General features: G+C 42.8%; 1 protein-coding gene across 4 annotated transcripts; it reads right to left on the bottom strand.

Annotated features, from left to right (window-relative positions):
- Window positions 1-55,533: 55,533 nt before the first annotated feature.
- Window positions 55,534-246,660, bottom strand: PPP3CA (protein phosphatase 3 catalytic subunit alpha). Of its 4 annotated transcripts, XM_035112121.3 has the most exons (15): window positions 246,369-246,660; window positions 154,805-155,005; window positions 124,758-124,882; window positions 108,101-108,212; window positions 106,097-106,242; window positions 100,029-100,168; window positions 91,385-91,462; window positions 87,563-87,657; window positions 81,639-81,764; window positions 79,877-79,951; window positions 73,239-73,265; window positions 67,484-67,568; window positions 65,162-65,259; window positions 61,352-61,381; window positions 55,534-57,263 (listed from the first exon to the last, which is right to left on the bottom strand). In XM_035112121.3, the coding sequence occupies exons 1-15, from the start codon at window positions 246,424-246,426 to the stop codon at window positions 57,067-57,069; spliced, it is 1,593 nt and encodes a 530-aa protein (XP_034968012.1). In that variant the 5' UTR covers window positions 246,427-246,660; the 3' UTR covers window positions 55,534-57,066. The 4 variants fall into 4 exon arrangements, with proteins under 4 accessions (XP_034968012.1, XP_034968016.1, XP_034968015.1 ...); XM_035112125.3 differs by lacking the exon at window positions 61,352-61,381; XM_035112124.3 differs by lacking the exon at window positions 73,239-73,265.
- Window positions 246,661-288,358: the final 41,698 nt, after the last annotated feature.

Genomic DNA, 288,358 nt, shown 5'->3' with positions numbered 1-288,358 from the left:
GTTGGAGAACTCCATCGCTAAATTCGGGTAAGCATGAATTTCAAAGGACAGCTGTGATTCAGTTCACATATTGTTCAGGGAAGTGTGAATTTGATAGATTAGGCTTTAAATGAATCCAATTTCTCCTCCATCCCTAACCCCAGCACCTTAGAGACTCCAGAACCAGAGTCAACTGTATAAAAATGTCTGTAGGAGGGTAAGGGAGGGGGAAAGAAGCAAAGAAAAAAACCCACAAATTGTGTTTGCCTGATAGGCTGGGTCTGTATCTGACTGTATCCCAAGCTTCTCTTGCAACTGTTGCCATGGCAATGGAAATAGCTGTAGATTTTAGTGATTCCCCCCACCTCTCTCTCGGACAATGAATGCAGAGTTGGGTGGCAACATGCCACCAAAGGTGGAGGTTGGAGACTAGAAAGTAGGAGCTGCTCTCTGCCCACACTCAGACCTCGTGTCACTCTCCCTCTTCATAGCTCTCTGCATTCATCATTGCCCTTCTGTTCTTAAAGACTCCCCTCTTGCAAATAGCAGAACTTGCCTGGGGGGGGGGAGAGATTCACTTCCCACCCTCTGTTAAAAGCCAAACGCTTCCTCCGGGCATGTCATAAGATTTGCTTCTTCTTTTGAGCAGCAAAAATAGTAATAAAAATTGACATGACATTTAATTCGGATGACACCCTTCTAGATTTCTAATCAATATTAATTTGCACTTCACTGTTCTTAATCCGACTAAATGAGATATTATTCAGTGGAAACAACGGCATGGTCAGTGGGTGATGTTGGAATCCTCTGCTGTCATGTCATTAGCGTAGGTGATTTTTTGCCTCAAATTATATAAATATGCTATGGGGTGGCTCCACAATACGATTATATCCTGTCCCCCGGTCCAGAGCTTGCCCTTATTTGCCCTTCAACATTAGTTCAGTTTTTGCAAACAAACAGACCCTGCCTATCTTTCCTCTTCCATTTGTCCACTCCTGTGGTCCTTCTGAGGCTAGAAGCTTCGGGAGAGAAATGCCTGGTCCTACCGACCACATTCAATGTATAAAAAAAGTGGCCTTTTTAACAGTATGCCTGTCTGGGTCCAACTCATCAAGCATTTCTTTCCAACTCCTTGAAAACCCCCCAAAAGGAGAACACGGAGGTGGGGTGGATGGAAACCTCTGGGTATAAAAGGTAAAGGTAAAAGGACCCCTGAGCATTAGGTCCAGTCGCGGACGACTCTGGGGTTATGGCACTCATCTCGCTTTACTGGCCAAGGGAGCCGTCATAGAGCTTCTGGGTCATGTGGCCAGCATGACTAAGCCGCTTCTGGCAAACCAGAGCAGCGCATGGAACACCATTTACCTTCCCATCGGAGGCCGAATCATGCCATCCACAACATTAGAGATTCCTTCACTTGCTCAGCTTCCAATACTGCATATGAGACTTCATGTATTTGACGGAAGCTGGTGCCGTAATAATTGTGTTTGTCTTTATTTCATTTTTCTGTTGTAAGCCTCCCAGGGTGGCTGGGGAAACCCAGCCAGATGGGCGGGGTATAAATTATTATTATTATTATTATTATTATTATTATTATTATTATTTTGAGGTGCCACAAGTCAATTTCTTACTTTAGCTGCTGCATCAGAAGTGCCTTCTGCAGAGCCAGCTTTTTGCCTGTTTCCCTTGTACAGTGGAAATGAATCAAAATCACAAGAAAACATAAAACAACACTGAACCTAACCCTAATTCTAATCCTTACCCTAACACTAACCCAATCCTAAAATTAACCCTAACCATAACCCAGAAATGGCCTTGTTAGATAGTAAAATTCATGTTAAATTGCTGTTTTAGGGGTTGTTTTTAAAAATCTGGAACAGATTAATCCATTTTGCATTACTTTTCTATGGGAAAGTGTGTCTTGGTTTTGGAACACTTTGGTTTTAGAACAGACTTCTGGAACAGATAAAGTTTGAGAACCAAGGTACTCAAATTACAGAATGGCCAGAGCGATCTGCCCCCTATTGTATTTTGTACTAGGTACAGATGAGAACAGCCTTTGTTAACCTGGGGTCCTCCAGATCCTTTGGACTACCCATCAGCTCCAGCCAACCTTGCCATGTTCAGGTAGAAGAAAAACTTTGGAACTCTGTAGTGAAAATCTTATTCCAAGTTCTTGTGAGCCATGGCATTGCTGGATGCTGTAGAGCAGGCTTCCTCAACCTTGGCCCTCCAGATGTTTTCGGCCTACAACTCCCATGATCCCTAGCTAGCAGGACCAGTGGTCAGGGATGATGGGAAGAATTGTAGCCTCAAAACATCTGGAGGGCCGAGGTTGAGGAAGCCTGCTGTAGAGCAAGGATGAAGAATCAATGGCCTTCTAAGATGTTTCTGCACTACAATTCCCATCAACCCTGCTCTGTTCAGACTGGGGCTGATGGGAGTTGAGTCCAATATCTGCAGGTTCCCCACCTCTGCTACAGAGTAAGTAGTATGTGGCACATCTTAGAAAGATTGCAACTTGCAATTAAATATTTTTTTAATAAGCCTATCGGTACAAAACTAGCAGCCTCCATTAGGTTTCTGATAACATCATGATGACTCTTTCCCAATCATTTTTTAATTAGCACAGACGCTGGGACCATGATGCAAAATGTCATTGGCGCTGAAAAGAAATTCACTTCTCAATGATTGTTTATCAGTGTGTAATTGCAATGTGGTAGCAGCTCCTCTCTTTGTTACAAACAGTCCCCCTTTCCTGCCTGGGATCTAGAGGCTCTTTGTTTTAATTTATTTTGTTCTTAAATACCTCCCGCTATTTAAGCAATAATTCCCTGCAAATCAATTGTTAGCAGCAGTTAATGACTGGTTGGGTAATTAGTAGCTGAAAGCAGAGCTGAGGGTGTTCGGTGCTCCAAGAATCCCACAGACACCAACTGTAGTATTACTGCTAATGTATCCTTTAATCAATGGATTCTTCATACGTGTGTGTGTGTGTGTGTGTGTGTGTGTGTGTGTGTGTGTGTACACACACACACACACACACTTCAGAAAAAGGACCAAATGCACTTCAGAAAAAGGACCAAAGATGGCATGGTGAGGATGTGCCATTTACCTGACCTCCCACTGGCTGAGTCATTGCTGCAAACTGGGATGGAGGGTGGGAGGGCCAAGGCAGTGGTGCAAGCACTGCTTCTGCTGGTGTTTTTGCAGTGCCCCACCTCGCTGCTGTCTCTCCTCTCCCCCTCTCCATACTGATAAGTAGCAACGACTCAGCTGGTGGGAGGTCAGGTGAGCAGTGCAGCCCCACCACAATGTCAGCTACCGAGAAAATGCAATGTAATAAGTAGCTGTGCTTTAAAAAAGCCAGACAGTGGTGATTTGAATCATGTCCCCCCCCCCCACCTTTTGTAGTCAGCATGAGGACCAAACAACTTACTATGGGGGCTTGCCTAGAGAACTCTGGGATCTTTGGACACTTATCCCAGGTTCCTCCATGCAATGGCAGGAGAACTCTCTCGCCAATTGCTACGGTCCTCTTGCAATGGAATGGGGCAAGGGCGCATCCCTGCCTGGTTTGAGAGTCTACTTTGTATGTCAGGTGTCACAAATGGTGTCACAGACCTGGCCAGCTGAAATATATCTGTGCTCTTCAACGTGCCTCAGGTTCCTCCGTGTTAGGTTCTCAGTCATGGAGGTTATCTATGCACGTAGTCTGGGCTCCTCTGTTCAAGATGTCCCTCTAAATGTGTGGCGTGATAAGCAGCCCCACTCACTCCCTTATGTGATTAGGGTATAGTTAGCAGTTGTCCAAGTGAAAAGGCTCTGCTCCAGTAGATGTCTGCTGAGATTCATCCAGAGAAAGGCCTCTGATGTTAAATGAAGTGTTTAGGCTGGTACACTTGGGAGAAGGTGATCTATCATCTATCTATCCCCCCCCCCTCTCTCTCTCTCTCTCATATCTATCTATCATCTGTCTATCATCTATCAATCAATCAATCAATCAATCAAGTCTATCATCTATAATATAATAATATAAAAATCATATCTGATAAAAACACATCAATAAAACTATGCCCTAATAAAACCAGTTTTTTTAAAAAAACAAAAACACAGAAGCAAATAAAATCCTTTTAGTGGCTTGAGTGTTAAAACTAGCACCTTGATTTGAGCCCAGAAATAAGCAGGTCACCGGTGTAGTTAGTTCAAACAAGATTGGAGTGATGTTCTCTGTCAGATGAGCACCAGCCAGCAACATGTTGCACCAGTTGAAGGTCCTGGAACCTTCTCAAGGACAGCCCCATGTAGCTAGTGTTACAGTAATCAATTTTCAGTGGCATCGATCCATATGTTCCTTTGCAAGTGTTGAGAAACCGAGTGATGGGAAAATGCACTGTATGTTCTGGTGTTTGTAGATCCCTCCCTCCCTCCCTCCCTCCCTTCTTCTCCCCAACACACACTTTAACTGTGCTCTTTTGTGCCTGTGTTTTTGCACTGAAGCTATTCGATCAGCATCTGAGGCAAATGCAAAATGAAAGCAGGAGGGCTTAATTATTTCTGTCTGCCAGCAAAGAGTGGGAGATGGGTGCAGCGCAGAGCTCAGGCAGATGACGATGGCATCCAATTACTTGTTTTCATTCCCCCATTAACAAACGGTAAAAAGAAAATTAAGTGTATTGATTTGCGTATTGATTGGCATAACCGGCTTTTGTTTCGTGTCGGATTGCCTCTAGGACTGAAGCATTGGAGGAAGCAATTACACTGCGGTGAGTAGGCAACGCGGCAGGTAACATGACTGCAAATCCGTGCCCTCGGTGCCTAGTCACTCCCACACATTGCTGCTATGGATTAGTGCAACTCTTGTGCGTCTGTGTGGTGGCAGAGGGCCTGCTTTAATTCATTCTGCCATAACGCGGCACACGGGACTGGCAAACATTTGCCACCAACGTCGCTCTCCGAAAACCTGTTTTGTGCATCCTGTCTTTGTGAAGGTCACACCATAGAGATGGAACAAAACAAACAAACAAAAATTCCTTCCAGTAGCACCTTAGAGACCAACTACGTTTTTCATAGGTATGAGCTTTCGTGTGCATGCACACTTCTTCAGATACACTGAAAGAGAAGTCACCAGACCCTTATGTATAGTCAGAGGGTGGGGAGGGGTATTACTCAGAAGGGTGATTGGCTGATAGGAGTGGTGAACCTGTTGACGTTTCTTTGTTTGTTTGTTTCGACTACGTCAGACCAACACGGCTACTTACCTGTACCATAGAGATGGCTTATAGCTCTTGTGCTGCTCTATAGTTAGCAATCTGTGTCACACTGCAATACCGTGCTCTTAAGAGCGTACGATGAGCCCCGATGGAGCAGGTCAAGGGGCCATGTGGCCCAGCTTTGTGTTCTCACAGTAGCTAAGAGATGCCTATGGGAAACTCACAAAGCAGGACTTGAGTGTGACAGCACTCTCCCACTTGAAATCCCAAGCAGCTGCTCTTCAAAGGCATACTGCTTTCAACAGTGGAGGGAGAACATGAAACATAGAATCATAGAGTTGGAAGGGACCATGCCCCCCCACCCCCGCAATGCAGGAATCTTTAGTCCAATGTGGGGCTCAAACCCACAGCCCTGAGATTAAGAGTCTCATGCTCTGCCAGCTGAGCTATCCCCAGTGATAGATTTCCCTTACACAATCTTTTTCTTCCTCCTCTGTTAATTAATTTTAAATCACAAATATGTCACTTTTCTACCCAATGGCAGTGGTATAGTAGAGAAGGAATGCGGAAGGCATTCCCCCTCCCTCCCTCCCTCACCCCGTAAAGATTTGGTTCACTGTATTGAATTGTTTGCATTATGTTTATTAAAACCACTTCAGAAAAAAAGAAAAAGTGCAAGCCCTTGGCTTTCAGATTTTACCAGCATGCCCCTGCCCACTCACTAGCTGCACTACATACATACCCTTTCTGCCATGTGCAAGATTTCTGCCTGATGGCCAGCTTTTCTTTTACTGACCAGCTCCTGCGATTTTAACAGCAGCCTGACATTCAAAACTTTAGCAGGTACAGCTTTGCCTATCGTTTTCTAAAATCATTATCAGGAAAAGGTTCGCCTGCTGGATTCTTGCACGACAGGCAGCTGTTAAACACAAATGACAAGGCCCATAAAAACATAGGAAAGGAAATGTACTTCCTCAAAACAAAGAGCCCAGGCAGATACTCTTGCCCTCCCTTCCAAACTCCCAGCTGCTTACAGAGAATTGTCCTTGATTTGTGATATATTGCTCTTGTTCACCCTCTCGGTGTCAGCACAGTTAGCAAAAATATCGCCAATCCTTATTTATATACATTTCCAGAAAAATGTGTTGACATTCAGTTTTGTGGACTTCATAATATACAGCTCTCAGATGTTTGGCAGTTCCGCGTTCTAGGATAGGAATGAGAGCAGGCTGGCTTTAAATATACATTGCCTTTGCTGTGTGTTGTAAAATATACTGGAATTATCTAAAAGGTGGTGACCCGAAAGCTATAGTTGCATTCTTTCCTGTTCTGTGCCCCTAAATCAGAACCATTGGTGCTGGTCCCTAATGGATTGGCAAACTTTAATGATAGAATATTCACAGTTAGCAAAAACCACTGGAAGAATAAAAAAAACACAGAAAGAATGGAGGATATTTGATGAGTATATAAAAAGTAATGGTACAGTATACCCAAAATCCTAATGGCAGACTAAAGCTGAACCTAATTTGAGTTTAAAGAAAAATAAATGTAAACAGAAATCCAGAATTGTGCGATAAAATCACGTTAATATATAGATTACAGAGAGAATAATTGGAAGTCACCACAAAGAAGATGTTAATGGTTTTGTTGTTGTTTTTCTTTTTTGTATACAGATTGTCGGAGTGTTTTGTTTTTTTCTGTAATAGTATTTTCTCTCTCTTTCTTTATCTTTTTTCTTCCTTTACTTTAACTTTTCCCTTTTCTATTTCCATTTTGTAAAATGTTATGAGATAGGAGAAGAAAATCAAATGCATGTATATATGTTGTGTGTCTATGTTTTTAAAGAAAGAAATTAATAAAATCTATTTTAAAAAAATCAGAACTATTGATACAAGATAAAGGTAAAGGTAAAGGTAAAGGGACCCCTGACCATTAGGTCCAGTCGTGACCGACTCTGGGGTTGCGCACTCATCTTGCATTATTGGCCGAGGGAGCCGGCGTATAGCTTCCAGGTCATGTGGCCAGCATGACAAAGCTGCTTCTGGCAAACCAGAACAGCACATGGAAACGCCGTTTACCTTCCCGCTGTAGCGGTCCCTATTTATCTACTTGCATTTTGACATGCTTTCGAACTGCTAGGTTGGCAGGAGCTGGGACCAAGCAACGGGAGCTCACCCCGTCACAGGGATTTGAACCGCTGACCTTCTGATCAGCAAGCCCTAGGCTCAGTGGTTTAACCACAGCGCCACCTGGGTCCCACACCTGGGTCCCACACAAGATAACTTGTGTATATCAGCATCAGGCCTAATCTAAACACTGGGGGGAGGAGAGCAGGCGGAGGCGGGGCTGGCGTGCATCCTGGGGACGGGGTGCTCCACCTGTGGGGGTGGGGTGCCCAGTGGGGGTGGCAGCCGTGATGGCACCCTGCCGGTTCGCGCTGCCGGGGGCGGTGCGCTCCCCCCACTCCTCTTCCTCCGCCAGTGCTGCTAGGAATAGGGAAGGAATTTGATTCCATTTACATTTTAATATGAACTGGCTCTTCCAAAACAATACCTGAAATGCAGCTCTCCTTTGAATTCTCCAAATTTTTCAATGCAGTTCCCCAACCAAATCATGTGAACAGAATAATATGAGGGAAACATGTGCACTAAGGTGCATACATAAGGGAAATATCACAATGCCATTATACAATCCCTGCATTATACAATCCCTGCAGATAAAAAGCCCTGTGGCAAGCTGACCAGAGGCAGGGCGGATCTGGACAGGGCTGACGGCAGGATGGCTCCACCTCCTCCTTGCTTAAGCGCCACAAAAGAATGTCCCTCACCCCACAGAACTCACTCCACTAAAGGTGGTCAGTGGAGCTTGGATTGAGTCAGAACCACAAGACAGAGACAGATGCAAGCAGAAGAAAAAGGTTGGAATGATTCTGCAGTTTCTGGATCGGCAAAGGATGGATGCCCCTATTCCCCATCCAGAGCTACAATTCTCAGACTTCCCTGTGAAGAGCAATTGAGGGTTAGGAAACCAGCATGGGTTAACAACTCTCAGCACCCTTAACGAAGTACAGCTCCCAGAATTATTTGAGGAAAGCAATGATTGTTTAAAGTGATAGCTGGTCTCCGACCGTAATACATTATTCATTCATTCATTCATTCATTCATTCATTCATTGTTTAAAGTGGTATCATAGTGCTTTAAATGTATGGTGTGATTGTTGCCTAAGCCAACCTGTCCTGGACTCAAAGGGTAGCTTTCCCAAAGCTTGCAACAACCGCATACAGATGAGGTCCTTGTGACTTCAGCCTGCAATGATGAGCCTTCTCAGGCTACTACCCAAATCCTCAGCTCCTGTTTTTCTCCAATATATCCCCACTATTAATTCAAAAGACAGATGAAGCTATTGCAAAGAAAAGGGCTTCTCCTGTTTTGACATTTAACATGGATGCGGCTCACCACCATGCAACCCCTGAAACCAGCTTGAAAAACAAAGTGCCGACAGCATGAAGTGTCTAATCTTCTTGGCCATTTACGATGAAGCCAGATGCAATTTTGGACAAATATCGAGTCATCATCAAGATGAATTAATAAGCAAAGGCACGGGTTGCCTTTCCAACGCAATAAAAAGCAACCAGTGGGATTTCTAAGGCTCCAGGGGAGCCCTGCACATCTCTGTCTGTTCATTATCACCGAGGCTTTCCCACTGTTCTCATTAGGCATCATCTCTGGGCGATGCTAATTCTTCCAGAACCGAAGGTCCGCTCTCCTTTAGTAACGCATCATCACTGATTTTCAGAAGTAGCTGTCAATCTGGCCTGTCTCCTAGGGAGATGTTTATGTACGACTGTGTTTGTGTACTCTGAATAGCCTAATAAGAGCGATAAAGGTGCTATTAGCTCCCAGTGAGCCTCTCTCACACCCTTAATTGAGCATAGCACTTGCAATTGGTCACTTACTCTTTTATCCCTGCAGGATCAAAGAAGTGTGACAAAATACTCAGCGATCTAGTATTTCTCGTGAAAGGCAAACCGCCACTCTGCCTTCCATATAGCTCACCAGCCTCGAGCGCCACATGCCTCATCCAGGCATGAAGCAAATTTCACGATATGTCACGAACGTCACACATTTGTGGCACAAATCATATACGCAAGAGCCACTGGGCTCAATGAGGCTTACTCCAAAGTAAGTGTGTACAGGATGGCAGCCTTTGTGTGCAAAATACTGAGTTCCACCCAACAAAGCCACTAAGACAAGGCCTGCTGAAATCAAGTGGACCTGATTAACTTCACATACTTAGAGGATAGTTACAGGTAGGTAGCTGTGTTGGTCTGGCTTAGTAGAAACAAAACAAAAATAAAATAGAAAAATTCCTTCCAGTAGCACCTTAGATACCAACTACGTTTGTCATTGGTATGAACTTTCGTGTGCATGCACACTTCCTCAGATACACACTCTTTTATTTTTATTTTGTTTTATACTTAGAGGATGACTTTGTTGGAGACAGCCGTCTATATTTATCATTCGCCATTCCCACATGAAACATAGAAAGCTTCCTCATACTGAGTAAGATCATTGGGTCCAGCTAGCATACCGTCTACAATGACCAGCATGTGTTTCGTTGCTGAGATCCAGCTTCCCTGCAAGGGACAATTAAGAATAGTTGATAGCAGGTGTGGAGAACCCTCAGCTCTCCAGATGTTGCTGGACTACAACTCCCATCAGCCCCAGCAAGGATGTGCAATAGCCAGGGACGGTGTGAGATGTGGTTCTGCAACGTCTGGAGCAGGCATCCCCAAACTTCGGCCCTCCAGATGTTTTGGACTACAATTCCCATCATCCCTGACCACTGGTCCTGTTAGCTAGGGATCATGGGAGTTGTAGGCCAAAACATCTGGAGGGCCGCAGTTTGGGGATGCCTGGTCTGGAGGGTCAAAGGCTCCCCATGCCTAGTCTGTCATACAGGTAAGGAGCACACACAAAACAGACTCAGTTGCTTGCTACTGTTGTGGAAAAGAATGCTACCTTGGGAATTCTACTTTGTTGGGAATGGATATGTCCCATTGTCTGAAAATGAAGGTGGCTTTGCATGCAAAAAGGGCAGAATACAATTGGTTTGGGGAGCGGTAGGGACCGTTGTGCATGTTGACTTAGGTAGCCATCAACAGTCAAAATGAGAGCAAAACGTTTAAAATACCTAATAACATGTCTTATTGTTTCACACTTCTCCAAGTTTTATATTTATAATAAATATTTTTATAGCAGCATGAAGGCTGGTATTATTATTATTATTATTATTATTATTTTAAAAAATACACTACAGCTAGTAAAACTGGTAGTATCTTGAATTTGTGGACATAACAAGTCAGAGATGAGCTTTTCTTAAAATTAAAATTTAAAATGCACTTAAAATTAATGCCAAACTCTCCCCAGAGGTTTCGTTTCTCTCCTGCAGGTATGTTTTGCTCAAAAAGTCAGACTGCAGAGTTGCCTGTTGACAACCCTCCTGGGAGTAAGGAACCCACCATTAACTGAGAAAGGCCCTCTGAGAAATTGCTTACCGTATATCTCCTTCAGTGTTAGCAGCATATGCCACAATCTTCTCCAAGGACCACACTGGTTGCATCTGAACCAATTCATATGCACTCAACACCATTCATCAGTAGCTCTCCTTGGTGCTAAGCAGACTCATGTGAAGCAAAAAAGGAGACAAAATACACATGCATATTTTTTTTTTTAAAAAAGAAATCCCTGTTGTTGTTTTACAAAATCTAAAATAAAGCACACGTAGGGTTGGAACCCAGGTGGCGCTGCGGTTAAACCACTGAGCCTAGGGCTTGCTGACCAGAAGGTTGGCGGTTCAAATCCCTGTGACGGGGTGAGCTCCCGTTGCTTGGTCCCAGCCATAGCTGCCAAGTTATCCCTTTTTTACAGGGATTTTCCCTTATGCTGAATAGGCTTCCTCGCGAGAAAAGGGAAAACTTGGCAGCTATGGTCCCAGCTCCTGCCAACCTAGCAGTTCGAAAGCACGTCAAAATGCAAGTAGATAAATAGGAACCGCTACAGCGGGAAGGTAAACGGCGTTTCCATGTGCTGCTATGGTTTGACAGAAGCGGCTTTGTCATGCTGGCCACACGACCTGGAAGCTATACGCCGGCTCCCTCGGCCAATAATGCGAGATGAGCGCGCAACCCCAGAGTCGGACACGACTGGACCTAATGGTCAGGGGTCCTTTAGGGTTGGAAAGACCCTGGTCTGAAACCCTCCAGAGCTGCTGCTAGTCAAGGTAGAGCAGCCTTCCCCAATCTACATGTCTTCTGCTATAACCTCCATCTTCCTTGGCCATGCTGGCTTTGACTGATAGGAGCTGTATTTCAAATTATCTGGAAGGCACCAAGATGAGGAAGGTGTCTCTAGTCTAGGCAATACGGAACTAGATGGACCAACCCCCCCTTTTTTGTATGCAGTTTTGCCTGTTGTACACAATTTTGCAATTATATAAACAGGCGTAACCGGCTGCTGTAACAAGTCATTCAAGAATTTATAAAGACAATGTAAAATAACATAAATGGCACAACCACGTGTTGCAAAGTATCAAAAAGGACTTAGTCCAACATAAATGCAATGTCCACAGTCATAAGTCGGAGTTCATATATCATAGTCCATATAGGGTATCCATATGGAGATAAATCAAAATAGATGTAAATACTTGAGTTCCACAGATTAAGGTGTTCACCAACGTCTAGGTAGGTGGCAACAATGCGTCCGAATGAAGGTTGGGCGTGGCATAGGAATATCCACAGGTGAAGACAAGGTTCCTGGGTTATATACCTTGTTTCGCCACAGTTGGCTTCTTCAGTAAGCTTGTAGCTATGTATCATAAAGGAATATCAAGTCAGTCTTTTACCACTCAAAAAACCAGTAATAATCTTCTCAATATAAGTACATACCTTTCAAGGACCGAGTATAAACTAAAAACTCCAGGTGTAACACCAAATAATGCTCCTATTGTCAGAAAAAGCTCAAGTACATATAAAGGTCTGACTACAGATGATAACAGGTGTAATCAATCGAAGATAATACTTATGGACTCTTAAAGAGAGACCCTGATAGACAAGAGAACAAAATCTTGCGGTTTTGTCGTTCATTCTAGACAACTTGCTACTTCTCTCGCACAACGTGGATATCCTTCCATTGTAATAGACTCAGCATTCCATAGAGCCCAATCTAAAGACAGAACCTCTCTTCTTAAAAAACAAGCGAGCAATATTACAAGCTCTGACTCCTCCCATGTGGTGGTTTCACTGGAATAAAACATCTTAACTTCTGATATAGTTAAAGATTATAAAACGACATTGGCATATCCTTAAGGATATCCCAGGATGCAATACTATCCCCCTGTTTGCAAAACTTCATACAAAATCTCTTAGAGATAAGCTGGTTCATTCTGTCTTAAGGGTCGTGTCCAATCAATCTTTTCTCCTAAATATCCCGTGAGGCTTTTACAGATGTGGACATTGTAACTTCGCTCTACAGGTGAAGGAGTTTTCTAATGCTACGGCATACAAGTTTATGATTTACTCCTTCGCCACTTGTGCCACCTCACGAGTGGTATATATCATTAGATGTCCGTGCGGGCTCCTCTATGTGGGTCACACACTCAGACCGATTAAAATTAGAATTTCTGAGCATAGATCTAGAATTAGAAATAGTGTTCTCGATGCACCACTTGTTAGTCATTTTATAGAGGCATCACATACAGATCAAGATTTAACTTTCTTTGTGATATGGGTCAATTCTGGACCCCTGGAGTTAGCCAAACAGAGACTATTGCAGCAAGAAATGAAGTTCATCTTCCTGTTTAATTCTTTACATCCCAATGGTTTAAATGCTGACATAGACTACTACTGTTTTTTTTGTAATCCCCCTGTGTGTGTTTATAATTGTTTAACTTGATTGAGCGTTGTCTTGTCTATCAGGCTGTCTCTTTAAGAGTCTATAAGTATTATCTTCGATTGATTACACCTGTTATCATCTGTAGTCAGACCTTTATATGTACTTGAGCTTTTTCTGACAATAGGAGCATTATTTGGTGTTACACCTGGAGTTTTTAGTTTATACTCCATCCTTGAAAGGTATGTACTTATATTGAGAATATTATTATTGGTTTTTTGAGTGGTAAAAGACTGACTTGATATTCCTTTATGATATATAGCTACAAGCTTACTTTGTAACACACAAAGCATGCGCATTGCCACCAGTTATGGCCCACTGAACTTATAGAAAATGACCAATAACTGAAATCTTCTAATACACAAAGTATGTTTCTCTACCACTTAAGAGTTTGTTCACTGGTTGGTGTAGTGGTTAAGAGCGATAGACTCGTAATCTGGGGAACCGGGTTCGCATCCCCGCTCCTCCACGTGCAGCTGTTGGGTGACCTTGGGCTAGTCACACTTCTCTGAAGTCTCTCAGCCCCACTCACCTCACAGAGTGTTTGTTGTGGGGGAGGAAGGGAAAGGAGATTGTTAGCCGCTTTGAGACTCCTTAGGGTAGTGATAAAGCGGGATATCAAATTCAACCCCCCCTCCTCTTCTTCTTCTTCTCGCTTGCTTTGCAGGTTAAGCGGATGTTTCAAAGCTCAAGGAGCCTCTTCAGAGCAAGCAAAACCAGCAGGTTAAGTATGACTTTTTGAAACAAACTTCTTCTTTGCTTAGAAAGTGGGGGGGGGAGGAGAGCAGTCTTTGAAGGGGAGGGGAAAGCGAAACACGCTGATGAAATATATATAACGTGCGCCATAATAATTTGTTGCCACCTCACAAAAATGATGCTGCAGCAGAACTTGCTGTTTCCACTGATTCTCATTCCAAAGAAGTGACAGAAAAGGCTATTTATCTCAGTGCTGTGAGAGCCTTGTTGTTCAAGCAAGTCAGAAGGCCTGACTGCTTTGGACGTCTCATACTTCATTTAAATCCAATTTTCCCTCAAGGGTTCCTGCTTCCCTTGCACTTTACCTTGCTCCACAGCAAGAACCACCTCCATGCTTGACACAACAGGAGTTGATTTATGCCAAGGTTTAGCTTCATTACCACGTCTCAAATTTAAGAATTCATTCATCAATAATCATTGAATTGGCTCCTGAGGATATGAAGAGTACTTTACCTTCACCATTAAATACATCAGCCAGTCTCCATTAGGGATGTGAGGAGGCAATGATTTCCATCCCATCCTGGGTATGTCGTAATCAGCGCTGTTTCTGTACTGCTACAGTTCAGCTTCCACTGAAACTTACATTTTTGTCTCACTATCTAGCAATGCTCTTTGAAGTGGCATAGCCCTAAGAAATGTCTGCCTCTCAGACACACCATAAATTCTTACAAAAGACCTCTTAGGAAACTGAATTCGTCTGTGACTTATTTACAAATGGGCATCCCTGAAAGCATTAACAATTCACATTCTGAGTGCTGAAGTTTATGGTATCAGGAAACAATACAGGAACCAACAGTCTTAACTAGGTATGGGAGATGTAATCAAGGCAGATGTGGAATTTTGCTGCCTATTTTGGACTAGTATCAAACCCCGGGTTCAGACAGGACAGAGCATGGGAGAAGCAGGGTCACAAACAAAGCTACACATCTGCCTGAGATTATCCAGGAAAATGATGCAGACACAATGTTCACACTTCCAGATTCCGACTAAACATCAGGAAAAAACATCTGACAGTAAGAGCTGTTCAACAGTGCAGCAGTCTCCCTTAGGAGGTTGTGGACTCTCCTCCCTCCTTAGAGATTTTTAACCAGAGGTTGGATGGCCATCTGTCATTGATGCTTTAGCTGAGATTCCTGCATTGCTGGGGGGTTGGAGTAGATGCCCCTTGGGGTCTCTTCCAACTCTACAATTCTATGATTCTACTTTCCCAGGTATGGGGACCTGCAAATAACAACACCAAACCAGCTCCTAACATTTAATATTGAAATGTGCCGAAATAAGACTGGCACAGCAGATTTGGGAGGAATCAAAAGCAGAGGTTCTTCTGAATACAGCGGTTCTCACACTCCATTCCCACCACTAGCATGGAAACTGGAAATGGTTATGTCAGAATCCGACCTCAGAGCTGTAAATATTTCAGGTTTCTTTATGTTTCACTCCTAGATCCGAAAACAAAAGCGCTTATCAGCCAGCAGGTCGTCTTTTCCATTGCTTGGACAGCTGTGGCCTCTTCCTCTTTTTGCAGGCCTCTTCATCATCCTTTCCTGCTGCTAGAGGGAACTGCCAAAGTGTGCATGACGCAGCCTGCTGGCTGTGGGGCACAGCCACTGAAGAATGAAAGAATGAAAGAACGAGAGAGAGAGAGAGAAGAGAAGAGAAGAGAAGAGAATATATCATCAACATGTTTGGCATAGCAACTGATTTCCCACAGGATGGAACAGAGCAAAAGGATTCTTATGAGCTACATTGTTAGAACTTCATTGAATTAAACACAGAATAATCTCTTAAAGGTACACCTAGATCAGAGGTGGGCAGCCTCAGGCCGGGGGCCAAATGTGCTCTCCAAGACTCTCTATCTGGTCCTCCAAACACTTACCAGGCCACACCCTCTTCCCCAGCCACAGCCCTGGTTAAAAATCTGGGACATTTCCTTGACACCTAATAGCACCTCTTTCTTTCCTGCATGAAAGGATGGAGAGGAGTGTTTGAGCATGTGCAGAAAACAGCCTGTAGCGCAAAGGTAGCGCAAAGACTCATTTGTGCCTCTGGCCTCACCTGCCATGTGGCCCCTAGGAGATTTGTTCTGAAGGGAATGCAGCCCTCAGGCAAAAAAAGGGTCCCTCACTTTTGATCTAGATGCCAGTTTCTGCCCACGTCTCCAAGTGGTTTCACATTTTACAAGAAGTGTTGAAAGTGGAAATATACAAATGGAAGTCAGTGAACTTCTGGGCCTTGACGAAAGCAGGTCTGTTTTTAAAAATATTTTGTGGAGAATTCAAAGTGTGAGAAGACCGGGAAGGGCTGATGTTCAGACACACCTTTCAATTTCCTTTTGCACATACAAAGTTTCTTAGGATTTAGGAGGACAGGAGGTAACTGTTGGTTTTAAAAAGCCCATATCAGCTTGGCTATGGAATAGTGATTGTGTCGTCAGCATAAAGTTAAGCTCTTTTTATTCACCCAGGCCTGGTGTTTTACAATCTGGGGTTCTTAATTGATCATTTGTGTTTTGTATTATATTCAGTTTTATTAATGGGGTTTCCTCCCACCCCCTTTCATCTACCGGAAATAACCAATTTTTATGTTGCTGTCTTCTGTTTTGTTTCTGCATTCCAATATTATACCTTACTCTTCTGCATTTCTGCGAGGTTCCCAGAGAACAAACATTACTAGGCAGCGATGGAAGCAAACAAACAAGCAGAGGAATGAACAAACTAAAAAAAAAGCCACTAGGATCTCTGTGAAAGAATTGGCCTGTGAGGGTGTGCATTTATTTTCTGTGGTATATCGGGGATGAATGGCTCAGTTAGCCACTTAAAATGACATTAATTGGCTAAATTGTTTTAATTGCTTGGCTGCCTTAGAATAAACCATTTGAAATCTATTGATATTGTTCTGTGCTCTCCTGGATTGTTCCATAGTAATGGCAAGTTTGCACATTAGGGTTTTGCAAAGCACTAAAATCATTATACACCTGCATACATTAGGTACATGTGATGCATAAACTGGCTGTGACTAACAGACAGCCCCTTGGCATCCAAAGCAATTTGCACATTCAGGGGAAAAAGGACAACTTCTACAATCTTCAGAAACGTAATCCATAGCTACTCCTAAAATATTAGCATTGATTATGACAAAGATCCCACAGGCATCTAGTTGACCTCTGCAAGAAGAGGGTGCTGGCCTAAATGGGCCATTGACCCAATCAAACAGGACTCATCTTCTGTTCTTAGGACCATTGTTCCATAGTCAAGGAAGCAAGCGTGCATGTTCTTCTCCACCAATACAGGGCAATCCTAATAGCAGTTGCCTGTCATGGCTTCAAGGTCCAACATCTCCTTTTGGGAGAATGAGGTCATGGACTTGGATGGAGAATCAGAAATTGAGAAGGACCTGTCCACAAACATCCTCATTCTCACAGAAACGCCAGCACAGGAGGAAGCCATTCGGTCAACACCATTCCAGCCTAAGGCGGTTTCCTTTCCACACTCTGACTCTGAGGACTCCAGTTCCAACAGCAGCACCATCTTCCCTGTTCTGCAGAGGTCCACACCTGTTGAAAAGACTAGACCCCTTTAAACAACATCACTTCTCCCACTGCAGTGATAGAACTCACCTCCTAGCCTGAGCCATGTACTGATTTAAAGCAATTCTGTCACAACCTCCCTCCCTCCATATGAACCTACTTGGACCCTGTGATCATCTACTGAGGCCCATCTTCATGTGCCTCCTCCGTGAGAGGTCCGGAGGGTGACAACATGAGAATGGGTCTTTTCTGCAGTGGCTCCCCATTTGTGGAATGCTCTCCCCAGGTAGTGCCTTCATTAATACATCATTAGGCCAGCATGAAAACGTTCCTATTCATAGAATCATAGAGTTGGAAGAGACCACAAGGGCCATCCAGTCCAACCCCCTGCCAAGCAGGAAACACCATTAAAGCATTCTTGACATATGCCTGTCAAGCCTCTGCTTAAAGACCTCCAAAGAAGGAGACTCCACCACACTCCTCGGTAGCAAATTCCACTGGCCTTTGGCTGATTGACATCCTTTTAAATCCATTGTGGAAGGGGGGATTATTGGTTTGTTTTTGTTCTTATTTTTATTATGTATTTTGTGGGTTGTTTTTTTTAATATTGTGAATTTATGTGAACCGTCCTGAGATCTACAGGTATAGGGTGGTATAATAATAATAATAATAATAATAATAATAATAATAATAATAATAATAATAATAGTTCTAATCTCTTTTTGCTGAGAGGGTTAGCAACAGCATACTGATCTTTTAATGACAACTCCTGACAGCTCACAACCAAAGGCTTCATATCAACGGTAAACAGCACTGGAGAAGAGGTGATCACCCCACATAGCAGCTGCTTTTGCACATAACTGCTTTGTCACAGACTGAGAGTGCTGAAAGTCAGGGCAAGCAGAGCAGGTTGTGTGAATCGTAGGCCAATGTTTCCCTAAGAAATCAGGCTTCCATTCCAGCGGGGCTAAGGTACAACCAGCCAGCTTTACTACTACAACACAGCAAACCATGCACATCGCAGTTCCGTTTCTGCCCAGCAGAGGCCAGTTGCCATCTATGCACCAGCCAGTGTTGTTTATATAGTACCAGGATTGCTAAATATCAGTGGAACACCCACATTCGCTCAGATGAACAAATACAGATCACAGGTTTTAAGCATGCAGCTTGCTGAGCCTGCTCTAAATGTATGCTGTTCTAATAGCACTGCCACAAGAATAGCTCCCAAGTGAGATAAACACGTTAAGAAAATTAAGACCTTTAGCTCTCCTGGAAACAAAAAATGTATCCCTTTGTCACTTCTAAATAATGAGAACATTAGCACAAACCACCAGGAAGCATTTAATAGAACCTTAAATGGAAGACTTGGTAGAAAACATGTGTGGGGGGAATATTTTCCAACCCCTAGGTGGGGAGAGAGGCACTTGAAAGGGTTGGTTGCAGCACCGAGAGACGCTCTCGGTCACTGCCTTGCCGCATCCCCAAACAGGAACCTTGTCTCAGGAAAGAAGCCACATCTATGTGTTCATTCGTTTGTTTGTTTGTTTGTTTTAAAAGCGGGTCAACTGCTGAACGGTGGGAATTGCTAGAGCTTGTAGTTTTGTTTTATTAATCAGTTTTCATGCACTTAGCTGTGGATTAGTACAGGCTGCCAGCTTTATCAGCTTACATTTGCAATTCCTGGATGAATCAAGGGCAGAGCTATCTAGTGCGCACACACTTATGAGGATTCTACCCTACTTCTCTCTCTCACTCTCTCTCCGTTTCCTCCTGCCTGCTCAGAATTAATCAGCCATTAGTGCATACACTACACTTTGCAAAGGTTGCAGCAGTTTTCCTTCTAGGCCAGGCATCCCCAAACTGTGGCCCTCCAGATGATTTGGCCTACAACTCCCATGATCCCTAGCTAACAGGACCAGTGGTCAGGGATGATGGGGATTGTAGTCCAAAACATCTGGAGGGCCGAAGTCTGGGGATGCCTGTTCTAGGACATACGGTCAAACCAAAAGGAGGGGGAGGGGGACTAAAAAGGTGTTTGGGAAGTCATATCCTCAGCACTAAATTGCATTACTGTAGCTGTTTGTCCTGTAACTATCTCCATATCTGTCTCAGTAGAAACAATCTCAGGCCCTGCTGCTGCCACCTCTGACTACTTCCCGTGTGGCAAGACCTTCTCCGTTGTGGTTCTCTTTCTGTAGAATGCCCTCCCTTGTGTGGTGTATCTGCCTCCCTCCTTATTGACTTACTTTAAAAGATTCCTGTTTACTGAGGCATTTGATGGCTGATAGGCGCTGATCATGGTCATCATGAAATTAATGACTATGATTGATTTTTCATGTTTTCGGATGTTCTAAATGTCCTTTAAATGCACGGTGTGAATGTGTCCCATGTCACTTCAGAAACATAGCCTATGGCAGGGGCGTCCGACTCCCAAGAGACTGTGAGCTACTCTCAGAATAAAAACCTGGCAGTGATCTACCCTGTTTTTTTTTTGGGGGGGGGGTAAATGTAAAGGGGCCCCTGACCATTAGGTCCAGTCATGACCGACTCTGGGGTTGTGGCGCTCATCTCGTGTTATTGGCCAAGGGAGCCTGCGTACAGCTTCCAGGTCATGTGGCCAGCATGACAAAGCCGCTTCTGGTGAACCAGAGCAGCACACGGAAACACCGTTTACCTTCCCGCTGTAGCGGTACCTATTTATCTACTTGCACTTTGCCGTGCTTTCGAACTGCTAGGTTGGCAGGAGCTGGGACCGAGCAACGGGAGCTCACCCCGTGGGGGGATTCGAACCGCCGACCTTCTGATCGGCAAGCCCTAGGCTCTGTGGTTTAACCCACCGCGCCACCTGCGCCCCACACTTTCTGGGGGTGGGTTCAGGTTAAAGTTCTTGCGTTCTTTTGAGAGAAGAATATCCCATTTTGTGATGGGATCGGGCCGAAGGAAGAAAGGAGGAAAGACATTCACCAACAGATCGGTAATGAAACAGTCAGTGTCACAGTGAAAACTCTGTCTTCCGTTCGGGGCCGGATAGAGGAGCCAGCGATCGGCCGTGATCTAAAAAAAACATCCTGGGGATCGACTGTTGGACATCGCTGCCCTATGGGATTCAAAGGAGCTCACTCTGAGGGAAGTGGTTTTGGAGTGCAGCCTTTTATCTCCACACCGATGCTAGTGCTCTGCTTTTGAGAGAGGAAGTGGTCATTCCTAGCACGCTGGAGAGGGGGCAGCAGCTGAGGCTGAAACAGGATTGGGTATGAGGAAAATGAACATGCTAAGACATATGACAGGGCAGCTGGGACATTCTACCCAGCAAGAAGTCAAAAGCAATTACTTTGTAGAGATTTTCTGACAAGTGCCAGAGATCTGCACAACAAATATTCGTCACATTTGCAAACCATCTGAAAAATAAAAGAAGGTGAAGACATTTGAGGGGGGGGGAGTTTAAAAGTAAAACAAAACACTAAAGGATTCTGTAGGTTTTGTTAGAGGTGTGATTATAAGGCTTGGGCAAAGCTGAGCTCAGATGTTGTAAATGTCTCACCTGGATCTCGGAACTGGCAAGCCGTGAGAGAAAAAGAACAGCCCTAAGCAAAGTTGCATAATCCGGATGTCAGTGCACATTAAGTTAAGGGTAGGTGCTCTCAAGTGCAGAGCCTCATGGTGAGTGTCGCCCTCCCTTCTCCACACCCCAAGGCAGGGCTGCTGGGCCTTTAACAACATGACAAGTGGGAAATTTACCCTGGGAAGCTTCCTGCATCCCAGATCTGCTGCTGCTGCTGCTGCTGCTGCTGCTGCTGTGGTGTGTGTGTGTGTGTGTGTGGTCTCAACAGAGGCAACCCTATCTGCAACTCCTTCCTAACCACTGTGAGCGTTTTCTTTCTTGAAGGAAACTTAGCTACAGACGGCAGGTAGGAGGGAGGGAAGGAAAATCCCAGGGAAGAACAACCCATCACGAAGCATTCCAAAGCACTGGGGGAGCTGGGATGAGTAAGCGGCAAATGATGCCTTTGGAAAGGAGCAAAGCGAATCTCTGGATTGCAGTCTGGCAACCCTAGTCATTTCAGTCGAGGGCACAATCGTCTGGAGTTGACTCAGCTCACGTGGGGAGCGCCTGCAAAACCCCTTTCAGCCTGGCCACTGCTTTTTATTTTCGACACCCGATGTCATATAGGGTAGGGGGGCGCTGCCAGGTGGGCCAAATGGCATGTGGCCTGCAGGCTGGAGGTTGCTCACAGATCTCCCCCACCCTAACCAAGTGACCCCTACATTCAGGGCCATCTTAAGCCTCTCTGGCGCCGTGGTGCAGGGATCCCTCGGGTGCCCCCCCCACCCTTCCGCCACCTTGATGGAGCGCAACAGGAGGTCCCCAGCCTGGGAATCCGGCCCTTGTCTCTTCCCTCCGGCCCCAAAGACTGGGGTCCTGCACCCTCTTTGGGGAGCCCCCCCGCTCCTTGGAGAGGTTACCTGGCCCGGAGCGCAAACGGGGCCACAGCGCCACTCCTCCTCCCGCGGCTCCGCCCCCCGGGTAGACAAAGATTCTCCACTTTACGAAGATCGCCAAGCCGGAGGTGGCAATGGTGGCGGCGGTGGCAGCGGCTGGGCGGCGCTGCCGTGCCAACGGGAGGCTCGCGGCTGGCTTCCCCGCAACAGCTCCCGCAGCCCGAGAAGAGGCGGACGAGGGTGGCTCCTCCCGCAGGGAGGAGGCTCTGGGCACGGCACGGCATGGCGGAGGCGCCCTCCAAAGCGCCCTCCAGAACATGGCACCATGGCGCCTTGCGCCAGTAGCCTCTATGGCTAAGATGCCCCTGCCTACATTAGCATTACCTCTGCCAGTGAGGGGTCTGCAGCTCTGCTTTGTAGATGCAATGTCTAATTCTCCTCACTCTAGTCTATTTACCGCAGCCTCCCCCAATGTGGTACCTTCACAAGGTTGTTGGGATCCAACTCCCTTCAGCCCCAAACCAGCAATGGTCAGGGGTGACATCAGTTGTTGTCCTAAACATCTGGAGAGCACCAGGAGCGGAGAGACTGCTTTACTGACATCTCAAATTGACCCTGACAGTCCAGCAAGTGAGATTCACAAATCTTACATAAGAACATAGAAAACTGCCATGGAACCATAGAATTGTAGAGTTGGAAGGGAGCGTGGAGCTCATCTAGTCCAACCGTCTGCAACGAAGGAATATTTTGCCCAATGTGGGCCTCGAACCCACAACTCTGAGATTAAGAGTCTCATGCTCTACGGACTGAGCTATCCCAGCTAACAGGCCATTTATATATAAATTTGAGGGGGCAAGAAGACACACCAAGCTGGCGTGTGTGTGTGTGTGTGTGTGTGTGTGTGTACCTGTAGCATGCACACTTCAAAAACTCATTTCCCATGCCAGCTGCCAGCCTCCTCAGAAACAGCCCTCCAAATCTTCTCCTATTATATTTTGCCATCTCCCTCAATTTACCGGGGACAACTCTGAGTCACAGACAGAATAATGTCAGGCTGCTGGCTGACCATCCTTTGTTGAGCTGATTGGTTGCTGTTGTTGTTGTTTAGTCGTTTAGTCGTGTCCGACTCTTCGTGACCCCATGGACCATAGCACGCCAGGCACTCCTGTCTTGCACTGCCTCCCGCAGTTTGGTCAAACTCATGTTCGTAGCTTCGAGAACACTGTCCAACCATCTTGTCCTCTGACGTCCCCTTCTCCTAGTGCCCTCAATCTTTCCCAACATCAGGGTCTTTTCCAAGGATTCTTCTCTTCTCATGAGGTGGCCAAAGTATTGGAGCCTCAGCTTCACGATCTGTCCTTCCAGGGAGCACTCAGGGCTGATTTCCTTAAGAATGGATAGGTTTGATCTTCTTGCAGTCCATGGGACTCTCAACAGTCTCCTCCAGCACCATAATTCAAAAGCATCAATTCTTCGGCGATCAGCCTTCTTTATGGTCCAGCTCTCACTTCCATACATCACTACTGGGAAAACCATAGCTTTAACTATACGGACCTTTGTCGGCAAGGTGATGTCTCTGCTTTTTAAGATGCTGTCTAGGTTTGTCATTGCTTTCCTCCCAAGAAGCAGGCGTCTTTTAATTTCGTGACTGCTGTCACCATCTGCAGTGATCAAGGAGCCCAAGAAGGTAAAATCTCTCACTGCCTCCATTTCTTCCCCTTCTATTTGCCAGGAGGTGATGGGACCAGTGGCCATGATCTTGGTTTTTTTGATGTTGAGCTTCAGACCATATTTTGCGCTCTCCTCTTTCACCCTCATTAAAAGGTTCTTTAATTCCTCCTCGCTTTCTGCCATCAAGGTTGTGTCATCTGCATATCTGAGGTTGTTGATATTTCTTCCGGCAATCTTAATTCCGGCTTGGGATTCATCTAGTCCAGCCTTTCGCATGATGAATTCTGCATATAAGTTAAATAAGCAGGGAGACAATATACAACCTTGTCGTACTCCTTTCCCAATTTTGAACCACTCAGTTGTTCCATATCCAGTTCTAACTGTAGCTTCTTGTCCCACATAGAGATTTCTCAGGAGACAGATGAGGTGATCAGGCACTCCCATTTCTTTAAGAACTTGCCATAGTTTGCTGTGGTCGACACAGTCAAAGGCTTTTGCATAGTCAATGAAGCAGAAGTAGACGTTTTTCTGGAACTCTCTAGCTTTCTCCATAATCCAGCGCATGTTTGCTATTTGGTCTCTGGTTCCTCTGCCCTTTCGAAATCCAGCTTGCACTTCTGGGAGTTCTCGGTCCACATACTGCCTAAGCCTGCCTTGTAGAATTTTAAGCATAACCTTGCTAGCGTGTGAAATGAGCGCAATTGTGCGGTAGTTGGAGCATTCTTTGGCACTGCCCTTCTTTGGAATTGGGATGTAGACTGATCTTCTCCAATCCTCTGGCCATTGCTGAGTTTTCCAAACTTGCTGGCATATTGGGTGTAGCACCTTAACAGCATCATCTTTTAAAATTTTAAATAGTTCAGCTGGAATATCATCACTTCCACTGGCCTTGTTATTAGCAGTGCTTTCTAAGGCCCATTTGACTTCACTCTCCAAGATGTCTGGCTCAGACTCTCCAAGATGTCTGGTTGCTAAGCTCCATGAATGGATGCTAATGACTGGATGTCTCTCTCCTGCTTTTGGGGAAGGGTCACCCTTCAGCTCCTGGGAGGGCAGAGCAATGGTGCCATTGAATTGGGAGACAGAGAGAGCTGAAGAAGATGAGAGACCGAGAGAAAGCAAAGAAGTCTTTTAGTAGCTTGTTTCTAAAATGGGAAGGCTGGCATGGGGCTATGGAGAAGGAGAAGATGGTTAACTCTTTCTCCCTTGGGACTTCCTCTCCACCCAACCAAAATTAGATGCTGACAATTCTTTCTCTCTCTCTCTTTCCACAAGAGGGAATGTTAGACGGACCCAGAACTTTCCCACTGTGGACAAGAAAGCAGAAAGGGAGAATACTAATTAGGGGGGGGAGGGACCCAGTCCTGGGACATGTTTGTTAAGCACCCTTCTCCCCACGAGTGCTCTGATCTGAAACACAGCGTGCTGTGACTGTGTTTTAAGCTGTGTACCCATTATACCTTTAAAGCACATTCTTTCCCTTAAAGAATTCTGAGTAATGTAGCTTATGCCCCACAGAGTTACAATTCCCAGCAACCCTTCACAAATTACAGTGCCCAGAATTCTTTGAGGGGGGAAATGTGCTTCAGATACGATTTAAAGGTATTGTTGCTTTCCACCCCACTGGTGGCCACTGAGAATGGGGGAAAAAAAACCACACACACATTAATTGGACTATTCCCTATGATGTTGCTCTTGGTTGGGTTGATTACCTTGGCATTAATCTTTCCTTGCCTGCAACTCAACTTGATGACCAAAATTCTGATCTTTGCCTTGGATAGCTAGGGCTGCCATGTTTCAAAAAGTAAAAACCAGGACACCCCGAAAGTTGTTGAGCATTTTTATAAAAAACATGATCCCCCCACCATGTGATTTTTCAATTGACTTGCCTAAGATCCAGGACAAAGCACCACATTTTGGAAATTCCTCCCAGATGTCAATTCTGCCTTTGAAATCCCAGGCGTATGGCAGCCCTAGGATAGCAGTCATGAACCTGATTTTCAGATCCTCCTCAGCCTCTCTCTAGCCTCCTCATCTCTATCTGGAAGCTCATTTACTGTTGTGCAAAGGTCTTGTGGACAAACCCAAGGAAAGGGATGCCAGTGAGCGTGTTGCACTTGCAGTTAACGACAAAGTGATTCTCGATGATTCTGCTAAGCTTATTGGGGATCATTCTGCTTAATGGGGCGCGTTTTCTAGTTTCTGAGCTGATAGCTTAAAAAAAAGAGAGGCCGAGCTAAAGTCCCATGATTACCACCTCAAATATTTCCCATATAGACCCAGACCCCTCATGCACTAGCTTCTACTTCCATGGGAACAAAGGTTGCAAAATCTGTTAATATGGCAACGCAGAATGTAAGCAGCAGCCTCAAGAAAGGCTCTGCTGTCATCTCTTTATTACACCCACAAACCACCCACCTCTTTTAAATTGCTGTTCTTTCAAGCACTCTGCAGTATTTCCTGGGAATGAATGCACAGCTACACTGCGGGCCCAGCTTGTCGATTCAAGGAACCCCTTGCAGGCATAGGTAATGGAGGGCTTGATCAGGCCGTGGGATTTCCACCACCACCCCTCGAACAACACAGCTTAGCATTGAAAGCAAACGTATTCTGTTATCCCACTAGCATGGAATAATAAACGCGTCGCTTTTGCCCTGTCTCAGCCTCTGCCTTTTGAGCCTCACACGGAAGAAGTGGCTTGTAGGCTGCAGCATCCCAGGGATGCTTTGAGAGAAGTGTCAGAAAAGCTACAGACCTGCGCAGCTAATTGGATGCTGGGTTATTAGTGGCACTTTGGACAGCCAAGCTGTCATGGAAAACAAACAAAGAGGAACTGTGTGGATACCAAAACTTGACATTTTTGCGGTGGAAGGTGGACAGTCCCATATAATCGAGAAAGCAGAGCGCTGCAATTTTCTGAGATGGAACACGACTCACAAAAGCAGATTCTCTCTCGCTGCCAATTACTCCTTTTTAAATATGCATAATCTTCCTTTGTCCTTCAGGTTCATTTTTTCTAATGCCAAAATGACTGGTTTTTCTGGGCCGGATATATTTTAAAGGGAGTGTTGGGAATAGCCAACTGGTGAAACACATGCTTTGTCCAGGGACAATCACTGCCATTTCTAATTATAAGGATCTCAAATAGTAAGTGTTATGTAATAAGCTTGGATCCTAGAACAATAGTCAAGTAGGATCCTAGAATGCAACAACTGATTGGCTTGCAGGAGAAGACCAATCAGGCTCCAGGAAGAAGTTAATCAGCCTATTCGACTGGTAGGATTATAGAATGCAACAACTGATTGGCCTGCAGGAAAAGACCAATCAGGCTCCAGGAGGGAAGCAGAATCAGCCAATCAGACGGGACTCATTGTGTAAATAATGTATATAAAATCCTGAGGTTTGGGGGGGGGGGGTATCTCATTCACTGTTTTACAAGCTGCAATAAAGAGCATGAAGTCACTACAGGACTCCGAGTATATTTCAGTAAGGTAGCTGGTTTTTGGCTGGCTGGAATGTGTCACTGAACTCTGACAATGCCTGTCACTTGCCTGGATGGAGGATAGTATGCGAAGGTGTATAGGAACTTGCCTACTGTATAAAGGTAACATCTATACTTGTTGATCTGCCCAAATTTGCCTCTGGCCCCATCCATCACTTGCATGTGGCCCCTGGAAAGTTGCCCAGAAGGTAATTCTGCCCTTGAACTGAAAAACACCTCCCCTGAAATACATTGTTTATATTGCACACTACCTTTTGTCCAGGGAGCTCAGGAATGCTTCAGTTTTTACAATGGGATTGGCTTTGACGTTTGAAATCTATGCCATTTTCTAACTCAGCCCTTTTACCACCTTTAAGAAAGTGTCGCTAGCCAATCTTCACTCGGTTCTTTCCTTGAACAGAGGGAAATGGCACAAAAAGCCACAATACCTGTGCATGGGCACAACTTGAAATGACTTCTGCTGCAATCCTGGGAATAAGTCCCATTCAATATACACAAATTCACTCTTGTGTAAATATGAGTAGAATTATGTGTTGGGGTTTCTGTGGTGTGCATCTGTGTGCTCCTTATTCTCAGTAAGAATGAAAGCATTCTCCCACTTTTATCAAACTGGTTGAGGGCATCAGATTTCAGATAAGCCAAATGGCAAATTCCTAATGATAATGTTATCCCAGCTGCATTAAACCACAAGCTGTTTCATCCATCACCCGATAGAGTCAACTCCCAGTGCTGGGCATCACAGCCTCCTTGATTTGAGCAGCCATATGGGAAATATTAGTTGCCCAAGGTTTGCATTTTCTTTTGACATGAGACAAAACTCAGGAGAATATCAGACTTTCAGAGGTGCTGCCAGACTCCCACACCATGTCTCCTGGTCTCCTAGTTGTCACAACACCTCCCGTCTACACAGGAGAGGAGAGAAGGTCTCTCAAAGGGCCAATTTAGCTCAGTGCCATTTCTGCAGGTTGGAGTCTGACAAACTTCTTTGTCGTAGTCTCCTGGGTCTGTCCGTTTCAAAACCAAAAGAAGAAGAAGAAGAAAAACAGGGCTGTCATTTGCAAGGAAGTGAGTGTGTGTGAGAGAGATTCTTCTTGGTACCATTCTGCAGTGACTCTCTGCTTCTTGCTCATTATTGAACCTCACACAGCACATCTTAGAGTACCTGAATCTGATTATCATGAAACAGCTGGATGGGCACAGGCAATTTGAGCAGCTATGAAATCCTACAAAAAGGTCTGAATGACTGGAAATGACCACAGTGAGTTTGACTTAAATCACCAGCTAGTGAGACACCCACAGTTGGATGTAAATGGAAACGTGGTCATTCTCTGCCCTTTGATCCTCAGCCCATTTGAGCTCTGGAAGCAGTAACTTGAAAGCAGTGGCATTATTCTCTATAGAAATGCACATCAAGGAATTCAAAATACAACATTTATGCTTTCGTGTGCATGCACACTCCATCAGATATCTGAAGAAGTGTGCATGCACACCAAAGCTTATACCCAAAACAAACTTAGTTGGTCTCTAAGGTGCTACTGGACAATTTTTACTTTTTAAATTCATTTCGACTGCGTCAGACCAACACGGCTATCTGCCTGAATCTAGAAACATTTATGCTGATTGCTTACTTTCATTTGCCACTTTGGGGAGGAATCTAAATAGAATGACATTAGCTAGCAAAGGAGCATGTGATCCATTGCTTGCTTCCCTCTGCATTATTTTTCTGTTTGTGCTGTGTTTATTAGATTGTGAGCCTGTAGGCAGGGACTGTAATGCTTCTGGGTCCAACAGCAGGCACCAAGAATGAGGAACAGTTTGATAAAAAGAGATTTATTCAGGGGAGCCTCTCAGACCCTCTGCAAGAACTGAACACTACAGGCCTAAGGAACTCCCCACAGAACTATAGTGTTGGAAGGCACCACGAGGGTCATCTAGTCCAACCCCCTGCAATGCAGGAATCTTTTACACAACGTGGGGCTCGAACCCACGACCCTGAGAGTCTCATGCTCTACCAACTGAGCTAGTCATGTGACTCAGGGCAAGTTCTCAAACTGCCAAGTCCTTAGCACTAAGGGAGTTTCAATAAATTTAAACTTTCTCATTATTGGGACACTTGTATATTTTAAAATTATAGATTCAGTGCCTAGAAAACTAGATTCAAGGCCATGAATTTTGCTACCCATCTTTGATTTTGAGACCTGGTTTGTTCTATAGTAACAAGACGTAACAGACAAAAACAAACATCTCTTACTAATACAGATCTAAACTCTCTTTCTCCCCCACCCCACCCCAGTACTTCTTTTGCTTTGTATGTAAACTATTCTACTGAAAGTCCCTTAAGTCTAGCTTCTGAACTTGACGTTAACACCTGTGTCCATGCACAAGTTGTTGCTGGGGGAAGGGGGACATCCCACTGAAAGATCTTGTGTTAATTGCATATTCCTTCGAGGGTATTTTAGAAGGCTTTATCAGGGTGAATTGTACCGGCAATAAAAGAGTGCCTCATTTATAAAGTTCACCAAAATGAAGCATTTGGAAAAACAAGCTTTGCTGGTTGATAAAAGTTTATGCAAAATGCGACAGAGCATCTCATCGTAAATTGCACTTTGGGAAACAGCAAACTCCTACCAGGTAAGAAGCATTGTTATCTGAAACATGATTTGACTAGGACTATCGTGCAGTTGAAGGTATCTTAGCCAATTAATTATCTCTGTTGTAGACAACTGATTAATGAACTGTTTATACTGGCAAAATGAGTAAAAGCCATCCGTTCCAACAGAAAACAATTCTTCCCTTGGTTTTTAAAAAATTATTATTATACACGAGTATATCAGAAGACGCATTCCCTCCAGTGTGAGAGACAAGGAGGCTTTCCCTTTAAAAAAAAAAAAAAGTTGGTGCATGTATGCATTTATATATAGCACATATGTGTGTGTGCACAAAAACACACACCTATTTCTGGTAGAAAGGCAGTTTACACGTATTCTTTTTAATAATGGTGTCCTTGATCATGATAATGATGTTACCATCAAGGTAGGGGGAATGAAAATTATAGGAGCCGGAAGAGACACATTGTGCGCACCACCAGACCTGGAAAGGGCAGACTGTGAAAAGTGAGAATGCAGCTCATTACCACACCCTGGGAAACAGATTGCGTCAATGGGCAGTAGAAAGCTCATATCATTAAGCTTTTTCTGGTTTTTTTTTTCCTTTTTTCATGTACCGGAATAGGAGTGAGTGTGGAACAAACTTATTAGAAACTGCTTTCCTGACTCATTGAAGGTTCTGTCAGTAGTGGATAGCATGAGGGGCAGATCCATGGTCATTTGCTTCACTGCTGCTTACCAGCAGTTGAAGGGGAGTGACAAGATGGCAAAGAGGTTGGCGTTGTGCAAACATCCAGGCAGGAGTGGTGGAGATGCTCCATCCATGCCATAATCACCTTGCTTTCTTAACATTTGACACAGGCCTCTGACTTGAAGAATTTCAGTAAGAAATCTGAGCTGGCAAGATCTTAGAATCATAGAATAGAATCATAGAATCATAGAGTTGGAAGAGACCACGAGGGCCATCCAGTCCAACCCCCTGCCAAGCAGGAAACACCATCAAAGCATTCTTGACATATGGCTGTCAAGCCTCTGCTTAAAGACCTCCAAAGAAGGAGACTCCACCACACTTCTTGGCAGCAAATTCCACTGTCGAACAGCTCTTACTGTCAGGAAGTTCTTCCTAATGTTTAGGTGAAATCTTCTTTCTTGTAGTTTGAATCCATTGCTCCATGTCCGCTTCTCTGGAGCAGCAGAAAACAACCTTTCTCCCTCCTCTATATGACATCCTTATATATATATCTTAGCTGGGCTGATCCTTGCTGGAAGTAAACAAGACTGTCAACTACAGTGGTACTTCTGTTTTTGAACGTAATCCATTCCAGAAGTCCGTCCGAGTTCCGAAATGTTCGGAAAACTGAAAACTGAAAGCGGAAGCCTCAAAACAGAAGCCTCGATACAGAAAACTCAAAACACAACTGATGAATTGGGGAGCCTTCTAATCACCTGTGCAAACTGGAAGGACCTTTGGTTTAATACAACAGGGCTGTTGATTTTATATGCTCAGCAGTACTGATGGGGGGGGGCACTAAGCTTTTAAACAAGGCCCATCCTTGTTCAGAACTAGCTGAGAATGGCTAAAAATGACAACCCAACATAGAGCAGTAATAGGGACCATGTGGCCAATCAGGTGTTAGAATCCAACTCCCATCAGCCCCAGCCAGCATGGCCAATGGTCAGGGTCAAGGATGAGGGGAATTGTTGCCATGAGTTCCTACCGCTCCTGATACAGAACAAGCAAAACAAGCTCTGTGACATTTGGGGTTTCCAGCTGTGCCGGGATTTAGTAAACGTTCAACACCATTTAAAATAATGTTTCCTTGCGTCAGAGCGTACTGTAGTTCAGAGATAAACGCTCTTTCAGTGGGAAACATGTTACCAAAAGTATCGAGGCAGCTTCAGCTTTAGAATTTTATACTGTAGCTCAAGAGTCAGAAGACCCACATGAAGACTCAGCCGCCCTGCAAACAAACTACAGAGGTACCTCGGTTTTCAAATGCCTCCGTAGTCGAATGTTTCGGAATTCGAACGCCGAAAACCCAGAAGTAAATGCCTCGGTTTTCGAACGCACCTAGGAATTCAAAACAGGAAACGTGGCTTCTGTTTTGAGTTTTCTTGTATCGAGGCTTCTGTTTTGAGGCTTCCGCTTTCAGTTTTCAGTTTTCCAAACATTTCGGAACTCGGACGGACTTCTGGAATGGATTACGTTCAAAAACTGAGGTACCAACGTAGCTAGTTGACAGTCTTGTTTACTTCCAGCAAGGTTTAGCCCAGCTAAGATCTTGCCAGCTCAGATTTCTTACTGAGTAGACTCTTCAAGTCAGAGGCCTGTGTCAAATGTTAAGAAAGCAAGGTAAATATGGCATGGATGGAGCATCTCCACCACTCCTGCCAGGATGTTTGCACAACGCCAACCTCTTTGCCATCTTGTCACTCCCCTTCAACTGCTGGTAAGCAGCAGCAAAGCAAATGACCATGGATCTGCCCCTCATGCTATCCACTACTGACAGAACCATCAATGAGTCAGGAAAGCAGTTTCTAATAAGTTTGCCCCACACTCACTCCTATTCCGGTACATGAAAAAGGAAAATGAAAGAAAAAGCTTAATGATATGAGCTTTCTACTGCCCATTGACGCAATCTGTTTCCCAGGGTGTGGTAATGAGCTGCATTCTCACTTTTCACAGTCTGCCCTTTCCAAGTCTGGTGGTGCGCACAATGTGTCTCTTCCGGCTCCTATAATTTTCATTCCCCCTACCTTGATGGTAACATCATTATCATGATCAAGGACACCATTATTAAAAAGAATACGTGTAAACTGCCTTTCTACCAGAAATAGCAGTAAAGGCAACTTAATAAGTTACTAAAATTTCATCATGAAACAATCACAATAAAAGCATAAAACAGCAATAAAAATATTGATGCACCATTGCATTGTTGATAAAAGAGCTCGAATAAACACTGCAAATGAAAAAAAAACATCCAAGCAGCCGAGATGCTAAGGCAAGGCTGCGACGTTCTAGGTAGGGATCATTGCTTCTGTTTTCTATTCCAAAAAAACAGCTTCTCTTTTATCCCTTCTTGGAGAATGTTCATTCATGTTTGGTTATATTGACTTTGAACATAAATGTGGAAATTTATCATGGGTTTCTATGCTCAGTGGTCAGGATATCCTGATCCAGAAACAGCTGTCTTACCAGCCCAAGCTGTTAAATTGCACTCCTAGCCACTGAAAGGTCATCTGGACCTTTAGTGATGAAGATGGATCCAAGAACGCCTCCCTTGCTACGAATCTGCTCTTTCAGTGGCAGTACAACCTCATGCAAAGCAAACAATTGACCGAGTATTTGGACTTGGGAACCACCCACACACAGGGCCTCCATTTTGCTAGGATTCAGAGTCAGCTTGTTGGCCCTCATCCAGCCCACCACTGAGTTCATTCACCTGCCCAGAGCTTGCATGGCCTCTCTCGGTTCAGATAAATAGAGCTGGGTTTCATCAATGTACTGTGGATGCTTTCCTCTAAATTTCCTAATGATTGTTCCTAATAGTTTCATATGGATGTTCTCTTGCCAAACGCAAGGTGGCTTTTTAAAATGAGATTCAGAAGTAATACAAAACACAAGTGAGTGAGAAGATTAAATATTTTATTCTAAACAGCAAGCAATATATACTTACCAAGTAAGCACTTCAATCTGCCACTAGGAAGCCCTCAAGAAGAGGTGAAGTGACTCTCCCAGGTAGTCTCAGTTTGCACGGCCCCACGGCCATCAGTCCACGCAGGAGCTTCTCAAAAACTCTGCCCAAAACCATCCGATTTATATAGAGCTAGCCTGTGTGGCTTGTCCGACAGGCTATGAGCAGATCATTCATTACTGGCTCTGTGCAGATTAGCCACCCGCTCCCAATGCCTCACATTCTCAAAACAATGTCCAACATCAAAGAAGGTACATATCACTATCATTACCTTCCAACTGATTAGGGCATTGAAGGCTGTTCTTCATGCCATCAAAGAACTTAAGGAACAGAGGCAGAAAAGAGGCAGAAAGGTTAACCATGTCAGATCACTAACTCTTTGAAATGCAATTTATCTTCTGGATAGATTGACCATCTTGTTGGGGACAAGATGGTGTTCTGAAGCACCCGAGTGCTCAATTGTCAGGGGGTCTAAAGACAATCACCCAACGCTATTCTCTGAAACTGATCCTGAAAAATCTGATCAGAGCCACTGTAAAACAGGGTTTCCAATGTCCAGCCCATTTAGTCACCTCAGAGGGATACTATAGACAATGGTCTCACAAGCCATTGAGAGATAAGTAAAAATAACAGGGTCACTGTCTCATGTCTTTCTCCCAATAAAGCCCACCCACCCAAAAATATGTGTTGACCATATACCTTGGAACCCTTAATTCATACTCCCCTTGGCAAGATTTAATGTTCCAGGAGGGGCAAGGGTTGAAGAGATATGTCACTGTCTGTATTATTGCAAAAGCTTTGTCCACAGCACCATAGCTGCCAAGTTTTCCCTTTTCTCGTGAGGAAGCCTATTCAGCATAATGGAAAATCCCTTTAAAAAAGGGATAACTTGGCAGCTATGCACAGCACCAGGCCAGATTAAGTGAAACTGATCCCAAGAAGTTGCAGGAAACATTGCATGGACACTGAAGTGACTGTGGTTGTGGCATTTTGCAAAGAAGGTAATAAAATTGGGAGGTACTTTGGAAGTCATATAGTCTCAGTGCAGGAAGTATGCATTATCCACCTAGTCTCTGCTTAAATACCTCCATCAGAGAACCCACCACCTCCCGAGGCAGTCTGTTCCTCTATGGAACAGGTCATAGTGTTGGGAAGTGTCTCTTAATGTTTAGCCGACATCTGCTTCCCAAGGTTCCTTACAACAATGTCACATTTATTTTTGAGGGTTATTTGTCATTTGGTAAATAGCTTAGCATCCCTGAAATTGCACCTTCCACGCTGGAAAAAGTAATCCTCACAAAAATGCTACAAGTGGGGGGCGGGGCGTGTCCATTGAATCTTAAATGACCCATGATCAAAAGTTGCCCATACAGTGGTACCTTGATTTATGAACACAATTGGTTCCGGAAGTCTGTTCATAAACTGAAGCGTTCATAAACTGAAGCGAACTTTCCCATTGAAAGTAATGGAAAGTGGATTAATCCGTTCCAGACGGGTCCGCGGAGTACTCAACCTGAAGCGTACTTAACCCGAAGCATGGGTGTAATTGGTTCCGGAAGTCTGTTCGTAAACTGAAGCGTTCATAAACTGAAGCGAACTTTCCCATTGAAAGTAATGGAAAGTGAATTAATCCGTTCCAGATGGGTCCGTGGCGTTCGTAAACCGAAAATTCATAAACCGAGGTGTTCGTAAACCGAGGTTCCACTGCATAAGAAAATACAGTATAAGAAGTATATAAGTATATACTGTACTTATAAGAAATATCTTATTATTTCTTATATAAGAAACATATCATCATCATCATCTCTTTTTGGATGTCTGTACCATTTCAACTTTTGTGAGTGTTTTAGTATTGCTGATTTACCCAGTATGAATGACAGGAGCATGGAATGACGGTATCCACAAAACAGATCAAGTACAATGCCTATCACATTCTAATAGACCAGCCAATACAAATGCATTAGTAGGATCAGATTGGGGAGGAAGCATGACGACATCAGTACCTGTCCCTCCATAGCACAGTGGTACACTTTGCATGCAGAAGATCCCAGGTTTAATCATGGGTATCTCCAAGTCGGGGTAGAAAATGCCTCTGTCTGAAACCCTGGGGATCCCTTGCCAGTTACTGTAGACAATGAGCAAGATGGACCAGCAGTTGAAGGCAGCTTCCTGCAAACCTAACCACTATCACTCCAAGCCCACTTCCAATACTGATGCTCCAGTTGTTTGCCTAGCTACCGGTAGGTGTACATTTTATCATTCCAAAGGGTGCCACATAAAAAATTTAACACATTCGCCAACAGTCTGAAAACAACAAAGATGGTCAAGGTTAATGCTTTTAGGCACTTCCATCAATAACAATTTTGAAGTGCAGGTTTTATACAGACTCCTTCATTACAGAAATAAAATATGTGCAGTAACATAACATGCAGCAGCCCTCCATGCTAAAAAAGATGTCGGTACATATACTACTAGAGCAAAGTTATCATCCTCACCATCATTATATCTTGTTTCTCCAGCTAATGTGAATATTAAAAAGAAACCCAGAAGAACCCCAGACTGACTCTTCAGAAGCAGGAATGGAAAGAAGCTCTAACAATTCATCGAGCCAATTCAACACCCTCAATGCTACCTCCTTCACGGGTGTACTTTTGTGGGGTTTCATTCACGCAAGGAGTAAAACCCACATCATATTGATTTTCCTGGCTCCTCTTTTTCTGCTTGGGCTTCTGTCCAACCTGATCCTCACCCTCAGCATCTGCTCACAAAAAGCTCTGCGGACCCCAAAAAACATTCTCATCTGCCAACTGTCAGTGGTGGATCTTGGTGGACTTGTGGCTACTAACTCTTACCTGTTTGCGATGTTTGCCCGAGGCATCTTCCGCCCCATTACTTTGCCGACATGCTTAATCCAGTATTATGCCTTGAATGCTCACAGCAACCTCCTCATTTGTACAGTCACCGCCATGGCGATTGACAGGTACTGTTTCATCTGCCAGCCATTTCATTATGAAAGAAAAATCACAAATTGGCTAATGATCAAAATCCTGAGCATTTCCTGGGTTTTTGCAGCTGTTTATCCCATGATTTATGTGCTTATATTTGTTGGGCAAAAGTCTTGCCAGCTTGCCCATTCCTGCAGCTTCTTTTGCACTCCTTCTTCCCTGGAGGACATTTTGTGTTCCAAGAGTTTGTCTGTGTACCCCAAACTCTACCGGCTCACCATAATGGCTCTTCACCTTGTAGGGTCCTTTTCTCTGGTTGGCTTTTCCTACAACAAGATTCTGAAAGTATCAAAGGCCATGAACCACTGTAACTGCTCCAGAGAATCGCTCACCACAGCCACCACTCATGGTCTAGTGTTAGCCATTTTCTACGCAACATTGGTGTTTTTTTTAGTGACAGGAAGTCTAGAAGTCAAAGATCCCCTTGAAGAGAACCTCTTGTCCACACTAAGGGCCATTTCTGACCTTGTTTATTTCAATGTGCCTTCCATTTTCAACCCCATAATCTACGGTTTGAGAAACAAAGATATAAGGGCAGGAGTGATTAAGTTGCTGAAGCTACAACACATACTGGGTGCCTAACGTCTTGTTAAAGCAGACAGAAGGGCTGTAGCACAGTAGAACATCAACTTTCCCAGATAGGGCTGGGGATGAACACTGCCAGAAACTGCACACAATGCTGAACTTTTTTGACCCATGATCTGACTCAATATAAGGTAGTTTCCTATGTTCCTGTCAGGGATTGGCAGGGCTCCGAAGAGTGGCAGTAGACCAGAGGAGCGATGCAGAAGAAGAGACCAGTGGTTTATGGGGTGTGACACCACCCACCAAACAGGAGCCAGGGGAGAAGGGGGAGTCAGGGCAGACTGAGATGGAGGAAGGTGTGCCAGATGTGGCAGAAGAAGAAGAGGCTGTTCAGCTGACAGATGGGTCAGTAAATCTTACTGACAGATGGGTCAGTAAATTCCCTAACCTTCCCCTGCTCCACTGTTTCCTAGAACCAGGAGGGGCTTGAAGTGGGAAGAGCAGTGGTGCCTTCCTTGCAGGAGAAGTCTCAGGTTGCAAGTGCATACATAGCCTGTCAGGGGAGGGTAGATAAGCTAGCAGAGGGGCGGGGTCTCACTGTTGCTGCACCTGCTCCATAGGGCCCAGACCTATGGAGGGACTCCCTAGAGGCTAGAAACATGTGCGCTTGTGTATCTGAAGAACCAGGGAAGCCGCTGCAAATGTTTCTCTTGCTAATAAAGAGTTAACTACCAAACATGGGCCTTCCTTATCAGCAACAGGCTGTGATGATTCCTAAAGCCCAAATGCCATCCTGTCTGAACACTGGTAGAGGAACAAAGGAAAGACTTTGGGATGAACACAAAGGGTTCCTGACCTTTTGAGGCTGGTGGGCACATTTGGAATTCTGAGAAAGTTCCATGGGTGACAGTCACAAAATGGCTGCCGTGAAGGCAGGCATGTCACAAAATGGCTGCCGTGGGAGCATAGCATAATGGCTCTGTGGCGGTTACCTCAATCTGCACAGAACCCCCAGACGTTTCACGGTCCGTTGGTACCTGCACCAACCACGTTTTAATTCCGCTGCCACCAACCAGTATATGTCTGGTAATCTCTCCACTCACTCCAATCAGGGATAATGTTGGAACAAACTATGTTTATTTAGATTTAGTACAATAGCATGTGGTTTCCAAAAGATTAGTTCTTATTTTCTTTCATAACAGTTCCTATACTGGCCTATACCTATAGCTTATAATCAATAACAGTTCCAAACTCTCTCTCCCCCTTCTGGTTACCTCGCTACCTCTGCCTCACCCTCCGACTCTCTCAACCACACCTCCTCAAACCTGCCACAACCAGCCCCAACAACAACAACCTTCTCCTCCCAGGGGTGGGTTTATATAGTCCTCCTAACCCCGCCCCCTAGGGTTCTAACTGGCTAATCCCTTTAACTCCTTCTATGCTGTACCTAAATTTGGGTGGTTGTCACAGGCTCCTACATCAGAAAGAGCAGAAACAGAAACAGGAGCACAGCCTGCTCACAGAGAGCTCTTTGCAATACTCTGCTTAGAACATATGGGAGGGTGGGCATCCTCTCCTGACAGCAAGAGGAATGTGGGCATGTTTAAGGATGTGTATTCAATGTAGCTGGAGCAGGAAGAGCAGGCAATCTCACATTATCTGTGGGTTTTAGAGGGGCTATTTGTTGAGACCTTTTGAAGGTGCCATAGGAGGTACCGGCAGGCCCATGGGTGCCTGTGGGTGTCATGTTGGTGACCCCTGTGAGAACCTTGCATGTGTACCCAAATAACCAGAGGCCTTAGAATGAAACTAATATTTATGGGGCTGAGACCGATGGGATAACTGTGAGTTATAGGATGTTGTAACATCAAAAGGATGGCACTCTTGGTGGCTGAAAAGTACTTTGAAACCTCAGAGCTGAGCTGCACACAAAAGCTCTCCGGCTATAGGGATTTCCACACTCATTTCAGTGGGAAAACAGCACATGCAAAAGTCTGTGTTCATGAGTAGAGTCCTTCCCATTAAATGAATATGGAAACTTGCATATGAGAGATGTGTGAATGCACATGGATGGAGTACAATGAAACCCTGAAAATAGCATTGCTTTTATCGCTTTTACAATACTGTACTGAGGTTGCTGAGTGTCTATCTGCACTCAGATCTAAAGGCCATATCTAACATTACACAGTAAAGTGTGGGAGAATTGCTATGTGTATACACACTCCTTTTGTTGGACATAGATACAATATTTATTTAGGCAAATGTATCTAGCCTGTCTTTCACTGCTACCAATACTACAGCTGGGCGTCCTGGTTTACAACACAAAATACATCATCTTAAAGAAATCATTTAGCATAAATTCCTTAAAAACCCTACAGAGAAAACCAACAACAGAAAAAACTAAACAGAGGAGAAGGTTAAAACTACCTGAGTAAAGAAGTTTATCTTCACTTTCTGTTACACTGACATTTCCAGCATCTGGTGTACCTGTGGAATCATAGAATTGGAGAGTTGGGAGAGACCCCCAAAGTCATCTAGTCCAACCCCCCCTGCAGTGCAGGAATCTCAACTAAATCATACATGGCTGATAGCCATCCAACCTCTACTTAAAAACCTCCAAGGAAGGAGAGTCCACCACCTCTAGTGTGAAAGTCTGCAGGGGAAGGGTATTCCTCAAATGGGTTGTGGGGCAAGGTACCACTGGGAATGGGTTGTTCTGTGTCACCACCAAACAGTCCACTAGGATGTGATGAACAGCAGAAAAATGGATGTGAGGATCATTACCAAGCTTAAGGTAAGATTTTGAACATAGCTGGCTATGTAAAAGCTTTTGAATCCTAGGCACAGGAAAGGGTCTGGAAAGAACTGATCAAACAGCAATAAATATTTCAGATCACAGTCCAGCATAAAAATTGCAACTCTGATGCAACTTATATGAATAATGCATTTTGGCTTCCTAGGTATGAATTTCCAAGAAAGCTGCTTGTGCAGCTTGAAAACTATTTCAGTTTATTATTGATGGTCTTCTGAGGCCAGCTCATTCACTTAAATTGTTGGCCCAATGTGCTAGGAGCAAGATGAGTAAGTGTTTTCCAGTACAGAATTATTACCTTGGCCATTAATGCTGTGTTTAGCTAAATTCCATCTTTTTGCTTTAAGTAAAGCAGGATAAATTCACATATATAAAACTCGGGTTTCATACATAGGATCGCATATTTCTCAAAACTGTAACAATTCTCTTGAATGCATTGCTTTTTGGATATATTGAACTTGAACTAGTCTCTCCTCTGTGCTGCCAAATCAGACAACTCTTACAAGCACAGCTTGGAAAGTTCATTTTAAAGAGGGACTAGTTCAAGTTCAATAGAACCCAAAGAGCAATGCATTCAAGAAAATGAAGAAGTTTATCATTTTAATTCAAGTCCATCCAGTTCAAGTGACCGTGGCGATTTTATTTTAGTATCAGAATGCAACAAGGAGGAGGGAAGAAAACAGACATTCAACATACACATTCAACGGCCTAATGGTGTCTGTTGCAGGAAATTGCAGCTGGAGAAATAAGAGCTGTTCCGTATTGAAGCAGCAACAGGTGTTGAAATATTGCACCCCTAACAATTTTGCACCCAGGGCAACTGCCTCTGTGCCCCCCATACTATGCCACTGCGGCCTCCCATATGTTGTTGAACTATAAATCAGGACACTTCTTGTAGTTGTAGTGGAGCAAATACCATGGCTGTGGTCAATCCACTATTTAGCTTAATTAGGAGGGGTGATCGCCAAAGTCATTTTAAAAGCACCAAAGCTGTTTTATCCATGAACAAATGTACAATGTTTAGAAATAACTATATCTCCAACTTGTATCTGAGGAAGTATGCATGCACACGAAAGCTCATACCAATGACAAACTTAATTGGTCTCTAAGGTGCTACTGGAAGGAATTTTTTTTATATTTATTTTATTATGAGTAATACTCTTGCAAGTTGTTTTTGTATTGCTATTTTTTTTCATCGGGCAGAATTCTTGTGTATGCATTGCAGAAATCTGGGTATTTGGGGCTTCTGTCTCTGTCTTTCCAGCCTTACTAAATGTCAGCAACAAAAAGAAATGAGTTCAGTACAAACAGAGCCAATGAGCTGGAAAATCCATCATAAAATCTCAGAGATATTAACTAATGCTAGAACTGTAGGCATCTTAATCGAGCTCTGATTTGCAATAACAAAACATTGACTTCCCCAACATTAAATCTAGTTGCTACGGAGCTATATTATATTTTTGCCCATGCAATTTAGAGTCCAGTAATATTGACATTTCTTGTGTAGTGGAGAGCAGCTCCTGCCCTCTGGCCTTGAGAACTGAAATGCTTAGATTCCGATTAGAATTGTGCAATTATAATAGAAACAATTCATTTTTTCCCAAGCTAAATAGTGTGATGCACGCTAGGAAAAAACCACACATATTCCAAACCAGACCCAGATTTCCCTGGAATCTGAGTTTGATTTACATTGTCCTGATCTGTTGCCATGCCACTGCCCTCACCTCCTTGTTCCAAGTTTAGTCAGTGGTATCAGGAAACATTAACGCTCACATTTTTCAGGGTTCCTGATGGCCACACAAGGGCATAGCAATATCTAGGGCAAATAAAAGCTCTACTATGTGATAGGATGGCCATTTAAACACTGCCAAAGAGAGGAAACAGAAATCAGACCAAAGAACACATGTTTGCACAATACATTTAAAATAGAATGTCTGTCTGTCTGTCTGTCTGTCTGTCTGTCTCTCTCCTGATGTGACAACAGCCCCTGACCTAATTCAGAATGGGCTGGGATTAGACATTCAAAAATTAAACCGTTTAAATTGGCACTGTGGTTTAAACCACAGAGCCTAGGGTTTGCCAATCAGAAGGTCGACGGTTCGAATCCTTGCGACGGGATGAGCTCCTGTTGCTCGGTCCCAGCTCCTGCCAACCTAGCAGTTCAAAAGCACGTCAAGGTGCAAGTAGATAAATAGGTACCGCTACAGCGGGAAGGTAAACAGCATTTTCGTGTGCTGCTCTGGTTCGCCAGAAGCGGCTTTGTCATGCTGGCCACATGACCTGGAAGCTGTACGCCGGCTCCCTCGGCCAATAATGTGAGATGAGCACCACAACCCCAGAGTCAGTCACGACTGGACCTAATGGTCAGGGGTCCCTTTACCTTTACCAAGTCTAGACCCTACCATTTCTCCATTTATCTTTTTCTTTCCCCAGCTCCATCCAGGAGTTTCTCTTTTTCTTTTCCAAAACATACATTGAGGGAGCAGGATGGGGTCTGCGTAGGATGTCTATGTGTCCTATTTTTCAGAAATGGTCCTCTGTCTGGTGGCATCTTCTGTCTGAAGGGACGCGGGTGGCGCTGTGGGTTAAACCACAGAGCCTAGGTCTTGCTGATCAGAAGGTCAGCGGTTCGAATCCCCGCGACGGGGTGAGCTCCCGTTCCTTGGTCCCTGCTCCTGCCAACCCAGCAGTTTGAAAGCACGTCAAAGTGCAAGTAGATAAATAGGGACCGCTCCAGCAGGAAGGTAAACGGCGTTTCTGTGTGCTGCTCTGGTTCGCCAGAAGTGGCTTAGTCATGCTGGCCACATGACCTGGAAGCTGTACGCTGGCTCCCTTGGTCAATATTGTGGGATGAGGGTCACAACCCCAGAGTCGGTCACAACTGGACCTAATGTTCAGGGGTCCCTTTACCTTTACAGCTGAAGAACCCTAAGAAGGGAGGGGGGGCTTGAAATTGCCCTTCAACAGGTAACAACACCAGGACAGCAGACTGAGCAGACACACAGCCTTCCTCACTGTGGAGAGATGCACTGAATTCATATGGAAAATTACAGTTATGAATTCTCAATTTCCTGCGACACCTGTGAATTAGCAGACAAGACTTCTCTGAAAAACTGTGTCCTCTTTGGTATTCTAGGGAAGGCATTTCATCGGTTTGGGTGAAGTGGAAGCACTCATCCTAGATAGCACCACATTTCCATAGGCAGATCATTCTGTCACTTGGCTTCTAAAGAGCTACAATAAATGCTAGATTTAAACACATTAAACCAAGGCAAGCCAGTGTGGAGTCCTCCATATGTTGGACTACAGCTCCCATCATACTGGACCACTGGCCATGCTTGCGGGGGCTGATGGGAGTTGTAGCCCAGCAGCATTTGGAAGGTACCACGTTGGCTACCCCTGAGTTAAACAATTCATTGTATCTTCAGTCCGTCAATAAGAATGATAAAGTTTAAGCCATAGCAGCTCACAGAGTCTGTTCTTTTGAGGCTGTTCTTACTTTCTGAGCAACGTACAAGGCACCCCCTTTTAAAATGTCACCAACTTTCCTCTGCTTGAAGCTGAGGCCACCTCATGAGAAGAGAAGACTCCCTGGAAAAGACCCTGATGTTGGGAAAGATAGAGGGCACAAGGAGAAGGGGACAACAGAGGATGAGATGGTTGGACAGTGTTCTCGAAGCTACCAACATGAGTCTGACCAAACTGCGGGAGGCAGTGGAAGACAGGAGTGCCTGGCGTGCTCTGGTCCATGGGGTCACGAAGAGTCGGACGCGACTAAATGACTAAACAACAACAACAACCTATCCTCTACTGCAGTGTTTCTCAACCAGTGTGCCTCCAGATGTTTTGGGACTACAACTCCCACCATCCCTAGCTAGCAAGACCAGTGGTCAGGAATGATGGGAGTTGTAGTCCCAAAACATCTGGAGGCACACTGGTTGAGAAACACTGCTCTACTGTATATCTTGCATTCTCTTTAAGAGCATGACCTCTGCAGCTCACAGGCTCTTGCCACACTTTGCCTGTGTTCCGACATAAAACCCAGTGCTGATTCTGGCATATGGCATGGAAGACACAGTCAGCAAGGCTTTCCCCCCTATCATTCTTTCACCAGCATCTCTTAGGCTTTCCTCCTCCTTTCCTTCTCTAAGATTATTCAGCATCATTTCTAATGCTGCTGCTGCTGCTGCTGCTCAATCCCCAAGGCGTCTTTGTTTCTCTTATTTTCCTGAATTTTTATAGCAGGATTTATGGACTGTAACATTTTATGAATATTTCAGGGAGCTGCATTCTCTCCCCAACACCCAACCCCTGCTCTTTTTCTTCCAGGCATCATTCCTCAAACACAAGGTATAGGGATAGAGAGAGCCAAGAGTTTCCAGGAAACCTGTAGGTTCTGACTCATCATAATCACACACACACACACACACACACACACACACGGCATTTCCCTTTCCCGTCATGTTGCTGTGCAGTACTTCCCACTAACCCTCATCAATTCCAGGAGATAAACAACAACAAAGAAGCACACCTGCATTACACAGTGTTTACACAGCCCTAAGTCACACCTACCATCTTGGAAACCCTCCTTAATCCTAGAACATAGCTGCCAAGTCTCCTGTTTTTCACAGGAAACCCCCGTATTTAAACCCGTTTCCGCCTGTTATCCCGAATAGAGAAATATCCCGTAAATCTCCCGGATTTCCTACCGGCCAGGGAGGCTCCTTCTCCGCATGTCTGGACATGCACAGAACCGATTTCGGATGCCGCTCTGCCCATGTCTGGGCACCGGAAATCGGGCAGAGCGGCACTGGAAGTTGCTTCCACAGCGACTTCCGGTGCTGCGCCGCTGCTGATCCCGGAGTTTTCTTACCAGGAGTTGGAGGGTATGTCCTAGAATCACTACGGCTCTAGCTGTCATTTCCCAGTAGCAATAGAAATGAAATTGTGCATACACAGACTCCAGAACACTCCACCTATTCTAGACCTGGATATTGGCCTGGGGGAATTTTGGCATGATATCGCTGCTAATTTGTGATCTTAATTTTGTCCATCTCCAGATTAAACATCTGTACTCATATTCCCAATTCCCACCATACTTCCTAAGGGGCAGCCAGCAGATCTGGGAAGGCATCAATTATGCTGTCAAGGATGAGTCAAGCGAATCCCCCAGGACTAGTTAATCTGAAGGCCTCTTGCCCCATAGGCCATATTAAAGAAAAAGGCTGGGAGATCCTATCATGGATGCGCTCTGTGGTTTGAGCCTAAGCCTTGACAGTAGGGGAAGTTAACCACCTGCCTCTAAGCAAATTTACTGGTCTTGCAGAACTGCATGGGATTTGGTAGCAGCCACGGCGTATATATTAGATACAGCACAACCAGTGCTGAAATTAGTGCAATTGTGTGGTATTCTCTTGGTATGGAAAAACAAAAATTCATAAAGGATTCCACAATCATATAATAAGGAGAGCGTTTTTCAAGGTGTGGGAAAAATATAAAGACCTATTAGAACCTAAGACACCTTGGTGGTTATCACTAGAGATGTGAAGGCCCTGGAAAACCCCGGGAAAATTCAGGAAAAAAACCCATCCCCCGTCGTAGTCCCCGGTTTTTTCCTGAAGCCTTTTTTGTTTTTTTCTGAAAAATTGGGGGAAAAATAGATTTTGGAATGTCTTATTTTAACATGATGAATAAAATATTTTAAGATAAGGGGATCAAATATTTTATAAATCATTTCTAAAAAACGTCTATGGTATCAGATTATTCTAATTTCTGTGAGGACAAGCAAGTCCTAGGTTACAAACTGAACTCTCCAATGCAAGAACAAGATACATTTCTTCCTTTAGGAGGTGCTGTTGTCACCAGAAAATAAAAAAGGTTTTAGTTTTGTTTTTGCATGCATGTCGTATGCATTGGTTCTGTTCCTCTTCTCTAAGCCTCAAAGCACTGGAAGAAAATATAGAGAAAATATAGAGCAACAAAAAGGGCCTGAAAGTATATGTGCTGTCATGGCAATCAGAAAAGTGTTATGAAAGAAAAAAAGAAATGAAAATATTTTAAACATTAAATGCTGTAAAACAGTCTTTAAAAAGTGAAATAAACTAATTTAAGCATATAGTAGTAGCTAAAGTGGTTAACAGACCACACACATCAGTGTGAGGAAATACATAAGGTCTCATGGGCAAAACATGGGAGGTGGAGTAAGCATGTTGCATAGCAAACAATGATGAATGACAAGTTAAATTTCAGTTCCTGTTTGGATACACTATATTTTTAATATGACAGTTGTGATTATTTTATGCCCATTAAAATTGTCCATAGTTATATTTTATGTTTCTAAAGTAACAGAATGACTTTCAATCTGGAAAAGAAAAAAGAAGTGCTAATGTAGCATTTTCTTTTTCAATTTTCCCGAAAATTTCCGTTTCCCCCCAGAATAAAACCAGGTTTTTTCCGAGCTTCAAAATTTCCGGAAATTTTACATCTCTTGTTATCACCTATTGAGGCATTATCACTAAAAACACTGGGGGGGGGGTGGTGGTGGTGGAAATGGCCGACATATAGAGAATTGTTAGTAGAACAGGAAGGGAAATTAAAATTGAAAGAATATGATGAAATAAAGAAACATCTTCAAAGTTGGTTGCACCATAGGCAGCTAAAAGATATTTTCAAAGAGGACAATAAGAAAGGCTTTCTATACATGGTTTCTAAATTCCAAAAGGAAGTAATAGAAGAGAACTCAAAATTATTAAAAAAAGAGGTACAATATACTCTTAGAATGGGAAACGAAAGACGAGGAAGTAAAATCAGTTATGATCAAATGGGTGCAAGATATAGGCCACAATAGGCTATACAATTTGAAGATTGGATAAAACTTTGGAAAGTAAATTTGAAATTTACGGACTGAATATTGTTAAAAGAAAATTATTTGATGTATAGATGGTATATCTCACCGGTGAAATTGGCCAAAATATATAAAAATGAACAGAGGGAGTGTTGGAGGTGCAAAGAGGTTGAAGGGACCTTTTACCATATGTGGTGGGATTGTAAAAGTGTTAAAGCATATTGGGAAATGATATATAACAAATTTTTAAAAAATGTTTAAATTAACATTTGTTAAGCAGCCCAAAGCCTTCCTGTTGGGTATTTTAGGACAAGATCTGCTTAAAGAGAAAAGGACACTATTTATGTATGCTACGACGGCGGCAAGAATATTGATAGCACAGAACTGGAAGACTGGAGAAATTCCAACAAAAGAACAATGGCAAGAAAAACTGATGAATTATGCGGAGTTGGCGAAGCTGACAGACAGACTTCGGGGAAAGGACAATAGGGATTTGCAGAAACAAAGAAAGAATATTGACCTCAGGGCCGTCCTTTCCATTTGGCTTAGTGGCGCGGTGCGCCAGGGCGCCTCCCCATCAGGGGCACTGGGCTGGGGCACCCAGCAGCCCCGCCTAGCAAGTGGGGGGGCCCGCCGGAGGGATTTTGCACCACGGCGCTGGATACCCTTAAGACGGCCCTGATTGACCTGATGGTAGGATTTAAATCAGGCACCCCCAAACTTGGCCCTCCAGATGTTTTGGGACTTCAACTCCCATCATCACTAGCTAAAAGGACCAGTGGTCAGGGATGATGGGGATTGTAGTCCCAAAACATCTGGAGGGCCAGGTTTGGGGATGCCTGATTTAAATAAACACAACTTTATGGACAGGGAACAAATAATGCAATAAAAGGAAATATATGTTTGTAGAAAATAGCAGAATATAATAGTGAGGATAATAAATCAGAAATGGAAGTTGAGTCCAAAGGGGAGGGAGGGAAATATGTTATGTAAATTGTATGTTATAAGTATATTCGTAATGAGAAAAAAGAAAATCAATAATTTTTTTTAATTTTTTTTTTTAAGTATGGTGTGTGCACAGCCTAAGTCTTATTTCAGAATTGGTATCTGGTATTTTTCTTCCTTTCTAAAATATTATATGTCATTCTTTTAAGACTGGAAATTGCTTTGAGTGCCTTGGCCGAAAGATAATCGATAATGCAGCGATTGCTGCTTTCTTCAATGTAACAGAACTTTCCTTAGAGATAGAATGTGCCAAATTCAATGAACAAGTATACGTAGATCGCATTCGCAGTGGCTGATCTACAACTGTTTACACACCACACTAAACGTAACCGGCTGATTATCACAATACTAATATATCATATTCTGTAATCACCTTAACATGAGACACACATAACGCCAAAATCAGTCACATAATATAAAAGTCTAATAAAGTTTTTAAAAGTCCAAACCATATATATTGAATATTAGGCCCAAAATAAATCAGTGCATAGACAATGGTACAGCCAATTGCAAAAGTCCATAGTACAGTACATGTAAGGTTCATATGAAGGTTCGTAGAGTCCAGTACCATCCAAACATAGAATATGACGATTGTGTTCCATCAAGCAACAGAACAGGAAAATAAGGAAACGTTTGATTCTGCCGTGTTCTGCTTATGATGTCCTAAATTCTATCTGGACTCTCCCAGATTCTGCGCTGCTTTCTCTCCTAATCCACCAGAATCTGCTCCTGGTTTTGCTGCAGATATGGCGAGCAACTTGATCAGCTACATTTCTCCATATTTTATCCTGATTGTTGCCCAGCAAAGGGGCCAGGATTTTCGAATTCACAAGCTGTAGTACTGATCTATAAACCAGGAGGTTTCTTTCCTACAAGAGTGGTAGCCTTAGGCAAATCACTCGCTCTGAGCCTCATCTCTCTGTTAACAATATAGAGTTAACAGAAAGGGTTATATAACATCATGTACATGATACGCTCGGAATAATCTAAAAGCCCTATATGCAAAGTACAGAAGCCCATCAAGCCCTGTATAAGGATTAAATACTATTATTATTACTACTACCACTAATAATTTAACGTTCGTAATAAACATTAAGTTTCATGCATGAACAGAAGAGTTCCCACCTTCTAATGCTTCAACTAAACAGTTAATTCAAAAATTCAGTTTTGGATATGAGCTGACACTTTTAGAATGCTCTAGTGTCACCATGGCAACCAGCTTTGCTTAAACATAGCTGCGCACGGGAAGTATGATCTCTATTAAGTGACAAAAAGAAAAACCTTTAAGCAGCATTACAATTGTTCAGATAATGGAGATTTCCTAGGTGTGCGCATACCTATAAGGCTTTGCGGGGTGCGGGGTTCCTTTGCTGCTTACCACAGCAGGTTGGCTATTTACAAGGATTGCTTTGTGTGTTCGAGAATTCCCCCCACTCCTTCATCGGTTATAGTTGAAATATAGCTTAAATCCAGGCCAGGAAACCTATGGACAACAGCTCCAGCCGTGATTGGCCATTGGCCATAGTGCCTGGGGGTGACAGGAACTGAGGTTCAGCTACATCTGTAGTGCCATAGGCTCCCACTCCTGGCCTAAATGCTGGATGTTGCTATAACAGAACGAGTTCGTAGAATCATAAAATTGTAGCGCTGGAAAGCACCCTGGGGCTCATTTAGTCCAACACCCTGTAATGCAGATCAACTAGATCATACATGACAGATGACCATCCAACCTCTGCTTAAAAACCTCCAAGGAATGAAAGTCCACACCCTCCCAAAGGAGACCATTCCACTGTTGAACAGCTCTCACTTTCGAAAGTTGTTCCTGATGTTTAATTGGAATCTCCTTTCTTGTAACTTGAAGCCATTAGTTTCGAGTCCTACCCTCCAGAGCAGGAGAAAACAAGTTTGTTCCCTCTTGGCATGTGATAGCCCTTGAGATATCTGATGGCTATCATATCTCCTCTCGGTCTCCTCTTTTCCAGGCTAAACATACCCAGCTCCTTCAAGCGTTCCTCATAAGGCTTGGTTTCTGAGTTGTTAAAGGCTTTGGATAATTGACCATTTCAGGAATGTTCAAAGTATGGATCTTTGAACGGTGATATTGTCTACGTGTGGCATAATGCTTTAACTTTTTTAATTTCCACTCTCAAACTCTTCTCTGCCCAGCTCAGGCCCAGACGAGTGGGAATCAATCCCTGAGAGTGCATCAGAACAAATGGAGAGAAAATGTTCTCTAACCCATTGATGAAGGCTTGAGGGTGCCATGGCTAAACTCTAGAGTCAACAGGCAGTACTTGGGCATGCTTAGCCCTCACACCTGTCAGAATCTAACCAACGTAGCCCCAACAGGCCCCCCTCTAACACAATAGCACAAAGAAGAGGCTAGCAAGCGGCAATGATTAGCCTGTAACCTCAGCAACCGGGCGAGTGATGATGAAGAGAGGATGCAGAAGTCTTGAGGGAGTGGTGTCTCTCTTCTGAGGGGAAAGAAGGAAGGGCTCTGAGGTCTGGACTCTGTTGTACATCTTCCTTAGGCTGATGTAGTCCTAATTCTCATAAAGAGTTAAAACATCTATGCCAACCTGAGAGACCTTGGGCTTTACTACAATAACAAAAAATGGGCCCACATGGGCATACTGTAATTTAATTTTTAACTTTCTGCAGAGTATATTTTTCATCACTCTGGATCTGCAGCGTGGAGATAAATTATGTATTTAGGCATTTGACAATTTTATTAAAGCTCCATTCCCATCTGATTTCTTTCAAACGATCCATATTTCAGGGATTTCATCCTTAATTAATCTTGGCAATACCAAGGAAAATTGGAAGACAGCTTTGGAAAAAAAATGATTTCAAACTTGTATTAAAACTGTGTTCTTCCCATTCCCTCTAGGACCAGTCTGACTCTCAGGGCTGCTGTACAGAGGCGGTTTCTCACACACACACACCCGCGAGATAATCTCCATGTTAAAAAAAATGAAAAGTGTGCTTCTACTTGCACTGCTAGGCTTGATGCTGGTGCAAATATTTACTTTGCTGTGAATACATATTTAAAACCACAAGTGACAGCTTGGAATATTTGGATTTGCTTCTCTGAAAGAAATAACCTGTGCAAAATATCCATCTGTGGTCATTTCCCCCATAGTCTCATTCCCCCCCCCCAAACCCAGGCACAGATGGTGAATTTGTGGCCTTCCAGATGTGGCTGGAATACAGTCCCCATCATCCCTGTCCATCCTGGCTGGGCCTCATGGGAGTTGGAGTCCAGCAACACTCTGAGGACATCTCACCCAAACAGGTTTTTGATGGTTGCCAGTAGCAAAGACCAGATGGTGCTGGCCAAGCCACACTATCCAACAGGGCAGGAGATGACACAAGAGGACAACTCGATTACATACTGATATGACATCAATCAGGATCTAATCAACTGTGGATTTGAACCACCATGAACCAACTGTTTTACTACCCTGAACCCCTGGCCCACCTGCAAGTCAGTATGGCAAGTTCCCAGTGCAGGGTCAATCTATATGTCAAAAGTCCGAACAAAGCACAGTCCTGCAGAGATCCTGCCCATCCACCAACATGGGCAGTTGAACAGACACAGTACCTTAGCTCTGCTTCCCTTTTGTACTTTGCATGCCGATTGCAGCATCTGGGCTAGATGAAGCAGGTGGCCCTCACCTGTTCTGAGCCTACTCCAGCTAAGGAATCACACCTCTTGTCCCAGAGCTAGCAAGCCCCACCTGGCCAGCTAGGGAGCTGAGCTGTGGGCCCTTGCCTGCCATAACCTTCTGAAGCCCCCCACCCGCTGCTCCCTACACCTCAGAGCCCGCCGTGTTTGGAGAGACAGGGACCCCTCTGGTTCTGGTGATGGGCCCTGCTGCTCTGGTGCCATAGCTGCCAAGTTATCCCTTTTTTAAAGGGATTTTCCATTATGCTGAATAGGCTTCCTCGTGAGAAAAGGGAAAACTTGGCAGCTATGTCTGGTGCACTGACCCCCCCCCCATCCCTTTGTCATCCTCAGTCACCCCGTACTTCCTACACCAACCTCTCCTTCCCCATTCCCAGCTTGCACTGGTGTGTCCCAGTCCTGGCTACACCCCTTGCCAGGATCCCCTCCTCCTCTTCCCCATTGTCCTGTCAGTTCATGGCATTTACTTGCACGAAAATACAAAGGGGTTTTGAAAGCTCTACATCAGGATCCAGTACCTCTGGTGCTTCCTCTAAGAAGTGTCTCAGCCAAGGGCAATTAATGACACCTTTCTTCCCAGGTACATAGGGATGGCAAAGAAGAAGTCCATGCTGGACACCCTTTCCAGCTTGTGGATAGGAATCTTCGCTGTTCTATAAAACTGTAGCAGAACTTCTTGTACATACCATGGGTCCTTTCCAGATGTACCAGTTACAGTGCTATAGTTGTTGTTTCAGTGGTTTTTTTGGAGTGGAACTGTAGTGGGCTATTTACCTTAATGGTTGCATGCTGCCTATTGGTGGAGAGCGATTGCCCTTTTCCCTGTCCACACCAATATTGGGGCGTATTCAAGATGGAGAAAAGTTCTGCAGTTGCAGTTATACCCCTCCTTTACTCCCAAGCAGTAAAAGTTGGAGTCATGAGCACGTCCCAGGCATAGCTGCCAAGTTATCCCTTTTTTAAAGGGATTTTCCCTTATGCTGAATAGGCTTCCTCGCGAGAAAAGGGAAAACTTGGCAGCTATGGTCCCAGGTATTTATAGGCTTTGTGGGGTTGGGAGGTTGAGGTGAGGGATACCTAATGCTCTTGAGAGAGATTAGACAGCAGAAACAACTTCAGTTCCCTGTTTTAATCTGTGATATTGCTGGCTTTTTGTAAAAAAAAAAAAAGAGTAGCCAATGGGTAGGGAAATGCACAAAATGAGGTCACTCAAAGCACACACTGAGCATCACAGGAAATGTGGGAAATGGCGCAAAACACTTCCCATACAAAATAATGTGGAAGCATGGATTTATTTATTTTTAGGTCCAGTCGTGACCGACTCTGGGGTTGTGGCGCCCATCTCGCTTTACTGGCCGAGGGAGCCGACGTACAGCTTCCAGGTCATGTGGCCAGCATGACAAAGCCGCTTCTGGCGAACCAGAGCAACACACGGAAACGCCGTTTACCTTCCCGCTGGAGTGGTACCTATTTATCTACTTGCACTTTGATGCGCTTTCGAACTGCTAGATTGGCAGGAGCTGGGACCGAGCAAATAGAGCTCACTCTGTCACGGGGATTCAAACCACCGACCTTCTGATCAGAAAGCCCTAGGCTCAGTGGTTTAACCCACAGCGCCACCCGCTTTCCTTGTCCCACCCACGTCCCTGGTTGTCCCTATTTTCATTGGAGAAATGAAGGAGGAAGTAGTAGGATGTCCCTATTTTCGTTGGAGAAATGTTGGAGGGGACACCTCTATTTTCAACAGAGAACTCTTGGATGGTATGGTAATGTTTGGGTCACAGCTTGCCGGCTTCTCTTCTTAAAACTTCAGCAGTTGCCACAGAAAAATACAGGAAAACTAGTTTACTGATTTCTGTGTTTCTAGAAGCAACTGTTGCCCACAGAATGATAGTTATTGATAGACTAAAGAAAAGAAACATACAAAAAATAAGTAAGTTATGGAATCTTAGAATTTGTTTAAAAAAACTACTATTATTATTTTTTAAAAAAATCACAATTGGCTTCTTAAACAGAAAGAGAAAATAGTCTAACCCATCCAATGTTGCCCAGAAGTTTTTGTATCAGAGATATTCCTCAGCCGTTTGTAGACTGAGTCAAAACCTGATCTCCTGCTATTGTTCATTCTTCATATTGTACAAATCTCCATTGTGCTCCTTTTGCCAGATTCAAAGTGTGAATTATGGAGGAACGGCACATTCCGTACTCATGGTGGACAGATGCTCCTGTGCAAGAATGTGCCTGCAAAATATATTTATTCCAAAAATACAGCAGGAGGAAATGTGGCCTGCTTGGGACGCAGTGACTGTAACATGTGTTGGTGATATCACAGTGCCTCACTTTCCATCATGAATTTTTCAGTGACAGTTCATTATCAGTAAGTGGAGAAAACAAAACAGAAATGAAATTCCTGGAACGGGTCCTAAAAATCCCTACTTTACACAAAAGACACTGCTGTACACCGGAAATTAAATACTTCAGATCCAGGGAAATTCAAGCCACATCTGTAGCATACATTTAAGGCAGTATTACACCACTTTAACACTCATGGCTTCTCACAAGGAATCGTGGGGAAATGTAGTTATGTATTTATATGCAAAATATCCCTTTTTGCTCATACATCCATACTTTGGGCTCCACACTCAATCATGAAGCTCACTGGGTGACCTTTGGCCAGTCACTGTTTCTCAGCCTAACCCATGGATAGGTTGGGAGGATAAACTAGAGGGGGAGGGGAGAATGACACACACTATGCTTGAAATCCTTGGAGTAAGGCTGGGATGGGGATGCGGGTGGCGCTGTGGGTTAAACCACAGAGCCTAGGGCTTGCCGATCAGAAGGTCGGTGGTTCGAATCCCTGGATGGGGTGAGGTCCCGTTGCTCGGTCCCAGCTTCTGCCAAGCTAGCAGTTCGAAAGCATGTCAAAGTGCAAGTAGAAGGTAAGGCGGGAAGGTAAACGGCGTCTCCGTGCGCTGCTCTGGTTCGCCAGAAGCGGCTTTGTCATGCTGGCCACATGACCTGGAAGCTGTACGCCGGCTCCCTCGGCCAATAAAGTGAGATGAGCACCGCAACCCCAGAGTCATCCGCAACTGGACCTAATGGTCAGGGGTCCCTTTACCTTTACGGCTGGGATAATAAATAAATAAATAAACAAGTAAATAAGTAAATAAAATGAGCATACTTCCCTTGCTCTCTCTCAAGTTGCCTTTTCTCCTTCACACACAGTGCTTCCACATTTTTGCCTTTGATTTTTTTTTCTTATGAGAGCTGAGAATTCAAGTCAGCTTATCGTTTAAAGCGGCACTGGGAGGCATGGCTAGAATCTGGGGAAAATTCAGCCGGCCGGGTAATATGGCAAACTCCTGCTCAGCCATGAAGTCCATTGGGTGACCTTAGGCTGGTCATTGTCTCTTAGCCTAACCCACCTCAGAGGGTTGCTGTGAGGATGAAGTGGAAGGGAGATAACCAGCACACTGTGCCTTTAGCCCCTTGGAGGAAAGGTGGGCTATAAATGTGATATATAAATAATAAAATAAATGTGTGGGGGGACTTGTGGAAGTAGCAGCACAAATAGTCTGTGTAGCAAAATTAAACTGCTACCATTCAATCAAAGGGAATCGACATATGAATTTTCCCCGCGTTGTTCGTAATTATGACTGGTGCAGGTAGGAATGGGCAAAAGAGATCTTGCATCTAGGACACAGTGTAGGTTGAATGATCTGCTGGGACGTGTTTGAAAGAAAAGGTCCAGACATTCCACCCTCCTTTGCCAAAAGCTGATCAGGCCTACAAAGGACAAGTAGCTGAACGATGCGGAAGAAACCACCTCTGGAGCGAAACCCTCAAAGTGAAAGGCATTTTTCTTTTGCTACAATGGAAGTGTGAAAGAACTTGAGAATCTCCTTTTTATCCCGAGAGCCGATCCCTATGATTTTGGAAGTAGGGCTACCAGAATGTGCATAAGCAGAGGGGAAGGGCTGCGGCGGTAGACCTTGTGCTTTGCATTCTGAAAGTCCCAGGTTCAATCCCTGTCATTTCCCGATAAGGATGAGGAAGACTCCTGGCTTGATTGACCCCTGGAGAGCTACCACCAGTCAGCAGAACTCAGCTAGATGCGTCAATGTTCTGACATGGTACAGGGCAGCTTCTTCTGTTCCTTAAGTCTCACTTAAGTCATGCCTACCCACCCGAGTGCAGGGATTGCTACCTAGGATATGCAACAGACAAGACAACGGGGTGAGAGCCTCCTGCCCGCATGGTGAGGATTAAACACATAATAGCATGCTCCAGAGATTTAGTGTGAGGAGCCATAGGTTCATGCACATTTTTATTGAGTAGTAATATAAAATGCTTTTTTTTTCATTGTTACAAGTGCATGCTTTGATTGCCAACATTTCATAAGTCAAATTACAAAGGCAAGGCTGTAGGCTGTAGTGAATTACTTGGGCACTTATACAATTGTTAAAAAATATCAGTGGACTGCTTTTGTTGGTTTTTCATCTTCCTTTAAGAATGAACCAGTTGTAACCCGTAACTGATATACAAAGGGAAAAAAGTGAAAAAATTACACGGTTTGTGGCACATGACAGAACGTAACAAAATGACTAAACCATCATGACATTAACAGTTATCATGCATTTAGTTTCACATGTAACTACAAACTTAGTTTAAATTTCACAAGGTTTGCTAAACATGCTAACCATCGATATGTGCACTGACAAGCTTATATTAAAAACTTTTAAGAATACTCTCCCCCTTAGATTTTTCAAAGCTTTTTTTTTTTGATTACAAAATTTCAAAGGCATTAGCATTTTCTTTTTAGAGAATATAAAGTACGCCAGTACATACATTTCCAGTATAAGTCAGACCACTAAGCGCATTACAGTCCCATACAGGCCTATACAGCCAATTTTTTTTCTTAAAAAACATGCATAGGCAGATTTTTACAGAATATAGATGCTTTCACTGCACTTAATATGGTGTCTTGTTCACTATACTTAAAAATGCACCACTCATAAATATTTAAATTCAGCAAGCCACAACCAAGACTTGATTTACCAAAAAGAAAAAGAATAAAGAAAAGATTCCTAAATATAAACAGCAAAAAGAAAAGAAAAAAGGAGTATCATTATTCCAGTTTTATTTTCCTTAAAAACTTAAAAGAAAAGATTTCTCACTGCCAAATTAGTTAAGGTAAATGTTATATTTAAAGAAGGGCATTCAAGCACACTAAAGAAACCTGAGGTAAGCATAATCTGTACAAAATTAAACTGTCCTTTTTGGCATTTTTAACAAATTTGCAACTTTTTTTTTAAAGATTGCCTAATTTTTTTTTTTTAAGATAGCCGTCGTCTGACAAGAGTAGCAAAACATTATCAATAAATAGTCTCCTTATTTAGTTTGTACATCACTTTGTTAAAAATGTTTTTGATGTTGTCCATGTTTAGTGCTGCAACTGTAAACGTACAATAGTTAGTAAGAAATCAGACAAAATTGTCATGTCCAGTAACATAATAAAAGGCCTTTCAGTTAACATATCTAGAAGTTTCCAATGCAGTAGGAAAACATGTTCATTCCCCTAACTTTGCAATATATACCAGCATTAGCTTTCATTTAGTTTTCTACAAGCATTTTAAAGGCATATCCAAGGAGGCGTTGAACCTCCACCCCCCACCCACCAAAATAAAGTCTACTATCTCTTCTTAGATGATATTGTAAACTGAATCCAACACCTGGCCCCCAGAGCAAGTAAGCTATCATCAGAGGCAAGAACACCCCACTGCTGATAAGCAGCAATCCCATCATGCCCTGCAGCTTAAAAACAAAAAAATCACAAGTTGGAAACGGTCACTGAATATTGCTGCTATTACTGCCATTACTGTCAGTGCCATTAGTCTCTGAGGAGATTGCCTTGTTGATGGAGTTAAGGTTGGCATCGGATGGCATGGCATCTCTGCGAGGGGGCATCCGTTCGTTAATCCGGTCCAAGCCTTTGGCTTCTTCAAAGCTTGTGATCTTATGCTGCGGCGAGAATCCTTTGATAGCTACACAGAGAATTGGGGTGTGGGGGAGGAAAAACAAAAACAAAAAAACAGAGAGGAAAGTGAAAGTCAATGGCAACAAAGTGTTGGCATTTTATCAGCTTACTTAACAGTCAACTGAGTTGAGAAATTCCTTCACGGTGAAGAAAATAAAATGACAATGCGATTAAAGCTTCTGGATGGATTTGGAAACAGCTAGAAAGTAGATAGCCAATGTATCTTGAAAGTTTAAGATGCTCCCAACAAAATTCAATTCTGACATTTTATTTGGTGGTTCGGTGTGGAATGAACATTTTTTTCAGGAACAAGTAGTGCTCACAGAAAAATAACAAACTAAAATCTCCTGTCTTAAAAGTGTAGGGTTCAGTTTCACAAATATTGGTGCAGTGAAGCCATCACAAAAGGAAGCTGGTTTGATGTTGTAAATGGCAGCTCCCACATGTGTTTGTGCGAATGAAAACACTGGCTTGAAACTGGGAATGCAAAACTGACTTTAGGGTATTAAAAGAAAATGTCTGGACTGGTCTTGAGTGATAAATGGTTGCGATGTCCTCACAGTCTCATTCAAGATAGAATTCTTGTTGATTTCCAAGGGAGATTTGTTGTTGTTGTTTTCTTTGGAATAGGCAATGTAGGATGAATTTAACAGCAGAGCAGCTGTCAAGAGGCTTCACAGAAATGATTGAACATTCAAAACCACAGCTTGCCCAAGAATTCTGGTTTGTAGCCTTTCAATAGCTATTATTTCCAGGCGTGCCAACCTCACTGCAGAGGTTGTATGATGCCAAATGAAGACTTAGGTTCTCCTTTTAACAAGCTTTGTGAACCAGCTTCAAACCTTGATTAAGATTCCTGCCTAAAAACTAGGACTCTGGTTAGCCTTCACCCCAGTCAACATCATGGTTGATGTTATTTGGAAGGGGGATGGAGAGCAGTAGCAAGCTATGCAATGGTCCACTCCCTTAATCATGGTAAACAGATTGTTCCCATTATATAGGAACCTGCATTGAGTGTTTATGAAATTTATCATATGAGGATACCCTTATAATGCATTAGACAGAAGGTCCTCAGTGTCTTCACTACAAAAGAAATGATCATGCACTACTCAGGAACGATAACCTTCTCTGTCAGCCCTAGAGCGCTACAGGATAATCTGGTTAAACTGCAGTAATTGAGTGTGACATGGATGCTGAATATCATTCTTTTTGGCATATTTGTCCTTAACTTTGAAAGTGTAGGAACATAGGAGCCAGTAAGTGAATTTAAAAGTCAATGAACTCGCCCTTCAGCAATGACATTAGGAGTTCCACATTGATCTCACTAGGTATTTCATACACTCAATGAAAGGGGGGGGGGAATTCAAGGGGCCTGGTGCAATTCCATCCTTTAGAGGCTTACTTTAGAGTGTTTAAAACAAAAAAGGGGAAGGGCTCTGGGCAGCAATCCAAGAAGCAGGCTTAACTTATTGGTTGCTGTTAACCCTTGGTGTGTTTCCCACCTCTTATTTTAGTAAAAAAATAATCAATTGAACAAATACATATTTCAAGAATGTTGGTTATGTTTCTTTCTGCTGGGTTTCTTAACATGCAAGATAGCCAAGATGGTCAGTTAGTACCAGCAACATGGGGAGAGAATACTGGGAGGGTGTGAGCAAAAAGGAGGGAGTTGGAAACTAAATTTGCTCTTTGGTTTATCTGTAAAGAGGTATAATCAATTTTGTTCTCCATTAGGGAGAAAGCATAATCCTTTCTGAATTTTGAGATGACTTTCCCCCCACCCCTCACATTTCTCCTTGAAGGCAAAGTCCCTGGTACTATTAAACCACTTGTGTTGAATTTTGTGGCAAGGACAAATCCTCTCATGCTGACATTTTGCCAACCACTGCTGTGGAAATATGGACTGCAGACAGATACAGAGGACCAATTCCCCTCCCCCCCCCCAATGTGGTGATTTCTTTTTTCCTGCTAGGTGGAAACCACTGCATACTGGGCCATCTGAAGGGGTGGAACATAAAGATGGCTTTGAGGCTATCATGGCTTCTGTAAAAAACCAACAATTTAAGTCAGGGGATTGGATCCAAAGAGCTGTGAGTGGTTCCATAAAATGTGTGCAAGATTGCCATACAATGCTAGAACAGATAGGGCCTTATTCTTCAGCCGGAACAAGAGCCTGTGCAAGAATAATAATAGTGGAACACTTGTAGAGAAGAAGGCTTGCACACGTTTCTCAAACAAGAGACCCTGGTGTAAAATGGCCCTTCCGTGAGTGGAAGATGCCTCCCGCATGTGGAAGGGTATCTTTGGATCCACTCCAAAATGCTTAATCTTTGCATGTTGGACCACTTCAGACAACATAGTTTGCTGTGGAATCTACCACCCTTGGTTGTCTGGAAACTTCCCTTCACCGCTTGTAGCCCACATGTTCCCACCTATTCCCCACAAATTCCATATAGGTTTCATACTAAAGATAACTTGAACAAAGACTCATAGCAGAACATTCAACCCCAGCCCTCTTAAAAAATTCACCACAGTGTTGTCAATTTTGATCCAGTCCTTTGACGTAGGTGTATCATGAATGGCAATGTGAAGTGTAAGGCAGTTTAATTTTGCAGGATGCTCAGCTGTGGTTGGATGTATGAACACCTAGACTCCGTCAAAGGCCTGCACAGGCCCCTAGTAAACACTTGTTTATGTAAACAGAATCCTTATTAGATTTCCCAAAGGCGAAAGCTTTTCAGATCAATCAATCAATCAAACAATCTTTGGTTACAGTGCAATGTAATGATCAATAAGAAGTTTAACTTGAACAACACATATTCCCAAAATGGGCTGCACATCTTGGTGTCAAGCAGACATATTTATACACCTTTGTGCTGAAGAATGTGCTCTGCTGCAGTTGCTGGTCAGACAATGATTATTAGCAGTTTACATTGAGAAGTAATACTAAAAACACGACACAGTCACAGAAATCACAGGAAAAAAAACAGCCAAACTGTCAACAAGAATGCACATTGCAGAGTAGAATTTGCCAACAGGAATAGAGAATTCCAACATAAATAGCAGCTCACTCACTGCTATTTAGAAAGCAGTTGTATTTTCTCTTACTTATTGCTAAGAATTTTGTTCACTCCTGTAACAAAAAGATCAAAAAACAGATAGGAGGGCCAAAATGGCAGTCTTACTCCATGCCAACAGAACTAATGACTAATGATTTTTCTTCTTTTTTTTGGAAAAAACCTTAAGTTTTAGGGGGGCAAGAACAAAATACAACTGAGTAATTTTTTGGTTTTGTTTTAAAGGGGAACTTTAGAGAGTCTTCTTGCAAAACAATTTGAATTACTAATTGAATCATCATGTATAGAAATATTCCAGTATGCATTTGGAGATCTATTAACTGTACAACTAACAAAATTGTTTTAAGAGCTGAAACAAAAGGATCCCTGAGAAAAGGCAGCTTGAAGTTTTGCATTCAATATCTTCGACAGTAATTCATTTGTGCTGGTAGTCATTTGAAATGGTGTTGGTTTTAACAGCTACATTAGAGAAAATTCCTGATACTTGCAGGGGGAAAAACCTCATAACATCTCCCACTGTTTTAATATTTTCCCACTAAAGGGACATTTTAAAATATGCTAAATTACAGTGAAGACTCGTTCAAAAATAACTTTCACTAGAGACCTCAGCAAAGGGAGAACCCCATTCAACTTTCTCAATTTTCAGATATGTCTTAAGGTGACATGGGGAACTGATGAATCCCCCTTAAGGGAAACTGTTTGTATGTCAAATGGCTTTTACTAAAGTGCTGCCATGCCCCCTTTGAGCCGAGTTGCAAGCTTTCTTATCCTTGTGCAACACTGATTCGGCACCTTAAGCTTAATGGACACAGATCAGAACATCGCTGCAACTTTAAGAAACAACACCAACAACAAAAGGAACACTTTCCCCTTTAAAGCAAGTAAACTTAGGTTAATACTGAGCCACAATTGTTAGCTCAACACCCACACACTCTATACAAGCTACAGCAAAAATGAATACACCCAGCAGAGCCCTTCTCTGTTGTAACAACAACAGAAAGGGGTCTGGCCAATTTACCTTCATCAGCCTCAATAGCCTCAACAGTAGCTGAAGAGAAGAAAGGGGTAGCAAAACGAATGAGAAAAATGAGCAGAGGATTTAACTCTAAGAACAAGTCAGTGAATAGCAAAGGAGCTAGTACACTTGAAGGTTACTGTAAGTGCTGGATTTTGACACAGAAGACAACATAGAATGCTACACACAAAACAGACACAGGTATCGTAATTTGCAGGCAATAGATTTCTTTCTTTCTTTCTTTTTTAATGGGGGAAAAAAGTGAAAGATACTGTACTAATTTGTTCTTAAATATCTAATAAAATAAAATAGCCACATGGATTAAATTGAAATGCTACACCGTCTTGTCCATACAATATACAAAATTGACGGTATAAAAGGGTGGCTGCAACACTGAATGGGGCAGGTTAGATTGCAGAGTGTCTAGTAAGACATATCGTGGCATTAAAGCCAGTGGACGAAAGTACCAGCAATGCAGATCAGCAAAATACTGAAGCACCCTTCGGTCAGCAGGGGGACTAAGGGAAAAGATGGTTTCTGATAATTTGGGGAAATACTTTTCTTTTCTCCTGTATGCTTTTTAAAAAGAAATACTGAAAAGACTTTTCAGTGTTCAATATTTTGTTTGTGGGTTTCCTTGTTTAAGATGGCACAGAACACAATCTTTTCAAGTGCCCCATACTGTTAATTTTTTTAAAAAAAAATGTTTTGATTTTATTTAGATCTGAACTACTGGCAGAACAACTGACCATTTCAAAGTTGCTGGTAGTATAGCATAGATTTCAAACCACCATGGCCTTTTAAATAGGGCTTAAGAAGCATTTGCAAACAGAAATGAACATAAAAGTTAATATTAGAAATGCATTGTTACATTATAGCTTGAATGTCTTTTTGACAGCCAGATGCACCTAAATCACCATTGGTATTAAGTATGGCAGCAAGGAAGCCTATCTGCCTATAAGAGAAACACACTGGCCTGGGTCTGGTTTAGAATGTTGCATTTTATTTTTTTATTTTGTAGTTGCAAAGATTAAAATGGACTGAGATCAGTGGAATCTCATCAAGTGTCATATTGTATCAAGGACAAGTTCCCCCATGGAATCTATAGCCCTCGGGTGCAGCAAATAAGATAACTCAATAACCAAAATAAATATGCATAATAAATAAAGAGGAAAGAGACAATAAAACTTAAGATGAGAAAAAGGATCAAAACCAGCACAACACACTAAAATAATGGTCACTAAGAATGTACACATTTCACAGAATATATTGATCATATTTTCTGTTAATACATAGCACAGTCGGCAAAATGTGCTTAACAGAAACTATGTAGATTTCAGTATATTTGGTGAATGGTGCAAGGTGTTAACTAATGGGTTGTGTATAGTAATGTTTCACTAAGCTATAATACTGCAGTATGAGGGAATTTCCCAATAGCCAGGCTTTTGGACAATCTGAGAGAAGCAATTGTATCAAGACAACAGCGGGTTTCTTGTTTTTTTCTCCAGGATGGGTGGGTGATAAAATTCTACGAATGTCAAGGGACTAATAATATGAAGCAAATCCCTTATGTGCCTCAATAATTCCATTAGTGTGACAAACACACTTTGGTCATCATATTGCAGCATTTACAAAGCAGAACGTTACCATATGTGTAACACACAAGCCACCAAAAAGAGAGTTTACCACAGAATACCTGAATCTTCTAGATAAAGAGAAAAAGAGACAGAAAGGGGAAAAATACAGGAAAGAAACTCCAAGAAAGAAATGGGAAAGTTAGAGGCTGAGACTGAGTTATTGAAAAGGCGAATCTCCATGTCTCACAGTTAAAAGCTACATCATAATTATGGCTGGACACTCATGGGTGCATGTTACACAATAGTAAAAACAGAAAACAGTTAATACATTAAAATATTTGACTGTGGCTCCTTACTTCAAGAGGAATATTCTACTAGCTATAGCGCGGCTGCTCATACAAAATATGACTTGAAACAGTAAGTGAGAGAAAGTGCCTCAATGCTTGCATATATAGCAAAACCACCATTAAAATGTTCTTCCCTTTATTCAAGTCTGCCATATGCGGCATTAGTTATTCACAAGCCATTAGTTATTCACTGGCCCTCAGAAACTGAATTCCAGTTACAGAATTCCAATACTGCAGTTCTCCATGAAGAAGAGAAAAAAGGAAGAATGCAATTTGGTAGTTATCAGCTGGCCTAAGGGAGGATTGGCATGTTGGCCAATAATTTGCAGTTTTTCACATACAGTGTCTGCCATTTTTCTAAAGGGAGAGAGGCCATGCTCAGTAAGTTGCTTATGAATACCATACAATGAAAAGCAGTCTTGCATGCTTGCAAGCACAATGGGTGGGAAAGAAAACCTTCTCAAGCTTTGAAAGATGAGATTCTCAAGCAGAGAACCTTCTTCCCATCCTCTTTATCCATGGCCTTTAGAAGCTGTCAACTAAGAAGTTAGACAGGGCAGATGAGTTTCACTTCACAGAGATCCACTGTATTTGGATTCAGGTTGCCCAGGACTCTGGAGGAGGTGGGGAGGCAGACATGTCTTGGGAGGGGAAGTTCAGGTCACTTATTTGGAGCTTTAGCTACTGCCTGCCAAAGCCCTTGGCATTGGGCTCCCTGGCTTGCTCCAGTATTCTGCTTGTGGTACAGTAAAATGAATGATGTACCAGCAGCAGGCCCCTCCCTGCAATGGTGCCTGGCTTACCAGACTGCAGGCTAAGGTGGGAGGACCAATGGCAGTAGAGGAAACCTGAACAAACCACTGGGCTCACTGCATTATGAGGAAATGAAAGCGGTTGCTGCACTGGTGGGTCAAGATGGATGAATTCAGAACAGGACCTGCCCTGCAGCTGACTTGCTCATATTTCTGCTATTTAAATCAGCTCCTGTGAAAGACTCTTTGGGAGCTGCATTGAGGATAAGTTAAAATGGTGGATGCACTGGCACATTCAGCCACAGGGCACTACATTTCTGTCCATGCCAGAACCTCCCTCCACTAATAATAATAATAATAATAATAATAATAATAATAATAATAATAATAGGGGTGGGGTGGCAAACTGAGGAATACAAATGCCACTGGTATCACCTACTTTCTTGGGATCCCAGCTTTTGCCTGAATATGTTGTGGATGGGGACTACTCCTAAGGGAAGGAGTTTCAGAACTATGCAAGAAGGAAAACCTATTCACATGCAGTGGATATGCCCCGGCTTTTGTAAAGTTAAGCTGCCAGAACCAAGATAGATATGTTTTTAAGCTATCATAGTAAGCTGGTACAAGCCTCAATTAAGTTCCTTATGCTGAAGCCAAAGTCTTATGCATGGATCTCCACTAAATGTGGTTTCTGGATAGCTCAACCCATCCTAAATGAGGGGGGCCAGGGAGCAGCTTGGCTGTGTATGTGTGTGCTCCCCCTTTTTTAAAAGAAACAAACAAAAAAACACCCGAAAACAAAAACCCCAGTCATTTAGATGACTCTTTACCTACATATGAGGCAGCAGTGTCCCAGAGAAATAGCAGAGATCATTTTGCCCTTCACACGTGTAACTCTCCCCTATATATGTAGAGTCACCCCCTCCCTTTAAATATTGCCAAGTATTGCAAACAGGGGTTGCGTGCATTTATTTAGTTTGGTTTTTTAGCCAAATTTTGTGAGCCAGCTTCTAGTCACTCTGTGGTCTCTCTCTCTCTCTCTTCTTGAAGAGACTGCATTTATATAGCGGAAAGGAATTCTGTGCTTTAGCAGCCGAATTTATGTACATCATAGCACACATACACAAACATGCTTACCGCTTTGCAGAGTTTGTTTTCCTCCAGAGAGCACCCCACTGGGCAGCATTCCTGTTGGGGTCAACCCTTTCAGTGTCAGCACACTCTCACTCTCTTCCCTGGTAGAAACAGGATGAAGCAATGTCAATTGCAGCCAGCAACTTATGCGGTCAGAAAGAAGAGAAGGGAAGAGCTAAGCACTTCCTCATTGTTTCTAGATCCAGCTCTTTCTAGATCCAACATCTTTATTCATTTTTATCTCACTTTTATTTTGCCATGGAACCTAAGGTGGAGTGCATGTGGTTCCCAGGCAGTCACCCATCCAGGCACTGACCAGACCCAGAACCGCTTTAGTTTAGCAAATCTAAAGCTCATGTGGCTGCAGAACACACCCTTGTTACATTTTTTTTATAATATATGAGTTGTATCCAAAGTAGCACTAAGTAACTCAGGACCAGGCATCCCCAACCTTCGGTCCTCCAGAAGGTTTGGACTACAATTCCCATCATCCCTGACCACTGGTCCCGTTAAGCTAGGGATCATGGGAGTTGTAGGCCAAAACATCTGGAGGGCCACAGATTGGGGATGCCTGCTCAGGACAGATAAAGGGAAGTACTTTTCACAACAGCACATAGTTAAAGTATGGAACTGACTCTCACAGGAGGCAGTCATGGCCACCAAGTTAGATGGCTTTAAAAGAGGATTAGACAACCTCATGGAGAAGAGGGCTTCTGGTGGCTACTAGCAACGATGTCTAGGCTCTGCTTCCACAGCTGCAAACAGCAATGCCTCTGAATACCAGTTGGTTGGAAACCACAGGAGGGGAGAGTGCTCTTGTGCTCCTGTTTTGATTGCTGGTTTCCTACAGGCATCCAGTTGGTCACTGTGAGAACACGATGCTGGACTAGGTGGGACACTGGCCTGTTCCACCTGGATCTTCTTATCTTCTAAAATCCTTGCATGAGCAGAACAACTTCCACTTGTGGAATAGGACTTATTCCATGTGCCCACTAAATCTGTTATGGCTGTTCCCTACCCCCCCCCCCCCGGAGCAGATGTGAGGATGGCGCTGCAAGCACAGAGGGCAAAAAATCACGTTGTGCAAGTGGAGGTTGTCCAGTGTGTGCAATTATTTAGTTGGATGCCACTTATGTTGTTATGTATTGGATTTTTTTGTATTGCTGTAAGCCACTTTGGATGGAAATTTAGGCCTAAAAAGCAGGAAACATGGATAATAAATAAAACAACTGGTCCCCTACCTCCTAGTTCTAATGCAGTCATAACTTGGATCCCGAATGCCTTGCGATTTGAACGTTTTGGCTCCTGAATGCCGCAAACCCAGAAGTGAGTGTTCCAGTTTGTGAACGTTCTTTGGAAGCCAAACGTCCGATGTGGCTTCCGATTGCATGCATGAAGTTCCTGCAGCCAATCGGAAACCGCGCCTTTGTTGTCGAACATTTTGGGAAGTCGAACTGACTTCCAGAATGGATTCCGTTCGACAACCAAGGTACGGCTGTACTGGGATATGGAGTAGCAAAGACATGAGAAACACATATTCCTGACTGCATCATTTTAATGCAAACTTCCTCGGCAGAGGCCTACTATTAAGATTAAAATTCCAATTTATTCTTATTTAACACCTTTTTGGCACATCTTTGATAGCCATGCAAGCTTATCTTGTCAAGATATCAACAACCTGATGCATTTGCATTTTAATGAATTTGCCAGGTATGCATACTTTGTGTGAGCTCACACGACTATATTCTGATGAGGATTATAACCATTTGGAATTTCCATTGTGTGCTGCTGCTTGGAACCCAATGATTTCATCTTATTTGTGATTTATGACAGCATTAGATGTTTGGTGGTTTGGCATGAGCTTGGAAATCCTGGTTGGCTCCTGAATGGCCGCAAAGCAGTAGGAAGGAAGGCCAAATTTAGAGACAGAGGAACATCGAAATTTGCCTTATACCAATTCAGATCACTGGTCCTTCTAGCAGTTTTCTCTGGGTGTTGAATGTTACCTTATTTGATGTAGGTTGCTTATTTTAAAGTTATGTTTTATTATCACATTTTTTGTATTGCATTAGATTGTTATAAGGTGTACATTATTTGTTTCTTCAGATTGTAAACCGCCTTGGGTATTGTAAGATAGAAAGACAGTATACAAATTAAAAGTGATGATGATGATGATGATGATGATCAAGGCTACATTCTGGATGAAACAGAACCAGTTTGAGGGAATTAAAAACAAAGCTTTCAAATGGCGAGTGCATCAACATAGAAGCAGCATTTTAAAGCACTGTGTCATCCTTGTAATAAACAGTAGCAACGAAGTCATACCTCAGCACAGAGAATACTCGAGCCATTTTGCCTATTGCCCGGATCTTGTTCCTTATGACTTCTTTCCGAGCTGCAGCTGTGGCACCTATAAGGGGAAAATAATAATAAACATGAAGAATTATAATGTTTAGTAGTTAGTAATGATAAATTTTGAGTACTCTTTCTAATGCTTTGGCAGTCTGGCTTCCCAGTTGAGAAAGATATCTCAACACCACAGAATTAGACCATTTAAGCCTCCCGTGCCAATGTGGTTTTTCAGGACCACAGAAGTTGTTTGTAATATCGGAAAAAACCCTTTCAGCAAACCAAAACTCCTTTATACTCCAAATATCCCAACAACTATAGGGTTAGTTGTCTCCTTCCTTACTTCCTAAAAATGACAATTTAACTTACTAAGCAATCCCAATTTATCCCTATTGAAATAAATGGGAAAGAGAAACTATCAAGTGCCTAATTGGCGCCCATTCTATTCCTACCAAAATGTCAAAGCTAGGTTAGAAAACATATTAGCATTTTGCCTCTATTGGAAGTTCAGTTTCTGCCCCCCCCCCCAATACCTTCCTGTGTATACAAAAATCAACAACAAAACCATTACAAACCACTGCAGGGAGCCTGTGGAAGTCTAGGAGTATTTTATTATTATTATTATTATCCTTGGGGCTTAATTCATCTCCAAATTGCCTTTATCTTGATCCAGGAGTTAAAATATTTTCAAAGCGCAAACTTGCAATAGTGATTTCTCATTTGTAATGTTCTGGGTGAGGAATACTGAGCACCAGCTCAGACTTGGGAACCAGCAATCCTAACTGCAGAAATAAATACACTCAAGCCTTCACACAATCCACTGCAATTTGACAGCATGCCACTGGGACTGACTCAGGATGTTTTGTTGACTCCCCATTCCAGCTACAGCAGCTGAATCTTACACAGATGGTACACAGTGTTCTCCATCACACCTGAGGAAAACAGGCTAGTTTAAGGGCCTCAGGGTAGACATAGAGGCCAGCAGTAAGCAAGCTCTGCTACTACTGGGACCCAGAGCTCGAGGCACAGCAGGAAAGAGTCCGCAGCCGCTCTCAACATCTGCCGCCTGAGGTTGTGCCTCACTTTGCCTAATGCTATGGCCAACCCAGCATACTAGGGGGGACTGAGATAGCTAGCAAATCTAACTCCTAACTGCCCTGTGCCTGCAGATTTTGATTTCAAGCACATAATGAAAGGTTTCAATGCATCTTACATGCTTTATGCCAGGCATGTCCAACAGGTAGATCGTGATCTACCGGTAGATCACTGGACGTCTGTGGTAGATCACTGGCAGATCAGTGGCTCCCCCCAAAGAAGCTAAAAAACTTTGGCTCCCCTAAAAAAGCTCAACATATTTGCCCTGCACCCCTAAAATGACCTGAACCACCAAAAACAGGGCTTTCCTTCCTAAAAAAAAAGTTCAATGTTGCTTTCCTCTTCCCTAAAGAAGCTCAACAACATTTACATGAACCCCCAACATGGGCCATCCTCCTTCCTAAAAAAAGCGCAACAACTTTGACCTGACCACCCCCCCCCAAAAGCGGGTTGCTCACTCCCAGTTTTTAACTCTGTGAGTAGATCGCAGTCTCTTGGAAGTTGGTCACCCCTGCTTTATGCCATAAAGTTTACAACAGAATGGGAGGGGAAATAAGTGCATCACAAAATAAGCCTACAATTGGTTTCTAGAAGTTTTCATGTCTCAATTTTGAAACAAATACAAAAAAAATTGTTTGGCATATCTGAGAAGCAGCATTTTTACATTTGAAGTATTTAAAATTCCTGTACATGTTATTTTAAGTGGTGGGGCTATTTTGGAGTGTTTCAGAACCTCGGTCAGAAAGGGAAATGAGGCTTTTCTCTCACTGTTGTACCAGAAAAGGCAAAGTGATGTGATATCTCAGGTGTATCAGTGAGGAGGGGAGATGATGTGTGTGTTTTAAATTAGAGTGTGCTGACTCTAAATAGGAATGGCAAAAATGCAATTTAAAGTGGCTAGTAATTGAAAATGGTTAAGAGAGGCCGCCTGACAGCGATATCGCATGTATCAGATATTAATCAAACAATGATCCATCCAATAGAATTCAATCTATTTTGTGTTTCTGTTCAATTTAACAATCAGATTATATATAATCTGGTTTTCTTTTAATGGTCTACAGGCTGAACTGGCAGCCTTTTTAGTTAAAAAGGACAGCTAAAATTCTATAAATGAATAATATCCTACAACTTTGAATTTCACAACCATCTAGGTTTGAAAAGGATAATTAGGGCCCTTAGGTATAACATAGAAACTAGCGTTTTAAGTGTCGAACAATAAACAAATAAATGATTCTATGAAATAACAACAATAAATTTAAAGTAGGTCAATAATCAGAAAATATCATTTGTCAGAGATACAAAGGGCAGGATTGGGGAACAGGATTTATTAGCACATGTTAATTTTTAATTGGCAGGTGAAACACAGATTCAAGGGAGCAAACGCTGTATGAAAATGATAAAGACAAGACCGTCTCTGAAAGGTATATAGTGGGGGAAAGGGAAAAACAAGAAAAGAACATAAATACTTGTAGGAAAAAGGAGAAGAAATGTTACAGAAAACCAAATCAGTATAAGTAAAGAACGTTATATAGCTCTTAGATATACATAATTTTGTCAGCTCAAGCAAGCTTCTTCCCTCCACAGGTATTATCATATCTTTTAAGTTTCCAAAACAAATGTCTGCTGCTTGTATTGAATTAAAAATGCACCTAAGTTAATGCTTATTAATTTCAATGGGTCAGCTCAGAGATTGACTAATGTTGGAATTACCATTTAGAAATAGTTAACAAATTTTATGAGCGAATTCCAATTCTATATAGTCTCCCCAACATTGATTCAGCATTAAAAGCCATTGCACTCATTTAGTTTCAACACCATCTTCCTATGCAACATGGAACTGTGCAAACCGACAAGGAAGATGCCTGAGGCATATGCAATGGGCTCAGTTCATAAGAAAGAGCTGGACCTGGTCCCTCAGGCATTCTGATGCTACCAGATACTTAGAAGAGAAATATGACACACCGGCAACACTTTAGAAAAAAAGGTTATTTGCTTATTTATTATTAAATTTGTATACCACCCTTCATCTGGAGTTCTCAGGGAGGTTCACAACATAAAAATACAAAATGAGAACACAAAATGCATACTAAACAAACAAATAACCCCCCTCCCACAAATACATTGAAAAGGCCATAGAATGTTTAATCAGTCAAAGGCCTGGTTATAGGGAAACTTCTTCGCCTGGGGTCTAAATATATGTAACAAAGGTGTCAGGGGAGCCTCCCTGGGGAGAGCATTGCACAAACAGGGAGCCACTGCAGAAAAGGCCCCTTCTCCTGTTGCCGCCATCCAGGCCTCTTGTGGAAGGGGCACACAAAGAAGGGTCTCAGATGATGATTGCAGGGTCTGGGTCGGCTTATATTTTGGGGAGAGGAGGTCTTTGAGGTATTGCGGTCCTAAGACATTTAAGGCTTTATGGGTCAAAACCAGCACTGCAAATTAATTGGCAGCCAGTGCAGTTGGGCCAGGATTGGCATATGATCAAACTATCTTGTCCTGATGAGCATTGCATGTAGTACTCTCACCTTGAGGTTAGATTCTATGGCACATATTTTATTTGAAATGTAGACACCAAATTCTGCTAGCAGACTGGCAGCTGAAATGATGGATAATAATATTTATGATCCTATATATCAGTGATGGCCAAACTTGACCCTCCAGCTGTTTTGGGACTACAACTCCCATCACCCCTGGCTAACAGGACCAGTGGTCAGGTCTGATGGGAATTGTAGTCCCAAAACAGCTGGAGGGCCGAGTTTGGCCATCACTGCTATATATGCTTCTATGTTGGGCAAAGCTGGGCTGAGTACTTTAGGTCCCAATGCCAAAACTCATGTCGCATTGGGATCCAACCCTGGTTCAAATACTAGTGCAGCAGCCTAATAGTCTCTAAGATGGCACAGCTGTGTCAGATACAGGCATGTGTAACGTACTACCCAGGGTAAAGGTAAAGGTAAAGGGGCCCCTGACCATCAGGTCCAGTCGTGTCCGACTCTGGGGTTGCGGCGCTCATCTCGCTCTATAGGCCGAGGGAGCCGGCGTTTGTCCGCAGACAGCTTCCGGGTCATGTGGCCAGCATGACAAAGCTGCTTCTGGCGAACCAGAGCAGCGCACGGAAACGCCGTTTACCTTCCCGCCGAAGCGGTCCCTATTTATCTACTTGCACTTTGATGTGCTTTCAAACTGCTAGGTTGGCAGGAGCTGGGACCGAGCAACGGGCGCTCACCCCGTTGCAGGGATTCGAACCGCCGACCTTCTGATCAGCAAGCCCTAGACTCTGTGCTTTAACCCACAGTGCCACCTGGGTCCCTACTACCCAGGGTAACATTATGCAAAAACATGTGTTGTCTTATTAAGTCATGCAACGCAGCATCTTAGAGGCCTGTTGGTCACACACAGGAAATTAATTTGGTTCGACTGCAAAGCTAACTCTTTAAGAGGCAAGTGACTGGGTAACTGTGCGTCTTCTGCAGCTTAATATTTCTGGCTGTAAAGTTACACCTGCTGGTAGGAAAAACATTAAGATCAGCATTATATTTGGAGCATATAATGCCACATGCTGACCTTATATAAATGGTGCAGGGTTGCTGTTTTTTAAAATGTATTAATTGGCTTTAAAACTAGAAACTCATTGAAGCATGAGAACAGTGCTGCATTTGGACTTAAAGGTCTTCCACATTTAACCAATGATTCCAGAAACTCATGCCAATCAAGGTACAATATTTTCATTTTTGCTGTTGATCCCTGGCAATTGATTTAAAAGCATCCTAGTTCATTCACATGCTAGATCTTTCCAATGCTGCATTTCAAGCCACCTGGTCTTAACTAAGCCCTTGTAGTGAATATTATCGAGGCGAGATAATGTTAATGCCCAGCGTAAAATGCCGGATCCTATTTTCCTAAAGGCCAAACTACATGGGATGACAGCAAGTCAAAGGCTCAAACTTCAGCTTCGTCCCATTCATGAATGAAATGTACAGTGCAATTTAAAGCTCTGCTCAGGCAGGAGGTGCTGATTCCACCCCCACCCCTCCACTCCTAATATGTCCCTCCATGCAGGGAGGAGGGTCTGCTCAAATTATAGCAGTTGGTGGGCAAGGGCTAGAGATCTCCATGCCATATGGCCCTTTCAATTGCCTATCCTGATTTAAATGTGAATGGCGCAAACATGTCTTCAAAGACATAGATCTGTCATGTAGCTTAATCCTTACCAAAGTACCGTATATTCCGGCGTATAAGACGACTGGGCGTATAAGACGACCCCCAACTTTTCCAGTCAAAATATAGAGTTTGGGATATACTCTCCGTATAAGAAATACGACCCGGCGTATAAGACGACCCCCGACTTTTGGGAAGATTGTCTTGGGTTAAAAAGTAGTCTTATACGCAGGAATATACTGTAAATGCAGTGATTTTCCTGACTCTAAGTAGGGCATGTGCTCACTTTCAAGCATTTAAGGTAAGTGGGCACTAGTGTTCAGTCCAGAGCCGAGACTGTGGCAGAATCAAGCATCGGTGCTAAATGGGAGGGATCACAGTGGGCGATATGAACAAGGAAATTCCTGAAAGTTAGCACTTGGGAAAAGTCACACAAAAGCAAATTAAATTTAAGCCTTTCTTGCCCATTTAATAATACCTTTCTTCTGCGCATAAATAGGATCTTCTTATGATATTCCAAAGGGGGGGAAAAGAAACAGATCAGTGAAGATTGCAGATTTTTTTTTAAAAAAAGGGGGGGGAGGCAGAGGAGGAAAGTATAAAACACGACAACATCAATGGGAAAGCAATGCTTAAGTAATTCTGAAAAATAGAAAAGAAACAAAATTAGGCAGGGAACATCAAGAAGGAATGGAAAAAACAATGTTGAGAAGAAAAGCACTCTGCAGCTCAAAGCCTTGTTAGTAACTTGTGCAGTAAAGTAAAATGCAGCAAGACAACCACAAGGCGATTATTGGCCATGGTGCTTGGGGCATGCAACTTCTTTTTAAAGGGGATCAACCTTTACTTGTTAACCAGGGGAGGAGGAGAGGGGCATGTATACGTATGGATTTGTACTCATCATAGCATTTCTGCCATGTAAATGACGACCAGCATGGAGCAGTGGTCAAAGTGGGGGACCAGCACTGGGGAGGTTCATTGAAAACTCCACTGAGCCACAGAGCTCACTGGATGTCCTTGGGCATGTCGCTATCTCTCAGCCTAACCTACCTCACAGGGTGGCTGTAAAAATAAAATGCAGGGGTAGAGCACGTGCATGGACTAGCAGAGGGGGATTGACTGCATGGGCCCAAGATATAATGAATGTCTTGTTATAATAATAATAATAATAATAATAATTATTATTTATACCCCGCCCATCTGGCCGGGTTCCCCCAGCCACTCTGGGCGGCTTCCAAAAAAACAGAAATTCTAAAATACAGAAATCCATCAAACATTAAAAGCTTCCCTAAACAGGGCTGCCTTGAGATGCCTTCTAAAGGTCTGGTAATTGTTCTCTTTGACCTCTAGTGGGAGGGCATTCCACAGGGTGGGTGCCACTACCGAGAAGGCCCTCTGCCTGGTTCCCTGTAACTTGGCTTCTCGTAATGAGGGAACCGCCAGAAGGCCCTCGGAGCTGGACCTCAGTGTCCGGGCAGAACAATGGGGGTGGAGATGCTCCTTCAGGTATACCGGACCGAGGCCGTTTAGGGCTTTAAAGGTCAACACCAACACTTTGAATTGTGCTCGGAAACGTACTGGGAGCCAATGTAGGTCTTTTAGGACCGGTGTTATGTGATCTCGGCGGCCGCTCCCAGTCACCAGTCTAGCTGCCGCATTCTGGATTAGTTGTAGTTTCCGGGTCACCTTCAAAGGTAGCCCCACGTAGAGCGCATTGCAGTAGTCCAAGCGAGAGATAACTAGAGCATGCACCACTCTGGAGAGACAGTCAGTGGGCAGGTAGGGACTCAGCCTGCGTACCAGATGGAGCTGATAAACAGCTGCCCTGGACACGGAGTTGACCTGTGCCTCCATGGACAGCTGTGAGTCTAAAATGACTCCCAGGCTGCGCACCTGGTCTTTCAGGGGCACAGTTACCCCATTCAGGACCAGGGAGTCCTCCACACCCGCCCGCCTCCTGTCCCCCACAAACAGTACTTCTGTCTTGTCAGGATTCAATCTCAATCTGTTAGCCGCCTTGTTGAGATGTGGGATGGCCTTCCCCAAGCAAAATAGCACTTTAGACTCTAATTATCACACATGCAACAACCCACAGGGGGATTTTTGATAACCATAACATATTTCGCTCACAATGCAATCAACAAACTCCTCAAGAGGGAAACTCACTGCTCTATTCCTAACCAATGTGCTATGCACCTGCTCTAAAGCCCTAGCAGGTCCTGTCCACTAGATACGTGCCAAGTGTAACAGTTATATTTCACTGAAATTATACTAAGCAAGAAAAAAATTAGACCAGGGTAAATTAAGAAGTGTTTGTCCTGTTGATGACAGTGCAAAGGACAAATCAAGTCGTCCGCTGTCAAGCCATCTTTCATAAGTGCATAGTTTTGATTAGTACCTCCTAAGGTTTTTAGTCATCTAAGTCAAATTCAGTAAGCCAGGAATGCCATTAATTAGGAAAATAGCACATAAAGTGTGAGCTAGTTGTATAAACTAGTTCAGGTTGCTAGGCAATAGGCAAAGTTGTTTTTTATTTTAAAAAACCCAATCAGCATATTGCTTTGTTTTCCCTCCTTAAGAATATTTGATGACAAATACAAGATTAAACCAAAATAAATTTAGATACATTGCATTTATATAAGAATTTAAGTTTTTTCCTTTCCCTTAAAGCAGGCAAATCAACAAGTCAGAACAAATAATCACAGGGCATACTGTCTCAGAAAGCCTATTTTTACTGCTGCTAGACACCAGTCCCTCATCTACACATATTAATTAGAATCAGAAGAGATTCTTCTAAAATAAATGGTAGCTACAGCAAGCTATTTGTTTATGAGAGTTCCATCAAGAAAATTCTATCTAATCTTATCTATCTATCTATCTATCTATCTATCTATCTATCTAATGCAGTCTCTGCTTCAGTACTTTGATGGGTTGTGATCTTAGATCCACTCCAAAACCTAGTTTCACATTATTATCATTTTTTAAAATGAAAAGTGCTTCTTTCTGCAGCTGCTTGTTGTCCTTTTCCACCATTTACTGCCATTGCTTCTCTATATCATTTTCATCTCTTCTCAGACCATTTGCCCTTGCTGCTATTTAACCTGGCTGTGGCAACACATGTGATTTTGTTGACAACAGTACAGCTTGCATCTGGTGTGATGTGATCAAAGATGGTTATCATGTGGGATGCCCTAGGCAATCAGGTTAAAAAGCAATGAGGGTTGGGGATAAGGAAGGCAACGAAGAAGAAAAAATGTCACTGAGCCGAATCAGCAGTCAGGGAGCAAAGAATGAGGAATATTATCAAAACAGTGTATAAGGTGGGCTCTGTTTTTAGTAATTAGCTTGGTTGTGGCAAATATGCTATTTAGCAGATATTGGAATGGGGACAATGCAGATTCTTATCAACAGGCATGACTAGGAGCCAAACAAGACTGTTGATGAAATAACCAATTTGGATTGTTTGAGAAATGTAAAAAAATTCCTTCAGTAGCACCTTAAAGACCAACTAAGTTTTTATTTTGGTATGAGCTTACAGTTTTGGTTATAAAATCTGGCATTTTGAGAATGAAACTAAACTTGAGAAGTCCTCCTAGCCTCACAGAAGGAAGGGGGAAAGCAGGAATGGTTTAGTGTTACATGTGTATGCAAGCAAACATTGTTAGAAGGAATGTTCCCTCATTCCCAATTACTGTATACTCAATCCTTGCCTCTGCACAGGCAGATGGTGTAACTAGCAAGCCTTGTACCCAGTCCTCTGGTTAAAGTTAGGCCAGCTTAATGTGACAAACATTAAGTTTTGCAGAAGTTTCCAGTGTCCCATTTTGGAGGCACCTGAGCTCTTGAATGTGCTGCTTGCCTCACCCTATTTGGGTGTCCAAAGGCTCATGCCATGAGGAAAGAGCAGGGAGCCTGTTGTGGTTGTGTGAGACCTGCACGATTTAGAACTGATCTGACAGACTCATGGACAATAGGAGTGGCTGCTAGCCACGATGGTTACGCTCTGCTTCCACTGACAGAGAAAGCATGTCTCTGAACACCAGTTGCTGAGAATTTTGATGGAACATTTGCCTATAAACATGACCATCCTTCCAACATTATTTCTTGTGCAAAATCTCACCACAGTATTGGGATCACACACTCCCTCCTCCTCCTTATACACAGCCAACTTCAGTTCCAACTTTTAAAGTATCTCAGTTTAGTATTACATATGAACCAGGGACTGCGGTTTAAAACAAACAAGGGGGTATTCAACCAATCAAATTGTTAAGCAAGTCATCCTCGTAAACTATGGTTTGAAGTTGGCATGTTTAGAAACTGACCAGTTTGTTTTAAAGGAGAATCTTAGTTCACAGGGACCAACAGAGCAATCCTAACCCTGTCTACTCATGAATAAATTCTGCTAAATTCAATGGGGCTTACCCCGAGGTAAGTGGAATTTAGGATTGAAGGCTAGGTTCCTAATATGTATACTTCAAATTGAATCCACTTAGATTCTGCGACAGTAGTTTTTCAGCATGGTCACTAAAGAGAAATAAGCTACTCTCTACAGCATATGTATTATGACTTCAGCTTAAGCCACTGCTAAAAATAAGAACTGGAGGCCCAACAAAAAAGTGTTAGAAAACTTTTAACAAGTCTTCAAGGCAGGAACAAAATCTGTCTCATGAATCTGAGATGAAAATATAGTCTAAGTACAGCAATTAGGGAAAGCAGAAGACATTATATGAAAATTATTCCATTAAAGTACGGGTATTAACTTATTCACAATAAGGTAGAATTTAACATGATATGGTTTATAAAGCATTTGGCACGCTATAAGGCCATGGAAATAATAGATAGCAATACTCTGCCTGCACAATGATGTAAAATTACTAGCTGATACCAAGGCACTTTTGAAATAAAATGCATTATCCCCCATCGTAATATATACACGTGGTATGCATAAGATAATGGGACCCAGGTGGCGCTGTGGTTAAACCACTGAGCCTAGGGCTTGCTGATCAGAAGGTCAGCGGTTCGAATCCCTGTGACGGGGTGAGCTCCCGTTGCTTGGTCCCAGCTCCTGCCAACCTAGCAGTTCGAAAGCACGTCAAAATGCAAGTAGATAAATAGGAACCGCTACAGCGGGAAGGTAAACGGTGTTTCCATGTGCTGCTCTGGTTTGCCATAAGCGGCTTTGTCATGCTGGCCACATGACCTGGAAGCTATACACCGGCTCCCTCGGCCAATCATGCGAGATGAGCGCGCAACCCCAGAGTCGGTCACGACTGGACCTAATGGTCAGGGGTCCCTTTACCTTTACCTTATGCATAAGATAAAGGCTACCTTGAAGGTTTTCATCTCACACTTTGAAATCCGTTTCAAAGACAGGTTTTATGTTTGTTGGACCTCTTTAGGATGAAGAATGACATCAGTGATTGGGTACCCATGACCCTTCAGATGTCATTGAACTACAATGCCCACCACCCCTGGCCATTGGCCATGCTGACTGGGGCTGATGGGAGTTCGAGTTCAAAAACATCTGGGAGGACCACCATTTCTCTATCCCTGCTTTAGTTATATGTTTTTGCCAACTACAGTAAACAGACAGTGGGAATAGGACTGAGATTCTATATCAATACTATAAATTAACAATTAGCATTCCAAAATGTACAAGAACCCAATGGCCACCCATTCTTATCTATACTCCCTCTCTGTATTTTATTTTATCTCAGTGTGTTGTAGGTTCCCTTTTGCCTCAGAAATAAAAATAATATGCAGGCAGAAACACTATGTACTGCCCTGAGTTTATTTACTTTGATCACATTTGAATATTTCATTAATAAGAGAAATAGTGATTGAAGACACAGAAGACCCCAAACTGGGCTCTTTATGTTGGCAAAGCCACCATTCTCTCAAACAGCTGAACTGATCTATCTGTCCAAACAATGGATTTTGGTGGGAGAGGGGAATCAGTCATTAGAACAATACAGTCTTCCATAACTACTGAGTCATCTTGAAAGACTTATAAAGTACTAGGCCATAAAACAATCCCGAAGCTCCAGTTAGTGCAATATGCTGAAGGTTGTTACTCTCAAGGTTGGGAATGCCATGCTGAAACGAAATCTAGCAGCTTATGCATGTTAAATACAAACATTCCATGGTGTCTATCTTGTCTTCCTTGGAAAAAACCATAATCAAACTCTCAGTTTACGGGGGGAAGAGTTAAATCTCTAAACACAAGTTTTTCCACAGCAGCTTGCCAGGAGATGTCCAGCACCATGTGGATCCCCTTCCCAGAGTTCTCAGCAACCTTAAGATAAGGCAAGAAACAGCTGGAGCTCTTCACACTGTTTGTTAGCTGCTCCTGCTAATTTCTTACCTTCTTCATATTGTAGCACAAATGTGAAAAACCACCCCGATTCCCCAGACTCTCTGTACATGACAGAGGACTCAGGGAGGAGCAAGTTCTGATAATCTTCTTTAGGAGACACTCACATTTATCACAGAGGGCATTCACAGTGATCACAGATAATGGTTGGCTAAGGAACCAAGCCAAGATTTTTGGATTGTCTAAAATTTTATTTTGCTGGGGTGTGTGGAGTAGATTCATAATGATATATTTGTTTTAGACATGGAAGAACAATGGTCTCATCAGGGACTTGTTGTTTCTGAAGCAGGGAGGACCTTAACTTCAAGTTCAACTGCCACCCTATAGCTGGCCTCTAACGTAAAAACTTTGTAATAACTAATAAGACAAATATCCTTCTATTATCAGGCAAAGGGAAAACCAACTTTCACATTCTGTTCATATAAATGACTGGGCCCATTCTGTACAGACTTCTGGGCATAGAGAAGATATTTTTTGGAATTGTGTGCCTTTTTGATTTGGAGAGGAGCAAAAAAAAGAGAAGGATGTATTTTTCATTCTTTTCCAACAAACCATGCATAAAAGCAAACATATCGTTGTCTAGCAGGAACACTGTCTTGGGCAGCTTGGAAGAACTTAACTGTAGTCCAGAGAGTTCCTCCCATAGCCCACCCTATGACTTGCCTTGAGATTAATAAAGACGGTTTTCAGGCACAAACGTTAATTGGAACAAACCACTTGAGCAGAAGACACAAGGCGCTTACCATCAAAGCCATCTTCCTCTGTTCCGAGTTCATCATCTGAGCAAATATTCAGCACGTTGACCAGCATCTCTGTGACTGCAAAGAAAACCACATGAAAGATGTGTGAGACATGGATATACCTGATGTATATCCGACAAGAAAGTTGCCAGTGTAGTGGAGTTAATGACAGTCACAGCACAAAATAACACTTTGCATATGCCAATAGCACCGGACTTCTGATGCTATTTGTGTGAATACACAGAGTGAGGTCCAAGATCTCATGTGGTTAATAAGTTATAACTGGTACTGCCCACTGCCAAAACTGAAGGATCACTGCACAAGTAAAACCCAGTGTCTTTTCCTCAGAAGTTTGGTTTGTTCCCTCAACGTCAACAGTTGGGGTCAGGCTTTCTACAGTCCCCACTGAACACTGAAGGTTTGTTACTCATTCCTCTCACTTTCTCTCATGCACTAAGCACAAGGGTGAGATTATTGGGTGCTGCTAGTGACAAAAAATAAGATATTTTAGCTAAGTACCCAGCAATGCTTAAACAGGGAAAGAAGGCATTTCTGTCTAAATGAGTGCTTCAAAGAGTAGAAAGTAACCACAAGCCACTGGTGTTCTGCTCAAAGTCATCCAAGTCAGTTTAAAATCAGTATAAATAAAAGCCGACTAACACACTGAGAGACCCACCCAACCCCTTGAAACAGCAGAAGGCAAGAAAACACAAACTAGGGTTTGTGGCATGCGTCCGGAATTTCTTAGACATAGCTGGCATTCGGCGCCTGCAAACAGGGTCCAGGCGAAAATTGCTGAAATGTCCGGGAAAATCTGGATGTATGGCAGCCCATGTCGGAAGTGTAGATTTTGGAGAATTTCATTAAAAATAGCTCAACACCTTTTGTGTCTGAATTTCCTCTTTTTGAAATATGGCAACCCAAGCCATGAATAGAGGTGGGGGAAAGTAGTAAACTGGTGCCAAAAGCTACCAAGTGAGATGGTCCAGCAGGTTTTGCTGGGAAATGAATTCCAAAGGTGTGGAACCACCACTGGAACATCCTTGAAGCATTCACTAATTGTTTTAATTTGTGCATATGTGAGATCTGGAGAGTGGGTCTCTTCAAGCTGTAGGGTTAGGAAGCAGGAGTTCCAAACCAAAAGCCGTCAGTCATTCTTTTAGTTTTTGAGAGAGTTTGAGATCTGATATCTTATTTTAAAAAGTAAAACCATGTCTAATTTATGTATGACACCTCCTATAATTACCTGCTCCACCTCTATTTACATTAAAAGCAAGAATGACTGCACTATAGCAGCTTCAAGGAAAAACAGATTCTCCCCAGCTTCCTTACATCTTGGACTCATGCATTGAGGGAAGTTGTATAGGAGAAGTGATGGAAGACAGCAAGAGCCTCACTTTGAGAAACACTGACATAAAGGCCTGCTGTAAAGAGGCCAGAAAAATAATGGTGCTAAACATTTTCACCAGTCTCTGATAACTCATCTGCTCAGAAAATTGAACAAATTTCAAAGGAAGTGTACACCACCACAATAAATAAAAATCACTTTTGCTGTTAAGAAAAGGTTGGGAACAAAAAGAACTTCTGCTGATCATACTGCAGTCCTCAGTGCACTATAAAGAAGATTGTCTCCCTGATGGCACATTTCTTTGGCCTCAGAATATCTTGTGCATTAAGGTGTGACAGGTCCCTTTTAGTGAACAGGTCATTCCCCTCATCCTAGTCCACAGAGAAACTGTTTTCGTGAAGAAAGCAAGTTACTTACCTTTCTCTCCAACAAATGGCAAAGACCATGTAAAAACATCCATGAAATTTGGAAGCCAGTAGGGATGTGGAGAACAATTAAACTGTCTGATATTCATAACGTTGTTCTCATATTTCAATACTGCAGCTATAAAAGAAAGGAGAAGTCATTTGTTACTATCATATGCCTGGGGCCTCCATCATGGATGGTAAAGTTGTGACGAAAGTGAGGAGTGAGACCCTGCCAGTGCATAAAACACAGAGCATATATCATGCTCAGAAATCTGTAACAAATGGCTGCCCATTGACTGGTCCACATTCAAAGTGTTGCTATTAGTATATAAAGCCCTGATCGAGTTGCGGGCTTTTCATGTTACGGACATGCCTCTGGAACGGATCCTGTCCGTAACACAAGGTACCACTGTATAAGTGTTTTAAAGCTGCTGGCTGTTTGTAAGTTATGTAATTTGCATTTAATAATTGTTTTTTATTGGTATTTTAAATGAATATTTTAGACTGTCTTGTAAACCACTTAGTTCTTTTGTTCTAGCAGCTACATCTTAGGGAGGAATGAATACATCTACTTCTGGTCACTGTCCACTTTGTATATGTTCATTGAAATGTCTGCCCTAACGTTTTCCACATCAATCTGAATGGTTTTTTTAAATTTTAAAAAATTAACTTAAACAAAAATGTGCATTGTTTTGAATGTACTTTTTCACTTGTTTTGTATGCACTTTATCCAAATATATAATAAAAGGAAGAGAAATGTGAAAATTGAATGATAACTACATTCTGTTCTGCATGTTAGTGTGGGAAGCAAATTAGGTTGGTTCATTTAAACATACAGCCTGGATGAAATCCTCGAGAATCTGTTTTGCTTCCTTGCTGTGGGCCATTGCACAGCTACTTATTTATAAAGGAGGAATGTCATTTTGTAATTCCGTAGGCTACTTCACCAGAAGCTCATTTGCTGAAAATTGGGGGGTTGTTCAGTGGACATGCATGAACTCAGTTCACCAACCAATTTCACTTAACCAATTTAACTTAATTAATTAATTAATGAACAGCTTCCAGATTGAATTTCTGACTTGTACAAGCTAATATCATTTCAACAGAAAAGAGATTTCACAACTGAGGTGGTGGGCGACTCATTATACATTCTCAAACATTTTTTTTTTAAAAAAAGTGGCCTCAGGGGAGACTTAACTGGGTTGTGCCAAGAGCTGCAGAAGGAGATGTACAATGTTTTCCCCGTACTGTTTCTCCAGTGTAAATCGTCCTTCAAAGCTGCTATTTACCCATGCAAGCAACACATGGGCACCTGTCAGGTGGAATTCTAACCTTTAACGAAGAAGGTAGGCCCTCACAGATGATAGGAGACACACAATTTGACATTATGTCAAATTGTGAGTTGTGGGCCATCATCTTGTGTTGAGTACCCAGGTCAAGAAGCAAGACAAATATATGGCAAACCCACCCCCATTAGTTATGGAACTACTATTAATGTGCATGTGTGTGCTTATATATAAAAAGTTACTTTTCTAAATATTTCTATTGTTTTCTCTTAACCTAACACAAGTACAGTGGTACCTTGGTTCTCAAACGCCATGGTTCCCAAATGCTGAAAACCTGGAAGTAAGTGTTCCGGTTTTCCAACGTTTTTCGGAAGCCAAACGTCTGATGCGGCTATCGGCTATTGTTTCTGGGGTGCTTGCACCAACCAGAAGCTGCGCCTTGGTTTTCGAACATTTCATAAGTCAAACGGACGTCCAGAATGGATTAAGTTTGGTGCTTTTGTTTTTGCTATTTACGGTATTTTGCATTTTTGTTTTTGAGGCCTTTTCAGTTAATTTGTTTTTGTGACTGTGTGGAACCCACTTCAGCTACTGATTGATTGTGTGACTGTGGAAATGGATAAAAGCCCCTCCATCCAAACAATGACTATCATCAGTGCATGTGAGAATTTATTTATTTTATCACCTAGAATACTGTCTTTTTTAATTTACTGTACAGTACATTGATTATTGCTTTCATTTTTGGATCAATGGTCTCGTTAGTAAAATTCATGTTAAACTGCTGTTTTAGGGGTTCTTTTTAAAAGTCTGGAACGGATTAATCCATTTTGCATTGCTTTCTATGGGAAAGCACGCCTTGGTTTTGGAATGCTTTGGTTTTGGAACAGACTTCCGGAACGGATTAAGTTTGAGAACCAATGTGCCACTGTGAAGGGTTAAATATTGGGACCCCAAGATCAGAACAGCTAGGTAGTCCCCCTGCCCCACCCCTCAAATTCCACTCCTGCTAGATATCACCAAGGGAGCCAAGGGAAATGATCTGATCATGTATCTCTCACCAGCTCTAAAGTTCTGTGCAGCTAAGGATTTTGTTGTAATCTTAGATTCCAACCTCATCTTTGCACTTACATCCCCCTACTCACAGCGCGAACCACCAAGATCTCTGCTGTGCTTGTGAAGGAGATATAAAAAGAATGGAGCATATGCTGGTTTTTTTGACCTTCCCTTTAACATTATGTTATTTTAGGACAGATACATAGCTCTGATTTCTAAAAAAGATTAAAATGCTTTGCCGTTCTCTTATATGCAAAGTATATGCGAGCCAGTAATTTCAATGTGTGCTCTCTTATTTACTTCTGGTCACCTTTCTTTTTTAGCATATATAATACTCAAAACGAAGATATTTCTCAGCACAAACCAGAGGCCTTGAGGTTGTGGATGCTTTGCGAGTCCCCTATCATTCCGCTGCTGTGCTGAACCAAAGCTGAGGTGTGTAGTTTAGATATCTACAGACAAGAGGCGCAAGCGAGGTTCATTCAGCTTGAGGCTTGGTTGGGCATGATCTCGGATTCCGACAACATGCTAAGCCAAACCATGACTTAGCTCAGTGTAGTATAGCAGCAAAACAACCGGGCAAAACACAGCTTGGCTGCTCATGTGAACAGGTGATTTGGCTTAGTATGGAAGGGTAAGTAAAATGAATTACAGTGGTGCCTCGCAAGATGAATTTAATTCGTACCGCGAGTCAATTCGTTTTGTGAAAAATTCATCTTGCGAATCGCGGTTTCCCATAGGAATGCATTGAAATTTCTTTTTTTGCCCATAGGAACACATTAATTAAATTTCAATGCGTTCCGATGGGAAACTGCGATTCACAAGATGAATTTTTCGCAAAACGAATTCGTCTTCCAAGTCACCCATAAGGGCGTCTTGCAAAAAATTCATCTTGCAGGGCATTCGTCTTGCGAGGTACCACTGTACTGCTATCACTGATGCCAAAATGAAAAACACAGCTATTTTATGAAATATTTATAGGGGGCCCTAAAATCCTTCTACTGGTCAAGCTCCCTCATATGGCTGAAACATTAAAACTAATACTTATAATTTATGAAACCTAATATGATTCATTTTAAAAAAGCAGTTCTAAAAAGGTTCTAAAAAATCCCCACCACCACCACCACCGAAAGAGCAGTTGGCTAAAACATAAATGTTTTTAGGGTTTTTTTTTAACGTGATAAAATGAATAATTCATCCAGAGAATCTAAAAGCTACTTTAACTTACATCACATCAATAATTTATGCTGCTGATATTGCTCTCAAATATAAGTAACTTTAAAACAACGATTCCAACTGCTTTTCAAAAAAAGCTTTCTTTATTTTAAAGGCTGGGAGCAGGGCAGGGGGAAAATACCGAAGCCATTACTCAAAAAAGCAAAAGGAAAACATGCTTTATAACCGATCGATGTTAAAAGAAACTCCAAAATATTTAACTGAAACTAAAGCACAGATTAAATGGGAGAGTTTGGTTCTGCGTGTTCTTTCAGTAGCCTTGTGCTGCCATATCTACCGTATATTGTTTAAGGATTGCCAATTTTTAAATATTGTACAAAAGATAATTATGCTGCCCATTACGCTTTCAGAGAAAAATATACCAGCGCTTCCTAGAATTACTTCTTACTATTATCAAATGCAATTGCATGACTTGATTGCTTTCTGTATTCTGCAGTGGGAGTGAAACTCTAGCTATAGGCAGAAACTGATAATCATTCTAGCACTGTTCACCTGCTCTTGGAAACCCTAATCATCTGCAACTGGGATCTCCCGGCACTGACTGACTGACGGCCTGAAAATTGACTATGGATATGTCTATATGGCAGTTGTTGGCACACACAGTTTAGTGCTTCTAAATCGTGAGACTTATCCTTGTGGGACTGGAGAATCTCAGGTCACTGTCCTCTTGGGACCCTGTCAGGATTCTGTTAGCTGGTGCAGTACTGCATTCCTCATGCAACTTAGGCTGCAACCCTGTGCATTGTTTCTTGCGGATAACTTTCATGAGACTCAGTAATGCTTCCAAGTTAACATGCAGTGGGCTGGACTGAACATCTGACTTTGTGTGCATGCATTAAAGCAATTCAGGTTGACTGTTCAGGGCATCTGTGGTTTGCACTTGCATTTTTAACACTTTTGTTGGAAGCCGCCCAGAGTGGCTGGGGGAACCCGGCCAGATGGGCGGGGTATAAATAATAAATTATTATTATTATTATTGAGGACCCAAGTATGAATTAGTGACTTGTATCTGCAAATCAGCAATCAGAGATCACATACCTGTGGATGCATACAAATACATTTAAAGCACAGCCCCCACCACCCACTGCCCAAAAGAATCCTGGAAACTGTTGATTCGCTTTTGATAATTATAATTCACAGCATCCTTTACAAGCTATACAGTAGTTCCCAGGATTCAGGGGATTGGGAGGGGAGGAGTGCTTTAAATGTACCTTAAATGTATATGCAGCCCTCGGTAGACCTTTTGTAACGCCCACAAACAATGCTGAAAACACAATGCTTTTCAGTGAAGTCAATTCATTCAGCTATAAATTATCATATGATAATGTAATGAATGATGCACAGGCATGTGTGAAACAAGCCAGAATTTCAATGGCTTTTTGAAATTCAATGTTCTTCCAGGTTTAAAACAGGGGGTGCGGGACTTCAGACCTGGAGCCAAATGTGGCCACCCATATCTGCTTGACCCACACACCAGCTCTCCCCAGGCCACACCTTTCACTGATCCCAGGGTCGGCCCTAAGGCAAGGCTGGGTGGCGCCAGGCCACCAGGGGGGCACCACGCTGCTCCGCCCGCACGGCAGCCGCGCTCGGAAATGGAAGGGGGGGGGTGCAGGAGGAATAGTTCGCGCCACAGTGCCAGGGCACCAGCTATGCTTAAGACGGCCCTGACTGACCCTAGTCTGTGCCCTCCCTGAGTGTATTTGCCTGCATGTATTCTTGAACTCAGATAATGACTCTCTGTTGCCTGACTGGAGGTAGAAGTGTGTATAGAAACTGGACTATAGTACAAAGGTTAAATTTACATTCATTGCTATGTTCACTTTTACTACTGGTCCTACCCACCACTGATAGGTGGCCCCTGGAAAGTTGCACAGAAGGCAATACGGCCCCTAGGCTGAAAAAGGTTCCCTGCCCTTGCTTTAAAGTAATCTAAAGAGCACTGCAAGACACAGTGGGAAAATATTTGAACATTTGTGATTTTAAGTTGTTATAAACTGTTTTTAATATTGAACTTTAATGTTTAATGACCTACCCTGGGATCTTATGGTGAAGGGGAGGTAATTAATAATGACCATGATAATAACAGTAACTACAACAATAACAATAACAATAATATGGCTTTACTTTTTGAAATCTGTCTTCATACATCGTGAAAATTTACAATTTGCAGATAGGAAAAGACCCCCCAGAGGCAGTTAATCCACAAATCCATTCACTTAATACAAAAACTGTGTAATAAGAATCGACCTTGAACTGAAGGGAAGTTTAAAAACACACACAATCGAGGTAGAACAATGGAAGAGGAAATCAGTAAGTTAAAGCAATGTTAAGTTTGCAGGGCAAGAAGTGCTCTTACCTTTGTTATTGTATACATCTAGATAGTTTGGTGCTGAGAAAATTGTAATTAATGAAGGGAAACCTGTTGTCTGGCTTTTCCTGTACATACGATACCTATAACAAATGGCATAAGTAACCTTATTAGTATCATAAATTTCTCACACAGTTGTGTTGATTTATATCTTGTCACAGATACAGTCACATTAACACACATTGCACATTTTTCACAGAGACTTGTATGTGCATAACTATCATCACAATTATTTTAGCGAAGACTGAATAGAGTGCGTACTGGACAGACTACAGACTTGCAGGTAATTAAGAAGTTAATGGGAAAAGTTTGTGGACAGAGTTTTGTTGTGTTCGTTTGTGTTTTGGACAGGCATAGGTCTTTCTCCAGCAAAGTGATGAGTTACAACGAAGGTCTGACTGAGAGCATGTGCAGCTTTATGAGTCTGCTTGGGCACCATAAGCTGCTTTCGGGTCCTTCCCTCCAACTCTGAAAAGCAACCTGTGGCACACTATGGACTAGGGGAATGAATCATGCTTTAAAATGGCCAGCTCTCCAAATAAATAAATAAAAACAATATGGTTATCCAAAGACTACGATTGGAAGGCTGCTTGCACAAGAACTTTTCTCTATCCCATGGTCCCTGCATGTCCTAAAGCGTCTCAGAAGGGCTGAACAACATTCCTTAATTATTTAATACATCCTAGGCCGGGACATGTGTTGCTGTACTGGGAGGTAGTAATTACCCCCAACTGAGCAGTGGAATATTGGCATTTTAAAACCCCGATCCAAGCCAATGTGTTTCTGGACCTACAAAACACACACACACACACACAACACACAACACACACATACCACCCTGGTATTTTGTGCACAATATATTTAAGGTTCTGCTACCAACATCAAAGTGCTCAAATCTTTAAAATAGTGGGGGGGGGATGTGGGCCACAAAATATTCTGATATACGCTCCATTTTTCTCTCGGCACATTTACACTTGCTTGTGGTGACAAAAATGTCACCGTCTCAGCGGGCCTATATTTAGTCAGTCAGCAATGAAAATGAAAAACCCCAGAATTTTGGAATCAAACCAACAAAAATGATGCTTTCTCTCTAGCAAGAGGCAAGGCAAGGATCAGACACAGCATTTTAGTTCCCCGACTTATATAAAATCTCTAAAACTCTTGGCAACAAAATGGGGGGAAAAGAACAGTATGCTACCACTTTTACTCTAATTGCATATTGAGGTTCTGTAGCAATATCTGGCTTTCTGTACACCAACAGCAAAAACAGAACTTGAAGAATTTGGGTTACATCAATAAGGATACTGAGAGTATTTTATGGGCATATATACTACAGCCATCTGCAATAGTCCAGGTGGGTCTCCTAGATTGTCTTTTTGTTTATAACAGCAGCCTGATGCACCCTGTGGCAAACCAATTTTGGAATACTGGGAAGTTTCAAATGCAGCTGGCAATCTTGGGAGCTGCTTAAAGGAGGGAGGGAAATATTAGGGTCACTAAGGTCTCTGGTATAAATATCCTTGTCATTTTGTCATGCAGCAGCAATAATATTGAGTTCAGGGTGCCTTTTTGCACAGTTCAAATTTGTTAGCTCACACGCAAGGAAATTCTTCAACCAAGGAAATTACCCGGCATCAATGGTTGCTCTGACCATCCTGGAAAGAGTAGTAGTCAACTTGTGTGAGCTGTACCATCATTGCATCCTATTAATAGCCTTCAAAAGAGCTTCAGTTATATGGATCCTAACCTACCAGGCTACATTCAAGGTATTGGAACCAACATATAAGGCCCTATACTGCCAGTTTAGGTTTCTCCTAGTTTCTCATTTTACTAATCTGAAGTCGAGTTCTCCACATTTGTGCACCAGTTTGTATTTGGTCAAAATAAATCTTTACAAAAATATGTCGTCATTTTAGTGTAGATCCCTCACGTTTTGTCAAATATACACATTTTGTCAAATATTGTCAAATATACACACAAAATTTTGTCAATTTTGTCAAATATACACATTTTTGTATGCCATTTCCCCTAATAAAATGCATGTTGTATGCCATTTTCACTAATATATGCATCTTCATATATTATATCCATCTTCACTCCATGGACTGCAAGAAGATCAAACCTATCCATTCTTAAGGAAATCAGCCCTGAGTGCTCCCTGGAAGGACAGATCGTGAAGCTGAGGCTCCAATACTTTGGCCACCTCATGAGAAGAGAAGAATCCTTGGAAAAGACCTTGATGTTGGGAAAGATGGAGGGCACTAGGAGAAGGGGACGACAGAGGACGAGATGGTTGGACAGTGTTCTCGAAGCTACGAACATGAGTTTGACCAAACTGCGGGAGGCAGTGCAGGACAGGTGTGCCTGGCGTGCTGTGGTCCATGGGGTCACGAAGAGTCGGACACGACTAAACGACTAAACAACAACAACAACAATGCATCTTCATGCACACTTAACCCTGATATACACATTTTCGTGTATACTGTTTGTTTGCTTGGAGAATTGCATTGCATTAGGATGTGGACCGAATGAAATCTCTTCTCCATTCTTACAGGAGATCTAGTTAGCACCCTGTTTATAGTTTTGTTTTGTTTTTCATGCCGCAGGCTCATTTTCTTCAGTAGATATTTTTAAAATGATCTCACCAATACTTTTTTTAAAAATAAAATAAAATGCTGCTCTGTATTTCACCATTTTTGGTCTTTCATACTTCTGGAACTTTTTTGGCTGATGGGTGCCACATATATATATATATATATATATATATATATATATATATATATATATATATATATATATATATAGTGTATTGTTAGCTGCTTTGAGCACCCTTGGAAGAAAAGACAGAGTATAATACAGGCATCCCCAAACTTCGACCCTCCAGATGTTTTGGACTACAATTCCCATCATCCCTGATCACTGGTCCTGTTAGCTAGGGGTCTTGGGAGTTGTAGGCCAAAACATCTGCAGGGTCGAAGTTTGGGAATGCCTGGTATAATATATGGCACACATCACTGCGTAACTAGATGAAATGAGGATACCATGCTACTTAATTGTGGAAGATCTTGTAATACATTCATAAATTATGGCTCTTCTATCTGAGTGTCAATAATTTATATTCCTTCCATCTGTGCTTGTGTAAAAAGTATTGGTACTTTAGCCATTAGGATGAGCAAAGTGGAAGCATAGAGTGGCACTTCCTTTCAGTGACCTAGAAAATATATTCTTGTTTCAAACTGTGCCTCTCCAAAGAGCCCTGCAGGTTCGGAAAGTTAACAAGCTGTAAAGAGCTGATATATATGCTCCTGCTGTTTATCAGCTGAGCAAGGGAAAGCCCTTGTTCTAATTATATCATCATAGTATACTTTAATTTGAGCAGAGGGCCACCCAAACCGCTTTGAGTGCCAGAACTGTGCACCCTGGAATATTTTAAAAATTAGAAGTGTATCTGAACCCTTGTAGGGGGCACTTCCTGAACCAGCAGGAAACCATAGTTAGAATTTGGGAACAATAATTCTAGGTGAGTTTGGACGTCACACCATTTTAAAGAGGCTAAACGTCTCCCGCTCGTTTCTCCATTTGCTAGAGAGCCAGGGTTTCAGGATGCTGTCAAGATTCCCTAGAAACACATCAAAAGGAAAAGCAACATACCCTGAAAAGTCAATATTCAACTGTTTTTAAACACCAGTCCTTTCCCTTTTACATTCTGAAAGATACTGATCAAGCATTTCACCTTAGCAATGTAAGAAATGTACGGATGGCAACATGCCGGAAAACAATTTATTCAACAAAACAAGGAAAGCCACTCACCCGGCATCCTGGGCTTCATGGGCTCGGAGTATAGATAATAAGTTATTGTGCTGTAGGAAGTCACAAACAGCAGGGTAACTGTTGGGGCAGGAAAAGAAGCATGTTTTAATAAAACAAAAACAGAGAAGTGCCGTAGCCTCAGACACTCACAAATGCATATATACATAAACTTAAATGTTACTGAATTCAATGGAAAGCAGCACTGGGGAAAAAGCATATCACTGTATATTCTCCCCTACTAGTCAAAAACATAAGCTGCAAGTTAACTCCAGAATTCACTGGCGAATTTTAGACACAATGGAAGGCCAGGGTTTCCTGTTGTATGAATGAGCCACATTCTTGCATACTCAATCTCCACCATTCGTTTGTTTTGCATCTCAAAAAGAGGAGATTGGCTTTAAATTCCCCATACTTCTCTGGTGTGCCCCAACTCAGGGAACTGTGGTTTGTGAAAAACATGGCTCAAACAAGGCTAAGGCTGCTTAAACTGTGGTTTAAACAAACAAGTTCTCCAAGTTGGGACACTGTGCTTAGAACTAGAGGTAGATTTCTTCGGATCTTCCTTTCCTGCTCCTGATGCACCTCTTTGGGGTATATGGTTGGTCACTGTGTGAAGCCCAGAACAGGACTTTTGCTAATGTCAAACATGGATTCCATGGATTCAGAAGCCCCATCCTCCCTTCAACAAATTCAGAAACCAGATCCCATGTAGCTGCATTTCAATTCAATTTAAATGATTTGAGGTTTGCTATAGCTGTTTCCCAACTGCATTCACTCTACAAAGATGCTGGTGCCTTTAGAGAGAAAGTTAGGAAAAGAGGCATCAGCCTTCTATTTCTGTCTAAATACCAATGTGAATGCACTTAGCAGCTACTGAATCCTCCGTGGGTACCTCATGCTAACCCACAAAAAGCTACACATTTAGTACCAAGTATAGGATTTATGAAACTATAAGGTTTCATAACTGCAGTTCCCTGGAGAGAGAGGGGTGGTGGGAAAGAGGGAGAGAAGTTGAGTAATAAAGGGATATTCTTCATTTCACTGAAATATATACAAAATTCAACAGGCTGAGGATTAGCAGAGTCTGAATTCTGGTGTGGTGTAGATGGCCTGCACTACCATTTAATGGAATTAGTGGAGCTGTGGGCATGTCCATGCAAACACAGCAAAGCTCTCTTGTCTAGGTCTGGAGTACTTCTGTGATATGAAGCTTCTGTCTGATTTCAGAGACTGAATCCTTCACCACCACCAATGCAATAAATGTGGTACTTTCTAACATGCTGAATAATGTACTCTGGTGTGTTCTACACATAGTTAAGCACAGAAGGAAGCCTTGGTCATGGCATATGCCCTTTTCCAGCACACATAAAATGGCACAGACAACCCTGACTTCCAGGGGCTGGGTTTTTACTTAACGAACAGACTGGTGTGTGGCCAGCCCAGTTCAGCTGTATTATTCCACTTTTCCATGAATGGATCAAACCAAGTTTTCATCTGTTCCAGCAGACTGTTTTCAACACTGGCTCACCAAATGCTTCGAGGAAATCCACTCCAGCACATGAAAACAGCAGCCGCCGCCCCCTGTTCAGCAAATGATATAATTCTGAGCAAAATGGAATCCCCATGCTGAATCATGGCTACTAGTCACTGTCAGTCCTGTCCTCCATAAATCTGTCTAATGCCATTTTAAAACCACCTACATCTAGAGCCATCACCATACCTTGTGACAGCAAATTCCATAAATGAATCATGTATGGTGTTAAGAAGTACCTTTTTTGGGGGGGGGGAGGTCTGTCCTGAATCTACTGCCAATCAATTTCACTGGGTGACACTGAGTATTATGAGAGAGAGAGGCAGTAAATTCTTCTCCACAGACCTCTGTCACAAACCTCTATTACCATAAGCCTCTTTTCACAGGGGTGGCAAAAAATGATGGCCTCTAGATGTTGCTGAACTCCCATCAATCCCAGCTGGGACAGCCAATGGTCAGGGATAATGGGAGTTGTAATCCAACAACATACGGAGAGCACTGTGTTGGCTGTTCCCCTTCCATCATCTCATCTCTATGTCATCTCTTTTTCCTAAGCTAAATAACCACAAACACCTTCACTTTCTTTGAAGAGAAGATGCTCTGCCCCCTTGATTGTTCTGTTTGTTGCAGCTTCTTCAAGTTCCAGGTGTTCTTTTTGTGATGCACTACAAAGTGTACTGAGTTTAAGAGCTGCTGGTTCTGTTCAACACCTCAATGGGGGCAGGAGATAATGAGCAAGATAAGACTACAGTTAGTTTTTCCTCATATAGAAGAGGTACACGGATCAGAAAGAAAGCCCAGCCATCTATTGCCCTGTTTGCAACCGTCTCTTACTTCACTTAACCACACTGGGTTAAAGGCTTTCTATGAATCTATCCCATGACACTAACATTATATTTGAGGTTGCTATGGCAACTGGCTTTTAGTTATATAACCAAGAGAGCTGCTGGTAATATAAAATAAAGAGGAAGATTTTAGATACAGTTCTAATGGTAATTGGGGAAAAAGTACCGGTATATTAATTTGCAATTTCAAACAAACACTTCCCTCTCATTGCGGTACAACTGATATGGGACTTGTGTAGTGGATCTATTATTATTTTTTTGAAAAAAACCCATCAAAAGAACTGTCATGTGTATTAATAAAACCATGTGAATATTATAAAGCGTATAACACAAACGGAAAGCCTCCTTTCCTTTGCATACTCTTTCACAAACAAACAAATGCACAGCCTTAATATAATCAAATTCATTTGGTCTGATATGCAAATTAGTTGACAAGGACTCTACCCGTGGCTACAGGTCTGTGCCCAGTTACAGCTCAAGCCTATGCACGCTTACTCTGAAGTAAATCCCAGTAAGGCTTACTTCCAGGTCAGCATGCAGAAGACCCCAGGATACTTCCACTCCAGAGGAGGTTGAAAAGTGAGGCAGACTGCTGAGCCTGGCAGGCAGGCAAGGCAAACAGAAAGCAGTGAAGAGTGAAGCAGTTTGGGGTTGCCAAGTGATGGCTTCATTTGAGTGTTCTTAGTTGTTGCCCATGTCTCAGAAGTTTGGCTGGCCTCAGCTAGAAGTCAGGCAGTGAGTGTTGTCAGCCCCATGCAGCGGAATGCTCTTCCAGCAGAAATTCGGCATGCATCCTTGCTGCTAACTTTCAGGTGTCTCCTAAAGAACTTTTTCTGCTGTTACGTCTCATCAGTGGCTTCATTTCTATTTTTCGATGAGTCAACCATTCTTGCAATTATTCTGTATTGTTTTGTGTTATTATATATTTTACTGCATTCGCACAGATTATCATACACCACCTTGATACTAAAAATAAAAAAAATCCTTCCAGTAGCACCTTAGAGATCAATTAAGTTTGTCATAGGTATGAGGTATCTGAAGAAGTGTGCATGCACACGAAAGCTCATACCTATGACAAACTTAGTTGGTTTCTAAGGTGCTACTGGAAGGAATTTTTTTATTTTTTGTTTCGACTACATCAGACCAACACGGCTACCTACCTGTAACTAGCACCTTGATACTGTACATGAGTGGGCAGTATGTGAATACTTGTATAAATAAAACAAAGAAAGTTTTGTCTTGTTTTTAAAGAAGAGCTGTTCAGACTGAGCAATCAGACCACAGTCAGGGGGTTTCGTAGGGCCTGGTCAAACTTCATTGGACCTCTGTTTCATCTGAGCCCTGTTGAGCTTCTACCACCATATGCAAAATGCCCAACCAGGAGTCCCCAAACTAAGGCCCGGGGGCCAGATGTGGCCCAATCGCCTTCTAAATCCGGCCCACGGACGGTCTGGAAATCAGCATGTTTTTACATGAGTAGATGTGTCCTTTTATTTAAAATGCATCTCTGGGTTATTTGTGGGGCATAGGAATTCGTTCATATTTTTCCCCAAAATATATTCCGGCCCCCCAAAAGGTCTGAGGGACAGTGGACCGACCCCCTGCTGAAAAAGTTTGCTGACCCCTGAGAAATGCCCAAGTACAAAATGTCAGCAGCTCCCTCGTGTGGTAAGCTGATATATTACATATCCCTCTCACATATTGGTCACATGCAGTTGCGCATAATTTGAATAATGTGTGAGCTCACATTTTAAGTTCCTGTACTACATTTTTAAAACAAATAATCTTCCTTCTGGATGGTGCTCAAGAGAAACTGGTTGCGAGACTTTACAGCAGATGACTGGGCATAGCAGTGATTGGTTAGAAACTGTGAAATCAAGAACCTAAAGCAGCTTTTTCAAAAAAACAACAACACACCAAAACTGAGTCTGACATAAAATATGCACATTCTGTTTGGTTTTTGAAAAGGTTGGTAGCCTGCTTGAAGCTTCTACTGCCAAGTCAATGTAAAGAATAGAGAACCAGGTGGGCCAATTGTATAAGGCAGCTCCCTATGATTTGCATGCATGTTTGCACAAACCTCCTCTCTCCACCCTCCTCCTAAAATTAAAGGCTTGATGTTCCCTCTTTAACATATTGCTGAATTTGTGCATCTACAGCGTTACATACATATATCCCTCCCTACATTTGATGCAGTATGTTGAGAGAGGGAGCCCAATACCATTTAAATACATAATTCACAAAGGCATAAAATGCATAGGTATATTCCACTGACTAAATTTAGTTGTTTTGCTTTTGTTCTTTTATGATCAAACTAAATCATTTGTAAATCAAACTAAATCATTTGTAGTCCAAATGATTTAAGCCACAAGGTGGTGGTATAACAAACTTGGTATAACAAGTAAATATCATTCCAAGTACTCTAAAGGTCCTGTGAAAATATTTTGCTACTTGCCTATCAGTTAGCACTACTAAAAAGATTACAAAACTCACAAAGCAGAGAAAGATGTACTTCTGGAACCAGCTTGCAGTTAGATATGAAAGATCAGACTGAACTTTCTTTAACAAAAATGAACAGAGCAAGAGGGTTTTTTTAAAAAAAAAAAAGAAATTGGATGCATTTCACAAAATGCAATTTGTCAGTAAACCAAATCTTTCATGAAAACTGAGAGCACCTGTATATTTACTCACGTAGAGGTAGGGATTCCAATTCCAATTCCTCTGAGTTTCTCATCTTTTCCATTTCTACATCAGTTTGACCTTCTTGCACCAGGAAAATTTGTACACATCTTCCGCATGAATTTCTCCCCATATATAGATGTTTGCAAGTGATTTTCACCAATATACACATTTTTGTGCACTTTCCCCTAATATATACTTTTTGTACACTTTTTTTTTTAAAAAGAGAACTGCATTGCAAAATTCAGAGAAGTGCAAATTTCTAAGGACAGTTGAGTTTCAATTCACATATTGGTTGAGGCATTGCAAATTAGATAAATCTGCATCAAAATGTAAACCAGTTGGATGTTTTTTGCATTCCTAAGTAAATGTTATTGTTCTTGCATTAGGCTAGAGGTGGGGAACCCTTTTCAACAGAAGGCACAGAGTCATTCCACTTCTCATGGTTAAATAGATAGTCAGAAGCAAAAGGGGTGGGGCAAAATAAAATAAAATTCTGGCCTTTGATACAAGTTTTTGCTTTGTGGCCTTCACCTTCCTTTCCAGGCACCCTATCAGTTGGCCTGAAGTTTACATCAAATTTCTTGGATTTTACTTCCGGGAGGGTAGCTGAATTACCCAGTTCCAGTACAATCTGGTGGAACCTCACTGTTAAGATTTATTTTGAGCTTTATGCCACAGAAAATCTATTAGTGCTTTAAGTTTTCAGAGGACTGCTGGTCTGGGGTTTTACCTCTGATCAAGGAAAGCCCAATCAAGCAAATAAAGTATATAAGTATGTAAACAATAATGTAGATTAAGTTTCTGTTTAGAGGTTTTGCTAAACACAAGAAGGACTGAGTCCTTTCTGTTAGGCTCATGGTGCAAGATGAATTGTTTTAAACTCAGAAGTGGGAAATCTGTTGAGGCGTAAGGGTTGCATGTACCCTGAACTGTGGATTGTGACCATGTGCAGCACTTCTTCACAATCTTATCAGAGGTTGCTCAATGAGAAGATCAAAAAGGTAGACCGTTCCCTAAAAGGCAGCTTTCCCCACCATTTGAAATTTCCCCCTGCAATGTAGTCACCAGTCTAGGATACCTTTTCAGTTCATGTGGGTGATTGTGAGGTCTAATAGGCCTCACTAGCATCCCCTTCACTAGCAGACTGTTCGTGCCAGAATAACTCCCCAGAATTTTCTGGAGGTAATGTGAAGGATTTCTGAGGCTTACATGTAGTTGCTTCTCAGCAGACAAATCAATGTAGAAAGGGTCCCTGAAGAAACAATGCTTGAAAGCCTTTATTCTAGAGGAAATAATGAAGTGTTTTACGCACGTCATAGCATATTATTCCTTTGTTTCAGATGACTGAAGAAGTGGAATAACCACATTATGCACTGCAGTACATTGCATTATGGTATTAGTGTGCCAGTAAAAATGTAATTTGGGCGGAGATTAATGAATATATATTTCAAGATTCTGAGTGCTAGCAAGCAGAGGTTGTCCTAGCTTAACTCTGTGTTCTTGTGAGTACAGAAAGATTGGCTGTAGAATTTTGCACTCACAACTGATCACAGTCTTAACATTGCAACTGTATTTTAACTAGCAGTAGGTTCATTTTGTATGTGATAAGGCAGGGGTAGCCTCCAGCTGTTCTTGGGACTACATCTCCATCAGCATAGCCCACACTCAGCATAGGAAGCTTTTCAACAGACTTACTAATAATATATTGCCCCTTCAGGAACTCACTAGAAGTTTACTTACGATTCTTGTTATATTATGACCTGCTCGGTGTAATGTGCTGAGGAAATTTATGCTGAGGAAAACTGCAGATTCTAGAGTGTTTTCTAAAAGATACAACCTCCTCCTTGCCCCCCAATAGGTCACTATCTTCAGGAATATCACTTAAAGCCATAGCTGCCAAGTTATCCCTTTTTTTTAAAGGGATTTTCCCTTATGCTGAATAGGCTTCCTCGCGAGAAAAGGGAAAACTTGGCAGCTATGCTTAAAGCAGTTGCTGTAACCACGATACCCATAAACACATGAACAATCAGATCAGTGAAATTGTTTCCGATTAAAAAGATAATTAAGTATTTATTTGTAACCTAAAGCCTTTTTTTGCTGAAACAGCATATGTAATTGTCATTATTCCTGTTTTCTGAAAATGCAGATTTTCCCTAAAACTCAAATCTCAATGCTACGATAAAGAATTTAGGCCACTTAGTAAAGCATGTTCTGTCCACAAAAGAACTTCCAAAAGGAAATGGCAGGAACTGTAGTCAGCCAATTAGCTAACTGAAGAAAGGATCTTGGTTGTATAAGTCTCAACTCTCCCTACAATAGAATGTAGAAATCTTTGTGAAGGGACCATATATGTGTTGTAACAGGAAACTTTATCTGTCAACATTCACACTTTGAAAGCTCATACCAATGACAAACTTAGTTGGTCTCCAAGGTGCTACTGGAAGGAATTTTTTTAATTTGTTTCGACTACGTCAGACTAACATGGCTACCTACCTACCATACAAGTAATGTTAGTGATTTTACCCTGTGAAAATGCTTTAGTGATAAACAATTTTATGAACTTGCCCACCATAACAACATTCAAACTCTTTCAAAAATTAGCACATTGTTAGGACTTAGGGCAAGGATGGGGACCATAGCTGCCAAGTCTCCCGTTTTTCACGGGAAACCCCCAGATTTTAATTCTTTTCCCACTGTTCTCCCAAATGGAAAAAAAAATCCCAGAAATTCCCTGGATTTCCTAACTGCCAGAGACTCCATTTCGGGTGCCGCTCTGCCCATGTATGGGCACCGGATATCAGGCAGAGCGGCACCGGAAGTCGCTTCTACGCATGTCCGGACATGCGTAGAAGTGACCTCCGGTGCCGCGCCGCTGCTGATCCCGCATTTTTCAGCGGGAGACTTGGCAGCTATGATGGGGACCTTGTGGGTGTCCTGATGTTGTTAGATTCAACTCCCATCCAACTTAATCACCATGGCTGATGGTCAGGCATGAGGGGACTTTTTTAGTTCAGCAACATCTGGAGGATCACAGGTTCCCCATCCCTGACTGAGGGCTTAACTAGATGGTAATGGCAGACCTACAGGTCATGCGTGGGGAACTGATAATTCCTATGTAAGGACTGGGAAGGAGGAAATTACATCTTGGCTAGGCATGGAGCCCCACTGCAAGAAAAACAGCGGAGAAGGAATTTCAGAGCAAAATGTAAATGTGGGGGGGGGGAACCATGCAGGTCCCTCTTTCCCCTCTGCTGCATTTTAAATGCATGTCCTTCCAGTCCTCCTTGATTTATAGGGAACTGGCAGAGCCCATGTTGGATTCTGCCACTATCCCATTGAGAAAGAACCATTCTTGTTGAATGAATTTTCATGTGTGAGTCCATATGTATTTCAGATGAAACAGAACCTCAATAGGTACACATGTTGCTTAAACACAGTGGAAGAAACATTGGTTTTTAGACAGAGATTCAATTTTTTAAAAAAAGGCAGAACTCAAGATCTATGTAACTCAAGGCACAAGTGCGATGGTTTATGAAGCAGCCACAACCATCTGCAGAGGCCACATGAAACAAGAAAGCATCCTCACCTGTAGAAGTATGAACACCCCCTGACTGTGTTGTGAGTGAAATGTTCCTGAGTCTTCTCATTTCCAAAGTCCTCTAGAGGATCTGACCACAGGATGTCACACATAGGTCCATACGCAGGTGGTTCCTTGAATCGATCTAACTAAGAAAAAGAGAAGACAAAGAAAAAGGCTAAGGGTGCTAGAGGGAAAGATCTGGCACTGACATTTGGGAACAACAGTGGAACCGCACAAGCACTACCGTGCTTTGGTCTTGAGACTTCCACCCCTCCTGCTGTTCAACTCAGAGCCATAACAGAATGTGGTTCCCCTGGTACAACCATAGTGCCCCAAGACTGCATGCTGGCCTCAAACTGATGTGCAACCACAGAATATAGTTATGGCAGTTTATAAAATGGGATTGAACCTACAGCAAAATGAATACTGGTTTTGGCCCTGTATACATGAAGAAATGTCTCCACCTCCATCATTCAGCCCGGACAATGAGATCCAGCTCCAAGGGCCTTCTGGTGGTTCCCTCATTGTGAGAACTGAGATTACAGGGAACCAATTCCCATCATCCCTGACCACTGGAGCTAACGAGGGATGGTGGGAGTTGTACTCCAGAAACAGCTGGAGACTCAAGTTTGGGAAACTCTGACTTAGACTTTCCCAATGTAAGTGGAGAGAGCCACTGCAGAGGAGGAGGTCCATGAAAAAGAACTTCAAGTGATGACTGCAGGGTCTGGGCCAATTCATATGGGGAGAAGCAGTCCTTGAGGTATTGTGGTCCTGAGACATTTAAGGCTTCATAGGTCAAAAGTTTTCTCGAAGCTACGAACATGAGTTTGACCAAACTGTGGAAGGCAGTGGAAGACAGGAGTGCCTGGCGTGCTCTGGTCCATGGGGTCACGAAGAGTCGGACACGACTAAACGACTAAACAACAGGTCAAAAGTAACACCTTGAATTGGGCCCAGAAACTAATTGGCAGCCAGGGCTGGCATTATATGCTCAAACAGTCTTGCCGCAGTGAGCAATCTGGCTGCTGAATTCTGTACCAGCTGAAGTTTCCAAACCCTGTTCAGAGGCAGCTCCTCATATAACATACTGCAGTAATCTAACCTAGAGATTATGAGAGCACAGACAAGAGAAATTAGGTTATCTCTGTCCAGATAATCAATCAATCAATCAATCAATTGAGTGATCCAGTGTACTCAGCCATCAATAGCTGAATGCAATCCCTCAATATATAACAACAACAACAATTTATTTGTACCCCACTCATCTTACTGGGTTGCCCCAGCCACTCTGGGCGGCTTCCAACATATATAAAAACATAGTAAATTCAATTATCTCATTGATTAGAGGGGAGGAACAGCAAAGGAAATCAATTCCATCAACTGAAAAACTCCCTAGATGCATTTTAATAATAGAGCTATTTAATACTTTTAAAATCAGAGTTGTACACATTATTTAAATGCTGACATCACTGCTGTAAATAAACCATTGTCTGCCTGACGTAAGTAACACAGTGAACAAACAAATCTGTTGCTGAATAGGAAATCTCCACTAACCTGCCCTGAGCTAGATGTTTACTGCAGGTTCTCACTGTGCACAGAAAAGCACAGCAACCCTCACCTTTTGGAATTCATCTTGAGAGAGGATGAATTCATTCACTACAGAGGAAGAAGTGTTATGCCTCTCAACTTTACTTCTCTCCCCGCCACATACATATCTTGCTTGGGGGTCATAACTGGACTGGCAGGTGACAGTCTACTTGAGATTTAGAGATGGAATAGGGTGCATGTTCATTAACACAACTATTCATGCGCTATGGTTTGGTACTGCATCCAAACCGGGTCAATGGAATTCATGTGGAAAGAAGTTCTTGTGAGCAGCACACAGTCTGTAATTATACCAATTATTTGGAATTTTTCTTGAGTTTTGTGGCTTTATGCATGCTTTTGTGAGCATGCATAAACAGGACTGGCCTAAGACATTTTGTTGCCCGAGGCAAAGGACAACACCATCCTACTCCATTCCAAATCAGAACTGAACTGGTCTGAGCGCTGAATCTTATTTAAACATGGGTGATGTGATAGCATCTCCTACTGCTCTTTCGGCAGCAGGCTAGTTTAGGGGTTCCAAGACAAGCTGTGCTGCATACACAGTTCTGCCCTCCAAAAGATGGTGTAACTAGGGGATTAAGAGGAACAAGAAAGTAAACACACTTCTCATTATAAACAGACGTGTTTCTGTTGCTGCACGAGGAACCTGAAATCTTGATGCGATATGCAGATGTGGGGCTATGCAGACTGGAGCTGAGTTCCTAAAGATTCCTCTCTTCCTCCAACCTGGCTGTGAGGAGGAGACTAAAAGCGATGCCTTCCATTTTTAATCAATAGCACTTTGCCAGTTCTGCAGTGGGTAATCTGCATCACACAGACCTCTGGACTGTCCCCATGAATGAGATGTCATCCAACATATGCACACCAACATAAAGGTTTACCGTACTTAAAAGGAACATACAGTGGTACCTCTACTTACGAATAACTCTACTTATGAATGTTTCTACTTACGAATGGAGCTCCGTCCGCTATCTTGGATGCGGTTTAGATAGGATTTTTTCTGCTTACAAATTTTTAGATAGGATTTTTTCTACTTACGATTTTTTTCTCCCAATGCATTCCTATGGGATTCGACTTACAATTTTTTTCTACTTACAAATGTGCGTTTGGAACGCATTAAATTCGTAAGTAGAGGTACCACTGTATACTCAGCATTCCAATACAGAAGGACCCCCTTGGACCTTATCTGGGCATTCAAAATACAGGGTAATAACTATGTGAGGCAGAAGAGTGGAGCCACACTTACTTTGCCTTGCTCTCACTGCCACACCCCACATAATGCCCTCCCTCAATACTGCCCACATGTTTCAGAGCAAGTCTGCAGTGAAGCAGTCTGCTAATTTGTGTAGGTCATTGCATTTTCCACAGCTAACTGACATTTGGTATGCTGTCCCATTGCAGTCAAGTTCCCAAAATGTACATTGGGAGAAGGTCAATGTGGGGCATAAGGGCAGGCACACAATTCGTGCAGAGTGATAATTGTGTGAGGCTCTACCCTCTTGCCTCGCACAATTATCACTGCGTGGTGTGTCTTTGACTAGCTTGATAGGGCTACTGAGATCTCACTCAAGTAGAAGAAGCAGGCATCTGTGGGATATCTCTTGCAACAGCTCTTGCTTCAGCTTGCAAATCAGTTTTTATTCATGGCTTTGACCATCAGCTCCAAGCTCTGCCAAAATTGCAGTAAATTATTGGTTTTGAAAAGTAACATAGTTTCCAAAAAGTCATCCCTAGATTATGGATAATGAATGCCACAGTGATGTTATGCACATAGCTGCCAAGTTTTCCCTTTTCTCGTGAGGAAGCCTATTCAGCATAAGGGAATTTCCCTTAAAAAAAAGGGAGAACTTGGCAGCTATGGTTATGCAATGATTCTCCCCCCCCCCATTTCTAAAATCCCACCCCTTCCTGGGGGGGAAATAATTCATAACACAATGAATGGCTACAATCCTATTCAAATCCAACATTTTCTTCAGGTGACCCTTATTAGGAAGCACGCATGCATATTTAATATTACTATCAATGCATAGACTTCTTTTGAGTATGATAAAATTACTATGTTCACAGTTTTCCATGCCTACATTTTTCTTTATATGTAAGCTATGCTCTTGAATCGCTGTATCTCAAAACCATTCACAAGCATTTGAAAGAAAATAATTTCTAAGCAAAGCTTTTGTGTTTGATTGAAAAGAAATGTAAACCACATTGACACAGCAATCCTCACTAGTGGCTGGGGAAGCGCAGAGCAACAGATCCTCTGCTGGAATCAAAGCCCTGCCGGACAGAAAGTTGGAAGCCTGCTCCAGGCTGGTGCAGTTGAGGGTACCAAGGATTTGGTACCTTGGGGAATGTGCAGAGCTTAGGATCCAGTGGATCCCAAGCCTCTAGTACCCTGCTTCAAACACTCAATATTCAAGGCTACCTCTGGCTACCTCTGTTATGAGGACTACTGGTGGTAGCTAACTGTTTGGGCAGAGCTGGGCCATCTGGTTTTCCTCTTCATGGGTGGATAGAACGGTATGTACCATCCTAAGAACTCTCACAGAATGCTATCTAAAGTGTGTTTTATCATTAAAGGTAAAGGGACTCCTGACCATAAGTCCAGTCGTGACTGACTCTGGGGTTGCGGCGCTCATCTCGCGTTATTGGCCGAGGGAGCCGGCGTACAGCTTCCAGGTCATATGGCCAGCATGACAAAGCCGCTTCTGGCGAACCAGAGCAGCACACGGAAACGCCGTTTACCTTCTCGCTGTAGTGGTACCTATTTATCTACTTGCACTTTGACGTGCTTTCGAACTGCTAGGTTGGCAGGAGCTGGGACCGAACAGTGGGAGCTCAAACCGCCGACCTTCTGATTGGCAAGCCCTAGGCTCAGTGGTTTAACCCACAGCGCCACCCGCGCCCTTTTAGCATTATTTCCCCCTATTTCAGTTCAAATAATCTGACAACGGGAAAAACTTTCCAGATATTATACAGAACATAAAATTAGTCATATAAATATTCTAAATCAGATCCCACACTATTGAAGGTATCGGGAATCGCCGCACACCCCTGGGTCAATACCACCACCCCAGCAATTGCTGAATATGCAACAACACATTGTTTGAACATGACAAGTTATCAAGAGGGGTAGTAACTATTTGCACTCTGATCAAGATAAGGATCAGTGTAGGGAAGCAACTTTCTGCAAATGTTATCAATGGGAACCACAGATGAAAAATTTGATTTGCATGTACACACAGCATACTCACCCTGCCCACACACACATGAATTGTATGGATGAAATAGCCAAGCATAGATACCTGCATAACCATAGCTGTATTGGAGTAAAGGACTAATGTATAGAAGAGAATTCAACAGCAAACCCCATAAACACAACAAAATCAGTTTTATTTGGAAAGCAAAAGAAGAATGATCGATTAACTCAATTTCTGCATTTGCCACATTAAATAAGCAAGCTAAGCAAAGTTCTTTTCTTTGTCTTACTTTTTAGGACAACTACCAAGGGGAACAATCCTAGAAGAGTTTTAGTGCAACAAGAAAAGGGTTGTCTTCAACTAAATCCTATTCAGAGTAGACCCACTGAAATTTATGAACCTAATAATAATATAATAGTAATGATTTATTATTTATATCCCGCCCATCTGGCTGGGTTTCCCCAGCCACTCTGGGCGGCTTCCAACAGAAAAATGAAATAAAATAATCAATGAAACATTAAAAGCCTCCCTAAACAGGGCTGCCTTCAGATGTCTTCTAAAAATCTGGTAGCTGTTTTTCTCTTTGACATGTGATGGGAGGGTGTTCCACAGGCTGGGCGCCACCACCGAGAAGGTCCTCTGCCTGGTTCCCTGCAATTTGGCTTCTCGCAACGAGGGAACCGCCAGAAGGCCCTCAGTACTGGACCTCAGTGTCCGGGCAGAACGATGGGGATGGAGACGCTCCTTCAGGTATACTGGACCGAGGCCATTTAGGGCTTTAAAGGTCAGCACCAACACTTTGAAGTGTGCTCGGAAACGTAGTGGGAGCCAATGTAGATCTTTCAAGACCGGTGTTATGTGGTCTCGGCGGCCGCTCCCAGTCACCAGTCTAGCTGCCGCATTCTGGATTAGTTGTAGTTTACGGGTCACCTTCAAAGGTAGCCCAACGTAGAGCGCATTGCAGTAGTCCAAGCGGGAGATAACTAGAGCAAGCACCACTCTGGCGAGACAGTCTGCAGGCAGGTAGGGTATCAGCCTGCGTACCAGATGGAGCTGATAGACAGCTGCCCTGGACACAGAATTGACCTGCGCTAGCCATGTCCATTAATTTCAATAAATCCACTCCTGAGGATGATTAACATTGGATGCAACCCTTCACTTTTAATTCTCCCATATGATAACAGTAGGGGAAAAAATGAGAGATGGTATTTGGAGCAAAGCAAGGTTTGCTTAGTGGCATTTTGGAGTTGTGCTATCCAAACTTACTTTTCTGATGTCATCTAAAGTGTTGATCTCTGGAGACAGGCCACCATGAACACACAGGAACTGTTGGTTCATCAGAGCAGCCAAGGGAAGGCAGTCAAAGGCATCCATGCAGGCATCATACACACGTTCTGAATACTTTATTTTACCTTTTGGATAATAAGATAGTATCAGGAAAAAAAGTACTTGAGAGACTACTGTATGAAAGAATTCAGACCTAAATTATGTGGGCGTGTGAGAACCAGCTTTTAGTCTCAAAGACTAAATTATATTAATATTGACATATTAATCTCTTCCCATATATATTCTGCCCACCTTTGCAAGTAAATAATTTATGGTCTTCCATTGCAGAGATAATGCAGTTTCTATGAAAACGGGGATGCAAACACTGCCACTTCTCCTTTCCAACCACCACTAATAGCATACATTCAAATCCTCTGCTTTGATTGTGACTTAGTTGCTATTCAGTGCTACCGGTACTGATTCATGGCTTTTAGGTAAAGATGTTCGGTCAGAACCTGTTGGGCAGCTAAGATAGTCGTTAGCTAACCTTTCCCAGTTGACCATGCCTTTCAGAATTTAGGCTGGTGTGCAAGGGTGGATGAACCTGCCACCTTCCTTTAGGCAACAGACAAAGATTGATCTGCTCATCTGAGTTTTTGGCAGTTAACTTCGGTGGCTTAATTTATTTCTTATAGTTCACAAGGATTGTCTGACCAGTTTCCCCTGAAAGACTTTTGAATTAGTTGTTTCCTGCTTTCGTCTATCATTTTAGAGTAATTGGGCTTTTCATTCTGTTTGTTGTTTTGTTTTATGGTATTTTCTAGTTTTAAAAGATTTTATTAAGCTTCCTCGGACTCCATTAGGCAAAAGCGCTGCATACAAATCTTTTAAATGAATAAATATTAAGCAAAATTTTAATGATGAAATCATTGAATGCTAAATGTCATGGAGACTAATGAACATTTAAAGTCACATTATATGTTAAAAACAAAACAAAACCACCCTATCAACAGTCATCCTAGAAGGATTCTCCAAAGAGTTATAATTTCATTTTAGATTCTATTATATATTCTCCTGCCCTTTGAAAGGGTAGGTCAGTATAGAAACAGTCACCACGCATCTTCTTAATGATTTGCAGAAACATCATTATGAAATAAATTAGATTGTTCAATTAATTTGAAATGTTAATTTATAAATATGCATATTAAAAACTCAGTAAATTACAAATCATTCAAGTCAATTAACAACCTTTTTATCCTCCACTCTGTAAAGGAAATGTCATTGTACATTGTTCTGTAGGTCATGTTTTCCCAAATGTGGCCACTGTGGATTTTAATGCACCTCTGAAGGCAAAAGGTGCATGTGGTGGTGGAGCAGACAACATGAAAAAAGAGAGAGGTTGGTACCCAGGTGAGGGAACAAATTTACAAGAGGGCAAGACTGACTGCTGGTAACTCTGCCCCTACGCTGGACCCAAGGACCAACTATATGCGTAGCCGCCCTATTTAAGTGCACCTCTTTCCTGTTAGTGCAATTTGTTTTAAACAGTTCTTAATATTTAATTTTAAATGGTTGTAACCCACCCTGACCCATCATTGAAATGATGATGATGATATGGTCCTAAGTTTCTTCCTCCAGTTCCTAGGTGTGACCTACTGCCCTGTCACATTCTCTAATGTGCTACCCTGTTTGGATCAAGATCACTCTGCTGAAAGACCACAGGAGTTTGGAACAAACACAGGACAGTAGAGCTCTATGTTGCAGTCCTGTATCCAGAGCAACAAGGTAAAGACTGACAAGATTGTATGGGGAAGGATCGTATACCAAGGTTATGAGGACTAAGTTGTCTATCATATTGCAGCTACTCATGAGCATAATTTCCTTTAAACTGAATGCAGGTTTAAATATGGCTTTTGTTTACTTGTCTTAACCCTGAATAGACGTTTACCATCTCCAAAAAGAATATTAGGGGGCGGGGGGAAAGTAATTTTGACTCATACTTACATTCTTGTTTAAATGTGAAATACTCTGTTAAATGTCTACATTCATGATTCCCACGCAGTAAAAACAGTGTTTTTGGATAAAGAATTTTCAAGGCCCACAAATACAGCACACACTGCGAAGAAGAAGAAGAAAAGAATGGTGCTGGTTAAGGATTAAGAGTGCTTTTTGTTTTACAAAAGACAACATACATGACGAGTTTTTTTAATATTAAAACATTTTCTAATTACAATACCCGCTCATTCAGAAGCTTACTATCAAACATTTGTGTGTTGTGTGTATTCTACAACAAGCTTGGCCTAACTAGTCATCATAATGTTTTAATATTTCTTAATATTCAATAATGTGGACATTTATTTTCACATAATTTGTTCCCACCCCTTTCCCAAGCTCTCTAAAACCCAGGAAAACCATATCAGGAAAAAAATTATCCAACTGGGTAGACAGCACAACACTAATTAGCTAGAAAAGCATATCGTACAATTATCAGCATTGCCTAATAGCAGTTTAAACAGAGCATTTGATTAGCATTTTATGAAAGGAAATTCATCTGCAAAGCTATGTGGAGAAATAAAAGTGTTTTGTATGATATAAAATCTGTAAGTGATCTACTAAACCATGGGTGTCAAACACAAGCCCCGGGGGCCAAATCCGGCCCGCCAGACCTCATCATGTGGCCCGCTGAGCGCCCCAGCCAGCGGGACCCAGCAGCGGGACCTTGCTGCTGAAGTGCCACGCCGACAAAGCGCCGACAAACAGCTGGGGCGGGGGGGGGGGTAGAAAGGCGGCCGGAGCAGCGCCGCACGGAGAGTCCCGAGCCTCTGCGACGCAGCAGTGCTCTGTAGCACTTTGAATCCTCCTCCTCCTGCCACGGCTCAGTGCCTGGAAACGGCTGCTGCTGCTGCTGCAGCACAGACAAAGCACCCAGCAGCGCCGCGTGGAAGAGGAGGAGGAGGAGGAGGAGGATTCTGGCCCTTAAACCCTGGAACCAGGAGAGCAGCTCCAGTGAGTCAACCTCAGCCAGTCCCTTTGGTGAAGGGTGGTGGCTCACTGGCAGAACATCTGTCCTGCATGCAGAAGGACCCCAGCATCTCCAGGTCCTGCAAAGGTCCTGCATGAAACCCTAGCGAGCGAGCCTCCACCACCCAGTGCAGTTACCAAAAATCATTTTTCAATAAATTGTACAATAATTGTACATTTGAATATCTACTTGCCATTATTCTGACTATGTTTCTGCTTTCAGAGCTAGTTATTACTTACATTATTACAAAAAACAGTAATAATTGAATGCAGTGACAATAATTTATGATAATAAAGAGTGGACACATAGTCCTACAGATACAACCGGCCCTTTGAGGGTGACCAAACTGCTGATGCGGCCCCCGATGAATTTGAGTTTGACACCCCTGTACTAAACTCTACTAAAATCTCAGGATTGTGTCCGATGCTGCACTACTGAAGTTCCATTGTTACAACAGGACTTCCATATGTTCTCTGCTCTGCATGCAACCCCAGAATCTGCTCTAGAGGGTCTCCTCCAGGGGCTTGGATGGGGACAGAAGAGGAAGAGGAAATTCTGTTGTTTCTGCATGGAAGCAAAGAACCCAACAACATGATCCAACTCTCCAGATGTACAGCAGGCAAAACACAGTTGAAGAGTTGCTTGGCTGCTTTCATTTTTCATTTGATCTGTTTTCATAATTTACTTCTATATCCATGATTCGGCAGCCTTTTGAGGTGAAGCAACCGACTTAACTGTGGTTTTCCAAGGATTTGTGATTTCAGACAACAGCAAACCACACTTTGTGCTAGTGCTGTGCCAAACCTTTGGTGTCTTCCCCATTTCAAGAAGAGATGCCTGACTAGGAGTCATTGCAACGAGCTGTACTGCTCTGAGTGAGTGAAAGACTTTCTCTAAATGCCTTCTGGATTGAGCAAAGCCACCTCAGCACACACACTAATAAGCAGGAAATGGAAAAATATAAATTTTCTGTTGAGAAATATCACCTACCACCTGCCCTTTTCAAAGCAATATTTGCTTCACTCCAGCAGCCCTTTGAATGGGGTGTGGAATGGGGTGTGAAAGTTTGACACAACACTAGTTAGCACAAACTGTTGCTTGACAGCCCCTTCAGAACTATGGTTTGTAAACTTGTGTAAGTTCAGACAATGCCTTGGACACTTTTTATGCAAAGGTGGGATATAAATGTAACAAATACACAAACAACACAAACCGTCATTTGGTTTTTAAAGGTTTCCGTCATCTTGGAATCTGACAAATTATCCCTTTTAACTGCTGGCCAAGAGGGGCCTTTAAAAGGAATTTGTGGTGCTTTTGGTAGGCTCTCTCTTGTTTTATCTCACTGTTGGAGAGAATCAAAAAATGTTTTCATGCTCGTTAAAGGCTACTTTATCTCCTTAAGTAGTGCATGTTTGCCGGGGGCAGGGGTGGTGAAGAGAAGGGAGGGTGGTAAATAATATTCACCACATATAAACCTCATAAAATTAAATGAGACTTGAGCAGAGAAGAGAGGCAAACGTGAACTGGAGAACAGAGAAAGAAAAATGTAACTTTTGAAGTTGCTCTCTTTTAAGCAGCCCTATAGCTAATCTTATTGCCAAGTCATCTCTTCTTTAGATACTTGGAAAAGAATGAGGACAAAAGCTTCCCAGAGGCTTTATTTCATGCATGAGATGCTGATTAACAAAAGCTAGCACATTAACCTACAGCACTCCTTCCAGTACTTTTTTTAAAATTCAGAAGAGGGATTGGACATTTCCATAGGTAATAGAAACATCCAGAAACACAACATATAACAAACAATTTGGAGAAAGAACAAAAATGCTAGCAGGGGAGAAGACCATAATCGTGTGGGGAAACCTTCTAACTTTTGAAATGGGGAGGAGGCTTAATTTCAGGACGGCTTCTTAGGAGGCACAATCACGACGATCTGTGCAAGGTAGGGCTGGGAGGATATGTGGTTTTCAACGTTGTGATATATCACCAGCAAACCATTGTAACACAGTGATATATCATGATGTCTGAAATAAGAAGGGATGGCTGGGCTGTGGAGGGAGGGAGTGGGCAGGAGGCGAGGCCAGAAAGAAGGGAGGAAGGAGGCACCCAGCTTGCTTGGGATGAAAGACGCAGCCTGCTTACTTGAGTGCAGGTAAGCAGGCAGGCAGGCGAGCATCTTCTCCAGCTTCCTCTGCTGAGGTCACCACTCTTTTTTAAAGCACCACACTTTTTTAAAGCACCATGCTTCAGGACGAACTTGATTTACTCCTTGCATCCACCTAGCAACTCTTAAAACTCAAGTATGGTACAGAAGCAAGATTTGGCCCAGAAGCATTGAGTGCAGCAGACACACCATATCTCCTGCAAAAGTCATGTAGCTTCTTCTTCTTGAGAAAACTCATCAAGTGCCTATACACAGTAGTATGTAACAGACTAAGCTGTGAGCTGTCATGTGCATGCACATGAAAGCTCATACCAAAATAAAAACTTAGTTGGTCTTTAAGGTGCTACTGAAAGATTTTTTTTTTTGCTTCGACTCAGACCAACACGGCTACCTACCTGTAACTAGACTAAGCTGTGTTCTAAACCCAGAAAGACATACGTGGGACAAAGAATGAGGAGCACACACAATGGGGGGGGGGAAGGCCTTACATAGTACTAAACTATCCATTCACAACATTAAACTGAGTTTAATTCAACAGAAAATGCTTTTTTAGACTGGATACGAAGATGCCTGAAGCCAGGGGCATCTGCTAGAGCTGCAAGCAGCCACTAGCAGACCTCTAACTCATGTACTATGGAACTGACCAGTTCCAACCTTTCTGGAAGGAAGTACAGGCTGTTCTGTTTTACTAAATACACAGCAAAGAATTTTAGCTCACAGCTCTAGGCTGTGTACACACAGCAAGTTTAAAGCACATTCAAAGCACATTTTCTCCCCTCGAAGTATTATGGGCATTGTAGTTTGTTAAGGAATGGTGGGGATTGCAACGCTCTGAGGGGGAAACTACAATGCCCAGAATTCTCTGAAGGAGAGAATATTCTTCAAATGTGCTTTAATGGTGTAGAGTATGCGCAGTGCCAGAGCTGTATTACTTCTGTAGGAGCACAAGCAAATTTCCCAAATGGACAGCCGTATCTTAAGCATACAAGGAAAACAAATCGTAGAGCTTAAAAATGTCCTTAGTACGTAACAATGTGTTTGTTGCACCATATCTCCCTGAACTGAAAAGCAGTGATTCCCCCCCCCCCTCATTTCTTCTGGTTTGTGTAAGCCTGTCACTACATAGTGAGTCACAAACTTCCTACCACTGAATTTTTCTACTGTCACTCCTCTGCTTATAAGGCTTCACTTTCCAATAAACGAACTAGCTGACATGTGAGACATCCCAGTTGGTTGTTGTTGTTTAAACATAGAAATCCAATGGCTGTTTGCAGGCTCAGATAACTTTCTCACTTGCTCAGATGGGTGCGAGACACAATAATGTGAGATTACTTTGCAAGAGAGAGAGAGAGAGACACATATTTGGCACTGATACTGCCCCCAACCTTGTCCCCCCCCCTGTAATATCTAGCTCAGTTTACCCATACCTTAACATTATCACTATATATACCAGGGGTGGCCAACTGAAGAGACTGCGATCTACTCACAGAGTAAAAAACTGGCAGTGATCTACCCCCCTTTGGGGTGTTCTGGTCAAAGTTCTTAAGCTTTTTTTAGGGAGGAGGAAAGCCTCGTTTTTTAGGAGTTCAGGTCAAAGTTGTTGAGCTTTTTTTAGGAAGGAGGAAGCCCCCATTTGTTAGGGGTTCAGGTCAGAGTTGCTGAGCTTTTCTGAGGCGGGAAATGATTCATTAATGATTCATTAATGTGTTGAATCATTTCCTTCATATTCTTCAGTGGGTGTTTTCCTTTCTTTTGTGGTTATAGCCTACAACAGTGAAAGGACTTCCATCTGGCTAGCTTTCTTTTCCTTTTTGTCACGGACTAATTGAGTGACCTCGGGCAAGATTCCCATTCTTCCAAGTATCTCAGCATATTTATCCATGTGACAGATTACATATCACAATATTGATTTACCACTCAAAGATGCTATGAGGCTTAATTAAAGTGTTTTGTGTTGATTCAATTGAAGGCTTCTGGAAAATGCACAATACCTTTTATGATGAGAGGGCCCCACATGGTAATGGTCATTAAATTGTGACCACAACAACTGTAGCATTGTTAAATGCAATCATTTAGAATTTGACATAGCCACCTATTGGTAAGATTTACACTTCTCTTCTATGTCAGAGCAAGTCAACAACTGATGGCAATGGATCCTAATCCAGCCCTTCATTTCCCAGAATGCAACCTTCCCTCCATTCTTCTCTTCATACTGTCTGAAACGGTTTCTTAAGCAATGGAAGGAAATAGTAAATACTGTATGAAGAATTGAAGGGTTCCCTTTGTTGCTATCCCAGTCAGTGTTAATTAAGCAGGTGTGTGTGTAGAGATTGACTATGTGCCCTCGCTCCCAATAAGCACTTGCCTGGGCTATCTAAAACAAGCACACACATAGCTACTGACACACAGTAACTTTGAATTAGTTCAAATAGTGGCCCTATTCTGAAACTGAGTCCAATACTGTATGTGGACATCAGAGAGGTTCAAGTGAAGTACAGGCACAACTAGTTTTGGGGAGGTGGAGTAGTGTTCCAAGAGATGTTGTCCATTTATTTATTTAGCAATTGGGATCATGTAACTTACAGGAAGCTGTCAAGCCAGACAGTGGGCCAGTATTATCTACACTAACTGGCAGCAACTCTCCCCAAGGATTCATACAGGGGTGTCTCTCTGTCCTACCTGGAGATGATGATGATAACAATAATAACTATTATTATTATTATTATTATTATTATTATTATTATTATTATTATTTTACTCTGCCCATCTGGCTGGGTTTCCCCAGCCACTTTGGGTGACTTACAGCACATTACATAGTGCAAAACATCAGACATTCCTGCATTGCATGGGTTTGGACTGGATAACCTTGTGGTCCCTTCCAACTCTACAAGTCTATGATTCAAAGAAAAGGGAACTGTGGTTTTGCTGTTAAATGGTCACATATCTAAAGGACTGACAAAGTAGCTGCCTGCTTCTGCCTGATATATATATATATATATATATATATATATATATATATATATATATATATATACTAATTTGTTATCAGAGAATCACATGAAGAACATGAAAGTTTCTTTTTACCATCTGCTGAATATTTCCCAATTACACTACTGTTTTGTTTTGTCATCTGCATGCTCATTCATCATCTCTAGGCTTCATTACCAAAGCATATACTACCAATTTCTTAACATGACTATGATAATATTCATACTTGCCATGTTTTCCTTCCAAATGGCTCACCAGCAGTACCCACCTTGTCTTTGAAGGAATGTCCATTAACCTTACCTTGTTTGAGAAACCGATTATATCTTTGTTTTGCAATTAGGCATGCAATTAGGATTCATTTGGGTCTGTCAATGACAGGAAATTTCTGCATGGGCCTGATTAGCTCATATATTTACTTAGAATTCCCCAGATTGAGAAAGTCCCCACTTTTCATGGTGTATTTGAGAGGAAGCATGACCAATACTTCTTGGGACCCTGGTACAAGTGTAATGTGACCAGTCTCTTAATCCTGGCTGAGAAATTTGGGCATGGCATGGAGTTGAAATTGGATACTTTAAAGGCTAACCTTAGTTAGAATGAACCATGAATAGTGCTGGTGTAGCTCAGGGATGCAAAACCTATGGCATGCCTGACATTGCAGGGCTACAACTTCTGACCACTGGACACTATGGCTGGGGCTGATGGGAGCTGTAATCATTTCAACAACTTCTGGAAGGCCACATACACTGATTCTCACTTGTTATTATAGATACCTACTATCATTCCAGTTACATAAGCGGGTAGACTTAATCCCTTACAGTGACACACTTGTTTTCTATGTGCTGCAAGTCTTTCATACAGGGACACTGACATACACAAACCACCATTACCCCAGTATGAAGTATAGAATCGTAGAATCATAGAGTATGAAGGGACCATGAGAGTCATCTGTTTCAACCCCCTGCAATGCAGGAATCTGTTGCTCAACGTGGAGCTCAAACCCACAACCCTGAGGTTAAGAGTCCCAATAAGCATTTCACCAGTCATTCACTGTCAAGAATGGTTGTACATGTAGTACACCACTTTCCAATTACAAGAACAGTTAGGAAAATTTGTATTTTTACCTTTTTTTCCAGAAATCCCAGGACATTATCTGACTCATAATAGCCAGTATTTCAACTCAGAACTTGCCAGAGCACAAATGGAACAGAATGTTGGGCTGTGGGATTTCTGTTTCCCTTTAAACACTTGAAGACTGATGGAAAGGGCTTTTCAGTGGCAAGTAATGTGTGTGTGTGTGTGTGTGTGTGTGTGTGTGGTTTGTGTTTGTTTGTTTGTTTGTGTGTGTGTGTTTGCACAATGCAGCCTGTATTTACTAGCCAGTACACAGACAAATTGCTAGTAGCTGTTCTTACACTGTATAGTTCACTATATGAAATTCAAGAGACTTCTCTGAACTGTTTTCTGCCTGGAAGTCAGCCTGGAAATTTCTGAACATCAGCTGCTTTCACAAGGCTTCCAGTAGAGGATCTATGGTGGGAAATTGCATGAAAACACTCTCACTACCAGCTGGCATTTCAAGCCTTGAGGTTTTGGATAACTAAGGAATAAGGTTGGGCTATGGAAATTCGAGGACTTCAAAACTACTTCAAGTTTGGCTCCCATCTTTGTCTCTCTCTCCCCTACCAAACATTACTTTAAAATCCTTTGCCATTTCTTCAAAGACTCAGATTTATCCCATGCCTTCTTTGTAATCATGGGATGTGGGATGAACAGGTACAAAGGGAAATGAAAGAGCTGTGTGTGTGTGTGTGTGCGCGCACACATGCGCACACACCCAACGAAAGCAAGATACAAGATATTCTCCAGATATTTTAGAAGTTGTAATCCGATGGGGATGATAATAGTCTGCTCTCTGAAGTTAAAGCCCTACTTCTCTCAAAAAGGCAAATGCAGCTAATGGGGGCCGGGGGAGAGGCAAACACTTGATCCTCAAAACTCCCTAGAAGCACAAGATATAAAATATTTATATACCGGGCTTCGTCCTTTTGGATTTCAGTGTGGAATGTAGCATACAATCAGTACAATAAAATACAGCAACAATAAAAGCATCTGACAAGACCCTTAAAACCACCATGACATTTGCACAGGTTAATATGACTGAGTAAATTAGAAGTCACTGAATTGGTCAAGCCCTGATGGACTGTTACTGCTGCTTGAAACCTGTTATGAGTACAGCCTTCTGGTGATTTTAATGTTCTGTTCTTTACTATGCGACTTGACTGCATTTCGCATGCAGCCATGACATTTGCTGTGTAGCTATTGTATGCTGCCCTGGGGCGATTCTAACGAATAAACCCAATGAATAGATAACAATTTATTTAATTATTCCACCTGGTGCCAAAAAGATGGAAGTGTTGGCGGCAGGAAGATTTATTTGGGAAGAGCATTCAACAACCTGGGCACCATTGTCGAAAGTGGAAGGAAGGAGAAATACCAGCAAAAGAAGCCTGGCAGATGAAACTGATGGAGTATGTGTGGAGATGGCGAAACTGACCAGGAAGATCTGAAACCAGGACAATCAAGTATTTTCTAAAGACTGGAGTAAATTTGTAATTTATTTAAAAGACCACTGTAAACAGTTAAAATCTTTGGAAGGGGGGTGTAATGAGACTTGTAATGTGGAATTATTTATTGTAATTATGTTTATATAATAGATGTATAATGGTAAAAGATGCAGCAAATTTAAATTTAAATATGGAACCCATGGAGGGAGGGAAGGTTCCCATGGAGGTCCAGAGGTTCAAAAGAACCTTGTATTTTAATGTTTGAAATGGTTATGTTTTATATGTATAAAATTATCAAAAACTCAATAAAAATTATAGAAAAGAAAAAATAACTCGTATATCCTCCTTGTTTTGCTGCTTGCCTGGGATTGTCAGGAACCAGGTATGCTATGATACATGGCTAATTAGTACAAATCAGAAGTGCTTGTTTAAGTTCTTGCCACAAAATTGCCATGTGATCTTGTGAAGGGGGCACCTCATCCTAGCTTCATGGCATACGATATTAGAAAAATAATACTCTCCTTTCAGGGCTGTTTGAAGGATGACAGCACCACTGATATGGCATATGAAGACCACCCAGAAGCACTGTGTTAAGTATTATGGGTCACAAGTTGTGCAGGCCAGTACTAGCACAAATAGGAAGTGCTTCTTTCGTTTCATCATCTTTCTAATCTGTGTATGCTTTAATCAAGTGTGTCATTACTGTATCTAGCTTCCTTCCCACAACCTGACCACAAGAGGGAGTAAAAAAGGAAACAGAAAAAAGTCCTAATAACAAAACTGCAAGATTTGCAAGCCAAATCAGAATAAACAAAACCTAACATCTTCACTTAATGCATGGGAAAGGAGGGTGTGTGTGTGTGTGTGTGTGTGTGTGTGTGTGTGTGTGTGTTTCTTCAAGGTTTTATTATGCTGTAAAGCACTTATTTATTTCTGCCATGTGCATTCAATAGAAGTTTGAAGTGCTTTATTTTCCTTTCCAATGCATTATTAAATTTCTTCCACCCACCTTGCATAATTTCCAGGCCTTGCTCTTAACAATAGGGACATTTCCTTCATGCACTCTCAACCTGAAAGAAATTATTTGCAGCCTACATACAAGGAGAATTCCACCCACCATGGAAAAAGAAGAGCTGGAAGGAACTTTCAGTTCAAGCCCTCAAAGAAAATTTGGATAGAGTCTACATGTCTCCCCTTCACAGAACTAATATGTAATATAGCCTCAAATGGCAGAAGGCTAACCCCCCCCCCCCCCCGTAAAATTCAACAAGCCTTAGAAAGCATTGCTAATAACAAGGCCAGTGGAAGTGATGATATTCCAGCTGAACTGTTTAAAATTTTAAAAGATGATGCTGTTAAGGTGCTACACCCAATATGCCAGCAAGTTTGGAAAACTCAGCAATGGCCAGAGGATTGGAGAAGATCAGTCTACATCCCGATTCCAAAGAAGGGCAGTGCCAAAGAATGCTCCAACTACCGCACAATTGCGCTCATTTCACACGCTAGCAAGGTTATGCTTAAAATTCTACAAGGCAGGCTTAGGCAGTATGTGGACCGAGAACTCCCAGAAGTGCAAGCTGGATTTCGAAGGGGCAGAGGAACCAGAGACCAAATAGCAAACATGCGCTGGATTATGGAGAAAGCTAGAGAGTTCCAGAAAAACGTCTACTTCTGCTTCATTGACTATGCAAAAGCCTTTGACTGTGTCGACCATAGCAAACTATGGCAAGTTCTTAAAGAAATGGGAGTGCCTGATCACCTCATCTGTCTCCTGAGAAATCTCTATGTGGGACAAGAAGCTACAGTTAGAACTGGATATGGAACAACTGATTGGTTCAAAATTGGGAAAGGAGTACGACAAGGTTGTATATTGTCTCCCTGCTTATTTAACTTATATTCAGAATTCATCATGCGAAAGGCTGGACTAGATGAATCCCAAGCCGGAATTAATATTGCCGGAAGAAATATCAACAACCTCAGATATGCAGATGACACAACCTTGATGGCAGAAAGCGAGGAGGAATTAAAGAACCTTTTAATGAGGATGAAAGAGGAGAGCGCAAAATATGGTCTGAAGCTCAACATCAAAAAAACCAAGATCATGGCCACTGGTCCCATCACCTCCTGGCAAATAGAAGGGGAAGAAATGGAGGCAGTGAGAGATTTTACTTTCTTGGGCTCCTTGATCACTGCAGATGGTGACAGCAGTCACGAAATTAAAAGACGCCTGCTTCTTGGGAGAAAAGCAATGACAAACCTAGACAGCATCTTAAAAAGCAGAGACATCACCTTGCCGACAAAGGTCCGTATAGTTAAAGCTATGGTTTTCCCAGTAGTGATGTATGGAAGTGAGAGTTGGACCATAAAGAAGGCTGATCGCCGAAGAATTGATGCTTTTGAATTATGGTGCTGGAGGAGACTCTTGAGAGTCCCATGGACTGCAAGAAGATCAAACCTATCCATTCTTAAGGAAATCAGCCCTGAGTGCTCCCTGGAAGGACAGATCGTGAAGCTGAGGCTCCAATACTTTGGCCACCTCATGAGAAGAGAAGAATCCTTGGAAAAGACCCTGATGTTGGGAAAGATTGAGGGCACTAGGAGAAGGGGACGACAGAGGACAAGATGGTTGGACAGTGTTCTCGAAGCTACGAACATGAGTTTGACCAAACTGCGGGAGGCAGTGCGAGACAGGAGTGCCTGGCGTGCTATGGTCCATGGGGTCACGAAGAGTCGGACACGACTAAACGACTAAACAACAACAAAGAAGAACCAATGTGGACCATATAGCCTTGTTTTCTCCCATTCTGTATGCAAGAATGACTTCAATGCGCGAGGAGACCCAACTGGATTCAAAGTGGATCACAATTTGAACAGGAGTTAGCAAGTTGAATAAAGGAAAGAGATCAAAATTGCATTTCAGATTTGACTTACAGTGTAGCTTAGTACAAAAGGCAGCAGGAAGGTATGGAGTAGAAAGTTAGGACTTGCCATGTTCTTCCGGTCAGAAGGGAGTAAGGTTAACTCCTCTTCAGGAAGAAGGCAGGGCCAATCAGGAAAAAAGACCATTTATGTCCTTCCTGGAAAGGAGGCACCTTCCAGTTTCACAGCTTTGGGGGTGCCTGATATATACCATCAAATTCTAAGCAATGCTACTGCCTAGCTAACTATTCTCCATAGTTCTAGTTACAGGTAGGTAGCCGTGTTGGTCTGAGCTTTTGTGTGCGTGCACACTTCATCAGATACACTGAAACAGAAGTAACCAGACCCTTATGTATATTCAGAGGGTGGGGGTGGGGGTGATGGGAATGGGTGATGGGCTGATAGGAGTGGTAAACAGTCATCAACAGGTTTAGCCCATCACCCATTCCCATCACCCCCACCACCCACCCTCTGAATATACATAAGGGTCTGGTTACTTCTGTTTCAGTGCATCTGATGAAGTGTGCATGCACATGAAAGCTCATACCAAAATAAAAAATTAGTTGGTCTTTAAGGTGCTACTGAAGGAATTATTTAATTTTATTCTCCATAGTATTAGCTCCTTCCCAGTCAGTATTCTTTGCATTTACCTCTGCTGAATTTCATTCAATTCTGTCCTTCATTTTGTCAAGACAATTTCAAATCCTAACACTACTCCCCCAAGGGTATTTGCAGTATATCCTCCTTTTATGTCAACTGCAAATTCCCTAAAATATACAAGCTCTTTTTCTTTGGTAAAGTAGTTATCAAAAGCATTAAACAGGACTGGATACAGGTGCAGATTATACAAGGAATATAGCAAGCTCTGGATGCCATGGTTGCTAAGCCTGAAATTGGACACCATTAGTTTCAAATGAAATTATTCATAAACAGTAAAGGACTTTAACAAGCCTAAAACATAATTTATTAGATACTAATTCCTCCCCTATTCCATAACTAAATTTATTATCTTGGCTAATGTAGACATTGCCTTTATTTTGGTGGTCAAAATTTTCCACCTTCAGTACAGATAAGAAGCCAGACATATAATTAACCCAAAGCAATAGTAACAGTTTATGCTACAGACAACATTAAAGATCACACATTTTTAATTTCATAAATATAATTGTAATTCTCCCCTGCCGCTGCAAAGTGACAGTTTATAATAATTTAATTTGACTTAGTGCATTCAAAGACAATGCATTGGGTGTCTATTCAATGCTACTCTGAGGGAGGATAACTTAGTTGGAAACAGCCGATTGTTTCTTGCCAAGTTGAAAGGACATCTTTTAAGAAAAGTAACTGCTAATCTCTCCCTAAATGATGCCAAGCAATAAGATCTACCATTTCTCTTCTTAGTGGATCTTATCATTAAAGTAGATTATACTTGCTCCAGAACAGGGGTTCCCAACAAAATTTTCTCGAGGGCCCCTCATCGAGCCGCTATTGTGACAAGGACCCCCATTAATTCCTAATCCTAAAATTAAAAAGTGAGAGCCAAATTAAGAGTCTTTTTATATTTTATATTTATACGTTTTTTTTACAGTTCTTCTTCTTCATCTGTAGGCCTTTGTCGTTTTAACGGACCACTTTTTAACCAACGGTCCATTTTTAACTACGCGAACTGTAGCTTCTGCGAAAAATAACGCTTTGTTTACAAACACTACTGTTTTGCAAAGAGGCAGCACGCGCCAGGGAGGAGGGAGGGGAATGGAGAAGACAGGGGACCTGCGCAGTAGCGCACAAATGAAGCCGACGCGCGCAAAGCATATTGGGGAGGTGAGCGTTAGTAGAATGTGCGCGCTGCCTCTTTGCAAAACAGTAGTGTTTGTAAAGCGCCACCTAACGGCATACAGCAGAACTACTGCCTCTATCTAATTCTAGTTTTGCGCTAGACTCTGCTCATGCAGGAAGCGGCCAAATCAAAAAATCTGTTATCATACGAAATATATTTAATATATTTTTATTCTAATAGCATCTTGAGGACCCCTCTGGCATAGCTCGCGGACCCCTGGGGGTCCCCGGACCACCTGTTGGAAACCACTGCTCCAGAAGATTAATTCTGCTATTGAACCTTCCCAAGGGGAATTTCACAAGCCCCTCAAGGACCTAGCTGGGGTTGTGGGGAGACATTCAAACTCTTTTCTAAAGTGTCAGCTTTTTTAAAAAAAATCTCTGGCTCTTTTATTTCAAGATTCCACATATAAACATCTGCTCTTCAATTTTGCATATTTGAAGATGCAGAAAATACACTAACAGATACAATCCAGTTGCTCAATAAGAAATAAGCCTCTCCTAAACTAAAGAGTGTGCTTGGCACTTATTTTTAATTTTTAAAACAAACTAATATTTTATCAGGACTATTTCATATGTTCAGATAACTATATTTCTACTGTTCCATATTGGCTGTGATCCCTTGGCTAAGCATATGCTATGTCTCCACAACAAAGTTTGTGACAAGGGGCTTGGATAAGAGGCTTTTTAACCTGGTTTAAGGCGTTTACCCAAACACATTCTCTCCTATTACTGTTCCAATTATTATGGACTACAATAATCTATCCTTGTTTAAGATAATTTCTTCGAGATCATCCAGCACAGATTTAAACCCTTAGCTCGCTTTAGCTATTTTTAAGCAAAACATACACAAGCAAAAGAGGGTACATAGAAAAAGCATGAGGCTGGTGAAAAGGAGTTCAACGACCAATTTGACAAAAATCTCTTTTGATTGGACTCTAGAACTAGGCTGGCTCAGTCAGTACAATCAGTAATCACTGGCTTGTGATGTCAGGCAAATTCAGCACCGGCCTGCAAACAATGGATGTGATAGAACTACCCTGACTGATTTTCGTAAAACCCTAGTGACTGAATCTTGCAATGTTATTTATTTATCTGTCTAACTTGCTTTGCACATTTATATCCTGCTTTTCCTCCAAAGTGCTCAAGGCAGTGCTCAAAGTTTTCCTCCTGAAACTCACAATATCCCTGTGAGACAGGTAAGGTTGGGAGAGAGTGAATGGCCCATGGTCATGCAGCGAATTTCATGGCTGAGTGACGACTGGAACCCCAGTCTCTCCAGACTTAATCTAATACGCCAACCACTCAACAGGAAAAGGGTTTAATCCAATTTCCTCAGAAAGATGTTGGACTTATCATCCTGTGTGCGGAATATGGTTATCTGTCTTTAAGTGGGTATACTCTCAGTTGAAGGAGCACATTTCTCCATGTGCCACAACCCATAGTTTATGACTGGGGGATGTGACCCTTCTCTCAGCACTCCTGCTGTGGGTGGCAATGAGGATGAGTACACAAGATAAATCTTTGCAGCACCCCATCTTTGAAACTCCCCCCTGGGGAGTCTTCTTCTCTGGCCATGTTTAGACAGAATTTAAAGACAATTTTTATTTGTTCATTTCTTCAGAAGAGGACTGGAAGATTCAGGCACTATAGGTCTTAAAAGCCTGCCATTTTCATTGTTGTTTTTGATAAGGTCTTTTCAGACTTTATGTTGTTAGCTCTGGGCACCCTTCATTTTGGAAGGGAAGAATATAAACTTAATAAATTAAACATAACACTTTGACAAATGGCCTGAAATCATGGTAGCATTTGCACTTTTCCTCTTCTACTTCTGTGCTATATCCACTTACTGCTCTTGGATTCTTATATGAGCCACTGGATGTGGATCATGAGTAAAATGGTTCTTTGGATAACTATAGTCTAAAAAAGGTTCCACTCTTTGTTAATCAGAGACTAATACACCTAGATTTACACCATCTGAGAATTGCAGCTGATAATAAGGCTAAAATATTACTCCAAATTATGGAATCACCAAAACTTAATACTTGCAGGCTTTAGTTATGAGCAAAAAAATAGGAGAGCATTTATGCTTGGTTATCTTAATGTTCTGTCATTTTGCTAAGTGGCCCATTTAGTAAAGCTCACTTAATGAACAGCTTTGTACCTGTGGAATCAAGAGAAACATATCTGTGGACTATGTTCTTTCATATTAGCAAGAGGCTAATACTTCCTTTCTTAAGAACTCGAACAGTAAAGCAGACTGAAATACTGGTACTGTATCTTGCAGTTTATGTGATGACTCTAATTGCACTACTAAAAAGGTAGATTTTTTTTTAAAAAAATCTTCAATACAAATTATAAAGCAGATGATAAAATGAATTTTCTGTTGGCTCCCCTGTTAATCTTTTGCTTTCTTTGTAAATTAATTATCCAAAGCCTATCACCTTTTACTGTTCTGTGACCATAATAAAATCTGTCTCTCCCACTAACCACTACAATATGAAGATTTACAATACTTGCATCTGCTGAACTTAGCTGTGGCCAACAAATAATTCCTTACCCAAGAAGGCTAACATCATGTATTAGTTTTCCCCACTCCTCTCACAGTGCTGGGGACCCTAAGAACTAATTTAGGTGCTTACCAAAAGACTTGGGCTAGAATTTTTGTAACAGTTTCCACTGAAAGGCAGGCACACAAGGTACTTTTGGAAGTCCTCTTTAATTTCAAAAGTAACCACCAAGTTGCATGAAGGGGTTGCTGTTTGAGAAATCCATGCCCACAGATGATCAAAATTGTTGCCTACTTCTTCTAATTCCAGCCAAAATGCAAAGGTTATTTTACAGTGCCATGATTAGACATTAACATGTTGAAATAGTTTCAGGTTTTGAGAAAATAAAATAAAGCAGCTCTAAATTTGGTAGAAGTAATGTTTCCATTATTCAAAATTTTGACAAATGAAATTCAGATAAGTAACTATGGCCAGAAAACATGCACCCACTTTGCCTGCAATAATTCGATGGTACTTTACACAAATGTTTGCTACAGCAATATAGCGGTAAGAAATGCGACCATGTGTTCACTAGAAAGAACATTTAAAGGGGGGGGGGGGTTGAAGCAAATAAATCTGGACACAAATTAATTTCATAGCCAAAGTGAGAAATAAAACTTACTTCAATACTGAAGTACCCTCTGTCAACATAATCCCCTAGAAAAAGGTATCGTGTGTTGGCAGGAGAGCCTCCCACTTCAAAGAGCTTCATCAAGTCAAAGAATTGTCCATGGATGTCCCCGCAAACTGGAAGAGAGAGACACACAAATGGAAAGACCAATTTATACAGAACATTATGAACACAGCTATACTTCTAAATACTTACCTGGGGCTTATTGTAATGTTTTAGGGCCTAAACAACTTGCATCAGACCCATTGCCTACAATGGGTGCATTGGCATGACCCACCAAACCAGCCTTCCCATGGTTGAGTCTGCAGATGTTGGACTACAACCCCCAATATCCTTAGCGTGCATGGTCAAGGGTCAGGAATGATGTGATTTGTGGTCCAACAACGTTGAAGGACCCAAAGGTGGGGAAGGCTGTGCAAAGCTTCTTCTTCTTCTTCTTTTTTGGTGATGTGCATAACTATACAGTGGTACCTTGGTTTAAGAGCAGCTTAGTTTATGAACAACTTGGATTAAGAAAGCTGCAAACCCAGAAGTAGGTGTTTTGGTTTGTGAACTTTGCCTTGGAATAATAACATGTTTCACTTCCTGTTGAGTGTCTTCCATTTGTAAATTGAGTCCCCCACTGCTATGGGAAAGCAGGTTTTGGTTTAAGAATGCTTTGGTTTAAGAACGGACTTCCAGAACATATTAAGTTTGTAAACCAAGGTACCACTGTACTAGACTTTGAGCACATGTGCTGCCTTCTCCTATCTTTCACTTTGGTAACCTTGCATTGATTTGTGTAATGGGACAACCATTGACACATATCACCAATGTGGTGTTGAATCTAGTAAGCTTCATTCTACGGGAAAACGGGTTATTAAAGAGAGAGTTGGCCATTGCTCGAGATAAATAAATGGGAAGAATAACGTGACCTGCAGTTTCCCAGACTTCTTTATTTGCTGAAATAGGATTGTCTTTCAAAGTATGAAACATGTGCAACTGGGAAAGAACTGCACCAGCTCTAATAAATGTGCATATGAAACTCAAACGAAGTTGGTATGGGAGTACATGTATTTCCAGGTCACATGAGACAGAAACCTTGCATGAAGCTATGCAGCTCTGGGTCTGGTAAGCACCCAGAAGGGAGACTGCTTGATAGTCCTATGCACACTGCCTTGAGTTTCATTATAGGGTGGGGGGTGGGGCAGAAAGCAAGATATAAATGCAGCAGACACAAACACATATGTAAGAAAGATTATTTTTTGGGGGGGTAGATTTATTTGCAGTGTATCATAGTTTACAAAAATATAAAGTTATTCTGATGTAGCCTTTAAATTCAATATATTCAAATGTCAACTTTGTACACTTTCAAAACCAATTCTAGTTTTTACAACATACTTATTTAATTAAGAAAAATGCTAACTGTAAATGTGAAGCACATGGCATCTGACCATGAAAGCAGAGTATTGCCATTGTTTCACTTTAAAAGAGGCTTGGGCAGCCCTATCCTCCATGAATTTGTCCAATCCTCTTTTAAAGTGATCCAAGTCAGTGACCATCATTGCTTCCAGTGGCCGCAAGTTCCATAGTTGAACTGTGCACTGTATGAATAAGTGCCTTCTTTTATGTGTCCTGAATCTTTCAACATTCAGCTTCGTTAGGTATCCACAAGTTCTAGTGTTATGAAAGGAGGAGGAAAAACTTTTATCTGTCTACTTTCTTTATGTTATACATAATTTCATACATAATTCTTCCTGTCACGCATGATTTTATATCATGCCACCTCTTTCTCAAACTAAGGTGTCCCAATATTGCAAATGGGGGAGTCGCTCCACTTCCTTCATCATTTTGGGTTGCCCGTTTCTGAACCTTTTCCAACTCTACAACGTCCTTCTTGAGTGAGGTGACCAGAACTGCACATAGTATTCCAAAAGCGACTGCACTATAGATTTGTATAGCATTATCATGATATCAAGAGTTTTATTTTCAATTCTTGTCCTAATGATCCCTAGCATCGGATGAATTTCTCTCAGCTGATGCATGCACTGGGCTGAAATCTGCATTGAGCTATCGTCAGCACTTAAGGTCTTGTTCCTGGTCACCCCACTCACTGCCAGTTCAGACCCCATGAGTGTATATGTGAAATTAATACCCCACCTCTACATGCATCATTTTACTCTTGTTTACACTGAATTGCATTTTACTGCTTTTTCACTCAGTTTGGAGAGGTCTTTCTGGAGCTCTTTGTAATCCCTTCTAACAATCCTGAACGGTTTTGCATCATTTCTTGGCCACTTCACTGGTTCTAACTTCTTTATTCACGGAGATCATGCAACTACTGAGTGATAAATGTCTCAAAATTAGGACTTAGAAGGGGGGGGAGCCACTTATTTACAGGGAAAGAAAAATATGGTGTAGTACAAGTGCTATTAATGAGGCTGCACTAAAATTTACCATGCCATACAATACAAACTTTACTCATATTTCATTGTCTCCCCCCCCCCCAGCATTCCAAATGCTACCCTGACTCATTATCTAAAGGAAAACTGCAAATTAACCTTCTTTCCCCTCCTCTTATCATTAGGACAGTCCTTCCCTGACAGCTACAAGAAATCAATGCGGCAACTACGGCAATGGAGATGTTCTTGGAGCCCTTATATGAAACCAATGTTACTACTGTTGAAGCAAATTATTCCTTGTTTTTCCTCCTATTCTTCTACATCTAGTCAGTGGCTTGAGGATTTCAAAACACAAAACGCATGTGTGTCAACTCTTTATTCTAATTCTATTGCTCTGAGCTCATTGGTGGCCATTTTCATGTTATTTTTCTGCCGTATATTTCCGATAGTTATATCCCACCTTTGAAAGAATATGTAATAAACACAGCTAAATGAGGGGTAGGGAGAAGTCATGAATATTTGAGAAAAAGAAGTTACTGCATCTTCTGAAACAGCAATCCAAAAAAATAAAAACAGCAGTACAGTGGTACCTCGGGTTACAAATGCTTCAGGTTACAAATGCTTCGGGTTACAAACGCTTCAGGTTATAAACTCCGCTAACCTGGAAGTAGTTACCTTGGGTTGCGAACTTAGCCCCAGGATGAGAATGGAAATTGCGCGCCAGCATAGCTGCCAAGTTCTCCCTTTTTTTAAGGGAAATTCCCTAATGCTGAATAGGCTTCCTCGCGAGAAAAGGGAAAACTTGGCAGCTATGCGCGTCAGCAGCATGGCGCCAGTGGGAGGCCCCATTAGCAAAAGCGCACCTCAGGTTAAGAAAGGTTTCGGGTTAAGAACGGGCCTCCGAAGTGAATTAAGTTCTTAACGCGAGGTACCACTGTAGTCATATATAAATTTAAGAACAAAAGTCCTTAAAATGCCGGTTGAAATAAAGCAGATTTTGCTGTATGAGAGGGTTGGTGTAACCCCTGTGTGATAAAAGGGTAGAACACTTGGGGCTTTTTCATTTGGATAAAGGTGAGTCAAGGTGTGTAAAATTTTGCATGGTGTGAAGAAAGTAGATTGGTAGTTTTTCTCCATGTTTCATAGTACTGGGTCATCTGACGAAACTGAATTGTGGGAAATTCAGGACAGAAAAAAAGAGTACTTCTTCCTACAGCACATGGTTAAACCAGTGTTTCTCAACCAGTGTGCCTCCAGATGTTTTGGGACTACAACTCCCATCATCCCTAGCTAGCAAGACCAGTGGTCAGGAATGATGGGAGTTGTAGTCCCAAAACATCTGGAGGCACACTGGTTGAGAAACACTGGGTTAAACTATGAAATTCGCTTCCAACAGATATCATAGTGGTCACCAACTTGGATGGTTTTGGAAGGGGATTAGAGAAACTCCTGGAGGAAAAAGCTATCAACTTAATTAAAATGAGTATTTAAAATCTAATGAAATGTCTTAAGATTCTATTTTTTTTAATCAAAAGCAATTTCTATAGCTCCTATTAAGAACATTGCAATTTCCCTGCTCTGCACAATTTAGTTTAATAAAGCCATTAGATCCATTTTACCAGCTTACCTCTCAGTTAATGCAATCAAAATGTATACACAGTACAACTTTATTATGACAGAAAATACATTTTGAGAGAAAGAGGAGGGGAAAATCGGCACAGTAGGAAAGTATCTGAATGCAGTTATCCTTTCATGATCTGATTTCTTCAATGGCTGCAAATGGATGCAATATTATTTATTGGGTTTCGAGATGAAAGCTTGCTTTGCCGCCCACAGATACTTATTAAATATTTTATCTTGAAAGCTGCAAAACAGAGCCCAAGGGCTTTTAGAGGAGAGCTCTCCCGTTTAACTTACAGGGAACAGTCTTCTTGCTATTATGCTACAAGCTGCTATTGGCCCTGCCACTCTGGGGTGAGGCCAGGCCAAAGAGGCTCCTTTGCCTTCATGAAAACAAACATGCTCAGATAGTCTTCAGCCACATGGCATCATAGTGCGACATCCGTATGAGAAAGAAAAAACATGCCAAGTGGTTGATTTTAAGCACTTAACAGCTGCTCCTTGTGGTTGTTTCTGGATAAGAGCTAGTATATCCCACAGTGAAATACTTAAAAGAATCTCCCTCTTGACTAAAATGTGTTGCAGCTGCACCATGTCTCTCCCATCAATTTACAGACCATCTTGCATCCTGGTGTCATTTAAACAACTCAACTTTTTTCTTGCACACACCCTTTTCTCTCCCTATCTCCAAAACTCTCTGCCATAATGAGTTGTCATCAGCAATGCTGTAGTAGTATATAGCAGTGAAAATATATTTATATTTTTTTCATGCTGTAAAGCAGAAATTGCCTCCACATTTCAAGTTGTTTTAACGGGGTAACTTGACAGATTGCACCAGCTGCACCTCAACCCATCTAGAAGCAAAAAATAGGTTCTTCATCAATTCTTCATTGATGGTTGGCTGAAATAAATGACTGGGGCGGCGCATATGGCTCTGGTGCCACATTCTGTGTTAACAGTTGCCACTTCCTCCTCCTCCTGCTTCCTGTCTTATCAAACCAGCTTCAAGTATGCCAGAGTTTGTTTTGTACATGTGCACACAAGAGGCCGGGTCACATACGGAAGAGTGCATTCTATATTTTTGGCTGAATTCCACTGGCTAATTTAAAATCTGCAGTGTGAGCTACAAATAAAAAGAGGATCCATCATCCCCAGATAAAATCTCAACGGGATATCTCTACAAAGAATGGGAAACATGAATGGGAGGTTCAGAAACAGTTGCCGAGTTCATGGCATCCTTTCTTCAGGAGACACTGAATTTCAGAGCAACCTGCTGTTATCACTCTTAAAGCCAATTACAAAGATAACTACGAGGTATTTAAAATCTCGTACTCTCAATTTTGTCTAGGGCAAGAGGAAAGCAACGGTTACAACCTTTATGTTCAAAGAGGCCACCACAGCTGGACTTGCTTGACACATTCATTCCATCAGTAGATAACTTCATTGTTTGTTAGCAGTTTACTGCTTGTATAAGAAGAGCCCCGCTGGATCCAGCAAAAGGCATATCTAATCCAGCATCCTGTTTCATACTGTGGTTAACCAGATGCTGTGTGTCAGCCCACAAGCAGGACATAAGCTTGCCCAGGAAGGAGACGGCTGCACCCAACTTTTGACAGTCTGCTCCACAGAAGGGTTCTATAGACCTTCATCAAGTCAGAAGGAATGCTCCAAAATGGTAAAGAAAACATTCAGACACAATATGAATTCTGATTTCCTATGCTGAGCAGGTACTGACAGATACATGCAGCTGACAAGACCATGTGCTGTCAAAACTAAAATTTCACAAGTAGCATCTTGTTGTCAAAACTGATGTTGAAGCCGTGTGCATCTTTTTTGTATTACACCTCCCTGCAAGAGATTTTCTAAAAATAAAAGAAAGCCTAGCCTGCTTAGATAGCATCTTTATATTCCATGAAGCATGCCTAATAACTTTATCAAGGACGTTTATGGACATTTGCAACATCACCACGTACATTGCAAACAGTACACAGTCAACAATAAATAGGGAGAGAACAAGAAAACATGCATTCAATAACTCTTTTTCTGATTAAAATTGTTTGGGGTAGGCTTGTGTTTGATGAATTAATATGACATTAAGCACATTATTAAGAGTGAGAGATTATCTAAGTAAATTACCTAAAGATTTGTTTACCAAAGACCTAAAGAATTTTGCCCTGGAAGGTTTTGATACAACGTAAGCTTGAAATCTGAGTCCAATTGATTGTCCAGTTTTCTTAAAACCAGTAATGAATTCCTGAAGAGAAGTGTTAAGAATCTGGCATGCATCCTCTGATAAAGTACTCTCAGAGCATCCTGGGATTAATAAACTGAACTGGGGCAATGGAAAAGTGTATGGTTAGATGTCCTCCCATGATCATCTAAATTTCCTTACATGAATTTGCCAATAAAACCTTTGAATAAATACAAACAGCATAGCAGAAATTCTGTGTGAACCTATCAGGCTCATAAGGGGGGGTGGCATTTAAATGACTCTTTTTCTTCTTGGAAATATTTTTACAGGGTGGGGCAGCACAGGCTACATTTATCTTCATTTCCCCAGAATGCCTCTGGGCCATGTGCGACATTCTGAGGAAATGAAAATTGCTGAAGCTTGAGACTTTGTGCCAGCTGATGCTTCACTTCAGGTATTTCTCATTCTCTTTGCCCTCCCAATTTTTGGCATGGATGTTGCAAGTGGTGTGCTTTGAAGACTTCAAGCTCTGCTCTGAACTAAGGGGCTCATTCAGAATTCAAATCAAAACCAGCCCCAGCATCTCCAGTGTTGCTGATGGCTCCCTGGGACTCTCCTGTGCCTCCAGCTGTGGAACATCACAACAACTTCTTGTTCCCTCCCAGGGACATATTGTGCTCCTCTTCCCTCCTGGCAAGTGTACACCCCCCCCCCTCAGCCTCTTTAGTTAGCATCCTGCCTTGTGCATGGCTAGCTAAAGGTAGCTGAGTGGAGAGGGTACACAGCTTCTCACAGGATGAAGAACTCAAGCTGCCTGTAGACGAGACAATGTGCTTGGAGTCAAAGCTCAAACTAGGAACAGTAAGTTAGGGAGTCCTGCCCTGGCACACCCACTGATTCCACTCAAGATTTGGTGGAGGAAACAATTCACCCATGGCACCTCTCTTTACTCTATTTCCCCCCTTACTAAAAAAAGATTGGGAAAAGTGCAGCGGGGAATTTGCAAAGTGATCTCTTTCCAGCTGCATTTGTCTCTTAAGAAGCCAACAACAACAACAACAACAACAACAACAACAACAACAACAACAACAACAACAACAACAACCTGGCGGTGTGACTGATGATGTAGCATTAGGCTGGCCAGATAAAAGTTTCCAAAGTAAGAGACACTGGAGCTATTGATGTCTGAAGCATGTCTGTGCAAGAGTGGATGGGCAGAAAGGGAGAATCCAGTCCGTTCAAAGAGAGCTGGGATATTTTGAAATACTGAATGCTCTTCTTTAAAAAGATAATCACACCCCCCTCTATCTACCATTGCTCCCTTCAAAGTACCAGAAGGATCTGTGAGAAACACGCATAATCTGGCTGTGATGTTTCTTACTTGGCATTCTTTTCTCTACTTTGTGACGCTCTGCTGGGACCTCCCTGTGATCAAATGCCTTCTGAAGTGCTTCTTTTGCTCCTACCATGGCTACAGAGAAAGGATAGAACTCACACACTTATTTAAAGTGCCTCTGTTTTGATTTGTTGAAGAAAACTACTCTTCACGATGAACACATCCTTTCAAACACGGACTGGATCTCGGATCAAACCTAAAATGGAATGCAGGGGAGAGCATGGGAGAATTGACTAGATCAGATTCTATTTGATGTTATGTAGGTTTCAGATTACACCTAGGAGTCTCTCATCATGTGGAAGTAAGAAACTGACTGTCTCTAAGCATATATGAGTTTGTGTGTCTCCAATCTCCTGCAGTCCAAATAGCTGTAATTCATAGCACAATCCTATACATGTCTAGGCAAGCTTCCCATTAAGAAACATATGTCCATGGTAGTGATACCAGATGATGATAAAGATGATGATAACAACAACAACAGCAGTATAGCTAACAAATTATCAGGGTTGGTTGTCAAGGGGGAAGAAACATTCACTATGTTTTATATTGAGGTGAAGCAGGACAATGGGGCTCCCTTGACTCCTGTGTCCAAAATTACCTGAGCTGTGCCACTAGAACAGATGCCATGGAATATTATTTGTATGGGACTACATAACCAGTGAGGTATCTGAAAGACACAATCTCTAACTGAGATCCTTCAAATCACTGAATATTGCAGAAACACATTCCCTACACCTAGGTTAGATTACTGCAACACAGCATACGTGGAGCTGCCTCTGAAGAAGGTTTGGAAATTTCAGCTGGTGCAGAATTCAGCAGCCAGGTTGCTTGCGAGGAGAAGACAGTTTGAGCATATAATCCCAGTTCTGGCCAAACTACACGGGCTGCCAGTTAGTTTCCAGGTCCACTTCAAAGTTCTGGTTTTGATCTATAAAGCCTTAAATGCTTCAGGTTTGCAATATTTTAAGGACCACCTCTCCCCATATTAACCAACCCAGACCATGCAATCACCCTCTGGGGCCCTTCTTCATGTGCCTCCTCCATGAAAGAGGGTGGCAACACAAGAGTGGGCCTTTTGTGGTGGCTCCTTGCTTATGGAATGCTCTCCTGGTGCCTTTGTTACATACTGTATATTTAAGCACCAGGCAAAAACATTCCTCTTCTCCCAGGCCTCTGGCTAATTAAACAATCCATGGTCTTCAAAACACTCTCTCTCTCTCTCTCTCTCTCTCTCTCTGTGTGTGTGTGTGTGTGTGTGTGAGTGAGAGAGAGAGATTGTTTTTGTTTGTTACTATGTTATTTTGTGTTTGTATATTATAAACCACCTTGTGATGCTCAGATGAAGACCAGTATAGAAATTTAATAAATAATAATAATAATAATACTGAATCCAGAATAAACAATCCAAAAGACAATTGTTGCGCTGCACTCTATGCAATTCCTTGATACATGGAGCAGAAAAAGACTATCAATGAATTCATTTTATCAGTCTGTTGCTATCCTTTACAGAGTATCTACAGAGAGTATAAAAACATATTAAGGAAATAATATATTCTGCAGTATTCACTTCATGACATTTTAAAACGGAAGAGCTCTCAAACACAACTGAACCCTTTGTTAACAAAAATATACTCTTCATCCTTCTCATGTGTTATCAGACAGAGCTCTGTTTAGATATTCCAGCCACTGGAATTGAGATTATGAATTATTAGGAGCAAGGTTTATTCAGCAGTAAAATGATTTCTCCAGAACAACCTGTCATTCCTGCTTAGTTGTGGTTTTTTGAAGGATGGCCTATTTCTGACACGCTAAGAAGAGGACAGTTAATTAATTTTACATGGTCTCATTCTACTGCTGGTTTGTGAGCCAGCATGTTCTACAGATTTACTTAAAAAACACACTAGTGTAGTTGAAAAAATGCTTATTTTTTAATTAATTTTGGTTTTACATGTTTTTGATGGATTTCCTGCTCTTCAAATAATAAACGTCCTTGAGATCCTTCATTCAGTCAAAAGAGTGTGTGTAAATTAGGATTAAATTGTGAGATGATGCACAATAAGGAGATCTTGAAAAAGCACAGAGTTGGTAGCAGTAAAATTCAAACACAACAACAGAGATTTATTAAAACAAATGGCACCAACTTTAGGCATAATCCAGAAAAGGTGAGGCTTTTTCTCAGTGACTCAGTGACACTTTTTCTCAGTGACTAGAGATGGAAGCATTTTGACTGCAATGGGATGTGGGAACTTACATAGACTCATGAACACTATCGTGAGTGATAATAGTACTGCAGGACATTAGCAAAGACTGTTCCTGGCTTGAGACAAACCAATTCCATTTCACTGGTGGTGGTGAGGAGTGGGTAACTTAATCTTGTTTAAAACAGAACTCAATGCAACTCCCAACTAACATGCTTATTGCCTGCTCCTGGGCAAAATTGGTCCTTTAGGATAACTTAACAATCAATAATTTTCTTCCTCATCAAGAGCAATATATAATGAAAGATAATATATTTAAACTTTGCAAAAGTAGTACAATCAGTTTCTTGTAGAGGGGTTTGTCTGCTTGATAATGGAGTGCTGATTCTTGTTGCTCACATGTGATCCTTTATTTACCAGTAAAGGAATTGAAAGAATTTCAGCAGAGAGAACAGATGGACATTCCTAACTGTGGATCTTGCTGCCCCCTAACATACTTGATAATCATAAATGGTGCTGTAGTGTCCAAGCCGTGTTCACTCTGCTCCATGTGCTGGGTTTCTACTGTACATAAGGTCTGTCTATGAGTTCAGCTATGTCACAGGGGCTAAAAAGTAATCGCTGGTCCAGTTTGCTTCTGTACATATACTAGACCTTGTGAAAAAGCAAAATGGATCCCTCCCCCTCATTAAGGCAATGATAGATCAAGGATGCAACTCTCCAGGAAAACAAGAACACAAGGATAAGGCCGATACAATGCAAGTAACATTATTTTGCCTTAGCCATTGTTAACATAGTATTAACATTAGTCAAATACACAAGGCACCCCACTTGAATTCCATGAAAGGTAAAGGGGCCCCTGACCATCAGGTCCAGTCGTGTCCGACTCTAGGGTTGCGGCGCTCATCTCGCTCTATAGGCCGAGGGAGCCAGCGTTTGTCCGCAGACAGCTTCCGGGTCATGTGGCCAGCATGACAAAGCTGCTTCTGGCAAACCAGAGCAGCGCATGGAAACGCCGTTTACCCTCCCGCTGGAGCGGTCCCTATTTATCTACTTGCACCTTGATGTGCTTTCGAACTGCTAGGTGGGCAGGATCTGGGACCGAGCAACGGGAGCTCACCCCGTTGCAGGGATTCGAACCGCCGACCTTCTGACCAGCAAGCCCTAGACTTTGTGGTTTAACCCACAGCGCCACCTGGGTCCCTATTGAATTCCATGAAGGCTAATATTAATATATGCAAAGCCTGATTCAAAGTACAAGAGGCAGGAAATTATATCATTTCTATATGCAATCCCAGAAGGCCCCCTGGTTTGAAACTTACAAAGGGAGGAAGAAGCACTTCGACTGCAGTAGATAAAAGATCTTTCTTTTGTTTTGGTCATGCCATGATGCATGCCTATTTCTGCTGCTTGAGAAAGCTGGAAGGCCCAATGCTAAAGAGATAGGAGAGCCAGCAACAGTTAAGTGACCAAATGTAGGCAGATACAGCCACAAATCAACAGGTCCAGAACCATGGATCTTTTGAGTCCAGAAGCATCAGCTTTTACCACTAGGCCAGCCTTAAAGGGCTTGGCGAATGTTTGACCTGGCCTGCTTTCCTGCACAATCAGGACTTTTCACCTTGCCTCCTCTACTACATTACTGCTGCAAATCTGGTTAAGCCTTGAAGTGCAAGGATACCATCAAGGCTGCTGTAAATGTCAGCCAGCCCTGCTCAGCTGGCTCTGTAAATCCCCTGGCAGAGCTGACTCATCAAGCAGAGCAACTCATCGCTATGAACTGGTCCACACATTATGCTACGTCTTAGCTGGTTTTAAGCCATGGATGAACTGTGAATATGCCTCCTGCCCCTTCGAGTGTTGTATGAACATGAGTCATGATTTGTTTCACAAACTATCATTTAGTGTGAACAAGCAGTGTGCTGGTGCACATTGCACAAAAGTTCCCTCGGTGTTCCTGTAACACGCCAGCCACACTGTGAACAAAATAAGCCAGGGTCTGGGTTTGCTGTTTTGTGTGAACCAAGGTTTTCTCTCTCTCTAAACCTTGAGCAATGAAAAAAATATTTGTCTTCATTTACCACTCATGGTGTGTTTGGGGAAAACAAACCATGGGTCTGGGTTTGAACAATGCAACAAGCAGGTTCTGGTTTGCTTCATCAACAGCATGGCAGCAGCAAGATCAGTGTAATAGCGTTGCAGAGACTTTTGAGCAGAATCCACATTAAACCATAGTTTGTTTTAAACTATGGTTCAGTGTGGTGTGTGAAACAGGCCAATGTCACATATACACATATGATACTGTTGTTAGGGAGAGAAGGTTGCCCCCCCCCCCAAAAAAAGGGAACAGGATAATAACTTGCATACTGCTCATGCCAAGTTGACAAATGCTTATATGATCAGGGGCTTTGCCAGAAAGCAGTAAACTTTGCCACAGTTTGGCACTATAGTCTGGTAACACACACACACACACACACACACACACACACTCAAACACACACACACACACCATTTGATCAATGATTAGCTGACTGTATAGACTGAATGGATTTGTAAAAAACTTGTGTAAAAGTTTCAATTGTGGTGTTGCAACTGTGAGGGCTCATTCACACATGCAAGTAACCACTTGACCCTGTACCCATCAGCTGATAGAAAAACATGCATTAACCAGCCCTACATGCTGTCAATAGAGAATGAACACAGTACTCAAGTGCTGCACGGTACATTTATGAAGTAGGAATGAGGGGGGAAATGGAAATTGGGACATCTGCAGGTAGAGCCCACATAGGTTTACAAATATGGAAGCAGCAGAAACTGAACGTCTATGGATACTTCTTATGTAAAGAGGCAGACATTTAGCAAGCAGCACTGACAATGATTTTATGCCTTCTTGCAATGTACAGCAGCACATGGAAGACAGGACTTCAGGGCAACTAAATTGGCACATTTCAGATATGCTTCTCTGAAGCCCTTTGCTACAACGATAATCCCTCGATCTGAATGCTCCAAATGCTCTCAAGTACTGAATGGACAGAGGATTTGGAGTTTTGTTTGCTGGACAGCAGGAGAGGTTTTTTCAATTAATAGAACAGCTATTACAGTAAATGGCTGGCAAGGGACAAGATGTCTCTACTTTTCCTGCTCCTCCTAATGTAATTTGACCTTTCCACAGTGCACACATGGCAATATCATCTCAGAGATTTTACACACTGATTGCACAACAAACAGACAGCAGAGAAAGGGGGAAGGGAGAGCTTCTCCGGTCAGTGTTTCCATGTCAGTTCACAGGAATGCCTATAGCGTCTCTGGAAACATTGTTAAGGCTAGCACAGAGCGAGGGATTTCGTAATGAACGGCTGTCTTATGGAAGCTTACAACATAAAGGATTGTGGGGGGAGCGGGGGGGGGCAGCAAGAGAGGGTCTTTATTTCTGTCCTGGCTTGAATAATCATATCTTAAAGGTAAAGATAAAAGGGACACCTGACCATTAAGTCCAGTCGTGACCGACTCTGGGGTTGCGGCGCTCATCTCGCTTTATTGGCTGAGTGAGCCGGCGTACAGCTTCCAGGTCATGTGGCCAGCATGACAAAGCCGCTTCTGGCGAACCAGAGCAGCACACGGAAACACCGTTTACCTTCCCATTGTAGCGGTACCTATTTATCTACTTGCACTTTGACGTACTTTCGAACTGCTAGGTTGGCAGGAGCTGGGACCGAGCAACGGGAGCTCACCCCGCCATGGGGATTCGAACCGCTGACCTTCTGATCGGGAAGCCCTAGGCTCTGTGGTTTAACCCACAGCACCACCCGTGTCCATATCTTGCAGAACTACAATATCTTGCACAATCATATCTTTCACAACTGCAAAGGCAAAATATCCTGAAGTACTTTAAGAATCACACCTTCCAAGCCCTACATCCTGGAGGGTATTTACTTGAACAAAAGCAAATAGTGCACAATACTTTATTCCCCCAATTTATTCACACCCTATTTTATGTACTGGGGTGCCTTTTTAATTTTCAAAAAAATCAACATAGTCTCATGAAGGCATCCCAGAGCTCTCCTCTCCTCTGTAAAACAATCTGACCTGGATCACATGATATAGTAAACCAAACTGTGAATGTACAGGTTTCTGGAGAACAGATTGTAGCTGTTGTGCTCCTCCTTGGTTCTTTTTATTACAGTGCTGCACTGAGCTAAGTCTGGTTTAGTGTGCTGTCTGAACCCAGGCTCATGGTTGAGTTCTTTCTCTGCTAATCATGAGCAAGGGATACACCTTGTCTGCAGCTTGCGGTTAGTGAGGAGAGAGTTTAGCCATGAGTCCCAGTTCAGATGACACACTCAGAACAGTGTGGCAGTCAAAACAACAAGGGGGGGAGGGCAAAGTGGCCACAAGCTCCTCCCTGGCACCCCAAACATTTGTGTGGTCTCGGAAGATTGAATAGCTATGTTCTGCAAACAGGACCTCTGTCTACACATGGTGGACATGGTACACAGGAAAAAACCTTAATCTCAACATTCTCCTTTTTAAAGTGGTGAACCTAAGGTATGTACGCACTTGTATTTCAGGCGATACTAATCCTTTACTTTTTAATCTCTTTCTTCCAACCAGTTCACAAGTTTGCCTCCTGCTAAGACAGGCATCCCCAAACTGCGGCCCTCCAGATGTTTTGGCCTACAACTCCCATGATCCCTAGATAACAGGACCAGTGGTCGGGGAAGATGGGAATTGTAGTCCAAAACATCTGGAGGGCCGAAGTTTGGGGATGCCTGTGCTAGGACATTCTCTTGTCAATATAACCATTCCCAGTCATTCTGAAGACATAAAAGAGGAAAACAGCCACCTCCATGGCGCTGACTGTTTTAGGATTTCTCTTTCTGTTATTTTGACTAAAGAATCTGGCATTTCCTTCCATAAACACCATGCAATAGGCTTTGAACGTAGAAGCAGTGTGTATCTAGAGAGCAATCCTTGTAGCAAAAAAAGGAGGGGGAGGAGAGAGGGTGGAGTCTCTCATAAACCACTGTTTCAAATCCTCTAAAACAGTAGTAGGCAAATTATCTCTTAAGAGAATACATTACAGATAGCATACTCTTGTCAGATCCATGGGAAAAAACCCTCATATTTTATGGGTGATATCCAGCTGAATCAGAGTAGACCCACTGAAATTAATTTAAGTCCATTATTCCAATGGGCTACATTGAATTAAGTTCTACTCTGAGAAGACCCAATGAGATTACTACACTTACATTAGTCATGCCAACTAATTTCAATACTGTATGACTAATGTTGGATACAACACATGGGTCTAAGCTCGAGTATGAAAAACACTAGGTTTAACCCTATGTTTGTAGCCTTCATGATTTTGAAGTTGTTGAAAATACACTTACTAAAGATTGCAAAGGCTGGGAAACCTTTAGTCAAGGAAAGAAAGGTCCAGATATATTTGCTATTTGCACATCTCATGCTTTTGAAAACACATTTAAAAGCATATTATATATATAATTTCATTCCTCCCCTTTCCAGATTTGGAATGAATCATTTCAATATACAATAGGATCATCAATGAGTATTTGTGCTATGTTTTATTTGCTATGTTATGATCTTAACGGTGTTCGTGATAATGATATCAGTTACGTGGCTGAAGGATTCGGATCAGTTTCTGCTTTCAAGCTTTCAGTGACTGTTCAGAAGCCACCTTTGGTGCTAGAGCTAGTGGTGGTGAAGTGTTTAAGAGTGTTGGATGAAGACCTTGAGCCTCTCAGCCTATTTTATAGAATTGTTGTTGGGATTAAATGAGTGGGAGAATCATATAGCCCACCTTGAGCTCCTTGGAGGAAAAGGTGAAATATGAATGCAATAAATAAAAATCAACCAAATCTGCTCCAGGCGATGCAATCATTCAGCAGCTGACTTCATGAACTAGAATATTGCAGCCGTAGTGTGAAGAGCTCAAGCTGTGAAAGCTGAAGATTCTGGTTCAGTCATGTATTTGCTCACCAATACGGCAACTGCCACACAAAGTGCTGTATTTTCTTGGCTCCTGCTTTCATTTCATATGCAAGTCCCGGCAACCTTTTGTTCAGCTAGAGGCCTTGGTGACCCAGAACATTTACTTTGCAAAAGGAGCCTTGATGCCACTGCTAAACGGATTCTAAGTATCTTCGCACTCACCCTTGGCTTTATTATTCTTCTGCAGAGAAATATGCAGGAACAGAGGTAAATTTTATAACCAGCTTATCATTTTGAACTCTCCTAAGAATAAGAATATATTCAAGACAAGGTATTATTCTGCTTAATAACATTCTGCAGTGTTGTTGTCCCTCTCAACCCCTGGCAGCCCAATTATAAAACGGAGGTTTCTTCAAAGACAGTTTTTGTAGAAGGATCTGTCTCCTTCTCAGGATCAAATTCTGAGAAGAGTTCCACCACTGAATTGCTGGAGGATGCTTATGATATAGAATTAAAAAAACTTATAGACTAGTTGTAACACATCAGACAAAACTGGGATATTCCCTCCCCCTCAAATGTGATAATTAATGTGGCCACTGTTTATATGGCCTACCTTTTGAATTTATTTATTTTGTATAATTTACTAGTAAAAGTTAACGGTAAAGGGACCCCTGACCATTAGGTCCAGTCGTGACCAACTCTGGGATTGCGACGCTCATCTCGCGTTATTGGCCGAGGGAGCTGGCGTACAGCTTCCAGGTCATGTGGCCAGCTTGACAAAGCCGCTTCTGGTGAACCAGAGCAGCACACGGAAACACCGTTTACCTTCCCGCTGTAGCGGAACCTATTTATCTACTTGCACTTTGCCGTGCTTTCGAACTGCTAGGTTGGCAGGAGCTGGGACCGAGCAACGGGAGCTCACCCCGTCATGGGGATTCAAACCACCGACCTTCTGATTGGCAAGCCCTAGGCTCTGTGGTTTAACCCACAGCGCCACCCGCGTCCCAATTTACTAGTATATATTTGTAAAAAGAAAAGAGCCCCTTTTACTAACCTCCCTTTTGGCAAAATTTGTTATATTTCATTATATTGAATTAATCATATTCATTAAGTTAATTATATTTCCACAAATGAATATAAAGCCAGGTTTAGTCCAAACTGTTAATCTTTTAAAACACATAATCAAAACAATTATTTTTGTAAGGTTATTAAATATTATGAATTCCGTACAGAATTCTGCACCTTATGAAAATGCTCCACTTATCACCAAGCCTATTATCTATTTATCTACTTTCTCTGACACTGATCAAGTTTGTTAATCTTACTGCACTTCTGAAGTAAGCAATTTGAGATTAACAGGACATCCTTCTTTTTCCAATTAAAGCTGATGGTGATTTTTGCTGCAGTAAGAAGGCAAATGATGATTTCTGAACTGTCTGACGGAATCATTGATGTCACACAGCAAATTAATACTGTTAATGGTGCAATGGCAAATTAAAGCCTGCCATTTCCTCCATGTGTGCTCAAAAACTAAATCCCCTTTTTTTTTTAAAAAAAAAATACAACATCCTGGCTTGTTCAATATGTTCCTACTCTTACTGGGCAAAAAGGAATATTTCCAAACACACCGCTTGCATGTGCAGCACAGTACTGACTGACTTTATGACCATTCTAACACACATTTGCACCTAATATATAGTGAAACTTTACCTCCTACATGACACAATGAATCAGATAGACACTCAAGCTTCCCTGGAGTAAAAGAGATCACCAGGAAATGTGACTATCTGTATGGGCTTAGTAGTGACATAATAGAATGTTAATGCTAGCTCAACTAAAACACTGCATAGGCTACGTTTAGTACAGCAAAACCACTCGTTTCTTTGGTCCTGGGCTCTCGCAGGAGCCAGCTGACTTGCACCAGAGCACTGGACCGAAAATGAGACATTCTGTGATCCAATCAGAAACTGGGATGGCTTCTGTAATTCCAGGAAGTCCCGCTTAAATTGAGACAGTTGAGTGATATGCAATACCTATTCAGATGTAATGAGAAACCATGGGTTTCCCAGTATGTGAACAAGCCAAGGGAAGTCTTAGGGTTGTATGTTCTCTAGATCCCTCCTCTTTTGCACCCATGAGAAGATGTAAAGGTTTTGCTTCCTCTGAAACAACAACAACCCCAGTTCCTTATGACATGAAATCAGGGGGCCGTGGTTTATTTAAATGAAAGATAAAACAGCCAGGATCAAACTGGTTTCAAGTACTTACCTGTTCCGAAAGCATAGTTTAAATTAACCACAGTTTCCAAAGTTTGAATATCACGAGGAAACAATAGTTTCAAACAGAAGCAGATGCTTCCAATTTCCTTGTGGGATGCACAAGAAAAGATCTCAGTGTCTCTGGGCCTAGTTCATGTAGGAAGCCATAATTTCCAATTTCATTTGAACTGCATAATGCCAAGGCATTTAAAAAATAATAATATTAATAATAATAATTTGGGCTCCTTTACAGCCATCAAAAGTTATCTCACAGCTTGTACAGACAGTTGACAGCTCATTTGTCTCGTATACTAAATGCATGTCTAGCTTCCATTAATTCTCTGAATCACTTAACACAAACATTGGAATGGCATAACCGATGTGATACAAGATACCTGCTCTCCTACCCAGCAAGCCAAAAATAAAGGCAGAAATCCAAACAAAGTAACTCAGCCAGCTGTTTCCCTTAGCAGTGTAAATTCCTCCTCGTCACATTAAGCAGAATTTGTTGACAGAGCAATGCACATCGATCCAGAAGGCTCTATGATGAGCTCTGCATGTGCAATGGAAATGATGAGTCCCTCTGTTCTGACATCACCCCATGTGATGCTACACTCTCTGACGCAGGGCAAACTGCTGCTGTCAGTTCCATCTGCCACCTATTTCTTACAGGCAACAAAGGTAGGCTTAGGCCAAAAGATACAACCTCAACAGCTGAATAGAATATTAATTTGGGGGGTAGTAAAAAGACAGCAACATGCTTTTGGTATTTCAGGCTGCAGAAATGAGAGAGTGTCTTAGAACAGCTCCATTGCTCTGTGCCCACAGAAACATACAGCACGTGGTACACTTGGATTACCCCAATAAGAAATCCTCAACCAGTTTATTGTAGAGGTTTTTCCTTAATATGATAAAGTGGGCCGAAATACAATTTCCACCACAGCAATCAAATTAACATTAGCATCCTTAGAGGGGATGCTATAAAGTACCCTTTTTATTGTTCTTTTCTCTCTCACAACTGTACATCTTTATTTATTATTTCCATTTTTCTTTGAAGTTATTTGTAACTCCACTTTTCTCATCAGCAACCTCTTGGAGTGTGTGCATGCCTTCTAAGAGACACTATACAGGACCTGGGTTCAAAACTACAATGGAGAGGTAATTTCCCCAAAATAGTGCATGGCACCTCCAGAACGCAATTCCAGCAGGGATGTGAAAGGAACTAGTAGGTCATTTAATGAAACAGACAAAAACAGCTAGGACTTATTTGGGGGAAATGTGCTGGTATATGATCACATGATACCTGCAAAGCACTGACATCCAGAAAATAGGGACATATTTCTTTGTTACCTATGTCACTCAAAAGTCCGATGTTAATGATCCCATGTAATAGTAATAACAATTTTGTTCAATCAAATTGTAAACAAGACAACCGCAGTTTAGAAATAAGCACTATATTAACCCTGTTTTTACAATTACGCTTCAAGAACACTTAAGCACATTTGGGTGAAGCACATAATCAGAGAATATACTGGCTAGTAATCAGGAAATGCTTCCTTTCCTAGAGCTGATATATTAATGCTTTCCATGGACTGCTTGCCAGCTAAAGACTGGTGCAGGTGGCATTTTGCCCTGGAGACCAAACACAGCTGCTCTGGGATTTTCCCAAGTTCTTGCAGCCAACTGTCCAAGGCACCAGAGCCACGCTCCAAGCTGGATCATTGCATGCGGCTGGGACAGTCAGCTGCCACCTTATAGCAGACAGAAATCACAAGGCAGACACCGGTGCTAGGATTAAATAAGCCGGAGCTTTTATTCACTCATTAACATAACTTGCAACTTGCATGCAGGCAAGCAATGAGATTAAATTCATTCTATGATCAATCAAGAAAGTTGGTTTGGCAGTTGATGCACACTTGTGCCGCTTCTCCCGCTTCCCTCCCAGTGTGGCCCAGTTCAATTTTGAGCTGTTTCCTTCTGGACAAATCTTCCGCCTCTGTAAAAAGCAACATGGTGTTTCCAAACACAGGGCCGTCTTAAGTATATTTGGCGCCCTGGTGCGGCGGATCCCTCTGACGCCCCCGCCCCGTTTCCCAGCACAGCGGGCGGGCAAGCGCAGCACACAGCGCGGCTGCCGGGGGTGCAGCTCCGCGGCGGGTGGGTGGGCACAGCTGTGCAGCGCCCCCTGGCGGGCAGGCGCCCTGTGCCACCCAGCCTGGCCGTAGGGCCGGCCCTGCTCAAACAGCTGCCACTCAAGACAAGAATCCCACCCTGGTGTGGCCCCCAAAACGATCATAGAATCTCTTGCCTATTGATTCTAGACCAGGCATCCCCAAACTGCAGCCCTCCAGATGTTTTGGCCTACAACTCCCATGATCCCTAGCTAACAGGACAAGTGGTGGGGGAAGATGGGAATTGTAGTCCAAAACATCTGGAGGGCCAAAGTTTGGGGATGCCTGTTCTAGACCTTCCTCCACGATTCATCTTTGAGAAGCTCCACTGAACAGTCAGCCAAACTAATATATAGTGATTCCTTGCCCTCCGCCCCTTGCAATGGCATCCTAGGGAAGACCAAAAACACACCATTGTTGTTGTTGTTTAGTCGTTTAGTCGTGTCCAACTCTTCGTGACCCCATGGACCAGAGCATGCCAGGCACTCCTGTCTTCCACTCCCTCCCGCAGTTTGGTCAGACTCATGTTGGTAGCTTGGAGAACACTGTCCAACCATCTTGTCCTCTGTCGTCCCCTTCTCCTTGTGCCCTCAATCTTTCCCAATCTTTCACTGCCTCCATTTCTTCCCCTTCTATTTGCCAGGAGGTGATGGGACCAGTGGCCATGATCTTAGCCACAGTCCATTAGGTACCACAAGCATATTGCTAGGCTTCAAGAGCGTGACCTGGCCAATGTGCTCATCATCCAGAAAGGGTACATGGGAGAGTTAGGTGCTACCTCAGGGGTCAGCAAACTTTTTCATCAGGGGGCCGATCCATTGTCCCTCAGACCTTGTGGGGGGCCAGACTATATTTTGAGGGGGGGGGGAATGAACAAATTCCTATGCCTCACAAATAACCCAGAGATGCATTTTAAATAAAAGCACACATTCTACTCATGTAAAAACACCAGGCAGGCCCCACAAATAACCCAGAGGTGCATTTAAAATAAAAGGACACATTCTACTCATGTAGTAATAATACGCTGATTCCCGGACTGTCCACTGGCCGGAGTTTGCCTACCCATGTGCTACCTGAACAACTCCCAAGTGCATTGTCGAGGGTGGGAAATGCTCTTTAATATCCCTGTTGTCTTATTTCTCACCCTTTGGTCTCACAATGGCAAGGAAACCCTAGCCATCATGATAATGTCCCGGTTCTCCCCTAATGTCAAGGCCCATTGGGGCTGCTGCTTCCTCATTGCTGTCACAGTCACATCCCATACAACAATCTGCACTACAGAGGCAACTCTAGCAAAACTATTCCCCTTACAGTGGGGCTAACTACAGTGTCTCCTAATCAGATACTCTTACGTTTTGTTTTCTTTCTTATCCAAGTTATCTTACCACCAAAAAAAAAATCGCAAAAAAGTAATTTGCGTTATTGCATTTATAAAAGAATTGGGCACAGGTGGCGCTGTGGGTTAAACCACAGAGTCTAGGGCTTGCGGATCAGAAGGTCGGTGGATTGAATCCCTGCAACGGGGTGAGCTCCCATTGCTCGGTCCCAGCTCCTGCCCACCTAGCAGTTCGAAAGCACATCCAAGTGCAAGTAGATAAATAGGGACCGCTCCAGCGGGAAGGTAAACGGTGTTTCCATGCGCTGCTCTTGTTCGCCAGAAGCAGCTTTGTCATGCTGGCCACATGACCCGGAAGCTGTCTGTGGACAAATGCCGGCTCCCTCGGCCTATAGAGTGAGATGAGCGCCGCAACCCCAGAGTCGGACACGACTGGACCTGATGGTCAGGGGCCCCTTTACCTTTACCTTTAATTTTGCGCATTAAACTTCGGAGCAGACATTTTAATTTGTTGATTTTTAAAATCACAGCATACACACCTGCACATTCAGCATCATCTACCTCAGGCGCCGACATTCCAGAAAACATTCTTCCATTCTTATCACGGAAGTGCTCAGTGGGGGCTTCCAAGTAATAAGGAGTTAGAAGAACTGAAGTTTCTACTTACTTATTCGAGTATGTCTTGCGTGATGAGGTTATTACCTCATGGCTGGATGCCACTTTTGAGTTAATTAAAATGTTACTTTGGCATGTGTCCCACATTGAGGGGATTCCAAAGAGTGAATATTAACCTGAGATAGCAACTAAGATTGAAAGTGCCAACCTTTGCCTGCAAACCCAAAGCAGTCTGCTGACAGGGCTGAAATGCCTTGAGCCAAGCTGAAGTAGAATATCTAGTGCTTGGTCAGCAAGTGGGACACACTTTTCCAGCTCAGTTTAATGAGTAAAAAGGCTATGACCATCCATATCTCACATTTACAACTTGTGTTTTGCCTTCCGTGGACTCGTCTGGAATGGATTAATCCACTTTCCATTACTTTCAATGCGAAAGTTCGCTTCAGGGTAAGTACGCTTCAGGTTAAGTACAGACTTCTGGAACCAATTGTGTACTTAAACCGAGGTACAACTGTATTATTATTAAATTCCCACTATCTACACTTTCTGGAAACAGCTGAAGACATCTTTGTTCCGACAAGCTTTGCTAGCTGGGTGAATGGATCTCTGTCATGTTTTTCTCCTTTTATTTCATTTCAATTCATTTGCCATTATTTTCTGAGCTGCTTTTAACTGTGTTTATTATATTGCGTATATTGCATATATTACACACAAACACAATGTAATGAGGAAGAACCCAAGAAATGTGTGGATGTAGCAGTACTCTCATCCCTCGATTTTTAGTGTATTTAATGCAGTCCCATCTGGGTCCAGAATCTGTCCTGCTAATTCCTTGCTATTTCAGGGGAATCACGGCCCGCTGGCCATGTTACAGAGGTGGAATAGTTGTGAAGAAGAGATTAGGCAACACCTGCCAGTGCTATCTTAGGATTTGCAAAGTATTAACCAGCTGCTAATTCCTAAAAGAACTCATCTGCAATTTTTTTAAAAAATGAGAAGCAAAATGACCCGAGTAAAGGCACAGAAAACAGAGCTGGCTTCTGGCAAGACTGTGTGTGTGTGTGCGCGTGCGTGCGCGCACAATTCACTTTTCAGAGTGCTCATCTAGACCAATCAACAAAAGGTTTACTCTGCTATTTCGGATAAGGATTAGTTGCAGCTAAGTTTCATTTCTGAACAGAGATTCTGAACTTTAGACATTTCCCCTCTGGCTTGGCAAAATCATATTAACAACATTTATTTACTTTCAATTTGTTGGTGAAGCTTGGGTGTTGTTTGTTTGTTTACTATAATGAGACAGACAGAGAGAGATATTTTTGAATCTTTTCTTGGCTTTGAGATGGTTTTAAACAGATGTTACTAGAAAACATCAGCATTTGGCAGAATCTCTGATGCCAAAGCAGCCCGCGTCAGAAGCAGGCTTACTGAAAATCTGAGACACGAGTGCTCTGTTCTGCTAGGACTCCAGATCAAGATGTGAGGACACTGAAAAAGTATGAAATCTAGGATTCTCAAAGTGGACTGGCTTATTTAAGAACAACAAACAATTAATTATTAGAGGAGAGTGCCTGTCTCTCCAGTACAGTGGAACCTCGGTTTATGAACACCTCGGTTTATGAATTTTCGGTTTACGAATGCCGCGGACCATTAGTTCACTTTCCATTACTTTCAATGGGAAAGTTTGCTTCAGTTTATGAACGCTTCAGTTTATGAACAGACTTCCAGAACCAATTACACCCATGCTTCAGGTTAAGTACGCTTCAGGTTGAGTACTCCGCGGACCCGTCTGGAACAGATTAATCCACTTTCCATTACTTTCAATGGGAAAGTTCGCTTCAGTTTATGAATGCTTCAGTTTATGAACAGACTTCCGGAACCAATTGTGTTCATAAACCGAGGTACCACTGTACTTTTTCATTGGCAAAAGAGCAGTATTTGTATCACCCACTTTCTCAATTAGTACAACACACATGTCTGTGATGCCTTCCTGCTTTTGTTTAGATGTCTGGCTTCAGGCCTCTCCCTTAGTTTCATGGACTCTGTTGCCTCACTTCCCCGTTGTTCCAGTTGGTACCATACATGGACGAAATGAAGCTCAGCCAGCCAAGTCATCTCAGTTTCATCTCTTGAATCCCTGCGTGGGCTCAACAATTACATGCAAAATTTTCATCTCCACCTTGGATACCATGCTCAAAAGCTTAGTGATTGCTGCTTAGAATAAAACAGCAAAAGCCACACATGAATTGCGATATACCAAAGAAAAGAGCTGCATATAAGCATGGTGGCAATATTTGACATTGTGCATATTCAGCATATCTTTGCACAACACACACTTTCTATTATGGAATGTGGCATCAACCCCACCCTCCAACCTTCCTTTCCCTTTCCTTGAAAGTGAATCAGATTTCTTGCCCTTTGGGCATTGTTGAAGTGGGCGTGAATAAGATTTTTTGAGTAGGGTTCAGTGTCCTGGATAGCACCATATTCCTATCCCAAGGGGGAAAATTGCCAAAAGTTGTTGCTGTCTCAGTCTGTTTTATTCCACATCCCATCAGCCCCTGCCAGCATGACCAATGCAAAGGGATGATGGGAGTTGTGGTCCAACAACATCTGGAAGACCACTGGTTCCCCATCCCTGTTCTATGAATTTCTCACACTCCATTTACTTCTGTTCCTCATTAGTGCCACCAAATCCCAGCCCCAAAAGTGTTTAAATAAACTGAAAGTCTAAAAATGTTTATGAAAAAATAAAATCACACAAATGATAGTGGAGCAAGTCTACTTAATTTGCATAGCATATTGTGGTTTTCCATATCTGATAATACACAAGCCTATATACACTGTGGAAGATATTCTTAAAATGGAGGCAATGTCCTATTTAGAGGATAAAAACATAAAATGGTATTAAGAAGCAGCTAAACTCGATTACATAAGTTGCTGGATGTTTCTGTCACACACACACATGGTCACAAGCTCCTTCACTTTATTCACATTATATTTATTCATTTCAACAATTTGTATACCACTTCATCAGTAATATCCAGGAGACCCAATATAATTCATATATTTATATCACACGATGTTGTACAGATTGGCTGATCTATTTGTATCTTTAAGAGTTGAAGAGGCTGTCCTTTATTAATTGAGCAGGAGCAAATATGTGTTTTCATACTAATGAAGTATAAATCTACTTTTCCCCCTCAGGACATTTGCTCAGAGTTCAGCCTGCTTTGTCTCCTCACCAACAACATTTGAATATCTGATATTAACATTTCAATTCATTTGGCAGTCATACTGGCTTTTGTACAACTCATTTGTGAAACTTCTTTATTACGGCAGCTATTGATCACTTGCAAAATCCCTGCCGATATTGCAATAGCAGCCAGTTGCAATCTGCTCGCTTTGATACTGGCAACTGGATGAAACTGAGCAGAGGAAAATTTAAGCTGAACATCAGGAAACATTTAGAAACCAAGGTCTATTAGCCACTGCAATAATTTCCCAAGGGAGCCCCAGAAGATTCAATGAAGTAATTTAAAACTAGAATGCACAGAGAATGAGGGAGGGAAACCAACACAACAGAAATCCTGCACTGGGAGAAGAAGGGTTTGTACATGCTCAGTTTATATAAAAAATGTAAAGCAGTTTCTGAAGGTCTCTTTGAGCTTCTGGCTTAACTTGATATACACAGACAGCATGCAGGTGTTAAAAAATGTTCTTACCCCCAATCAAGCTTCCTCCACTATAGCTCCTTACAAGACTTTTGTTAAGCCCAGTATTTCCTAAGAAGTGAGTCTTGTAAATTTCAGCAGAACTTGGCTCCAAGTGCCTGCACTAAAGAGGGCCACTTTTTCTTCACCAGGGGGCCACTTTGCCCACAAAAACATGGGCAGTGCCAGGTTGGCTGCACCAGTGCAACGTACACCCACTTCTGCATTGTCTCATTGCTAAAAGCTGGTCTACTGGCACATTGGCACAGAACCAGAAACCACCACCATATTCAAATGTGATCCACAGCAGATCTACAAAGCTGTAATACAGGTGAGATTGGTGGCGGGGAAATGGACAGAGATGGGTAAGAGGATACTGGATAGCATTGCTTTCTTATGGACCATCCCAAAATCACTCTATTGACAACGGGGAGGAAGCAATATAGGCACAATCCTAAATGCTGACTATACAGCAGTTATGTTGGAGCATGAAACTGAGAGGCAGAACAGAACAGCCCTGCAACTGAACCAGTAGAAGTTCCTAATGTACAACAGGTTTTACAGCCATTTTTAGAAGGTTATCAGCCACCTTTAAAGGGAAAACAAATGAACCAACTGTGCAGAGCGTAAGAAGAACAATGATGGAGACTAGCGACCCATCTAGTTGGGTACGCGGATTCCTACAGTGACCCACCAGCTGCCTATGAGAAGTTGAGAGACAGGGTTTGAAGGCAACATCCCTTCCCATGGTTGCTTCCAACAGCTGGTGTTCAGAGGAAGTATGCTACATATGGAAGGTCAATACAGCCATCCTCAGTAAGGCTAGATTAATTATTTAGGAATTACTGAGGATTTCCCCCCCCTTCTTCATTGTTTTATGCACATCTCATTACATCCTCAGAAATGATCTGTTTACAGGAAAATATAGACTACAGAGCCATGGTTTGAAAACTAAAAGGGCACAACCCACCAGGAAATTCACCCCATAAATCCCGCTGAAATGAATGGGAGCTACACTCTGCAACTTTTACAAAACTGCCTCAATTCAACAGGGTTTCTGCAGAAGAACTTTCTGCTGAACTGCACTCTCCGAAAGGCACGCAGCGGACGAAGCAAATGCATTTCCATTCAGATACACAACCAAAAGAAGAAGACAATTAAGATAGAAAGATCAAGGCACAAATTGTTTCATGCAAATTAATGACTGGGTGGGAAAGTTCTCTCTGCCTAGGGCAAAATCGGGTTCTTTAACCAAGCACAATTCATTAATTCCCTTGGCAACGTTTTGTTGTCATTGTTTTTTCCTTTCCCCTCATTTGTTATTTCTTTTAACATTTCTTTCTCTTTTTTTGGTATTAACTGTCTTCTTTCATGAGAATCACCATTTTCCTTTTCCCATGGAAGCAAATCACCAAAGCTGCAACCCAAACTCCCCCTCCCCCTCTTAAGCTAGACTGTGCATGGCTTTGCAGGCTCAGACAGCCAGCCACCTCTGGGTCACTCCATCAGCACAGACTCTTCTTCTACCCACAGAATGGGTGACGAATCATAGAATCATAGAGTTGGAAGAGACCACAAGGGCCATCCAGTCCAACCCCCTGCCAAGCAGGAAACACCATCAAAGCATTCTTGACAGATGACTGTCAAGCCGCCGCTTAAAGACCTCCAAAGAAGGAGACCCCACCACACTCCTTGGCAGCAAATTCCACTGTCGAACAGCTCTTACTGTCAGGAAGTTCTTCCTAATGTTTAGGTGGAATCTTCTTTCTTGTAGCTTGAATCCATTGCTCCATGTCCGCTTCTCTGGAGCAGCAAAAAACAACCTTTCACCCTCTTCTATATGACATCCTTTTATATATTTGAACATGGCTATCATATCACCCCTTAACCTTCTCTTCTCCAGGCTAAACATACCTAGCTCTCTCAAGCTGGCCCTGGCTAGCATCAGGCCTGATCTGCCTCCCCAACCACCATCTGCCTGCCCCCCTTCTGGTGCTGCTGCCTCTTTGAGCTACCAGGCTGTGCATGCACTCGTGGCTCCATGCATCTTCAGTGACAGCAGCTGTTTGGATTGATGTTTAAGTGTGTGTGCTGCTCTGCTGGGTTTGGGGAATGGCATCACTGTGCACAGGTTCAGTTGTGAATGGAAAACTTGCTGGGGCAAGGACCAACCTCTGCAGCTTCTGTTTACTTTGTAAAACATTGTGTGCATTGATGACTTGATGTAAATAATATCATTGCTTAGTGGACCTCCTTATTTGGCAGATATAGGTGACCTTTTTCAGAAGAGTCCATATAAACCATCAAGAAGATGTTTCCTTATACAGTGGTACCACGCTAGACAAATGCCCTGCTAGACGAATTTTTCGCTAGACGAATGGGTTTTGCGATCGGAGGTTGCCACGCAAGACGAATTCATTTTGTGAAAAAATCGTCTAGCGAATCGCAGTTTCCCATAGGAATGCATTGAAATTCAATTAATGCGTTCCTATGGGCAAAATAATAATAATAATAATAATAATAATAATAATAATAATAATAATTCAATGCATTCCTATGGGATCCACAAGACGAATTTTTCGCAAAACCAATTGACTTAAATTCGTCAATTGGTTAACCAATTGAATTAAATTCGTCTTGCGAGGCACCACTGTACATATATACACACAGCCACATGCACTCAAGATACATTATCTATCATCAGGTTCTCAAAAGTCATGCAGCGCACCTTGTTACCCAGCAAGACGAACACAATATTCACCACAAAGAACAAAGACCCCACCAGTCATGTATTTCAGTCTACCAGGTGCTTAATAACCCCCCCCCCCGCACCATTTCTGCAGTCCCAGTAAAAGAGCACATAGAAAAGGTTTACTATTCCACTCTACATGGATGGTGGGTTGGGATCAGCACACTGGGTTACAGATTGTGCAGGCCAGAGGAAGTGAGGAAATGTGATGGTACAGGAAACAATGGAGAGGAAAGATATCAAAGTTGTAGAGGAATGCATTTCAAGTCACAACATTGCCCTCCTTCAGGGACAAATATTTTATTTTTATTTTTTATTTTTTTCATTTTTACCCCAAAGAACTGCTTAAGCAGTCTTGCGCACTATTGTCAGAAAAAAGATTTTAAAGGCTTTTTTAAGCTGACATTTTTATTCTCCCAAGCATTTGGACAGCACTAATGGTTTGGCTTTCGAGTCCTTGTTTCTGATGTTCATGCGCATGCTGGAAGAGGATGGATATTTTACATCCTTAAGTGAATCTTCGGATGAAAACTTTTAGTATAGCTGTACCTATTTTGTTCAAACAGATGTTCTATTTATATTTCATTTCTGTATTCTATTGTCTTGTAAATTGCTCTGGAGCTCCTTTGGGATTTGTGAAGTGATATATAAATTTAATTAACTAAAATAACTAAGGAGCACCTTTGAAGAAACTGGTTATGTTGCCCCATAGAAGAGCAGTTCTGTGACTTGACATAGGGCCCTAATGAAACAATTCCTGTGCACTTTCCTACCTAGAGAGCAAACGTCTTTCTGTCCCACTCAAGGCTAGTCTAATATAAAGAATAGAAATATAGAATGGACTGAACTACCCCCATTCCAATACAACAGGGATCAGAATCCTTTTTGTCAGAGGGTCATTGTGGCTACTCTAGAGTAACTCCGCTTGAGTCCAGTTTGTCTTTAAAGACTTTTATTGTGCATTGTATTTACAGTGCAGAGATAGCTTAAAACATGACCTCTCAGTCCGAAGCAGAATCCGGCAATGGCGTACGTCTGTTCCTACGCCAGCAAAGTAGTCAGGGCACCCCAAAACGCCTCCCCCTTGACCTGCGTCACGGTGCTCTCCTTAACTCTTGCACTGGAAGGAGCGATGCCCTCTCAGCCTCCTCCTGGCCAAAGTGGTACAATGGCTGTCCAGCATCCCGGAGCCCGTGCCTACATTTCTCCTCCCCTGGGCTTTCCCATCGTTCCGCACGCTGGCTGCTCTCTCCCTCCAAGTTTCTGCCTTCCCCCCTGGCTGCTTCAGACCCACTGCTGCTCCCTGTGCTTGACGAGGGGGACGTTAGGATGATGGGGGCTGGCTCCCTGTAGGGAGTCACCCTTACACTTTTTAATGCCCTTTGTGCTATGTACAATAAATGTTTTATGATCACATTGCATCAGAATTCCTGTTATTTTGCCGTTGTTATTTGTACCTACCAGTAACTGGGGCATCTATATCCAGCAAGTTTTTTTCCTGGCGGAGAATTGAAGCACCCTCTGTTATTATTCTCAAAGCAACACTCTCTTCCAGCCTTCCTTCCTTCATAAGGTGTGCCTTTAGGATATCCACACGGGGCTTTCCATCATTGTCAAACACTTCCTTTGCTGTGAGCCGATGGCTTGGAGGAAATGGGACAGCTGCAAGAACAAAGACAGATGGATTCAATACACCAAGCAAACCCATTAGTCCCAATAAAAACAAAGTTTTTTTTAAAACTACCGGTAACCAATTTGGCTTTCATAAACTTTCCGTATTTATTAGACTGTCAGGCAATAAGACTGTTTCCTCCTCTATAGTCAGTAGGCTTCTTGAGCACTTATGTATACTTTGTAATCCCTAGCAATTTAACTTTAGTTTAAAATCTTAACTAAATCCCATAAGAATAATATTTTGTTAGTTATACCCCTCCCACTTGACTGGGTTGCCCCAGCCACTCTGGCCAGCTGCTCTCATCCCACCCTGCTCTCACCCTGAAAAGACAACGATGGCTAGCCCATGCATCTTAGCTATGGGTCAGGGAAGACAGAAGGTATGTCCTTTTCAAAGCTTCGAAACCTTAACCAAAAACTACTCAAGTTCAAGATAGGTAACTGTGGCTACTATGGACTTTCCTCTTTCCCTTGGCAATGTTTGGCTCTACCAAAGGGTATTTCTTCAACCACACAAAATGCATCCAAGGTGGTAAATCACAGACCCTACAGGACGTAAGGCAGCTCTAGCAAAACATCAATAAGTGCAAACACACCGCTCTTGAAAAGACGTGTAAACTATATAAACAATTATAGACCAGCAAGGGGAAGAGAAGACTGATGGGAGACAAGAGAGCAAATAAGGGCTATCATGTAGAAGATGGAGCCAACTTGTTTGCTGTTTATCCACAGAGCTGGGCTGGAGCCCCTGGATGGAAATAACAGGGAAACAGATTTTGCTTTAACACTAGGAGAAGCTCCCTATAAGCAGTAGGGTCTGGTCTACTGTCTTAGGAGGTGGTGGGTGCGCCCTCTCTGAATGCATTTACATAGAGGCTGGGTGGACAACCCTCTCTCAGGAATGCCGTGGCTGCATCCTGCACTGTAGATCCTACAGTGAGCAGAGCTGGGCCCTACCAATGCTATAATTCTATGAGAATGACAATTCTGATGTTCTGGGCACTGACTCCAACATTAAAGATGTTCTCCCATCAAGGGTTTAGTGCAAAGCCTCCCATTGTCACACAGCAGTGATAGGCTTTACAGAACTCATGTGATACTGCCGCTTTCACTTTCTTGCTCCCAGCAGAAAAGCAAGAGAGGTGATGGTCTCAGTTTCAAGGATCAAGATGTAGCATTATCCCAGCTTAACCCCCTTTTCCCAAGCAGCTAAATTGGAGTGGCATTAGAGGCTGCCTGCCTTGCCAGCTGCAGGGTAATTATACTCATCCAAGCTGCCGCTGCTGTGGTTGGGTCAGATTAAAGAAAAGTGAATGAAAAGCTCTGGGGAGGATTCAGAACTAGTCTATCTACGATATGTATAGGCCAGCCTCACCAAATGGAGGACATCCCCAAACAAATATTTGTAAGTTCCAGAGCTACGTAGCAACAGCACTTGAAGCTTCTGCATCTTAAAGAGCCATTTCAGGTGGCACTTTCCCCCATACTGTATGGGAGTAAAGGATGCAAGCAGGGAGCCAGAGACTCATTGAAATGGTTGGCTCCTGTTTATTGAACATTTGTGCTGATTTGCTTGTACTGAGCTTATGCAGAGGTGCATCATCTTTACTGTACATAATTTAGTGTGCCTGCCTTTTCGGGATTTCTAGCTCGCTGGACTCAATGCCCTCTCTGACTTACAGAGGAATATCACCTCCAGTACATCCAAACCCAGAGTGGTCCGCGACTGGACCTAATGGTCAGGGGTCCCTTTACCTTTTTACTGGTTCTCTTATACGCCACCAGGTTTCTGTTTTGCTTGCTGTATCTGTAACTGCTATGCCCCCAAATACCAAGCACTCCACTTTACCCATCTTGGCTTGGAGGCTTCCAGCATTACTGTAGAAAATCCTGTACGCAGTCTCACTCTTTACTTGTGTTTCGACATGCAGCCTTTGGGCCTCTCTGAATTGCTATCTTGCTCCCCACACTCACAATGCCTAGTTCTACGCAATCCAAATTTTCATCCATTTTAAGCTCCTGTCGGCTTTCCTCCCCACAATCAGTTTAAAAGCTGCTCTGCCTTCTTATTTTTATTTTAAGTGCCAAAAGGTCTGGTTACTCCCTGTGCAAAGTGAAGCCAACCCCTTTCTGCATAGACCTAGCTTGTCCTAAAACATTTCCACAGTGTCAAACAAATCTAAACCGCTCCTCCGAACACCATCATTCTCACCATGCTAGGGATCGGACCATGACACCAAACTGCCTCCTCAGTGAGGAGTGGAACAGGAAAGGAAGGCAGACCAGCTGACTTAACAGGACAGAACTGAGTTTTTATTTCTCCATCATCAAGCTAAGAAGGAGGTGGCTGAGCTGCCTGCATTCTGACTTGCATCAGAATTCAGCGCTGGTTGTCCCCCGCCCCCAGTCACTGACCAAGAATCACCAGGCAGCAGCACGCTGCAGAAACAGTTAATATTTTTGTTTAGTGCTGGCTATGTCAGCATCATTGCTGATGTTCTCAACATAGTTATGGGAATAAGGTTCTTAATTAAAAACCCTCTGCGGTGCCAGCAGAGGGGAACACACCACAATTATTGGCACACATCACATGTACTGTTGTTTTCTCCTTTCACTTCCTAACATTATAACAAGACAACCTGGCTTCCAGTTAAGCTTATGCTGAACACAAGGACAATCCTTTTTCTACATGCATGCATGTATGTACACATACAAGGTCCAACGCAGATACACAGCCTGACCTGACGACTCGACTACGAACAACCATGCTGAATATTAAATTCTACAAATGTCTACGCATAAAGCAGCACGATTCTACATGAGGCATGTAGAGGCCCCATCCACACCGAGACTCGGACCTCATCTGCACTCTACATTTAAAGCAGCATTGTATCAGCTGTGGCTTCCCACAAAGAATCCTGTGAACTGCAGTTTGTTACATGTGCAGTTTGTTACGCAGAGCTACGATTCCCCAAGTTCTTGGTGAAGAGGGACTTGACAGTTAAATCACTCTGGGAATTGGAGCTCTGTGGCAGGAACAAGGGTCTCTACAACTGTCAGCACCCTTAACAATCTACAGTTCCCAGGATTCTTCGGGGGAAGGCCATGACTGTTTAATGAGGTATGCTGCTGCTTTAAATGTATAGTGCAGATGAGGCCTGATTCTCAGCTCCCTTCTACCTTTTCCAGTCGTCACTGGTCTTTCCCCCTCCCTCTTCACTGTTGTTCATAATGGCTGGTTCTGCCTTAGTCTTGGCTATCACTCTATTTAGTGATAATTGTGATAGGATATTGGACCTGGGGTGGGAATCAGCATGTATAGCAGGAACGCAGGACCACACACACACTACACACACTAAAACATAACACAACAACAAAATGGGGGGGGGAGGGTTGGCTCACCCCACTGTTTAGCTAATGCCATCCTCAAGGATTGGAGGGATAAGACTGAGCTGGCTGGCATATTTGATTGATGCTTCTAGTGAGATTAAATGCAAAGAAGGAATCGTTTTAGCAGGGATGGACTTCTGACATCTGTTCAAAGCTTTCTACAACTGTCGGCCAATTTACAATGCAGGGAAACTACAAGTAAAGGAACTAAAACTTCTGCAAGGTACCCTATCCATTCCAACAGCTACTTCTATTTATATTTTTATTTGAAATCTGCCTTGGCTCATTGATTTATGAAACAGGAAGACTAAAACCTCTCATCCCACTATTTCAGTCAGAACTGTTGTTTTGTTTTCAGAAGTCGAAGGTTATTTATAGTTGTCACCATTTTTTTTTCATTTTTTTAGAGCAGACCAGTAATTATGCTTCATTATCATTTAATCACATGTCTGGAGAGAAAAAACGGCAGGCTAGCATGGAATAACCACAATATTATTTTGTTTGTGACATTATGCCATATACATTTTAACATGTTTATTAATGATTGTTACTATTGGGCAAATTTATAGGCCGCTTCCTGGCATAAAGCCGTCAAAGTGATGAAAACAGAAAAAAAAATGGAATAAAACGAGGAACACGGGCTCTAAAAAGAATTAAACCATCCATACAAATTCTGAAAACAGTGAAACAATTTCACCCAATATAAAATTGCTCTTCCACAGTTGATTGGGTTAAAGCTTCCTAAACAAAAAAATGTAAACATCATCATGTTAGGTGCCTGTCTGATTTTTGCTGCTCGTTTATTCCAGAAAGCTGAAAGTTGCAATTCTAAAAGCCTGGTTTCTAGAACAGGCTAAGCACACCTATTGTACTATCAGCACAACCCCATCTGAGGAGTGCAGCTGTCAGGCAGGATCCAGTTGGAAATGGAGCACCTGAGATATTCTAGTCCCAAGTTGTTTGTTCAGGGCTTTAATTTCTAGAAGCAGGGCGTTGAAATGTGCCCAGTAGCATACTGGCAACCAGTGCAGCTCCTTCTGCACAGGTGTAATATGGTGTCAATGGGGGTACCCATTGCAGCTGCTACAATCTGCTCCAGCTGCAGCTTCCAGCTTAAGTCTAAAGCAGTGTTTCTCAAACTTTTGTTGGACTATAACTCCCATCACCATCCCTGACCACTGGTCCTGCAAGCTAGGGATGATGGGAGTTGTAGTCCAACAACAACTGGAGGCCCCAGTTTGAGAAACACTGGCTTAAGGGAAGCCCCATGTAGAGTGTTTTGCAGTAGTCCAGTCTTGAGGTCAAGGTTCAATAATACAAAGTCTAAGAAAGCCATGCTGATTTGTACCATTAAAGAGTGGTTGAGCAGCAGCGACATTGTTGCTGGGTTTCTTAAAAAGAAAACTGTGTTTGAAAACATAGCACAGTAGTGTTGCTCCAAAACTGAAAGCACTAAACAAACTGCTAACATATGCGGCTAGCCAATTAAAAATATTTTCCAGCTGCAAATGATTAACAAATTTATTAGCACAAAGGTTGTTGTTGTTGTTGTTGTTTTAAAAGGCTGAACACTTGCTTCCTGTTAACCTGGTCGCTAATAGAATCACTATATAGGCATGGTGCACCACACATTGCATTAGCATAAAGCTTATTAAAATAATAAAAACCAAATGGCATTAAAATGCAATTCATGCCAGTACCAAGAGAGGGCAGTATTAATTCCTTCACTATGCAGAGTTTAGTCACCTGGAATAACTATTCTTCCAGGTGGAAACTCTCAAAAACGGGAGAAACATGGAGAACACAACTTCCTGCAGAGCAAGCCTGCTAACTTGCTTCAGAAAACACAGCAAAGAATCCTGTTACACTTGGAAGACTAACAATGTATTGCAGCATAAGCTTTCATTTTATCAGAAGAGTGAGATGTTTTCCTTAGCTAGAAGGTACGTGGGTATAAAGTAAAAAAGGGGGAGGGGTCCAAATGGCAATAAAATGAGGGGGGGCACTCTCTGATAATCCTTGGCCAAGATTAAAATAAAGAGATCACTCCTGACAGCAGTAACTGGTGATAACAGAGCCATAAAAGTTTTGCTACGCTGATTATTTTAGAGAACTTGGACAACACAATTTTTTTAAAAAAACAAACAAACGCTTAAGGAGTAAAGCTAAAATGGCCATTTATCAGAACACTCAATAGAGGAGCAGGAAAAATGAACAAAGTCGACACGTGAAGTGGTTCTTCTAGCAGTGTTTAGCTTAGGGGTAAAGGCATACCCTCAGTGGCAGAACATCTGCTTTGCTTGCAGAAGACCCCAGATTCAACCCCTGGCATCTCCTTGTGGGGCTGGGAGAGAATTCTGTCTGAAATCCTAGAGAACCACTGACATCTATTGCGGACAGGACTAATCTATCTGGGTGAAGGTCTGACTCAGCATCAGATGGCTTCCTATGTTCCTAACTTTTTCTAAGGACAGCAGACCACCTTCTGAAAGCTTCTGCAGTGAAGAAACTCCCAGCTAGGGGAAGTTTTAGTATTCCACTTTACAAAAATCACTTTTAACTTCTTTTTGTAAATATGCAGCAGCTCTAGGGTAAAAAAGGGGGGGGGGAAACAGCTCATTGGGCTGTTTAAATAGTATTTCACTATTGCACAGCACCTGAACTAGAGAAAAGGTCTAGTCATTTCTACTCAACCTGCATGTGGTATCTCCCTTAGGGATCAGAACAAAGAGGAACTCCTGGGGATTGCCTTTTAACTCTGTAGATTCTGCCCCTTGGGCTTCTGGTTCCCCAGATGATATTGCAACAAGTTGAAAACAAAGACATTTTTTCACCTCATCCTTCTTGTAAGAAACACAACCAAGTGCCACCATGTGCTCCTCACTTGAATTTCCCAGTAGCTAGCCAAAGACAACAAACAGAATTTACAATAACAGCTGAGATTAGTTGGATGTCAGGAAGAGAGTGAAAGGCAAGTGTCATTTTCTTCTTCTTCAGATTGTTTAAGCTTAATTAAGTTAGTTCATGCCAAAGAAGCCAGCCTCCCATGAGCAGGTTGTACAGATTCAACAAAGCATATTAATATTTGTGACTCGGGGTGCCTGTCCATACGTCATCTCTTGAGCCATGAGTGCCCCCACAGCAGTTTAACAAAGTCAACAGAAACGAAGCTGAACAAATACTTCCTTCTGTGCCTGTTTGCTAAAAGAGAAACACAGCAGTCTTTCAAGCAAAGTGAGCAACTCAACAAACATTTTTTACTGGCCTGTTGGTCATTTGCAACCTAAAAAGAACTGGCCAGTCAAGCTTTGCAATGCTTTCTCACTTTTTCCTGAAAGCAGCAAATACGTACCGCGGCTATTAAAAGGTAAAGGGAACCCTGACCATTAGGTCCAGACGTGACAGACTCTGGGGTTGCAGCACTCATCTCGCGTTATTGGCCAAGGGAGCCGGCATACAGCTTTACAAAGCTGCTTCTGGCAAACCAGAGCAGCACACGGAAACGCCGTTTACCTTCCCGCTGTAGCAGTACCTATTTATCTACTTGCACTTTGACATGCTTTCGAACTGCTAGGTTGGCAGGAGCTGGGACCGAGCAACAGGAGCTCACCCCATCGTGGGGATTTGAACCGCTGACCTTCTGATCGGCAAGCCCTAGGCTCTGTGGTTTAACCCACAACACCACTGCGGCTATTAGGTAGTGGCTATTTTCAAACGGGCAATGGTTGTTCCCCTTCCCCCAGAAATAATAAGCTTAGGTAGAAGCAGCATGCTTCTGCTTCCTTAATCAGGGCTTGCTATTAACCAAGATTTGAACCTGGGTTGAAACCCCTTGCCGGCATTAACTTTGAGTCCTTTTCAAATATCCCAGCTTCTCTATCACATAATCTGGTGTTCCCAGAATGGGTGGAGGCACCAGACTCAACTCCACCATTTCCATGCCTGCAACGGAGAGGTTCATGCACATGTGCACACTGTAGATGTGCAAACAAACACATGCACAGTAGGAACATCCCACTCCCTGCCTCACATCAGAAGACTTGAAAAAGGCTTTGGTTAAGAACTTTGTGTAGGAGGGCAAGAATCACAGGCTACTGTGGTCTGCACCAGCTCAATGACTCAAGCCGAACAGGATAGGACTAGCAGAGGCATGCATGATTTTGGTTTTGGTTTTTTCCTGCCCAGTAGTACCCCTGATGCACCTGAGAAGATGTAAAGAGCTAGTCTAGTTACATCCTAGTTCATCTCTAACAGACAATGCAGGCAAATGTTTAAATAGGTTTATATCCCGTATTTTTCTAACCGGGACTTGGCAGCTATGTACTGGACCCTGCTTAGCTTTGCAAATGTGCTAGCAGTTTCGCTGCTGTCCCACTAGGATGATAAAAAGCAACTCTTTCCCATACAGGGAGTTGAACCTGGGCCGCCTGGGTGAATCCTAACTGAAAGCACAATTCCCCCAAAATTTCTCCATTCCAAAATGATGTCTACTAAACCACCTGGCATTTTATAACCTTTTGAAATGTTATACCCTTAACAAATAAGTAACATCTCATGTCTACAAATGTCTTGGGCATTTGGTTCAAATATAATACTACTGAAGTAGCCAATTATCTTATTTTCCAGATTAATTCTTTTGAGATGCACATGGAGAAAAGCACTGTACAGACGGCAAATCAGTGGGGTTTTTTAAAATATAAAAATGCCATACCTGCTGCCAACTAGACATAATTAAAACATGATTTTTTTCACCTGCTCAAAAGAGAAAGATGAAGGCATATTTGCAGAGAACAATTGCTGTGAAGTAACAGCTATTTTAGACTTATTTTGCAGAGTTGCTTGTTACAGGTGACATACAGTACGTAGAAAGTGAGTCATTACAGTCCATGGTTGCTAAGAAACAGCATAGTCACAGCCCACTTATAGTAGATAAGTCTGCCAAACAAAGTGCTACACTAGAGAATTGCCCAAAGATGCATAGATGGAATACCTGTTTTCTTGTGGCTACACTGAAATGCACCATGCAGTCTGATGATACTATACAATTAAACAAATGAATAAGCAAAATCTTTATTTGACATGAAGTTTCAAAAATAAGACCAATGAACACAAAACTTGTGGAGGTTTTCCATTGGTTTTCTAGCACCATGCTCAGGCCAAAGGAAAAGAAATCTACTTGCACAGTTGTAGATAGGCAAGTAACATGTGCAGAAATGTGCATACCGTTCTAAGGAATGGAAATAAAATCATGGCCAACACAACAAGCACACACTTGATTTTGAAGATCCTTCTGACCACCATACTTGGCTGACATACTTGTTGCAAAAGGATTGAACCAAAGTTCAGTCCCCAGCATCTCCAGATGTAGCTGGGAAAGGCTCCCGGTCTTAAACCTTGCCAGTCCATGTGAACAGGACTAAAGCAGAGAGGCCAGTGGTCTGACTCAGTATAAGGCAGTCTCCTATAATCCTGCCATACACAAGACCAAAGTTCCTTGGAGTACAAGTGTCTCATCCTGACCAACAAAGTGAGCATAAGAATTATTTAAGGGGGTGGGGGACGGTTATGCTAATAAATTATGGAGCAAGACATTCCACAAGCTGCATTTGGTATTAATAAAAAGTGTGGCCTTCCCCAAACAGGTAGCCTGCTAGTGCTTTGTACTGCAACTTTAATCAGCCCCTGAAAGCGCAGCCAGTGGCCAGCGGTAGTGGGAGTTGTAGATCAACAACATCTGGAGGGCACAGGGTTGGGCTGACAAAGACTGATCTAGTCACTCAGTTCTTTATTAAGGCCTGTACCTAAAGCTCTGGTGGTTATTCTAATGCATGCTTTCTTCTTACACCAAGTGTAAATAAATTGATACAAAAATGTGTGTGTGTGTGTGTGTGTGTGTGTGTGTGTGTGTGTGTGTGAGAGAGAGAGAGAGAGAGAGAGAGAGAGAGAGAGAGAGAGAGAGAGAGAGAGAGAGAGTTTACATGCACACATGCGTAAAGAAATGACAGCTAGGGTCCAAAGAAGAGCGAACAGAATCCTGCTTAGGAAATGTAAAATTCCCTGCAGTCTCCCGTGATTCCTCCCGTGATTCACAGAGTCAGGGGACCCACTTGAATGTTTTTCAGTGTGGAACAGGAGCTGAAATCAGAGACCCCCTTTGGTGAACAGATGCATCTTTCTGCTCATGCTAGGATACCACTGGAGCCAAGCGAATGTAGATTACGTAGCCTTACATGCACACATTATCTCCTGTTTTTCATGTCAATTGTTTTGACTACGGTTATTAATAACATTTTTAAAAACCCAGGGAAACAGCCAGGCTCAACCAAAATCCCTTTAAGTGTAGACTAGCACATGCAGGATTACATCTGGAAAAGCTGATTACAACTTCCTGACCTCCATCAGTGGAATTTGCTTTTGAACTTAGTGTCCCACCCAAGTTTGTTCCATAAGCTTCCAAGCAGTGCGTTGACAGATTTTGCTTTTATTAGATATTGAACAAAGAACAACTACACTCCATTGAAAAGCCATTATAGGAACAATTAATTCAGCAGAAAGCATCGCTGGAAACACTGAACAACAGATCCCTCCCCAATAGTACCATGCTGTAATGGAAAATGCCACTGTTCTGTCAAGGTTTAGATCAGGCATAGGCAACTTTGGCTCTCCAGATGTTTTGGAACTACAACTCCCATGATCCCTAGCTAACAGGGGCAGTGGTCAGGGATCATGGGAGTTGTAGTTCCAAAACATCTGGAGAGCCAAGGTTGCCTATGCCTGGGTTTAGATGAATATACAAGTACTGAATAGAAGAACATAGGAGCTTCTTGCATAAAGCCAATAGCCCATCTAGCGCAACATCACCTAGCCAACCATAGACAGAGGAAGAGACCAATAGTGGGTCCAGTGGTCAAGAATGAGGTTACTGCAAGTGTTGCAGAGGGAAGTGAGGGGCAGATGGGGCTCGCCAATCTGGGAAGGGAGCCCATCTAGGAGAAGGAACACTCTGATCCTAAACTTTGCAGCTATACTCATTTGTGAGAAAGGTGAACCCAGAGGAAAACCCCATACTTGCTGCCTTGTGGGGCATCTTCAGAAGAAGAAAAGGCTAAGGAGTAAACCCTAAACAAATCCAGAATGGAGTCCCTAATACCGTTGGGTGGGACCTTGTACACTTCCTTCTGGCAACTTCTGCAGCCAAGCTGGTGCCAAATGTATTGCTTTGCTTTCCATCAGGGAAGCCGAGGGGGGCGGGTCTTGTCATCTGGGCAGCCCAGGACCTCCATACACATTGCCGAGGCTTGCTCCCTGGGGAGGTCACTTCGGTGCTGCTAACGTTTGGCTTCACCCCCAGAGGCACACTCCATTGTCTCTAGAGAGACACAGACGCCATCTCCCTTCAAGGTAGAGCATGGTTATCCTGGCCAATAGCCAATGATAGCCTTATTCTCCATAAACTTGTCAAATCTTCTTTTGAAGTCATCCAAGTTGGAGCCCCTCACTACTTCTTGTGGTAGTGAGTTCCACAGTTTAACTACATGTTGTGTAGTTCAGAACCATTGTTTTTGAATATGTTTTAATTATTGTTGTAAGTGGTGGTGTTTTTGCTAAAATGCACACTGCTCTAGGCTCCTTTTGAATGAAGAGAAGTATATGAACTCTAAAATTAAGTAATAGATTTCCTAGGGTTTTTCCTTTGGGGTCATTTAATCACATCCTGGGAATCTCTTTCAAGGGGTCAGTCTGCCTCAGGGCAGAAAATATTTGTCTCCTTATTAAATCCTGGCTGTACTTGAAGAGGTTCACACAGCAGGGTTTTGTCCCACGCCCCCCACCCCCTTGAAGACTCTGGAAAGCCTTCCTATAGAATCTCGTGTCCTAAGTAGGAGTTATTGCAAGATTTGATGACAAAATTGCTCTCCCACAAGAAATTGTCCTCTTCAGCAACAATCCATATTTAAATACCTCACATCTTCCAGAACAGCACACCAACTTCTTTGGTTAAGCTGGGGAAGAAATCCCCTTGCTTTCTCCTACTCACAGGCATGCCAGAAGAAGAAGGGGGGGCGTGGTTGGGGAGTATCAAAGCTTCATCCCACAGAGCCATATGTACTGGACTCTGAAACTTCAAATGAATTTCTTTCAATCTCTTCGAGAAAAAATAGCCTAAAGCACTTTGAAACATCCCCAAAACAAAACTCCTTAACAGCACTGAAGCCCAGCTCTTTTGTGATTTGCCAAATGCAAGGTGGTGGTGGTTCCCTCCCCCTCTTTCCTTTCCTTTCCCTTCCCTTTTTGGTACAGAATAACCACAGTGCTGTGACATTCAAGCCGTGTTACAATTGTTACCTGTAGCTTAATACAAGTGTTCTATGCACATTTACTTTGTATTTGAAAAGAAACAGTTTCCTGGCTCCTGATGTTTCAGGCACCATGGTGGCTCCATTTAAAAGCTAAATGTTTGACATTTTACAGCTCAGAAAAGGTTTGGGAAAATGTAAGCTAATTACACAGGTCCAACTGTACCTAGTTAAACTCCCACTGAGCGTTCCAGGAGTGTGTGGGCAGTTCTGTGTAGGTAGGAGTAAAGTTGTTGCTGATTTCACCATGGCACAGCACGAGCTATGCAACCTTCTTATGACTTAGCTGTTCAACCATTTTATTTGAATATCTCAATCAGCAATGAGGAAACAACTTGGAAAGAAAACAGAATAATGGTTCCAGGCTACAAAAGAACACAAAACTCCTACCCCTGTACAGCATCTTTACAAAATAAATGAAAGAAGCACATTTTTGCCTCTGAGTCACGTTTCATAGCTATGTGAATACGGCAACTTTCTTTGCAATTTCCTCCATGGGTCTTATTTCCTTACTCTATTAGTATTGTGATCACCTCCTCTCCGATACAAGGCAACCAAGGTCCTCAGGTTGCTATGCTGATTAAGTGACTTTAGCTTCCCTTCTTGTTTTCCGTGTACAAGGACTATCTGTAGCTTCATTTCTCAGCACACAATGTGTGTCTCATCACCAAGACTGTCCAGCTGGTAATGATGAGCAACACATTCTACCAGGGGAGACCTTGCACACAAACTTTCATATTTCTACCAATAAGCAAAATAAGTCACCCCTTGCTTCCTGCCACCCCCTGGCCTCCCGCAATCAGAACACAGATAAGACCCATCGATTCAAGGTACAAGAAAGGAGACTCTGATTAAACATCAGAAAGAACTTTCTTACTGTAAGAACTGTTCTACAGTGGAACAGACTCCTTGGAAGGTGGGGGACTCTCCTTCCTTGGAGGTTTTAAGCAGAGGTTGTATAGCAATCTGCCAGGGATGCTTCAGTGAGATTCCTGCATTGTAGGGGGTTGGAATAGATGGTCCTTCCAACTCTATGATTCTATGATTCTAAGACAATGCAAAATTTATTGAAAGCCTCTGCATCTCAGGGTCAGTAATGTCTCAAGTACGATGAGCAAGAGCTAAACATGCATGATGGCTTCTATAAAAACAAGGAATACAGTGGTGCCTCGCTTAACGAATGCCCTGCTTAACAAAATTTCCACTTAACGAAAGGATTTTTCGAGCGGAGGTTGCCTCGCTAGACGAATTCGTTTTACGAAAAATTCATCTAGCGAATCACTGTTTCCCATAGGAATGCATTAAAATTCAATTAATGCGTTCCTATGGGCAAAAAAAAAAAAAATCGAAAAAAATTCAATGCATTCCTATGGGATTCGCTAGACGAATTTTTCGTTATAAGTAAAGACCCGTGGAACGAATTAAATTCGTCTAGCGAGGCACCACTGTAGTCAGTGTACAATAGGGAACTGCAAGGCTTAGTTTACTGCTTTTTCTAGAATCATACCCTACATTTGCCTTTGATTGAATCCATCACCAATCTGAGGAAGCTCACAAATTATTTTTGCAACTCTGACCCAGTTCATATCCATTCATTCTAGGGGAGGAGGGAAACATGAGCCACTAATGAGAACATTATCCCATAGCCTAACCTTACAGGATCTTCATTCCACAAGGTCTAACCAATTACCATGTTAGTAAGAGAAGGAAGGAAAGTATTCCACAACCACGGTTACAGAACATTATGTATGAGGAATGACAACCACTCAATTTTCTCTATTCTCATAAAATGCTGTAATAAGCAAATCCCAGTGACTTTCTGTCCCCCCCCCGTTGCCCCGCCCACACTCAATCCATTGATCCTAACACACTTAACAACTAGAATAGCAACCTGAACTGAAAATTGGGGGAGAAAAGGTTTAAGTCTGAATCCACTTCATGGTACTGGGACAAGTTTTGACCACGTGCAGGAATGAGGTACAAGAAAGAAACTATTGAAGGACAGAAAACCAAGATATACCCTACCTGAAAAATATGAGAATAAGGATGAGATAAATTCTACTTTGCACCTAATTTCACAGCTGTATTGTGGATAACAAGAAGCCAATATCACACAAGATTAATAATGTAAACAGCATGGGGAGAAAATGGAACCAGCTGTATCAACTCACAATAAAACTGTGTATTTTAAGTTTTTTCCTTTTGTGGCAAAGAACTGAAACGATCAAAAGCAAATTCCTCCTGTCCCTGTTACCCAGCATCTAAACCCAACTACTTTATCAAAGTGCTTTAATCATTAGCTTTAGTGCAATGCAACCATATTTCATAGGAACATAATAGGCTGAGCTGTTATGCCAATCAGACCAAAGGTCCATCTAGCACAGTATTGTCAAAATTCCTGAAAGTGGCTTTCCAGAGTCTCAGGCAGAGTTCTTTGTCAGTCCCACCTGTAGATACCCAAGACCCCTTCATTGTTATGGGTGTTTTAGTTGAGATTCCTACACTGCAGGGGGTTGGGCTCAGTGACCCACAGGGTCCATTCCAACTCTACAATTCTGTGATTCTATGTCCTCTACTACTGAGCTTATGCCCCTTCACCATTCATTAGTCCATTAGAAATCAACATATATTGGAAATAGTGAAGGAGCACACTGTAGCACTGGTTTGACATGCCTTCAGAGAACGCAAACCTCAGCTGTTAAAGCAGCTGCTAAACCTATCAATTTTCAGATCAGTTATGCACAAGCAGCACAACGTGGGTTTCCCAAGCATACTGTCCCAGTCGGCTTCTACTCCTTTTTCTCGTGCCCAGTCTCAACCTATGAAATCCTTTAGCTAGCTGTTCTTCAGCACCTTGCACCTTCTACTCAAAAGGTGGGGATTCAAGTCACATATTGACTTTCCAGCAAGGATAAAGTTAAATGCATAGGATGGTACTTAACTAAGTTTCACTTTTAGAGCCACTGAAATAAATGGACCTAACTTTGTTATTTCAGGGGTAGGCAACCTAAGGCCCGGGGGCCGGATGCGGCCCAATCATCTTCTAAATCCGGCCCGTGGACGGTCCAGGAATCAGCATGTTTTTACATGAGTAGAATGTGTTCTTTTATTTAAAATGCATCTCTGGGTTATTTGTGGGGCATAGGAATTCATTCATATATTTTTTTCAAAATATAGTCCGGGCCCCCACAAGGTCTGAGGGACAGTGGACCGGCCCCCTGCTGAAAAAGTTTGCTGACCCCTGGGTTATAACCTGGTATTGTCATTTGGGCAGCCCAGGATCTCCATATACACTGCCCAGGCCTGCACCCCAGAGAGGTCACTTTGGTGCTGCTAATGGAGCAAAACAACACAGGCGGAAGGAGTAAGAAGTTACTGCTGTCAGCAGCCATAGCAGGCACTGCGTCTTTACCCTCAGAGGCGCACTCTATTGTCTCTCAAGACAGACTGATGCCAACAACAAAATTCCACATTCAGTTCCAACTACCCTGTTTCTCATATTTTAAGACATACCCATAAAATAAGCCATAGCAGGATTTTTAAGCATTCAAGGAATATAAGCCATACCCCGAAAATAAGACATAGTGATAGGCGCAGCAGCAATGCCGGCCGCGGCAGGAGGAGGAAAAAAAATAAGACATCCCTTGAAAATAAGCCATAGTGTGTATTTTTGAGAAAAAAATAAATATAAGACATGTCTTATAATATGAGAAACACGGTAGGAGGAAGTCGTCCCCTCCCTCAGAGGCTCCTAAACACCAGTGACACTTCCATAGCTGCCAAGTTTTCCCTTTTCTCGCGAGGAAGCCTATTCAGCATAAGGGAAAATCCCTTTAAAAAAGGGATAACTTGGCAGCTATGCACTTCTAGGTCGGCCTGAATATATAGTATGATCCAGACAGGGATGCCCTTAACTATGTGGCCTACATGAAACCCAAAGAGCCTAGAAAAAGCAGTGGGGGAAATCCTGGGATATTTTTTTCTATGCTTAATTTGCATGTACTAACTTGCACTGGAAAAAATTGATGCCCTAAAGAGTGATCTAATCTAGCATGCTTTGTTTTACTTGTATTTAGGAAACAAAGCTAAAAACAAAGCTCCACCTATGCCAATATTCCGGATCAGTTCGTCAGCTCAAGTTAATTATTTCTACCCTGTTTTATTTCCAGGATCTGCATGACCTCTATAGCAAGGATTTCTAAAACTGTATCTCTCTAATGTCGTGGGTGTGGATCTCAATTGGTATCACCTTGCCACCTATAGCTGATTATCTCATGTTATGACTGTTATCTCATGACGTGTGCTAATAAATCTCATTAGAAAGATTTATGGAAGATGGAAGTTGAAGCTGTCCAATGATAGAAATTTCAATCCAGAGTGGAGCTAAACTTTTTGAAGACCTCTGTCAAGTTTCTATTTCTCGGGTCCAATGCAAGAAGCCACATGGGTTGCCATCACGTTGCCATCACTTCAGCATTGTCCCTACCCTTTTGTGCTTCATAGTCCCATGATTTTTCAATTGCACATAATTTTGGAGGTATAGCTAAGCAGCACCCATAAGTCTCTCTGTAATCTGTGGTTTGGGTTTCACAGCAGCACAGGAAAGCTTGGAAATACCACAGTGGCCAGCAGCTTTCCTCTAGTACACAACCTATTCTGAATTACAGGTTTCTTGTGGACTTTTCTTTTGGCACCTCACATTTAAAACCCTGTCTAGAAGTCGATTGAAAGAAGAAGCAAGCATCCAGACTTCTCAGGTTCAAAATATGGGAGAAAAGGTGAGGTGAGGTTGCAAAATAAAGAAGAATTCTGCTAGTAGGATGGCCAATTATGCATCATCAAAAATGAGGAAACACATAAAAGAGAGATAATTTAAAAGCAAAAGAAGAGCCAATGGCAACAGCACTCTGCTCACCTGTAATTCCCAGCAACTGGTACTCAGCGGAATACTGGCTTTGACAGGGGAGGTAATTTTGCATTTTTAAATGTATAGGCAAATTTAGTATAGGTGCAAATTTAGACATAATTACTATAATTTAAATTTGCTGTTGTTTAGTCGTTTAGTCATGTCCGACTCTTCGTGACCCCATGGACCAGAGCACGCCAGGCACTCCTGTCTTCCACTGCCTCCCGCAGTTTGGTCAGACTCATGTTGGTAGCTTCGAGAACACTGTCCAATTTAAACAGAGCTACAATATATCTCATCATAATGACTTGAACCTGGTGACCTCTGTGCCTGCTAACTCTGCTATCCAGGTGCAATTGCTGATAGGCAGCTTCAAAGCCCCATCCCATACAAATGCCTACAGATTTGCATGACCCTACAGATTCATACAGCACTGCTTTTCCCAGGGCACTTGAGGCTCCAGTTTCAAACTGCTCAGCGGCACATGGCTGCCAGGCCTTGGCTTGGCTTTGTAAAAAAAAAAAAAAAAGGAAGACCAAAAACCACTCAGAGACCTTATTGAATTTTAGGTATCCACCCCCCATATACCCCCACATGAAGAGTCTTTCACAGCATCCATTTTACCAGACATGCAAACAAAGCTCTGTCCAGGGAAAAGTTAAGGCATGTGGCCTATATCCAAGGCACCTAAAAAGACTATGATGTCAATGCTTTGTTTTTGCTCACAAGATGAAAAGTTTTGTGAGTCAACAGCAAGCTTCTGCAAATGAAGATTCCTAGCGGGGTGGGGGGTAGGGAGGCAGTACTCTCCTCCTTATGCTTGCTTTCCCTTAAAAATAGGGTTGCCAGGCTCAATAGAGGAAAGGACCTGTGCCTTTAATTGCCCTGCTTTCTTTTGAGTCTGGAAACCTTAAAGAGAAACCAGCAGACCCTTTGCTTGGAAATTAAACAAAAGGTCTGCTGGTTTCTCTTTAAGGTTTCCCGACTCAAAAGAGAGCAGGGCAATTAAAGGCACAGAAGTCCTGTCCTCTATTGAGTCTGGCAACCCTACTTTTTTTAAAAAAAGGTACTCCTTTTTATATATGAAGTACTTATCATTACAGTGAATGCTAGATGCCAGCTTCCGCAGCCCGTGCTTTGACTTATACTAACCACAGCTCCAAGAGCCCCCCCTCCCCTTCTGATAATCCTTTTTGGGGAGAAATACAATATTATTGATTTGTTTTGTAGAAGAGGGTCCCTTCCAGTAAGGCATGACCATAATGCACCTCTAGTAACACATTCCTCTGCAGTATGTGTGTGGGTGGAGCTGTAATATTAGCATTTGTGGGAACATACTCCTTTGAATTAAGCTTGGGCTGCTTTCCTTCCAGCAAAAAAGAAGGGTGTACTGGAAGATTTTAAATGCATGAGAAAGCCCACACACAAGAAAGGTCTATGAATGCTAATTGCTGTACCGAGAAAGTTAAGAACATTTATATTTGGGATATATGAAATGCAATGGAAAGGGTTCATATTTTCTTGGCGCTGGGGGAAATTTGCTCATGCAGCAAATAGGATTACTCTAGCTCTTGAGCTGAATTATTGGACGAAAACTCCAAAGTGCCTATGGCCTCCTAAGGTAGCTTACAGACTGTATGCCCGTGTCTTTTTTTTGGGGGGGGGGGAGACAAAGGGTATACTTTATTTTATCAGCTGTAGCAATATGGTGAAAGAAGGCTATCATTACGGTAAATTCAATTGCATCAAATAAAACAGTGAGGCAAAGTACAGTGGTACCTCTACTTACGAATAACTCTACTTATGAATGTTTCTACTTACGAACGGAGCTCCGTCCGCCATCTTGGATGTGGTTTAGATAGGATTTTTTCTACTTACGAATTTTTAGATAGGGTTGCTTCGACTTATGAATTTTTTCTCCCAATGCATTCCTAAGGGATTCGACTTACAATTTTTTTCGACTTACAAATGTGCATTCGGAACGCATTAAATTCGTAAGTAGAGGTACCATTGTATATGTATGTGCATATGATGCAACAACCTATCTTGTCCGAGCTTCAATCGCCACACACAACTGTTTACACTGGGGGTGCCTAATGATTTCTGAAAGCAAGTGTGGTGTAAGATGTTGGAACACTGGTCTAGTGGTGAGGAGAACCAGATTCAAATTCCTGCTCAGCTAGCTCACTGGGCCAGTCACTAATACTCATTCTAACCTACCTCACAGGGTTGTTAGGAAGATGAGGGAGGGTGGGCTGTGCTATAATGTAGGCTGTACTCAACTTCTCAAGGAGAAGATAAACCTGCTGCTGCTGCTGCTGCTTCCTCCACCACCCCAAGAGGAATGCAATAGTTTGAGGTGGTTGTTGTTCTTCCCAACCACTGGGGCAGGAGGAGGCTACATGGGCACTATGGGCGTTCAGCTACGATTTATGACTGCAACCAAGGGAAGGGATGGGTTAAGGCTGGGAGGTGAAAGATGAGAAAGCATGTGTGAATCAGAGGATGGATAGATTTGGGCTTAGTGTGGGAGTGTAAAGTTACTTCATTTAAATTCAAGAGAAGAAAGTCGGGAAAAGATGCACCTGAACTTCTCTACTTCCAAGACATAATTGTAGAACGAATTACCATAAGGGGGATAAGAAAGGGGTAGTGTTAGAACAGTATTTCCTAACCATCCATACATTTTGGAATATAACTCCCATCAGCCCCAGCCAGACCTTGTTTTTTTTTCTTTTAAAAGATTATTAGTTGATAAATCTGCTTTTCATGTCTTTGATTAAATTTAGATCAATTTTCACATTATCAAAACCTCAGTACTATCTAAGGCAGCATGAGAGAACTTTTAAACAGGCCATCTTTAATATTTTCTTTTTCAATCCCTAACACATTACAACACCTGAACCATTATAACATTAAAAAAAAACACCCAAAGCTTCCTTAATTCTCATCCTCTCCCCTTAACATTTTCATTCACTGATTGACATTAGTCTTCATTAATCAAGAAAAAAAATTGTCACCTGCCAACTAACACTCCCAGTCCTAAAAGAAATGTATACCTAGAACCGAATGGATTCTAACAAAACACGAATGGTGACAAAAATGATGCTTGCATCAATATGAGGATATTCAAAGGGCCAGTGTAAGAATTTTGGCAGTCCCACGAAGAGATTTTGTGTAAGATTATACTGGGCTTTAAACTAAAGCACACAACGTGGGATCGTTAACCAAAACAGCATCACCTTTGAAGTAAAAACATAACTTCACGTGTGTCTCATTTCTCATTTTGAGTAAAACTGAAATGGATGTATCTACCTCACAAGGAGAACACAAAACACAATTTCAGCTATCCTGAAAATTGTGGGTCCAATTTAATTGTTTTTATTTTTTGCAACGAAAACAGACTCCACGTACAGCTGCCAGCTTGTGTTTACTCAGCACCCAAGAGCCACCCATCACCTGCAAGGTATTGCACTATTAATTCCTAAGGGACTCTTTAGGCAAGAAAGGTGGCAAACATTTTTCTTCTTCTCCTTTTTCTTTTTTGCTACCCTGATTACAGCATCTGATATGGAGGTGAGCAGTGCTAGGTGCAAAATATTTCTAGACTGAGAAAAACAAATGATTCTTGGTCAGTGGAGAATCTGTGACCCTGAAGGTGTTACAGTGAAACCTCGGAAGTCAAACACCTGTAAACTTGAACGTTTTGGCTCCTGTACGATCGAAAACTGGAAGTGATTGTTCTGGTTTTCAAATGATTTTCGGAAGCCGAACACCCGGCGCAACTTCTTCAGCTTCCAATTGGCTGCAGGATGCTCCTGCAGCCAATGGGAAGCCGCACCTTGGAAGTCAAACGTTTTGGAAGTTGAACGGACTATTGGTCTTGCTGGCTGGGGGTGATGGGAATTGGAGTCCCACAAGATCAGGTTCCGCCATCCCTATTTAAGGCAGCTAAGAAATCATGCCTCTGGAACTTCCCCACCTTACCCCAATTTAAATAATAAGTACTGTATTTCCACAAAAGCATGAAACATTCTTAAGATTTTAAATCCCCTCCCTACCATAACAGTGCTTCTCTTTTAGTGATGTTGACTTGGGTGCAAAACACCTGCTCACTGCCAACAAATGGTTCCTACGAAGCACACAATTAATATATCTCTTCACCCTGCACTGCAACCAATATTCGACACCTCAGATTCTCAGTAGGTCAGAGCAGTGTTTCCCAAACTTGGGTCTCCAGCTGTTTTTGGACTACAACTCCCATCATCCCTAGCTAGCAGGACCTGTGGTCAGGGATGATGGGAATTAAAGTCCAAAACACCTGGAGATCCAAGTTTGGGAAACAATGGGTTAGAGCAGGCATCCCCAAACTTCGGCCCTCCAGATGTTTTGGACTACAATTCCCATCTTCCCTGACCAGTGGTCAGGGATCATGGGAGTTGTAGGCCAAAACATCTGGAGGGCCAAAGTTTGGGGATGCCTGGGTTAGAGGAAGAAATGAAAATGAAATACTAAAAAGTAGTATTGCTGAACCCGATTTAAATATGAAACAGCTCTGAGCATGTGGAGTTTCACTCAGCATCATCATTGCTACAGAAATAAATGGAGCCTGTGAGCCTGCTGCCCCAATGCAGAACCCATTTAATTGAGGATTAGCACCATGATGTTGCAGAAAAGGATGGTTTCCTTAATTTTTACTTACTTATTTATTTATTTCATAAAATTTACATGCCGCTTGATTGTTAAAAAGAAAAAAACGACCCTCAAAGCGGTTTACAAAAAGATAAGACTAAATTGAGAAAAATTCACATCCACACTTTAAAACATGCAAAAGTTAAAATACTAAAACAGATTAAAATGACCTCACCTTTCTAAGCATCTGGGTAGGCTTGTTTAAACAATAAGTTTGTTTTGCTTTTGTTTGTTTTTTCAAGGTGCTGAAAAGAGTACAGTGAATGTGCCTGCCTGGTCTCAGCAGGCAGGGAGTTCCAAAGTAAAGGTGCTGCCACACTAAATGAATGAGGAATGGGCATTACGTGGCCACCTGTAGTATCTTTAATAGTAAAACTGTAATTGTACGCATGCCTGGCTGGCTGGCTTCCGCCCTCCCCCAGATTATAAAAAGAATTAAGAAAAGATGGCACAGAATCAAGCACCAGGCACTGGTGGGCTTGGACATGCTCCAGCCACTCTAGGTGCTGAAACCAGTCCTGTCTCTGCCACATGCTGCCCTCTGGGTGGTCATTTGAGGCTCTAGACCCAAGCTGCACTGCTGGGTTGGTGGTCATGGGCGTACCCAGGATCAAAACTAGGGGGGGGGGGCAAGGGGAGGGGCCAAGGCACGGAAGGGGAGGGGCCACAAAGTGGGCGGGGAAAGTGCAGTCAGAGGCGCCGGGCTGATGGGCAGAGGCGGAGCACAGCCCGACAGAGCGCACCGTGGCGCGACCTCCCTCCAGCTGGGAGATTGAGAGAGAGATTGAGAGAGAGAGAGAGAGATCTGGAACCGCGCAGACGCCCCTCTCTCCTTGCAACCCTGTTCTCAGCAACTGCCGACCCCTGCACGGTTTTGCATGCGGGCAGATGACGGAGCCAAGCTCCTCCCGCTGCCTCGCGATGGCCCAATTGAAAAGACCCTGGCCAAAGGCGGGCGCCTTTGTCACAGAGAGGAAAGCTGGGGAGGCGCCGGCAATAGTGCAGCCGCCGCTGCTCCAGGAAAGGGGGCAGCAAGGCAGGAGTTCGCCAGGGCAGGAAGGCCCCCCTGCCGCGCTCCCTGGTTCCCCGCCGTGCTTGGCCTTGCCTGAGGGCGCGGCGGGAATGGCGAACTCGCGCTCCGCCGGGCTGTGCTCCCCGCGGTGGGTACGCCCTTGTGGGGGGGGGCAGCTGGCTTCTAGAGTAGGGCAGCTGCCCTAACTTGCCCCGTGGTGGGTACGCCCTTGTTGGTGGTCCTTTGCCTTAGGAGACAGTCTGTGTAGCTGCTGCCCTTCCCGCAGCCAACCTCCTCCTCAGCTCAGAAGGCTTGAAATCCCCTCTGCTCAGGGAGAGCCTTCTCAGCTTTCCAACACAGGCTCCTCAGGTTTCAGACCAATTTCTCCACAGCAGGGTTCAACCATCACCTTGTTTCAGCCAGCAGTCAGCCTCTCGTCACTCCTGGGTTTTCTGCTAGCTGGCCATTCCTCAAGCAAGGTTCATGACGAGGGTTTTTGGATGAACTTACTCTTGAAGTATCAAATCTGCTTTTGTAACTATGTTGGGTGATTCTTTTTCACAAGAAGCAAGTAGCAGTACTCTGTGGTGGGTTAGTTTTATGATTCTATAACTCACTGTTACTTTTTTCCTTTTTCAAATGGAGGGAAGGGCAATCTTTTTAAATACCGGGGGATTTTTCTCTCTGTTTGGGCATGCAATTAAGAGTAAAGAGTAAGAATGAGAGATGCAAGAGACAGACGAAAGTGATCATCCATCAGCCCACAACCTCTGGGTGTTTTCAAAGCAGCAACACAAAGTTGAGCTCTTCGTGGGACATACTATAAAATAAATGTAACACACTTTTAAAAATATGGGAATCATTTGCAAAGTAGCCGACAGTTATCCATGCTGATGGAGCAAATGGATAACATAAGGGAACCAATACAAATAAGATGATTGGTCTGAATTATTTATAGACTTTATCGACTGCTTTCCCCCGTAAGGTCCCAAAGCAGTTTCCAAACATAATAAAAACAACACCAACTTTGAAACAAATATATAGCTAAAATCTAATCAATACAATAAAAGAGCTAGACACCAAAGCAGACAAACCAGATCTCCCAAAGGCCTGAAAAAAATTCCAATATGGTCTTGGCTAAGTTGCAATGTGAGCTTGAGATCTTGACTGACAACTTTTTGTACATGACACACCTTCCACAACTGAAGAGTGGTTTTGAACCAACACGGTTCTGGAAATTCATTTAACTCAAGTCATTGTGATTGTTCAAAGAGAGCAGTATACCAAAGAGCGCAGCTTGCATGTAAATCAGAAAAGGCTCACTCCAAAACCAAATGAGGCACACCATATTAATCATGATAACAGGTTAGCAAAATTTGAGTTTGTACAATATCACTTTGTGTCTGGCAAGTGCAAGGGAAAAAAATCAATTAGAATGTCTCCCTAGAGATATAAAACTGCAGAGCAGGCAGACCACAGCGTAAGGAAAGTTACTATTGATTTCAAGACAGCGGACCACTTCAAAAAACAAAAACAACACAAGTCTCTACATTTTTTAGCTAGTATTGAAACTTGGATGTTCTTTTGATCATTTTTTTAAAAAGAAGAACCCAAGAAATATTAATAAAAAGTATTATTTATATGTGAAGAGAAAGGTGAAATGATAATCTAACCATTGCAAGTACAAAAAAGGCTTACTGAAGAAGTGTGCATGCACACGAAAGCTCATACCAATGCCAAACTTAGTTGGTCTCTAAGGTGCTGCTGGAAGGAAATTTTTTGTTTTGTTTTGGCCCACAAATAGCATACATATATGCCTCTATGATCCTGAGGAGGAATCAGGAAAGGTCAAGGCCAAGAAAATGCCAACATGGTTGATGAGCAGAGTCAAGAGACCTACTAGGGGGAAGAAGCCTTCTTCCCAAAAACAGAAGTGTCCCCCCCCACACACACACACAAGAGGAGAACAAAAAGGAACTCAAACTTCGCCAAAAGAAATGCCAGACAACAGCAAGCAATGCAAAGAGATAAAGAATGAATAAGGAACATATTGCTAAAAATATTAAAACCAACCATCAATAAATAAATGGAAACAGAAAAATGATTAAGGAGGAGAAACAAAGTGTGTTAAAGGCAGAAAAGGAAATTACAGAGCTAAAATTTGTATCAGTCTTAACTATGAAAGCTATAGGACAGAACTAACTTCAGGAAGATATTCTGATTAGACAGCTTGCAAATAATAAGTAGCATTGTTATTAGCCATTATTGCTATGTTGCACCTCCAGCATCAAAGGTGGTACACCTCTGAATACCATTTTATGGGGGAACGGTGCTGAGGAAAGTACTGTTGAGCTCATGTCCTGGTTGCAGGCTTCTCATAGGCACCTAGTAAGACACTATGAGAAAGAGGATGCTAGACTAGGTGGGCTTTTGGTCTGATCCCCCAGGGAGAAAAGAGCCATCAAAAGTTAAGGAGCAGTTGAGAACTGAGAAAAATCAGAGTATGTCTAAACTTTCAAATCAGCACTATGACATAGCCTACTAGGACTGTTCTACTACAGGCAGAATGTGGCTGTGTAAATACAATAAGTGCATTTCCCCAGAATTCTGGGCACTGTGGTTTGTCAAGGGTTGGTGAGAACTGTAAACACTGTGAGGGGTAAACTACAGTACCCAGAATCCTCTAAGGGAAATCATCTGCTTTGAATGTGCTTTAAAGGTATAATGTGTACATAGCCCCAGAGCTACATGACTTCTGCTGTAACTCTAAGAGCCATACCTTAAGCACACAAGAGGAACAGCACGTAGAGCAGAGGTTTTCAGCCTTTTTGAGTCCACGGCTCCCTTGACAAAGTGCATTCTTTCTGCAGCACCCCTGTGAGGCATAGGAGCCAAGTTATGTCACCCCTCGCCTGCAGAGCTGGCAGCCTCTCACCCTTTTTCGAACACTCCCTTGTGGAGTGTTTCCTCAGCCTCCTCTCTCCTTTGGAGTCCTCTGGGCAGCTGCAGCAGCCGCCCCTGGTCTCTGAGCTGCACCCTGGCCAGCCCCAGAGGAACCATTGTGGAGTTTGTAGCCAGGCTGCTGCAACAATCAGCCATGCAAGCCTTTGGGAGGCAGAGATGTGAGAGAGCATCAGAGGGTGGAGGGAGGGAAAGAGGAAACGAGTCCGGTGCTGTCAGTGTTGCCCATGGCACCCCTGACCATCATTCAGGGCATCCCAGGGTGCCACAGCACACTGGTTGAAAACCACTAATGTATAAAGATGCCCTTAGGCAGCAATTCCCCGCCCCCCATAATTTCTTCTGTTTTGTGGTGGAAGCTTCTCACTAATCAGTGAGTCACATGCTTCCTACCACTGAAATTTGCTACTGTCGCTCTACTTATAAGACTTCACTTTTCAGTAAACAAGCTAGCTGACATGTGAGATATCCCAGTTGGTTGTTTTTTCTTTTAAATGTAAAAATGTAATTGCTATTTTTACAGGATCAGAATGTGCAGAAAACTAGCCGGTCAGGAAAACAGTTAAGCTAAAAACCATTTCTCCATGATGCGCGAGATTTCTAAGTGTGGGAGCTGGGGTGGGGTGGGGTTGAATGTGAAGGTGGCAAGATAAACTTGGATCCACAAAGTTTATTCAAAACAGGAAGAGGCACACAGATGAGCAATTTAAATGCCAAAAATACCCAGCACAATGTTGTGTTCAGTAAAAAAATGATTTTGCAGCCAGGTTTGATTACTTGAATTCAAGACAAGAACACTCTGTTTGGGCCTTATGTTAAGTAGCAAGCACAGCAATGTGTATCCTATGTTTACTGGCAACAAAGAGCTAGATGTTTGGAACATTGTGCAGGCCTGATGCTCAGAAGTTGTGCATCTGTGACACAACTGTGTTACATCAGCCGTTGAGAAAGATGTGTGCACTTGCCTTCTATTTTGAACCCAAGAGGAAAATTTTCTAGGATTCTACCCTGAAGCCAAACAAGAGAGTGGAAATCCCAGCTCCGGGGATTACAAAACCCTTTATCTGGTTTACAGCAAAACCAAACAGTTGTCAAAACAAAGGCATTTTGCCCAACCCAGCAGGACTGGAGACATGCAGCAGCTGGTTGAAAGAGGATAGTCCCTGTTTGCAAGGAAGGAACCGACCTTCTCCTCACCACAATTTACAGAATCAAAGAATAACGCTGATCACAAAGATCTTGAGTACCAAAGGTGCAAAACCACGTGTAATGTCAATATGGTAGGGTGCTCCATCTGAGAAGTTTTCTCAGCACTACTGACTCCACCATGGTAAGACTGATCATGACCATTTTGTGGTTTCATGGCTAATGTTTTATTATGTATGCGAATAATGAGTCTTCCAAAACTGCTCCCCTGAGTTAGCAAAGGTCACTCTGGATAGATAGATATGACTGCAAACAAGGGTATGAGCTTAAATTGTGTACGCAATTATTACTTGCCCTCTTATATTGTAATGATGTGGTCAAAGGAACACAGCGTACTCAGTTTGTTGTGCATATTATTAATATTTATTGGAACTGCCACTTCTTATAAACTGTAAGAAAAGGGATATATTCAAAACAACAACAGAACAGTCCAATGAGAACTGTGTGTCCTCAGTGGTCATGGAATACTGACTAGAAAAGATTAAAAGGAGGGAGGGGACATAGCGGAATGGCTAGAATCCCCAATAGGAGCATTACAGATGGCAATATCCTGTTGCAGATCACTTATTTAGCATTACTTTCCTTCTAGGATTTCAGAAATCATTGATGTTGCAAGATTCAGTAGCAAACAAAAGGCTATTTTGCCCCATGTATGCCTTACAAACAGAAGAATCTTCTTTTGATGGCTTCTCCTCACTCAGCCCAGTTGAATGTTCAGGCCAGCGAAGCATCAATAAAGGGCTCCGTATTTTATTTTATTATTTTATTTTAATCTCTTTCTTTTCCCTCCTATTTTCTCTCTGTGTTTTCTCCCTTTCTTTTTCATTTTGTTTTTTCTTCTCTGTTTTTATTTAGAATAGTTTGGTTTTTACTGTATTTTGTGTTGAAAACTTTCAATAAAAATTCATATGGTAGGTAGGTAGGTAGGTAGGTAGGTAGGTAGGTAGGTAGGTAGGTAGGTAGGTGGCAACAAGTGAATCATTAAAGAACTACAGATAATACCTTAAGCACTAACAATTCCAATATGCCAGTTGCTATGGCCTCTTGCGAACATAACAATTGAATTACTTTCATATGTTGCAAAATTCTGTAGAGAAGCTACACATTATCCAACACACCATATTATATGCCACTTTATACAAAAGGATTTCAGACATATTTATTTTTCTACCTGAAAGCTAAAATAGTTTGAATTATATTCTGATGTATAGATTCCAATGTATTTTTCAGGACACCTTTGTGTTTACTTACTTACATAACTAGATTTACTGATGAGCTAAATTCTACTGAGTCTGCATTTGAGTGTGTTTGGGGGGGGAGTCATGACCACATACAAAAGAGAAAGGGAGGGGATTTGAGGAAAGTCTCAAAATAGTGCTTGAAAATATTGAGAATTTTGATGGAGTAGTAAGCTGCTAAATACATTTTGGTGGAAAATTTCCTCAGGGACACAATAATTCATTTTAACTCAGCAAATTGGACTCACACGTGTCTAGGAAGGGAGCACCACATAAATTCAGGCCTACATTTTACCTGCAATAGCACGATCAAAACCCCAGATCCACTGGGATGAAAGAATTGGATTTGTCAGGCTTTCCCAGCTGAATTGGGGCTATGCAGTGTAAATCCCTCACTCAACTGGGACTCAACTGGCATAACTTCAGCCGGCACAAGTCCCCAAAAGAGGCATTCTAGGAGCAGGGCAATGAGAACTTAAACGTATTCCAAACAGCTTTCATCTTGGTCACATGACCAAGCAACCTACCGGTAGTGGATTTAGCCAGCAAAGAGAGTTGCAGAAGCAGCATTCCTCCAAGTCCCTCCTGAACTGAGTTTGGAATAGGAGTAACATATGCTGGCAACATGTTACCCCACCTTGCCACAGTTAAACCATAATTTTAGTTTCTGCTCAACACACACTTTTTATACACCAAGCCTGCCCAAGAGATTAGGAATAGGAAGGTGACTTTGGGTACTAATACCCCAAGGGTCAAGCCTTTCTTGGTAACCTTGTGACACATAAATTGCCCAACCCTTTAAACAGCCTAAATTGGTGGCATCACTGTGTGGTCGTGGTCACCATAACCAGATTAACCATGAAGAAACATTTCTTTCGTCTGCCCTGTACCTCCCACCATTCAGCTTCCCCGGACGACATGTAGCATGGCAGCACCAGACAGGTTTCTGATCACCAGCTGCCGCTGTACAGTATTCTGCTATGAATCTTGTGGGTAGAATCTGAATCATATATGTGTTATGTCACAATTTTAATGCTGCAACTTATATCAGCCTTGGGAATCAAAAGAGGGTTGAGCGGAAAATATTCATCCATTTTTTTGTACCACGATGGGATCGCTTAGATTTATATCATTACTTTCTTACAAGGTATGCCATTTGCATGCTGAATGTCCGAAAAAGTAAATAATGTGTTCTATTAATAAAAGCAAATGAACAGTGAGGCTGCAACAGCCAAAGTTTAGAAGCAATTTAGGAGCATGGTGCACTGTGGAGACATCCGAAGAGAGGATGCGATGGTGGAACAGATTGCTTGCATTAGGAAACATAATGGAAGAATAGAAGCTGAGAAAGAAACAATGCTTTGAAAACTGCAAACAGCTGTCTTTTTATTATATATCAAAAAAACCACAAACAGGAGCAATCATGAGACCCTTCTCTATTTTTGTCACAGCATCGCTGTGATTTAGGAACTTGTTCATAAAGTTTAAGTCTTTGGAACCAAAATATTCAGTTGGTCGTTGACAGCTTCCTTCCTGCTTCCCCTTCAAATATCAGACATGATTATCTTTCACAACTAACTTAGTTCTCAGAGTCTTGGCTAAGAGTATCTACAGAAACTAGCTGAATCCAGCCATACTCCTTCCTCCGTTATCCTTGCCTGCATCTTCACCACCTCTGCTGTTACCACACCCCATCATTCGTAATTCAGAGCTCATGAACATCTCAGAGCAACAACTTGTATTTTTTGTTTATGGCAAACTTCCCCAAGGTGTTGCCCTCCAGCTGTTTTGGACTACAACTTCTATCAGTTTCAGTCAGCACAGCTGTTTTTGCTGTTCTGCAAAGCATCGTATCTGCCTGTTGACACTCCTATATGCAACACCATTCATTGGCTGAGACCCAATGGATCTCATTGATTTGTGGCAGAAATGGAGAATTCTAATCTCCAGGTTGGTTTTCCTTCCTTTCCCTTTCACAGGTGTTTCAGCGCATCAACTGTGGGAAGAGAAAAACTATGTCTCCACACTACTCTCTCTTAGCACTGTCTGTGTCAGGAAGAAATCAAGTGGAGAGTAGGGGGGCAGAGATATAACAGGCCTTGCTGCAAAGGCTAGTAAAGAGTGACAGCAGTTAGGATGGAGGAAAGGGGAGATATGCATCATGCAAATGCCTGTAACCAGAGAACACAAGAAAACCACCATCTAAGCTGTGGACTGCATGAATATGTATATCCTCAACCAAGCAGGAGACAGCAGCATAGATGACACACTCAGCGCTACCTTGTAGACGCTATCATTCAGAGCGTATACATGTCCAAACACATGCAAAGCCACTAGGGAGAAAATCAAGGGATTTTCCATACTTACCAAAAATCAACAGATATGATGTAGAAGCAGAGGGTACCCAAATCAGCTCACTGCGCAAACATATCATTACTGACTGACTAGCTGCCACCAGCATAGGCTGCTATGTCAATGTGGGGGAACCAATGATCCAGAAACAACATTTGCCGTGTTTACTGTAGTCACCCCTATATCTGCCACCCCACCTATTTTTCTAAGGTAGAAGATCTACATATGGCAGCCTGCCCCTCTTAAGTCACTAAACAGCTTTACTGAAACATGTTTGTAAAACACACTTCTTTGTTGGAAAGCAGGTGGTTGGTGCTAGATTACCTTAGCTACAGGTAGGATGCACTGAAGTCAATGGGACAAGTTAGTCATGACTTAAGTCTTATAGATTTCAGTGTGGGACTACATGCAACTGTGCTAACTTTTGCTAGATCTACTCCAATATAAAAAATTAAAAACATTTTAGTATGTTGAGCACATGAGTTTGCCTGAAAACAGTGAATGTTCAGAATCTCAGCATAGCATCCACATGATTTCTTTAAACTGCCAAATACTACTACCATACCCAATCTCTCTATTTACCCCTTGGCCATTTTAAAAGACTATTTGTCATGATCTGAATATACGGTCAAGGAATGTTTCTTGATTCTGTCGATTCAAACTTATTACTAAGGAAGATATTGAAAGCTCCAGCCGAAAGGCAGGGTTTAGGAATCCTTTCATTGTGTGTACAACACATGTCACTCATCAGCTTGAAATGACACCCCTCATTTATCAAAGTTTCAAGTATAATTTCAATACCACAGCTAAAAGAAAATCTGTACACTTGGTAGAGCAACCAAGTATCGCCCCATGCCAAAGCGTGTGCTGAAAATGGTATTGACACTTTATTTAATCTCCATTTACCCAATCTACACAACAAACTAAGTTAACTGCAGTTCACCAGAGATATGTTGGACTGTACATTCAACAAGTGTACAATCTGTGTACACACAAAGCTGAACTGCTCATTTCTAATTCACATGTCATGTTCACCAAGTGAATAAAGTGTTCATTACCACAACTCTCCTTCGCTTTTTTACAGAAGCATCTATGTGAAGCGTTGGTGTACAAAATAGCTCGGATGTACAAATCTGGAGTGGCACACTCTTTCACACCAACACTTGCACATGTATATACATACAGTGGTGCCTCGCTAGCCGAATTTAATTCATTCCACGGGTCTTTTCTTATAACGAAAAATTCGTCTAGCGAATCCCATCGGAATGCATTGATATATATATTTTTGCCCATAGGAACGCATGAATTGAATTTCAATGCATTCCTATGGGAAACCGCGATTCGCTAGACGAAATTTTCATAAAACAAATTCATCTAGCGAGGCAACCTCCACTCGAAAAATCATTTCGTTAAGCGGAAATTTCGTTAAGCAGGGCATTCGTTAAGCGAGGCACCACTGTATGTACATGTGTAACTTGTGAACAACCATCAAGTGACATAATAGAAACAGAAATCCTCTTCCGTTTCTATCCTCCATTTGACAGCAGTCACAAACAGGGACAGAGCAAGGCCCTGCCTCCACTACTGGATCCCCTGTTGACCTTGACACCCCATCCCTGCTTCCCATGTATCAATGGCATGTTTGTAAGAGGGAGGCTGAATGCACAAGACTTCCCTGTGATCTGGAACCCCGCTTGGGACAAACCATAGTCTACCCTGACAGTGAAAGACTGTGTTACCTTCGTATAGAAAGTCATGCTTACCTTGTCAGGAGCAGCTTCCCAAAGCTCCTTGAGGAAACATGCTGTTACTCCATGAGATGTGCAACCTGTCCAGATATCTGCCTGAGTTAGTTGAGCACAGGATTTTAAAAGCCTCTGACAGAATCAGGAGATCGTAGAGACATGGACAGGGGTGGTGGTGGTGGTGGTGTTTAAACCCACTGGTGAAATGTTTTATGTCTCCTGCATCCTTTCCATGGCTTCCAAATTAGAAAAGGTGACATTGAAAATACTTTTGTCTTCCGAGCCATTTTTCACAGGGAAGCCTGAAAACCATCAGCACAACAAAGAGCTATTTAAGCTGTTGAATACACAGCCGCTTCTCTATCAGTTCCCAGTATCCTGCAGATAACTCCTTAATGGATTCTATAACTGATTACTACAGCTTTATGGGCTGCAAAATCTGGGCATGCCACCTGATGAATTATGGTTTTGTTCTCCTCTCATTCTGCATCTCGTTATGCACATTTCATTCCCCGCCCCCTTTCGAGCACTCAAGTTCAAGCCCATAGGAACATGTTACAGCTTTATTTAATTAGTCACCAAAATGAGTCATCCACAGAACCTTCCCCTGCTTCTGCAGAATATCCATATATCTGAACATTATAGTTTCTGAAGTCCTGGCAGGTGAATTTCCCACCACAAAGGATCTACCACAAAGGCCTTTGCTGCATGCAGTTTCCCCACACAATCCTGTAAAGCTCCACCAATTTTATCCAGTTCAGTTAAAAAATTAAAAATAATTACTGGAGGAGGAGCAGGAAGCCTGTGGCACTCCAGATATTGTTGGATTCAGATACTGCACTTCCGGCCAGCATGACCAATGGTTATAGATGGTGTGAGGTATAACTGAACAACATCTGCAGTCACAAATTCTCTACCTGCTTTTCCTAACATGTTATGCAAAAACCTTTGTATTTAGGCTGGCTTCTTCAGATAGGTAATTTCCCCCCCCCATCCCCCCATCTTTGCTTTACGTGCTGCACCTTTCTCTGTTTTTATTATATTATTTCCATTTTTAATACTATTTTTATAGAACATGTTTGTATTTTATAGGTGATTTTTAATCGTTAGCTGCCCCAAGTGGCATGTGAGTGCTAGAAGAGGTGGCACTAAATAAATCACTACTTCTCACCCACAGGTTGTCAATGTCTCAGCCATTTTATTTGCTATATGAATGGCATTACCTTCTGCTGTTTATCTACTGCAATTTTTAAAGGCTCCCAATTTCCCATTTCCCCCTCAATTGTATTAGAAACAGACAGTTATGAACAGACACTACAGACAACACTCATTAAAATATGACACACCTCTGCACTCCCTTATCACTTGGTCATATTTTAGCCAGTATCCATTATTTGTCCTAACTTGTTACTCTTTTCCCCTTTCACAATGTGAGTGATGGGAAGTCCTTTGACTTTGTCTCCTCCTTCTCAAGAACACATACAAACTAACAACCTATGACGTTGCACACTGGCTTCTAGTCTTTGATAATTGTATTTGGTTGTAAGGATACCAACCACAAGATGAAACTATGTATGAGTTAAGAGAGAAGCAGCAGTCTTTGTTAATTGATATTTTGCATAACAGAGCCGCTGTGCACATTGCCAGCTGTAGAAAAACATGGGGGTAGCATCTATCATGGCACCTGGTCATGCACATGTGAAAATTAAAGCACCTCCATAAAGGGGGGGGGGGGTAATGAGCAAAGTGTTGGTTGCAGCAAACCTAGGAGACACTGTAGCACAAGATGCAGAAGACACTGTAGCGCAAGATCAGCAACGGAAAAGTTTTGAGCTCCAAGGATGGTTCTAGAACATATCAAAAGGTTCAAGACCCAACCATTATTTTGGGGACTTAACAAAGCTTACAGAAAACAGGCTTACATTAGCCAAACACCTGCGGTTAGGATACCAACAAAATAGCTTATCCAGCCCAGTGAGGTCATAAGCATATCTCAGGCAAGTGTGCTCTCTCTCTCAAACACAGTATCTTACAAATCACACCCACCCACCCCCCAAAACAACAAATTTTGGCACCATTGCATTTTTTATTCAGAGATCATCTTAAAATATAATTATCATTATTATCTACTACAGCAGTTGCTGTTGTTGCTGTTATGGCTTTTATTAAATCAAGCCAGTAGCTTTATCAGGAGATATGGGGCTGTCTGGAAATGATGGAGGAACATGCCTAGATAATCTGTTTCCCTTGGATAATCTGTCCCCGGGTGGCCCCGGAGCTTCTTACAAACACATGTAACCATAGAACTTTATAAAGTTTTAGCTAAAAAAAGGGGGGGCTCCATTGACAGGGGCAGGACAGACTGGCGTGCATATTCTGTAAACTTGTCATGCAGCTGGACTCCTAATCCCTTCTCGTATTGTTTACAACATCAAAACAAACAGCTTATATTTAAATGCATTTGTTTTGAAAAAGTAAAACCATTTCCTGTTACAATATCATAGAGATGTGTAGACAAGTCGGATGGGCAGCCCATCACAACAGATGGGACCTCACATTTAATTGTGACGAAGCTACGTTGGAAGTGCCGTATATACTCGAGTATAAGCCGACCCGAATATAAGCTGAGGCACCTAATTTTACCACAAAAAAACCTGGGGAAACATTGACTCGAGTATAAGCCTAGGGTGGGAAACACTGGTTCCAGATAGGGGTTAATAAAAAAATAAAAAAATAAGGATTCTCTGCTCATGACTACACCCTCCACTGCTGCCTCTTCACCCCCACAGCAAGGACGGAGGGGCAGGGGGAGGAGCAGCAGCAGCCAGCACAGCAGCGGTGGCAGCAGCGGCAAAGGCCACCGCCTCCCCAAGGCACACCATCCCCGCCTGTGTCTGCTCTTGCTCTAACCGCTGCCACTGCTGTCTTGGGCAGAGTGGGGTGGGTTGGGGTGGGGCAGGCGCATGTGGGTGCAGAGAGGGAAAGAGAGAGCAACCTGCCTGGCTCTCCCTCTCTCGCAGACCCGATGCCTGACTCTTCTGATGGAACTGAGCAAAGGGCTTGGCACGTGAGGCAGAGGGAGCGAGCAGAACCACGCAGATGTTTGCAGCGCCATCAGCAAACCGCCCATACGGGCAGCGGCTGCAGCCGTGAGCAGGCGATGCTGCCGCCGTACAGGCGGTGCACGCATGCGGCGTATGTAGCGGTGCTGTGCATGCATCGTATGGTCGGTTTGTCCCACGCCGGGTACCATTCATGCTTTGTTCACCCCTGCCTCACTTGAGTATAAGCCGAGGGGAGCTTTTTCAGCATTAAAAATGTGTGGATACATATACGGTACATCTGCACAGGATTTGGTCCAGATTGCATTCATGAGATCAAATGCTAAACAACATTAGGTATATATTTAGGGGTTATATGGACATGTGCATCCTACCATATGATGATTCAGCCATATTGTTTAAATTAATAGGAGTGTGCAGTGCTCTAACTGGCCCCTCTTGCTCTTATCACCTAGAAGTTTCTGTCCCCCATAGAAGACTTTGGTGCAACAAGACGACTTTGGTGCAACCATAGAAGACTTTGGTGAGGTCCAGTACCGAGGGCCTTCTGGTGGTTCCCTCATTGCAAGAAGCCAAGTTGCAGGGAACCAGGCAGAGGGCCTTCTTGGTGGTGGCGCCCGCCCTGTGGAACGCCCTCCCATCAGATGTCAAAGAGAAAAACAGCTACTAGATATTTAGAAGACATCTGAAGGCAGCCCTGTTTAGGGAGGTTTTTAATGTTTTATATATTTTTTTATTTCATTTTTCTGTTGGAAACCGCCCAGAGTGACTGGGGGAACCCAGCCAGATGGGCGGGGTATAAATCCTGTAATAAATTATTATTATTATTATATTATAAAGTGAAACTGTGCTAAAGATCTGAGCACCAAGGCAGCCATTGCACCACTGGACAAGGTTGAGATGCTTAAAATGCTTTTCTGCATGCTCACACCTCTACTGAGATTGAAAGGACAATTTTAAGCATGCCACATAATATTCATTCAGTTAAGGTTTTTTTGTGCAGAGTCATTTCTCCAATGAAAAACGTGGCTTTAAGTGGCGGGGGGGGGGGAGAGAGAGACAAGATAGAAGTGCATAATGCTAAAATACATTGCTTAATCTTCAAGAGGAGGAGAAGTGGGGGAGGAGAAAGATCATGAGCCAAATGTCTGGACAGAAAGCAGTTACTAGCTTAAAAGGTATCTGCATCAAGGTGCACCAACTGTTCCGATCACATTTTCATACAAAAACTCTGTACAGTTAACATCCTATGCGGGAACAAATCTGAACTAAGCAACATGGAACATGTTTTATTTAGTACTGATTTATTAAAAGAGCAGCATTCACCCCATTTCTAGCTTATCAAGAAGGATAGAAAATACCTTCTTTCCAGCTGCAGCATTAAGAAGAGAGAACGCACCTTGCTTTTACCACCTCCCCCTTTGGCATTACTAGATAGCTCAGGTATTGACTGATGAAGGTGTGCCCTAATCAATAACACTCTCTTTGGTCCCTTACCAGGAGGAAAGTACACTGTGTGAATTTGTGGGGATCGAATGCAGTCATTTTAGTTTAAATAAGTATCCTTTCTTCACTGGGAAGTTGATAACAGGATAAAAGAATACGAAATGGCCATGTTTGGATGCCACAGGCACCTTTAAGCATAGTAACCATAATTATAATTCAGTGCAGGAGTAGCCAATGGGATGTCCTTCACCTGCTGTTGGATTACAACTTCCCATCACCCTCAACCATTTGCCATGATGGCTGGGACTGACGGACGCTGTATTTAAACAACATCTGGATGGCACTACATTGGCTACCACTGATTTAGTGGGATCTGAACAAGCCACAGCAAGCCTCAGGGTCAGATGCTACTTCCCTCCTCCTCCTCTGGCACAGCCAAAAGGGTTTTGCAGCTTTGACTTCCATTTTCCAGTAATCACAGTTTAATCACCCTAAACTATGGGTGATCTTAACTAGGTAAAGGTAAAGAACCCCTGGACAGTTAAGTCCAGTCAAAGGCGACCACAAGGTACAGCACTCACCTTGCTTTTCAGGCCAAGGGAGCTGGGGTTTGTCCACAGATAGGGTTGCCAGACTCAATAGAGGACAGGACTTCTGTGTCTTTAATTGCCCTGCTCTCTTTTGAGTCTGGAAACCTTAAAGAGAAACCAGCAGACCCTTTGTTTGGAAATTAAACAAAGGGTCTGCTGGTTTCTCTTTAAGGTTTCTGGACTCAAAAGAGAGCAGGGCAATTAAAGGCACAGAAGTCCTGTCCTCTATTGAGTGTGGCAACCCTATCCACAGACAGTTTTCCGGGTCATGTGGCCAGCATGGGCAATGGAACACCGTGACGGAATTCTACGTAGGATTCTCTACAATTCTATGAATTAAAAAATAATGCAAACTAATTTTTCCAAATTGGTTCCTGTAATCAAAGGCAGGCAAAAGGTCAGGTGACCATGGAATGACCCCAGGCATGAGGGATCAGGAGGAGTGAGCATGCCATTGCTTTACGAAGACACAATACAAGTGTCTTCATGCAGTTTTCCCTTTTAGATGTACAGCTAATTGTACATGTGGATACAAGAGAGAGGGGAGAAGAGGCCGTTTAATTCCCCCCAAACTCTGGTGATCTCTTTATATCGTGCCATGTTAAATGTTTTAAAGCATTCTAAATGCACTATGACTAATTCATGTCATTCACCCGAGAATGAAAAGCGGGGATAACTGCACAGCTTCAAAAGGCTGAATTGGGCCAGGTTCACTTCTGAACAAGTGACACACCTAAGCCTAGGGACCAGTCACCTGGGGCTGCTTTGTGAACACTGAAACATAAGAATGAATAATGCTGCATGGCATGGAAAGCTACAACTTATAAGCGTACAGATCCCATTATGACATATACGTTAGCAGCTACATCACTCAAATCTGGCTGCATTTTCTTTCTCCCATCCCTTGAGACTGTGCTATTTTGGCACCATTAGACTTGGGCAGTCACACTGAAATGTTCAAGCTGATGTTTAGTTGTTAAAGGACGCAGCCCAGTTCATTTAGCTAGCTACACTTCTAGAAATGAACTATTTATTTATTTCTAAAGTTTGTATATCACCCTTCATCCAAAGGGGAAGTTGACAACAGAAAAATACAAAGTGATTTGTACATAATAAAAGAGACACAAACCAATAACCCCCTCCCACAAACACACTTAAAAGGCCACAAAATGTTAATCAACCCTGCTTATAAAGTTTTTTCCCCTGGCACCTAAAAATACGTAAAGGCGGCGCCAGGCAAGCCTCCCAGGGGAGAGGAGCTAGGGCTGATGAGACTTTTACTTCAGCAACATCTGGTGGGTCACAGACATCTCATACTTGCCCTAGAGCAGGCATCCCCAAACTGCAACCCTCCAGATGTTTTGGCCTACAACTCCCATGATCCCTAGCTAACAGGGCCAGTGGTTGGGGAAGATGGGAATTGTAGTCCAAAACATCTGGAGGGCCGAAGTTTGGGGATTCCTGCCCTAGAGTATCTGATTTAATCGGTTTACTTTGATTTTATTTAGTAGGAAGATGCTAAGCATGCCTACTATTGCATTTGCAGTTGGCATCTATTTTTTGTTACCATTAAAACTGGAGGCAACTATCCCTGCTACAGAAGGCCTACTGGTCAGATCAGGGGGGGGGGGCAAATGTGATCGAGCTGTTTTGGATTACAACCCCCATCAGCCTGAGACAGCATGGCCAATGACAGAAGATGGGAGCTATATTCCCAAAACACCCATGGCACATGACCTTGGCTATGTTGGCCTTAAACCAGGATGAGCCAAGCTTAAAATCCTCAGCTATGAGACTTGCTAGGTGACTTAACACCACCCATTATCTCTCACCCTAACCTACCTCACAGGCAGGGCTGAGTTTAGGTTTGATGAGGCCCAAAGCTACTGAAGGTAATGGGGTCCTTTATTTGTTCAGCTGTCCTTTGTCAACAACAAATTGTCGCTGTTTCTTGTGTTGAATATATGCTACCTATATGGTAATTTATGGACCTAATAGCCATTTGCACATAACAAAATATGTATTTTATCAAAGCAATTGTTGAACTGAAATACAATTAAGAAATATATTAATAGTGAAATACACTGTTGCTGAATATAGGTTTCTTTTTGTTTGTTTTTATCTTATATTTTGGAAATGTACATCCAGCTTTTTTTTCCTTTAATTTTTTTGGGGGCCCCCAAGAGAGTGGGGCCCTAAGCTATAGCTTGTTTAGCTTATACCTTATATGTAACTCTGGCACTGCTGACAGGATTGGTGTGAGGATAAGAAGAGGGGAAGAAGAACACACCAGCCTGAACTCTTTACAAGGAAACAGAACTAACATGCAGCCAATAAATAAAAATATTACAGCATACCTCTACTCTCTTCTTTTAACAAGATCAGCGGTACTTTTTCTACAGACTCTGCCTTTTCCCATTTGGTAAATGCCCTTTACTTCGGCTTAAACCCCTGGTATTTACACTGAAGCTACAAGTACTTATTCCGCTGTTCCACACCCTATAGCTTCTGTGTTCCCAGACAACATTTCCATGAAAACAAACACTGCTAATTTATGTGTGCTTAAATATTTGTGAATAGTGTAGCAAACTTTTTTTTATATAAACTATATCCTGCCCTTCAAACTAAATATTTACAAGGCAGTATACAATATGAAGAAGCAATAAGGTTAAAAAAAAAACCCCTTTGCAAAGCAATTCCAGAATGACAGCAGAATAAGGCAGAAGATAAATTTGCAGCACCAAAACTGTATGAGAGGTGGCAGCAACCTGGGGCTGAAAGGGCATCAAAGATCACATCCACACTATGCATTTTCAGCATTTATTTTCCCAAAGAACCCTGGGAACTGTAGTTCCCAGCACCCTTCTTGAAATATAGCTACCATGATTCTTTCAGGAAAGCCATATGATTTAAATGAGCTTTAAGCAGGCCATGTGGTCAGTTGATACCAACCTCATGCAACAGTGGCACCACAGGAGGCAGGCCCGGCTCTAGGGGTAGTCTCAGTGGCACAGGGCGCAGGGCCGGCAGGAGGGCGCTGCGCGGCAAAGCCACGCGGAAGCCATGTTGCGCGCTGCGCCCACCCACCAGGGCGGGGGCGCCGGAGCAATATCCGTGCCACGGCGCCCGACCGGCTTGAGACGGCCCTGACAGGAGGAGAACCCCTCTGAAGATGACCTTGCTGGAATAAGGATACAATCCAAACCCAAGATGGGAGGCAGGGGGTTGGATTGGGCTGATACCTCCAGCCTGTCCTGTTGGCCTCTGACTCTGCAGTAACACCAGCATCACTTCCCAGTGCTGAGCTCCCTGTTCTGCCCATAGAAAATGCTGGCAAACAGAAGTGCAGCAACAGGATCCTCACCAGCAACCCATGGAAAACCCCAAAAGAGGCCGTTCCAAGGCTGCGAGAGGGTAAGAGGCTGAACCAGCCCATGATCCACAGGATGCCAAGTCAGCCACGCTGCTGTGACTTGACTTGGTGGTACCAGGCCCAATCCTGGTCTGATCATTGTGCAGCAGTTTGCCTACCCCCACTTTCCAATCCTGTCCCGTGTAAGCAACGGGGCTGTGGGTGTGTTGGTGGTGCCACCACTCCATCCATACTCCAACATTGCCCAACTGGTATTTGGATTGTCCTGTAATTTATCTTTTAGGTCCCCTGGTGGCAAGTTGTGTAGAGCTTTAAAAATTGTACTGGGAAATTTGACTTGGAGTCAGCACAACTGATTAAAGGTCCACAAAACTAGCTAACTGGGTTTGGTCGATGAGAACCTAACAGGTGTATTTTGAACTTAAGAGAATTTTCTGAAGAGTCTTCAAAAGGCATCTTTGTGTACAATGTATTGCGGTAGGTCTGATATGGAGCTTACTACGGACAGCCTTTCCTTGTTCAGTGTCAGATGAAGCTGGGACAAGGATTTCTATACGACTGAAGCAACTTTGTCCAATGACAAAGCTGGAGCTATGTGTACCCATAGACCAGGGATGGGAACTTTTGGTAACCTGGGGACCACATTTGCTTCCAGACAACAACCAGACACTGGCTACTTGCCAGTGGTGGGGGCAGAGAAAGAAGTGGGTGGAGATTATAGCTACTGGAAATAAACAAACGAAGCTCATACTGTTATTACAGATCTTATAAGCATGCACCATGAAGTTAGGAACATGCATTTTAAAAGAACACCCAACCTTTGTTTCTCAGTATTAAGTACTCTATTTAAAAAGGGTAAGTACAAGCGAAGGGACCCAGGTGGCGCTGTGGGTTAAACCACAGAGTCTAGGGCTTGCTGATCAGAAGGTCGGCAGTTCAAATCCCTGCAACGGGGTGAGCTCCCGTTGCTCGGTCCCAGCTCCTGCCAACCTAGCAGTTCAAAAGCACATCAAAGTGCAAGTAGATAAATAGGGACCACTCCGGCGGGAAGGTAAACGGCGTTTCCGTGCGCTGCTCTGGTTCGCCAGAAGCAGCTTTGTCATGCTGGCCACATGACCCAGAAGCTGTCTGTGGACAAACGCCGGCTCCCTCGGCCTATAGAGCGAGATGAGCGCTGCAACCCCAGAGTCAGACACGGCTGGACCTGATGGTCAGGGGCCCCTTTACCTTTCTTTAAGCGAAGCTGGTTTTATTAACTTCTGAAAGCAAGTGTATTTGAGTTGTGTACTTTAAAATATTTACAAGAATCTACAGTATTCAAATTGTTTTTAGTGGCAGCCAAAAAGGTTTAAAATGGTAATAATAAAATGTAGCAATCCAGTGGTTTAGCAACAATTCCGAACACTCAGTACTGAAATGCTGGTGGGAAAAATCTGTTCTTCAACTTGCTTCCATCTAAACATGCATACCACAGAATGTTGAAATACATGGAAGTGCAGGAGTGGGCTTCACTAAAAGATAGTCATGCCCCTTTCCATGTGTGCTGGAGTCCACGTTGGAGGGCTGCAACCATGCAACTGCTGTCTAAAACAGCTAGGCCATGGTGACTAACCACCCCCTATCAAATTGGGAGTGCTTGCCATGAGCATTGAGGCAATCCTGCTGGAGGTCTCCTGCTCCACATTCCTAGATGACATGGAGACAAGCTACATGCTGCCTGGAGCCATGACCTTTGAATGCTTTGCCAGTCAAGGGGGTCAGCTACCATGAGAGAAACCATTTTCAGAAATTCTCCCCCACTTTGCAGAAGTGAGATATAGCATTTTCGGAAGCAGACAGGAATCGGTGGCCTTCCAGATGTTGCTGGACTCCAAAGTCCCATCAGCCCCAAACAGAATGGCATCAATGCTCAGAAATCAGGGGAGTTGCAGTCCAACAACATTTGGAGAGCCGCCAGAAGCTAAGGAGAGTGACAGTTGGGAAGGTAGCCATGAGATGGAATCTGGCCCATCAGCCCTCCTGCTGCACCTTACCTGTGAGCTCAGTATGCATCAGTGAGCACCTATGAATTTATCCTTGAGAGATAACTTAATTCAGCCTGGGAGGCAGGTACTGCTCTGGCCAAGGTCAACAGGGTCCCAGAGCTCCTTTCCAGCAGTGTCATTATGCTACCTACTCAGAAAAACACAATGAGCAAATTGTCTGAGGAGAGTCCAATCCCCTCTGCCCAGCTACAGATGATAGCAGACAACCCTCTCACAGCAGACAAAGAGTAATCCTCTGCTTTCACAGCAGCAAAGGGCATGTGCCAATAGAAAAATGTTGCATAGTTACAAATTGATGCAGGAAAGGGAAGGGTTGGTCAGGGACAAAAGGAATTTAACTGGGAGGACAGATATGGGCTTATAGCCCACCTACCTTATTCATTCCCAAACATCACCCCAGGGATTACTCTATACCCAAAAGCTTTTTTATTTATTTTTTGTTGTTGTCGGGGAGTGTGTGAAGGGTCTAACTGACTGCTTAGCTATTATTACTGCAATCTGCAAAACACTTAATAATTTAGGCTGAAATGTTTTAACTCAATTAACTGGTTAAATTAAATCACTGAAAGGCAAACTTTAAACAACATATTAGTTGATTAGGCAGATTATGTTAACATTAGGTAAAGGGACCCCTGACCATCAGATCCAGTCGTGACCGACTCTGGGGTTGCGCGCTTATCTCACATTATTGGCCAAGGGAGCCGGCGTACAGCTTCCAGGTCATGTGGCCAGCATGACAAAGCCGCTTCTGGCAAACCAGAGCAGCACATGGAAATGCCGTTTACCTTCCCGCTGTAGCGGTTCCTATTTATCTACTTGCACTTTGATGTGCTTTTGAACTGCTAGGTTGGCAGGAGCTGGGACCGAGCATTTATCTACTTGCATTTTGATGTGCTTTCGAACTGCTAGGTTGGCAGAAGCTGGGACCAAGCAATGGGAGCTCACCCCGTCACAGGGATTCGAACTGCCAACCTTCTGATCAGCAAGCCCTAGGCTCAGTGGTTTAACCCACAGCGCCACCTGGGTCCCTACTTAATGTTAACATTAAGTGATTATAAAAACTGCAGTGGCAGATATGTTTTTAAGAGCTTTGTGCAAATTAAGAACCATCATCGCTTTCACCAGATCCCCAACAGATATCTGTGCTATGTGGCTCTTGAAGGATTAATATGCACTAGCAACACTATCCCATACATGTCTATTCAGAAGTAAATCCCACTGAATTCAATGGGGCTTACTCACAGATACATCCCTGAATATAGGATTGCAGACTCAGAAGCAGGAAGAAAAGTTTGCTGGCCTCTTTATGCTTGTCCTTGATCAGTAAAATTATTTTGTTCATAACAGATATTACAGAGAATTGTATATGTGTTCCTTTAATGGTCCTTTCCTAAATTTTAGGCAGCTGTCAGAAACTAATCCTGAAATTCATTTGGAATTAAATGATATACCGTAGATCCTCTCTAAAGTTTCAACAAGATGATCCACAACAGAATGGCACAGGTGTCCTCAATACCGCTTGGAACTACCAAGCCCATGCACACTCCTATTGAATGGAGAATTTCAGTTAAAATTCATTAGCAAACCAATAATCTATGGAGGCTTTCTTTTTATTTAAATCTACTTTGGATTAAAAAAATGAAAAAGGAATGTTAAAGGTTCTTCTGTGAATCCCACATCAAGTATTTGAAATAAAATGAAGCATAAACTAATTCCCCAGGGCTTTCTCCTTTTGTCAGCCACACAACTATGATGCAATGTATTCTCTACAGTGCTATCCTTATCACATTCTACCGCCATCTCTTATTGAGTTTGCTGGCCTCCTAATCCCCCTTTTAAATGTGTGAAGCAAAGCATATAGCATACTCCAACAGACTAAGTGAATAAAGCAATCCTATTATGTGCCATGACTTCTCTACACAATGCCTCTGTTTTGATGCCACACAAAATGGCATTTGTCATATTGCTTAACTAATGAGGGCGCATAATGTGTTTCCTTCTGGAAGAAATAAAGGAGAACTGACTGTCTCTTCTAGATGCAGCTGATCAAAGGACGATGAAGCACAAACACTAAAAGCCGTGAGGAAACTTTTCTTTCAGCTGCAGCCCTTATCCATTCAGAAAGGAGACTGCAACTTCTTTTAAAAGCAATTAAAAACATGAATTCAGGCCATTAATAAAAGCTGCTTTGGAAAGATCAGGACATGGGTCTGAAACTTTTTTTAAAAAAAAATGCTCAAGGCGAAGTGTCTCAGCCTTGCTTTTAAAACAAACCTTTAAAACAGAACTGGTGGCATAAGAGTAATGTGTGTCATTTGTGAGCCGACAGTTCTAAAATGTCGTCAGCGTTAGTTGCCATCCATTAAGTGTCTTTTAAATGGTAATAGTCACATAAATAAAATTCCATTCTGGGTATTAGATGCTGCTGCCTTCTCGCTAAGCTACCAGTGAACCCTTCTCTCATTACAGACCTGAAGACAGTAAAAAGGGAGGGGTATGTGTGTCCTTATGAACTTTGCTCTTCCCCTTATTAAACGCCACTGAAACACTGCCAAGATGCTGTTTTGACACGGCCGCAGTGCCAATTATACAAAAGATACAGACGACTGTACAGCAAGCTGTTGTTCTTGGAGCAAACAGGAGCAGACTCTGGAACAGAACAACTGTAGCCATGCATGTCCATATTACTTTAAGGCACCAGGGCTGCCTAGATCCTTTTAACAAGGTTTTAGTAAGTAGGTCAGCTGTCACCTGTGACAGGGTTCAAACTACTCACTGGAGGAACATATTATCTATGGTATCCCAGGATCATTTTTCAGCAGCTGAGTTTGGAATCTTTTGCGCCTTCAGAATCTCCTGGTATATTTTTCAGCTAAGGGCTTCAGACCTTTTTCTGGGTGTAGGTGAGGACAGACAGCAGAAATGCTTGATCTCACAACATGGCTTTCAAAAAAACAAAAAAACACGAATTGACTGTCATTTGGATTTTTAATTAGCTGCCTTTTCAATTTGCCAAAGTAAAATGTACAGAATAATAGGTGGGATTTTTTAAAATCAAACAACAGTAAGCTCCATTAAGTCCTAGTGATTTAGCAGTCAAAAGAGAATCCCGAATTTACTCATAGCTGGACTGAGTCCTGTTCCCCTTTAATTTCAATTAAGATGATGATAATTTGAGCCCCAAAATGCCTTCGTTTACCCATTCACCCAAAATAATTAAATGAAGTATATGAAATACAGTTGTCTCACTATGGCTTTCAATAAGCATTCTAGGAGCTATTTACTCATGAAGACAACCTTTTTGCAGCTCTCTAAGAGCAGCAGTCCATCTTGCAGACGGTTCCTCAGATTTGGGAACAAGGAGAAGGAACAGTATAAATCAGCCAAGAAACTAAGTATTTTTTTTAAAAAAAAATCCTACTGCCCAAATTTATGTATAGCTAAAGTGCTGATTACATTATTAACTGAGCAGAAAGCTGAGATGGTTACATTTTCAAATTAGTCTTTGTTGCTGAACAAACAGGCTTCTGAGATGGGGGTGGCTTTCCCCTTTTCTGAACCCTCAACTCAACACTGTAATGACAGCTGGAGACAGGTTTGTTGTTGATTAGATGATGTCACCTTCAGGAATCCCCCAAGCGCTGCCAGCAAAGCAACTTCACTTGAGTAGTGGCTTGAGCTAAAAATAGCCACCTCAGGAACAAGTTAAGGAACTTGGGATTGAAGTGAAGCAGGAAACCAAACTGAATTCAGTTTAGCTGTACCACTTTGCTCTGGCGAAATGTGCACACAAATGCAGCAGGTGAAACATGCATGCAACATTGGTTGCTATCATCTGAAGGGGCATGTATCTGATAGATACTTAACTAATGGGATTAAAAAATGCATGTCTTGGTTTGTCTCAAGTCCATTAGTAAGAAATGGGTCTTTAAAAGCAACTCATTGTGAATTGGCTAGAGCAGTCTGAAGGCCACATCTGCTGTTCTCTGCATCCGAGGAGCCAGTTTGCATTATGTGGAGCAATGAACGAGGGAAGGCAGAAGCAGCAGCATTTGGACAAGTCCTCTTTTTTAAAAAAAGATCTAAAGTAGGTATGAATGCAAAACAAATCTTATTCTGTCTGGAGTACTTATCTCTGTGTCTTAATAGCCCCTGTGAGGAAAGTACTGGACTGCATTTGCTTTGGCCAGGTAGCACTTTTTAGACTCCCAAGATACCAAGTTCAAAATTGTGATATCTACCCAAATACCCTTTCAAAGCAACATAAGGTTGTAATTTTTGTTTTGTTTTTTAAGGCCTAGCTTTAATGCTGGGCATTCAAACCTGCACCATGCAAAACAATGTCTTAGCTTCACAGAATTCCATGCAAATTCTTCCAAGTACTCATTTACAGCAGGGGATCCAAAAAGGTGAAGAGTCAAACAAAGGCTTTCATTAGGTTTCATGGGTTTGCCCCAAAATTTGCATTGGGTCCTGAACAAACGGCTGTGCTATTCAGTTACAGTATAGTTAAGCTATAATCCTGAATGCATCTATGCTACTGTATCTTTTCAAACAGGGAAACTCGTCTCAAAGTAGCCAACGTTTTTCCAAGAAGGATTTTGCATCAGAAAATATTCTTTTATTTTTTTCATGAGTTGGGGTTTATTCCAGTATCTTCCCCGCCCTTAGCCAAGAGGAAAGACAAACATTTTAAAAACATTACTTTTTATTATGACATCAATCTTGCCATATAAGGAAAGGCAGGATGAGAAAGAAGCTTAAAGCTGGTACTGCAAAACAGCAAATTGCTAGACTGACAAATAGTCGAGAGTGTGCTGTTGTGCTCAGGTCCTGCTCAAATGGATGTACAGCACACCACCTCTTTGCCACAGCTTGCAGGTAGAAGAAATTGTTGGCCCGGTGCTTGCTGCTCTACAGCACCACCCTAATAATGGCTAAGATGTGAGAACACATGACTTCAGGAGCCAACTGTGACTCTACTAACCTTATATCCCTTCAGGAACATCTTGCCTTGTATTCCCCCTGCCCAGTCACGTCAATCATCGGGAGATGCCATAAGTAGCTGAGCTTCTCGCAATTTATCCCAGCAAATTCTTATTTATTTAATTTGGCATCAATGAAATTATTGGACAATCGCCCTGACAAAGAGGGCAAGGAATGAGTTTGTATACCAAGGGAATTATGAATCAATGCTTTTAAAAGTATCTTTTTAATCTTCTGGACATTAAACTACTAAAAGCCTGCAACATTATGGCTGATAATTGTGTATTCCATTTCAGAGGAGAGGGAAGAAAACAAATGCAGGTGGTTTTAAGGAATCACAACCTACTTCCACAGGGACAGAACACCATGCTGGAACACTCAGCTGTTTTTCCTTAGCAGGCATGGAAAAGGAAGATCAGAGGAAGGCTGAGTGAAGAAATAATGGTTTATCCATTTCTTGAGCACCACTCCTTCTCAATATACTATCACACAGCAATGGTCTTGGGCTGAATAGTTTTAAGCATGTCCATAATCAGACTATTTTGGTTATACCCAAATATCCCTGCTCACAGCACCTGAGGCACCAAACAGAATCAGTTTAAGCCATAGTTCCCTGCCTTAGTGACCCAGTTCAGATGTTCACACCCCAGCTTGATAAACTTATTGGTTGAAGTAGGTTTAATATCCTAGTTAGCAAAATGCTATTAAGCTACAGTTTCTTGTTTTAATGAAACAGCTAACTATGGTTTAATTAATCTGGGATGTGGGCACTAAGGGAGAGAGGAAGCATGAGAAGTGAGTGCATGTTTCTGTTGCTAGTTCCTGTCTTCTATAGTTTAGGAAACTGGGAATTGAATGTCCAAAACAGGCCATTGTTTACCACTCATCACAATGGTCTGTGGTAGCAGACCTTAGATATTGGCCAGGAGAATCCAAAGAACCTCTTAAATTAATTCAGATGTTCAAGGATGTCTACAGCATATGTTGCTCAAGCAGCACTCATCTCCTATGGCAAAACAATCTGTAAGAGGACAATGAGTTCTATTGTTTAAAAGGGCAGAGGGTGGTAACCAGACAGGTCACTAGGTTTGCTCACGTCAAAAGTAATTATTTGGATCACATTCATAACTGCTAGCAACAAACCCAAATAAATAAGATCCATGGTTAGGGATTTCATCTGACTGAAAATGGCTAACTTTACAAGGCTGAAATCAGTAGGTGCCCCTGCAGAAAAGTGAAGCAGAGTTGTGGTAATGAAGAACCCAAGCATTTGCAGATATAAAACAGATTACTTCAGTGTGCATTGCATTGCACCATTTCACATTTGGCACAGACTTTTATGTATTCCAGCTTTTATGGGATCCTCCTGCAACTCTTCACAGCCTGCTCTGGATGAAACGATCTTGGATAATTGTGTATCATCTGCTAAATGTCACTGAAAGTTGATCTCTGCTTTTCTTCTCAGCATTTTATTGTTGGGCAGTACATGTGCAAGCAGCAGGTCTTGGATGAAAACATGGCATTTAACCTCTTTTCAGTTCAAGAGCATACTATTAATTTGATATTATATTTCTCTTACAAATCCATTGAAGTCCTTTGTATCTTTTTGCTTCACTGTAGTAAGAGTTTTTATAAGGAAATCCAAGAAAGACTTTAATTGAAGTTGATTATATTCACACCATTGTCTTTATTTACAGGCTTGTTGACTACCTCAAACGGGCTCTTGCACCAAGTCATGACCCTCTCCTTTATAAAACACAATAAGCACTTGTTTTTGACTACAGTGGTACCTCTACTTATGAATAACTTTACTTACGAATGTTTCTACTTACGAATGGAGCTCCGTCCGCCATCTTGGATGCGGTTTAGATAGGATTTTTTCTTCTTACGAATTTTTAAATAGGATTTTTTTCTACTTATGATTTTTTTCTCCCAATGCATTCCTATGGGATTCGACTTACAAATTTTTTCTACTTACAAATGTGCGTTTGGAACGCATTAAATTCGTAAGTAGAGGTACCACTGTACTTGCATTATCACCACATCCTCTGTTTCTAAGGTTCAAGCTTTGAATGCTATTGCTTATGTAGCCACCCAAGCACAAGAGAAAGTTATCAGAAGGCTTGGAAGAACTCCAAGGTTTGTATAAATCCAAGAAACCTATAGGGAGAAATGCTGAGGAAAGGGGAGAGGAAGAGAACCAAAATGGTCCAATGAGGCCCAAGCATGCATTGTGGACATGGAAAGTTAAGGGGGGGGGGAGAGAAATGGAAAACTGGGAGGAAGGGGCAAAGGGAATCGAGAATCCTGAACAAGAGCACTTCATACACCAACATTTTCCCCAAGTCCCACTTGTTAATTATTTCCTATCACAATTTAAGAAGTACTAGAGGGGAAACTCAGCCATCCTTTAACATTTTTGGAAACTTCTGGAATTCTTACAAAACTGAATGGAGGTGAAATCACCTTTCATTTGCCCATCTATATCTATATTCTAATTACGGGCTTGCGGTACATTTTGCAGTACCTGCAGGCTCAAATTTCATGCTTTGTGGTTGTTTCTCAATCCTGAAATTGCAGGCATGTACACTATGCATTCTTGGCATAACTGTTTACTACGTCAATCAGTCACAATGGGTTGGAGGCAGGCAGGCAATCAAGCAGGGTAGACAGTCCAAAAGCAGCTCAATCTGTAACCTGAGTAATGAGTTTACCAGGCCAGATGCAACAGCTTCATTTTTATTTTTCTTTAAAAAAATACATCAGGTGGCACCGTATTGGTCCTTTCTGTGACACCTGGCACCTGCTGCATTGTTAGCTACAATACCATTCTCCATCTGCAGTGGAATGCAGCACAGTAGACAGAAAGCCAGAAGCTCTCTCCCCCGGCAACCTGGATTAACAGAGAATAAAGACCTCTGGAACTCATAGCACCCCCCATTTTGAGACCATTGCCGTCTTTTGAATAGGCCCAACTTTCCTGGCTGATGAAGTTTATATGGCTTTGTTTTCACTGTTAAAAAGACTCAAACTATTTAAGCTACAGAAAATATATAGAAAAGCTATATGTTATATCTGTCAAGCTATCTAAATGTGTACGCTCACATGCAGTATTTTCATACAGAAGTACTTTATAATCTCATCAATTCCATAGTGTAGCATCATTTTAATATCCGAGTAATAGAACTATTTGCATATTAACAGTGGGGGCTGGTCCAATGAAGTGAATGGGGCATTGCCCCACCAACCTCAATCTGTCCTCAAGTCATTTCCCCATCTTACAACCAGCCCATATTTCTTCCTTTTTAGGCATCGTGTTGCCCTTGCAAAACTCAGCAGGAAGGAGGATGGTGGGAGGCAAAACAAGAATTAGCTGCCTGCACTTTCCATTAGCTCTGGCTTCTCCTGCTGTTGCTGCCCCTGCCTTCCATGCCACCAGCCATGACTGGCAAGAGCATATAGTTCAGCCTTTGGGAATGAGACTGCAGCAGAATGTATGTGTGCAGTGGGAGGGAAGACCAGCAAGTATAGGGTGTTTGAATGTCCCTTCATGTAAGAATCTCCTTGTAAATGTAAAAAAATGGAGACCAGGCTACAGTAAGCCATTTTCTTCAAGGACTGTAGGTTTCTCTTTTAACTCAGGGAGGCGTGAAAATATTTCTAAGTATTGGTGCCTGTTTGACAAAGGCTTTTCTAGGGTAGGGCTGGCTACTTCTTGGGCGTGCAGATCCAGATCCAGAATTGGCCTCCACAGTCACTTACCGACTCATTGTTAAAACCGTGTTTATGGAAGACAATCTTACTCGACTACGAGTCATCGCCAAAGAAGAAGAAGGTCTTCCACATGTTGATGCAGCCAATTCCATCATCCCTGACCACTGGGCATGCTGCCTCAAACCAATGGAAGCTGAAGTCCAGCACCAGCATCCTCAAACCTGCTCTAGCCTCCGCCCCCCCCCCAATCCAGCAATATTCTCTGGGCCACAATGGTGAATCTCCTTGTAAGAGGACAGTACTTTAGATCAACTGCAGTTGTTTAGAATACCAGGTAACACATTTCATATTACCGATATACTGAGTAGTTTAATTTCTGAGATCCAACAATCATTCTTTTCCACTCATGAACAATTCAGTCACTACCACGTACTCCTCTTCAAAATATGTGCTACATATTCCGAAACCTACACAGCACACCAAAACTCCTTCTCTGGTTGGTCTGTAATAGTTCTACTTGAAACATATTTCTAATTTGCTGCTTTACTTCTGATAGCTTTGATCAACCCAAGAAAGAACTAGAAGACTGTTAAGTACTAAGCTGCACAAGAAAAGGGCCATTTTTTTTCTTCCGCCAACAGCTGGTATAGTAGCTTCGAGTACATGCTAAAATATATTATTACTAGTGTCATTCAGCCCGTTAAAAAACGGGTGCTAGAACATACCGGTATGTGAGAGGAGCGGCGGGGCCACGGCCTTCCTTCCCTTTAGCAGTGGGCGCTCCGCTGAGCCCATCTGGGCAGCGGGTGCTCGGGAGAAGGCCGCGATGCGGCCTGTTTCGGCGACAGCGGTGCGTGGGGGGGCGGCTGGCCCTCCCTCAGCCGCTGCTTCCTCAAGGGCGCTCTGCTGAGCCCAGCTGGGCAGCGGGCGCCCAGGAGAAGGCTGCGATTTGGCCTGTTTCGGTGGCGCCGGCGCGTGGGGGGGCCGACTGGCCCCTCCCACGGCCACTGCTTCGTCGGGACGCTCCGCTGAGCCCAGCCGGGCAGCGGGCGCCCAGGAGAAGGCCACGATTAGGCCTCTTTCTGCGGCGGCGCGTGGGGGGCCGGCTGGCGCCCCCACGCATCGCCGCCGCTAAAACAGGTCAAATGGCGGCCTTCTCCTGGGCGCCCGCTCGCTCGCACAGGGAGCGGTGGTTGGCAGCCACAGGTAGGTAAACCGTAGGCAGAGGGGTTGGGGGGGGAGAGCGCGCGCGTGCGTCCGCGTCCAATCCCTGTGTCCGTGGGGCACATGCGCAGTAGCGCAAACCCAGGGACACAGGGACTGGATGCAGAGACACTTGGACTTTATTATATAGGATATATGTAAGTGAACTAGTAGTATAATCCTGTACACTTAGAACAACCTGCTAGCTGACGTGCTTTTTCTTCCCTCCTTCACTTCATGCCCCTGCATGTTCTCTGTGTCTTGCCAGTTTCACTTCCTTTCCATTGCTTAAAAGCAAATGTAATCAGGCAACTATCCAATATGATTTATAGGTAAAGGGCGTTATTGACCGAGGGAGCCGGCGTACACACAATTCATCTTCCCACACTGAACTTCTATTTCTGACAATGGTTGTGGTCAGATGCAATGCTAAGCCACAAAGTATGGTTTGTTTAACCATACTGTGCTTGGGCCAAGTACTGGTGCATGCAGTGCAAAGTGTTCCAGCTGTGCTCCTCCCTTGAGAGGGGAAACAAACCATGACGTGGGGAAACAAACCATGGCTTAGCATTCTGTCTGAACCAGCACTTGGGGTACATTCCCTCCAAACCAACTGTGATTGGGAAAGCACAGCTCAGTTGGTAGAGCACAAGACTCTTAATCTAAGGGTTGTGGGTTCAAGCCTCACGTTGGGCAAAAGTTCTATGATTCGAAGATGATTCTATGATTCTAAGAACAAGGCTTGGCTTGAGATCGTGGTTTGCTTGGAGAAATGAACAAAGAGTGATGGTTCAGACAAAATGCTAAGCCAACCACTCCTGGTACATAGCTCAGATAGTTAAACAAGACAAATATTGTGACTTAGTGTTACCTGTTAACACAGCCAATGGTGACATCATTTCAAACCTTTGCAATGTGTTGACCCAGGAAAATATTGTCAAGGGCCTATGTGTAGAACAGAGATAGCTCTCCCCATGCTGTTGGGCTACAGCTCTCATCTCTGACCATTGGTCATGATGGCTGGAGCTAATGGGAACTGTAGCCCAACACCTGGAGGGCCAAAGGTTAGCTACCCCTGGTGCAGAGAAACACAATGCACTGACTTTGAAGTTAGCACTTCTGAAACAAACCAAAACACTCAGAAATCCCAGAGTTCTATTTAGGTATCTGATGCAATTTCCAGCAAAAGGAAAGCAAGCATATATAGAGGGGGGGTTAGGATTTGTTTGTTTGTTTTTGAAACATGAGGAAATAAAGTTTCATTAAACTATTCAGACTGCAAGAGTATCTCCTTGGAACATCTGAGCAATGATAGAAGTTTGCATCTTCTTTTAAGATTTCAAGGTAAGTAGCATACAAAACCAGGAAGGGAGGAAGGAAGGGGGCTCAATAGTGACTTACAAGTCTAAGATCAATTCATTTCAAAAGAAGGATGGTGCCAAATAATGTGCAAAGCCAAGCAACACAGGCACATCAGCATATCTCAGTTACTATGGGGAGAAGTGAAAAGGAATAAACATAATTATCTTGGTATACGATCTACTATAGAACTTAGCATGCCCAAAATAAGAGATGTGCACACCCTTTGTGTCAATACTGCGCTAGGATAGAAGGACAAAAAAGGAATGGGGCAAACAAATATCTGGGACAGCTACACTAGTTTGTTTCTGAGCAAAATTCAAAGTGCTGGGATGTGTGTGGTTTTTTCTAATGTATAAATTCCTAACAGGATATCAACATGAACTAGTCTGGCATTGATACTAGTCTAAGTGACCCTGCTCTGAGTCCATACAAGCCCAACCTTGTAATAAATAAGCCTTTTGCTTATTTATTTGACCAGGCTGTCAAGTTCTATTTTGTTTTTATGCTGTAATTTTTATTAACTGTTTGCTGTGATTTGTTGTATTATTTATGGTTTTGTTCCATGTGCTACTGCCCATCCACACCATTTTCAACCCAGTGGAAAATATGCTAGGACTACATGCATAAACTGTAATCTCGCAGATTATTTCACAATTAAGACTCTTCAAGCACAGTCAAGTAAGTAGGAAATCTGCTTTTTTTTAAAAAAAAAGTTTTGATCTGTCAAGTTGAGCTAAGGAACAAACTTGTTATAACATAGGAAACACATGCCGACCATCTTCCTTCCTTGACAGAGCGTGTTTGTGTATCTGATCTTCTGTACTTCTCTATAGCCCATAAAGAGAACTGAGCCATTTGCAGCCTATATGTGCCTCCATAAAGTTTTTTTTTTAATATCTGCAAACATGAGAATCCTACTGTTCATTAAAAATATGAGACTCCTAGTTTTCATTTGAAAAAAATGACCACCACTAAGAACTGCCACTTACAAAGCTAAGTTGGCATGAGCAATGACAACATTTTTCAAAGCATTTGTCTGTGCTGGATGCATGCCCAATAAATAATAATAATAAAAATTCACTTTCTCTGAATTCTATGTGAAAAGCACATCATTTGAACAAATGTGCAAACTTGAATGTAGCAGGGTTTTCATACTTCTCTGAAATTGACTAAGTTACTTTGTTTTTAAAGCCACAAATGTCTTTTAAAATGTGTATTTTAGGATTAAAAAAAACCATTTAGGGCTAAGATTATATAATGTTTAAATATGCATTTCTGGTAAGAATGCATATTTAGATTATTCCTGGTTCAGATTATTAAAAAAAAATACAGAGTAATGTGGAAACAGGACTGAATGAACACATGCAAAATCAAAACAGCCTGAAAACATATTGATGTACAGTATTCCCAACCAGTCCCAATGGTGCAACCCTAAGTATTGGTGCTGGCCAGCAGTTTCCCATTGTGTATCACAGCTGTGGCTCCAACAGGGTTCTTGAGGAGATTGGACCATCTCTACCAGTCAAGGAAAGGAGACTTCCTGAAAATAAGGGACTAAATAGACTCCCCCTTAGCAATACCCCATGCCCTCCCAGCCCAATTAAAAGTGACTTTAAACAAGCAACTGGGTAGTTAATTTTTGTACCCAAGGGTCTGAACCATCACTCCCAATTTAAATAGGACACAACTCCCAATTTAAATAGGACACAACTATGAGAAGCTGTAGATTACAAATGGTTGGCATAGAAATGAAGACCACATTATCTGTTTTGAGTCTTACATTTACAGCTGACCAAATATGAACATTAAAAGAAAGAAAGCAGTTTCATGTGTCCAGCGCCACATAATATATATTACTCCACTCTAATAATACCACTTAGCATTTACACAAGAGTGTTCAGATCACTCCACATGCACTCTCAGTTTTATTTCCAACAGCCCTATAAAAGGCAGGCAAGTACAGTATTAAGCTTCCCATATTACTGTCTGACAGAATAAATTCGCCTAAGGTGACTTGAGTTCAGGCAGGATGCAAACTGGGAACTCCTTGGCACTCACACCTCACAGCCATCTGGCTGTACCCTTTTTTTAACCAAAGTTTGCATATCATGGTAAGTTCAGCATCTGCATGGCTACAACAAAAGGAAGTTAGCGGAATAGAGCTGGAGGCAACCAGGAAGTCGTCAAATACAAGACCATGCATTCAACCTTATCCTACAAGCAAAACTAAGAAGCTCTGAAGGAAATTGTTCCAGGAAAGGGCAAAAATAAAAATAAAAAAATGTTCCTGGCCAGTATCAGGAGAGGAATCTGAAACCTTTTGAAGAGAAAGTACCAAAATTTGTGGCTCTTTTTTTTTTAAAAAAAGGTGTACATTTATAATAAGTTCCTCTGCACTTTCCAAGGATCATTTTCTGCAAAAATGGATCACAAGAAGCTCAGGTGAGGTCACACATTGAAAAGCATGGAAGAAGTCACAGGCACATTCTATATATAGGGCTTAGGGCTCCAATATTATGGGCAGAATCCAATCTGTGCTCTTGCAGTCATTGAAAAGATGTTTATCTACATAAATGGATAATTTTATTTGTATGCTGCCTTTCCGCAGTTCAAATAAGGACTCATGGCCAACATGGCCTAGCAGAGGCCTCTTCTAATAGGATGATGGGAGGCAAAAAAAAAAGTTGATTCCTTCTCTGCCTTGCAGTTCCAACACCCTGCAACCCCAAAAATCAGATATAGAAAGTTGGGGAACTTTCCAGAACAGGATGAATAATCGTAAAATTGCCACCCCATCTCTTCCATTAGTGCATGTATGAACTGGATCAGAAGCCCTTCCATGCACAGAGGTCTACTACTAGTTTGTACTACAGTAGTAGTAAATACAGCATCCAAGTATATTGACAATATATTAACCCTAATAAGAAAAAAAGAAAGCATATTAACATACCATAAAATACATTAATATACTTTGTTGATTATATCAAAAGAGAAGAAAAACCATCACCAACAGCAAGAACAATGAGTAGAAATAAAAGAGTAAAAAGAAAGAAAGACATTTTTGAATAAATGAGATGTATCTTTGTGTACATCCAAGTGGAACATACGTATTAATCCACCCAACCTTCCAGTGTGTTCCTAACAGCATGTATGGGTCTGCATGTTCTTTATTACACCAGTACATGATGGGTAATCACAATTACTCTATAATAATTTTTTTAAGGATTATTGAGCAGTTTCCCTGAGAGGGCCACCATTTATATTTCATTGCATATTAGAGGTTTGGGGAGGGAAACAAAGAGTTGAATACAGTAGTAAGAGTTGTGGATTAGAGTGACCTAATGAACTGTGAACCCTGCGGAGAGACTGTTCTGACGTGAATATGATTTCCCATTTCTTAGAAGTCAGCTCCATTTTGTAATTAGACTTCAGTACAACAGAATGTTCCCAGTGACTCTTGTTCTCCCTGCAATATGTGCAATGGGTGTCAATAAAGAGATAAAGCTGAGGAGACCCGAGGACATCCCATTATAACCAACACACCCGTTTGGAAATGTTATCAGGATGTACAACAGATCCTCTCTCCTGTTGAGAACGGGCAACTTTTGCCCCGAGGTGCCTTTCAGGTCCATTTCCTGCTGCCTAAGACATTTGGGATACAGCCAGCCAAGCTTGGATATTGTAAATAACAAAATGCAGGAGCCTGAAAAGAAAAGAACAGAAAAGGAAGGGGACCTCTCCATTGCATCAACCATCTGAAAGCTCCACTATGACTGTTCCTGACTTAAGTTTCCTGTGGCCTTTTGGGAAGAGAATTTAAACTAAAAGTTAAAAAACCAAACAACAAGGATTTGCAAAGTGGGGAAGGACCGTATCTAAGTGGCAGGAGAGCTGCTTTGCACGCAGAAAGTCCAAGTTTCAGCTCCAGGCATTCCCAGGGAGAGCTAGGAAAGGCTCCTGTCTGAAACCCTGCTACATAGCATAGAGCTAGATGGATCAACGCACGGTCTGACTCCGTACAATGCAGGCTCTGATGCCTCCATGTCCTTTCTTCCGCATTTCAAACATAAATGGAATAAAAACCTCACCTTTCTTCCAATGAGATTATGTCAGTGTGCATGGTTTCTCCCTCATTTTTATCCTCACAACAACCCTGTGAGGTAGGTTAGGCTGAGAGTAAGTGACTGGCCCATGGTCACCCAGAGAGCTTCACGGACGAGTGGGGATTTGAACCTTGGACACTTGAACCTTACAACAAGGCCACCCCAGTAAGCTTCATGGGTATGTGAGGATTCAAACCTCAATCCCCCAAATTGTAGTTCCACACTCTAGCTAAGCGATGGGCTCCCATGCTCCTCCAGCTGTTGCCCCACTACAAATTCCCTCATCCCTGATCACTGGCCACGCTGGTTGGTTGGGGCTGAAGGGAGTTGGGAGTTCTACAACGCTGAGTCTCCTCACTCTGCTCTAATGACTATACTACTTTGGCTCTTGAAGTCTCGTTCAAAATGCTCCACATACTTATAATTTTAAAATAACTCTTACATTCTTCCCTCAATCAGCTTTTGAAACAGCCGTAGTTGCCATCAGAATAGCAAATGGGAAGTGTTCAAAAGCAAAACCAGACAGGCAGACGTTCAAAAATAATTCCCATATTAAGCAGCGACTGCATCCTAGCAGATCACAATCCGAGAATCACGTAAACAATTTATTTTGAAAATGTACACTCCAAATGACTTTTCTAGGTCAGTAAGAGGATTTTCTCTACTCAATCACATCACTTCCCCACCCCCACCTCAAAAAAGCACAATAAATTATCCAACACACAGGGATGCATTATGCCACTTTCCCATCAAGAACAAGATCTGCTGTGGAACACAGCATGCATTATTAACTGCATCCTCATTTCCCTTGCTTATAAACTGCACTAGCCAAGCCTAAAACCTGAACTGAGGCTTTTTCTAATATGCAGCAAGGAGCAAGACCGGGGGGGGGGGGAAATGTGTCAGATTTGGCACAAGTGGAATGGAGTGCTGGCAGCAGAGCAAAGCGAATCAGGAGGAAATCACAGTAGTCCTAGCTTACCCTCTACAACCCATATAAAATAGGACACTGAGAAGGTCATTCTGAGCAAAGATAAAGCTGCATTTCCATTATAAGATGATAGTTCACATTTCATTCAAGTGCCTACCACTCTACTACATAGGCAGGCAATGTACAGAATCAGAATCTGTATATTATAATCAACATATTGAAATCAAGAATGTGGTTTGCTGATTTAGTATTATGTCCCATTTATGTTTTTAGAGCTCAGTTCACATACAGTATTTTTGGCCCCTGGTTCATTTCTTTCTAGAGAAAGCAAAAACTTAACTCATTGTCCACATTCACATGGGACACTAAGCCATAGTTTTGTGCTATGAAAGTGTGCCTGCTTCCTCCCCTTCACTACCATTAATCTCATCCCAACTGAGAACTCTGACTACTGTTAGGAATGGTTAAAGGGAAGGTGGGAAAGTTGTGGGCTCCAGGTGTTTCTGACTACAATTCCCACCATCCCACATTACTGGCCATGGTGGTTGATGGGAGGTTGGAATCCAGCAACAACTGGAGGGCCAAGATTTCTTCATCATGGTTTCGGGGGGGGGGGAGAAGAGAAACTGTGGTTTGAAGTCAGATTGTTTCCCTAAACATAATCAACACTTAACCACAGTTTGTTTGGATTCAGGCAAACCATGGTTAGCTGAAAATGGAAGCAGAAACTTCCAATCTCACTCTTGCAGGAGCACCGGAGGAGGAGAGGGCGGCAGCCACATATGCCGAGAGACTTCTACATATACCGTATACTAGCCATATAAATAAAGATGACCCGGCATATAAGACGACCCCCGACTTTTGAGAAGATTTTCCTGGGTTAAAAAGTAGTCTTATACGCAGGAAAATACAGTAATGCTAAGCGATAGCTTGCCATTTAATACAAACCAGACCACTGTGTTTGACAGAAGCTCACAGATTCAGTTTAAAGAAGCTATCATTATAGTCACAAAATGTTTGATTTCTCCCATTCTCATTTATACTAGAGTTCAGTGCTGCCATTTGAAAGAAAGCACTTTACACTCACTCTCTCGTAAAACCTGAGGCTGGGAAGCTTTCCTTCCTCTGTCATAATACAGGAACACAGGATCATCGAAGGAAGCTGAGCATTGGAAGATTTGGGGGCAGACAAAAGGAAGTACTTCTTCACACAGCGTAAAAGTTAAGATCCCTGAATTCACTAACTCAAAGTGACAACCATGACCACCTCCACAGCTTCAAAAGAGGATAAGAAAAATCCATTGTGGGTGAAGCTTTCAATGCTATCACCCAGGATGGACATGTTCAACCTCTGTTACTGAAGAGGTTATGTCTCAGAGTATGTGTTGTCTGAGAATCCCAAGTGGGGGTGGGGTGGGGGTGAGAGTGCTGTTGGGCTCAATGTCCTGCGGGCAGGCTTTCCCAGAGGCATCTGATTGTCCACTGCAGAACACAATGCTGGACTAGATGGGACTTAAGGAATTCGCTGCCACAAAATGTGGTGTTAGGTGGTTTCAAGAAGGGTACTGTATTACAGAATCCTAGAGTTGGAAGAGACCACAAGGGCCATCCAGTCCAAGCCCCTGCCAAGCAGGAAACACCATCAAAGCATTCCTGACAGGTGGCTGTCAAGCCTCCGCTTAAAGACCTCCAAAGAAGGAGGCTCCACCCCACTCCTTGGTAGCAAATTCCACTGCCAAACAGCTCTTACTGTCAGGAAGTTCTTCCTAATGTTTAGGTGGAATCTTCTTTCTTGTAGTTTGAATCCATTGCTCTGTGTCCACTTCTCTGGAGCAGCAGAAAACTTTGTGGTCTACCAAGACTCCTAGATCCTTTTCACATGTACTGCTCTCAAGCCAGGTGTCTCCCATCCTGTATTTGTGCCCCATCTGCACTATAAATGCACAGGAGTATCACAGCACTTTAAACAGACATGGCTTCCCCCAAAGAATCATAGGAAGTGCAGTTTATTAAAGGTACTGAGAGTTGCTAGGAGACCCTATTCTCCTCACAGAGCTACAATTCCTACAGCTTCCTCGGAAGAGAGACTGAATGTTTAGCCACTCTGGGAACTGTAGCTCTGTGAGGGTAATAGGGGTCTCCCAACAACTCTCAGCACCTTTAGCAAACTGCACTTCCCAAGATTGCTATAAATCTATAATGTAGATGGGACTATAGCTTCTGTTTTCTGTGCATGAAATACTGTTAGGATGCGAAAGTATTAGCATTCAGGCATGGATGCTAATTAAAGCACACAAATTTGAGAAGCAGTGTTGCAAAAAGCTAGTCCTGCAATGATCAGAGATTTAATTCCTCTGTGATTCAAGCAGTGCAAAAGAAAAAAGAAAGCAGTGCCCTGTGTCTCAAATGAGTGAAAGTGTACATTTGTCCTTGGGCAGATTTCAAGTCATTCCCTATGGTATTTGGTGCTTTTTAAGATGCCCCAGTTTTCATTCACAGATGAACCTCAAAACATCCAAACGCTGCAAGAAGACATTTAGTTATCACACTTGGTGCTGATATTTGTGGTAGGATACTATTTTCGCAATTAGAGACATCCACAAAATCCAACTCACTTCTGGTGCACCCTACCACTTTTAGAATTGCCATGTTTCAAATATGTGCCCCTCGGAAGAATTTCTGGCATATGAAATAGCAGTACATCAAGCTTTATAGAGCAGGGGAAGGAGGAGGCTTTTGAACCAAAATTCCCTTTCTCTTTGTTCATGAGGTCAGACATAATGCTGAATTTTGAGAAGCCAACACTCTCCCCTCTGACAACTTTTGATCAACACGAGGGAGAAGATTTTGGGGGTTATGATTGAGGGTGAGCGGAGAGGTCCTGTTACAGCAGTGCAAAAGGCAAAGAAAATATCCATCCCATTTTGAAGCTCTCCAAGTGAGCCAGATGAAGAAAGAGAAGTGGAATCAGTGGAAGTGGTGAGCAGAACAACAAATAAATGACTGGCTACTAAGCCAAGACAAAATGTGTAGATGCATTGTATTAGTAGAGTCAAGTCCCTGGCTTCTTACCAAAAAGCTTTACATGCACATGAAGAAACTTTGCGTAGATAACAAATCCCTTTGAAGACTAAACAGAAGGCAAGCCCTTCAGTTCAAAGTCAGAAATCCCAACTCCAAGGTTTCTTGTTGTTGTTTTTTTAAGCTAGCTAGCAGTACCTTTGGAGCCAGCTATCAACCTCAAGCAGCCAGTCTGTTGTTCAGGTGCCATAGCACAAGCTGAAGAAGTGTTGCAAAACATCTGGGCAGCAGCAGGAGGGACTGTGGGCCTTGCAATAGCAAAAATTCAAGGTTACATTTCTTCCCATCCCTCCTGAATCGAGCTGCACCCAGCTCAGTAAACTAAAGACACAATCACAAAGTGAAATAAAGTGCTACTCTTAAACGGCATTTCCATATGTTCTGCCAATTGTCACAGTGTTCCATGCACCAGAAGTGGTTTAGTCATGCTGTCCACATGACCCAGAAAAGCTGTCTGCAGACAAATGCTGGATCATACCTGCCAAGTCCTGGACTGCAGAATCCGGGACTGGCAGCCGCGTGACACTGGACGTTGCATAGACTTCTTTGCCCATCTATGGGCACCAAAAATGGCCGGCGCCGGCAACAGAAGTTGCGTCTACTCATGTCCGGAAGTGCGTAGACATGATTTTCGCCACCGGCACCGGCCATTTTTGGTGCCCATAGATGGGCAAAACAGGGGGGGAAGGCCATCAGCAGGAGAATATAAGGGAGAATAACGGGAGATGAGGTGATACGGGGGACCGCCGGGAAACGGTATGAAAAACGGGGGTTTCCTGGGGAAAACAGGGTACTTGGCAACTATGTGCTGGATCCCTTTGCCTGAAAGTGGAGTTGAGCACCGCACTCCATAGTGAAATTCGACTGCATTTAACCATCCAGGGGTCCTTTACCGTTAGAGTAACATCAGCCAAGTCTCTTGACAAGTATGCCACATCACCACTGAACAACAACAAGAATGATAGAGAGGTGAACCAGAAAGGGGTGAAGATTAGCTCCCAGACCTTCCAAAACCACTTGCCAAACCCTGTTGCAAAAAAACAAAACAAATGAATGGTAGATGAGCAGACAAGCAATGCCAAGATATAGAAAAGCAGTGCAGACCATTCAAACGCTGGTTATAAGCAGGGCTTTTTTCCAGCCGGAACTCAGTTCCAGCACCTCTCAGGTGGGTGCCACTGCCATTATAAGAGAACAAAGGAGCTGTGCATGGTGAGTTCCATCATCTATCTTTCTAGAAAAATAGCACTGGTTATAGGGGGTAAGGAAGGTGGTGGTAATGGCAAAAATCCCAGGTTAGAAACAATTTTCAGCTCTATGCAGTACAGTGGTACCTCTGGTTAAGAACTTAATTCGTTCCACAGGTCTGTTCTTAACCTGAAACTGTTCTTAACCTGAAGCACCACTTTAGCTAATGGGGCCTCCTGCTGCTGCCGCGCCGGCAGCACGTGATTTCTGTTCTCATCCTGGAGCAAAGTTCTTAACATGAGATACTATTTCTGGGTTAGCAGAGTTTGTAACCTGAAGCATTTGTAACCCGAGGTACCACTGTATTGCTGTAACTTTTTTTAAAAAAAAAACCCAAAACCTTTGCATCTAGTTATAATACATATGATTGCTGAAATGCCAGGGGAAAACATTTGAGAATGTAAAAAGCCTTCACCAAAGGAAAGCATAGAACTATGCGATTCTAGAAGGCAACAGAACGCTATTTAAGTGATGGAAGTAGATCAGTGCCATTTCTGGGAAGCATAAGAGGCAGCTAGCAAGTCAGAGGGAATAATTTTACGGCTGACCTATCACGCCCTTTGCAAGCAGGAACACCAATCACATTGGAAAAAACCAGGACAGATTGACAATATCACACTTGAACTACCACCACGTCTGCCTTTGTGAGAGTGCAACAGCCTGTGCAGAGGCAGCACCAGCACCATGGCCAACCATTAGTAGCATGGTTCATGCTTTCAGCTATCGTGGGTTGTCAAAATTATGTACGTTTGAAAAAGGATTGCATTATTGGTGGCCATTGTAAGCAGGCGATCTATGGGAAGGAAGAGATGACCCAAAATTAGCAGCGTGTTACTCAGGAAGAACTCTAAGGTAACTTTATCTTAAAGGGTTAATTCATGACGGCACTGGCAGTAAGTTCTGTACAAAGGAACACGTTTCAGCCATATACAATAATCTCTGCACTGCATGGATTTTAATGTTGCAAGCTGTGCACAAATTCTCAAAAATGTTAGAAGCCAATTTGTCTAGCTGCCTTTTTTAAAAAAACAATGATAAATACACACAAGGGAAAATGGAGAACCCAGTAAGAGGGTGGGAAAGCTATTTTCTCACACCCAGGATGCATTGAGTAAAGAAAACATCTTCAATGATACACTGTTATCTTCTGTATTCCAAGGTCCTGGGCTTGCTGTTTACTGGAGGGGTGATATCAAAAGTTGGGCTTTCTGGGTGTCCCCCCCCCCCACATTATGGTTAATGTAGAAAAGGATTGTACACAAAGTCAGGGGCGTAGGAAGATAGGGGCAGTGGAGGCGGTGCGCCCCGAGCGATGCGATCCCAGGGGTGCCATTGCCGCTGCCCGTCCAGCCCCCAAAACGCGCGCCACGTCACTGGGGGCAGCGCGCCTGCTCTCCACCCCCGGTGGCGGAGCATGAAGCTCCGCCGCTGCATAAAGTCTTCTAGCTGGTGATAAGTAGCCATGAGATGGATATAAACTGAATTCAGAGGATTTCTATAGGAAAATCACCCTGATTCAAGTTGTCATGTTCACACAAGTAAGGAATCCTAAAACAGCCCAAGTATTAGTCATATCCTTTTGTTCAGTTTCCATGTCATTCTTTGTGCTTGGAGCAAATGGTGAACTTCAGTTAAGTCTGTATTTCAAAGCTGCGTTACACATTACATTTTTATGGCTTGCTCATAAAATCTGCCTGGTGTTTACATGATCGCATATTCAAACAGACGAGAGGCAACTGAGAGTACTCAGTTAGTTGGGAACAAGAAAGCTCTTGGTTAACTCAATTTGCTGTGTGTGTGTGTATATATATATACATATGAGACTAATGTGTATCAAGGAGACATGATTATCATTGCAGGTGCTGGCCAAGTGAGCAGTCCATAAGTTAGGTGAATCAATACATCATTTACACAGAAAATTACTTATTTCCAGAGGGTTCAAGTCTCTGCATCAAAAAAGGAGGCATTGATTAATCAACAAAAACTGATCTATTTTTTTTAATTTTTTGCTCAGAATGAAATGCCACCTAAAGTAGCTCAACTCAACTACCTCATGCCAGATGGATGCTGCCAACTCTCTATTACAAGAATGAGGCTGGTGCAATAAGGTTTATATGTTGTTCTAATTGTCACAAGACATGCATACTCTATCCACCAGCCTTAGGGTAAGATTAAACATTCTGCAACTGAAATACAATTACAAAACAAAAAGCCAAACAATTTGTAACATGAGCCACCTGTACCAGATACCTGGTCTCAGCTATAGTAGAGCAAGACCAACTTTTGAATCACTAAAGTTTGAGAGTGGCAATCACAATTCTGTAAAAGCAGCTCCATATGTGAGATTACTCTTCCGAAGCATAAGGCTCTTACAAGGTCAATTGTTCCATTTATATTCATTGACAAAGCATGGCTTACTTTAAAGATGGGGAGCCTGCTCCTGATGATGTTGGACTTCCAACTTGCAGCAGTCCCAGCCAGCATAGCCAACTGCCAATGGGAGTTGGAATCCCACAACTTATGGAGGGCTACAAGTTCCCCCACCCCTGATTTACTTCATATACTGTCTGAATCCAGATACAGGTTTTGCACACATGCAGTGAATTATGATTGAAGCAACACAAACAGATATGGGGAGAAAGCTGAGACAAACCACAAACTGATGATACAAACCAATCCTGTGGCATAAATCACAAAGATGGCTATAGCTTTTGCTATGGATTTGAACAAAATAAAACCTACTTGCCACTGAATCATTGTTTGGAGGGGGGATTAGACGTGTTCTAGTTTCTGTCTCTTGCTTGGAACGCTCAAATCTAGTGTTCCATCTTATCCAGCATCACTCGAAAGTACTCATTTACAACCCCTTCTGAAGTCTCTCCCAGAGCAACCAGTTTAATTTTCCTTTGAGACTCATCAATGATTAGTTTTAAGAGCAAACAGCAGCCACCTTTCACTCTTTAAGATCTTACCAAAATGTTGGCATAGGTACAGCATGTAAGAGTGATTCAGGCATGTTATGGTAAAAAGCGAAGATCCATACCAAGCCATCGCTAGATGCCTTCTACAAAACAAAGAATCTTGTTGCAACTTAAAAGACTAACAAACCTGTTGTTGCAGGCAAGCATCTACATCATTAGATGCAACTCTAGATCAAGAAAGCTAATGCCATAATAGAAATGTGTTGATCTTTATGTTACCATAAGACTCTATTGCTTTTGGTGCAAAAAACCAACATTGTTACCTTTCTGTGAATTGTCTCAGTGTTTAATTACCAATTTCTCCTTTTTATTGTGATTATTAGTATAACAGAAGGATATCTTGGAAGTATTTTACAGAATTAGAGAAGGCATGTACATTGCTGGTGAAAGATTCTATGAACACTAAAACACCACTGGACACTGATCCAGAGTGTCTAGGAAACCATGGGAACTATTTGACAAACTGTGTAGGCTTCTGCACTGGTTTGCTTCATTTGAAGGGATTCATTTTTAGAGATCAGTCAAAGCAATGAAGTACCATAGTATGACCAATCTGAAATTAACGCCAGAGCAACTTGTGTTCTCTCTAATGAAAATGTTATTTCTAATCCCTATACAATCAACTGTAAATACTGTTTACTTGTGAGACAGCTACACCTGAGGTTCACAGCCTTAGGGAAATAACAATGCTAGATCCAGGGATTCCCCAATGTACAAATTTTCTTCAGGGATAGATTAACTTTGCTTGTCCCTTTGCATTTCAAAATGAAAACAACATACCTGCTTTGCAACTCCAACCAAAGAGAGTGATGAAGAAAAGAAAATGACGACAATTAATTAAGAAAGCTGTTTATGTGGCTACTAAAGCAATTATGGTTCATGGTGGTTCATGGTCATTAAGGAGTCAGAGGATTTGTAATATGGGACACCTCTTTTTTACACGATCCACAATTTCAAACCTCACGTAATAGTCCTAAAACAAGCATCAAGGGGATCGCCGAGACACAAACTGGCCTCTCTGAAAGAGTAAGGCTTTCAACACACCATTCCACAAGAGCTACAAAAGACAATGGCATTTATTATTACAAATTGACAATGCAAACCCAACCCTTTAAAGCAAGGGTACCCAAACTTACCGGGCTTCAGGCCAGTGCCCGCCGCGCCGATCACGCGGTGGGCCGGAGGGCGGGGTAGCGCACACCCATATGCATACACACACGCTATTTCTGGCACATTTCCGGGTCGGAGGAGTGCCGGAAATAGCTTGTGTGCATGCGCACGGGCTCCTCCAACCCGGAAGTGCGCCAGAAATGAAGCTTGCGCATGTGCACAAGCTATTTCCGGCACTCCTCTGACCCAGAAGTGGGCAGCCGCGCCACGCCGCTAAGAGCGGGCAGTGGCAGCGGGCGGTGGGGGTCGTCACAGGCCGGATAAAAAAGGCCTTCGGGCCGTATCCAGCCTGTGGACCGTAGTCTGGGGACCCCTGCTTTAAAGACAGAGATCCTAATAACCCTGAGTACCCTTACTATTGGAAGCTTACAGCTCATCATGGTTTATGGGGACCACTCTTTACTAATTTTGTGCTGTGTGTTCTACACAGCTCAGAATTTTATCATTTAGGTTGTTTCCTAGCTTACTTTTTGTATTTTGCTCTTTAAATAATAAAAAGTGCCCAACCTTAAAAAAAAATACTGAAGAGAAAAGGTTGGCATTTACGTAATCATTTTATGTTTCCTATGCATAGCATAGCCATATACAGAGTTATTATTAATAATGGCAAACAAGCTTCCCTGAAAGAGAGCACTGTCAGTTTGCCTGTATAGTGTGCAGATGCAGAAGAACAGTGAATGGACCATAGAATGTGCTTCTCTATTGCAAGCCGGAGAAGACTATGGACCAACTGCAGCCCCTTCCTGGACTATTTGCAACCCCCCAAGGAAGAGGTGGGAAATACGTGGCCCTTGAGATATTATTCAGTTCCCATCATCCCCAGCCAACTTGTCCTCCAATGGTCAGGAGTAGAGCTGCAGAGTTTAGTTTTGTACCACCCTTCACCTTATTGACCCCAGGATGGTTTACAACAGCCTTCCCCAACCCAGTGCCCTTCAAATGCTCTGGACTACAACTCCCATCATCCCTAGCTGCTTGCCACACTTGCTAGGGCTGATGGGAGTTATAGTCCAAAACATTTGGCGAGTACCATGTTGCGGGAAGGCTGGTTTACAATAATTAAAAACATAAAATACAATTCAAATACAACAGTAAAAGAAGTGTAGGGTTGTGATCGGTCAACTAATATGAAATAATGTTCAAATGTGTTTCAATCATTGATTTTATGGGGGGGAAATATCAACAGGCTTGATCCTTAAGCTACCTACAAGCTCTTATTGAGAAGGAATATTAACTTTACACAAACAAGTGCAATAAATTATCTTCTTACTTTTTTATTCCCCCCCCCTTCCCTGGCCACCAGGACCTGAGTGTAGTTTACGTGCTTTACTTAAACTCATCTTAGGTGCGCCAAGAGTGCATGGATGACCTAACATCATCTGACGTGCTTCTCATAAATGAGAAGGATTGTGCTCAGATCCTGCTTGCTTGCTTCCCTGTAGGCATCTGGTCAAGCACTTTGAGAGCAGGAAGCTTGACTTGGATGGGTCATTGGCCTGATGCAGCAGGTTCTTCTAATGTTCTTATAAACATAATCCGATACTCTTCCTCAACTTGCTGCAATGCAAATATTTTGGACTACATCACCCATCATCCCTATCTACTGGGGTTGATAGGAGCTGTAGTCAAAAGCATCTGGAGCATCTCATGTTGCAGAAAGTTGTTCTATTCACTAGTCAATGGCCTTTGCCATGTGATGACCGCTAATGCCTGCAATCACACCAAATGACTAGTAAGAGAAACTTTGCTATGCTGCTAGTTTTGCCCTCCACTGCTGAAGTGCTAAATATTGCCCACATTGCTGCCCTTGTGAACAAAGGCCACAAAAATAAAAATAAAAATTAATGCAAGCTGCCATATACAGTGGCATTTGCCTGTGGTCAAATAGATAGTCAATGACAAATGATAACATGCAGTGCCTTTTTTTCTGGGGGGACGCATACCCCCTAAACATTTTGTGAATCTAAGTTTGGCCTCAGTGAGGGGGCAGTATTTCAGCATGAGTAGGAAAATTAGAGTACCCCTAAACATTTTTTTTAGAAAAAGAAAAGGCACAATTGCATGAATTGACCCACTGCAGCATACTACTGGAGAAACAAAGATAATAGTAAGTAAGGATCTAGCATTGAAGGAAAATATGAGTGATCTGCAGAAAAGTTAAATCCTCTCATCCTAGCAGTAAGATGGGCACACTCATGATTGTGGAAATGCTTTCACAAATTGTTTACATTTATCATAGTGAGAGCTCACATCCGTCTTGAGCACCATGCTGCAATATTTGTAGCCTACGTACTAATCCAGCCAAGCCATATTTGACTCAGAGTTATCTGCAATTGGAGCAAATTCAAAGGCTATTCTCAAGCTTCAGAGACATTCTCACAGGATTACTAAGTGAAACCTTAGGTGGAGGAGACCAAAGGAAACCAGATGAAAGCTAGTAAGAGTCATTATAGATTAAAAATGTGCCAGTGTGGACAAAATGATGCATTTTAGCCTGCAAATTCTTCAGCATACCTTTGCCCTGGCACATTAAAATGCTGCACAGCGCATGGGGGGGGGGAGAGAAAAGAAAAGAAACTTTGCCATATGACAACTTTAGAGGCAGAAAAGGGTTATTGTATTTGCTTCTTCGGTACTGTTTCTTTTATATGTCCATTCTTTGGATACCATTTGCATGTAACAAACACTGACAAGCACAGCGTAGCACTATTTTTTGTTATTAACACCAGATCCAGGTGCATAACCAGCTTTCCATACGTATGAACTGAAAAAGAAAGAAAGATATGGAATCATTCCTGCCATCTTTGAGTTGGTGCATTTCAGACTTCCTATCTTACAAACACCCTATATTGATAACCTTGCAAGAGATGACCTTATCAAAATGTGCAGTTAGCAATTCAAGAATCCTTCTTCATTCCAAGCCTGCTACTCCATACAACAGTTGTACAACAGAAATCAGAACCAACACCCAAAAGGCTGCATTTTGCAAACAGAAACGCAGGCAAACTTGAGGGAGGGACAGAGGCGCACACTTACAAGGCCTTCATCTTCCCTAGGTCATACTGCACCACTAGTGATCAAAGAGCATGATGCATTATCCTGTATATGTCTTTCAAAAACTCTTTACCCTGGCAGACTGTGCTACCTTAAGCAGCTTATCCCTAAACCACAGCCTTCCAACAACCTTTTACCATTCAAGAAGCAGCTGGCAAATGCAAAAACCAGGCAGATCCATCCTGGCCCCATGGCATTTGCATACAAAAACTTTTAACTAAGGATGTCAGAGAATTCCACTAAAACTGGGAGGGAAAATTGCCGGTGCTCACCTGTTTGTCCAATGTCTGGAACACAAATCAATCCAGCAAAAAGCACCCCCTCTAATCCAGGCGCTAAGGGACACAGATTCAGTCTCATGGAACACTCTATTTGAGCCTTACAGTGGTCAAATAATGTAACATTTCAACAGAAACAGGCAACATCCAAAGGCCAGGTGTTCTCTGTTCTAGGCCATGAATTCTGCAAATGTTAGTGAGGAGAGAAGTGTTTATTTGGCTGGGTTCTAGAGGAGATGCTTGCAAGTCCACAGAAGAAGAGAGCTGAGATGAAAGGGGGTGACAAGGAGGAAATAGGCTCATTCTACCATATGTGGTGGACTTGCCCCAAGATAAAAGGCTTCTGGGAAATGATTTATAATGAAATGAAAAAGATATATAAAAACACATTCTTGAAAAAACCAGAGGCCTTTTTGTTGGGAATAATTGGGGAGGAAATCCCAAAAAAGGATGTTAACTTGTTCATGTACGCCACCACAGCGGCGAGGATTTCGCTTGCGAAATACTGGAAGAAGGAAGAACTACCCTCTTTACAAGAATGGCAAATGAAAATGTTGGACTTTATGGAACTAGCAGAATTGACAGGAAGACTTCGAGACCAGGCGGATGAGAGAGTGGAGGAAGACTGGAAAAAATTTAGGGAATTATTTCTGAACAATAAAAGATGGATTACCTAGGGAAAGACCGAAGTTAAGGCATTGGGGATATAAGGAAAAGATTACAAAACTGGAAATTGAGTTATAAATATAGGACTGTGATTAAGATGAATTAAGGGGAAAAAATTATGGTGATGAATTTAAAAAGCAATGAGCTAGAAACTGTTACAGATGATTTTAAAATGAAAATCAGATAGAAGGGACTTGGGGAAGCAAAAGAGACAAAGATTTTAAAGATGATATAAGATGAAATGTATTTTTTTTTTGTTTATTGGTTTTGTCGTTTTGTATTTTTATGTTTTGTAGTGTTATTTTGTTAATGTGTTATGTTTTTTCAAATGTTCTTATAAAATTCAATAAAAAGCATTATTAAAAAAAAGAGATGAAAGGGGGTGACATTAAAACAAATATTAAGTTAAAAGAATTAGAGGGGATATTCATACCCTTCATTATACAAGACAGATATTTGCAGAATGAGTTCAGTGTTTTGGGACTTATCCCCTTCTTTTTTAAAAAGTGAAGCTGTTTGCATATTATTTTCCAGGTCTCAGAGGTTTTTATGCCCCAACATAACATATGGGATCACTGAAAGCAGGCACTGGCATCTCACTCTCATAAGTCATGTAAACCAAGCTATAAATCAGAAAAATAATTTGTGTGGCTGGCTTTTGGCATCTTAACCCCAGGTCTTTGTATAAACAAGTTAGCTGGGACTTGATGTTGGCAGTCTTGTAAAATCTTTAACAAAATAATAGGATAGCCATGTTGACTTCCAAACAGCAGTGTTGCTATGCCAACAACAACATGCCTTGCCTGAAAAAGAAGCTATAACATAGACTATTTGAATGTTACCCTGGCTATACATGGGAGCTCAGTTGTCCATCAGTGCTACCTAAAGTGGTGGTCTGTGGACCGATGCCAGTTTACGAGCCATTGGCTGCCCATCCCCGGGGACTCCACCTCAGCCCAGGTTGAGACCCAACATGGTACTGGTCCCTGACACAGTTGGGGGGGGGAATTGAACTGTCGGATCACCACATCAGATAGCTTGAGAAGCAACAGTTTAAATCAGGCACCCCCAAACCTCAGCCCTCCAAATGTTTTGGACTACAATTCCCATCTTCCCCGACCACTGGTCCTGTCAGCTAGGGATCATGGGAGTTGTAGGCCAAAACATCTGGAGGGCCGCAGTTTGGGGGTGCCTGGTTTAAATGAACCTAGCACAAGGGGTTTTCCCAATGGAGTTGCCACCCTCCTGATTGAGGGATATGTCATAAATCATCAATTCTACATCAAAGACTGACACCATCAAGCACAAACAGGGTTGGGTCCCTTAAGCTGGGATGGGTGACTTGTCATCCTCCAAATGTTTTTGCACCATTATCCCTGACCTCACTGGCTTGGATTGATGGGGGTTCATGTATATCTGGAGAGCCACAGGTGTCCCACCCCCAATTTAAATGTTTCCCAATTTGTGGAGAAGTGTTCAAGGAAACAATGCCTTCGGTGTTTACAAAGCTCCACTGCCAGTTTCAAAATACATGTGAAATAGCAAGCGGGAGAGTTTGACTAAAGCTCTTATTTCAACAATATTAACTTTTGGGGTAAACAAGGACTGTGAAAAGTGGCAGCGTAAGTGTCAATATTAAGTAGCAAGATTCACAGTCATAGCATTTATTTTTGCTGTCGTGTTACACCTCTGCAGATCATTAAGGATGCTTACAGGAAAAGAAACGCATGGAGACAACGAGTTTACCATGTGGACTCAGTGCACTCGGATCCTAGCTAGCTATTCAATTCAGGTCATACCAGCTGGCTATTTTCAGCTGCCTACCCTGGGATAAGTCAGCCATGCCCCAAATGTAAACAAAATGGCTCAGAAAAGTGATAAAAAAGCAATTAAGGAGCATCATTCTTCAAAAGAGGTGGCTTTGCTCCCATGAAATTTTGCAATCAGCTTCAATAGATCAAAAGACTATAACTATTTTAGATAAAAATAAACTGGGGGGGGGAGATATTATTAACAAAATAGCTTCAAAACAAATCATTACCAGTTACCACCCAACTAGCTCTTTGTAGCAACACTACCCCCCCAAAAAATACAACCAGCCAGAATAACTCTTAACTGATACTTAATGGTGTCATCTTTCACCAGGCCATAGGCACAATGCAAAATCATAGAATTGTAGAGTTGGAAGGGATCCCAGGGATCAACTAATCCAACCTCTGTGGATATAGCCAGCATGGGCAACCACTATAGAATACAAGCTATACAAGGCTGGTTTGCCTACTTTTTCCTAGAAGAAAGCAGTCATCATGAAGGACCTGAAACCCGAGAATATTGCTGGTATGTCATGCATTTCACCTTTTATCCAGGCACAAGTACTTCTTTCCATGAGCAGAAGTCTGCATGGAGTTTGCAAGCTCCCTTTCTTCCACAGAGTCAAGGAGACATGTTGGGCAGAAAGGTGAATAAAATTGAGTTCTTCCACAGTGTGTTTTAAACCTCTAAAGTAGTGGTTGGGAGCCTCTGGTTCTGAACCCCTACTTTGTAGGTTTTAAACACACAGTTCCAATGGTTCCAGCCGCACACAGATCCACCCCCTGCTCACATTTACAGTCCAAGCATGAGATGCTTTTACCAGCTTCTAAAGCACAGGTTGCATTATGGAAAAGAAACAAATGGCAGTCTCAGAAGCAGGAGCCATCAGACATAAGTAAAAACACACAACAAAGCCGCTTCTTGAAATCTGAGCTCATGCAACCACATAAAATACAGCATGCTTGCTAAGTTCTGCCTTGAAGTGGCAACCACTTTTGCAAGCTGTGGCTTCATTCATTTGTCTTTATGAGGCTTCTTGAAGGATACAAAAGAGCAATAAATATACCCTTCATCGTGATTTATAAGCAACATCGCCTTCAGCTGTAAAGCTTACTTTGCCATGTTTGAGCAACTCTGTCTAGAACTCACATAAAAATACTATTAAGAGCAAATTTACAATCTAATACTAAACTGCTAGAGAGGAATTGAAACATTACTAACACACTTATGAGTGCTGCAGCTGAGGGAGTGTTGGGGGGGGGGAACGCAAGAACCTGAAATGTTTTATCGTCCCAATCCTGATCAAGATTGCACATTTTAAGAGCAGTTATACAGACTTGCTAGGAAGCAAGCCCCCTTAAATACAGTGAGATTTCACTTCCAAGCAAAGTGTACATATGATTGGCTCAGGATGAGTAGTCTGAGGAATTCAGAAACAACCAGTTCAGTGCAAGATCTAATCCATTGCTTTATCTGACACCAGCTCGATTGATCCTTAAGCTGTAATTACCAACAGCTCTGATGCTATGTATTTTATAAATAAACTGTCTTCAGCGAAACTTCCAGATGTTGTGTTTGGATGTACAAGTTATCCACTGGTGTGTGTGTGTGTGTGTGTGTGCGTGTGTCGTGCAATAAGGAAGTGGGCAAAGCTGTGTTCATGTTGTTGGTGTGTAGAAATACCCTTCAGACAGGAAGGAAGAAAGCAGAGACAGAGCACGACTGCCTTACAAAGCATTCTGCCACCAGGAACAGGCTAGGAAGCTCATTGCTGTTCAAATTTGTATTGCTTGGCATGAGCTGTGTGACTGGCCTTTCCTACAGTCCCAGTACTGTGTTAATTAGAGGGTGTAAAAAAGAAAAAGTGGGGGGGGGGAATACCATGTCATAGAGATAATTGCACAGAAGACATGAAGTACCTGGGCAAAGTTTTCCTCAAGATTTATTTGCAAAACTTCCTTGCTAGGAACACGGCAGCACCTGGCTGTAGAATAAATCTGCTCAACTATCAGAAGTAGTTTGTCTCTGAATACCAGTTGCTGGAAATTTTACGTGGGGGAAGAGTGCTGTTGTGCTCAGGTTCTGCTTATGGGCTTCCCATACACCCGCGGCTGGCCAATGCGAGAACAAGATGTTGGAGTGAGTCCACATTCCAGGTACTGTATATTCCAGGTACTGTACCTGCGTACAAGACTACTTTTTAACCCAGGAAAATCTTCTCCAAAGTCGGGTGTCATCTTATATGCCGGGTCGTATTTATTATACAGCAAGTATATCCCAAACTCTATATTTTAACTGGAAAGGCTGGGGGTCGTCTTATATGCCCAGTCGTCTTATACGCCAGAATATCCAGTATGTCTGAGGTTTGCCATAGGTCAACTGCCTATCTAGCATTGTGGGAGATGGAGAAAAGAGACAGATGGGGGAGAAAAACAGGTAAAAGGAGCAGAGCACTGATGGACTATGTTTCGTATTAGAAAAAGAGAGCATGTTGCAAAGTTAAAATACCTCCAGATACCGGTATTTTGCAAGACTTTATGGCTGCTATGAACATAATGGGCTTGGACTCAGGCACACCCTGATAGGTTGTGCAAACAGATTAGTGTTTTCAGTTTGTTTGTTTGTTTGTTTGTTTTAATTTTACCTCAGACTTCCCTTGTCTCCTACAAGATGAGGAGGGGATATATATATATATATATACCGTGTGTGTGTGTGTGTGTGTGTGTGTGTGTGTGTTTCTACTGAGATTTTGTAATATCAATGAACAATTGAGTAACAAAGAAGAAATAAACTTTATAGTAAACCATAAAGTGGGAAGAAAAATTAAGTTTTTGAAAAAAAACAAAGCTGTAATTTATTATTATTATTTATCTATTATTATTATTATTATTATTATTATCAAAAGGCTGGCTGCCTAAGCAAATCCCATTTCTCACATTTATATATTATATATTATGAGGTTTTTTGGGGTACTTTTAAAACTGTTAGTAAAAAACATTTCTTCAATTTTAAATAAAGTTTTAAAACATCTTTTAAAAATACTTCCAAGTCACTCTCGCCCCACAAAGCCAGGGCTTCCGACTCCTTTCCAGAAAGATCCTAGGCCAGGCATCCCCAAACTTCAGCCCTCCAGATGTTTTGGACTACAATTCCCATCATCCCTGACCACTGATCCTCTTAGCTAGGGATCATGGGAGTTGTAGGCCAAAACATCTGGAGGGCCACAGTTTGGGGATGCCTGTCCTAGGCAGTGAGAGACCATGTAGCAAATGTCACAACACCTTATTGCCAAATTTATTTATTCTATTTAAAAAATCTGTATACTGCCTTTCACCAGAAGGTGATAGGGCAGATAATAAACAGCATCTATACAACATACAAACATAGGTTTGGCTAAAATACGACATCATTCACACAACGTCACGACAATTCAGAAAGAGGACTCTTTTTCTTCAATAGGAAGAGCATCAATTTTCCCTTTGAAATGATCACCAACAACGGCCACTTTTTGATGCCAACTAACGTTTTTGCAACAAATCCCCACTCTCATCCCCAGACCTAGTTCAATAAAATGTGAATTTTACACTCAACTTTGGTTCAACAAACGCTGTTCGCCAAGAGTCCTACTTTTCTGCTTTATAGAAACAGCGTGAAATACCTTCAATTTTACAGCTTAATGGTCACCAAAACAGGGGCACAAACCACTTAAGCAACTCACACAGGAGTTTAAGAGCCTTGTTACTGTAGCTTATCTCACAGCATCCAGTCTTTGCTCCAAATCATCGTGCACTTCTCTAGCAAGCATATTATTTATCATCAGATAAGAAGCTGTCTTGTGACTCTTGGCAGTGGCAAGAGAACCATCCAGCATTAGAATATTATGCACAGCACGTCTGTATTTCTTCATTGGCAATAAGCAAAAAACAAAAACAAACGCCTTTTTTAAAGGAGGCAAACACACAGATGCTTGTTGATCTAAATTCAGCTTCCCTCAATCCAACATCTCACAAAAAGAGGCATTAAGCCAATATGGTGCCCCCTTACCATTGTTCATTTGTACAAAATGGCATAAACATTCTTTTTTTAAAAAAAAAAGTTAAGCAAAGCTGCTCTTAAGCACTGCAGCTCTCAAAAATGAACTGAAAAAATGGCACTGAACTGAAATGAAATTTGCAGTGGCTTCAGTATTATCAGGAACCCATCGAAGCTTCGTAACTTCACAGCAGCCCACTGAACTCCATGCAAAGTCTTTGCTTTGATAATATAAGTTGTGTAATTTGGCTAACATGGAGGATAGCGACAGTTCAGCAACCCTTCCTTTTTGACTGCATTATTCTTTTTCTCTCTTTTTTTCTGGACATCATCTTGGCCTTTTAATGCAAGGCAATTTCATGGTCAAGGGGTGAACTAGCTGTAGTCCTGTGGACAACAGATAATTTAAAAAACCAAGTGCCTAATATTTCTCACTGGTAGAAAACACCCCATGTACACAAGGGGAATCCATGCTAGACATTACATCCTGGGCATGAAGCCATCACCCATGAGGATACTGAAATGCTAGATTGGCCTTAAAGGCAAGTAACTGACTGTTTGGGCTTCCCTGGTACAGCTGGAAGAAACAGCATTTGCCCTTGCCCAGAAAATCATGTTATGGGGGTGGCTTCCAAATATAAATAAGCTATATCTGCTTGTGCTTCAGCTAAGTACATGGGAGCATGCAGGGCACCAACTTTCTGCAAAAGGCTCTAGCAAAGCAGAAACAAGCATTAGGGCCATTAGTGGCATAGATGACTGCTTGCCTATTGCAACTGTGAGAATCCCAAGTACAGATCCCTAGTCCAGGGGTAGGCAGCCTAAGGCCCGTGGGCCAGATCCGGCCCAATCACCTTCTCAATCCGGCCCAATCACCTTCTCAATCCGGCCCACGGACAGTCCGGGAATCAGCGTGTTTTTACATGAGTAGAATGTGTCCTTTTATTTAAAATGCATCTCTGGGTTATTTGTGGGGCATGGGAATTCGTTCACCCCCCCAAAAAAATATATATAGTCCGGTCCACCACATGGTCTGAGGGACCGTGGACTGGCCCACAGCTGAAAAAGGTTGCTGACCCCTGCGCCTAGTCTGTCGTAAGTACCATACATATAGCCAGACATGGTCTCTCAAGTCAACTCCTGCTACCATCAAGGACTGTAGCAAAAACAATGGAGGGAGTTGTAAATCACTGCATGCATTGGAAAGTGCTATACAAACAGCTAAAGATAAATGAAGCGCATTTTTATGGTTAAGTTAGTCTCTATTGCAGAATGAACATTTTAGGAGTTTTGTATTATGAATATGTTTGTTTGTTTGTTTAAGGCTTGTAACCGATTTATATCTACTTGCAGTTTTGTTTGTTAAGTCACTCCGAGACATATATTTGTTTTTAACAAAGCAACTAACAACTGCAATAAATAAATAAATGCCAGTTAAGCTCCCACTATGGGTATTGAATGTGGTTATACGTGGGTATTCTGCAAAGATATTTAGGATGGTTTGGAGGTCATCCTCTGAGCGTGCGCACACTACGTTGTCATCAGCATACTGAAGCTCTATGACAGAAGTTATGGTAACCTTACTTTTTCCTTTCAGCCTGTTCAGATTGAAGAGCTTTCCATCTGTTTGATATATGATTTCTACTCCGGTGGGGAGTTTCCCATCAACAAAGTATAGGATCATGGCAACATCCAAAAAAAAACAAAGTGCTGCACCAACAAGTACAAAATAACCCCTCTGCAGCGCCACAAATCCAACTCAGTGGCGTAACGTTGGAAAATGTTGGTCACTTCTACCTAGGCAGTTACCTTTCCACAAGGGCCAACATTGATGCCAAAATCCAGCATCGCCTGAGCTCTGCGAGTGTGGCTTTCTCCTGATTGAAGTGCAGAGTGTTTGAGGACCGGGACATTCGCAGGGAAACCAAAGTGCTTGTTTACAAAGCTATTGTACTACCAACCTTACTATATGCTTGTGAAACATGGACCACCTATAAACGCCATCTCCAACTCCTCGAAAGATTCCATCAACCGTGTCTCCAAAATTTTTTACACATCACTCAGGAAGATAGGCGAACTAATATCAGTGTACTGGAAGAAGCAAAGATCACCAGTGTTGAAGCAATGATTCTTCAACATCAACTTCGTTGGACTGGTCATGTTGTGTGGATACCTGATGATCGTCTTCCAAAGCAACTACTCTATTCCAAACTTAAAAATGGAAAGCATAATGCTGGTGGTCAACAAAAGAGGTTTAAAGACTGTCTCAAGGCAGGTAGGTAGCCGTGTTGGTCTGGGTCGAAGTAAAATAAAAAAATTCCTTCAGTAGCACCTTAAAGACCAACTAAGTTTTTTATTTTGGTATGAGCTTTCGTGTGCATGCACACTTCTTCAGATACAGTGAAATAGGAGTCCCCAGGCACTTATGTAGAGAAGGGGTGGGGAGGGGGTGGGGGTGGTATCTGAAGAAGTGTGCATGCACACGAAAGCTCATACCAAAATAAAAACTTAGTTGGTCTTTAAGGTGCTACTGAAGGAATTTTTTTATTTTACTTGTCTCAAGGCAAATCTTTAAAAATGTAGTATAAACACTGACAACTGGGAAACACTGGCCTGCGAGCGCTCCAGTTGGAGAACAGCCTTTACCAAAGGTGTCATGGGCTTTGAAGAAACTCGATCTCAGGACGCAAGGGAGAAACGTGCTAAGAGGAAGGCACGGTTGGCAAATCCACACCGTGATTAACTCCCACCTGGAAACCAATGTCCCCACTGTGGAACGACCTGTGGATCCAGAACTGGCCTCCACAGTCACTTACGGACCCATTGTTAAAATCGTGTTTATGGAAGACAATCTTACTCGGCTACAAGTGATCGCCAAAGAAGACGATGACGGCGTGGGTATTAAAACAAGTGCTCCACTCTGATGCCGAAGTTTAAAGGATTTCAACATGCCTAACTTTCAGCTGAATTGCACTCATTTATTATAGCTGCTGCCCAGTGGTTAATACAAGGAAGACCATATAGCTCACTACAATAGACAGCCTGAGAGAAAGTATTGCACTCTTAACCCCTTGCTCAATGAAGGCACAGTGGGAGAGGACAGGGAGGAACTCACACTGTGGTTCCTTGGAAGACTATCAGAAGTTCCTCAGTAAAAAAACCCAATGACGACATACCAGCTTCCCTTGAGGACAACTTACCTAACACTAGCAATAGTCCCCTGCAGCCACAAGAGAATGTTAGGTTGCCACAACAGTTCTCAGAGGGCAACAATGAGGCTCAACTGGCCTGTGCTTTGTGCACACTGATAACACACACAAGGACATCCATGCTATAGCACGTAGCAATTCCTTAGCAGACTTCAATACAGAAAGGGCTCCCCGAGGGTTTAAGGTCTGAAAGCCACAGCCCTAGCAAGTGCTCATAACAGCAACTATTATCATTTTTAGGGGGTCGTCTGTTTCACTATGCGTTTTTTAAAAGTAACTTTTCAATACTCTTCTATGCATTATCTAGGACAGTGTTTCCCAAACTTGGTTCTCCAGCTGCTTTTTCAGACTACAGTTCCCATCATCCCTGACCACTGGGTTTTGCTAGCTGGGCGTGATGGGAGTTGTAGTCCAAAAGCAGCTGGAGACCCAAGTTTAGGAAACACTGCTCTAGGGCAGGAGTGGCTAACATCTTTTTGTCCCAAGGGCTACATTCATCCTTTGGCAATCCTGTAGAAGCTACATAGCAGCAGTGAGCATGGCTGGCCACACACTTCAATGCCACCAACAAATGCAGCACCCCCTCCTCAGCTGATCTGTACTATCACCCCTTCCACAGGCGGGGGGGGGGGGGTTGGTAGGGGATTCTATCCCTATCAAGGTGCTTCACTCAGTACTATATCAAATTTATTTATTTATTTCTGCCGCCACTGCCAAAATCAGTGGGGTCTTGTGAAGACAGACAAAAATTACTGGTTAGCCACCTTTGCTCTAGGGCACATGCATTCCCAGCATGGTGTAGTGGTTAAGAGCGGTGAACTCATAATCTGGTGAACCGGGTTCACTTCCCCGCTCCTCCACCTGCAGCTGCTGGGAGACCTTGGGCTAGTCACACTTCTTTGAAGTCTCTCAGCCCCACTCACCTCACAGAGTGTTTGTTGTGGGGGAGGAAGGGAAAGGAGATTGTTAACCACTTTGAGACTCCTTAAGGGGAATGAAAGGCAGGATATCAAGTCCAAACTCCTCCTCCTCCTCCTCCTCCTCCTCCTCCTCCTCCTCCTCCTCCTCCTCCTCCTCTTCCCTATAACTGAGCATTCCATTTGAGATTTCCCTTTGACTGAAAATTACTTGCATCAGTTTTATTTAAGAAATATGGTGAAAAAAGGATTCAGGCTATTTGGCTCTAGAACAGATGCTACTTTCACTACAGAAAGGCAGTTTACCTGCTAGTCGGGGGGCAGGGAGGAATGAACTCAGATACACTGGAGCCTGGTTTTCCCAGTAACTTCAATTCAGTCAAAACTTTGTGTGTTATCATACCAATAGAAATAAGTGTGGGAGTTATAGAAGATACTGCACACACGGACAGGGCAGTCTCAAGCAGGTCGCGCACCCTGGCGCTGAGGGGCGGAGATCGCTCCGGCGCTCCCGCCCTCGCAGGGTGCAGCATGGCTTCCGCGCGGCTGTGCAGCACCCGGCCTACCGGCCCAGCACCACCAGGACTCTGCCTAGAGCCAGCCCTGCACACAGATGAACCAGGGACTGTAAATGTCTCTCAGGACACATTTAAATCCTCAACTCCCTGTTCCATGCATTCTGTTGACTGGTCCTTTCTTGCACTTTTGTTGAGACAATGAGCAACATTTTAACCCTGATAATCCCTTGCACAGGATCCCAACAGCAGTGGACAATTAATACAGGCGCACTTATTAGGGAGTCCCATTGAAATATTTGGGATTAAGTTCCAAGTGAACATGCATGTGGTTGGAGGGTGAGAATCCAACACCCAGCAGTTATTTAAAACCTGTCCCCAAAATGACTCTTCTGTGCTTTTAGAACAATTATTTTCTGTGTCCTTGGGAATGCAAAACATTGTAGCAGTTCTGCACAAAGTTTCTTAAAATAAATTTTGCATCTTACTATGATGGTGAGGGGCCAGGCAGCTCTCTTTGTAATGTACAGAATAAGCTGGTCTTCTTGATCTACCGCCCAGAAATCCAGGTATCTCCTTCACAGAGGGCTTCAACTGCTATAATACGTTGGCTCCTAATAATGAGTCACCCGGTGACACATATTAATGTGCCAACTACTCATTACATAAGAGTTGGAACAAAGTTGTATGAAATAGTGACATGCTTCCCAGGCCCATTCCATTAGTGCAACCTGGATAGCTATATGAGTCATGCACCCCAACAGACCTTTGCAGTTTGAATGGTGGTGGTGCTCAGAAACCCAGGAGGGACAGCTCACTTCTCTGTGAAGTTTATTTCATACTCTCATTCTTTCAGTGTGCTTTATGAAGCCATCAGTCTTTATTGGAAAGCTCCACTGCCACCACTACACTCTAGGCATGTACGACTATTTCCACAATATCGCCTTTAGCACATTCACCACGGATTACCACATACAATCAAATCGCATCCACTTTGCTCATCTGCTAGCATGCAAGGGAAACAAACCACACTCCCTGGCTCACCATCACATCCAAACCAGGTGCTGTGGTTTGCTTCACTCCATAAGGTAAGACATTTTTCTTTGGCATACCATCATGATTTGCTTGGAGTGAAACAAGCCATAATCCCTGAATTGGGCACAATGCCAAGCCTGGGCATGTTAGTTTGAGTCCTCCATGTGCCAGTTGGGAGGAGCCAATGAGGCATGATTTCCATGGTAAATCATGACTTACCATGACATGCAAATACAGACACCCTTGGGGAAAGTCGTATTAGCTCAAAAACCTTCGGCTTCCAGAGTATCTGAATTCACGCAGGCACACAAACCAATGAACAGCTGTTAGTGTTTTGAAAGGCCGACCAACATAAAATACATAGAAAGCTCTGGAGAAGGATTGAAAACATAGGAAGTTTTTTACGAAGTCAGACAATAGGTCCATCCTCCTCTGTATTGCCTACACCAACCAACAGAGGATTCACCAGGTTTCAGACAGGGAGCCTGTCCCCGCTCTACATGGAGACACCAGGGATTGAATCTGTGACCTTTTCTCCACAAAGCATGTGCTCTACACCACTGAGCTCCCTTAAATTGCTAGCTATTGGGTGCCCAAGTGTTTTAAAGAGTGGGTCTTACCTTTGCCTTCCCCACCCCAACACCAATCATAAGCTCACAGCAGAGCCGTAGTGGTACCTCTACTTATGAATAACTCTACTTACGAATGTTTCTACTTACGAATGGAGCTCCGTCCGCCATCTTGGATGCAGTTTAGATAGGATTTTTTCTACTTACGAATTTTTAGATAGGGTTGCTTCAACTTATGTATTTTTTCTCCCAATGCATTCCTATGGGATTCGACTTACAATTTTTTTCGACTTACAAATGTGCATTCGGAATGCATTAAATTCGTAAGTAGAGGTACCACTGTACTAATGCCCTCTACTGCCTCATCCCAATTGCTGGTAGATCCCAAGAAGATTAATGTGACTAGAGAAATGTGCTGTGGACAGGCTGAGTGTGAAGAGTAGAAGCATACAAATATCTTCAAATATATTATGGGTTTTAACATGGAGGGTGGAGCAAGCTTGTTTTCTCCTGCTCTGTAGGGTAAGACTCAAATCAATGGCTTCAAGTTACAATAAAGGTGATTCAGACTAAACATCAGGAAACTTTCTGACAATAGGAGCTGTTTGACTCCCTTGGGAAGTGGTGAGGTTGGATAGGCCATCTGTCAGCTTTAGTTGGGAATTCCTGCATTGCAGTGGGTTGGACTAGATCAGGCATCCCCAAACATCGGCTCACCAGATGTTTTGGACTACAATTCCCATCATCCCTGACCACTGGTCCTGTTAGCTAGGGATCATGGGAGTTGCAGGCCAAAACATCTGGAGGGCCGCAGTTTGGGGATGCCTGGACTAGATGACCCTTGGCATCCCTTCCAATTCTAGGGGGGGAAGTGACTGCAGCTATGAGTGTGTGAGTGTGTGAGTGTGTGAGTGTGTGTGTGTGTGTGTGTGTTTTAAGGCTCTCACATAATGATAGGTGAATTATTTCAAAAGCAGCGGAAAAATAATGATTATGTCAAATCTGATTCTGAAGGTGTCTTCTTCATTTTTAAAATATTGTTTCCCCTTCAAAAATTACTTAAGCCACCTTTGTTCTTGTACAAAGTGTTAGTTGTAAAGTAAATGTCCTTACAAGAAACAGCATGTCCCATGACCAGCCTTCTTTCGCTTCCTCCTTAACACGTGTATTCTAGTACTGCCATTTCGGAGACACCATTTCACTTGGGATTGCTGAGCATAGGAAGCTGGCTCATACCGAAACAGACCACTGGTTCATCTAGTTCAGTACTGTTTACACTTAGTGGCAGCCGCTCTCTGGGGTTTCAGGCAAGGGGCAATCCCAGTCCTACCCCGACATGCAGGCAAAGTAGAGCTACGGCCCTACCCTTTCAGATCATGAGCATCTATCACAGGGGTTCCCAAACTAAGGCCCGGGGGCCAGATGCAGCCCAATCACCTTCTAAATCCGGCCCGCGGAAGGTCCGGAAATCAGCATGTTTTTACATGAGTAGATTGCGTCCTTTTATTTAAAATGCATCTCTGGGTTATTTGTGGGGCTTGCCTGGTGTTTTTACATGAATAGAATGTGTCCTTTTATTAAAAATGCATATCTGGGTTATTTGTGGGGCATATGAATTCATTCATATTTTTTTTCAAAATATAGTCCGGCCCCCCACAAGGTCTGAGGGACAGTGGACCGGCCCCATGCTGAAAAAGTTTGCTGACCCCTGATCTATCAGCTTGTCTGAAAGCCAATAGAGCATTTGTTCCATCCTTTCCCCTGCCCCACCCCCATTTCCAACCCCAGGATGTAACTAAGAAAAACGTATGTACTGCTTTCAAGAAATGAAGTACCCTTGGCCCTCCTCCAACTCCCACCAATTCAAGCCAGCACAGAATATACACAAGGAAGATCAGCAACATCTGGAAGACCACACGTTCCCCCCAGCCCAGGTTTAAGATATCACTCAGTAACTTGTGTTGCATGCACAAGGACCCAGGTGTACTTCCTGGTATCTCTAGGGAAGGCCAGGAAAAACTGGAGAGCTGTTGCCCATCAGTATGGTCCAGCACAGCCATAGGCAAACTCAGCCCTCCATATGCTTTGGGACTACAACTCCCATCATCCCGGACCACTGGTCCTGTTAGCTAGGGATGGTGGGAGTTGTAGTCCCCAAACATCTGGAGGGCCGAGTTTGCCTATGCCTGGTCCAGCCTCTGTCAACCCCATACAAGCTGTTCACCATGCCTATTGTCTATGTTGCATGGCACTGAAGTAAACTGCAAACCCAACATGTAATTATATAACAGCATCAACCTATGAGTTATATTGAAAACTAAATTCTTATAACAAAAAAGCCTCCAGTCTTCTTCTAGGTAACTGTGACCTATCAAAATTAGCAGTATCTTAACACGCTACCTCTTCCCTGCTTCTCTTTCTCTGCCGTCAGGCAAATTCCTGGCCTGTTTTTCTTTCTGAGATAGCCAAGAGAATGAATCAAAGCTAAGATATGTATTGCTCACAAAGGAATTTTATTCCCAAATAAATGTCCTTAATACAAAACCAGGTGTCGTGAGAATTTTTCATTGACCCATTTTATATTCAATCCAGATATGCCCCCCCCCCAAGATTTCTTAGCTAAGAATCACAAAACCAAACAGATGAAACTTGCCTGAGGGTAACCAAAATAACCTGGAAGTTGTGTAATTTTAAAATATTTGAAAGTATTCAGAGCCAGATGCTCAACATTTCCAAAGAGAGGGAAAAGGCATCGATCAGATCTTCACTAACTTGGCTGCAAGTACCACTGAACAAAATGGGACGTACTTTTAAGTAAATGTGATGGGATTAAGCTGTACAAAATATTTTCCAAGTAGAGAATTCAGGATTCTAATTGAACAGTTACATATATTGCTACTATATTACATACTATGTTACAGAGGTAGGCAATGGGGTGCCCTCCAGATGTTGTTGGACTACTGTTTCAATCTTCCCTGACTGCTGACCATGCTATCTGGAGCTGATAGGAGTTTCAGACCAGCAAGATGTAGAGGTTATTGAACTACTAATATATTACAACTGGGCAAACAAATTATTTCTTTCTACAATGCATCTTCATTTTTGTATCAGTGCAGGAAAAATACCATTTAACAAAATGAGGTCTGTTCTGCTTCATATTCATTTTAAGCCTTAGTATCCATTTCCTCCAGGTTCCATATTTAACAACTTAAATTATTTTCAAACACTTAATAAAATAAACATTGGTTAAATCATTTCATATCTTATTGGTAAAATGTTGACATGTGTCATCGTGACCTCCATCAGACCAGCTGAACAAATATGTGAAATACAACTTAATCTATGCCAAGTTATAGCCTGTGCTACTCAGCCTAATCCTAACATTTACTCAGAAGTAAATCCCATCAAATTCAGTGGATGTTACTCTCAAGCAAGTATGCAGGCTAGGTTTTCATGAATTATTTTTACAGGAATATAGGCTCTACATGGCCCAAATAGATAGTAAGGTTCGCCTGGTTAACGAATTATGGCAAACTCAATGCATTTCTGTTGTAGGAAAAATTATTGGCAGAATTGCAAGCCTTGTGTTTGCTGATGTGGCATGAATGTAAGGAGCCCAATGAAACAAGAACCTTTATGTAAAATGCTCCCCTTTCCAGAGTTCACTCCCCTCTGAACTCCCCTGTTCAGAGTTCACTTTTCCTAATCTGGAAAATAAATGCAAGAGGCCTTGCCATATTACTTTATTTACAATTGTAGGCCAATCCTGTATATACCGTATTTTTCGCTCCATAAGACGCACGTTTTCCCTCCTAGAAAGGGAGGGGGAAATGTCTGTGCGTCTTAGGGAGCGAAGGCACTGGACGGCAGTGGGATCCCTCAGCTGCAGTTGCAAGCGGAGGGATGCCTCTGCCGCAGGAGCCATGGCTCCCAGTGATGGCGGAGCAATGAGCAGCCCAAAAGCAGCCCTTTGGGGCTGCTCCTTCCTCCGCCGCAACCGCCAACAGCGGCAAAGGGGCAGGGGAGGAAGAAGCCCCCTGAAAGCAACCCTTTCAGGCCTCTCTCCCAACCGCGCCTCTTGTGGCTGCCCCAGCGAGAGGTGGCGGCGGGACCGGTTGTTTATTAAATAGTTTAGTACAACACTTGATTCAGAATATTTTTTTTCTTGTTTTCCTCCTCTAAAAACTAAGTGCGTCTCATGGTCAGGTGCCTCTTATGGAGCAAAAAATACAGTAACTTACTCAGAAGCAAGCTCTACCAAAGTAGGAACAGATTGCTTCAGATAAGTGTGTATTAGAACTGGAAGCCTTAGTATTTTATCATTTGCACTTAAATTGACCGAAAGCCAAATCTGAGTGCAGCCCATATTCAGAGGCCTTGCCATATTACTTTATTTACAATTGTAGGCCAATCCTGTATATACCGTATTTTTCGCTCCATAAGACGCACGTTTTCCCTCCTAGAAAGGGAGGGGGAAATGTCTGTGCGTCTTAGGGAGCGAAGGCACTGGACGGCAGTGGGATCCCTCAGCTGCAGTTGCAAGCGGAGGGATGCCTCTGCCGCAGGAGCCATGGCTCCCAGTGATGGCGGAGCAATGAGCAGCCCAAAAGCAGCCCTTTGGGGCTGCTCCTTCCTCCGCCGCAACCGCCAACAGCGGCAAAGGGGCAGGGGAGGAAGAAGCCCCCTGAAAGCAACCCTTTCAGGCCTCTCTCCCAACCGCGCCTCTTGTGGCTGCCCCAGCGAGAGGTGGCGGCGGGACCGGTTGTTTATTAAATAGTTTAGTACAACACTTGATTCAGAATATTTTTTTTCTTGTTTTCCTCCTCTAAAAACTAAGTGCGTCTCATGGTCAGGTGCCTCTTATGGAGCAAAAAATACAGTAACTTACTCAGAAGCAAGCTCTACCAAAGTAGGAACAGATTGCTTCAGATAAGTGTGTATTAGAACTGGAAGCCTTAGTATTTTATCATTTGCACTTAAATTGACCGAAAGCCAAATCTGAGTGCAGCCCATATTCAGAGATAACAAATCAATTTAATCAAATTTCTTGACCAATAACTCCTACTCAAAATTCCTTCTAGAGCTGCAGGGAATCCTCCACAACACTTCAGAAGTCTCTGCTTCCACATCCAACTCCCAAGATTTATACAGCTTCTGCTGCACTTATATGCAATGCTGGAACCATGTTACAGGCACAGGGTTTTAAATTTACTTATTGTGATACCACAAAACGTTCCATCAAGTTCAATGGCTTTGCTCTTGGGCAAGTATGCAGTCTCGCGGTACAAGGCAAAGAATGTTTACTCAGAAGTAAATACCTCCAGAGTTTAACCAGGTTAACTCCCACATAAATGCGTACAGGATTAGAGCCTAAGGTGGCATAGCACAAAATGTTCTCCTTCACTCAAATTGTAATATAATAATGTATAGATGATTACAAGTGGGAACTGTAACAAAATATTACAGTGTGAACTGCTCCTACTCAGGTTTCCTTCCAGCCAGCCAGCCAAGGCCTCTTCTAGGCACCCTGAACACTCCATTCCACATCCCCCACCCACCCACACAACCGGCTAGCATTCTGTGCCCACAGCTCCATTGGGGTTTCCCCTCACAGTTGCTTTTCTTAAGGGGAAAAAAGAAACTTCTGCAAACCTTTGGGATCCCTCAAGCCCACTGAAACCTCTGCCTTGTGTGTGTATGGTGCCTACCAATATGTAAGGATAGGCCCTTGGAGAACTTGGTTCAATATCAGTATGAAAATACAAAGCAACTTTACACCAATGTTTTTAGCTAATATTTCCACTGATTCGCAAGTAAACACATGCATGTTGAAATGGGGCTCATTTAACCAATGCTATTTCCAGCCCAGGCCTCTTTGATTTTACAACAAAAATCAGCAATAAATAGATCCAGCTTTCCTTTTTTTAAAAAAAAGGCTTTAAGGGTTTGCATTTTAATAAGAGTTTTTTAAGCCATTGGTCCTATAAAAACATGCTTACACACTCAAACATACTCTTACAACCCAGCAGCATGTATGTTTGTTTCCTTGGATGAATGCCACCAGTTTCAATGGATGTGTTTAGGAACTGCAGCCTTCAAAGATGTAATCCTGCCTCATTAATGCCAACAGGGATGCTGCTATTGATCTTAGTAGGAAGTGGATTGGGCCCTTGGTGACAATCCTGTACAATTGAACTTGTAATAATTCAACAATTTAACATTTGTAACAAAAGAAGCCCAGTGAAATTATTAGGACATGATATTCCAAGTTTTGGTTCAGAATGTAGGGCAGGAATCCTATGCATATTTTATTGGCAGTCAATGCAACTAAATTAGTGTGGATTTCTGGATAAACATGGCTAATACTGTATTGGTAAATTACACACACTAGCATCTTTTGCACAACCATATTTAGCCTTTTCCACAGTGTGCATGTGAATGCATGTGTGCAAGAGAGAAAACCCACACATTCTTCAGTGGCTTTTTTTTTATATGAGGATTTCAATGGATGTTGAAAAAGAAATCATGCATCTTGAACATAGCATTTCAAAAATTAAATGCATGGGTTTTTGAAACCTATAAAGTTACGCACACATTCATAGAGAAACATGGACACAGTAGCCAAATATGTCTGCAAGATAACTTCACATCTAGCCAAGCCAATTTACCAGGGGTTGTGCAGAGTGCAGGAAGGGAAACAAAAAATGGTGGTGGAAACAATGTAATGCTTTGCTAGAGGGCTTGCCCTGGCTGCACATCTGCACTCATTTCTTAAATCCCAATAGTTAGATTCTAGACAAATCCATCTGCAATCCTCATCCATGAAAGGAATGGATCCCGCTAGTGATAGGATGGCATCGCTCAAAGATTCCTGCTGCAGTAAGTAAGCTTGCCTGTTACCATACCAGCATTGGCTAAGAGAAAAAAGACAAAGGGGAGGAGGAAATGGCTGTACACATACAGGTGGAATTCTCTGCTTGCAAGGGAAGGACAGAGAAGTGGGCCAAAAGGGACAGCCAATAGAAAGGGAAGAACCCACCACCACCATTTCCTTCCTTCCTTCCTTCCTTCCTTCTCCCCCTACCCCAACCAATCAACTGCTATCTCTAGGTTATCTGCATCAAGCAGTATGGTAATGGGAGGAAAGGAAAACAGCTGTGTCAAGGGGGTGGGTGCGGGAGATTTGGGGAGGGGGGGAGAGGGAGAGAAGACAAACCCAGCTGTCAAAACCTGAAGATACACATAGAGAGAGGGAGAGGCATATTTCTACAGGCGGGGGGGGGGAGCTGAAATACGTTTCAGGGAGGAGGGATCCCGCTCGGAGCCAGCAGAAGAGGCTTCCAAGAGGGCCACCCACACCGAGGTGGGCGGAGGGAAGGTGGAAATGCCCCCAAGGAATAGAGGTGGGGGCGACGGAGAGAAAGGGAAGGGGGACATGCTGTGTGTGTGTGTGTGTGTGTGTGCGTGTGTGCGTGTGTCCCACACTCCTCTCCGGGGCTTCCAGCTGCAAAGGAGGAGGAAGCCGAGGGTTTTCCTTCCACACCCCAACAGTCTCTCCACCCCCCACCCCACGATTTGCCTCTCGCGAGCCCCGTGCAAGCACTCCAAAGGAGGGAGGGAAATTGCTGCAATATAACAAGAGAGAGAGAGAAAGGAGCAGCTGGAGTGCCATTAGAATAGAGACGTCGAGATCTACAGAGTGGGGGATTAATTCAAATAAAAGGAAAATTGCGCCCCCGCTGCAATCGCCTACGTTACTAGTCCATAGTGCCGCGCCGCATACGCAGCCCCTTCCACCATCCCCATCGCCGGGTACTCGCTTCCTATTTCTACCGCCGCCACCCTCCCCGCGCGCGCACTCCTTCCTCCCCCGCCCCCCCGCCCCGCCTTGCCCATTTGGCAACCGCAGCCCCGCTAAAGAGACAGGCAGCCCGCGCCAAGCCAGCCTCCCTTTCTCTTTCCCCTCGCGAAAGCGCAGAGACGTGTGTGCGTGTGAATACGAGAATCTCCCGCCAGGCAGGGTCCTCCGCCCGCGACCCCCTCTCCCCCTTCAGAGGGGCTCCCCACCCCCCACCCTGGGCTGCCCGCAAGCCACGGGCTCTCCGCTCACCTTTCACCACCCTCTCCGTCGTCGACAACTTCGGATCCAGCGCCTTGTGTTCAGACATTTCCAGCGTCGCCTGGAGGAGGAGGAAGGCAGCCGAGGCTCGACTCGCTTCTCCCTCACCAGACACAAAGCTGAAGGCGGCGGCGGCGACAGCGGCTGCAGCAGCACCAAAGGCGGCCGCGCAAACGACGTCCCTCCGGCTCCCGGTCGCCTCGGCTGCGGTTCAACTTCACGCCTTGCTCCGCCTGCTGCTCTCGCTCGTTCGCTCGCTCCTTCTCTTTTTCCCGGTGCTGCTGCTGCTGCTGCTTGCACCGCTCCTCCTCCCTCCTCCGGATTTTTTCTCCTTGCCCCCTCTTTATGTCAATCACGCCTCTCTTTTATTAGAATTAGTGGCCGAAGGGTGGGGGTGGGTGCTGAAGAGAGAAAACGCAGTCGAAGGCGGCGAGGAATTAAAAGGCGCGGGGTGGGGGCAGCGAAGCCGGAAGATTAAGCGCGCGGCTGAAGAAAAACACACACAGAAAACCACGCAGCAGTCCACACGGCGCCGGGGAAGACGAAGTGCTGCTGCCGCTGCTGCTCCGACTCCTCCTGCTGCCGCTGCACGGGATCCGCGCCGTGCCTTCCCCTCCGCCTCCGCCTCCACCGCCGCGTCGCCTTCCTTGTCGTCGTCGTCGTCTCCTTCTCGCAGCGCCGCCACCCCTTTCGCAGGGTCTCTCCTTTCACTCACGCAGCCGCAGCCACTAGAGCTCCGCTTAATCCGAGGCGCAACCTACCCTCGCCGCCTAAAGGCTTCCACTTGCCTCTCCCTCCCCCGTTGCCAAAACGCTAGCTCAGCACCCATTGGCTGGGGTCGGGCTGCCAATCACTGTCAAGGTAGCTTGACTCTCCTCCTTCCTTCCCTCCCACCCTCTTGAAACGCCTCTCCACTGCTCCTTCTCTCTCAGGTGTTCGCCGCCGCTGCTTTCACCATGCGCAATAGCGCGCGGCGCTTTCACGGCGCGAGGACGTGGGAATGAGCGGGAGGGGGTGGTGAGGGCAGAGAGGGGGTGGTGAGGGCGCGTGGGGGGGTGTCCTGCCCGGAGGAGGAGGAGGTGGGGGGGGACACACTAGAACTGCGGCAATAGCAAAAGGAGGGGGCGGGGAACTCGAGCCCTGCGAGGGTTTGGTTGAGCAGGAGGAGCGAAAGACTAGGAGAGCGCTCATTCGCCTCAGGCGGAGGAAGGGCTGGGGAAGAAGGAGACTCCGCTGCGGCTGCCTGGACGGGCGCTTTTCTGGGAGGGACAAGCCAGGCCCGCGGCTTCTTCTCGCCGGCCCCCATGGCATCTCCGAGGCCGCCCCCGCAGCTGCGAGGAGGGCGCCTGGGTGTATCATTAGCAAGCGGGGGCGGCCTCGGCTTGCCAGTCACTGTATCCGCGCTTTGCTACAAACAGAACGAACGGGGAAGAAACGGTGGGGGGGAGAGGGGGGAAGCTCCTGGGCGAGGATCGCGCCTGCGTGTCCCTTGTAGCCGTTCCAGGCACGTCTCTCCATGCGGTGCTGCGGCCAACCTGGGGGGGGGGAAGGGGGGAGCTGCCAGGCCGCCTTGGAGTCCGGAAGATTGGTTCCCTCTTCGCGCCAGCCGCCTCTGAGCACAGAAGCTCGGCCTTCCTCTCGCCCACCTCCAGCCCCGGGCTTTGCTTTTCCACGGAGGAGGAGGAACTGCCTAGCTCGAGGAGGAGGGAAAGGGCTTTTCTCTGCTTTGCTACTTGAATCGCGAAGAGTGATCGATGGGTGTTTCTGTCGGGAAAGCTACCATTTTGAAAGCGACGAGCGCCACGTGCGCTCGCGAGGAAACGCCAGCGGCGGCTTTCAATCTGGAAATGTGGCGCTTGAGGACTCTGCGGAGGAAATAAGTCGAGGCAGCTTTGAAATCGAAACGGAGGCGCTCACAACTTTACCATAGAATGATACATCTTAGGACTTTTTTTAAAAAATATATTCAAACGTCCCCAATGCAATCGGTGGTGCGGTAGGACAGGTGTTGAGCAGAAGTCCACTCAGGAGCAGAAGTCCAAACGCAGCAGGGCATTTTGAAGTAATAAGCTTGGAAATGGGGATCCTTTAGGTCCCTAGGGCCTGAATGCCTCAGACTCCCCTTTCTGGTGCTCAGGCTCTTCTGAGGCCACCCATGACTCCCCAGGTCACACCACCTCTCACTTGACTGTTTTTGCCTTGCCTTGCTAGAATGTGTTCTTGTTTAATTGGCTTGACGTGGCTGGAATGTTGTCTTGCATAGGAAGGCTCAGTGTCACATTGCTGCTCTGCCCACTTTTGCCTCCAGTCTCATCTAGTTCCACTATGTGGCCCCAGGTATTCCCCTGGATTCTGTGAGATTGGGGCCAGGGACACTGCTTTATTAGCAGCAGCAAGCCTACCTTCACCATTTGTTCCAGAATCAACTGAGGGACTGCTCATCAGCCCTTTGACATTTATGTTATGTGGGGCTGCAGAGCACTAATGACTGCTCCCAACAGCTCCATACAGTTGTTAAGTAGCATTGGGGCATAATGCTCTGTTTCTCCAAACATCTTAATTTTGTGGCCAAGCATGTTCTGGACCAGTATCTAGCCTCAGCTGTGGGCTGGATGAGGACCAATAAACTTACATTTAAACCCTGGCAAGGCAGAGAACTATGGGTGAGTGGTTCTTACATTTGGGAGTTAGGAGTGGGTGGGGTAACACTCCCTCTGAAGGAACATGGATGTGGATCCATCTTTGTCATTTAAGGTGCTGAAAGGCTTGGTGATGGAGAAGTGCCTTTTACCAGCTTCAGTTGGTAAGTCACCTACCGGTAGGCCCATTCATGGACTGAGATAGCTAGCCCACTGTGATCTTGGTATAGGTAACCTCAAAACTGGATTACTGCAACACACTCTATATGGGACTTCCCTTGGGCTTAACCCATAAGCTGCAGCTGGTGCAAATGCAGCTGAGGCACCTTGTCAAAATTATATAACACCTCTGCTGAAGGAGCTTCAGTAGTTCCATTATGCTCCCACATACCACATTGCTTTTAGCATTTAAAGCCTGAAACAACCCATGACCGGGATATCTAAGGGACTGACTTCCCCCCTATATCCCTGCCCAGCAGCGTTGCTCCTCGGTACAATCTATTCCAGAGGTATCCTTAGCCTGTACTAGAAACCAGGCTTTTAGTGTTGCAGCTCCAGCTCTCTGGAATCAGTTGCCAGCCAAAATCAGACAGGTGCCTAGACTAAGGATGCAGAAGACACACCTTTTTGCCCTGGCCTTCAACACCTGACACTAGTGTTTTCAGGACCCATCGTATTCCTGTGACTGTACTCTGTTCTAACTGGTTTTGATTCTGAATTTTAAATGGTTGTCACCGACCCTGAGACCTGCCAGCGAAGGAAATGTAATAAATTTAATAATTAGCTAATTAATCAGTTGCACTTACAAGTACATCTAATTACAGTGCTTGGGCAGTTTACCGTAAAGGTAAAGGGACCCCTGACCATTAGGTCCAGTTGTGGACGACACTGGGGTTGCAGCGCTCATCTTGCTTTACTGGCCGAGGGAGCTGGTGTACAGCTTCCGGGTCATGTGGCCAGCATGACTAAGCCACTTCTGGCAAACCAGAGTAGCGCATGGAAACGCCGTTTACCTTCCCGCCGGAGCAGTACCTATTTATCTACTTGCACTTTGACGTGCTTTCGAACTGCTAGGTTGGCAGGAGCAGGGACTGAACAATGGGAGCTCACCCCGTCGCGGGGATTCAAACCGACAACCTTCTGATCGGCAAGCCCTAGGCTCTGTGGTTTAATCCACAGCACCACCCATGTCTACAGTGTAATTTGGAGAACTGGACTCTGGAGATAACTTTGTTCGTCTTTAAGGCAGTGGTGGGGAAACTCATACTCTGGGCTACATTCCACTCCAAGGAAACTTCCATGGGGCACATGCAAAAGTGGGTAGAGCAAATGAATAAATTTCATCTTTCATCAATACACGCCTCACCTCTCTTTGTCCTCCATACATGTAAGCAAGAAGCATTATCACAGTTCACAGATCTATTTCAGTCAGGATAAAACACTCCCAGCATGTAAGGGGTGTGTGGCCTTGGGAGAATCTGAAGAGCAACATAGAGAGGCTTGGATAACCATTTGGCCAGGCATCCCCAAACTGCGGCCCTCCAGATGTTTTGGCCTACAATTCCCATGATCCCTAGCTAGCAGGACCAGTGGTCAGGGAAGATGGGAATTGTAGTCCAAAACATCTGGAGGGACGAAGTTTGGGGATGCCTGCATTTGGCCCTTGGGTGTTAGGTTCTCCATCTCTGGTTTGAGCTGTCATAGCATTTGATTTTTTCAGAGTATAATCCTATACATTGAGTTCAACGGGGCATGCTCCCAGCTAAGTGGGTACACACAGTTTTATTGTGATTTTCTTTAGCTCTCCCATAATGTATGTCTAAATACACCAGAAAGTGCATAGTAAGGGTTGTTTTGTGTTGGGAGAAATACAAAAGTTCTAGCTTCTGGTTCAGATTACACCCATGTTTTTATTTAATGTCTTGGCTTCCCACACATTTTCCAAAATAATTTAAAGCAGTTTTAGTTATTTTGAACCATTTAATCTGGGTTAATCTGTTAGGTAGATCTTTTCTGTGATGTAAGCGCTGGATTAAGGCTGGCTTAGTCAGAATTAAGTGTAATAGAGTTAAACGGGCATGAAGAAAGGCACCCCAAATTCAAAGCTAACTCGGTTAACAGAGAGTCTCTCACACACATTTGATAGACCAATAAGCACATGTCAATGTAATGTAAGAAAGCTCAGGTGTACGTTTGCTTAAATATAAATATAAATGTCTGGCAGGAAGAACCCATTTTTAACCTCTGACTAGGGATGAAGAAGGAATCCATATTAAAGTGGCAGGTTCTCAATCCAATTCAGCTTTGCTCAGATGAATTTGCCTCACCTGCTTGTGTCCAAGCTGCTCATGCATTGATGGTGGGTTTTCTTCAAAAAAAGCTAAACTATTTGTATGTAAAATGATACACAAATATATACTTTATGTATAAATAATTGTGTCCCTTGCAGTGTTCCTGCAACATAATTTTTGAAGTGTTGATATATAAGTATTGTTACAGTTTTTTAGACAAAACAATTTTGATTTGCTTTTCTGGTAAAAGCAAAACAACATACAATTTCATAGATATATAAATACCATATAGTTAAAAACAGTGTTTCAGTCTCTGTTGTACAGTTAAACATTTGTTCTCATAACTGGAATTCTCCAGTTTTGTTTGCTGCCAGTGGTTGCCTGGTATTTTCCTTTTGTGCCACATATACAATAAAGAGATACCATGTTGCTTTTTAAAAATTCTTCCCATCTTCCAGCTTTTATGTCAGTTTTTCCATTGATGCAATTGTTCAGGTTCGCTAGTGCCATTCAGATAACAAGTTGTACTGTATTCTTAATCTTCCCACCTCCCCTCCTCTGCCCCCAAATTCCAGCATGCCCTGAATTGATAAGAAAATAGACACCTGAATCTCCACAGCTTCTCCAACATAGTGGACTGTGAATTATTAGTACTTGGCATTTTACTGTATTTTTAGGCACTGTTGTACATATCTATCTATGCACTGGTCACTTAGGAAACCTGAAATATGTATATATAGGTGTATATAATGATCAATATAATGTGTGATAATTGATTGTATTTTTAGCACACACACAAAAAAGAGAGAGAGAAGAAGTCACTTCTTGTCGAGATCAAGGAACAACATGAGGTTTAGGAAAAAGAAACATGGATAAGCTTAGCAGCAATATTTCCAGACAAATTCATTCCTACACATGACTATCTGAACAACACACCTGGTTCTTACACCAATTGCTAAACTGGAGTATATATGTGGAAACCAGTTTGTGACTTTGTATATAGCAGGGGTGTATGCAGCCCAGGAGCCAGGTGCAGTTTTCCATGCCTATCTCTCAGGCCCCCAACTCTCCCCCAGGCTATACACCCTTTTCTTTTTTTAAAAGAAGTTGACACAGAGTAGGGTGTCTGGGCAATTCATCTCTGTGCAAAGAAAATTGATAGGGGAGGAGAGCATGTCATCAAGCTGCCACTACAAGGAAAGTGCAGTATGTACAAGTTCCAGACAAGCTGTGCTCGTCTCTCAACCTGCAGCGGTGGTGCCTTAGCAACCCATGCAGCTGTGACCTGGAAGTGCAGCCATGAATAGAGGAAAAAATGCATACTAACGTGCGAGGCATCACGACGAGAATAATTTTGTAAGTTAAATAATAAAACTTAACACAAATAAATACAAATCTTACAATAGTAAGGGCATTTCTATGGGGCATTCAGCTGAAAAGTTGCCTAGTGCAAAGACACCATTAGAGAAGGGTGAAAGAGATAATCTTCTGTCTTGGACAAGCAAAATCACAGCAATCGCCACAGCAATTACAGGATGCTTGTTATGAATTATTGCTGTTGTGAATAGTGCATGCTTGTTTGGATATCTTTAAGCTTCACTTGATTTTTTTGCAGACTCCACTTTTGTGCTTCCTTGCTACTTGAACCCCTGTTTGCATTTTTCCTCTATAGGTCTCTATGTCTGTGTGTATGTATATAAGCATACATATAAATGCCAACTGAGAATAACCCCTCACGCATCTCATGAAGAACGGCAGACTTTGAAACTTTATGTTAAAGTAGATTTGTCGATTTTAATATGCTGCTGTTGTCAAGGCCCGGATTCTAAGCCTTGGTCTATGGGGCCGGATTCAGCTATGCTGTACAAGTGAAAGCCAGTGCAACAAGTTCCGCTAGTATGGGGCTTTCCTTTTCCCCAAATCTGCTTGGGAGGGTCAGGAGAACCCCCAGAGCATCATGGGGCAGGGGACCAGAGGAGAGATTTTTCCACCTGACAAGTGGAAATGCTTGCACTAGCAGAACAATTGCATTAGCTTGATGCTGTATTCCACCCAATACTCATATACCTTTTGAATCGTGGGATGGAGGTTTTCAGAATTCAGGCTTCCATTGTGCCCTGAAGCCTTTTCACTGCCCTGCCTTTGTTCCCTGAGCAATTCTATAAAGTCAGATCTAAGCACGATAGAACTTGACTTGCTTATTTCTCCTTCTCAAAGGAAGCATCTGGGGGAGGGCCTCGAGAATTGCATTGTGCCTTCATTTCTAAGGTTTGATTTCCTTGCTCAGGTCTTACAATGTTTGGACTGTACTGCACTTCTTTCTTCTGAAACTGAATAAATACAGCCAATTCCAAGACATTAGAAAAAGTTTTTAGTGCAGTTTTATACTTTCAGTCTTGCACTGTTGAAGCAGGTACTGGTGCATCGACTGTCTACAAATTCTACCCGCAAAAAAGGGGCAGTAGAAGAAGAAGAGTTTGGATTTGATATCCCCCTTTATCACTACCCGAAGGAGTCTCAAAGCGGCTAACAATCTCCTTTGCCCTCCTCCCCCACAACAGACACCCTGTGAGGTGGGTGGGGCTGAGAGACTTCAGAGAAGTGTGACTAGCCCAAGGTCACCCAGCAGCTGCATGTGGAGGAGCGGAGACGCGAACCCGGTTCACCAGATTACGAGTCTACCGCTCTTAACCACTACACCACACTAGCTCTCCACTGGTAGGGGAGTGGTTTGTGCTGTTCCTCCATTTTCACTTTGGAGAGGAAGAGAAAGCTAAGCATCTTTTTGCCACTGGGGCAGGTGTTGGGTGGGATTCTTCCCTCCCCCTCCCATGTTGGCTGAGGGAAATGAGCTGCACCGGAGACATTAACAAGCATTAGAGAAATGTGCATTTGCATGATTCCTGGTTGGTTCTAGGTTCTGGTGAAAACCAGTAGCCATTCGCCTACATGAGTGTCTTTAAGAACATTGGAAGCAGGGGTAGGCCTTTCTCTTTCAAATTTCAAGGGCACCCTGAGCCAGGCCAAAATCTGGAACCCTCCTACCTCTCGCCTTCCATTCTGTTCAGTTCACTACGTCATAGTTGTGACACCTTGTGGCACCCCCTAGGCTTGGCGCCCAGTTCTGCAGAACTGATCACACTACTCTAAATCCACCTGTGTTGGAAGATGCCTAATACTAGGCTTCCTGAACCTTGGCCCTCCAGATGTTTTGAGACTACAATTCCCATAATGCCTAAGCCCTGACCACTCGTCCTGTTAGCTAGGGATCATGGGAGTTGTCGGCCAAAAACATCTGGAGGGCCGAGGTTGAGGAAGCCTGCCTTATACTGTCTTTTTAGGTCAATATTGATAACACAGACTGTCAGTGGTTCTCTGAAGAGGCCTTTCCCAGCCCTATCTGCAAATGCCGGGGATTGAACCTTCGGACAAAGCATGTGCTCTACCACTAAACTGCTATGATTTTCTCCCTACCCCTGTTTTGGCTTGAAATATAAGCTCTTGTTTGGATGGTTCCTCGTGTTTGGAACACGATTAACAGTAATAGGAATGCCCTTGAGAATCGGTTTTATCTGCCAGATGAACTTGTTTAGCCTACGGAAATAGGTGTATGAGTGCCTGTCTGTGTCGGCGTGTGCCTGTCTCAAAGGAGGTTATCTTTCCTTTATCTGAGAAGCAGGAGGTTACATTTTGTTCAGTTTTGATCCAATTTCATAATCCCACAGCAGTGGGAAGGATATGGCAAGGGGAGAGGCAAAAATGTTCAGCCAACAGTGTCGAGCTAGATAATGAAATAAAATTATGCTTACAGTTATTGTCATGGGCAGCGAGTCCTGTGGTTTTGCTAAGATGGTCACTGATTTGCTGGCACATGTTGGACAGCAGCCCAATGGTGGAGAACTGGTGGTGCTCTAGATGGGTTTGAACTCCAGCTCCCATCAGCCCCAGCCAGTATGCTCAGTGGTCAGGGATATTGTAGCCCAGTGAGAGCTTGGAGGAGAAGCCCCCCACCTCTGCAGTGACCCCTTCTCATTAGGCAACACGTCCCACTAAATATTAAAACATGCACACTTAATAGCAGGAACTCAGTTTATATGAAATAGGCACCAAAGTGTTAATTCAGCTCCCATGATATCCAAAAATAAAAACTTTGTGATGCATTATTCAGGTCATTAGAATATTAAGTGTTGTACACATTCTGGTAAATGCCCCCCTTCCCCAAACCCAGACAGCCATTTCATACTACCTTGTAATGGAAAAATAAATGCTGGAGCAGCTTGCTCTCAATCTGCCCCTATAAAAAGTCAAATATTTACAAAGCAGCACACTGAACCTTGAAGGTTATTGTCAAGCCTAAAAGGTTTAAATGAACATAATTGCTTTGAAACGTGCCTATTACAATGCTCAAACCATCTTGTGTGTATATTTATACTAGTAAAAGAAGCTTCTGGCTGCAATTGGAAGTATCCCTTCCCTGAAATCCAAGCCCAAAAAAGGCATAGGAATTTCCCACCCCTGTTGAACCCTACGTGCAACTTGGTGCGCTGTGATTTGGAATGCCGGGACAAGTTCACTGGAGCAAACGCCATAACTCACATTCTGATTGCTAGGTGCAAACATTTCCCATTGCTTGTACCTGTAGTGCAAGAGTAGCCAACATGGTGCATTCCAGCTTTTGTTGTGACTCCATCTCTCAGCATGCAGCAACATCTGGATGGCACCCCACTGCTTACCCCAGCCATAGGTTCTGGGGTGAAATATGTAGGCAGATATGTGCCTGAGGCAAACGACATTTCACATACAGAAGCTGGCAATCCATTTTTACTTCATTGCTAGCTACTGCACAGCATCCTTCACTTCAGGCATAGGCAAACTCGGCCCTCCAGATGTTTTGGGGCTACAACTCCCATGATCCCTAGCTAACAGGACCAGTGGTCAGGGATGATGGGAATTGTAGTCCCAAAACATCTGGAGGGCTGAGTTTGCCTATGCCTGCTCCACTGCATCAGATGCAGAAGGTTAATTGAAGGGGGGGGTCAAGACAGACCATGCACCATCTATGGCCCTGTTCTGCAGGAGACTCAGGAGTAACAGCCAGGAATTTGCTGCTGCTGCCGCCGCCTCCCCACCACATCTACCACCTGAGGTGAGTGCCTCACTATGCCTAATGGTAGTAAGGGGCTCTGCATGCAGAAGATCTTTTAGGTGTACCAAAATATTTACATTAGGCCCCAAACGTTTTTGTCAAGGGCACTTTAAAACACACACACACACAATGTAACTATGATGTGATGTTATTTGAAGATCACTGAATCACTGATACTCAAAAAGGAAAACTAACCTCCCCAGATGTATTACCAATATAATCATTTTCAACCACAACAATGCAGACTCTGGCAACATAAAACAAACAGCACACACACACACACACACACAAGTTTCCCCTTACTTGGGAAGGTTTATTTATTTTAAACTTGTGTAGCCCCATTCTTCAAAATTGACTCCAGGGTGCTTTCGTTGGTTTGTTATTTATATCCCACATCTTCAACAGAATCGTGTTCCCAGGGTCACCAGCAGAAATGCGATTCAAAATAATATTCAGCGTTGCATACTAATTAGCAAAAACATACTAAGATAGCAAAAACAATTTTTTTTAAAAAAAACCCAAATAGCAGAAAATAAACATGGCACAAATTCAGGTGCTCATTTGTTGTTGTTTTTTGTAATGCAGTCTTCAGGCAATGCATAATATGTAAGAGTACAATAACATTTTGAAGCCAGCAGCAATAGCAGCAGCAGCAGCAGCAGCAGCAGTGAGAATGGGGATTAAATTTAAATAATTTTAATCTAACAATGTAAATTATTTTTTGAATGTTTAAAGTATTTGGGGGTTTTTTTTTTTACCAGTAGCTTTGTTGTTTTCTTCTTTCTGGAAACAACTTTTAAGATTTATTACAATCAGGGGGTATATAAAGCTTGGAATACAAACCAACAAAATAGTAGGGGGGTGGGTTAAGGAAGAGAAGAAGGTTGGGGCTGCAGTGGCAAGGTCTATTACTCCTAATAATGAACTCTTGTGATGGGTGCTGATGGGATTTTCACCAAAACAGGGAGTCTGAGACAAAGAATTGGATGCCAGCGTACTTATGGAAACCCTGAGATTTTATAAAAGCATGAATTTAATTAAAACACACACACACACACACACACATGGCACAAAAAGAGGAATGAGCATGCTTAGGAGGCACTAACAATTGTAGATTAGATTAACAATTGGAAAAGAAAACAGAACCTGGGGGGTGGGGTGCGGAGTGGAATATACTGCTTAGAGAGGAACTGGTTGGCTGCACCCTTGAATAGGAAAACTCCTTTTAGTAGAGAGAATACAGTGGCACATTTTGCTCCAGGTCCCATTAGTATGGAATGATTTAAACAACTGGGATGAATTTGCTGCACCTAATAATAATAATAATAATAATAATAATAATAATAATAATATTTATACCCCGCCCATCTGGCTGGGTTTCCCCAGCCACTCTGGGCAGCTTCCAACAGAAAAATAAAATAATCAATAAAACATTAAAAGCCTCCCTAAACAGAGCTGCCTTCAGATGTCTTCTAAAAAACTGGTAGCTGTTTTTTCTCTTTGACATCTGATGGGAGGGCATTCCACAGGGCGGGTGCCACCACCAAGAAGGCCCTCTGCTTGGTTCCTTGCAACTTGGCTTCTCGCAACGAGGGAACCATCAGAAGGCCCTCGGTACTGGACCTCAGTGTCCGGGCAGAATGATGGGGGTGGAGACGCTCCTTCAGGTATACTGGACCGAGGCCATTTAGGGCTTTATGTGGTCTCAGTGGCCACTCGGAGTCACCAGTCTAGCTGCCACATTCTGGATTAGTTGTAGTTTCCGGGTCACCTTCAAAGGTAGCCCCACGTAGAGCGCATTGCAGTAGTCCAAGCGGGAGATAACTAGAGCATGCACCACTCTGGTGAGACAAGTCTACAGGCAGGTAGGGTCTCAGCCTGCGTACCAGATGGAGCTGATAGACAGCTGCCCTGGACACAGAATTAACCTGTGCCTCCATGGACAGCCGTGAGTCCAAAATGACTCCCAGGCTGCACACCTGGTCCTTCAGGGGTACAGTTAGCCCATTCAGAACCAGGAAATCCTCCACACCTGCCCGCCTCCTGTCCCCCACAAACAGTACTTCTGTCTTGTCAGGATTCAACCTCAATCTGTTAACCGTCATCCATCCTCCAACCGCCTCCAGGCACTCACACAGGACCTTCACCGCCTTCACTGGTTCTGATTTGAAGGAGAGGTAGAACTGGGTATCATCCACATACTGATGAACACCCAGCCCCCCTGATGATCTCTCCCAGCAGCTGCATGTAGATGTTAAAGAGCGTGCCCCTCCTCCCTGTTAAACAAATACGCTTCAAAGTCAGAATTCCTCTTCCTTCAGGATTTGGCAAAGTAAAGATCGAGGCCATTGGAGGCCTCTCTTTGGGATATGGTGTGTTAATTTATGCCTGATTTCCAGTAAACCTGGCAAAGTAGCGAGTATTGCAGAAAATTGCTGTTCTTTTACCTTCTCTCAACACTCACCTCTGATAAATGGAGGGCTACTACCTCTGCAGCATTCTCTGTGTAATTTATGATGTGAGATTTCCAGTTTATCTTAGTCACGCAGCAGGTCTAAGTAAGGAACTAAAAATATAAACTATCAAACACATTTAGAATGTTGAAATCTTCTAATGTCGCCTAGGCATGAGAAACTATAGGGTGCTTTCAAACAGGGGATTAATATGGTATTGCCAATGGACCACTGGGGTTGAACAAACAGGTTGTTGGCAACAGGTATGGGTTGTGTTTTTGACTTGGATTTATTATCAGATTTATCAGAAAGGCAAATCCAGATTAAAGATGTGGCAGCATTTTTATGACAACTTCATGTGGATCTGGGGGGAGGGGGAAATTTGCATGCCCGAGGAGCATTCATCCATCAATAAACACTAATCTGGATTATCCATACTTTGTTTTTCCCCTGCAAAGTTTTTGCCATATTAAAATAGTTCCTAACTAGCAAGCTGCTTCTATCCAGAAATGCTTCCAAAATAATCCACAGTCTCTTAATCTTATATTATTCCATTGTACCTCAAGTAGAATTTGTTTGAACTGAATTGTCTTCAGTCTGGCATGGTGCATGGCAAAGTGCCCAGCCAAATAAATATGCAAGGAGATTTGGCAACATGAGGTGTAGGGCCATTAGCTCAGTGGTAGGGCAAATGCTTTTTCATGCAAAAGGTTCAGTCCTTGGTATCTCTGGGTAGGGTTGCAAAAAGGCACTTGCCTGAAAACCTAGAAAGCCACAGCCAGGGAGCATTAATGCAATGACCATTGTATTTTAATATTTTGTTGGAAGCCGCCCAGAGTGGCTGGGGAAACCCAGCCAGATAGGCGGGGTATAATATATATTATTATTATTATTATTATTATTATTATTATTATTATTATTATTATTATTCTAAGCTAGATGGACCAATGGTGCTCTTAGGTACTGTATAATATAGCTTCCTAGGTTCCTCTGTCTCTAACATGGTTTTCAAATATAGAACTTTTAGCTATGGTAATCAACTATCTTACCTCCCTCTATGTCAATTTGTGAAGACATTTCCATGTGTGCAGCTCTTGCCAACAGCAATCCACAAGCAGTCGGCTTCCATCTGCCCAGTGCCCAGAGACATCAGAGGCAAGCAAGGTAATATTACTCTAGAAATTGCTAACAATAATAAGGGTGAAGACGATCTGCAGTGACATGGGGGAAATGGGTTGTGTAAGGACGACGGAAATATATTGGGTATTATATTACCTATTCAATAAGTGTTTTTTGAACTCGCCCTTCATTGTATGATGATCCCAGAGCAAGTTGCAACACAATTAAAGAAAACAAACAAACAAATAATTATGGATAGTTAAGAGCTGGTAAAATAACAACTCATAATTTAAAGTTCAGGGCAGGATTCAACTAAGTTGTTGCAAGAATGGAATGAGGTCTGCTTGCGCAATGACCGCCTCCCCTATGTACGCAGTCAGTCACTGTGTTCTGCAGGAGATGACATCCTGCGGATATCAGGAATTCTATCCATTCCACACAATTAGATACATACATGCACAGAAATGACTATGACCAATTGAAGTCCATTAATTTCAGCGGGTTTACTCTGGATGCCAACAACTGTAAGAGCACAATCGTAACCATGTCTACTCAGAAGTAAGTCCTACTGAATTCAATGCCCCTTCCTCCCAAACAAGTAGGGTTATGATTGCAGCCTAAAGCTTTAACAAGGCGTTTAGTTTTTGTCATCCATGTTGAAGTCCTCTCAGGTTTCCTTCTTTGTTCTGTTAGCATCGCATTGCCATTTCATGGGACATAAATTATCTGACTGCTTTCCTTCAGAAGGCAAGATAATATGGCTTTCACCTAAGTTGTCCTTTCTAACAACTGATAGCCCAGATCCTCCTTCTCTCCCAACCCCATATTTGAGTAAACTCATATAATCTTACCTCAGTCCTTTGAAGGTTGCTGTTCCCTCTCCAACTTTTCTTACATTAATGGTGTGGTCCTATGAAGAGTTAGGCATGTTCAATCCATTGTTCTCAAAGGGCTTCAGAAATTTAGGCAGGTACCCTCTTTTATTTCCTTTAAACAAGCCTTGAATACATTTTTTTAAAAGAATGGCCTTTGGGTTTAAAATTGGGATAATGGACAATGAGGCTGATTTTAGTCAACTTTATTGTGAATATAATGAGACTCTATTGCATTATTACCATATTAACCATTCTGATGCACTGCTATGGATTGTACATTACTTTGTAAGGGAATAGTTCTAAGAAGTGGTGTAAAAGTCTTTAACTTTTTTTAAGGTGCCATAACTCAGATCCTGGTACCTAATAATAATAATAATAATAATAATAATAAGAATAATAACAATACTATATTATTATTATTATTATTATTATTATTATTATTATTATTATTATTATTATTTATACCCCGCCCATCTGGCTGGGTTTCCCCAGCCACTCTGGGCAGCTTCCAACAGACATTAAAATACAATAATCTATTAAACATTAAGTTCCCCAAATGCAACTTGATCTCAATGAAAAAAAGTGGGATATAGATACAATAAAGTAAAGTAAAATATCTGGGAGGAAATGCACAGCTACTTCCCTGACACTTTTTTTTAAGCATACCCCCATTAAAGCAGATAAATCGAAAATAAACAATTAAAGGTGAATAAAATCCTTCACTAGTGATATTGCAGGTTGCCATGTCTTGCCCATATAATGCAAAAGGAGGATCCAGCAAAAATAAGATTTGGAGGAGAGTAGCTACGGTAACCAAGTAATATAGGTCTGGAAGGCAGCAACACAAAAACGGGCCTTTTCTGTGGTGGCTCCCCGCTTGTGGAATGCTCTCCCCAGGGAGGCTCTTCTGGCGCCTTCATTACTTATCCTTAAGTGCCAAACAAAAACATTCCTCGTCTACTAGGCCTTCGGCTAATTAAACAATCTATGGTCTTTTAAACTTGGGTGGGGGCTGTTATGGCTTTGTTGCTTTTTTGTTATGTGTTTTTGTGTTTTTATGCTGTAAACTCTCCTGTGATCCTTGGGTGAAGGGTGGTTAAATAGCAAGCAAGCACAAGCAAGCAAGCAAGCAAGCAAGCAAGCAAGCAAGCAAGCAAGCAAGCAAGCAAACAAACAAACTAACAAACAAACAAACATGGCATCAAAAGGATCAGTACCTTGAGTCAGCCAGCACAGAATGCAGGGCTTAGCTGGAGGCCCAGGACATTGGACAGCTCCAAGCTGACAACCTGGAGCCCAGCTAAGACCTTATATCCCTCCTGAATCTGACTAGGTGTCTTAGGCTCCTTCACCCAGTGCATTGCCTGCACCGGTGACCAGCGCTGGGGAGCCCCAAACCCATATTGTGGAGGCAGCTGGTTCTCCAGTGGAATTTGTTTCAAGGGATGCTATCGAGGGATCCTCTTTTGGGGGGTCTCTGACTTGAGGCTCCTGACTGACAGGCCTAGCAACAGCATCCCTGCATCTTGCCTTCCTGATCTGGCCAACTTCTCCCCTTATTATGGCCAAGACTTGACTGATTTTGAATCTAGGACCAAAGCACAGTTTGGGATCGTGATATTCAAGTACATTACAAAGTGCATGTAGCAGTTTTAATATATAGTTTGTGTGTTCTAGATGGGGGGGGGCAGGACAGAATCTCACTTTTTTTCTGGTAAAAGAAAAAGCAGCCAGAGCTCCGGGACAATGTGATGTGTCCCAAGAGAAGCACTAACTTCACATTGTATCTTGCGCAAGGAATGAGTAATAATTATGCTTTCGTTGTTCTGTGAGCTGCGATCACTTGGAGAGGCTTCAGTCACAAGGCATTGCTCCTTCGACTTCTATGGAATTATTACATAACCGTTTTCTTTTTCACATTACAAGGGCTATGCATGAAAGATTAAGTCAGGCTAGTTCAGTGAACTGGAGTTGAGGCATAAATATTTAACAGAGAAGGGAATGCAGTGTGTCTGTATCACATGGAATAGGGCATGGATAGCCTTCTGAAGGATATGGGTCTGTTCACATGTAAGTTATTAGAGAATGGAAGGATGTATAGTTAAAATATTCGCCTTGTGTTCCACTAAATAGTTTTACTAGTTTGTTCTGTTTGATATCTACGTAGTTACATAACCATATTGAGCTGTAATTATATGCACTAATGTTGATCTGTTATGCCCTTCAGAGTTTTGTACTCAAGCAGTCAAAATTAAGCATGCAGATTGTGATAATGAAGTTTTAAAAATCACTGGAAAGAACAGGGGGCCGGTGGTGTTAACTTTCAGATATTTTGGAAGGCATTGGATTAAATTATACATCTTTGTTTTTCTTCTGTGTTTAATAATAATAGTACTGAAAAAGTTCAATCTTTCATGTGGTATTCCCTAATGAAATGTTTCTTTTTTATTTATTTATTTTTATAATACAAAAATATGACAAGGAAGTCGAAAACAAATAAGACTGAACTCATCCATTATAAACCCCTGCACCCAATTTTACTTTCATTCTTTTTCAATTTATGAAATGTTTCTTTAGGACAAGTTTTAGGAACAAACTTAGATTCAGCTATCTGTGCCTCTGTACACAGCATATATTTAAAGCACATTTAGAGAATGTTGATTCCACCAATGAATTCTCGGAACTAAGAGTGCTGCAATTCCCCGCATCCTTCAACTACAATATCCAGAATTATTTTGCCAGGGCGGGGGACCATGTGCTTTGATATAAAAGCATTATATCACCCACCCACCATGACTAGGAGCAATAACCATAAAATCCTGTTAGTATTCAGCAACAACACTTTCTGGGAGACCATCAAACACCAGAACTGCATTAAAAAGGAGTCAGGAATGGTCAGAGCCACAAAGTGGACAGGTGGTATCATTTCTCAGCAATCTTGTTCTGGCAACCAAGCAATTGTGTCTTGAGTGACGTGATTAGATTTCCCTTGCAAGCTAATTGGAGCACAGTGAGAGGATGTTGGTGTTGGTGGTGTGGAACCGCAATAGCTTTGGAGATAAGCCGTGTCTGCATGTACCCAAATGCTAGTGGTGGAGTGTGTCACCGTAATAAGTAAGCGATGACAGCTATTTATGTCAGGTCCTTTTAAATTTGCAAACAGAACTTGACAAAACGAAAGCAAGTGTCAAGGGGTTGTTTTACACTTGGTTGCACTACATAATGTGATACGAAGACATTTCAGAAAAGTTTAACGCAACAGCGGGGAGGAAATCATGTGCTTTGTTGGACAAAGAGACAGATCATGTTAAGCAAGCAAAACTGACATGGCGCATGAGGATTCCATCTTTTAACAGAGCGCTCTAAACTACCCAGAGCTGACAATGTCAAAGGTTGCCAGACCTCCAGTAGAAGGCTGGCAACTACCGGTAGTTAGTAGCACAACTGCAGCACCAAATTCTCGACTGAGGAATGAAGCCCAGATCCAGTTCTCTGGATTAATGAAGCAAAGGAAGTACATTTGGATTGGCTAGCAAAAGTGAATTCATTAGTTCACTTTAGGTGTGCAGAGGAACAGGTGAGGGCACAATCTGAGGGAGGGCATGTGGGGGCAGGCAAAACCTTCCCAATGGCAAGGAGGATTCAAAGCACGACTGTAAAATCTTTCTTCAGACTTTCATGTTCAGAATGTGAAGCTTGGGAGAGGAAGTGGGCAGAAGCCTGCAGAGGTCCTATCTGGTTTGTCCCTTCATCCATCTTTTGAATGCCTGAATAGGGCTATTTTCAGTTAACGGATTTGCAAGATGAGTGGTCTCCAACGACCGCATCCCCATCAACTCAAGCAGGGCCGTCTCAAGCAGGTCGGGCGCCCTGGCGCCGTGGTGCGGAGATCGCTCAGGCGCCCCCACCCTGGTGGGCGGGCGCAACGCACAGCACGGCTTCCACGCAGCTTTGCCATGAGGTGCCCCCCTGCCAGCCTGGCGCCCTGCACCACCCAGCTTAGCCCTAGAGCCGGCCCTGAACTCAAGGATTTCCACTTGCACAGTGGAACTGTCCCCACTTTCCTCCCCTGTGTGCCCCCTAAATCTGTTATTTGGGTTCCCACAAAGCTTTGGAGCAGATTTGAGGAAACTGCGGTTCACACAAGGGAGGAGGAGGGGGCAGAAAGTTCCACTGCACAAACAGAAAACCTTGCGCTGACATGACTAGTGCTGTGTTGAAAACTGCCTTCCAGTTTCTGTACAGTTTTCTTCACCTGCAAAAGAGGCTTCCATTTTTCTCAGTGCACCTTAAAATTTCTTTAGAATTTTATTCATTCCTCACTGAATATTTCATGGTACCCTTTTGGCATTGGAATGCATGACTAATAGTCATCAATCTTGTTTAGATTCATATTTGGACATATTAATCTATATGTTTAAGTTAGGATTGATGGAATATTCTTATTACTAATGTCATCTGGTGACGTTTTAATCTTTCACCTCTTTTCTCTTCTGATGTAGTTTGCAAAATAAAAAAATTAAAATAAACAAATAATATTGTGGGGTAGTAGATGTGGGGTTTTGAACTTACCTTAGCACTGTGCAGTGGCTGAGGGTGATGTCTTTATTTTTCTTTCTAGTATACTTTTCTATGGCACTCTGTAGCCTCCCTGACTTGTCTATATTTCCTGATCTGAAAAAGCCTCATAGGAGGAGTGACTTTATAATGTCTTCCCTTGGACTTTAACAGAAGCATGTACCCCGAGAAGGCTGTCGAGTGATTTGTAGGACAAAAGAAAAGATCATCACAAACACCCCCCAAAAGTAAGATGAGTACAACAAAGCTCCTACACACCTCCCCCATGAGAATTTCACTGAAATTCCCCCTCCCCCTTGAAAATTTCCAAGTGCAATTTCTTTTCGCATTAATTGGTGGACAATGGTTGAAAAAGAATGTGGGACAATTTTTTGGAATAGAACTAATTCAGAGGTGCTTAATCGGAACTCTGTGTGAGCTAGAAAAAAAATCACCTGCATTATTCTGCAACAACAAAACAATAGAACCTGAAAATTAAGGATCTTTGCATGCATCAGCTAACTTTGTGAAATTTATTCCGCTATTGGTAATAGCAGGGAGAAACACATGTCTTCAAGGTTAAGAAGCCCTGTGTGGTTCCCAGCTTTGAGATTTTACTAAGCATCACATAGCACACGCTCTTAGAAGCCTTATATTTGCACCTCAATGACTATAACCTTTGTTTGAAGATTCTGAAAGGGCCTATTTTAACTGGTGGCAGTGAGTTTCTGAAGCACGGAAAGGGTGGGCACTCTGCTGTGGTCAGATCTCAATTCCCCGGATGAAAAATTAGGAAGGTTCATCTTTAAATGCAAATTGAATTTCTCCCCCATCCCTAGTTACAGTTACGGTGTGTGTGTGTGTGTGTGTGTGTGTGTGTGAGAGAGAGAGAGAGAGAGAGAGAGAGAGAGAGAGAGAGAGAGAGAGAGAGAGAGAACACAACAAAAAAGCCCTGTTTTTATGGAGCTTCGAGGCCTCACGCTGTGGGTTATAGATGAATACATCCTTGAAAGTCTCATAGCACTTCATATACTGTTTATTTTTATAACATTTTGATTACACATTTCAAGCAGTTCATCTTTGTATATTTCAAGCAGCACTTGTACAAAATGTGTGTTTTATACACATTTCCAAGTCAAAGGGAACAAAGCAGTTTCACACAGCCAAGCTGCGGTTGTAATTTGATGAGTCACCCACTTTCCGATGGGGTAACCAAGCAAAACCACCCAAGAACACCCTCCAGATGATCTTGCAGTTTTAGCAGGGCGGAAAAGCAGCCCAAACCAGCTAAGTAGGCAGGCTAATCCTGCAGGCATATCCTGTTGACTTAAAAAAATAAAACAAAAATTTTCACTCCCAATCTCAACATTTTTCTTCTTCAAAGCACCAACCTCCTATTGCTCCTTTTCAACCTCTTAAAATAGAATACAGTAACCCTAAACAAATGTGATACAGCGAACTACATGGTTGTTTCAGTTGTTGACAGCATCCGTTATGAAATTAAAACCAAAATGGCAAGGATAATGATAACAAAAAGGAAATAACTTTAAATGGATCATATTTTTTGTAGTATATTTAGAAAATGAAGCTATACTTGCAGAGAGAAAGTAAAAGGAGGAAAAACAAATGGGCCTTAAATAAATGATCCTAGTATTTTGCATAATGTAATAAACTTCATTTGTGTTATAAAATTGATTGTATGTTTTTAATTTCATTGTTTGGTCCATGGAGACCTAACCAGAAATGGAGGCAGGCTAAGAGCACAATGATAACCGATCACTTACAAGTCCCATTAATACCATAAGCAGTGAACCTAAACTGACCAGCAGCACATTCCTAATCTATTCCCAAGTAAATCCTACTGAATTCAGTGAAACTACTTTACAGGTGGGACGTGGGTGGCGCTGTGGGTTAAACCACAGAGCCTAGGGCTTGCCGATGAGAAGGTTGGCGGTTCGAATCCCTGTGACGGGGTGAGCTCCCGTTGCTTGGTCCCAGCTCCTGCCGACCTAGCAGTTCGAAAGCACATCAAAGTGCAAGTAGATAAATAGGTACCGCTACAGTGGGAAGGTAAACGGCGTTTCCGTGTGCTGCTCTGGTTCGCCAGAAGCGGCTTTGTCATGCTGGCCACATGACCTGGAAGCTATACGCCGGCTCCCTCAGCCAATAACGCGAGATGAACGCCGCAACCCCAGAGTCAGTCACGACTGGACCTAATGGTCAGGGGTCCTTTTACCTTTACCGTAATTGGTAAATGGTCAGGGGTCCCTTTACATTTACATTTACCTTACTTTACAGGTAAATGGGACTATTATTGCAGCCTTAGTTCCAGCAGTACAGTCCACTAGTGTAGTTCAAGAAAGACAAAGTTTCAGTAAATAATCTGTGATCAGTGGGTTAAACATGGCTCCAAGAGATCTTCCATGATACCCCCTTCTCCTTATTGCTCCTTCATTCCCCCAAAATCTGCTCTGGAGGGTTGGAAACACAGGGAGCTGTTGTATACAGAGTCAAACCATTGATCTACCTTGGCAATGTCTACACCGACTGGGAGTGGTTTCAGATTGGTTCCTCTCACAGATGTACCTGGGACCTTCGGCATGTAAAACTGATGCACTTCCACTGAGCTCCAGGCATTCCCCAACAGCATGGCAGGTGTTGTGTGGGGCGGCATGGGGAAGGAGGAATGGCTCGACTGGATCAAAGAGCCTTCCGCCAGAAGAGGAAAAGCAATGGACACACCCCCAAAGGATCTGACTCTTCTATTTGTACTAAATGCTAACTGAACTATAGCCACTACGTAAAGGCTGGAAAGACCAAGGGAAAATATAATGTTTGCCAGAGTTAAAACTGTAAAACATGGAAAATTTTGTTGAGCAGCTGAGCATAACAGATGGAGAGATCTTAAGGGAAATAAACAAAGTTTGGGAAAGCAAGCAACATGTTCTAGCAGTCACCAATGATCTCACAGTACGTTTTTTTAAGGCAGAAATTTAATAGACAGCAACTTTTGCCAGTGGCATCATATAGAATAGATGAGGCAGAGAAACAGAACTGATTTTAAGGGCTGGTGTTCGTCAAAAAACAACAGCATTTCAGGCAAGTCATGACTGATAGCTCCCAATTACAGTGGGATCCAGGTAGATGGGGAATTAAATATCCTTCTACAACCTGCAAGGTTGGATTTCCTTGGCAAATTTATGTGCTGGAGGCAACTGGTTTCCTTTTATTTATTTATATTTTTCTCCTCTCTGTGCCATATGCTCAATGAGTCTTGTGGAAGACACCATTTAATTTTTTTTAAAAAAATTGCAAACTGATGAGGAAATGTGTTGAGCTGAACTTTAGACTGGAAAAAATAGAAATGGAGAGAAAACAAAACAGACAGATTCATCCATTCCTACTGGCACCCTGGAAATATTTTTTCTCTAGCCCCCCTGCCACCCACCAATGTTGCTGGACTACAATTCCCATCATCCATGGTTGCTTGTGAGGCTGGGCCAGCCCTTCTGCCTGTCTGCTGTTATGCGGCTGTCACAGTGACAGACCATGTGGAAGATGTCTGCCCGTACAGCGTAGGTGGTAATCACGCTAGGATCCTGATAAGAATAGGCCTGTGTTGGATGCTACGCCAGCCTTATCAACAAGTGTTTTGGACAACTCAGTTCATCATATAGGCATAAAGTGACAAGTAATTTAGGTTGGGTGTCCCCAAGTGAATGTCAGTCAAAAAGCTTTGTAACAGACTCATGGTATCTTGGTTTTTGAATATACCAGATATACCACCACCACCACCAGCAGCAGCAACAACAACAACAACAACAATTTATTATTTATACCCCGCCCATCTGGCTGGGTTTCCCCTGCCACTCTGGGCGGCTTCTAACCGAATTTTAAAAACAAAATTCAGTTGGAACAAAACAAGTCTGTCGTTTAAAATTTCTTCTTCTTCTTCTTCTTCTTCTTCTTCTTCTTCTTCTTCTTCTTCTTCTTCTTCTTCTTCTTCTTGTGTTTCTGTGATGGCAGTACAAGAACGCTATGAAATAGTTGCACTAATCTGGAGAAAAATAAACACAAATCCTGTGAATTTATTTGGCACATTTGTCAGACACATAGATTTTTCTATTCATGACAGAATATCTGCGTTCCTCATTTCTTTGATTTTATTTTCTTTTGGTTTGTCTGGAGCACCTTCATTTTTTGGCAATTAAAAAATGGCGACCAGAAAAGTTTTTGAGATCTGAGGAACACTGGAAGAAGTAGCACTCACCCTTCTCCCTTTACAACCAGTGCACCATCATGGCACCCTGGGGTAACTTGAGTGATGGCCAGGGGTGCCATGAGCAGCACTGGCCCCCATCCCTCCCTCCTTCCTTCCTTCCCTTCTCTGATGAAGGAAAACAACAACAACCTCGGCTTCCAAGCAAAGTCAGAAACCCCCTGCTCAAAAAGACAAACGAGATGTGTTTCTCTACGTTTTCATGTATCTCTGTGGTATGCGGTGCTGGTTGCCTTTGAAAGAGTGCTGCCATAATGTGTACCTCTCTAGTCCAATCCCAGCTGCTGAGGGCAAGCCTGAGTCACCGAGTCACTGTTTAGGAAACCTGTCTCAGTTTTATTTGATTGGGTGCCACCTTACAAAAACAACATCGCGGAGGGCAATAAATGGCTCACAAATTTTAAAAAGCCTTTCCACAGCTGAGCAGCTGAAATTTTAATCTTTTAGAAAATAATGATAGGCAAAACCGCTAAATGACAAAACAACACAAGACACAAGTTTCTTCCAGGTACAGGGGAATCCTCACTTGTACACGATTGGCACGCATGCTCCTGCTTACATACATGCTGAAAATGGCAGGAGTGGAACAGGGGAATCCCCACTTACACGTGTTCCAGTGATGCGTTCAGTGGTCCAGAATGGAACTCCCGCATGGGTGGGGATTCCCCTTTATGCCACAGGGGAGCTGCAGAAAGAATGTGGTTGGTCAATGGAGCCCTGGACTCAAAAAGGTTGAAAATCTCTGCTCTAAAATCTAGATCATCCCAGGAAAAAAAATTCAAGTGGAAAAGCTACGGTATTTATAAATGCAATTTATAAATACAATTAAATATTATATTAACATTGCCTTCATGATACAATTCAAGGCGCTATCTTTTAATCTATAGAATCTTAGGAGGGCATCAATTTGCACCCACTAATTTATATGTGTATACATGCAAATAAAAAAAAACCCAACGATTATAATTTAAATTTCACAAAAGGCAAGTCAATTTATTTTCTATCAAAATCACTCCCCCCAAATTATTAAATTAATTTTCACTCAACCCCAGATCACCAAATCAGTGCTTCTTCAATTAATTTACTCCAGCTAACTATTTTTACCTAGATCATCCTGATCCTGCTTCAAAATCAATTTTCCTTCAATTAATTATCTCCATGCAAATTCAATTATCCCTACAACCCCCTACCCTGATCAAGATAAATTCAAAATAAATAGAATGTACATCATGATTCTTTTTGAGTGGAGTTTTACAATGAGATGAGATAGCTGGTGGGTGAATACTCTTTCTTTTTCATCTTTCATTTTCCTAAAGGCAGATGAGCATCTGAGCTGTTGGCTGGCATGCAGATACAATACAAACTGAAACCTCAGTGCCTGCCCCGGGAAAGAAAATGGCCCAGACATTACCTTTTCCATATAATGTCCCTGGAAAAGAAATGGAAGCTCTCCTCTTTTTTTCCTTTGGTGTTCACTCGTAGCTGAGTAAAATTGTCTTTCCATGAATATGGTCTTAATGGTGTGTCCATAAGTGACTATGGAGGCCAATTCTGGATCCACACATCCTTCCACAGTGGGGACATAGGTTTCTGGGCGGGAGTTGATCACGGTGAGGATATGCCAAGGGTACCTTCCTCTTAGCGCGTTTCTCCCTTTTATCCTGGGCTTCACGCCAGCAGTGGAGCTTCATGCTCCGCCATCAGGGGCGGAGAGCAGGTGCGCTGCCCCCAGTTACGAGGTGCACGATTTGAGGGTGGGGGCATTGTGCGCAGTGATGGGGTGTGTGTTTTGGGGCAGGGTGCACTGTGCGCAGGGGCGGGGCACACATTAGGGAGGCGGGGCGGTCGGTGGCGATGCCGCCCCTGGGATCGCGTCGCTTGGGGCGCACCGCCCCCACCGCCCCTATCTTCCTATGCCACTGCTTCACGCTACTTCAACATCCATGACACCTTTGGTAGAGGCTATTTTCCAACTGGAGTGCTTGCAGGCCAGTGTTTCCCAGTTATCCATGCTTATACTGCATTTTAAAGGAATTGCCTCAAAAACATCTTTAAACCTCTTTTGCTGGTCCAGAAAATCCTACTGGCACCCAGAGCTCATGGTTAACATTGACAGCAAAAGCCACAGCGACAGCCCCCCAGGAAACTTGGCCTACATTTGCAATATCTATTGGTTGAATGCACTTGTCCCATTGGCACTTTTGCTAATGTGCACTTGTGTAACAGAACTTTTCTCTCTTTTTTCTCCCCGCCCCCATGCACAGGGCACACCCTCCTAGCCCCCAAAAGATACCCAGTTCACAATAGAGTGCTGAATAGTTCTACTGGGCTTCACTGTCAATTTCCATGCTCTTGAACACCCCCCCCCCAAAGACGGGCTGCAACAAGAGCCATCTGTGACAAAAATTCCCAGACTTGAAAATAAAGTCTACATTTACAGAGAGTTTTCTTTTATGAAAGGATCATTGGTCAGCTTAGCCAAAGAGCAAGATCATGGGTGCTAATGGAAATATAAAACATCACAAAGAAAGCCGCTTCTTTTGTTCACAGAGCAGCCAGGGCACCTCAAGAATTCCAAGCAGAACATGTAATTGATTGTTTCTGTGCTGCATTATATTCTGGTTTACTGAGTTATACATTTATTATGTTTAAACAGTAGGGTTCACCGTTTTGACTTATGGGCTTGACAACATTAATTCCTTACAGTGTTACTCCACCAGTTAGACTGGATTTGCATTGCATTCAGGCCAAAAGTCAACATACTAAATCTCTTCTGTGCAGAAGACTCACCTCTTTACCCTAGCCTCTGACAACTGAGACACATTTTATAGATCCATTCTATTCTTCTTAGTATAGTTTGTTTTAACTTCGTTTAAATATTGTATTTTATATTGTTGTACTCCAACCTGGAACCTTATGGTGAAGGGTGGATGATAATGAATGAATGAATGATAATAATAATAATAATAATAATAATAGTATCAGGAATAGTCAATGTGGTGCCCTGAAAATGCTGTCAGACTACAGCTCCCATCATATCAGACCATTGACCATACTATCTGGGTCTGATGAGAACCACAGTCCAACATCTGCAGGGCACCAATTATCGACCACATCTCGACATGAATACTTTGTATCCAAACCATCACGTGTGATAGAATTCTTGCCTACATTAGCTCAAGTCAGAGGTATCTGGGCCTGATTTTAAGACATGCCATCTTACAAAAAGCCCTTATTTACAAAGCCATGAACAACTTGGAGTACCTCTTGGACCACTCGAACCCTTAGATCCCAGCTCCATCACTGAGATAATCTGCAGGAGCATTAGTGGTCATTCTCTGAGTTGCCAAGGCTCATTTGACAACATAGAGAAACTGAGTCTTTAGTGTCATTGGCCCAGTATTATGGAATATGCTGCCAATACAGATTCAGCATTGCCTTCTGTTTCAACTTGCAAATGCCTGCTGAAAATGTTTCTGTTCCATCAGGCTTATGCAGGCAATCATGACTACATCTTTCCATAATAGCTGATTTCTAATTTTAACATTTCAATATGGATTTTATTGCATGCTTTAATGTACAATTTTTGTAAACTTTAGTGGTATTTTTATGAATAAAGGTAAAGATAAAGGTACCCCTGACCATTAGGTCCAGTCGCGGACAACTCTGGGGTTGCGGCGCTCATCTCGCTCTATAGGCTGAGGGAGCCGGCGCTTGTCCGCAGACAGCTTCCGGGTCATGTGGCCAGCATAACTAAGCTGCTTCTGATGAACCAGAGCAGCACATGGAAATGCCGTTTACCTTCCTGCCGGAGTGGTACCTATTTATCTACTTGAACTTGACGTGCTTTCGAACTGCTAGGTATATAAATAAATAGCAGTATATAATTTTTTAAAAATAAATGAATGGATAAAATGGTGCTTAGATCATGTGCAAGGAGCCAATGTCTCTGAGGTGGGTTTTTTTGGAAGACAGGTGTGTGTGTTGGGGGGCGGGGGACGTAACTATCCATCTCAGTAGTAGAGCAACTGCTTTGCACACCAAAAACCACAGATTCAATCATAGTTGTTTCAACGTATCAATGGTTGGCATCTGTCTGTCTTGGGAGATAACGGAGGAGTGCGCCATTAGAGTTGAAGTCAAACTGTTGGAGTTACAGCATCTTCTGTGGCTGTAGAGACTGATATGGAAGAGAGATGTTCTGGTGCAGGTGGGGCAGATGAAGGCGTCCAGTTGTGCTGATACAGGTGTACCATGGCGTTTCTTCTTTCTACACTCCTTGCAGTGGTCATCCCTCCTGTGGTCGCTGCTGTGGATACATGACCTTACTGATGGTCTCCAGGCTCTGTGTCTGCAAGGTAAGAGTGGAGAAAACTTCTCTATGAAACCATGGGCAGCCACCACCTGTCAGAAAGGGTAATACTGAGCTAGCTGGACCTCTGATCTTCCTAGGTTCCTGGATGCTCTTTCTTGTGTGTTGCTCTGACCTACTATGATATCAGACTAGGCCTTGAATCTGCCAACTCCTTATTTTGAGCTGGTTATGAGACATGGAGCACAGCTGGGAGATGACTTTCTAATGTTTTTCTTTTCTTTTTGAAGTTGGGGGACATATTTGCCAAGTGCATCCTTACGATGGCCATCTTGTATTTGGCAAAACGCACCTGCTATCAGTTGCTGAGATGCTGAGAGTGTGCAGTGGTAGCAGCAGCTGAGTGCTTCACAAAGACCACTGGGAAGGTAAGGCAGCTTTATTTTTTAAGAAACAAAAACAGGATGCTACTCACAGTGAAGGATATTGGACGAATCAAATGTTGTAAGTGATGTGGGAAATATTAGGATGCCCTCCGGCTATCAGTATTTTACAGGAGGAAAGCAAGCATATACCATGGGTTTTTGGTTGGTGCAATGGAAGTGAATTAAAGTGCTCTGTCACCTTGGCAGGAAAAAAAAATCCACTTAAAAACAACAGCACCTAGACTTTTTAGGGTTAGGAAAGTGCCTGGGAGAGACACTGAAAAGTGTGTGATGAACAAATGATTAATGGGAAAGTGTGTAAACATCCCTCAGGTGAAACAGAATGAATTCAGGATGAGGGCCCTTCCTCCTACATCCTTATATAATCCACAAACAGATCAAAACAAATGCTAAGTAAAGATTGGATATAGTCTGGGAAATGATTTATAATTGTTCAAAATGACTTTTGTTAAAAAAATCAGAAGCTTTCTTAATAGGATTAATAGGAGTTGAACTACCCAAAGAACAGAAGAGGATATTTATGTACGCCACAACAGTGGCCTGGATCCTGTTAGCTCAAAGATGGAAGGAAGAAACGATACCAACAAAAGAAAAATGGCAAATCAAACTTATGCACTATGCAGAGATGGCAAAACTGACAGCAAAGCTCAGAGACCATGATAATGAGAAGTTTAAAAAAGACATATATTCCAACCTTTGGGTGCTGAAGCACTACTTAGGGCAGCTCAATGCAATCCCATAAATGCAACAATATAAAACTGGAACAGCAGTAAAAACCAAAACGTAAAATCATTCTGTGCAACACACAACAAACACCTGATAATAAATGACGAAAGGCAGCTTGGGCAAAGCCACAGCAATAGCCTCCCAGTAGTGGCATCACTGTCACTTACCAGCAGGGGGAGCAGGGGAGCAGCCGTGAGGTCAGAGCTGTGTGGGCACCCCAGCGGAACCAATCCAGCCCTCCCGCCCATGCACTCACACTGCCCTGACTTCACCACCTCCCCTCCGCTCTCCCTCCAAGTAAGCAGCAAGTGACGCTGCTGCCAGGAGGCTGTTACTGGGACTTCTACCCACTAGGTGAGCTGCTCCTGGGGCCATCCAAATTTCACAAGGGGACAGATCTAGGCACAGCCACTGAAAAGGCCCATTCTCTTGTCTTTCTCAAATGTTCTTCCGCCATTGGTGGGTGAAAGAGAGAGTGGGGGATCCCTTATGTAACTTATATGCCTGCTAGAATCACAAACTATTTATCAGAACATTTGATTCCCGCCTTCCCAGCCTTTGACAGGACATTTGAAGCATCTAACAACAATCAGTTAGTGGGTGATATCCACACTTTCTCTTGGTTCATATTTTGATCGTACTGTGCACCAATTAATTCCCCAATTAATTTTCCTGTTCTTCTGTGACTGTGCCTTGTGAAAATCCGATCTGACCCACTGAATCTTACGAGATGCATGGCCAATCGTAAGGAAGATTTTGCTTTACCGAGCTTAAATTCAGCAGGTAAGGTCTGAATCCTGCCCTTTGAGTTAATCACTATCAGAGAAAAAGGTGGAGCATACCTCTGCTCAAGAGGTATGGGGGACCCTCTGAAGCAGATTTTTTGTTTATGGGTGAGTGCAAGGAGATGAGATGAAGGAGAAATCCTGCTGCTTGGAGGGACCCTGTGCACACAGCATTATTTACAACTCAAATTATTTCATACACTTTTTAAATATAAAATAATCTATAATTATTTTACAGTATTATTCGATAATGGACAAGTAGAGTTCATCTCATTGAGTTTTCCTCAGTGGCTCATATAATTGCAAAAAGAAGACCATAAGTGTCTCTGCAATACACGAGGACAAGTGCTTATGCATCAGTGAAGCTGGAGAACAGGATTATCATTTGTGAATGTTGAATTTACATAAGGACGAGAGGATGCCCCTGAGAACCTAAGAAGAGCCTGCTGGATCAGGCCAGTGGCTCATCTATTCCAGCATCCTGTTTTGTGGCTAACCAGATGAGCCACCTTTCCAACCTATAATAGAAGGGGATCATTATTTGTAAATCTTGACCTTGCATGGCCTTTTAAAAAAGCAATTGATTCCACATTGGACCTAGTGCCTTGCACCGGGCAAGAAAAATGCAGATCTTTGTTCATTGAAGCTGTTACTTATGTGCTATATGTTGCCAGAGATCAAACCGCTCATGCTTTAAGCACACTGGAGGTGCACACTCATCCTTTCAGCATTTGGTCTTTTACACATTGTGATATTCCAAAATATATTGCAAGATTATGCTACCACCTTTATCCCCAGTTTTTATTTATCTTGTTTTTACTGCTTTCTTGTGTTGGTTATTAACTCCCCAGTGCATTGGGCTATTTTAAGGTTTTTATAAGTAAGACACATGACATTTTTTAAAGGGAGGGATGAGAAGGAGCGGTTTTGTAGAAGGATTTCAACTGGGAATGGAAACCTTGGTTCCAGAAACTCACCATTCGGTGACAGTATGACAGCTTTGTTCTGTTACGGTCCAGTCCAGTCATGCAAAAATCCAATTGCCTGAATGGAAGACTGAAACATTTATTTGTTTGTAAGATTCTTTATTCCTTTAGCACAAGGAATATGCAATTATAAAAGCAGATAAAACCATTTTAACTATAATACAAGTAAAACTGTTCCAAATGGAACAGAACGGTATTATTACGGCAACTCTCATGGCAGCATTTTTAACAATGTTCAGGCTAAAGGAACCCATCAAGTTCAGAGCTAATGTGACTTAAAATGTGGTTTTCCAGTTCATACTCCATCCTCTTAATGACAATGCTACACCAGGTCTTTCACTGGGTGGGTGGATGATGGCTAGAGTCCTGGAGCACAGAACTCACTCCAAGAGGTACTGAACATTGGTTAGAATGCATACTTACACCTACAATGTGGCAAAGAGGATAATGAAGAACAGGCTTCCTCAACCTCGGCCCTCCAGATGCTTTGAGACTACAATTCCCATCATTCCTGACCACTGGTCCTGCTAGCTAGGGATCATGGGAGTTGTAGGCCAAAAACATCTGGAGGGCCGAGGTTGAGGAAGCCTGGTGAAGAAGGTCCTCCTTCATCGTCTCTAATGCATTCTCAAGTAATTGTCCAGAAGAGCTTTTCTGAGTTGTTTGGAATCTGGTCTCACCTGCTGGTGGTGATGGGTTCTGGAGGCAATGAGCCCTGCTGTGACCATCTGGCCTATTGTTTTGTCACTTGACTCTGCAGGGAATCAGACGTCACTGTTATGGTCACAATTCCAGCTGCGGTGTCCAATGCTGTATCTTCTCTGACTTCATGAGATCCGTTTCAGTATGAGGCCTGATTATGCTACCACCCAACGTCACAGGTGTTGGGAGAGCGGTTCCCTGGCGCCACCGCATCACACGGGCTGCTACTGCAATTAACACACACTCACTTAGAAATAAATCCCAATGGGGTCAGGAGGACTTGCTGTCAAGTACACATGCTTAGGAAAAGGATGGACAATCATAGCTAATATTGTGAAAAAAATATCCCTATAACTGCTGCAAGCACACACCTTGCGGACATCAGGGCAAACTCATCAAAGTACATCCATCATAGCAAGAACGCAGCACAACATACATAAGCTCTGCGGCTTTTTGTTTGCATAGGTTATGGTGGCTTGGAGGGAGACCTAATTTTCAAACTCAAGGTTCCCCAGGAGCAGCTCCTTATTTTCCTTATTTTTGCCAGTTCCCTGCACCCCTCTTTAAACCATGCACCGGATGATTAAACCTTCCTTGGTGAGCTCTGTGAAAAATAGCTTGTTTAGCAGCAGCAGCAGCTTCCTTGCAGCGGCGAGGCAACACTCCCTACAGGATTTGAAAGCTGCTCATTCCCTTCATCTGGATCTTCTTCCTTTATTTATATGATTCCTTCTGGCGCTCCTTTGCAGGTTAGGTAGATAGTGTGATCATCATCTAAGCATTTCTAAGCAAAGCAACATCTGGATTCTCAAAACGCTCGCCAGTCACCACCGCTGAAACTAAGTGGCACACAACTTGTTGACTGCCTGCTGTTTGCGCAAGTGCTTCCAAAGCAGCACAGGCCAAACTACACAGGATGTGAAAGGTGTGGTCCCATTCAATGTGTCTAGCTGGATTATTTTGTTGTTGTTAATATACTAGGTATAGAAGATCAGGTATTTCCACAACACGTATGGCTACATTGTTATTTATTGGTTTAATTTGTGTACATGAGTTCCACTGCTGGTCCTGTAACTACCTTTCCCGCTCCAGGGCGATTCAAATGGGTGCAGTGACAGTTGCTATTGGTTAACTTGTTAGCACAATCTGGATCCTCACTCTGATAGGGTCCCACCAAAATCTAAATGTATCCTTTCCCCAACCCCTGCTCCTGAGCATAGCTGCCAAGTACCCCATTTCCCCCGGGAAACCCCCGTTTTTACTTACCTGGTCCCCCGTATCACTTCATCTCCCATTTTTCTCTGTTATTTTCTCCTGCTGGCGGCCATTTTTTCTTTCCGATTTGCCCTTCTATGGGCACAAAAAATGGCCGCCGCCGGCTTCAAAAGTCGCATCTACGCATGTCTAGAAGTGCATAGACGCGGCATCCGGTGTCGGCGGCGGCCATTTTTGGTGTCCATAGATGGGTGGAGCGACACCAGAAGTTGTGTCGGCACACTTCCTGACATGCATACAAGCGACTTTCGAAGCCAGCGGCGGCCATTTTTGGTGCCCATAGAAGGGCAAAGCGACACCGGAAGTTACGTCGATGCAACTTCTGGTGTCACACGGCTGCCGGTCCCGGATTCTGCAGTCCGGGACTTGGAAGGTAAGCTCCTGAGAGTATAAAAGGAGCTCACCCTTTCCCTCCAGGCAGTCAAGATTCCTACTGCAATAAAGAAAATTGTTCTTGTTATACTTGACTCCTAGCAGATCCTTGCTGGTATGCTGACTCACTACTCAGAGCTGACTTCACGAAGAGCTGAAATTGCACTCACGACATAACAACATGGTGAGTGGGACTGTGCTGCTCAACCCCCAATTCCATGCCCCCAGTCTCTGGAAGAGACTACAAAGGGAAGCATCTACAAAGGGAAGCATCTAACGGACTGTGGTTGGGCTTCTGTGTAGTTGGACATCTCCGCCATGCAAGGCTGAGAACATTGGAAGTGCCCTGGTGAATCAGGCCAAAGGCCCATCTAGTCCAGCATCCTTTTCTCACAGTAGATGCCTATGGCAAACCTGCAAGCAGCACCTGAATGCAACGGTGCCTTCTGTGGCGGATTAGTGCTTGCTGAGGACTCCGGTGCATTGGGGGTTAAACGATTCCTCCAACGATAGGCAGTTCTCCAGGAGGTGGAACTAGACTGTGTTTAAAAACAAAAGAGGGATAACCGTTAGGGGGAGTCGGTTGGGGAAGGTGGGTAGGGAGTGTGGGGAGTGAGGAGGTTAGGTTTGGAGGGATGAAATGCTATATTAAGTCTGTGTCCTATAATGAGAGGAATACGCTATAAGTTACCAGTGAAATCCAAGTTCTCAAGTTAATAAATAAAGTTAAAAATGTGCCAAAACGCTAATTGACTCCAGCAGTGTGTCAGTTCCTCCAGTTGTGTGACTAAGAAGAGAACCAAGCTCCCCTGGGGTCAGGAAAGGAAGCTAGTTCAAAGTACTTCTGACATACTAAGGGCTGGTCAGGGAAGCCAAGAAAGCCACGAAGTTGCCCGAGGGAAAGGCTGAGAGGGAAATCCCACTGGTGGCAAGGTGGTGAGGGGCTTTAGATAAAGTGCCCTGAGGTAACCTAAAGCCAAGCCCTATCTTTTGTGAAACTGGAGGTTTTCATCCCGCTTTTGCTGAAGGAACAGTGGGAACTACTGTCTGGGTGTTAGAGACCCACCCGTTGTCCCTTCACACCTTCAGCCCTTGTGATTCCCAGCTACTAGCAATTGAAGTTCCTCATTGTGAGGACACCACACACATTCAGCTGTAGGCTTTGCCTTTGCAGGTGGACATGCTGAAGTTTAAGGTGCTGAGGGAGCAGCAGGGCACCCTCTGTGAGAGGCAGGGCCAGGACATGCATTCCCGCTTCCAATATGAGGAGTCCGCCTTGAAAGAAGAAAAGCACCTAGGGAGCAACTGCAGAGGTCACAATGAGGTCAATACAGTGGGAGAGTCCATCCTCCTTGCATCCATGTCCCTTTCAATACACACGTATTTTATTTGTGTTTTGGGCATGCTCTGTTTAGCAGAACAGTGTTGCCTGCATGGGATCATAGTTCTCACTGTTTTTCTTGAAGATCTTATCAAAGTTTCAAATATCTATACACAGGCAGCCCTGTATAGGGAAGTTTTTAATACTTAATGTTTTACTATGTTTCTGTCTATACTGGAAGCTGCACAGAGTGGCTTGGGAAACCCAGTCAGATGGGTGGGGTACAAATAAAACAACGACAGAGGAACAGAAAACCCAAAGTGCAGCACCTAATAGGATTACTCAGAAGTAAGTCCTATTAATTCAACTGGGTTTACTCCCAGGTAAATGGGGTTAGCATTGCAGTCTAATTTACTGGCCTTGCTTGCCCAGCTCTGTAAACGGGGAAAAGGACATTCTATTCAACTCTCAAATAAATCCCAGCTTGCATAACATTAGATCACCTCGTTATTCCATCAGGTAAGAGAATATAGGAATAGAAGAATATAACAGTGTGTCTACGGTATCCAGCTCTAAAAGCATTAAAAAGATCACCAATCACACAGATGCACAAGTTGGGTAAAAGAGCCTGAACTGTGGTAATAAGTCACAGGTTTCGTTTTGGCTAAGGCTTTGCACCCAACAAAAACATTTCATTCCCCTGGTACGGCATTAGGTGCATAGAGCAAATTGGTGTTTTACTTTTTAAGAGGCTGGAAAGAGAGGGATGCAGCAGGAGAGGCTGGAAAGAGAGGGACATTTTGAAAAGTGGTCATGATGAATAGTTTTAGATGCCTCTAATAGTTGACTGTACTAGACTTGCATCAAAGGCATTGTTGTTGGAGTGGGTCTTTTTAATGACACTGTTATTGATGTGGGTTTTTTTGCCCTGGATTCATTCGGAGGGAAGAGTAGGATTTAAACTGAATAGATTATATGTTAATACTAATCTGCGTTCCACCCCCTGTCCAAGTCTGGAACTCCACATGGAATCAGGGAACATTCTAGGCTCTACAGTACCTGAGAGGGCACTTAGAGGAAATCTCCCAATAGCTCTCTGCATCTCACCAGTCCATAGTTGAGATGCCATGAGCCTTCAGAAATCCATCGTATTCCACACGTCTCTGTAAGATGGTCATTCTAATCACCAGCACTCCAAATTTCACCGGGAAGTGATCTGCTCATGACAATGGGATAAAAGGCACCCACTGTTCCGTAGATCACTGCCAATCCAACCTGTTGGAGAAAACAGATTGAGGGGATGAACTGCAATATGCATCGAGTACACAACATGACGTACTGAGGCAGACAAAAATGGATTTGCCAGTATGTGATTGAATCCCACCTGAAAATAGCAACTGTCTAGGGAACTTTTAGGGAAGCTTTTAATGTTTAACAGACCACTGTATTTTAATATTTTGTTGGAAGCCACCCAGAGTGGCTGGGGAAACCCAGCCAGATGGGCGGGGTATAAATAATAAATTATTATTATTATTATTATTATTATTATTATTATTAATATGCTAAATGACTAAACAACAACAACAAATGCCCTACAAATGGCAAATAAACAGAGCAAAAGAGGGGGTGCATGTATGCGTGTTTTTTGGTAAAAGAAAAAAAAATCCATATGGGGATGGTAAAGGAAATTTTATGAAAAACAGGAAAAAAGCATACAGTATGTTCTTTAAAGGCAAGAGTTCAATAGTTGTTTTATTCCATTTTACGCTTGTGCTGGAAAACCACAGGCGTGAACACATGGTATTCAAGGCATGTCTGAATTTGCCTACATGTCAGAATTGCCTGCACAACACCTTGGTGGCAAACTAGGCAACCAAACTAGAGTGCCAAAATTCCAGGGGAACTTGACCCAGCAATGTATAAATGTTTTTGGAAAGTGAGCTGCTGCCTGCACTTTCTGGGGAGGTTTGTGGAGACAGCTTAGCAGCTCTTTGTTTGGGCAAATCTCCTGTGAGATTTGCCCAAAGATTTGCAGTCAAGAGGTTTCTTACCTCCATTTGCTGCTCAAGTCCATGGACACACAGACTTAATGGGAAAGAGTAAAGAAGTGAGGGTTTCATACTCTTCAGTTGTCCTTATTTGCCAGCAATAGTCCCACCAGGGTACCTTTTACGTTTTCCTCAGGGGTTCCTAATTTCCTGTTGAGATAGTAAACACAACTGAGACCCGCAACAAAACATTGCCGTGTGTAATGCTCACTGTTCCAGCCTGCCAGCCAACCAATCATCTTCCAGGATACTGCCTCCCATTCCTCCCCGCCTCTCCAATAGCCAATCAGCATTCTGTTGTTGCCGAGCGCCCTAAATCCATATTGGGCTCTGCATATACACCATATACTTAAAGCACATTAATATCATCCCCCACCCCCCAAAAAATAACCCTGAGAACTGTAGTTTGTTAAAGGTCCTGAGAACCATAGCTCTGGGAGAGGCCATGTGCTACAAATGTGCTTCAAAATGGACCATGCATATGTAGGTTGCTCTGCTAATGTGCTATTAAATAACTACATAAATAAATACTGTTATGCTGCCCAGCCTAAGATAAGACATAGGAACAGGAGCTCCGAAAATAAAAATGGGCCTGGCTTTGATAAAGGGAAAAGAGTTGGATCTTCAAAACTGAAAGGTTCTCAAATACTCTTAAAACTCACACACAGGGATGTTACATAAGAATATTGAACTAGAATATTTCACACATTGGTGCCGAGAGTACTAATGTGGTTTTTAAAATAGAACTTTCAGTCTAACACCTTCTGTATCCTTGGAACTAGTTTTTGGTGTTTGTTTGGGAGAGTATATTTTCCGCCGGTTATACGTTTAATTCTTGATGTTGGACAGGTGTTTGGGTATAAACAAAATCCCTGTTTATCCTCAGAGCAGAGTTGTCTCCGTCAATAAAGGCTGCCCTGTTGTCTTGTCAACAAGGGACCCTGAACGGGAAAAGGATTCCACTCCCTCCTGCTTTTCCTGCAAGACTGCTAAGGAAGCCAGCCCACAGTGACAATGATTTTTATGTTGTCAAACCAGCAAGGGAGCACAGAGCACTAATTCATGGCGATTCATCCATACATTGGTGGTCACCAATGGCAAATAAGAAAGGGTATGGTGATGTGCATTGCATGCTGCCTATATGGAGATATTAGTCTTGTCCTCCTGGAACACTTCTCTGTGCTCAACTCTAGCCAGATCTCTCTCTCTCTCTCTCTCTCTCTCTCTCTCTCTCTCTCTCTCTCTCTCTCTCTCTCTCTCACACACACACACACACACACACACACAGCCTTCTAAAAATAGCAGCTATTAGGGCTATCACAATAAAATAAATGAGCCACCTTCCTCCTTGCTATCAGAAGCACAGGGTGTCTGTTGTTGTTGTTTTATTGAATTTATATACCGCCCTATACCCACAGGTCTCAGAATAAAATCAAAATATAAAACCACAAAACACACACACACACACGCCACATTGTAAAAGGGCATAGGATGTTAATCAAATAAACCAAAGGCCTGGTTAAAAAGGAACGTTTCTGCCTGGCGCCTAAAGGTATATAATGACGGTGCCAGGCAAACTTCCCTGGGGAGAGCATTCCACAGACAGGGAGCCACTGCAGAGAAGGCCTGTTCTCGTTAGGATCGTCCTACTCACGTGTAGGACCCTGGCAGAGACACATGCCTGACTGGCATGTTTTCTCCCTCCTCGTTGGTCATTTGGGAGCTTTCAAAGCTTTCGCCAACCCAAACATCACAGCAACTGATACCAAAAGGCATCAGCACACTTAGGAACCTGCAGAGTATTGGCAGTTTGTGTAACAAACTCAGTAGCACAGCATTTTGGCTAATATATACTTGAGTATAAGCCTACTTATACTTGAGCACATTTTTTTGTGCTGAAAAAGTCGCCCTCGGCTTATACTTGAGTAAGGTGGGCGGCGGCGGAGAAAGGCACAGGACCGGGGATTCGGAGAAGGGCTGTGCTTCGACTCCAAACCCCCGTCCTATGCCTGCTCTGTGCAAGGCAGTGGGGAGGGAGGGAGAAGCAGTGAGGAAGGTAAACAAATATTTCACACAGAAAACCACAGGATATGAATTCCCTCTGCAAGTTAATGAATATAGATTTATTAAATACAAACAAAAAGTCATCACACCAGTGGCTGCTAAAACAAAGGATTAAGATCGGAATTGTAGTATTTGGACTAATTAAGGGAATTGGAGCAGGACCAATTGAGTGTGTTGTGAACCCCAGGGCTGGACTAGTTGGTAGTGACTCTCCAGGATTTCAGACCAGCTTTCTCCAGCCGTACCTAGAGATGCCAGGGATTAAACCAGGAACCTTTTGCATGCAAGAGAAGTGCTCTGCCACTAAACCACAGAAACTCAGAGCCCTGAAAAATATAAGACAAATTGTGTTGGGTGAACTTTTTTCCACTCCACACTAAATGTCAGTATATCCTAGGATAGTAAAATGACCACAAACAATGGAAGCGTTAAATGACTGAAATTTGGGGACAATGCTCCTCTGCCAATATATAGAAGGACTTTATTTCAAATCTGCTTCTACAGAAATTCTGTAATCCAAAAGTACCAGGGATTGTAATTTTGCCCCCTGAGTTCTGGGTTGTGGCTATGTGAGTCCATTTCCGAGCAAGCTTATGCAAAATGCTGTCTGAAAGCTAGAAAACCACAATTTCTGTAGCTTCTTTTTTCTTCTTGGAGAGTACCAAACAGCAGAAATCTATTGAGAATTGATGCACAATTTTCCACCAGAGCCTTTGAAACCTTTAAAAGTTGTTCATTTCCCCTTGAGGTGTCCTTCATCTGAGAAATCACTTTCCAGATTTTTACGGCGTATTGTGAAAGTGTGCAGTGTGTTTCCTTCTTTTTTGCCTCAAGTGTTTTAGATAGGGGTTATCTAGTTAAAGGGAATGAGGTTTAATGTTATCATATGACTCATCCTCTCTAATCTTATTCATATATACATAAGTTCGCTTGATGAGAAGGAGTCTGGATGTGGGCATATGCACATAGCTTCTTTCAGACTCTCATTGTCTCCATTATCCAGTGGGGGGGGGGATATAGGAAATTCCCCCACCATGAATGGTCCTCCCACCACTTTAAAGATTTCTCAGTATTTGGCTTCACCCCTTTGAGGTATTTTGGCATTGATAGAACTATTTTGTTTGCTGCAGGAAACAAATCCAATAATTTCTCATTCCTCAGCCATATTCCTTACATTGACAAGGGGTGGGGGAGCCCTCCTTTTTTTTTTTTAAATAGTAGCATTAAAGCAAATCTCACTCACAGAAAATATCAATTAAATATTTTCCTGGACTCTTTCAGTTCTGATTAGCAATGACTAAATATCTCTGTTTCAGTTTCTCATTATATTCCATTCTCCACCTTTTGAAAATTCCCCAGCAATTCATTAGTGCTGATGTATCCTAAGATACCACATTTGTGTATGCAATTTCCCCTAATATGCACAATTTTTGCAAAGCATTTTTTCCATATGTACTGCATTTTTGTACATTATTTTTGTGGTGTATTGAGTCAAAGGATTTTATATCTGTATTACTATTGTATGTATTTGCATTAGGGTAAAGTAACTGCCTTTTGGTTCCAGAAGGTACAGCTACTATTGGTTCATTTAAGCTGCTGTACAGTATTTGGATCCTCTGTCTTATTGCTTTCCTCCAAAAGGCAGCACTATGATTGCCTGATACTGTTCCCTCCAAAACGTATCCCTTTCTAGCTAGTCCCCCATCCCTATAAATGTAGCTTTCCTCTCCTCAGAGCTCAGTCTCATTTGCTTTAATAAAGAAGTGTTACTAGAGAACTGTCTTCAGCATATTACTGTATGTCAAGAGAGCTGCAATCACAAACCCCACATCACAACAACTTTCACAAATGCATGCATTAATGTTGTTGTTGTTGTTGTTTAGTCATTTAGTCGTGTCCAACTCTTCGTGACCCCATGGACCAGAGCACGCCAGGCACTCCTGTCTTCCACTGCCTCCCGCAGTTTGGTCAAACTCACGTTCGTAGCTTCGAGAACACTGTCCAACCATCTTGTCCTCTGTCGTCCCCTTCTCCTAGTGCCCTCAATCTTTCCCAACATCAGGGTCTTTTCCAGGGAGTCCTCTCTTCTCATGAGGTGGCCAAAGTATTGGAGCCTCAGCTTCAAGATCTGTCCTTCCAGGGAGCGCAGTGATCTGTCCTTCCAGTGAGCGCATACATTAATAATCACCCTTTAACCTGGCGAGTAAAACTAACAGAATATGCTGAAATGGCAAATTTGACAATCAAATTAAGAGGAAGATACGACAACGAATTTAAGGAAGAAAGGAAGGACTTTATTGCATATATACAGAAGCAATGTACACAGGTTAATACGTTGGCAGAGTTTTAAGACTAATTTTGTTACGAATGGACAATAAGTAATTTAAATGGTTAAAATGGACACGTAGCACATTGATATACAATGGAACCAAGGAAGGGAATTGGGGGAAGTCAATCTGTTTTGTTTTAGTTACAGGTAGGTAGCCGTGTTGGTCTGACGTAGTCAAAACAAAATAAAAAATAAAAATAAAATTCCTTCCAGTAGCACCTTAGAGGCCAACTAAGTTTGTCATAGGTATGAGCTTTCGTGTGCATGCACACTGCTTCAGATACACTGAAACAGAAGTCACCAGACACCCTCTGAGTAGTCACCCTCTGAGTAGTCAGAGGGTGTGGGGGGGTATTACTCAGAAGGGTGGTGGGAATGGGTGACCGGCTGACAGGAGTGGTAAACCTGCTGATGACTGCTAACGACTACAATAGGTCTTGCAGGAAAAAGCAAGGGGTGAGGTGCTAAAGAAAGCTTTATCATGTATAATGAGATAAGAATCCAGTGTCCTTATTCAGACCAGGTCTCTCCATGGTTTTAAGCTTGGTAATGAGTTGCAATTCCCCCACCCTCACCCCCACACTCTGACTATTCATAAGGGTCTGGTGACTTCTGTTTCAGTGTATCTGAAGAAGTGTGCATGCACACGAAAGCTCATACCTATGACAAACTTAGTTGGTCTCTAAGGTGCTACTGGAAGGAATTTTATTTTTATTTTTTGTTTTGTTTTTATTACTGTTTGTTTTATTTTTGTTGTTGGAAAACTAATAAAATGTTATGGACAAAAAAAGAAAGAAAGTACTAATTCATGACCCCAGAAGAATACAGATTGGCATAAAATCTGCATTTGCTCATTCATGATATGAAAATGTAGACAGAATTACTATAATTGGCAATGCAATGCATCTTCCCATAGTGGGGGAGGCTTGTGTGTCTGCTTGGTCTGCTGTCTGGATGCTACCTGTGGCTGGACATCTTCAAGGTTCCTGCTCTACCTTCCTAAGTCCAAGTCTCTTTGAACCAGACTTGATCCAGGCAGCCCTTCCGACAGAGGATGCCCTCAAGCATAGGGCATCTGTCTACTATAAATGGCCACGTTACAGTAGCAAGCTATAAGGCCCAGACTGCCTATAGATTTAAATAACAGCTTCTGCAGCATCCAGCTGTAACAAAATCAGGACAACTGTGACTTGTGCATAGCAAAGAGGACGTGTCGTGCAGCTGGTAGGTTACTGTAACGGGCCTCGTGTGCCAGC

This window comes from Zootoca vivipara, chromosome Z1 (assembly GCF_965207765.1).
Source record: "Zootoca vivipara chromosome Z1, rZooViv2.hap1.1, whole genome shotgun sequence".
Taxonomy (NCBI): Eukaryota; Metazoa; Chordata; class Lepidosauria; order Squamata; family Lacertidae; genus Zootoca; species Zootoca vivipara.
This window is presented reverse-complemented; position numbering and strand designations above follow the sequence as displayed.

Bases quoted from the DNA above. Each gene is read 5' to 3' on its own strand.
- PPP3CA (XM_035112121.3), bottom strand. From the start codon at position 246,426: ATGTCTGAACACAAGGCGCTGGATCCGAAGTTGTCGACGACGGAGAGG. The intron at 61,382-65,161 runs GTAAGCATGTTT...TCTTCTCTTCAG, and splicing joins AAAACAAACTCTGCAAAGCG to CTACTGTTGAGGCTATTGAG. The intron at 57,264-61,351 runs GTAAATTGGCCA...TTCTCTGTGTAG, and splicing joins GGCTATTGAGGCTGATGAAG to CTATCAAAGGATTCTCGCCG.